Below are 288358 nucleotides of genomic sequence, written 5' to 3'. Positions count from 1 at the left end.
GTGAAGTGGTGTGCTGCACAAAAGTAATACTCCACGGAACACAAGTACATTTGTTAATTTTTAGCTAAAAATACACATAGACAACACACTGGACAACTGGACAATAACACAATTACAATCAAAAAGTAATAGCAATAACTTATTGTACATACCATTAGGTACGTTTTCCATTATACACTTTTTTTTGTTTATGTTTACACAAAAGCTCCACTTTAATTGCAAGTTGAACAAAATTTTCCGCGCTTTTTATATATCAAACGCAACTATGCAACAGCTGACTTTGAGTATGTGTAAAATATTAATGGTAGTCGCTAAATTTTTAAAAAAATACTATTCAATCTAGTTGAAGTATATATATTCAATAAATAAAAGACAATTTTAAATTGTAAACAAAATTTTTTTTGAATAAATGCCAAAAAAATCGACTTTTTACCCATAGTGCGCTGGAGATTTTTGGCCAATCCTCCAACACGGCCGTTTTGAGGTCATTTTTATTGAATATTGACCATTTCCGAATGGCCACGCCCAATTTTGCCCACAAATTTTCTATAACGTTCAGGTATGACCACTGGGCCAGCGGATTTACCACATTTGGACTGTTCCAGATCAGCCAGGACTAGTCAATACCCGGTTTATTGTCTTGGTCATTTGTCTGATGCAATCGGGATCGCCCTTCTAGACCCAGTTCTTCTGCATTTTGGAGCAAATTCTTCTTCAAAAAGGATAGGTACATGTTATTGTTCATATTACCATCAATGAAAACTAAGTATCCAACTCCCAAACCCGACTTGGAGGCCCAACCATGCAACAGCCACTGCCATAGGTCATATTTGATTTTAGGTGCTGATCTTGGAGCTCAGTATTTGGTGGGCGCCAGGCAGATTGCTTCCAATCCGACCCATATATATGCACATGAGTCGAAATTTAATATATTTGCGTCGGATGGGTTCCAATATGATTGCCGCTAAGCAAATAGTGAGCTCCAAGATCAGCACCTAAAACCAAATATGATCTATGGAAGTGGCTGTTGCATGGTTGGGCCTGCAAGTCGGGTTTGGGAGTTGGATACTTAGTTTTCATTGATGGTAATATGAACAATAACATGTACCTATCCTTTTTGAAGAAGAATTTGCTCCAAAATGCAGAAGAACTGGGTCTAGAAGGGCGATCCCGATTGCATCAGACAAATGACCAAGACAATAAACCGGGTATTGACTAGTCCTGGCTGATCTGGAACAGTCCAAATGTGGTAAATCCGCTGGCCCAGTGGTCATACCTGAACGTTATAGAAAATTTGTGGGCAAAATTGGGCGTGGCCATTCGGAAATGGTCAATATTCAATAAAAATGACCTCAAAACGGCCGTGTTGGAGGATTGGCCAAAAATCTCCAGCGGAATCACCCGAAAATGAGTAAACTCGATGGAATCACTATTCAAAGAGGTGATTAAACAAAAATGAGTTAAAAAATTATCCTAATTTAACAATTTTTGGACAATAAAGTCATTGAAAGTGAAGTGCACGAAATAAGCTGTGACATGGAAAAGGGCTGTTTTTTTAGTTTTCTTTGGTTTTAAAACTTATTAATTATAATATAAAAATAATTGAAAGTGTTAATACATAATGAATAACCAATAAATAAGACCTCATTTAAATTTTTTGGATATCTTTACTGGTTTAGCGGGAATACGGTTTCAAAGTTGTACTATGATGCTGCACGAAATAAGGTGTGAGCCACTGTATATATATATATATATTATGTCCATTATATACATATGTAGAAAACAATAAGTTTTCATTGCAAGGGTTTAGCAAGTGGGAAGTGTAACAATTACTTGGATTTATGGGTACTTAAGTTCCACAAAAATAGTATGGATCTCGGTGCACTCCCGGTAAATTGGGAATTTACACGCAATTTTGTACTCGTTTGTTATTTGTTCGTATGTAATGTTTGAAATGGGGCGTTGATTTTCAGATGGCTTCGAATTCATCTAAGAAAAACAAATCGTCTGGTTTACGCATATTGTGGATACCAGGACGAAAAAGCCATCCGAAAGGTCGATTGAGTTCTACAAACAAACACATCTCATATTCGCCCACCCAAAAGAAAAGCGAGGTGTGGAGCTTGGGCGGCAGCAAGGCCCAAACTAAATTAATTGACTTGTGAGTATATTGACAATACATGCTAAGCAGTTAATAAATCACCCCCTCCTGCCTACTTTTTCAAATGATGAGTAAACCAGCAACATCATATGGCACAATACCTTCACAATTATATACATATGTATATAATCTGCTAACATATATATGTAATGTCAGCTGGCGAAGCCATTTTTAAATATCTGTTGTGTAGTTTAATTCCTGTATTGTGCTATATTTCTTTTCATTTTAATAACAAATTTTTAATGCCCATCATGTTCATATTGTTTTAGGCCCTCGCCAGAAATAAGCGGTACTTCGACTTCATCATCGTTGGCGCTGCTAGGCGGCATGTCATCGACGCTTGTGAAGAGTGTAAAAGGCGATTCGCTGAATCGTAGTAATATAACAACTCTAGATGACGCAATAGCTGTATCAGAATGCGCTACATTGCCAACAACTCCAATCGCAGCAATAACTCCAAATCTAAACAGTCCACTGTCGGAGCTGGCTCCGTCGACAGCCTCAACTGCGGCAATGCCATCCCCGATTGTTGTCACAACAGTTGAAATTCTTGATTTAGTAAGTGGTTAACAGCTTCTACATTGATGTTTCATCAGATGATCTTAATACCCATTTCAAATACAACAGCACAGTATTTTAACTCCCGATGATTTGCCGAAAGTCCCATCGCTCGGCGAAACTGACATATCAACTGCCGTTGGTTTAAATAGTTCGGCAGGGACGACAGCTTCGATAGCAACCAACTCATCTCCCTTAGCTAATAGCAAAGCCCACAACCAGACAGCTGTCAGGAGCAGCTCACCCAATAAGAACAGATACAGAAACCATAACAATAACCAGGTTAGCTTGAATTATATGGCTCATGATGTTACGAATCAACTAAACCCAAACATTCGTATGATTGTTTCTTTATCCAGGATGATATAAATTCAATTGAAAGTATTTCTAGCTTTAATAGAAATCAAATATCTTCAAATTTTGAATGGATTGATGAAATGGTGCACCAACGCAATTGCTCCGAGCTGATGCACAAAAACAAACGTAAAAAATCTAAAAGATCAGTCGTTAGCCAGGAAATGGATCAGTTAGATGGCCGCGCAGTTAAGGAGAAACATGATACGAAATCAATGGCACCTTACGATGATAATGATGAAAAGGTAGTTAAATGTCTTTACTATTCCCTCATGTGCTGCGACTGTACAATATCATAGATTTAGAAATAAACAAACGGTGCATGTGCACGTACATATGTGAATGTATGTAGCTTAAGAATGTATTAATCTAAAAACTTGCTCAAATATTTTGTATGTATGTACGGAACTTGTACATATTTATTCGGACCATACGTTAGAATGCTCTGTGCTTAAGTACAACCAGCCAGCCAGCCAGCCAGCCAGTGCAAATAATCGTGATCGTGATCAATTATTATTTTTGTCAAATCTCAAAGCTCGAAATACTTCCAATATCAAGTTTGTCAATTTATATTTATATCGCTATTTAATATTTTTTTATATATAAATGTATGTTTGGCTGTAAATAAACTGAAAGCATTTGTCTGCTGAAACGTTTTCAATATGTTTTTGAAACATTACTGAATATCATAACCACTTATGACTCGTATACCATTTGTTATCATATCATACATACCTATATATATCATTATATTACATATATATCATTACTCTTCCTATAACCATAAACATTTGTACATGCTTATACCCATATACGAAGTTCCTTTTAGGATAAGTACAAAATCAAGAAAAAATACACTTATTATTCAACTTGACATAACATTTTTCATATAAATTTAATACAAACATTAAATTTACAAATATATATATATATATAAAAACAATTCACAATCACATATAAATTTTTATCGTTTCGGATGTTAAATATTTCGATTCGCTATATTCCTCAACTAAGGTTAAAATATACTAGTCCAGAGCAAGAAATTCAGGATCAAAGTTGGTGTTGGTTTTGTTGCAATTGTTGCTGTGGGTGCATTCACATTCAATTTATTAAGGAATCAGCTATGAACAACTTTACTATTCATTCTGCTGCTCGTTACCTGATGCATATATGTGGGACTGCTGTTTTCGGTGTATATGTTTGCATTGTGATGCGTATCGAATTGGTTTTGATTCGCATCATCCGCATCTTTGCAATGAAACTCGACCGCATCAATATCATTTGTACTTTTAATAAAAAATTCGTTACCATACATTGGACCATTGGGTTCGTAGACGACTTTCTTAACAGTCCTCACATTGACATCCATATCATCATCCGTATTATCATCAGTTTCATCACCGTCCTCGCCCACATTGAATATAAATCTAGCTTCATTTCTTGGATCGCTCTTTCGACCATCCGATCTGCTTATAATTTTCCTGTACCGAACCGAATTCCTCGATACATTGTTGCTGTTGCGCTACAACAGTGAACAAAAATGACCACCAAATTAATATAAACATATTTGGCAAAACTCCTAGAAAAAAACTTTCTTACCTGTAAAACGGCAAATATTATAGAGAATATCGTGATGATTAACAAACAGATGGCAACCGCAATCGCTGTAATGGCTGTCAGCGGTGAGTCAAGCCGCAAAGCAAATGTGCCGCTATTACCATGGTCGCCATTGGCTGATCGATCCACATTCCTAAAAATACTTTCAGAGCCCACCACGGTACGACGTTTACCAGCTGTCGATACTGTCTTACATTCACCTAAAACGGAAAGCAGTTGTTTATTAAATAAACATTCCTTAATTCCATTATTTACGGCACTTTACCGGTGTCCTTGTCGCAATGACAACAGTTTTCCGAACTAGTTTCATTATCGGCAGACGTTTGATTTGGACAGCAAGGCACGCACTGGCTATTTAACTGGTCTAAATGGAACGGCGGAGCGCATGTCTTGCACGAGTACTGGCCGGGACCAAAGCACGAACGACACGATTCGTGGCAGCTCTTGCATCTCTGGGTTGTAGAATCATAGTACTGAGAGCTGAGGCATTCCATGCAAAGGCCGCCATCAAGCATAAAATGTGTGGGGCATGATGAACATGCCAATGGACCAGCACCTAAAGCATATCCCGTTAACAATTCATCATTTTGGAGTCACGTTTTACAGTACGTACCATTGCAGGTCTTGCAATAGTGATGACATTTCTGACAACCAAACTCCGACTTGTAGAATCCTTCGGGGCACTCCGGATGGCATTCACCTGCAGCCAGTTGCCAACCAGCCGGGCACTGGACGCACTGATTACGACGCGGTCCGCTGCACGTGTGACAACTAAGGTAGCACTTGGCACAGATGCCGCGATCGCTGTAGTAGCTGCAATCAAAATTTATTCAGTCGATAAATGTGTTACCATCCGATATGCTGCGCCAGTCTTTACCCGTCGGCGCAAGTTGTGCGACATTCGCCGTTCTGCAGCTCAAGACCCTTGGAACAATTGCTGCAATTGGTGCGGGATACACATTGTGTGCAAGTATGTAGACAAGGCGTACAGACACCCGTTTCCATAAAGAAGCCGTCTTGACAGCCGCTCACGCAACTGCTCTGCTCCAGCAGCCGGTTCTGATGGCAGGATAGACAATCGGTAGACAGGGGACCGTTGCAAGTTGCGCATGACTCATGACACTGGTTGCACTTCCCCTCAGCTAGGTTAAAATACTCGGCTGCATTTACAGAGGGACATAGCAAGAGAGAAGCAAGTCATTAAATGTGACACAAATAGAGGTGAACTGAACTTACATTCAGAGCAGCTTTCACTGCCGGACACAATGCAGCTATCCTTTTTATTGAGCGTCCAATTGGGCAGACACTCTGAGCAGATGCCATTGGTACTGCAAGTCTTGCAGCCCTCATGACAGGGCAGGCACTCCAAGCGTTTTTTATCGGCATAGAAGCCTTCGGGACAGTTGTTCAGGCATTTGTTCTGATACGCGTAACGACTGGGGCGGCAAGTGATGCAATTATTTTCGGAAGCTTCATTACATGTGGCGCACGACGGATGACAGTAGGCGCATCTGCGTGAATAACAATAATAATATAAAATATGATAATTCATGAGTTACTCGCATCGCACTTGTTCTCGTCAGTCTCGTATGTGTTCAAGGGACAGGCTGAGAAGCATTTGTTCTCATGCATGACGAGATGATGGTCACAGCTGGTGCAGAACTCGGGACGGTCTTGACAGGATGCACAATTCGGCTCGCACGGTACACATGTTTTGTTCTTGATGTCTATAAGGAAGCAGCAATGTTATCACTATTTCAGTAATCGTATCTTGATACCACACGCTCACCTTCAAAGTAACCATCGGGGCATACTTGTAGACAGACGGCGAGATCGGTAACATGTAAGTGTGCCGGCGCGCAGGTGAGGCAGCTATCCGGTCCAGCTCCAGCGCATGTTTCGCACGAATCGTGGCAGGGCCAACATATGCCCACTTGATTGGGAAACGAGCGCGGCGGGCAACGACTAACGCAAGTGCTGCACATGCAAGAAGTATCAGAATATTAAGTGAGTGCTACCAGCGGAAAGACACTTTATATTCGGTAGACCAAGCTCTCAACATATTGGAAGCATAGGTTACTCTCGCTCAGTGGCAACCTCATAAAACTAATCAACAGCAAAAAATGATATACTTATTCATAAATACGTAGATATACACAGCTGATTAAGCTTAAATGTTGGTCTGGGTGTCTGACTGTCCTAGGCAAACGGACCGACTAATTCAATAGTAAACACACTTACTTATCAAGACGGTAGTGGCTGCACGCCACACACTGTGTGGGTCCGCGACCATAGCAGCCAAGGGAATCGCATTCGGCATCGCAGGAATACTGTATGAGGTTGTTATCGCCATTAGGACCGTTCGGCGATTGGGCCGCTAGTGCGGCCGAGACATTTTGGCCGTCAAGCGTGGCGGTTGCTATCTCGGGACTGGAGCCTGCACTACTGAATAGATTTTGATAGTTCAGATAGCTCGCATAGCTGTCCGTATTAAAGTTTCCACCTTCGTTGGCCGGCTGGCCTATATTGGAGGCTGATGAGAATAAGAATGGATTGCTCGCAATAGGATTGTTGCGCAGTTGAGTATTTAGAAGCTCCGATTTGAGTCGCATCGGCTGCGTTGAGGTGCCATAGAAGATCAATTGCCATTTGGATAGAATTCCTGGTTGATTGACACGCCGACGTCCGCCGTTAATCACCTGCAGTGTCCAACGACCCTCGGCCTTTTCACCCCAATAGTGGACGCTGAGGAATGGCCAATCATCGAAGTTAGATTTGACAATGTCGCGAGGCCGCTCAAACAGCAACGTGCTTGTCGTACCCATGGGTGAGGTGAGCAGGATACGCAGATTGCCTCGTGGAAAGAAGCGCAGCGTGATGCGGCACTGGACATGCTCCAAATAGCGCACTTCGTTAATGGTGCCGGCACAGCCGTTTACATCCATATGCGTAGCTAGCGAGTAACCGTAGGCGCCCTCGATTTTACGATCTTCGTTGTTTTCACGCGACTTGCAAATGTGCTGGGGAGGCACCGTGTTCCATTGCTCCGCTAGGGCAACCATAGCACCCGCATCCATTAGACCATAGCCGAACTTGTGGCTATACTTTCGCTTGACGCCGTTGAGCGTCCAGCCGCTCTCCTTTTCGAGTGGTCCAGGCCGCGACGTATATACCACCAAGTATTGCATGTCACGCCACGTTATATTCTGATTCGCTTCGAGCGCCAAGGCGCAAATGCCTGCAGCCAGTGGCGCTGATGCCGATGTGCCAGTGTGCTCCACCGTACATATGTGATCTGGGCGCAGGCGCCCGTCCATGTCAACAGTAGCGACGCTTTTGTCATGTCCCGGCGTCCCAGAACTGTAGGTTGTGGCCAGGGTAGACGAGCACTCCTCCAAGTACCAAGGCTTAAATCTTTAAGAGGAAATACATATAGACAGACCCTTTTTGGCTCGACAAACTGTCTTACCCTGCTTGTGTGGCGCTCGATATGGAAAGAGTGAATATGGAATTGGTATAGCCATCACAGTTACAAGAGTCGGTATAGCGACCCCCGTTGCCGGAGGCCCATACAAAAATGGAGCCCTTGCCCTGACGACCACTAGTTACGCCATAAATAAAAGCACGGCGAGCCAATGGCCCTGGCCCATCGACCGTAGATCCGTCATCCTCTGGACCCCAAGACGCGCTGTATATATCGATGTGGCCTGGATTCAAGCTCAATGCCTGTGCCTCAACCACATCATTCACTTTACCATCCAGCATGCGAACACCTGCAATTATTATCATTAATTTCATGTTTGCAGACTAATGAAGGGATTAGGTAAGAACTTTACGTCAATTAAGATGAGTTTAATATTCGTTGAACAATCGCACAGGTATCGGTCCACTTAAACATATATTTGATATATAATTTAAAGCCTAAACATCGCTCGATCGTATGTTGATTTTTTTCGAAATTGAGATTTTAATGCAGAACGGTTGGAAAACGTCTGTCTCACTTGGTTGCAAAAAAATAAGAACTGTATTCGCGCTAGTTTCGAAAAAAATAAAATAAATTTCCATTTGATTTTTATTTTTTGGTTTCTTTTATGCCGTTATTCCTTGGTGTTTTAATATTTGATTAAGCAGATATGAAGCGATGTTACGAAAACTCGAATTAGTGATACGTTGTGTTTTAATGCACCAAGGCGCAAGCATAATGGCAAAACTATCATGTAATTTCTTTAGTTGTGAACAAGATGATTGCAAAAGAGGCTGTAAGCATATATCAGCTCAGCTCTTGTAAAAATTTGCTTATTCTAGATAGTAAAAAAAAAAATCAACATAAAGTCTGAGCCTTTATTGCGATAGTTGCGCTGGCCAAAATAAAACAAGGCTGTGCTGGCTGGTTTAGCACATTTTTTAGAGACCTCAATTTTTTTGAAAACAATTAAATCACCTATTTGCTTCCTTGTCATACAATGATGCCTAATATTTTGCAGCACGGATTAATGGAATTACATTATGAATATTTCGAGACACGAAAAAAAATATTCAAATATTAAACTTGAATCAAAATATTAAAAGTTTATATAAGAGTAAAGTATTTCAAAAAAAGCTTTTAGATTTAAAAAATCAATGTAATGAAAATAGTATACCCCCTAAATATCATAGTGAATATCTAAATCTTCAAAATTGTATAACAATCGCAGATTACTTAGATGAAACCGATGAAGATGATGAAAACTGAAGATGTTTGAATTTTATGAATTTTTATTAAGATTAATAAAAACAAAATAAACACCTTTTTCAAAACATTGTTTTTACAAATAACCAAGCATTTTTCGTATCGAATGTTGAACTTATGATCGAAATGAGCGTATGTTTAAATAAATTGCTCTTGTAAACAAAACTTACCGATGCTAATCAAAATTATATATGCTTTCTTTATTACTACTATAATAATAACAAGTAAGAAGACTCTAGTCGAGACTGCACGACTAGGAGATACCCTGACCCCTCCAATCTGATATTATAATCACTCTGCACTTCTTTTAGGCACAAATACACACGCACGTATTAGAACGCGCTCTTCTAACTGCGCCGTGAGCAGCGATTGCGCTTTATTTGCTGAATAATTTAATTTCTAGACGTACTATCTTAATGAAACTTTCAGAACTTAATCATAATGTATGTACATTCCAAAGCACAAGTCTCTAGTACTTGAAATCGAAATTATACATAAATACACATAAGTCTACATTTAAAATTTTGAAGTTCTAGCTCTAAAGGTGTAGGAGATTTAATTAAATAACTAGCTTTCGATAAGGATTTTAATCGATAATAAAAATAAATAATATAAAACAAATAATAAATAATATAAAACAGTCGGGCGCTACCGACTGCGGAATACTCATTCACAGTCCCTTTGTAAATTTAATTTAATTTGGCTTTAAAAAAAAATAGTACAAAACAATTATGCTTTTTGATTATATTGTAGCACTAACCAGAGAACACATAGACCGGACACGTAGTGCAAAGCGTTTTGCACACTTATTTTCAAGCATTGGTTCCCAGACCGTTCGTATTTGCTCGACTCCTCACTTTTTAGGCTTGTGCTACTAAAATATGGGAACACAAAATCATTTCTCTTCATGCGCTCGACCGAGATGGTCGATTGTTAAACAAAAGATCCCTCTATGCTAAATGTTTCCCTTGCTCTCTCTCTCTCTCTCTCTCTCTCCCGATGCTCTCTGCTCTCTCAAATGTGTATATGTGTGTATGCATGTGAGCACAAGCAGCAGCTCTGAGCTGCCAGCTCACGAAAATTGAAATTTCTTCGCAGCAAGAACCCATGCCTTCCCTTCTGTGTGAAGAGTATACCGAACTTATCAAACCGTTTGCCAAGCTCGTACAAAATCTGTATATGTGTTTTCGATATTACTTGTGGGAAGGGTATGAAAGCGTTGGTGCTCATACTGAAAATGCTTTCGCGACGAGTGTGCACACACACAGTCTCCGTTACTATATGTATTATGAACATTTGTGTGCCTGTGTGCGTAGCTCTTGCTGCCTGTAGCGATTTCAGAGCCCCGAATTCGCATTTGGTAGATCTTGTGAACTACTCACGCATGCATACATACATATGTTTGATTGTGTGTACGCAGAAGCCGCGATGCTCACAAATGATGGGGTGATCATTGTAGAAGCCTTTGACTGCCTTTGTGCCTTTATATGTGCGTGTGTGTATGTGCATGTGTGTAAGCATGGGACATGAGCATTGGCGTGTGCCTACCTCAACTTAAAATTGTGCGAACGATTTTGGGTTTTGAATTGAAGAGGCGAGCTTATATTTCAGTAGCTGACTGATTACACTGACAAGTGCACTTGCATTTTTTACACTTTTTTTTTACTTGCATGCACCTGTAAATGTATGTACATACAAATATGCAAGGGATCGATAATCGCATCCCATTTTGCCCACTGATCATTTTTTAAAAATGCATTCTGATAGGCTAACTCACGATCATTTAAATCAGGTGCTTAAATACATATGTATGTATATACCGCGAGTAACTTGGCTGTCCCTGTGTTCTCTGGTTAGTGATTATATTGTAGCTTTTGGTCATTTTTATCGAGTAATCGATAATTATTATATTGATCGTGCACTTTTTGAGTACAAATGTGTGGTAATTTTCGTTAATAGCTTTCGGTCACACCTATTGCAGATTCTTAAGCGTTTGCTTACATTACAAAAGCGCGCTTTTTAGCATTCTAAGAATTGCAATTGATTTCTGGATTTTCGAACTGTTTTTGTAGTTTTGTCTGTTATTAGCTTATTGTATTTCAGCTACCAGATTGTCAAGCGAAACGATAGCGTTGGTGATAGAGGCGTCGCAAGTTATGTTACAGCGGCGGAGGTTCAAAGCCCCTTCAATGTTGTATGTTTTTTTTAATATATATTTCGTTTTTTATAAAATAGATACTTATTTTATTCTTTTTTCTAATTGAAAATTCTATAAGTTTAAATTTGTTTCTTCTCAAATAGCCCTCATATATGTATGTACGCATTCATGCATGTATATGTATGTACATATGTAAGTCTGCACGCATATGTAGCATCAAGCATTCCAGCCTTTCTTATGCACGCACTCATTTGTATGTGTGTATGTATGTACACATAAAAGCATACTCTAGCGTTGAAATGAGACTGATTTGTTTTTGCTTTGTTTTTGAATTTACCATCCGCTACTCTCATAACAATAATCTTATTTTTGGATTTCATTTTAATTGCAATAGTTGACAGTAGGTGGTGGCGCTGTCGGCAAAGGCGCCGGTTCAATTTTTTTTTGTTATTTTGACGTGGCTTGGGTGCGAGTTCAAATCCCGCGGAAAACTCTTTTTTGTGAATTGCAAATTTTGTTATTTTAGCTTTTTTATATTTTTTAAATATTTAAATTTTACTTTTAAATTTTATAAAAATCTTTCCTTCCGTGTTATCAATGCCTATTAAGCCTATTTGTATATACATGTACATACATAGGTAGCTCAAGCATATAAATGTCGCAATTTGATAATACAAATGCCGATTGCCACGCCCCTAGTTGCCGTAGACACCTCATTTTTGGTCAGTTCTTAGAAAGAGCTAACGGTAACGTAAATGCGAAATTTGAATGCTTACGCTCAAAAAATGTGAAAATTACAGGGTATTTTTCGATATGCCACGCCCCCAAAGAGGCGTGACAATTATTTTTGGGGCATCGATAGAGGACGTAACCAGTAACTCAACTATTCAAATTTGAAGCTTCTAGCTCTTAAACTGTAGGAGATATAAAGTTTTGCGGTTTGCCACGCCCCCTTTGGGCGGACATATATCCACTATAGCTTGTTGGACTTGGGAGGTCAACTCGCGTATATATACCAAATTTCAAGTCTCTAGCATCAATAGTGCCTAGAATATAGCCAAATTTGAAAAATCACTATATCTTCAGGTCCGATTTGCCACGCCCCTAGTAGGCGTGGACATAAAATTTTTTCATCAGTTATTATAGAATTATAGCATTAGCTCACGTGCGAAATTTCAACGTTCTAGCTTTAGAACTTTAGGAGATATAGTTTTATCCGGTTTGCCACGCCCCCAATAGGCGTAGATACATCCATAGCTTTTTGGACTTGGGGGGTCAACGCGGATCTACATACCAAATTTCAACTTTCTAGCTCTTCAACTAACATGATTTCTGGTATATCAGAAAATGCATTTTCCGATTTGCCCCGCCCCTAGTGGGCGGATCGGGAAAATTTTAACACTTTATAAATCGGAGTTATACACGAGTATGTGTTCCAAATTTCAAGTCTCTAGCTTCAATAGCGGCGAAATGAACTGCGTTCATACGGACAGACGGACGGACGGACAGACGGACGGACAGCAAGACGGACATTGCACAAAACCAATATACTAATTCACTTCGTGAATGAGTATAACAATCGAGAAATATAAATATAAATAATTTACATGAATTTACGTGACTGACTGACTACATTTGTAGTACTTCTATACTATTGTATAATATGAGAGCAGGACCGAAAACTGTCACTGTTATCAAACCTACTGAGTATCAATGAATATTTGAATCTTTATGGAAAAACCGCGTTTTCCAAGTATTCGTCAAATTTTTTCAGTATTTTTAAGATCTGCTATCCTACTCGTAGCGGAGACAAATCCAACAAATCAAAAACCATGAAAATTGGTCCAGCAGATCTCGAGTTGTATGTGTAGAAACACTTTTCACAACTCTCCTTTATATATATAGATATACGTATTGCTTTGATGGAGAAAGTTCAATAGACTTTGAAGAACCATTTGCAAATATTGTAGATGTTACTAAGTCACACACACATACCTACGTACACATATACATACATACATGTACACGCACATACTATCAATGTCTGAATACTTTAAGCTAGTCAGCGATTGTTTCCAAGCACAATTCGCAAAAAAGAATATATAAACTTACTTTGTGGTACATTTTCTCCCCGAAAGACCATATATTATAAAAACTCGTGCACATCTTACTTACATAACGAAGTTCTTAGCATCCGATCAGCCATATTTATTGTAATTTTTTTAAGATTTCAACATATTCAAATTAAAACAAGTAAGAAAGCTCTAGTCGAGACTGCTCGACTACGAGATCCCCTGAACCCTACAAGCAACTGATATTTCAATAATAGTTAGCACACGCACACACACATACACATACGAACAAACACACGCGCACACACACACTCACATACATACATACATACACATACATATACAGCCAATTGCGCTTGGGTTGCGCTGCAATGTTGGCAATATTATGAGAACTTATTTGTTGAATAATTTAATTTCTAGACGTACGATCGTAATGAAACTTTCAGAACGTAATCATAATGTTAAAATGTAAGTGTATACCGAAGCACAAGTCTCTAGTATTTGATATACGACTTTTACAACGATGAGGGTGAGGGGGTGGATTTAGGGGTGGGGGGTAAATTTTAACAAAAACCGAAATTGTATGACATGCGTCTTAATATACATTTTCAATTTGGAGACTCTAGCTTGAAAGATGTAGGAGATATAATTTTTAAAGTGATCTTCGATAAGGTTTTTTATCGATAAAAAAGTATCGGAATGAGTTATCGTTTTTTAGTGATAAACTCGATATCCGCGTGATATATACGGACATTTTAAAAAAAAGTTGAAGTCTCTAGCTCTTATATCTTCTGAAATCGACGCGTTCATACATACGGACGGACGGACAGACAGACGGACAGGGCCAAATCGACTCAGCTTGCCGCCCTGATCAAGAATATATATACTTTGTGGCGTCTGCCACGCCTCCTTCTGCCTGTTACATACTTTTAACAAAACCATTATACCCTGATTTCCCATTTTCAATGGGTTCAGGGTATAAAAATGGCTGCAAAAAAGTCAGTATATTTTGAGAAAATGAAAAAGAGCTTCTCCTGTAAAATTACACTTTTCGACATACGATAATTTCACGGGAATGCGACGATATGCTTAGGAGAATGTACTAAGTAAGTAAATGCCTATCGTGAACAGACGGTTCCACACTGATACTGATGCACTGATATTACAACATTCACAGTATTTACATATATTAATATTCACGTTGACTTTGATTATAATTTGCATTGTTGTTGGTTTCTTTTTTGCTTTGCTTACCCCCAATACTGGCATTATATGCCACGCCAACTCCGCAGTAGTTATTAAAGGCAACTGCTGCAACCTCTCCGGCACATCTTGTTCCGTGCTTATTGTCGCCGTTATCCTGCGGCGTGGGATCGGAATCGTTGCCATTAATGTCAAAGGAAGCATCTGGATCCTAAAAAGAGTGATTTAATTAAATTGGAAAATCTTCGTGAACAAATGTGGAGCATACATAGTTTTGAGCCAAGTCCGGATGATTGGTTTGGATCCCGTCATCCAGAATGGATACAACGACACCTTTACCAGTATACCCCTTCTGCCAAGCGGGACCAATATTCATATCAAGACCATCCTTAGCTCCGCCATTCTACGGAATACGACACAGAGTTATGTATTTCACATTGTCACAATGATTTCAAGTGTCAAATTGTTGAAACTAAATACAGATATGGATCATATCATATATAGATTAACAAATGCACATGAGATAGTATTGATAATAGAATATGAATATGTAGATACATGTATGTGTATATTTAGTTGATATGAAATACGGCCTGATGACATACTTTACTCACCAAATACCACTGTTCCTTAAACAACGGATCGGAGAATATGAGATGCGACGTGACGTCACGGTACTCAAGGCGCGGCGAATGGGCACCACCCAACGGTGTTGATAGGACAGGGTCTGGGGAATATGAAAAATGTGTATTCGTTTGCTGATCGATTACGTAGTCATTACTCTGGCGCAAAATATGGTACGGACTGTAGGTGGGTATATCTTGATAGGGGCCATCCCGTTTCCGACGGATCTTCTCATGCTGCTGCTGTAGCCATTTAACCTAGAAAACATAGTAAAAAGCAAACGTTAATCAAGCGGATCATTAATAATACCGAGCATTCAAGGTTAGACAGCAGGTACATATACATGTACATGTGTCCGCATACATTTGTATGGTCAAGGTGTGCACTGACTATCCACACTCACCTCGGACTCCGACTTTAAGGCACTGTGATGTTTGCGACTCAACCGAAGCGAACGCTTCGACACACGATGATGCTGAAATAGATAATAGTCGTCAAGAGCACCAATCTGTGAAAGATAAAAATAGTTAATGATCAGTTCAAATCCATTGCAGCTTCACACAAAAACTCAATCGAGAAGAAGAGAGAATACTAGGGATTATCGGAAAACTTGCAAAGAGCTTTTGTCATGATGACTAAGAACGAGATGAACAACCATGCCAAATAGATTTCATGGTTGGAATTGATTACCACAATCGATTTTATAGTGAAAACAAAAGTTTATGAGCAGCGACAATTAGTTAGTGGATTTGCTATGCCTTTGTCTGCAAGGATTTCTAATTTGCAGTATCCAGAAAGTCTATGATGCATGGTTTAATTGTGTTTTCATACCTGTCCCTTGTTGGTAAAGCCATATTTGTTAGCTATGATATCCGCTACGGATTTGCCAGCGGGTATATGCACAGCAAACTCATTTGTGTAGATCGGCTCGTCGGGTATGCTATACGCACCAAATATGTCAATATCATCTAAATGATGTTTCTCAGTCTCTTTCGCGTTCTGCCCTGCACTGGCTTTACTGCTGTTGTTTCCGATGTTGCTGTTGTTGTTATAGATTTTACTATTGTTGTTGTGAGTATTACTAGCCTCAGAGTCAGTCTCAGCGATGATCAGTGTTGGGTGTTCACCTTTACTATTCCCACTTAGTTGGGCTTTACTGTATTTATGTTGATAATTCGAGTAGTTTTTACTGTTGCTGTTGTTGTTGGTTTGAGAGAATTCACTGGCTTTCTGGTTAATGTGGAGTATTCCAGCAAAGCTATGAGTTTTTGTTACGCCTTCGATATCATTATTATTATAACTATTATTATTCGTATTATAATTATTATCTGTAATATTGTTGTGAAAAGCAGCACTAGTAATTCTTACACATAGGATTGCTAAAACTAATACAAAATATATACAGCTTGTTGCCATTCGATTATATTCACATAAATAGATTTTTCTATTAAGCTTTACAGCATGTGGATGGCATCTGCTGGCCGTCGGTTTTTCCAATTTCCAGCAGGATTTTGATGCAGTACTTGACGCAGATGCTGATTTAGATATTGATGATGTTGATTGTGTTCCTCGCTGCTGGTCGCTGCTGTCGTTGGCGCAGTCAGTACACGTACGCTCCACAATAAATGGTAATTCGACGGTTTGTTTGCCAATGCCTTTATCAAGCATATTTAACTGTGTTCGATTTTGGATTTATATTTGTATTTGGTTATCGCTTCTCGATTCTTCACCTTAACAGTTTTTCTACAGAGTGTGTGTACAACGAGGATGTGAGTATCTGCAATCCGGATTTAATGTGTCTTCATCAGTCTGAATTTGGATTATCTGTATAAATCAATATAAATAGAAATATATTTATATACATATTTGCATACAGCGGAACGCAATCACTTATTTACAGATCATTTTACCACATTTAGGTTAAAGAAATAGTAAATAAAATAAAGTGATATCACTCGCCGGAAACGTGATTCATGACCCATGCTAAATCACATACATACATGCATACATACACACACACACACACTCAAATAAAGTCAAAGTCATGGCTTCTTTTAGCATCTTAGATCTGATCTCTCGAGTTGATTTAGTACTTGATTTGTTCAGTTATTACTTTCATTTCTGCATTCGTAAACGCTTTTTAGCCAATGACATCGGAATTGAAATATGTTTCTAAATTATACATGTACATATCCTACATACATACATATGTATCGTAGCCTGTTATCCTCATTAACTTAGTATATTAGGTCATGATCAGGTAACATTCAGAAATACATACATATATGCGTATAAGGGATATATGTATGTACATATACATACATATAATGTATTATGGCATACACAATGCGTTTTTCATACATATGTATGTAGTATAAACGAATTTTATAATTTGTATTGTATGTCGCCTATTTTCCACGTAAACTGCACTTATATTGTATTTATTGTTTTGATTTCTACGTCTATGGAAAAGTTAATATGTATATTTATATACACTTTCAAATCTGGCATAAATGTATGAAATGTATGTAGATATAACTATATACATATGTACATACGATTCTCCACGTCCAGGTATGTATGTGTAATACGTGCTTGATTTATTCTAATTTGAATAAAATTGAGTTTTCAGTTATAATTATTTTTTATATTATTTGGTTTCACGAAGCGTCAGCTATGTTTTATACATGAAATATATAAAAAGAAATCATGAATATGACTTATTTATTTAACCATGTATAGTTGTATTCCAAGTGATATCCATACACATATACATAAGAAATGCCTATATACTTGTACATATAATTAAACATACATATGTATATGTACGTATGTATACAAAAGTATATACATACATATGTATATAAAAGTATAGTTGCGTTTCTTATGTACGTAAATACATATGTATATCACTTAAGGCAATTACTGTAGGCATACATACATACAATTAAATATATAGACATATTGGTTCCGATTCCGATTTACGTACATACATATATTTCACTGTGCCATTCGTTTATAAAACAACAGCACATCATGATTATGTTCATACATACATGCAAATATTGATGTATGTACATATGTATGTGTGAATATGTGTATGCATGTGCTAATAGATCACAGACACGCATACATACATATGTATGTAGTTGTTTTCTTTTATTATAAATTCGAACACGTTCATTTTGCTAGCACTTAATCACTGATTTTTCATTGATATACAATAAAATATTTCGCACAAACCATACAAAATCAAACAAAAAAAATTACCAACAGCGCTTTAGTTGCATATACAGATGTGGGTGAATTTAGCAGGCACAGGGTGTGCACATACGAACATACATATACACAAGTATGTATGGAAATGCACACATCTTATTATTGGATATACATACATATGTACATGTATACTGCATATTTCTATGTGCACTAACATATAATTAACTTTTATAAAATATGTATGTGTACATGCACCATTAGGTACGTTGATAAACATAACATAGTACAGCGGATTTGCACAGACATCCGCATGTTGGAACAAACAATTTAACATATGTATGTATGTATGTATGCACGTTTTTTTCACTTTGTATCTATGTACATTATGTGTACCTTTATGTAGATGTATTTATGTTTCTGTCACTTTGCATTCGAATTAATTAAAAGTAGTTTATCAACACCACTGAAGGAGAACGTGCTTACCATGAGGAACTAACCGAATGGAACGGAATGGAGCGAACCGACCGAACGAACAAACGACGCAACCTCGACTACACTCCAGCTTAAACTGAACTTTATTTTGAAGTTAATACATATGTACATACACCAATACGTTTATGAGTTTGAACCGTACCTACATACGACATTCGTATAGCGTTGACTATCTCTGCTCACTGGATTTGAGCTAGTGGTAGTACGTACGTACCTATATATACATCCATGAATTTACATGTATGGGTAAGTGCTCGTGTGTATGGGTAAGTGCTCGTGAAAGCACAGCTTTAAGCTTTCAAAACAAAATGAAATACAAAACATACATAACACGCAACCGTGCTGTAACAAAACTCAAACTAATTAATATTACGTACATACTATGTATGTATGTATGTACATACATATTTTCCAATACGCTAACGCTTACATATACATATGTACACATTCAGGCATCAGATATACAACATACATATATGAACAAATTTAAAACATGTTTCGTATGCAGCTCCAAGCCAACTTACCTACACACAGGTACATTAAGATGTGCATATTGACATATATACATACATACATATGTATCTACATGTGTACGCATACAAATGTATGTGCGCCTCTATATCTCTCAGAGCTGACATTCAAAGAGGTAGCGTCTGCAAAGCAAGGTTTTTTTTGACTGACCAATCAAGATAATCGTTAGCGAATTTTGTTAATGCTTTTATTGATATTTATTTGTTTGCCAAAATCACGCGTACAAGTCAAAAAATCTGCTAGATATTTATGGATATGTAAATATACAATCGTTGACAAATTAATATTGTAGGTTTATGCACGTCGATATTGACTTTCAGGTGGAAATGCATCGATACAGGGTGACACAAAGTTCACAATTTGTCCTTGTCCCAAAGTGGTTCATCCTGTTTAACAGCTGTTTTCGCATGCCGCGTATACAATTGTTATCGAATAGATACACATGTATGTATATATGTACATATGTTTATATATGTATGTATATAAGTTCACCCATTGGTCGATAAGCCAACCATATACATATGTACGTGTTCGGCACATTATTTGTATAATGAATTAATGCAAACCTTCTTAATTTGTTATTTTATTCGGTTACCTGCTAACGTTAATATCAGTCACGGCCAAAACGCTCAAGCTCCCAAAGGCACACATACACATGAATGTATGCGCTCAGAGAGCCGCTTACTTTTCGCTCATTCTCTCACTGAACAACGAACGATGAAACTACAAAAACTAAAAACAAAGCCAAAAACAAAAAGCGGTAACGCGGTTTTGACTAACACCATACACAAACGCAATCGCAAAAATAAATACATACATACCTATATATGTATGTACATTAGTACATATAAATGTGTGTATGTATTGCATTTGTACGGGAGAGTGCTTTGAATTGCGTCACAACTGCGTTCAGTTTACGTTTCCTTTTGTGGCCAGCATCCATTCATCCATAGGTGGCGCCGGTAGCGATTGCAGTACGTCGATTTTTGTTTAAGGGGTCTGTGTGCCAGTTTAATCGATCCACTTCCGTCGTCTCACAATACGTGACATTTATTTAGGGAAGTAAGGAAAAAATATGCTTAGATGGATGGGTCCTGAATACCTCCAGCAAAATTAATTATTTGCAACATTAATAAAACAAATACACAGATATTTTAGATATAAAGTTCTTTATTCAAGTCAATTTGCAAAAAATGTGACAATTCATACATATGTATGTATGTATGTATACATACATATGTACAAGCATAAATATGACCTAAGCCATTACGCTTCTTCACATACATACATACATACATACAGTGGCTCACACCTTATTTCGTGCAGCAGCATAGTAAAACTTTGAAGCCGTATTCCCGCTAAACCAGTAAGTAGAGCTCAGTATTTGGTGGGCGCCAGGCATATTGCTTCCAATCCGACTTATATATATGCACATGAGTCGAAATTTAATATATTTACGTCGGATTGGTCGGTTCCAATATGATTGCCGCTAAGCAAATACTGAGCTCCAAGATCAGCACCTAAAACCAAATATGAGCTATGTCAGTGGCTGTTGCATGGTTGGGCCTGCAAGTCGGGCTTGGGAGTTGGATACTTAGTTTTCATTGATGGTAATATGGACAATAACATGTACCTATCCTTTTTGAAGAAGAATTTGCTCCGAAATGCAGAAAAACTGGGTCTAGAAGGGCGATCCCGATTGCATCAGGCAAATGACCAAACCAATAAACCGGGTATTGACTAGTCCTGGTTGATCTGGAACAGTCCAAATGTGGTAAATCCGCTGGCCCAGTCCCGGTCATACCTGAACGTTATAGAACATTTGTGGGCAAAATTGGGCGTGGCCATTCGGAAATGGTCAATATTCAATAAAAATGACCTCAAAACAGCCCTGTTTGAGGATTGGCCAAAAATCTGCAGCAGAATCACCCGAAAATGAGTAAACTCGATGGAATCGCGATTTAAAGAAGTGATTAAACAAAAATGAGTTACAAAATTATCCTAATTAAAGAATTTTTGGACAATAAAGTCATTGAAAGTAAAGTGCACGAAATAAGCTGTGACATGGAAAAGGGCTGTTTTTTATACCCTGAACCCATTGAAAATGGGAAATCAGGGTATAATGTTTTTGTGAAAAAGTATGTAACAGGCAGAAGGAATCACCGCAGACCCCATAAAGTATATATATTCTTGATCAGCACGACGAGCTGAGTCCGTCTGTCCGTCCGTCCGTCAGGGTATCTCCTAGTCGAGCAGTCTCGACTAGAGTCTTCTTGTTTTAGTTTTCTTTAGTTTTAAATCTTATTAATAAATAAGACCTCATTTAAATTTTTTGGATATCTTTACTGGTTTAGCGGGAATACGGTTTCAAAGTTTTACTATGCTGCTGCACGAAATAAGGTGTGAGCCACTGTATGTAGGTATTGATTAATCTTGGCAACCTGTCGTTTTTTAATCCATGTAAACATATCATATGACTAATAAATTACGAATTGAATTGATAATTATGTATGTACATCAGTAGCTATCAGCTCTATATTTATTTATATGTATTTATGTATATACATATGTACAATAAAATTAGAAAGTAGCGTAAGAGAAGTAAAGTTCGAGACTGCTAAACTCCGAGGTCCTGCTTACACAAAAGTATTAGCACACTTGAAAAATCAGACTTCTATGAGCTGTAAATTTTGTTTGAGCACAGATATGAACAACTGTATTTATTAAAGCCATATATGTATGTACAGTTTGGCAAGAAAGTGTTTACACACAGGAACAAATTTTTAATTTTTTGCTTTGAAGCGAAATAAAAACAGTAAGAATATTAATTTAAAAAAAAAATTAATGAAAATAGGTAAATTAAACTATAAACTATATTAGTAAGTAAAAAATATTAACAAAATGTTTCCATTAACAAAAGAAAATAACAAAAAACAAAAGAAGTAACAAAAATCAGCTGCCAAGAAAGTGTTTACACAACTAAAAAAATTACTTCATTATAGTGTTTTAACTACTTTTTAGTTAAAACTAATACTTTTTTTTGGCCACCTTTGACATCTATGACTGCTCCCAAGCGCCTGTTTATCGATTGGACCAGGTTTCTGACATATTCCACTGGAATATTTTACCATTCCTCCAAAACAATAGTTTTCAGCTCAGTTTTATTCTTTCACCAAGCGCAGTCGCTGCTTACTGCGCAGTTAGCAGAGCGCGAGCGCCTGAGGGTGGATGCATGTGTATGTATGTGTGCGCGCATAAAAGAAGTGCAGAATGATAAGAATATCAGCTTGGAGGGTTCAGGGTATCTCCTAGTCGAGCAGTCTCGACTAGAGTCTTCTTGTTTAATTTCTATTAATATTATACAGTGCGTATCATATTAATAACTCACCCAGACCTTAAACTCTGAAAAATAAAAAATATTTCTTTTTTTTTACTTTGTTGACAGAAGCATGTTCAGTAGAATTTACCGAAATCTGTGTTCAATTTATAGAAAACTAAGAAAGAACCGTTAACTTATGCTGTGTGCTTGCATTTTTGTGTATCATAATTATAGCCCACAGTAGCCAATTTTATTTTATTAAGTGCGGAGCAGACTTTTGGATTTAAAGACATTGAAAATAAGATTTATTTAGATAATTTAAAAAAATGACACTTGGAAAACAAATTTCACTTTTCGACATAAAATTATTAATTAAATGAATTTTTTTTGACGAAAGCCGTTATTATTACCAATGCCAGCAACAGCTCAACATCTTGTAGAGCTTTGGCCTCACCTGTGGGCGGATCTGTGTCAGCGATGATTGCCGAGTACCTAAGAGCTCAGGAATCATAAAGAGGTCTAAGACCAAGGCACACCTGTTGCTAAGTCGCAAAAAGGTTGCCCGACTTGACTTTGCCGAAAGACTTACCGCGACTTTTTGGACATACGTGCGTTTGAATCATCCTCTTTTGGCTTACAGCCATATTTTCTGATGAGAGAGTTTTTTTATTGGCATGACTCGAGAAAAAATCCTTTGCCTTTTTCAAGGAGAAACTTTGTAGATGGCTCCGTCATGATTTGGAAAACATTTTGTACATTTGGTACCTTGGAAGTTTGTAACGGCTCGAATGAACAGCGCCGAGTATATTCAGACTCTGGATAGTAGTCTCATTCCATATTTAAGGGAATTTTGTGAGAAACTAATGGTTTTTCAACAGGATAATGCCAGAATGCATCAGTGCTGCAATTTTTTTTGTGAAAAAAATAAAATATTTTTTTGTTAATGGGAAATCGGAAAAAGCTGATGTTTTTTGCTTTGATTTGATTGGTATTTAAATATACTTTTAACAACTTGTAATCATGGCATCATTTCTTCAACCACCGCAAGCCGTATCTGTAAAGTTGTACAATATATATGTTTTACCTGACGCTTGAAATTGAGTTAAGCATTTAACTACTTGCGCATTAGCAAAGAAAGCAATGCAAAAGTGGCCAAGTTCCTAAATTTTTTATTTCCTATCGCCTCTCAACCCAAAACTTTGTAGCGTCTTAACTAGTTTCCTACTGAATTGGGTGAATGTTCTTATATTGGTATACTTTCAATGTTTTCAAAAAATATATATGTATGTATATGAATGAATCAACATTTTTCACTATTTGAAAATTTGTCGGTAACCTTTTACACATAAATTCTTGTAGTACACGCTATCAAAAGAGTTGCATACATGTTGAATTGCTTGATAAGCTCTGTTATGAAATTCCCACGTTTCATTTACATAGAATCAAAAAGATCGATATTGTTCCGAAATAAATATAAGTTAGTTCCATATTATTACCGCTTGATTTGTTCATTGCAGATTTAATTACTGAACTATTTGGTTTTAATTCAACTACATGCAAATTAGAACTATCCCTACAAAATACGAAAATTTGCACAATAAATAAATAAGCGGAAATCACGCAAATTATTTTTTTAAAAATCCAGAATTCCCGCTGTCCGCTGCTTTTTTCCAAAAAGCCAGTTTTGACGGAAAAAGCTGATTTGGCAGCACTGATCTAAATACACATATATTTAAAATTTGGGAACGCTAGCTTTAAAGATGCAGGAGATATAATTTTATAACTGATTTTCGATCAGGCTTTTAATCGATAACAAAATAACGGGATGAGTTAACGATTTTTTTGAGATAAACTCGGTAAGGACGCTATATAAACGGACATTTAAAACATTTCAAGTCTCCAGCTCTTATGTATATCTTTTGAGATCGACGCGGTCATACATACGGACAGACGGAACATATATACTTTTTGGGGTCTGCCACGCCTCCTTCTGCCTGTTAAATACATTTCAACAAAACCATGATACTCTAACTTCCCATTTTCAATGGGTTCATGGTATTATAAAAATACAGGTTTCAAAATATAGAATGCTGATTATTCAGTTTTATAAGATTATGAAGACCAGCGGTTCAATATCTATATAGTATATATAAAAGCAGATTTATAGTTAAATTATCAAAATCAAGTTATACACACATACATAGTGTGTCACTCCTTTTACTATTCAGTTCATGGTTTATACCAAATTTATATTATTTAATTATTATACGTGTGTAAAATCAAATCTAATTAAATTCCGATACATAAATAAGTAAACATGTGTATACATACATCGATGTACATATATACACATTGATGCTATCATTCTAAAAGCTGGAGAAATTTTGGTGTCGGTTGAATCAATGTATCCATCGGTAGACGCGTGATCGCTTTATTTATTCGCCCCAATACGAATGCAAAAATAGAATTCTAAATAAATTTCACATTTTGGATGTTTGCACAGACAATTCCTACTTAAAGGACTAGAATTGCATCACCTCTCATTTCCTTCTCATTATTACATCAATGAAAAAGAACTTGCAGATAATATATAGTTATCTATATACTTATATATCAGAGCTCGCAAATGAGAGTTGACACTTTTGCGTTGTCCGCAAATATGTGTCTTTCACTCACACAATAAAAAGGACTCAGAAAGAAACTTATTTTGTCGCGTCTGGCTTAGCTCGCTCGCGCTCTCTGTTTTCGTATCGTTCAAGTCAAACAATGATCGTTTGCTTAAGTTAATTGAAGCAAACTGTATTTTGCGTTTGTATGGGTAATTGCTTGCGTTCTTTTGCATTCATATGAATGTATGCATGTATGTATTTACATGTACACGAAGGCAAAGATCATTTCTGTTGAGTTTTTTAGTCAAACTGTCTTTTGCTGAGAATCTTTAGGTGAGCGAAAATCGTATTAGTCTTTACGCGACACTTATTTGAGAGCGCCACACGAATGAGTCATTGCAATGCGCCTGGCCGAAACCGATTCTAAACAAAACAAAGAGCCGCTCAGAGCGAGATCGTAACTCCACAATCTTTCGGTTATGTTACGAAGCAGAGCATATACGAAAAAACGATCAACACTCATTTGCGTGCTCTGTGATATATATATGTATATGTATATGTTGAAAAATTAAATCCCATTTGTTCAAATCTGATATAATATGAAACAAACAGTTTGTTTGTTCAGTAAACTGTTAATACGATCTCAAATGATGTCGAATACTCACGCAATATTCATATTCCCTTCTCAATTAAATATATAAGACTAGCCCGGCAAACGTTGCATTGCCCTATACATTATTTCTAGGTAAAAAATTGTTGAAAGCAATGTTGTTCAGGTTGGGATACACTGATTAATTTATTAATCGGATTTTCATTCAAGCACCTTGTGGTAAACGACATTCTTTGTTTTTTGGTCAGGTGCAAGAACAAATAATGCGGATGGTTTGCCAACACGTGAGCATGCCACGTACAATTGACCATGAGAAAAACACGCGTTTTCTAGATTGAGGCCACAATTAGTTAAAGATTGGCCCTGTGATTTGTTGATCGTCATTGCGTAGGCAAGACGAATCGGGAATTGAATTCGTTTAAACTCAAAGGGCATATCTGTTGGGATCATCGGAATCCTAGGAATAAGAACTTCCTCATCTTTAAATTGAGTATCGACGCGTGAATCACATTGCTCATCAGTTTTTTTTTATCACCAAACGCGTTCTATTGCAGTTTTGGTTGGTTTAAATTTCTAAGCATGATAACTACCGAGCCAACCTTCAGTTGTAAATTGTGCGGTGGTAAACCAGGCACATCCAAGGAGTTCAAAAATGCAGTTGCATAATTAGTGGCTTCTTCTTCGTTTGTTACACAGTCGATAGATTTGAATGAATACAGAGTACCAATGATTTTATTTTGAATTATAAGATTAAGGTCATCCACATCTCTATTTTTAGCTCGCTCACTTAACCATTTAGTATTTTTGTGGACAGCAATGATATTCGGAAATACTGTGTTGATAAGCTCATCTTTTAATGAGACGAAATTGCAAAAATTTTGAGGAAATGAAATCAAGCCACTCGATTCGTCAACAGGAATACGGCCATTACTGATATTCAGCAATTGCTTCGAGAAATCATCAGCAGATATATTGTTCAACAATGCAACTCTTATATTTACAGACAGTTGAAGTTTATTTACATATCGCCACAGATCTGATGCTTTGAGGCAAGCGTTTATTTCGTCGGCAGCAGTAGATCTTGAAATTACTGGTAGTGTTTGTCGGAAATCGCCAGATAATAAAATCCTTGAACCATTTCTTATTGCCGTTTCACGGGCTGCCTCTCTTTGAGACGCACAAATTAAGGCCCTTCCTTGCTGGGAACTAACGTGGCGCCTTTCTCGGGCGATTTCTCGTTCTTCGCGGGATAATTGACTCGCATTATTCCGTTGCCTAATTGCATTATAAGTTCGCCGGGAAAGATTAGATCTTCTAGGACGCGGCATTTTTATTAATAGTAATACTGAATATGCCCTCGCACAAAACCACATAAAACAAGTAAGAACGTTGCAGTCGGGCGCTACCGACTGCGGAATACTCATTCACAGTCCCTTTGTAAATTTAATTTAATTTGGCTTTAAAAAAATTTAGTACAAAACAATTATGCTTTTTGATTATATTGTAGCTTTTGGTAATTTTTATCGAGTAATCGATAATTATTATATTGATCGTGCACTATTTGAGTACAAATGTACGGTAATTTTCGTTAATAGCTTTCGGTCACACCTATTGCAGATTCTTAAGCGTTTGCATTCTAAGAATTGCGATTGATTTCTGGATTTTCTAGCTGTTATTGTAGTTTTGTCAGATGACGCTCTGTTATTAGCTTATTGTATTTTAGCTACCGGATTGTCAAGCAAAACGATAGCGTGGGTGATAGAGGCGTCGCAAGTTATGTTACAGCAGCGGAGGTTCAAAGCCCCTTCAATGTTGTGTACTTTTTTCATACATATTTCGTTTTTTATAAAATAGATACTTATTTTATTCTTTTTTCTAATTGAAAATTTTTATAAGTTTACATATGTAAGTCTGCACGCATATGTAGCATCAAGCATTCCAGCGTTTCTTATGCACGCGCACATTTGTATGTGTATATGTATGTACACTTAAATGCATACTCTAGCGTTGAAATGAGACTGATTTGATTTTGCTTTGTTCTTGAATTTACCATCAGCTACTCTCATAACAAGAATCTTATTTTCGGATTTCATTTTAATTACAATTGCTGACAGTAGGTGGTGGCGCTGTCGGCAAAGGCGCCGGTTCAATTTTTTTTTGTTATTTTGACGTGGCTTGGGTGCGAGTTCAAATCCCGCGGAAAACTCTTTTTTGTGAATTGCAAATTTTGTTATTTTAGCTTTTTTATAGTTTTTAAATATTTAAATTTTACTTTTAAATTTTATAAAAATCTTTCCTTCCGTGTTATCAATGCCTATTAAGCCTATTTGTATATACATGTACATACATAGGTAGCTCAATCATATAAATGTCGCAATTCGATAATACAAATGCCGATTGCCACGCCCCTAGTTGCCGTAGACACCTCATTTTTGGTCAGTTCTTAGAAAGAGCTAACGGTAACGTAAATGCGAAATTTGAATGCTTACGCTCAAAAAATGTGAAAATTACAGGGTATTTTTCGATATGCCACGCCCCCAAAGAGGCGTGACAATTATTTTTGGGGCATCGATAGAGGACGTAACCAGTAACTCAACTATTCAAATTTGAAGCTTCTAGCTCTTAAACTGTAGGAGATATAAAGTTTTGCGGTTTGCCACGCCCCCTTTGGGCGGACATATATCCACTATAGCTTGTTGGACTTGGGAGGTCAACTCGCGTATATATACCAAATTTCAAGTCTCTAGCATCAATAGTGCCTAGAATATAGCCAAATTTGAAAAATCACTATATCTTCAGGTCCGATTTGCCACGCCCCTAGTAGGCGTGGACATAAAATTTTTTCATCAGTTATTATAGAATTATAGCATTAGCTCACGTGCGAAATTTCAACGTTCTAGCTTTAGAACTTTAGGAGATATAGTTTTATCCGGTTTGCCACGCCCCCAATAGGCGTAGATACATCCATAGCTTTTTGGACTTGGGGGGTCAACGCGGATCTACATACCAAATTTCAACTTTCTAGCTCTTCAACTAACATGATTTCTGGTATATCAGAAAATGCATTTTCCGATTTGCCCCGCCCCTAGTGGGCGGATCGGGAAAATTTTAACACTTTATAAATCGGAGTTATACACGAGTATGTGTTCCAAATTTCAAGTCTCTAGCTTCAATAGCGGCGAAATGAACTGCGTTCATACGGACAGACGGACGGACAGCAAGACGGACATTGCACAAAACCAATATACTAATTCACTTCGTGAATGAGTATAACAATCGAGAAATATAAATATAAATAATTTACATGAATTTACGTGACTGACTGACTACATTTGTTTATTTACTTCTATACTATTGTTTAGGAGGAGATATAAAGTTTTGCGCTTTGCCACGCCCCCTTTGGGCGGACATATATCCACTATAGCTTGTTGGACTTGGGAGGTCAACTCGCGTATATATACCAAATTTCAAGTCTCTAGCATCAATAGTGCCTAAAATATAGCCAAATTCGAAAAATCTTTATATCTTCACGTCCGATTTGCCACGCCCCTATTAGGCGTAGACATAAAATTTTTCATCAGTCATTATAGTATTAGCATTATAGTATAGCATTAGCTCACGTGCGAAATTTCAACGTTCTAGCTTTAGAACTTTAGGAGATATAGTTTTATCTGATTTACCACGCCCCTAATGGGCGTAGATATATCCACAATAGCTTTTTGGCTCTAGCTATAATGATGTAGGAGATATAATTATACCCTGAACCCATTGAAAATGGGAAATCAGGGTATAATGTTTTTGTGTAAGAATATTTAACAGGCAGAAGGAGGCGTGGCAGACCCCACAAAGTATATATATTCTTGATCAGGGCGACAAGCTGAGTCGATTTGGCCCTGTCCGTCTGTCTGTCCGTCCGTCCGTCCGTCCGTATATATGAACGCGTCGATCTCAGAAGATATAAGAGCTAGAGACTTCAACTTTTTTTTTAAAATGTCCGTATATATCACGCGCAGATCGAGTTTATCACTAAAAAACGATAACTCATTCCGATACTTTTTTATCGATAAAAAACCTTATCGAAGATCACTTAAATAATTATATCTCCTACATCTTTCAAGCTAGAGTCTCCAAATTTAAAATGTATATTAAGATGAATTTTATACAATTTCGGTTTTTGTTAAAATTTACCCCCCACCCCTAAATCCACCCCCTCACCATCATCTTTGTAAAAGTCGTATATCAAATACTAGAGACTTGTGCTTCGGTATACACATACATTTTAACATTATGAATACGTTCTGAAAGTTTCATTACGATCGTACGTCTAGAAATTAAATTATTCAACAAATAAGTTCTCCTAATATTGCCAACATTGCAGCGCAACCCAAGCGCAATTGGCTGTATATGTGAGTGTGTGTGTATGCGTCTGTTTGTTTGCATGTGTATGTGTGTACGTGTGTTTGTTTGTATGCGTGTGTGTGTGCGTGTGTGTTTGCTAATTATTTTTGAAATATCAGTTGCTTGTAGGGTTCAGGGGATCTCGTAGTCGAGCAGTCTCGACTAGAGCTTTCTTACTTGTTTTTTAACTGACTTACGATAAGGTTTTTTATACCCTGAGCCCATTGAAAATGGGAAATCAGGGTATAATGGTTTTGTTAAAAGTATGTAACAGGCAGAAGGAGGCGTGGCAGACCCCACAAAGTATATATATTCTTGATCAGGGCGACGAGCTGAGTTGATTTAGCCTTATCCATCTGTCTGTCCGTCCGTCCGTATGTATGAACGCGTCGATCTCAGAAGATATAAGAGCTAGAGACTTGAAATTTTTTTTCCTAGGTCCGTGTGTATCACGCGCATATCGAGTTTATCACTATAAATCGATAACAACTCCCGATATTTTATTATCGATTAAAAACCTTATCGAAAGCTAGCTTTTTAATTATATCGTCTACACCTTTTGAGCTAGAGCTTTTAAATGAAGACTTATGTGTATTTTATATAATTTCGATTTTTGTTAAAATTTACCCCCCACTCCTAAATTCACCCCCCCACCCTCACTTTTGAAAAAAGCGTATTTCAAGTACTAGAGACTTCTGCTTTGGAATGTACATACATCTGAAAATTATAATTAAGTTCTGAAAGTTTCATTAAGGTCGTACGTTTAGAAATGAAATTATTCAACAAATATATTCGTATTATATTGCCCGCACTGCAGCGCAGCCCAAGCGCAGTCGCTGCTTACTCCGCAGTTAGCATAGCGCGTTCTAATACGTGCGTGTGTATGTATGTGTGCCTAAATGAAGTGTAGAGTGAGTAGAATATCAGATTGGAGGGTTCAGGGTATCTCCTAGTCGAGCAGTCTCGACTAGAGTTTTCTTACTTGTTTATCTATAAAATAATATCGGAATGAGTTATCGTTTTTTAGTGATAAACTCGATATGCGCGCGATATACATATACGGACATTTTAAAAAAAAGTTGAGGTCTCTTGCTCTTATATCTTCTGAGATCGACGTGTTCATACATATGGACAGACGGACGGACGGACAGACAGATAGACGGACAGGGCCAAATCGACTCAGCTCGTCGTGCTGATCAAGAATATATATACTTTGTGGGGTCTGCCACGCCTCCTTCTGCCTGTTACACACATTTCAACAAAACCATTATACCCTCATTTCCCATTTTCAATGGGTTCAGGGTATAAAAAAATATATATTTATACATATATTACAAATTCAGTTAGAAAACCTTTCACAGATTCTTAAAATGTTTCCCAGAACCATCTCAAAAAGAATAATATACCAATTACCAACATTTTCGGTAATTATAAAACAATAATAACAATTATATATAGCATATGTGTATCAATGTTGTCTAAGTAATTCTTAAACAAACCATATTATAGCATGTAGATATATTGCTACAGAGCTCTGTAGTTTCTGAAATTGTACACTTAGCAAATCTTGAAGCTGACTAGATTCAGCAAATAATAGTCGATTATACATTTGCTTTGATCATAGTTACCCCCTCCATACTCACCACGATTTGTGTTGATGCATAGCTTTAAATCACATTAAAAGAGATAAAAAAAAAAATTATGCATATATACATCGCATATACGTATATTTGAGAAATTTATGATAAAAAGACATTGAATTTTAAGAATAATTTTTTTTTAAATACTCAAGAAAAATTATATGTATATATATATATATTTCTAACATTATGTATACATAAATTGTAGGGTATATAGTAGTCAGGACGTTTTTTTACTTGACGTTGCTTTTAGATACGATTTTTTATTAGGGGGCTTTAGGATGACAGAATAAAATCATAAAACCATACAGTTTCTTTTTGCTGCATCAGATTTATAATAAATGGTATTATATATTAGGTTCCGTACGTTTTCTGTTTTTTTGTTAAATGAATTCTCACACTAATCTATGGTGAAGTGTCGAGTATGTAAGACTTAAATCAATGCATCGGTAGATGGATCAATTTATTAATTTGATTTCCATAGTAGTCCATGTATTATATCTCGACAGCTGTTTAAAAACGACGACGTCCCCATGGAACATTATTTCCACCATTATTTCCACGTTGATTGCCGCCTTGGTTCATATTGTTAACCCCAAATTCAAAAGGAGTGAAGGAGTCCTATTTGAACAAGAAAAGTACAATTGTTCAATTCATTCGTTACTGTTTGTTCTATGTACAAGCAACCCCATGACTAACAAAAATTGATAGCGTAAATATAATTTCAAAGTAAAATTTCGCCCATTATCAGAGGCTAACTCGCAAACATTGTAAAAACCAGCTTAACGGCATATTAGCTTCCTAGACATGTGCCACATGAGAAATATCAAATATAATCATCCCCCCCTCTCTCAATATTAAACAGATTTTCCAACACTTCAAGCTGGACAAAGACAATCGCTTCATATCAACAAAGTCTAAATAAAATCGCAGTTCGCAATACTGACTGAATCGAATGACGAAGACTACGTTCTACAGTAATGTCTGCATACAATAAAACATGGAAAAATATATATCGATGAAGACTATTTACGTCCATCATAGAACTTGATACAAGATAAATAAATAACTATGTATATATATGACCCACACTGACATGTAAAACTCTAGTTTAATGCGATAACCCTCTGCAATGCCTAATCTAAGGAGAATTAGTTATGGAAGTTAATTAAAGCCACATGTCTGAGAAGGAACCATGTATATGTATACAATGATATGATCATACCTGCTGTTGATTGTTTCCACCGGGCCCATTGTTGCCTGCCATGGATGAGTTGTTATTACCTAAATTCCAATGCAATGCAATAGCTTAAAAATTGTTTTCTAATGACCGCTAGCAAGCCAGCAACTCACCTCGGAATACTTCAAATGGCGAATTGCTGTTACCTCCAAAATTGTCGAAGTTTGCATTGACACCACCGCCACCGCCGCCGCCGTTATTGCCACCGAATCCTTCCTGCTGATCAAGCAACGAATTTAGTTGTTGAGCCTGCATAAACAATGTGTTTTCCTGCTGGCGACGCCGCATATCCTCCTCCTGGCGCACCATTCGGCTCTGCATTTCAGTCTGATGGCGACGCATGGTTTCCTCCTCGCGTTTTCGCATCTCCTCAGCCTGCTTCTCACGCATTTCCCATTCCAACTTCTTGCGCTCATTGTCAGATTCGCGTTTTCTTAATTCTAAAAAGATAGTCCGGTATTAGCTAACGAATTGAATCCTGCATCACGATCGAAAGGAAGCTGACGAAATAAACAACCAGGCGCCACACATCTCGATCGCCTTACCCACAAAGCCCATTTTCATAATTCGTAGACATTAGGTGCGCAGACAGTAACAATTAATTATCAAATAAAGGATACTTGAGCTTCCTATGTGTTTACTATTTTCAGGTGTATGTAAAGATCATTGTTGACTGTATATATATATATATATATATATATATATATGTATATATCGACACATATAGACATATTATCAGAAACAGTTTATTAGATTAGGCGGGAACATAGCAGATTGATTCCCCGGTTTATCAGTTATTCAATGAATTATTATTATAATATAGCATAAAATGCGCCTTATTATAATAAGGAACACGATGTTCATAATGTACAGCCCAAAAAGCATGCTAACAAGCTTTGCATGTTATTAAGTGAAGCCATATTAGCCGAAATCCATAAATAGAACATATGTTCTATTTATTTGGAATATTCCAATAGCAACAAATTGCACAGGCATCACACACTTCATTAACTATTTATATAATATATATATATATATATTATATAAATAGTTACGAGTCTTTAGTTTAGCTTCTAGATGGAGAATTCAATCTTGACTATCATGTATTACTGACCGCTTATTGTCAATATACAGCTTTCGTTTCAGAAATTACAATGATTATAAACTCGACTCATATGGCATTGATTTAGACGCTTTCAATCTCAAGTGAGCGACATTTTAGGTGTTAGCAAAAGTCTAAGGCTGCAAACATAGTGCGCGCTGAGCCGAATGCGAAGATGAAGACGAAAAACTGTGCAGAACTAATCATATAAATTTGCCCACTCGCAAATATAGTGCGCGCTGTGATGAGGACGAAGATGAACGCAGCTTCAAACGCTGCTGTACTGATTTTGAAGACGAATCGTATGCTATTTGACCCAGTCTACTTAAATCTATATCCAATCAATATTCTGATAATGCTTTACCTTCATATGAACCGAGCACTTACATCAGGAAATATTATTACTATTAATATTATCAAGTACTAGAGACTTCAGCTTTGGAATGTACACACATTTTGACCATATGATTGCGCTCTGAAAATTGCATTAAGATTGTTTGTCCACAAAAGAAGTTATTAACCAAATAAATTGTCATACTATTGACCACACTGCGCAGTTAACAGAGCGCGGGCGCGTGAGGGTGGATGTATGTGTGCGTGCATAAAAGAAGGGTTCAGGGTATCTCCGAGTCAAGCAGTCTCGACTAGAGACTTCTTACTTGTTCAAAATTAGTTATGACAGTAATTACAAGTAAAATTCAATAAAATGAATACAAAATTTATTTTAAAAAATTTTGTACCTTAACCGTAGGCTAATTTAACAGTACATAATTGGGGTTTTATTAAAATCAGTCCAATTTCTAATAATCAGTCTTTCAATTTTTATTGAAATGTAATTTGCTTATTTTTTTTTATACCCTGAAGCCATTAAAATCGGAAATCAGGGTATACTGTTTTTGTTAAAAGTATCTAACACGCAGAAGGAGGCGTGGCAGACCCCACAAAGTATATATATTCTTGATCAAGGCGACGAGCTGGCGCTACTAAGGCTAGAGACCTGAAATTGGGAACACTTACTCGTGTATATCTCCGAATTATAAAATTTAAATTTTCCCGATCCGCCCACTAGGGGCATGGCGAATTGGAAAATGCACTTTCCGAAATGCCAGAAATCATATTAGTTGAAGAGCAAGAAAGCTGAAATTTGGAATGTAGATCCGCATCGACTACCCAAGATTACGAGCTATGGCGGATATATCTACGCCCATTGGGGGCGAGGTAAATTAAAAATTAGCACGTGAGCTAATGTACAAATTCTATAATGAAACAAGTTAGAAGAATCTAGTTGATACTGCTCTACTAAAAGATACTCTGAACCCTCCAATCTGATATTCTAATCACTCTGCACTTCTTTTAGGCACACATATATACACACGCACGTATTAGAACGCGCTCTGCTAACTGATCAATCTCAATGAAACTTTCAGAACTTAATCTTAACCTTTAACAAAGGTAAGGGTGAGGGGGTGGATATAGGGGTGGGGTTAAACTACAGCAAAAATCGAAATTATATAAAATACACATACAGCTGCGAAAAATAAAATAGCACCACTTGCATATTCGAAGTTTGAGGAGTTCTCCTGGACACATTTATCAATGTATTGATGTAATTTTTTCACTCAGATAAGCAGAAATGAATTAGTTATTACGGCAAAAAAGAATTATCACAAAAATATTCATAGTTTTTATATAATTCAAAAAATTCTCAAAAAAGCCGAAAAAATGCCGAAAAAAATAATAGCACCACTTTTTCATTTTGCGCTAAAAATTATTTAAAAAATTAAAATGAGTAAAAACTTTTAATTTATAGTTAATGACAAATGAAAATAAATATACTCCCTTAAGTTTAGCATTTATTTGATTTGCCTTTGTTAGCAATTAGGGCTGCCCAACGCCCAGACATGGATTCAACCAAGTCCTGACATCGTTTAAAGGGAATTTTAGCTCAGGACTCCTAAGCGACTTCCCAAAACTTTGCATTGCTTGTATTACATTCAGAAACTATTTTCTGTCATCTGCCCACAAATTTTCGATTAGATTTAGGTCCGCCGGCTGTGCAGGTTAGTCGATTGAGTTCTCCTGGAACCATTCCTTCGCTTTCCTTCCGGTGTTTTTGGGGTCATTGTCTTGCTGGAAGACCCATTTTAGTGGTATATTGTATCCAGCATCACTTATTCCAATATATCAACATAAACATGTCGGTCAGTTATGGTTTTGATCCAATGAATTGGGCCTACACCATAGTACAAAAAGCAACCCCATACCCTTACATTTGATCCTCCACCTTTAATGGTTTTTGTTGTACGTCTAGGGTTGAATTGCAAGTTCTGTGGACTTCTAACGTTGGACCGCGATCCCTTTCCACCAAACATTATCATCTTACTTTCATCAAGCCCAAGAATGTTGCTCTATTCCTGCGCAGACCAATATTTGTGATCCTTTGCCAATGCCATCCGTTTAGAAATGTGTTTTCTATTCAAATATGGTACTTTTCTTGAACGGAAAGCATTTAAATCGTAATGTTTTAAGTATTTCCGTACTGTTTGGTCTATTGCTGATATGTTTAGGTCCTTTTTCAGTTGAGTAGCCGACTTAAAAGGATCTTTTTTACTCACGCGAATGAGTCAAGTCATCTGTTGCTAGGTCAGAACTCAACGCTGTCCGCATTTTTCACCATTTTTTTATGGATTAATGCATGGTGGATCTTTTTATGTGAATAACCCATCAAACGACCAACTTTCCTGTGAAAATTTCGACCCGAAATCAACTTTTTGATTAGATTGCGTTGTTCGGGGGTGCAATACTTTCCATGACCCATTTTTTGAAAATTTTTACAAATTTTGTAAATTTTTTAATTAAAATAGGTATATAAACAACAAATCTCATCAATAAGTGCTTTTGAAGATATGTAACTCTGCTAAAAATACAGGTTTTCACTCGAAAAGTAGTAGTGGTGCTATTATTTTTTTCGGCATTTTTTCGACTTTTTTGAGAATTTTTTGAATTATATAAAAACTATGAATATTTTTGTAATAATTCTTTTTTGCCGTAATAACTAATTAATTTCTGCTTATCTGAGTGAAAAAATTACATCAATACATTGATAAATGTGTCCAGGAGAACTCCTCAAACTCTGAATATGCAAGTGGTGCTATTTTATTTTTCGCAGCTGTAAGTCAACATTTAAAGTAGTTATCGATCTTTGGGGATAAACCTTATATTCGCGCGAAAAAAAAAAGAAAAAAAAATTAAAGTCTCTAGCTCTTATATCTTCTGAGATCGACGCCTCCATACATACGGACGGACAGACAGACGGACAGGGTTAAATCGACTCAGCTCGTCGCCCAAGATCAAGAATATATATACTTTATTGAGTTTCAAACGCTTGTTACATACTTGTTAAATAAGTTTAACAAAACCATTATACCCTGATTTCTCATTTTCAGGGTATAAAAATTATATGTCTACGCCGAAGATATAGTGATTTATCAAATTCTGCTACATTTTGGACACTTGCTAGAGATCTTAAATTTCGTATATATACTCGGGCTGACCTCCCAAGACGTAAAAGCTTTGGCGGATATACACATATGGTCAAATTAATAGGTGTGAAATATTTTTTGTGAAAAAATGGTGATAACGTCTATATTTTTTCAAATATTTTAAAAACTCAACTGGCATTCAAAAATAGACATATCTTAGAATAATAAAAGCAAAAAAAAGTTAAAAAAAATAATAACGGTTGATATAATTTTGGCAAATATCACAAAATACTCAAAATTTAGCTGGCCACATTAATAGGTGTGCCTAACAAATTTAAAAAAAAAATTAAAATGTTGGAAATATTGTGAAATATTTATGTTATATTTAGATTAAAGGGGATAATACCCCGTATGCCCGCTTTTATTCGCAAAGATTTTGTTGATCCTTGATGGCATAGACGGCATTAGCTTTCTACACCTTTCCACGGGAATGGCGCTCCATTTCTCCTGAGTGAGATCCAATAATTGGGTGTAATTGAAGCAGGTAGTCTTGGAAATGAGTCTTTTTAGGTGTCCCCAAAGGTTCTCAATTGGATTGTGATCTGGAGACTGACTTGGCCACTCATAAACATCAATTCTATTTCCCTGAAACCAATCCTTAGCTACTGGGGAGTCCTATTTAGGATCGTTATCCTGTTGTAATTTCCATTTTAGAGGCATGTTGTCGTGGCCATATGGTAGCATAACACTACTCAATAATTCATTTTACAGGAATCTGTCCATTATGGAAATGGGTGATGGTCCGATTCCAAACCCATGCCATGAAAAGCAGTCCCAAACCATTATGCCGCCTCCTATGTGCGTAACCGTATTTTTTGTATATCTAGGATCCAATTCTTTGCCTTTAGGTCTTCGAACATTTATATTTGAGTGATTCCCAAACAAATTTCTTTTTGTTTCATCACTCCAGAGAATATTCTTCCATTTACGCTCTCCCTCTAAGCCAACCCAGGCCTTGTGAGTTTGAGCAAAATGTTTGCTCATCTGAATATTTGATCCACGCAGAAGAGGAACTCTTCGAAAAACTCTCCCAGGTAGATCCGAGCTTAATAGCCGTCGACGAATAGTTTTTTCTGATACCATATGCCCCATTTCGCTGGGAATTGGCCCCTACGACTGAAAAGGACCCGTTTTCGCCAAGGTGACTATACGGGAATATTCGGTCGCGGTAGTATTCCGCCGGAAACCCAGCTTCCTTTTGTCTTTTTTTGATTTAAGGGTATTTGTGACGAAGTTCTCCGATAGTCCCATAAGTGAGAAAATGCATTCATAAGTTTTATCCTCTTCACGAAGCTCGCGAACGAGGTTTCTCTCTTCAGCACTGCAGTGAACTCCACGGACCATCTAATTTTATTAAAATGGTGCAAATAAAAATTTGTATGCTTAAATCTAATTATATTTAACGAAAATACTATCTTTGCTTACTTAAAAACTCTTTGATTTCTTAATATTTTTTTTTTTAAGAAAATACACCTATTAATGTGGCCAGCAAAATTTTGAGTATTTTGTGATATTTGCCAAAATTATGTCAAACGTTATTATTTTTCAAACTTTTTTTTTGCTTTTATTATTTTGAGATATGTCTATTTTTGACTGCCAGTTGAATTTTTAAAATATATGAAAAAATATAGATGTTATCACCATTTAAATAAAAAAAAAAAATTCACACCTATTAAATTGACCATATGTGTATGTCCGTTCACGGAGGTCGTGGGAAACCAAAAAAGTTTATATCTCCTTAAGTACAATAGCTGGAAGCTTCCAATTTGGATTGTTAAGTTACTAGTGACCTCCTCTATTGATTCGCATTGTTACGCCTCTATAGAGGCGTGGCATATCGAAAATAACCTATAATTTTCTCATTTTTAGAGCTTAGGCATCAAAATTTTGCGCTTAGGTTACCGTTATGAACCAGCCAGATGCGTGGCAAATCGAGGAAAACTGAATTTTCTAAAGCATAAGTGCAGAACTTAGCAACTGAATTTCTGATGGGATGGGAATGAGTATTCCGCAGTCGGTAACGCTCGTCTGCAACGTTCTTACTTGTTTTTATTCTAGTGTAGTTCATTAATTTTATCTCATTTTGTCGAAGCTCATTTTAGAAATGAAATTCGCTTTTCTTCCCAAGTTTATAGGGTGAATTTTTCATTTACTTTACTATATTTTGATTTCAAAAATAAACTTTGCTCAATTATCAGATCATCACCTGATGACAAGTTCATTGCGACTAACATAATAAAAGCGCAACCAATTCTTGCACAACCTATGCGAGTAAGCTAGCAACGCAAGCAATTTGTCTTCAGCTTCGCCTTCGTCTCAGCGTGCACTATGTCTGCAGTTTAAGCCTCGTAATGACTTATACTATGTACATCTTTTGATTCGAAAAGGATTGAGCGAACAGTTATTTTTAGGCTGATGTGAGAGTGGTCGCGATAAGCGATGAGATAGTATCGAGCGACAGTGTGCGAGAAAACTCTACATGCAGTTTTATATGTAATCGCTTAGAACATGTCAGAGTTCAAGCGAAGTGAGAAGAGAGCCAAAGCGAAAAGTAAAGCGAGTTGCGAGAAGCATTTCTGAATCGCTTTTCGCTTTATCGTAAAACTTTTCTGATACGTGTGATTTCGTTGCGTGCTGAGCTTAAATAACCGGTGATTAGTAGGTGAAATATATTCTTGTTGGTAATTCAAGCAATGTTTCTCTCTTTGACTCTGTCATGTCATCGATTTGAGAACAGCTGCCATTATTATAGCTTATAGCATCGCATCGCTTATCACGGCCACTCTCTCCTAAGAAATCTTGGGTATTCATGTTTTCCATTAAAAAATTTTAATATTAGATTGTATATCTGGCCGCATATAGTGAGTATTTCCTGCTCCAGAAACAAGCAAAGATTTATTTATCTTAAAATTAAGATATAGTTTTTCATTTCAACAGACGGAATATTATAAAACAAGTATATAAATTACAAAAAAAATAAAAATAAAAAAATAAATAAAATATCTATGAGCCTACATATAAATTTGCAGAGTCTACCTCTAAAGGTGTAGGGGATATAATAAAATTAAAATAAATAAAATATCGGGACTAGTTATGAATTTTTTGAGAAAAACTCGATAGAGGCGTGATATAACCGGACCCAGGAAAAAATCAATCTCTTCTGAGATTGACGCGTTCAAGCATACGGACAGACAGACAGGGCTAAATCGACTCAGCTCGTCGCCTTGACCCAGAATATATATACTTTGTAGGGTCTGCCACTCCTTCTTCTGCCTGTTACATACATTTCAACTAACCATTATACCCTGATTTACAATTTTCAATTGGTATAAGAATACCCTGAACTCAACGAAGAACTCATATTCCAATAATTCATCGTTTCGTTTTTATACATATAAACAAGAGACTGCTCGACTAAGAGATACCCTGAACCCTCCAATTTGATATTCTAATCGTTCTGTATTTCTTTTATGTACATATACATACATACACATGCACGTTTAAAAGCGAGCTCTGCTAACTGCGCAGTAAGCAGCGACTGCGTTTGGGCTGCGCTGCAGTGTGGGCAATATTTTGAGAATTTATTTGTTGAATAATTTAATTTCTAGACATACAATCATAATGAAACTTTCAGAACGTAATCATAATGTTCAAATTTATGTACATTCCAAAGCACAAGTCTCTATTTATTTGAAAAGCGTTTTTTACAAATTGAAGGCGAATAGGTACCCAAAATCTGTAAATTACAAAATGTTTGTATTCATCATGTGTGTATATACACAGTAAATTTGAAGCTTTCAGGTCTAATAATGTTCGAATGAGGCTGAAACAAATCGAAAAAATAAAGCAAACTCGTACTGCGTATGGTATACACGAGTATACATGCCAAATTTCAGCTCTCTAGCTTTTGTATCTATCTTCTGAGATCGACGCACTCATACAGACGGACTAACGGACAGGACTATATCGACTCAGCTCGTCGTCCTAATCAAGAATATATATACTTTGTGGGGTCTGCGATGATTCCTTCTGGCCGTTACATACTTTTACACAAAACCATTATACCCTGATTTCCCATTTTCAATGGACTCAGGGTATAAAAAACGCACAAAATGCAGCATGTATATATTTGTAAGGAAGCGTTAATATGTGTATATTTGCAGAAGCAAAAATCTTTAGTAATATATGTTTTTCTCGAATTCGGAGGAAAGACGATGGATTTGGGGCCGGTTTCAAAAATATAATAATAGATTTCGCATGAATCTGTGTAAAGTTTAGACGCTAGCTCTTATAAAATGAGAATAGTTTCTTTTAGACAAGCTCGATATATATATGTCTATACCAACAACTAATTTCCGGTAGCTCTAATAGGCTCTGATATCGACGCGTTTATATATATTGAAAAAAAATATATCAAACTTATGAGGTCTCTTTCCACCTATTACATACATTTCAACAGAGCCATTCTGTGATTTCTTCTTTTTTTTCAACGGGCTCTCAGAGTATAAAAATAAAATTGAATCATAAAAATTGCCCCACCCTCAATCTACTTGATATAGAAAATAAATCTGACTTGCATATCTAATTTCTGATCGCTCACAAAATAACTTAGATAATCCCATCACATTTAACAATGTAAAAAAGATTAGGTAAAATATCAACAACCCATATATATTTTGATGTGTTTCAAAAAAAGGGGAACATGATAAGCTCCAATGTTTCCGAATAATCCATACATCATTTTAATTTTGTTCTAAATCAAAGTTTTCAAAATATTGAAAACGATTAATAAATCGTCGATAGTTCTTGAATATTCATAGACCTTAAGTATAATCCAAACAAATACAACATTTCGATAATCGATGGACTATCGACTTGACTAGCAATTGTTTTCCTGGTTCACAGATTATTGATTGATCGATTGATAATGTAGATATTCATGAATTGTGACTAAGGAACGAAACTCGATCCATTTAGAATAGGGAAACACATTTTCGAAACACATACAAGGAGAATGAGAGAGAATATGTGTAAAAACTTCGGCTTGCCAGAAGTTAGATTATGTATTGGAATCGTATTACCCTGTTAATACTAACCTTGACGCAAAAGTTCTGTTTCTTGCTCATATCGAGCATATTCCATCTGAGCTTCAAGCTTTTCTTCTTCCATTTTGAGCTCCCGCTTGAGAGCATCTTGCTTGCTTTTAAATAGATCATGTAGCTGCTTCCATCTGGAGCCGTACTCGTGCTCAAATGAATTTTGGTCAGCAAATCGGGGACCAACGCTGCGCTCCTGATTGAACTCTTGCAGTTTTTTATTGAGCGCCTTCTCGGGCAGTCCGTCGTTGTCATCGTTGACTTCCATCGGCTCCACTAGACATGGACGCAATGAGGCCGTTAAAAAGAAGCATTTCTCATTGCACAAACGAAGGCATGCACTGGCCGATGACTTTTTGGCAAACTCGACAGTGCCCTCGCCCATATGTTTGCCACGATCGTCAACTGTAATGCTGGCCCGTTCGACGGGCCCAAAGATCTCAAAGGCCTTATAGAGCAGCTCGTTGGACACGAATGGTGTCAGATTGCTGACACGCAATATGGTTGCATTGGGGGCGAAGCGAACGCGCAACTGACGCCCTTTGCGCATTGAGCCGTCTAAGGCGCGTTTGGCCTTTTCGGCATTAACGTGATAGTCGACCTTAAGGAATGTGAAGTTCTTTTCAAGGTTTGAAAATATCTCGCCTATTTCGCCGTAGGGCTTAAACATTTCTCGCAACTCCTCATCGGTAATGTCATTGGTTAAATTACCAACATATAGACGATTGCGACCAGAGAACTTCGTCTCTTGGGCGACCTCAATCGGTGGCAGTTCGTGGGTAGGACCAGAAATGCTGCGTAGACGTTGGGCAATAAAGAAATCATCGCCACGTTGCGAATTGTTACCGCCGCCAGAATTTGGTCCGCCGCCGCCGCCGCCACCACCGCCACGTGACCCGCGGTTCCTATCACGTCCACCACCGCCGCCGCCGCTGTTGTTGCCTCCTCCACCACCTCCTCCTCCGCCTCCGCCACCACCACCACCGCCGCCACGAGCCCTAAACGCTAAGTGGGCATGAGCTTGAGCCTGTGCTTGAGCTTGAGCCTGGGCTTGAAGCTGTGCCTGGGATTGGGCAGCAGAGTTCGACTGATTCGCGCTGTTTGTTTCGACAACTTTGTCATTGAGATTTCCTCCATCCGTTTTTGGTTGCTCTGTTGTGGACTTTTGTTGCTATATATGTATTTAATATATACGCATATGTATGTATATATTGATGTGAGTATATAAAAAAAGAGAGATATGTGATTTATACTACGCAAGCTATCAACTACAAAATTTCCCTTCAACAAATATTGCAAAAGAATGTAAAAGAGACAATATTTGACAGTTGCAGTGGATTGAAATCCAACCAACAACACCAGGCTCAACTGACAGCTCTAAAATATAAGGCAACATAAGTTTCTTTCCCCTTCTACCAAAAACTAGCGACAGATTTTAATGTTGAACAAAATAATGAACTTATTGTAACGGTGAAATAAAATAGAATCATTTAAGATACACAGCATATAATTTTTTTACCATATGCAAGTATTTCATATAATAGATCTATTATATAAATATTTTAAATTCATTCTACAAATAATTGGTTATGCAGTTAATCAAATTGATTTCATTTCGTTATTACAAACAAATTATGAAATATATAGCTTCATATATTTCAGGTATACATAATTGGAATGATTCTACAGATGCTACAGAACCATTATTTTTATCAAGTCAATATAGCAGAAAATATAGAAGAAAATGTGATTCGATTCGTTCCTTCAATCAATTGGTATGGAAAGCGAGGCATGAATGGTTCCAAAATATACAAAAAATAAAAACGTACTGTATTTGAAGATTTAATTTTGTGTGCAAGAAAAAGCAGTATACTTACCAAGATAGACTTTAAATATGTATACTACTTTGAGAAAAGGTAAAATGAACCTTTTATTTCACATGACAGTAATGCATGCACATAAACTGCACTTGAGCACAAAACAGAATATATCCATTTTGTAATAGCTCATACTATTCTTGTTTAATATCATTTACGCAGTAATATTTGCGCATAAATGTTCTAATGTTAAAACAAAAAATAAAAACAAAAATAACATTAATTATTTACATTTCAAAACACAATTTTACACTTAAAAATATAAATGTATGGTATTTTTATGCACCGGTTTAGAGATAGATAGATAAATAGGGCGAGAGAGGGAAGGGCAAGATATTTGTGAATGGAGACCTAGCTGCATGCTCACATTCATGTTTTTAAAGAACCACATTATCGGACTGCTTCATTTAACGCAACACAAAGCACAGCAGGGCATGAAAATAAATTAAATTTCTCACATGACTTTGCGAGGAACAGTTAAACAATTTACTAAGAAATATAAATTCGCTGAACAGTGCCTGAGGATGCGCGTAAATCAAACAATCATATTGGAACCCATCCGACGCAAATATATTAAATTTCGACTCATATATATGGGTCGGATTGGAAGCAATATGCCTGACGCTCACCAAATACTGAGCTCCAAGATCAGCACCTAAAACCAAATATGAGCTATGGCAGTGCCTGTTGCATGGTTGGGCCTGCAAGTCGGGTTTGGGAGTTGGATACTTAGTTTTCATTGATGGTAATATGAACAATAACATGTACCTATCCTTTTTGAAGAAGAATTTGCTCCAAAATGCCGAAAAACTAGGGTTAGAAGAGCGATCCCGAATACATCAGGTACACGACCAAAAATATAAATCGAGTATTGACTAGTCCTGGTTGATCTGGAACAGTCCAAATATGGCCAATCCACTGGCCCAGTGGTCATACCTGAACGTTATAGAAAATTTGTTGGCAAAATTGGGCGTGGCCATCCGGAAATGGTCAATATTCAATAAAAATGACCTCAAAACGGCCCTATTGGAGGAATGGCCAAAAATCTCCACCGAATTCACCCGAATATGGAACGACAATTTAAAGAGGTGATTAAACAAAAATGAGATAAAAAATCCTAGTTTACGAATTTTTTGACAATGAAGTCATTGATAATGAAGTGCACGAAATGAGCTGTGACCATCTTAGCTTTTTTTCCCGTCAGATCTGGCTTTATTTGAAGTCCCAATGCGGGAAAAATTTGAAAACGGCGGGTTAGGGGAATTCTGGCTTTAAAAAAATTAATTTAGCTCTATTTTAGCTTTATTTAATTTTCACGATTTATTTTGCTTTTTATCTTTCTCGACACTAAAAATCATTAGTACAAGATTTGTGTTTTAAGTTTTGCTGCGTTGAGAATTCTAGTTGAGAAATGTCGAAGGTATACAAGCAAAGTGTTCGCGAAGTGTGGGTACAGGCTGACGAATTTAAAGATTGGCTACGGAAAGACCTAACAGATTCCACCAGGGCGTACTGCAGCTACTGCAAGTGCGGTCTTACTGCAAAGCTGTGCGACTTGCGCGCCCACGCAAGCCGTCAAACTGCTTATAAAAAAATGTATCAATGTATAAATGATGAGAAGGTATATCTGTAGTTCTTGATTCCTTTTGTATTATCACTTTTAAATAGCTGCAGTTATTGTTATCGTGTAATTATTTTTGGTCTAAGTTACTGTGTGTTTTCTTGGGAAAATAGTTTATTTACATATCAATTTTTTTTTCTAAAAGGCTCCCCTTAAAATTCCATTAGTGTCGGATACACGATGGCTCTCAATTGAATTCGCAGTCACTAGAATTTTGGAACAGTGGCATGAGCTAACACTTCATTTTGGTATTGCTGGTGCCCAAGAAAAATGTTTACAAGCTCAACACTTCAGCGAATTATTTAAAGAATTATTTAACATTAACGTGAATTTAAAATAATGTTTAAGTTTATTATTATGTTTAAAAGAATCTTGTATTATCATTGTCAAGCCATTGAAAATCAATTTAAAACAAATGAATAAAAATAAATGAATTTAACTAAGAAAATTATGTTTTGAAGCCTAGCTTTTATTTTTCCTTATTTTTTCTTAAATTTAGCTTCTTTTTTTGCAAATCTGGCTCTATTTGCTCGAAAAATTATGACAGCACTGGCTGTTACACGGAAAAGGGCGGTTTTTTTTTTTTTTTTTTTTTTTTTTTTTTAGCTTTCTTTAGTTTTAAGTGTTATTAATTATAATATAAAAATAACGAAGAGCATTAATACATAATGAATAACCAATAAACAAGACCTCATTTAAATTTTTTGGATATCTTTACTGGTTTAGCGGGAATACGGTTTCAAAATTTTACTCTGCTGCTGCACGAAATAAGGTGTGAGCCACTGTATGTATGTATTTAGATAAATATAAACTTTGTATAGATGTGTATGAATGCACATCTTGTATATAAACATGTGTTTATTTATATAAATTGATATATATTTATCTGCAACCCTTGACCCAAAAAATGGTTGCCAAATTCTTAATAAGTAAACCTTCTTCCATTTGCCGGTTGTACAATAAACGCACAAACAATAATGCTTCACGCTAAGGAGACGACATCACAACTGCTTTAGCTCAAAAGCCATTGGTGCGAACGAGATGAATAATATGACGCTCACGTACAAACGTGTATTTTAATGTCTACACGTATGTAATATTAAAAAAAAATAATAATAAGTACACAAAGAAAACACTGTTTTCTTTCATATATTAGCATCTGATGCTTGTGCTTTTTATTTGTAATTCAAAGCAAATAGGCAACCCAAAATTAATACAGATGTAAATTTATACAATGTTATACATATACATGTATGTACATCTGCATACAGTAGTATTCATGTATGCCTTAATATTGCAGCAAAGAGAATAAATTCAATACCCACACATCAAATATTTTACAGAGTATCAAAACCGAAGTCAACAAAATTTTATTGCACTTCAAATATTGTACTAAATTTGCCACGTTTTAATGAAAATTCACATAATTTGTTAGCGGGCATGCCTTAGTCCGACATTGCAATTGTGTATAATCCTGACTTTTCTTGAAAGTGTACACACAACAATCGAATTTTAATAATATAAACGAGTCTGTTGCTTTTTTTTTTTTTTTAATAATTAGAAAATTGCCGTCGACATTAATCAATCGAATACACTTCAGTTTTCTTTTCGTATCTCAACAAATGTATGTGGAATACTAATAAAATGTATTTGTACTTACATTTTGGTTTTGAAAATTCGACCTATTTTGGTTGCCGCCACGATTACGGTTACGATTTCCACCTCCGCCAAATCCACCCTTGTTGCCAAAGTTCTTATTTTGATTCTGGCCGCCGCCATTCTGATTGTTAGGCCCAAAACGTTGCCGCTTCTCCGCGGGACCCCCATCTGCATCATTTTGCTTTTGTGGGCCGTGTTTTCCGATATTTTTGTTAGGTTGATTATTTGTTCTTGCTTGACGCTGTGGTAGAGGTGCTGAATTGCCAGAATTATCCATTTTTGCGGATATTTCCATTTCAATATTGAAGAAAAATCGTTTGACGGCTCCAATTACACAACCGCCTTGCTCCGTACAGAAACTAAAGCGTAATGAAATGATACTAATTGTGGAACGAAAACGTTCTATACCATCAGGGTTGCCTTTTCATGTATCGATATATGCTAGCGATGTGAGACGCCAGGATGTTATCGATCTTAAAATGACTAGTCAGCGATTTTTTGCTTAAAAAAAGCTTGTGTGATTTAACAACACAGATAACCTGCCGAGTCTCAAGCACTGCAAATTAACATTACATAGAACTTTTTTTTTTTTTAATTTAAACTTGAAGTTTATATACAAAAATTATTATTTTAGAATTTCGATAAGTAAAAAATAATTGTTTTTGAAGTGGGATGTCCAGCACTCTTAGGCAATCTATATATATATATATATATATATATAAAAAAACATGAATATTCAGATAAATACTATCACTGACCAAACTGTTGTTGGGCAGTGATACTATATATTAATATTAGCTGGGCTTACCAAAATCATAAAATCCCCTTCTCATATACTTAAGGTAAACTTCGACCGGCAAATTCAAAAGCTTGCGACGAAACCCCTCTAGTATTATCAAAGTTGCGCAGGTCAGGACTTTTAACTACGATAATGCATTATAGAGCAATAAATATGAATAAATGAAACACTTACGGTTGCAAATACAACATAGTAGACAAGAGTAGTTGGAAAAAGAAAGAGTATTGCAGAAAAGAATATAGTTGCCAGATATAGCTGGCGATTCATATAGTTGTGTGCTTCAATTCTATCTAAAGGAAATTAATATAATATTTATACTTAAGTCTTTTCATCCATTTTTAATTTTCTTACTTCTCAAGATGTTATAACGATTGCCTCGTACCACTTGCCATAATACTGTGAGTCCCTTAACTTCTACATTATTTAAACTGTAGGAAGAGATCAGGTATGTGAATCTAATCTGAAATAATAATAAACTTCGCTCTTACACTTTGGTATACACATAAAAACAATGAGCATGTAATCCAACAATTGATATTAGATCCGCAAGCAGCGCAATTTGATACGTAAACCCTAGACATCCAAAAGCTCCAATTGCAAGAAACACCTGACGTACAATTGGTTCAATTAAATCTGAAATGTAATTTTAAAGTAATTGATAAGAGCCTCAATTCTGTGTGCACCTAGAGATTACCCAAAAAGGTTGACCACAATTCAATGTGATATTTAAAGCAATCAAGGAAAAAATTGTTAAGATGTATGTTGAGCTTTAGGCCAATGGGGCTACCCTCCAAAACTTTCAATAAGCTATATAGCTGTTGTATGATAATCTGTAAATAATAAATTGCTTAAAAACATAATACATTTAATTGAAATACAAACTTACATGGGAGATTTGTATTAGAAAATCACCTGGATGTGAGACAAGTGTAAACAATATCAACATCAGTATGATACCCAATGCACGATCTATCGTGATATTTGTCAGCCTAGAACTTATTATAAACAAAAAGTTGAGAAATGTGGGTTAAATAAATATATTATAGACATCTTACCCTGTTGCGTATATAGATTGCCATTCCTTATAGTGCTTATATGTGACTGTATGGGTTATAATGCTATTTACAAATGCGTTTTCAACAATATGCTTAAATAATTGCATGGGAATGTTTGCTAACAAATATAATGACTGATTGCTATAAAACCAGATATCTTTTGATTTTCGTACTGGATCTGGCGTGGGTTGCACCAGCTGGGCTAACGTATAGAAATCGCATTCGTCATTAACATGACTTTTCCTTGTCCAATGGGCTTGCTCTTTAATTACAAGACTAAGTAGCGTTTTTTTACCATAAAGAATCAATTTGATTTGATTGAGGCGGTCAGGTATAATGGCAGTAAACATAAGCGCAATGTTTGGCGAATCGTTTGTGTAGGTGAAGCATATGCTCATGTCATGCGAACGACAATAATTCCTATCTTCGTAGGAGTCGTTACATAAAATTGATCCCAGGAAACGCATTTTATGTGTGTGCAACTCGAACTTATTGCTGTCTGCCTCAATGACGTAGTAGACGATGACATTGTCTTCGCTAATGTGCAACTGACCGTATAAATGACAAGAACTTTTTTGATAAAAGTATTCCGTAGGTAAGAATATTTTTATACTCATTGTTTTTAATTATATTACCGGTATTAACTGAACTGAAAATACAAAAGAAAATGATTAAGGTATTATTTATGTATATTTCGATAGCGGTTAACATCGAGTCGTATCGATATATTTTGAGATGGGATGCCTATGCATCTCTGATCTGTGTTTGTGTTTCAGTTCACCATTTCATATTCTTCATTTCTCACGTGTTCTGTTTTATATCGTTTCGCAGATATTTATTGACATACACATTCGCATTTTAAAGGGATACATATTTTGTCGGCTTTTGTTTTATAGTTAAAATTTTTTTTTTCGTGTAAAAAGATTTTTGTGCAAATATTGTAATGGGATATGATGGTAAGTTGCAATTTTGTGACGTGATGCCCATGGTTTAATCAGATGTACATATGTATACTCCAATGTGCTTAAGTTCAGGCTTCGGCTAATTTACAGATGAATGCATATACATACATACGTATATATACGTATACATAGGTATAGGTTTACATAAATAGAATAGGCAACTGTATTAATGCTTGCCAATTTAGATTGCCCATGTGTATTTACTATAACATTAGAAACTGTTTATTTGGAAGTGATCAAATTATACTCACATTAATCGTTTGGCATTCTCACCGGCCGACATATTGGGCGCTATACACATATGTACATATTTACATACACATGCATGTTTTTATGTATGCATAGGTGATAGATTTTCGTTTTTGTTATCCTCGCTTTTGATTACATTTTGCGAGAAGCAGTCAACATGCGACATATTGCATACTTTTTTCCCACCAAAATAATCGCGTTGCATATGACAATGGGACAATTTTCACTATGCGTATATAGTAAATATAAACTTGTACTGGTTAGTGCGTGTGGGTCAGGAGAGGATGTGTACATGGATTGATATAAGTAATTACGAGTGAATACCCTTTTCGTACTATTTAATTTAACTTATGCCTTTCATAGCATTAATTTAAAAACTATAAGTGCACGGATTAAAGTTTGTATACATATTTGTGCGAACGTGTACAGTACCTTCAAGAACTAAGCGTCATAAAAAAGAGACTCATAAATATATACATATAATATAATATAATACAAGCATAAAAAAAGATTTGCAAATACAATGGAATCCGTTCATAACGACTCTGCTTAAAGCGTTCAACCGGCTATGTCGAAAATTCGATGTGTCGGTCCCCATACAAACTTACATAGTATATGAAAAAGCCTCCCTTAGTACGTTTCCTCTTTTAATGACAAACAGCTTATCCCGACGATTTTTTTCATATTTTTCAGTCATTCACCGGTTATTACGGCGTGCCAAAAAAAAAAAAAAAAAAAAAAAAAAAAAAAAAAATACAGCGAATTAATAACAAACCATTTAAGCTTAAAAAGACGCTGTTAGAAATGTAGATCAGTGATCAGTACCCTTGCTTGCTGCGTAGCAGCGACACAAATGCTACTAAGACAGACAGAGACAGAGAGAGAGAGAGAGAGAGAGAGAGAGAGAGAGAGAGAGAGAGAGAGGCAGAGAGGATGAGAGAGAGAAGAGAGATGAGAGAGATGGCGAGACGAAGAGGAGAGAGAGAGACGAGAGAGAGAGAGAGAGAGAGAGAGAGAGAGAGAGAGAGAGAGAGAGAGAGAGAGAGAGAGAGAGAGAGAGAGAGAGAGAGAGAGAGAGAGAGATAAACTGCTGACGTCACACAAATGTTTTTATACCATGTTTTTGAAACAAATTTATAAAACTTATTTGTTTTGATTAAAAAGCTATTTTGTTTTGTGCTAAAACCTCTTACGAACATGGCAACCGTAAAATAAAGAAAACCCCCTTATTTTGCTCCTGCTGAATTAAGCGTCCTCCGGTATAGCGACGTAAAATCCTGGGTCCTTTAGGCGTCCTTATAACTGGATTCCACTGTACATATATTAAAAATTTATACATATATATAAATAATAAAAATCTTTTTTTTTTTTATTATGCGCTTTACTTGAATAGATCGTGATCGTGATCGTGATAGGCGCCGCCATCGTTCCCGCTCTCGTGACCGGCACCGTGATCGTTCTAGGGACCGGCGCCACCATCGGAACTCGCGTCGCAAGCCATCATTGTATTGGGATGTGCCACCGCCTGGATTCGAGCATATAACACCTATGCAGTACAAAGCGATGCAGGCGTCGGGTCAAATCCCGGCAAGCGTAGTTCCAGATACGCCGCAAACAGCTGTTCCCGTGGTGGGGTCAACTATAACTCGGCAGGCGCGTCGCTTGTATGTGGGCAACATTCCGTTCGGTGTTACCGAAGAGGAAATGATGGAGTTTTTCAATCAACAAATGCATTTAGTTGGTTTAGCACAAGCCGCCGGCAGTCCAGTGCTGGCATGTCAAATTAATTTGGACAAGAACTTCGCTTTTCTAGAGTTCAGATCTATAGACGAGACCACCCAGGCGATGGCCTTTGATGGCATCAATTTGAAAGGACAAGACCTCAAAATAAGGCGCCCACATGATTATCAACCAATGCCCGGCATTACAGATACGCCGGCAGTAAAGCCCGCTGTTGGTAAGTAATATATAATGAAATCGTTAAATAAATTTTACAAATAATATCACTAATTATCTAATAGTGTCAAGTGGAGTCATTTCAACAGTGGTACCCGATTCACCCCACAAAATATTTATAGGTGGTCTGCCCAATTATTTAAATGATGAACAGGTAAGTGCTGTACATATAAAGTTGAAATCATTAAAAGCCAATACTGAAATATATATATATATATATATATATATATATATATATATATATATATATCTTGGGAATTTTTATCAACAAATGGTAGGCAAATATATTTCAGAAGAGGCCCCAGCAATGAAAATAACTAGCTGCTTCTACAATGTCACATAAATATTTTAGTTACAAATTCAAGTTGGGTTCTGAAGTGTGCTTTTAGAAATATTCCAGATAAAAACCAGTAAGAAGGTTCTAGTTGAGACAGCTCGAGTAGGAGATACCCTGAACTCTCCAAGCTGATATTTTAATAATTCTGCACTTCTCTGCGCACATACATACACTTGCATCCACACGCACGCATCATGAGCAGGCGCTCTGCTAACTGGGCAACATTATGAGAATTTACTTGATGAATAATTTCTCTTGTAATAAGACTATCTTCATGAAACTTTCAGAATGTAATCATAAGGTTATAATGTGCGTACATTCCAGATTTTTTAGTACTTGACTCTTTTCGCACTCATCAATTGTATATACACAGTAAATCTGAAATCGGAAAATTATCGAACAAATATGATGAACTCGTACTGCAAAATTTAAAGTCTCTAGCTCTTATAACTTTTGAGATCTAGGCGCTCATACGGACGGACGGAGAAGCCTATATCGACTCAGCTCATCGCTCTGATCAAGAATATGTATATTTTATGGGGTCTCATACTTTTCAAAAAAACGTTATACCCTGCTGTCTCATTTATATCTCTTTCACTCTCTCCCTCTTTTCTTCTATTCCCATACATATACACAATATTCCTTACCATTTCTTGGGATCTGTTGAACTTAATCAGCATTTTAAGTTGATTAGAAGTTAACAGTATAAAACTATTTCTTCTTATATTATAAGTAAAAACTTTCGTAGCTTCAATTGGCTTCACAATAAACGATTTACTGTATTGCAGGTGAAAGAATTATTGCTATCATTTGGTAAGCTAAGAGCCTTTAACCTTGTTAAGGACGCAGCCACGGGTTTAAGTAAAGGTTATGCCTTTTGTGAATACGTTGATCTAAGCATTACTGATCAGGTGAGCTAAGCTGATACATTTTGATAACGTCATTACTAACCGATAAATATACCTCTAAAGTCAATTGCTGGATTAAATGGTATGCAGCTAGGAGATAAGAAACTGATCGTTCAACGTGCCAGCGTGGGTGCCAAAAATGCTCAGAATGCTGCTAATACAACCCAGTCGGTGATGTTGCAAGTGCCGGGCTTGTCGACGGTAGTGACGTCCGGTCCACCCACTGAAGTTCTTTGCTTATTGAATATGGTCACTCCTGATGAGTTGCGCGATGAAGAGGAGTATGAGGACATACTAGAGGATATTAAGGAGGAATGTACGAAATATGGAGTCGTTCGCAGCGTTGAAATACCGCGTCCGATTGAAGGCGTAGAAGTTCCTGGTTGCGGCAAAGTGTTTGTCGAATTTAACTCGGTACTCGATTGTCAAAAAGCTCAACAGGCGCTGACTGGCCGGAAGTTCAGCGATCGCGTTGTTGTTACATCATACTTTGATCCAGACAAATATCATAGGCGTGAATTTTAGATCAAGTTTTACGTATTTCACACATTCAATTTGTCCAATAAAAGCAAATAGTAAACACAAGCAACAAAAAATGAGAGATCATATAATAAAATACCAATTCATGAATTTTATCCAACATACCATCCCTTTTCGTCCTCTCTACAGTAGAATGGGTTATCTGAGCAGTGAAAGTCAAACAATATTATCACCTACGCCTTAAAATCTTTATTTGGTATTGACAAATAAAAAGAACAGTACATAATATACATACATAACATGTTTATAACAGCAAAAATTTTATATTAACATACAATTTCTAGCTCGTATTCAGATACATAATATATGAAAATAACTCAAAACTTAAACAAGAAAGCTCTAGTCGAAACATATATGTTGAATAATTTAATTTACAATCTTAATGGAACTTTCAAAGCGTTATAATATTCAAATGTATGTACATTCCAAAGCACAAGTCTCTAGTACTTGAAATATGTCTTACAAAAATCGAAATTGTATAAATGCATCTTAATGTATATTTAAAATTTGGAGGCTATAGCTTGAAAGATGTAGGAGATATAATTTTATAACAGATTTTCGATGTTTTTTTATCGATAACTAAATAACCTGATGAGCTGTCGATTTTTAGTGATAAACTCGATATGCGCCTTATATATACGGACATTTAAAACAAAATGTAAATTATCTAGCTCCTATATCTTCTCGACGCGCTTAAACATGCGGACAGACAGACAGACGGACAGGGCCAAATCGACTCAACTCGTCGCCCTGATCAAAAATACTTTGTGGGGTCTGGCACGCCTCCTTCTGCCTGAAACATGGGTTCAGGGTATACAAATTTAATAATAACTACATTAATAAATGCTGTGAATCTGAAAACATCTCAGATATGCAATTCGCTCGACAGTACTGCTGTTGACTAACAACTGCGGCTGCTTTATGCACTTTAATTCGTTTATATTTGGGTTTTTACGATAATCCTACGATGTTATATATATATATATATATATATTTATATATATGTGTGTGTAGCTTTTTGTGGAAGCCTAAGGCAATCTTAAAATGATTTTCAATTTGCTAGGTGTGGATAACAATTTCATGGGAAGACATTGGATATATTTTCTAAATTTTTACGCACAATCTATTTGGTATTGTACTCCATAAACATGACATTGGCTTTCTTGTACGCAAATAGATATAGTAATACATATGTTGAAGTCAATTAATATGTTTCTTGTATGTATTTCTTATGGCTAATACCTTTTTCAACTTAACAAATCGATAGATGAATGCTTTCATGCAGAGTTAATGCATTTTAATTAACGTATAAAGAATACGACAAAATATATATGAGCCTTTGGCATTACTCAAATGTACTTCTCCTTTGCTAATGTAACTGATTTCAATGATCGATTGAAACTTAAGAAAATTGTTGTGTTGCGTTTGTAAGTTTGAAGTCACTATATTTGTTATTATGAAAATAATCAGTATCTTTATAGAATATGACATACATATGTTTCAATGTAATAACTTGAGCTTCACAAATGAGATTCTCCATAATTTATCGATCAATACTATCAGTTCAGGTATTTGTAAGTTCACGCATTTAGGTCACTTTTGCGAAGAAAAACGAAAAATAAAATATTTTAATTCTACATTGTTTCCAAGTTGTGTAAGATTGAAGTCATGAATTCTTCCTAGCTGCGTTTCATGAAATCAAATATCTATCACAAACCGTTCATGGCATAAACGTTTTAGAAAGGAATGCGAGCGCAAACATGTCGTATATGAATAATGAATAGATGCGTAAAATACATATACGGTTTGCTAACATCTAGATAGATATGCATTTGTATGCAGTGTATCTGCTGATATGTGTTTCAATCTTCACAATCTGTATTGTACATACGAATTCTCGTGGAGGTGGGGAATGTGATTGTATTAAGTAGATGCTCGAGTTTTAATTTCTATATTGACTAAAAGCGAAGACAGCTCCAACTCTTCGCTGAACTTGTTGCGTAGGATCACGCTACGATAGCCTTGTCGCACACAGTCCAAAGGATAACAAGCCTGAGCTATGAAATGTGTTTCGGCAAACATATCCTCATCCTGCACTTCGAAGCGCAGCAACGCAAACTGTGGATTGTGCACTGTAAACTTGAAGGATTCATTCCAGATGGGATTGAAGCCATTCTCATTAACTTTGCTGCGATATTTAACGCCACTGTCAAAAGGTGCGCCAACGACTTCCACTACAATTTGCGGATTATTCGACTTGCCACCACGGAATAGATGACGAGCTGCGATGATGCGTATGCTGACATTCGTTTCAATGAGACCGTCCGATAGAGGATTATTGGGGTTGAAGGTTTCAGACTTCATGAATGCTGGCTTCAATATATAACCGCATTGACCATTATTTCGAAATTTAGCCTGATTGAGCTGCATGGCCTTGTCGCCAGTTTGATAATTCAGTGCAATCATTTGGGAGCCAATGTTCCAAAATGGCACCGGGTTGAAGTTGGATGAGTCCAAGCGCTGACCCTTTGGATAGACGCGACTGATTTGATTGCGATGATACGCCAAAAATAGCGGCATATTTTGTTGGATAAACTGCTTTTCGGCCTTTGTTTCAGGAAAGCTAGACATCTCTTGGAATATCCACGAATGATCCCGAAATGGTACACTACGAAAATAGATAATTAAATCGGACATCTCCTTGGCTACGCGTGCAGTGCGCTCCTTTTTACGGCGTTCAGTGGCCAATTGACTAGCAATCAGTGCCGCATCCTGTATAGCTTTGATCCACTCATACGCTGTTTCCTGATTATCGAATCCAATTATAAACGGATTTTGCATCGTTGGCGTTTGAATTTGCAGCTTTATTATAATGCCAGGCTCATTCGACTCGAAGAGAGACGCCACTGCACCGTAAATCTCAATTGAATCAGTGCGTCCATCATTGCCTTCGTCGTTCACCGAGTTGTAATCTTCAGTGGCAGAATCAATGACCTTTACAAGCAAAACAGTAGTCTGATTATTTGTCTGCCTGGCAAGGAGGTACGGTGCTCCATATATTAATATTTCAAGTAATGCATAAGATAATGCATAACAACTCACCTTGACATAGTTAGCCGGCAGATGTTGCTGGATCATGCCCCCGTAATCACCTTTCCACCACATGGAGTTGTTTCTTTGCACATTGGTTATGATCGCGTGCTTTGGAAACGAGAGCTCGTCTGGCTTGTCGGCTTTATAGCTATATAGGGCCTTACATGTGACATACTCCTCCAGATTGGAGCCCATGTAGTTGGAGGCGCCAGAGGTATCGTTATTGCTTTGGTCGCCCTGCGACTGGGCATTCTCCAATAGGGCTTGTCGCAGCAGTTCCTGAGAGACAGGATGTACGAGCTTCACATTGCGATATAATGGATTCCTCATATAATAATGAATTAGGGATACCAGAGACTCGAACTGCATCGTATCAATGGCATACAGCCGGCCCTCCTGAATGATTCGACAGTGTTTGATTTTGCGATTTATCGTAAAGGATATGACAAACGCATTGACGCTCTGAACCGATGGCCGCACCAGAAACGAACCAATGTCCAGTTTAATCAGTCCCATCTCAGCCTGCTCCTTTGTAGTATTTGGATGAAACCACTCCTGGCTCTCGTGCTTCTTTGGCTGTGGCACCGGCTCCTTGAGAATAATCGAAAACTCCGAGCTGCGCAGCATATTCTTGCGATAGTACACGATTAACGAGTACAGCGAATCAAACACGAAATTCTCTACCAGATAGTACTTAATGGAGCCATTCTCGTGTTTCAGTTTAATACGACAATGATTGGGACGATTGCGACGCCAGAATGAGAGACTGTAATCCCCAACAAACGTGGCCGATTCGCGCACTAAAAAGGTTCCATCGCCCAGATGTTTATATGTTTCCAACAGTTGATCAGCTTCTTGTCTGCCACCTTATCGAATGAAACAAACAGCATACATATACTGCAAATATTATATAACAGACCTTTGCAAGCTATAGTTAAGAAAGAATGCAAGTAATGCAAGTAATGCAAGAAAGAGCCGGAAAACTACAAAAAGCATCAATCGATTTACCTTATCATCATTCATATATTAATATTATTAAAATAATGTTTAGCCTTACCTTCCAATTTGCCGTGAAACCAGTTTTCGCCAAAATGCAGTTCATCATTGGCCGAAGTATCCTTTTGCTTTTGTTGTACATTGTTATTTAAGGAACAGGACGACAGCCCAAAATCATCATCTTCGGAATTGCCGTTTCGACAATCATTGATTTCCGATGTGTATATGAGCTCCTGCTGGGTGAGGACAAACTGAAAAAGATTCCAGGACTTATCGACTGGGTCTTTAAAATATAACAGCCCCTTTTTTAGGATTTTTTGCATATTCTCATTGTCATCCGTCGCACCACCCAGCGAAGATCGATGGCTGAAGGAGGCGATCGTTCCGTTACTAACACCAACTGCAGGTAAATTAATGGAACTAACATTTTCATCAAATTGAGGGAGCTTCTTGTGCTTTAAAATTATTTTGCGACGCAGCTGATTGGGTGACGGCAAATGGAGCTCGTTCCGGTCGCAGGGCTGTGTGAGCAACATATCCCCAAAGACCTAAACAGTAATTTTATTTACATATCAATTGTGGTATGAAATACAAATGGGGCATCCGATAATCATACCTCTATCAAGGCATGTGCCATATTCCGTTGTTGTTCCAAGGAACAGTTCTGTTCAATGGATAGAATAACGGGATACTCTGACGTTGCGAACGCGTGATCTTTGATGGTCTTGATGACATCCATGAACTTTATCTTTGAGGTCATTGTATGACCATGGAATATATTTGGCAAATTATCAGGACCGTTCCAACAATCCAGCTCGATACAGCGACAGCCCATGCGCAAGGCACGGGCATACGCCTCACATGAAGATTCACTTGAGAACTGATCGCCGGTTAGGTAGGTATTGTGTGACGAGGCTATCCAGTAAGAGGAGAGGGGTTGATTCATATCCATGAAGACTGTGTCGTATCTGCTGTCCCACAGATCATTCTGTTTGGAGAAGAGATAGTCGACAAACTCTGAGATGGTTAAGTATGGCTCCTGTACATCGCGCTCCACATCCTGAACAAAATCGCGCATAAAGCTCGATATACTATTCAGTTCAGAAGCACTATAATCGTGTTGTTCAGTTTCCAGAAATCGTTTGAACTCCATAGGCCGGACGACTTTTTTGTCCTCCGAGTAGGTGAGCTCCGTACCGCCAAATATGGTAGCATACGAGACGGGCAGCAAGAGCTTCTGATATAGACGCGAGAAATCATCGAATTTCAAATCGTGCTTTCGTCGTATGTCGTCGGTAAAGCATTCCATGAATTTGCTAGTGCTCATTTTACAGCTAACGCTGCTCAAGAATGTTTTAAAATCCTTGATAGTCACTTGGGCAGTCTGGTCAGATTTGGCCAGGTGTGAGTTGACATTTTCGAATGAATAATATTCCCGTCGCAGCCATCGATCGATTTGCAGGGGATACGGCGAATTAACGGTATCCTTAACCATATAACGCAGTCCCCGTACCCAGTTGTCGGCCTCAACTTCTGAGAGTGCCACCACCGAGAAACTCTTCAGTTTGAAACTATTTCCATGCATGATCACAAAGCATTTGCTACTCTCGAAACGCTGACAGTCGTCAGCATGCAGTCGGAACTCTTTGGAGTTCTTGCCAACGCGTATTTCCCGTATCTCCCGCAACTGGATCGTGCCCTCGTATTCCGTGCGCGTGTGTGCTGCGACAGTGGACCATAACAGCTGACGAGTCTCCCTTATAAGCATTAAGTGTCGACGATCGGGGCGTCGTTGTTTTCCATAGAGTTTTGTTACAATTGTGCCGCGTTCGAGCATGCAGATCGTTTGTTCCATTTCCCCTAACAGAGGCGTATTCATTGCACTAAAGCAACTCATTGTATTGCTTTTTTTTATGTATACTGTTTTAACAAAATGAAGAAAACATGCATACAACTTAATTTCTTTTCGCAATATGTTGCAATTATGTATGTTAAGTATTTATGTTTGCGGTGGCCCTTTAGTGCTTAAAGAGCATTGAACGTGTTGCCCGATGATTCATTGACAATTTATTGATTCGTTTCGGTAGGTAATCGGTTAATGGAATCTTGTTTTGTTGGATACAATTGCACTTGTTGAATGCTGTTTCTTTATAAGATTTATTGCTTATACTGCAAAAATATCGATATTTATGCTATCGATGTTAACAATGTATGCAACGCGCAAGTGCAGGTTACGTTAACATTGTAAAATCTTAACAGTATAACTTTTACTTTATACTATATTTTTATATAAATTAAAATTTTTTAAAATAAATTATTTATGAGACCAGTGGTCATATTCATTTCGTTGTCAATAATACCCGACAAAGTCGGTAATTCATTAAGAACAGCATCCTTTGACTTTTTCACGATGCAGCAAAATAGATAGCCGACCACTGTTAAAAGACACACTTGATCGTGATAGCCGACAGCACTGTTAAAAGACACAGTAGGCTGCCACTGTTAAAAGACACAGTAGGTCACTGTTAAAAGACACAGTGGTTGCGCAAAGAGTAGTCCCGTTACTCTTAATGTTAATTAACAGGTCTCTTGTGACGTCACAATATCAGATTTTGCTCTGTTATCCCAGCAGAAGCTTGGCGGTCACTTCAGCAGACATCCACCAAGTGGTCCAAAACAACCAAAATTAAGTATATATAAGCAAATATCAATAGTAAATAGCTTAAAATTAGTCAATTACTAATTGTCGCCATACAATAAAAAAAAACTAAGTATATACTGGAATGAATTGAGAGGCCTCTCGAAAGCAGTAATGATATGCCAAAATGGCCATTATACTAGCAGGAATGGTTGATGAACATAGTTAACTGGGTTTTCGCCATCAGTATTGTTTATTTATGCCAATTTACTACACATTCAAATATAGTACACGTTGAGGGGGCATCAATAAAGGTGCTGCTCATACCTGCTGTCATATCAGAAACAACCGGTAGAATGAAATATAGTTGGAGTGCTTATAGTCTAATCGAAAACTGTGCATGATTATGAGTATTGAAGCCTAAAAAAACATATGTACATATAATCGGCCTTGATTCAGCTCTGAAAACCTAGGCAGAAGCACTGACCAGAGAGCACATAGACTAGACATGTAGAACAAATTTTTCTATAGCTCGAAACTGTTAAGTTGGTCGACCGCTATACTTCGTATTTGCTCGGCTCGGTCGCTGGAGGCTCGAGCAATGAAAATACTGCACGACAAAAACAGTGCGCTGTGAGCGCTCAACCGAAATGGTCCCAATTCCGTATGAAGCAAAGCTGTGTGCCATTTTTTATACCCTGAACCCATTGAAAATGGGAAATCAGGGTATAATGTTTTTGTGAAAAAGTATGTAACAGGTAGAAGGAATCATCGCAGACCCCATAAAGTATATATATTCTTAATCAGCACGACGAGCTGAGTCGATTTGACCCTGTCCGTCCGTCCGTCCGTATGAACGCCGAGATCTCAGAAGATATAAGAGCTAGAGAGCTGAAATTTTTTGTGCATACTCGTGTATACCATACAGTACGCAGTACGAGTTTGCTTTATTTTGTCGATAACTCATCCGATAACTTTTTTTATCGAGAATAATCGAAAATTTAATTTTGCTTTTTAGGCCTTATTGGAATACTAATAGACGTGGAGACTTCAGATTTATTGCGTATATACATATGATGAATACAAACATTTTGTAATCAACAGATTTTGGATACCACGCCCCCTTGAGTCGTTAATCTGCTCTCGTCGCGGACGGTTGTGTTACGCATAGAAAAAGTACGCGAGCTAAAAATAGTCAAAAAAGTTAACGGTGAATTTCGGACGCTGTCCCGCGCAGTGTCGTCTGCCCGAAACAACGAAAAACAAAGGGAGTACGACAAATTAATACATTCGTTGCCCACCTGGGCCAAACTTATTACCCCTCTCTGTGCGCGCCACTGCACAAGAGAGGAATAAACGAAGTGCTCAGCTTCGGGCATCTTCGTGTGTGCTAAAAATAGCACACGTTTAAAGTTCGGACGCTGCTTCGTGCGGTGTCGGCAATTTGACAAAAACAAAAACAAAAACACCAAAAGAATTTCAGTACAGCGACATTCACTAACCCCTCTTCCCGCGCACTGCCGCTAAAGAGGGGCAATAAAAACTTCATATTAGTAAAGCTGATATTCTGTGCACATAAATTAAGGCAATGGAGCAGAATATTCCCTCTGGCTCTCAGCTTAATTATAAGTCGATTGACCATGAAAAAATGCTCTTAATAGCAGGGAAGCTACCCTCTGTGATTCGATCAGAGTTCAGTTCAGAACTCCAGAGAGCATCACACATCGGAAGTCAGAGCAACTGTATCATTTACCACTGCCTCCAGTAACACCAATTACACAATGGCAACTTCTACAATAAGTAGCACATGCCAAACGATAATTAATAAGGACGCTATAGCAAAAAGTTCTAGCGCTGCTGAAAGATTGTTGAACGCACAAAATCGGCGTTCTACCAAACGCAAACATGGCAAGTCCATATCACCCATACCTAGTTCCAAGCGACTGAATGCTACTCGAACTCGGCACGCTTCCCCAAGTACAAACGGACAAGCAAACTCCAATAATAGATTTGCCACTCTTGATATGGACACCTCAAGCGATGAAGAGGAAGAGGTCGACACGATGTATGTGGACGCAGACAAACATCAACCTAATATCCAGCCAGAGGTAACTACCAACGAAAAGCAACTTAAGGGACCTCCGAAACCACCTCAAATAGTACTTAATGTTAGCGACCTAAATGACCTATTTGAGCTTATAAGCGAAGTGGCCAGTTTAGATAACGTCGTTGTTAAAGCTAATCAAGGGGAAACGGTCAGAGTCTTCCCTAATGACAGCGACACCTATAGAGCCATTGTGGACCAACTGGATACACTTGGAATAGAATTCCACACTTACCAAATGCAGTCAGAAAAGCCACACCGAATTGTTGTAAGAGATTTACACAACAGTACATTAAATAAAGACATTATTGCCGATTTTAATAGACTGGGCTTCGAGGTTCTCCATATCCATAACCCAAGCTCACGCATAAATAAGGATGAGAAGCTTAATATTTTTTTCATTAATATTAAGCCATGTCCAAAAATTAATGAAATCTATAAAGTTAAGACTCTTTGCCGCCAAAAAATTAGAGTTGAGAGAATGAGAAAAACAACTGAGATCGCACAATGTCGTCGATGCCAAGATTACGGCCATACGGCTAAATATTGCCGCCGACAGCCCAACTGTGCCCGATGTGGAGAAAACCATCAAACAATGCAATGCATATGTCCTCCAGATGCACAGCCCAAATGCATACACTGCTCTGGCAGTCACATGGCTAGCTATAAGGGATGTGAATGGTATCAGGAGTTTCTTCGCCGATCTATGAGGCCTGCAAGAAGGGAAAATAATCCAAATAGGCCAAGACACGCTAACTTAAATACACTTTCTACAGCGAATCAGCAATTCCCCACCTTGAGGTCTGATCGTAAGCCAAGGGCTGACAGACAGACAACTCAGCAACAGCCGCAGCTAGCCTCACATCATCCAACGATAGGCACTGGAAGCAACACAGCAGTCTCCTATGCTGCAATAGTTAAAAGAAATCCTATTGCAACACATTGCAAAGATGGACCTGCCCAGCAGCGTCTTCATAATCCTATAGCGCATCAAATTCCACAGCAACATGGATTGAATAATCTGCAACACAGCCCTTATGATATACAGGCAGTGTTGCAACAGCAGCAGGAACAGTTCCAACAGTGGCAGCAACAGCTCCATCAGCAACAACAACAACAGTTTCTTACATGGTTGCAGCGGCAGCAACAAGAACAGCAGCAACATAACAAGCAAGTAAACCAACGTATCGAAAAACTTGAGAGTATAGTACTTGAGTTAGCCAACACGATTAAGGGATGGACTGGGAAAATACCAAATCGTCAGTCTCCTAACAACGTTGCAGCTTCGAAATGAATGCACTAAAAGTTCTTATTTGGAATGCTAACGGCATTGCATCAAAAGCTAAAGAAATCGAGCTCTTTGCACACACCAACAGCGTCGACATTCTTCTTTTGACGGAGATCAGGATGAAGTGTGGAGACACTATAAAAATATATGGATATGTCTGCTACCCAGCTTTCAGACCATCACGAAATAACAACAGCGTTGGCGGAGTGGCAGTATTGATTAAGGCAACCCTTCATCATTTCCCTCAAAGAGTAATTGAAACCCGTAACATACAAATGTCATCAGTAAAAGTAGCAACGGCCCTAGGAGACGTGGAGTTCAGCGCTATTTACTGCCCTCCAAGGGTTAGGATTGACGAAATGCATTTCATCAATACACTTCGTGCCTGCGGTCAAAGATATTTAGTTGGCGGCGATTGGAATGCCCGTCATTGGTTGTGGGGGGACACATACAACTCACCGAGGGGACGCGAGCTAGCAGAAGCCATCTCAGTTACTGGCTCTAGGATCCTTGCTACTGGATCGCCAACCAGGTATCCATATGTGCTGCACCACACGCCTTCCTGCATTGACTTTGCCCTGTATCATGGAATACCGGATTTCCAAGTAAGCATAGCTCAGAGCTGGGATCTGGACTCGGATCATCTGGCCCTAGTCATTAGTACTGAGACAGAAGGCATAAACGTTAACGCAAATCGCCCTCTAATAACCAGACACACAGACCTGCTCGCCTTTAGACAACATTTAGAGAGTTCGATTCAGCTAAACACCACCTTAAGCTCTGGTGAAGATATTGAGATGGCTGTCAATAGCTTCACTGAAAGCATTTATACGGCTGCATCAACACCTTCTGAACCTCAGATAGGTTCCAACTATGGAATTCGATTAACAAGAGAGGCCAGGGATCTTTTGTCGCAAAAAAGAAGACTTCGTAGACGCGCAATCCGAACGCAGGACCCATGGGACCGAATATTATGGAATCGGGCTGCTAGGCAACTACGAAATGTACTAAGAGAAATTCGAAGCAATTTCTTTGAGCAAAAGCTGGCTTCCCTTGATTATACAATTGATGCTGGATACTCGCTCTGGAAGTGTACCAAGTCACTTAAGAGACAACCATTTAGACAGGTACCAATCCGGTGTCCTAGCGGTGATATAGCTAGGAACGAAGAGGAGCAAGCGAATTCTTTTGCGAAGCATCTAGAAGCCAGGTTCACACCCTATGAATTTGCCACAGATGACCAGATCGAAGAGACCACTGATAGTCTGCAGACACCTCTACAAATGTCCTTACCCATTAGGGCAGTCAGGGTTGAGGAAATTGCTGAAGTTATAAAGTCCTTGCCGAAGAAGAAAGCACCTGGTTATGATAGACTGAGCAATGCAACGCTAAAAGTCCTCCCTACTCGGGCAATCATCTTCATAGCTCTAATATTTAACGCTATGCTGAGGGTGCAATTCTTTCCTAAGCAATGGAAGATGGCAGCGATTGTAATGATCCACAAACCAGGAAAGCCAGAGGATGACCCCGAATCGTACCGCCCAATAAGTCTGCTGTCATCACTATCCAAAGTATGGGAGAGACTTATTGCCAATCGTCTTGGCAGTATCATCAGGGAATGTCGCATCTTACCGGACCATCAGTTTGGCTTTAGGGAAGGACATGGAACTGTGGAGCAGGTTCACAGACTGACGAGGCACATCCTTCAGGCATTTGACGACATGGAGTACTGCAACGCAGTTTTCGTTGATATGCAGCAAGCATTCGACAGAGTCTGGCATATAGGGCTTCTAAGTAAAATCAAAGAGCTTTTTCCAGCACCCTACTTCGGGATCCTACGATCATACCTGGAAGGCCGACAATTTATGGTCACGGAGTACGGAGTACCTATTCGACTCCTTGCCAGATGAGAGCTGGAGTCCCACAGGGCAGCGTAATAGGGCCGCTGCTTTATTCCATATATACAGCTGACCTACCCTCCCCTAGCGGACACCACATGCAAGATCCTGGTAAAGCTCTACTAGCTACATATGCAGACGATATTGCAGTGCTGTACAGCTCGAAATGTCGCATTGAGGCAGCAAATGGTGTGGAAAACTATCTAAGTACATTAGCAGCCTGGTGTAAACGATGGAATTTGAAGATAAACCCACGGAAGACCACCAACCCATGCTTTACTTTGAAAACTCTCATCAACCACACCCCGCCCATAAGGTTGGATGGAGAAATACTGGACCAACCGTCGCAGGCAAAGTACCTTGGCATCACCCTCGACAAGCGCCTAACATTTGCTCCCCACCTAAAAGCTACGACCAGGAGATGTGGACAACGCATGCAGCAACTGCGATGGCTGATTAATAGGAGCAGCACCATGTCACTACGAGCTAAGAGAGCGGTCTATGTCCACTGCGTAGCCCCGATTTGGCTCTATGGTGTGCAGATTTGGGGAATATGCGCAAAATCCAACTATAGACGCATACAGGACTTGCAAAATCGAGTATTGCGACAAATCACCAACTGCCCATGGTATGTGCGAGGCTCTACCCTGCATCGAGACTTGAAACTGTTCACAGTGGAGGAACAGATTGGGAGACACACTAGCCGATATAGTGACAGACTGGCTAGACACCGGAGCAGACTAGCGAGAAGATTGCTCCCTGCGAGGCCACTAAGGCGATTAAAACGCTTAGGCTTTGCAAAAAATATTAGATAAGTTTAGTTTAGTGATATTTGTAAATATATATTGTAAGTCCTCCTAAATCATCAGAAGGTTAGGCTCTAATATAATATCCCAACTGTGTTGTTAAAGTACTATATTTGCATGTACAGGTTCAACGCTTAAATAAAAAAAAAAAAAAAAAAAAAAAAAAAAAAAAACACGCCCCCTTCGACCCCAATTCGCAAAAAACGTATTTCAAGTACTAGAGTGCTGCTTGTGCTTTGGAATGTACACACATTTTGACCATATGATTACGTCCAGAAAATTTCATTAAGATTGCATGTCTACAAAAAAAGTTATTCATCAACTAAATTTCCTTACTATTGCCCACACTGCAGCGCAGCCCAAGCGCAGTCGCTGCTTACTGCGTAGTTAGCAGAGCGCGGGCTTATGTATGCGTTTGGATGCATGTGTATGTGTGTGTACATAAAAGTGCAAAATAGAGGGTTCAGGGTATCCTAGTCGAGCAGTCTCCACTAAAGCTTGTTTTTATTTAAAACATTATTTTATAGGAACCTCGCAGGGAGGTCCTGTGGAGGGCACTTCTTTAGTTTTCTTTTCCAGGCTTCTTTGTTGAGTCTTCTCGCCAAACGGTTTGGTTGGCCTTCGAGTCTTGCAAGGTAGCTGCCAGCTACCTTTTGCATTACGTCTCCAACTTTGGGGACCTTGAGATCTTTTTCAATGTTCCTGGACATAAAGCGCATATATCCATATGGGACTGAGAATTGCTTTATAAATTGTCAATTTACTGTGACAATTTATTGGCCGGCCTAAGAAGCCATAACATCCTGAACCCATTGAAAATGGGAAATCAGGGTATAATGGTTTTGTTAAAATGAATGTAACAGGCAGAAGGAGGCGTGGCAGACCCCACAAAGTATATATGTATATTCTTGATCAGGGCGATGAGCTGAGTCGATTTAGCCCTGTCCGTCTGTCTGTCCGTCCGTCCGTCTGTCCGTATGTTTGAACGCGCCGATTTCAGAAGATATAAGAGCTAGAGACTTCAACTTTTTTTAAATGTCCGTATATATCACGCGCATATCCAGTTTATCACTACAAAACGATAACTCATTCCGATATTTTTTATCGATAAAAAACCTTATCGAAGATCACTTAAAAAATTATATCTCCTACATCTTTCAAGCTAGAGTCTCCAAATTTAAAATGTATATTAAGATTCATTTTATACAATTTCGGGTTTTGTTAAAATTTACCCCCCACCCCTATATCCACCCCCTCACCATCATCTTTGTAAAAGTCGTATATCAAATACTAGAGACTTGAGCTTAGGTATACACATACATTTAAACATTATGATTACGTTCTGAAAGTTTCATTACGATCGTACGTCTAGAAATTAAGTTATTCAACAAATAAGTTCTAATATTGCCAACACTGCAGCGCAACCCAAGCGCAATCGCCTGTATATGTGAGTGTGTATGTGCGCGTGTGTTTGTTTGTATGCGTGTTTGTGTGCGTGTATTTGTTTGTATGTGTGCGTGTGGGTGTGCTAATTATTATTGAAATATCAGTTGCTTGGAGGGTTCAGGGGATCTCATAGTCGAGCAGTCTCGACTAGAGGTTTCTTACCTGTTTACCATCGTGGTGTGCATGTTAAATGTAAGCCTTCTGTCTAACTTTACGCCCAGATATTTGTGGCTTCTTTTGTGCGGTAGTGTTGAACCCTGCATGCTAATGGGACCACAATTTACAAGCCTTGTTGCAAACGTATGCTTACGCATTTGTTCCCGTTAATCCCAATGTTCTATTACCCATTTTGGGCATATAATTGCTGCTGTTAAAAGTTCCTTATTTATTGTTTTATTTTAAGAATATAACATACATATGACCGCTTTTATGGCTCATACTCAGTGTTAAACAAGTAAGAAAGCTCTAGTCAAGACTGCTCGACTAAAAGATCCCCCGAACACTTCAAACAACTGATATTTCAAATTATAGCAAAAATCGAAATTGTATAAAATGTATCTTAATATATATTTGGAGACTCTAGCTCTAAAGATGTAGGAGATATAATATTTTAACTGATTTTCGATTAAGTTATATTATCCCCTTATTAAGTCGATAAGAAATAACGGGATGAGCTATCGTTTTTTAGTGATAAGCTCGATATCCGCGCGATATACACATACGGACATTCTAAAAAAAAGTCGAGCCTCTAGCTCTTACATCTTATGAGATCGACGCGATCAAACATACGGACAGACAAACAGACGGACAGGGCCAAATCGACTTCCCTCGTCGCCCTGATCAAGAATATATATACTTCGTGGGGTCTGTCACGCCTCCTTCTGCCTGTTACATACTTTTCACAAAACCATTATACCCTGATTTCTCATCACAGTCTCTCAATCATGACAATTGAAATTTGCTACGAAATATTTCGGTTTTGAATTTTGGCCTTAGAATCTCTGTTATAGCACTAACCAGAGAACACATAGACCGGACACGTAGTGCAAAGCGTTTTGCACACTTACAAATGGGATGCGATTTTCGATCTTTTGTACCTGTTCATATAGTTACATTCATATACAGGCGCATGAAGAGAAATGATTTTGTGTTCCCATATTTTAGTAGCACAAGCCTAAAAAGTGAGGAGCCGAGCAAATACGAACGGTCTGGGAACCAATGCTTGAAAATAAGTGTGCAAAACGCTTTGCACTACGTGTCCGGTCTATGTGTTCTCTGGTTAGTGGTTATAGTGTACGCCAAACTGCAAATGGGATAACATAGCACAGACCGAAAATGTGACGTCATAATGGAGCTGTTAGTTAACATTAAAAGTAAGGGAACTAACTGTTCTGTACATAACATCAAGTGTCTTTTAACAGTGGTTAGCAGTGGTGTTAGCTAACGAGCACACATGACGCTCTCTCAATGTTAATGCATTAATAGGACCTTTCAAATAAAATAGGAGGCTGATACCCAAATTTCGTTACGGTCACCAAAAAATGAAAAGTGAAAATCCATAAAAATTTTGATTGAAAGCCAAGAAAAACGGGAGTGCTCGGGTGCATACATTCGTTGAGAGCAGCGTGGCGTAAAAATTATGCTAAAGAGCATCAACGCTGCTTTCCAATATGAAAAAAATGAGTTCAATAATGCCAGCGCCAGCAGGAACATCGCCAGCGAAAACAGCATCAGCAGATAGCGTCGCGACAACGTCAACTGCTGCGCCAGCTTCAGCTGCCGCATCCAATGCAAGGAGCAATAACGGCGAATATGGCGACATCGCTGCTCCTCCAGCAGTAAGTTTACAATGCTAGCGTGTAAGTGTGTGTGACCTGCCTGCGTGCTGCAGCTGCAAACGCGTTCGTACGTGAGTTTTTTTTTTATTTGCCACAGGTTACAGGCTTGGTTTGGGTTTCGTTCGAATGCCAATTTCGGTCTTTACCATTATATAATTCAATGACAGCGCACGCTTATTAACCTTACCCCTTATTCCGCCTTTTGCCGCTTACGCCCACATGCCACTCTCAACCTGGGTAATTGTTATTGCCGTCCCATTTATATATACATATATATGTGTGTGTGTTTCTTTTTGTGATGTTTCTTTTCGTTTGTTTTGTGTGCCATTGTAATTTTCCGCTGGAAGCCTGTTCAGCAAACGTGTCAGGCCTCAAGTCCCGCTCTCTCCTCATCCACCAGTCGCAACAGTAAGCGCTGCTGCGCATGCCGCCCACTTGGGCCCAGTGGCCTGCTTCCACTCTTCACGTACGTGTCGCGTCTTACGTCTTACATCTTCCTTTCGTTTCATACGTCTTTTCACTTTTTGTGGCATTTGTCATTGTCCAATTTGCTTACCAATCGTTTATAGCCATTTGAGTTTGGGTCTTAGCAAATGTTTGGCTGCATAATCTTTTCGTCTCCATTTGTGTGGGAAATGTCCTTGTGTGTGTATGTGGGTGTGTGGGTTTTGCGCCCATCACTCTGCTCGTGTGTGTGTGTGTGTGTGTCTCCTCTCAATTGCTCGTACAATCCCTGTTCCATGTCCAGCCACATATTAGAGGTGTGAGCATATACATATATATTGGTAACGTTTCAGTTTATTAATCTTATCTTAATTAAAATTTATTTTATTAATGTTAAAATCCCTAAAATGTTTTCTTTGATCTTTGCGCAATTGTTAATTTATTTTGTTAAATTGAGTCACTTAAGATAGCTAATTACGTCAATTTCCATCATACGCTCCAGACACACACGCAATCATACAAAGACAGATCCACTTTCTGTGGTCGCTAACTATTTTTGGAACTAATACGCGCCTTCCTTGGCTTTGTAGTCGTATTTATTTCTTTCCCATTGACCTTGAATTAATTCCACTTAATTGGACATTCGGCCCAAAATGTTGGATTTCAATTTACTAGACACAATTTTTTTTTTTTCATAATTCATAATTTACGCTCGAATAATTGAAATCCTTTTAAAATTTATATCTAATAATGTCGGGGCTCTCATGAGAGCATCAGACCCAGAGACCCTTTACTCTAAATATAAAAGCTCTCTTAGATATATTAACTATACCACTCTTTAAAATCGATTGTAATTCTAAGAGACATCATCTAGTAAATTTAACAGTAAAACAAGTAAGAAAGCTCTAGTTGAGACTGCTCGACTACGAGATCCCCTGAACCCTTATATTTCAATAATTATTCGCGCATGCACTCACCCACTCACAGACAAAGGCATACGCACGCATGCGTAAACACGCATTGGCTGCAGTTTAATAGTTTAATTGTTAAACAAGTAAGAAAGCTCTAGTCGAGACTGCTCGACTACGAGATCCCCTGAACCCTACAAGCAACTGATATTTCAATAATAGCTAGCACACACACACGCATACAAACAAATACACGCACACACATACACATACAAATAAACACACGGATACCCACACACACACGCATATACAGGCGATTGCGCTTGGGTTGCGCTGCAGTGTTGGCAATATTATGAGAACTTATTTGTTGAATGAATAACTTAATTTCCAGACGTACGATCGTAATGAAACTTTCAGAACGTAATCATGATGTTTAAATGTATGTGTATACCGAAGCACAAGTCTCTAGTATTTGATATACGACTTTTACAAAGATGATGGTGAGGGGGTGGATATAGGGGTGGGGGGTAAATTTTAACAAAACCCGAAATTGTATAAAATGAATCTTAATATACATTTTAAATTTGGAGACTCTAGCTTGAAAGATGTAGGAGATATAATTTTTTAAGCGATCTTCGATAAGGTTTTTTATCGATAAAAAATATCGGAATGAGTTATCGTTTTTTAGTGATAAACTGGATATGCGCGTGATATATACGGACATTTAAAAAAAGTTGAAGTCTCTAGCTCTTATATCTTCTGAAATCGACGCGTTCAAGCATACGGACAGACGGACGGACGGACAGACAGACGGACAGGGCTAAATCGACTCAGCTCGTCGCCCTGATCAAGAATATACATATATACTTTATGGGGTCTGTCACGCCTCATTCTGCGTGTTACATACTTTTAACAAAACCATTATACCCTGATTTCCTATTTTCAATGGGTTCAGGGTATTTTAATTTAAAATTATATTTTTTTTTTGTTTAATTAAGTTAATTTTTATAGAGTATTTGGCCCGAAGTCTGCTCTATACGGTTAATGTTTATACTTAGTTGTGTATATGTATTTTCATTTATTTATTTATTTATTTTTTTTTCAATATTTACCACAATTTTGTTTACATCATTCATCTATATTTGGACATACGTATGTGCTGTATAAATCGTATTGTCTTACATTCTCCAGTGAAATTATTGTTTATACCATTGCAACTATTTGAGAATAATACATTTGTGTATGTGTATTATTGAGATGTCAGTTTTATTAAGAGTTTATAGATTGTACAAATTTTCAAATAAAAAATTTAATTTTTAATATAATAAAGTCCTCAAAAACAGTTTCCAACAATTCACAAAACATGCATATAGGCCTTTTACTAACGTTAAAACATTCACATTTCAGTTAACAATTAAATTCACTTGATAATTGATAATTTAACAATTTGTTTATTAACGTTTAATTATGATTTTCATGAATATATACATATATACTTTTCTTTTATTATTTTAGTAGAGCTTTTTGTTGTTGTGCACCTAACCACAAACTCATCATGATAACTTTTGCCACAGTTTTAGCGAGGTAAGCGCCAGATCATCAACGAGTTCTATTCCTCCTTTGGTATTAGGCATTGTTAATTCGATAAAATGTCTTTGAAAAATTATTAACTCCGCATTTCACAGTATGACGCATCGAAACAGCAGCAAGAATTGACGCCTAGCTGTCAGGAACAAAAACTACAGCCGCCTGATGAGCAACCGATAGCCATACACTATTTGGCCAGCTTCCACGAGATTTGTGTAGTTACGGCCCTGTTGCCCTTGCTAACACTCTTCACATGCTTTGTGACCGCCTACGTCTTCCAGTACGACGATGTACACGAGACACATTGCCGGGTAGTTGATTGTATGGATATTTTATAATTAAAAAATATATTGAAAATATTATCTTTCAGGTTTATAACATAATACCCTCGATAAGTGCAATTACTGGGGTTAGTCCGCAGCGTTATTTCTGGCGCTTTAGCATTGCGCTGCATATCGGGCCACGCATACCCATTGCCTTTGTCTATAAGAACTATTATCGCGCCCAGTTAACTCGCCTGGCGCCGTCGCTGGTGCCAAAGACTAGTTGGCTGATTACATTAATTCTGGTGCTAAACTGTATTGAGATTGCGGCGTTAGGCGGTGTGACCTATATATCGAACCGTGAGAACTATCGTAAGCAAGACAACCGATGTCACCTAGTCGCAATTAATTCTATATATATTTTGCAGCTGTTCATGAGAGAATCTTCATTACGTTTATGGTGTGCTCGCTCTGTTATATGTTGGCTACCATAAAACTGAATGGCATATTAAATGCACGTCAAACGCTCAATGCACAGCAGCTTCAATCCATCAAATGGAAGAAAATACTTTTCGTTACTTCCATATTGAGCACCATTGGTCTCCTGGTCTTTTTTGCCAAACACAGATTCTATTGCCATGATTTGGGTAAGCTAGCAAGAAAACAATAAAAGCTTAAAAGTTAATTCAAAAATGGAGCGCTTGAATTGGCTTGCAGACATCATAAAATATTTAATGTATAACTAAAGTATTTTGAATGCATCTTCAATTCTTCGCGTGCCCCAAGTCTAAGCATTTAATAATCTAATATCAATTAACGTTTTTACATCCTCTATTTCAGCATTCAGTTGGTTCGCATTCTTTGAGTACTTGATTGCTATTGCAAATATGCTGTTCCATTTCACAATTATCTGGGACTTTCCGTCACAGTACATGCTGATAGTGCAGGGACCGCGAGAGAATCTGATACAGTATTTAGGCACTAAGCCAAAAATTAATTAGTTATAAAGTCCTAGATGATATTCACATATTTTAGCTTTTGTAATCTATAAATTGCAAACATATATACACAATCCCACACACATTCGTAAACATATATAGAATGTGTTGTTGCACCTACACCTAAAATGCAACTCAGCCGAAACATACAATTGTATCATTTAATTTTTGATTACAACTAGCGCTTCCATAACCAAAATGAAACGAATGTAGGTATTCAATATACATTGTATTTCCCCCATCTGTTTCAACTTGTAAATGAGTTATATCCGAATGAATTATTTCTGAGGTAAAATACGTACAAAATCTCCATGACGAATTAAATTCCACATTATATGTAGCTTTTAGTTAACTGAGAAATATTTTTATCGAGTTCCACAATTAAGTACAATGTGAATAACCTGTGAACTGCTCATCTTTTTAAATCAAAAACGAAAAATTGTCAAATATTACCTGTAATGCTTTTCAGCAGAATTCGTTGTTGTATGTTATAACGTTTTTTTATACAACTGGATTATTTTAATACATCGATTCTTATATAGTAATATTCAATATACATTTAAATTTTGAAGCATGTTCGAGCTTTCGTCACTGAATAAATATACCAAATTTTCCTTAGCTAAATAATAATGAAAACGGAACTTGTTATGTTTATGCTACATACATGTTGGAACGAGTCCATTCAATGCCGGTTCGCCCTTATATAGAAAATATACATACATACCTTAAATATTTCGATTGTCAGTATTCTCTCTATTCAACTTATAGGCATATATGTATATATAATCTTATATATATAGAGAGATATGTATATTATCTTATTCATGTTAAACTATATACATATGTAGTTATACGAACCAGCACTAAACGCTAGTCAGTTTTTATGTCTTACCCAAATTTGTAAATTTGTAAATTTGCTGCTATTTTCTTTTTCCTATTTCTCTCTCTCTCTCTCTCTCTCTCTCTCCCTCTCTCCCTCTCTTTATCTCTCTCTCTCTCTCTCTCTCTCTCCCTTTCATGTTCACTGAAAGGGCATGTATTAACACTTTAGTAGTACATATCGTTTATACAAAACAAAATAAACATGGAAAACATATATTGATGGTGGAGCCTATGGTTTATATAGTTAAAGTTAGTTATGTTAACAGTTAATATAATTATTCTAAAGCCACAAAAAAAAAAAAAAACATTCAGACAATAGCCATTTAAGCTGGAACAGGCAACGAACACCATTAAGTAATAATAAATTAAATTCAAATGAAATTATATAGAGAACAAAGAAATTCAAAAGATTTTTATTCACATTTAGCTACTGTTTAAGATATTCCATGTAATCCACTAAAGAAATGTAGTAAACTAAATAAGTGAACTATTGTACTTAGTACTTAGTACTTAATACCAACAACAACAAGAACAAGAAGAAAAACAATAGATAACTTAATGTAAACAATTAACTTACATGGATTAAGTATTTTTCATATGCTTTTGTTGTTGATGATTGGGTTTGATTTCAAATTTTCATATTTGAACAGTCTTTATAGCTATATAGATCATGAACGATTAAGATTAAGTAATAACTAATTCCTTTCTTTTCTTCGAATATTTAGATGAATACATTAAATCGAAAGATTAATGAAGATCAAATTTCAAATTACCTAAAAACTAGGTACTATACAACAGCAAAAAACTTTTTTTTTTTTATAATAATATAACAATATAAATGTTTATGCCTTTCCAGCCAAACTGGTCAAAAGTGCATTCGAAAATGTTTAAAAAGCTAAAAAGAAATTTTATTAATTTATATCTAATTTGTTAAAACTAGGAAAACAAACATATACCTTTATTTGAGTTGTTTTGTTACAAACGATTCGAATATACTTATGTATATTGTATATTGGCCGAACCGACCATGCAACGTCATAAATGTTTATAACTCGCCATGCATTGATGTTTTCCATTTGTGGTACTTTGCCAAGTATTTTATTGAGTGTCTCTCATCTGTTCCAATGGCTATTTGTATATGTTTTACGACATATATTATTATTACGAAACAAACGATGATATGTACTTGATACTTTTTAGAGTGCAACTTTTTACCTTTGCATAACTTTTTAGGCAACACAACGTAAGTAATTTAAGATACAAAATATGTCAACAAATACGAAAATGTAAAACTTTGTAGCTTCCTAATTTGAATAAAGATTATAATACAAATAAATATCCAACTGATTTATCGTCGGCCTTCTGACTTTCTATCAAGAGTATGTGAACTCATTTCCCTTGTGTCGCCCATATGTGAAGACATTAATTGGAAGCACTTAAGAGATTTTCAATATTTTATTGTTATTTACAAGTTCTTTTTTTTAAATTTTAAAAACCTTTATAAACATAAAAACATTCATACACATATATAATACTTGTACACATACAAAGTAAAAATAATAATACCAATAAAATGAAGTTTTCCTCAAGATATAATTAATTCGAAATTCGCTTGAGTTGACTTAAATATGTATTCATATGTGTGTATAAATATGCTCAATTTTTATTTTAGTTGGGAGTTTTGGCAATATTAAACCCGCTTAAATAATATGGACCAAATATATGTACAGATATCATATGCATGCGTGAAGAGGTGCTTCAATTTGCGCAGGTGTATGTATGTGAGTATGATTGTATTTAGCTGCTGTGAGCGGGGAAGTTTACAAATTAAACTCAGTACGAATTAGCTACGGCCAAAGTTTGCATATGTAAATGTGTACATATGCATGCGTGAGTGCCTAAAGCTAAACCCTCCAAAATAGGGGGTCTTATATGTATGTATACATATAAACTTAAATATATATATATAATGTAAATCTTTATATATATATATATATATATGTTTTTTTTTTTTTTTTTTTTTTTTTTTTTTTTTTTTTTTTTTTTTTAGCATTGCAAGTAATGCCTATTATTATTTTAGTGCTGTGCAGCATTATATTATATGTTAGTATCTAGTCAGGCAAATCAATGCTGATGAATGGCACCACTGGCTTCATTATATCATTTTTGGCAGCCTTCTTGCTTTTCTTTTCGTGCTTGCTAAACTCGTGTAGCGGATCAGTGGCAGCCATATTGCTGGTGGATGACGACGACGCATCCAGCGGCACAGATTGTCCCACATTGCTTTGTGTTTCTGCATGATAACTGATGTTTCCGTATTCCTGTAGAAATGGCATGGCCGAAAGCAGAAATTGGCTAAACGATTTACGAATGCCAAACCACCACATGTTACCGCCCTTGGCGGTAAAGCTCAGTATAATTAGTGCCAGTATAGAGACCAGCAGTGGGGAGAAGACCACAATGTACGGAAACTTGATTTCTCCATCCAGCTTGTCGCAAATGACCACCTGTGCGAACAAATTGATTTCAGCTATTACTATTATCATTATGCAGATCAATTATAATTCGTTTTACCTGAAAGCAGAGCAATGGCAGCACAGTGCAAATGTTGCCAACAGCTGCATTCAAAGCAGCCTTCTTCTGTTGCAAAGATACTTCGGGTGTACGCATCATAATGCCACAAAATATTATGTTGTATAGTACGCTGACCAAGCTAAGGCAAATGACAATCCACATGGGCACAAACACGACATCCCAGTTCCAATATACAAATTTATCCAGCTTAAGCGGCAACGATACAAACTGCAATGCATTGACAGCCAAAAACAGCTCTAATTCAAAGGAGCGATCATGCTTAACAGCCCAGACGCAGGCTCCAACGCTGACCACAGAGCCAAATATAAGCGGTATAAAGACAAGCACCCACAAATGACGCTCCGATGTGAGCTTGTCGCATGCCAGCAGCTCGAACATAAGCAATATGAGGTGCAGAGATAGAGATATAAGCATCGCCTTAAACTGTGTGTAGGAGTCGCCCTCAAGGCGATAGTGCGGATAGCGACACCAAACAATGGCGCCCACTATAGCGCCCAGTATGGCAGTGCATTTCCAAATCCATAGCGGGGTAAAAATAGCCCAATAGGGCCAATCTGCAATTAGCCATGCATACTTCGGTTGAAGTTTCGAGTTAATGGTTTCAGAGCGATTGTCTTACCTATGTATCCATCGAGGCGTAGCGCGAAAAGCGCTACAAACGAAAATAGGCTGCAGTGCACTATGAATTTACTGATAATAACAATTGGGATGGGGTGAATTTTTAAATGTAATGTGACCAGCAATTTGTATGTATTGCTTACCATGGGTTAAAGTCTCGAAATAATGATTCCAGATTCATGTTCTCTCAGACAGTATAACACGCTTGCAACTGCTCCCCTATGTCTGCTATGCTTGCGTTATTATTCTGAAATCCAGATCCAGATGAAGACCTTAGCCACTAGTTGCTCATTATTGTTGCCGTTGTGCGGTGCAAGTGTCTGCCGTTGTTATCTTAAAGGCGCTCAAAGTGGAGGCTTACAAAGGCTTACTTTTTGATTGTTAAACGTTTTTTTGATATTTTATTTACACACTGTTCGACACAGGAAAAGGCATACTAAGTATTTTTTTGTTGTTTTTATCTATCAGAAATACATATATCGGACTTTCACGATTAACTATGCCAACAATATATCGATATTAAGTGCAATATTTTAGCTCTAAGAGTGCTGTTTTATTTTGCTTGTGATGCTCGTTTATTTTCATAAATGTAAATGAAAAATTAAAAAAATACTAATAAATACTAAACTTACCCTATATTCTATTATTCTATTCGAATGAAATTGAAAATTAGATAATATTAACGTGGGTCCGACCTAGTTATTATATGTTCGTGGAATTATCGCCCATCTCTAGTTAATGCTCATGCCTGAGAACGAAGTCGACGAAACCGATTGCTGTGGCAATGGATGCACCAATTGCATTCTGGATAATAAACCAAAGCCCAGTCAACAGGCATTGCTGGCTGGCAAACGAAATGTCATCCTAAGTTATGCCAAATTCAAGATGCTCAGCAATGAAATGCACAATGGTGATGCCCAATTGAGATTGCTCCACTTTGTCTACGTCGCTTCCGATGATGAAGAAAATGATGGTATTTTGGACATTCCGCCGGGTCATCATGTAATGTTGCGCGCGGAGCTAGCTGGACATGCTGCGCCCTTACTGCGTCCCTACTCACCTTACTGGACAGACTTTGTTGCAAAAGAATTTAAAATTCTAGTCAAGTTACAGCCGGGTGGACGTATGTCTGATTATTTAGCAACTTTAGAGCCCTTGCAAGTGCTCAACTTTCGTGGACCCATTGGCAACTATGTGCATGACTCAAGCAGTCCCAAATCGATATATATTATAGCCCAAGGCGTAGCTATTGCCCCCACGCTGCCATTGGTCGCCCAAGTGCTGGACAAGGAGGATGACATGAGCTGCATACGGCATTTGATATGTGTCAAGGACTTGGATCATGTGTACTTTCGCGGTCGTCTGCTCGAATTCGCCCAATACTGGAATTACCGCAGCTGCCTCTATTTGGCGCACCAGAAGTGCAGCTGTGGAGCCGTCAACTGTGATGAGCTTTGCGTTCATTTGAAAAAGAAACTGCACTACAATGAAACAGCACGTAGACTGCGCCTAGATGCAATGCAGTTGGCAGGCCAGACAATATCCAGTGATCAAAGTGGTTCCATTGTAATCATCGCAGGAACTTCAATATTTCAGCGCGCTATGCGCGAGCAAGCCATCATCGCCTTCAATTTGTCAAATAAAAATATATATCTATTATGAACAATACATGAACTATCTCTTGAACATATATTTCCTACTAAATACGCTTGCCTCATATTTAGGGTTGTGATCCGTCCTAAAATTTCGTGACATGTCCCGCTTTTGGCGGATATGTCCCGGTGTCCCTGCCTGACACAAAATTGCTCCGGCTCTCTACTATTTCAATAACAATCATCATTTTGACAAAATGCAAACTTGAAGAATTTTGGTTTAGAAACGCAGCGCAGATAAGTTAGTACAGTTTTTTGCAATGTATGTATGTATGTATGTATGTACATACTCTCGAGCTATTACTCGGAAGTATGTATGTACATATTAACAAGTAAGATACAGCTCTAGTCGAGACTGCTCGTCTACGAGATCCGCTGAACCCTTCAAGCAACTGATATTTCATTAATAATTCGCACACACACACCCGCACATACATATGCATGTAAACAGCAAACGTACGCACGCATAAACACGCATTGACTGTAGTGTACATAGGCTATAGGAACTTAATTGTTGAATAACTTCTTGTGGATGGACTATCTTCATGAAACTTTAAGATTATAATTAAAAATTAAAATGGATATACATGCATTTGCCAAAGCACAAGTCTCTAGGATTTGATATACGACTTTTACAAAGATGAGGGTGACGGGTTGGATATTGGGGTGGAGGGTAATTTAAAAAAAATCGAAATTCTATAAAATACATACAGTGGCTCACACATTATTTCGTGCAGCAGCATAGTAAAACTTTGAAACCGTATTCCCGCTAAACCAGTAAAGATATCAAAAAAATTTAAATGAGGTCTTATTTATTGGTTATTCATTATGTATTAACGCTTTGCATTATTATTCTATTATAATTAATAAGATTTAAAGCTAAAGAAAACTAAAAAACAGCCCTTTTCCATGTCACAGCTTATTTCGTGCACTTCACTTTCAATGACTTTATTGTCCAAAAATTCTTTAACTAGGATAATTTTTTAACTCATTTCTGTTTAATCACTTCTTTGAATCGTGATTCCATCGAGTTTACTCATTTTCGGGTGATTCTGCTGGAGATTTTTGGCCAATCCTCCAACAGGGCTGTTTTGAGGTCATTTTTATTGAATATTGACCATTTCCGAATGGCCACGCCCAATTTTGCCCACAAATTTTCTATAACGTTCAGCTATGACCACTGGGCCAGCGGATATACCACATTTGGACTGTTCCAGATCAACCAGGAGTAGTCGATACCCGGTTTATTATTTTGGTCATTTGTCTGATGCAATCGGGATCGCCCTTCTAGACCCAGTTTTTCTGCATTTCGGAGCAAATTCTTCTTCAAAAAGGATAGGTACATGTTATTGTTCATATTACCATCAATGAAAACTAAGTATCCAACTCCCAAACCCGACTTGCAGGCCCAACCATGCAACAGCCACTGCCATAGGTCATATTTGGTTTTAGGTGCTGATCTTGGAGCTAAGTATTTGGTGGGCGCCAGGCATATTGCTTCCAATCCGACCTATATATATGCACATGAGTCGAAATTTAATATATTTGCGTCGAATGGGCTCCAATATGATTGCCGCTAAGCAATTAAGTAAGCAAAAAATCCTAATTCAAGAATTATTGGACAATAAAGTCATTGAAAAGTGAAAAGTGCACGAAATAAGCTGTGACATGGAAAAGGCCAGTTATTTTAGTTTTCTTTAGTTTTAAATGTTATTAATTTTAATAGAACAAATTTTAAGTGCGTTAATACATAATGCATAACCAATAAATAAGACCTCATATAAATTTTTTGGATATCTTTACTGGTTTAGCGGGAATACGGTTTCAAAGTTGTATTATGCTGCTGCACGAAATAAGGTGTGAGCCACTGTATACATAAATCTACGTTTAAAATTTGGCGACTCTGGCTTTAATGTAGCAGATGTATTAGTGATTAGTTTTTAATCGTTTTAATTGTAACGGGACAAGTAATCAAGTTTTGATGCAAGTCTCAATATACACGGACCTAGGAAACAAAATTTCAAGTCTCTAGGTCTTATATGTATGTATGTACATATGTTCTGAGATCGACGCGTTCAAGCGTCCGTATATACAGCTATAAATCATCCCATGGATTTAAAACATGAAAGTTCAAGTCAGATGCCAGCATAACTAACTGTATATAAGTAATTAAATGAGTTTTCTATATGTCTTATATTTTTAAATACATAAAAATTTAAATTTTAACCATACAAAATGTTCGTGTTTATTAGTTTGGTCCAAGGTGTTATCTAGTCGAGCACTCTCTACTAGAGTTTTCTTACTGGTTTCAATTCAATTTTGCGGACATGAGTTGTTTAAAGTTGTATAAAGAATTGATGGATAGAACAAATGTTAGTGTAATGCGAAAAATAGGCAGGGTGGAGAAGTATAAGTCAGTCAATCATGAATGTAATAATATAATCCTAAGTATGAAGAAACTGAAGTAAAAGTGAAGATGATATAGGGAGTAGTCGTCGACTGTCCCGGAATGGCCTCAGTTCACAATGGTAGCCCTGCCCATATTTATAACAAGAAGTAAATGTGTTGTTATTCAATTGTGTCTTTCCAAAAGTAATCTGTGATCTTTAATTCAGTAGGAGTTTGAAGAGATCGAATTTTGAGAATTGAGACTAATAAATCTATAATGTAATTCATACATTTTTATTTATCTTGAGTCCAAGTTGATTTGTATCGTACATCCATTTTCTATAAATTTCCACACATTCAACAGCCTGTGTGTTTTTCACAATTCAGCTCGAATTATAATATAACCACTGAGTCACCGATCCAATACATTTTATCTGACTTTATGAATCGCATATTTACAAAGCCGGGAATTTTTTTATTGGAGCGAACAAAGCTATGAGCTCTGAGTCCAAATAGATATGTATCTTGAACATACCCTGTATAACTATACAGTTATTGCTTAGTTAATTAAACAACACATTAGACTTAAGTAATACAGGCATGAGAGGCTCTATTATTATTATAAGTTGGCAAAATTTCGCCATTTGTTATTAATTTGATGATACTTATTCATACTTTTGTAATGAATATGGCTCGTATACTTGTCGATCAGTCTCGAATGGCTGGAGCTTTCATGTCGACTGCTCGATAAGATAAGAGTCAGCTGCGCAGCGAGCAACTTTTGATGAGCGATGCCCAGTTCACTATGGGCGCTTTGCCGATTTTGGCGACATAAAGTCTTTAAATAAAGCTAGAAGCCTAATTTTTATGCCCAAAACCCATTGAAAATGGTAAATCAGGGTATAATGGTTTTGTGAAAAGTATGTAACGGGCAGAAGGAGGCGTGGCAGACCCCATAAAGTTTATTGATCAGGGCGACGAGCTGAGTCGATATCCGTCCGTATGAGTGCGTCGATCTCAAAAGATACAAAAGCTAGAGAGCTGCATTTGGGCATGCATACTCGTGTATACCATACGTATACCATTTACGTATACTTAATAAGGGGGCGAATAAAAAAGACGTACAATCTTAATGAAACTTTCAGAGCGTAATCATCAAATGTATGCACATTTCAAAACAAGTCTCTAGTACTTGGAAGGAGTTTTTTACAAATTAAGTGCGAAGGGGGCGTGGTATTCAAAATCTGTAAATTAAAAATGTTTATATTCGTCATATGTATATACACAGTAAATCTGAAGTCTCCAGCTCTAATAGTGTTCAAATGAAGCTGAAAAAACTAAATTAAGTTTTCGATTATTCTCGATAAAAAAAGTTATCGGATAATTTATCGAAAAAATAAAGCAAACTCGTACTGCGTATGGTATACACGAGTATGCATGCCCAAATGCAGCCCTCTAGCTTTTGTATCTTCTAAGATCGACGCACTCATACAGACGGACGGACGGACAGACAGATAGGCGGACAGGGCTATATCGACTCAGCTCGTCGTGCTGATCAAGAATATAAATACTTTATGGGGTCTGCGATGATTCCTTCTGCCCGTTACATACTTTTACACAAAACCATTATACCCTGATTACTCATTTTCAATGGGTTCAGGGTATAAAAAGAAATGTTCTTAATACTCCATCATAAATTTTTGCTGCCTATCACGGAAACTCGCCCATAGTGCAGTGTGGGAAGTTTCGAACAGAAGAGCTTATCGTTCTTGTGAGCGAAAGCTTTCGCTAAAAAAACAAGCGAAAAATATCCCCTTCTAGACTCCGTCCAGGCAGTTGATATAACACGATCATTAGTATTCGAGCGGATAATCGACGCGTTGGGTGCATTGTAGAGCCAGAGAACAGAATTGCAAAATGGAACGTAATTCACCCGTTTACTCCAATTACGAGGACTTACGCGCCTCAGAGCTGCCTTCGGTCTCCAACTCCCATGCGGTGAGCATTCTGAGACCAGAGCAAACGCCAGAGCAGGGATATCAACAAACAAATATCAAAAGTGGTTCTCCGCAGGAATATCGGGGATTCAAGACGTGTAAGAACGTTCAGCTCTGGTAATTGCGTATAAGTTTGTGAAAAGAAAACAAGATTAGATTAGCGAATGCTTATGAATGCAATTGCATGTTGTAAATTCTTGAAAACAGCTCGACTCATCTGTGAATGGTATGCTTAGATGTGTGTATGTCAAATGCCAGTCAAATACTTTATTAGGTATTTGTGTAACTAACATATGCATTTTTATACCCTGAATCCATTGAAAATGGGTGATCAGGGTATAATAGTTTTGTTAAAAGTATATAACAGGCAGAACGAGGCGTGGCAGACCCCATGAGCGTATTGATCTCAGAAAATATAAGAGCTAGCTCATTACGAGCTTATCGGATTTTCCCGATACCATTTTATCGATCAATTTATTTCCTTTTGAGAACTATTAGACCTGGAGGTTTCAGATTCGTTGTGTATACATATAGATTTTGGCAACCACAGCCCGTTCGCCCCCAATTAAAAACAAGTAAGAACGTTGCAGTCGGGCGCTACCGACTGCGGAATACTCATTCACATCCCGCGGAAAACTCTTTTTTGTAAATTGCAAATTTTGTTATTTTAGCTTATTTTATATTTTTTAAATATTTAAATTTTATTTTTATATTTTATATAAATCTTTCCTTCCGTGTTATCAATGCCTATTAAGCCTATTTGTATATACATATACATACATACATATGTATGTAGGTAGCTCAAGCATATAAATGTCGCAATTTGATAATACAAATGCCGATTGCCACGCCCCTAGTGGCGTAGACACCTCATTTTTGGCCAGTTCTTAGAAAGAGCTAACGGTAACGTAAATGCGAAATTTGAATGCTTACGCTCAAAATATGTGAAAATTACAGGGTATTTTTCGATATGCCACGCCCCCAAAGAGGCGTGACAATTATTTTTAGGGCATCGATAGAGGACGTTACCAGTAACTCAACTATCCAAATTTGAAGCTTCTAGCTCTTAAACTGTCGGAGATATAAAGTTTTGCGGTTTGCCACGCCCCCTTTGGGCGGACATATATCCACTATAGCTTGTTGGACTTGGGAGGTCAACTCGCGTATATATACCAAATTTCAAGTCTGTAGCATCAATAGTGCCTAGAATATAGCCAAATTTGAAAAATCACTATATCTTCAGGTCCGATTTGCCACGCCCCTAGTAAGCGTAGACATAAAAATTTTTCATCAGTCATTATAGAATTATAGCATTAGCTCACGTGCGAAATTTCAACGTTCTAGCTTTAGAACTTTAGGAGATACAGTTTTATCTGATTTGCCACGCCCCCAATAGGCGTAGATATATCCACCATAGCTTATTGGACTTGGGGGGTCAACGCGGACCTACATACCAAATTTCAACTTTCTAGCTCTTCAACTAACATGATTTCTGGTATATCGGAAAATGCATTTTCCGATTTGCCACGCCCCTAGTGGGCGGATCGGGAAAATTTTAACACTTTATAAATCGGAGTTATACACGAGTATGTGTTCCAAATTTCAAGTCTCTAGCTTCAATAGCGGCGAAATGAACTGCGTTCATACGGACAGACGGACAGACAGCAAGACGGACATTGCACAAAACCAATATACTAATTCACTTCGTGAATGAGTATAAAAAACGTATTTCAAGTACTAGAGACTTGTGCTTCGGAATAACACACATTTAAATATTATGATTATGATTCGGAAAGTTTCATCGTCCTTCTACATAAGAAATTATTCAAAAAGTAAATTCTCATATTGCCCACACTGCAGCGCAACCCAACCGCAGTCGTTGCTAACTGCGCAATTAGCAGTTATGTATGTATGTGTATGTATGTACGTATTTGTGCATTTGTTTTGTAGAAGTGCAGAATGATGCAGAACCGACAGGTCTCATGGTATCTCCTAGTCGAGCAGTCTCGACTAGTGCACTCTCAATTGTTTTATTTATGTTGTTATTAGTAAATATATACGATAATGTCATGAAAAGCTAACGCTTTAACTTTTGTTAACACCAATATGAATTATGATGAATGATAAATGTGTAGAATTATTCGAAAAGAATATCTGCGCTGGGCTAAAAGAATCTTTTAGACGTCTCTTCCCGACTATAGTGCTATTTTTTTTATTTTTACCACTCACTTTCAAGTATTGCTTACTATTGTATGGTATAACAATGCGCCCTTGCCCTCTAATAGAAGTTGTTAGTTTGTGATCTGAAAGGATTTTAAATAATATCAAAGGACTTTAGTTGATTTACTGATTCAGTAAATGAAATAGAAACGCTTACATGGAAATATTGTATCTAAATCACAGGGTATCATCTAATAGGGGTCATTTGCTATTTGATGAGTCAGATTCATCGAGATTATTTGCATGCAACAGTTCCATAAATCAACTGAATGAATTTCATTCGACCGAGTGAGTCATAAAACGCCCTTGATTGCTCTTATGATTGCAGCTGAGAACGAGCCCTTAGGCTGTATGGAACTGATAGTGACAACGCTCTCAGTGCTGTTTTTCATTTTGACGTGCCCGATTTCCGTGTTCTTCTGCCTGAAGATTGTGGCCGAGTACGAGCGTGCGATCATCTTTCGGCTGGGCCGTTTGTGCGGCGGTCCCCGTGGTCCGGGCATGTTCTTCGTGCTACCCTGCATCGATCAGTACCGCAAGGTGGACTTGCGCACAGTTACATTCAATGTGCCGCAGCAGGAAATGCTGACCAAGGACTCGGTGACGGTGACTGTAGATGCGGTCGTCTATTATCGCATCCATGATCCACTGTTCGCCATAGTGCGTGTGGAGGACTACAGCACATCGACCCGCTTGCTGGCTGCCACCACTCTGCGCAACATTGTGGGCACGCGCAATCTCACCGAGCTGCTTACCGAGCGCGAGACCCTGGCCCACAATATGCAATTGACCCTGGACGAGGCCACCGAGCCCTGGGGTGTAATGGTGGAACGTGTCGAAATGTAAGCCACTAATCGATATCAAAAAGCCCACAGGACGCTAACCAATCGCCTGCTTTCTCCCTGCAGTAAGGATGTGTCGCTGCCCGCCTCTATGCAGCGCGCGATGGCCGCAGAGGCGGAGGCGTCACGTGATGCCCGTGCAAAGGTGATTGCCGCCGAAGGCGAAAAGAAGTCGGCAACTGCCCTCAAAGAAGCCTCTGATGTCATTTCCTCCAGTCCATCCGCTTTGCAGGTGGGTCAAGCCAGCTCCCAATGATTAAATGTGTTTAACAATCGCTTTCGCATTTCCAGCTTCGTTATCTGCAAACGCTAAGCAGCATTTCAGCAGAGAAGAACTCAACTATTGTGTTTCCACTGCCTATGGAGCTGCTGACCCCGTATCTGGCCAAGTATATGCCAATCGTGCCGTTGCCACCAAAGCCTCCGCAGCTATCATCAGATCTGCTCAATGAACAGCATGCTACATATCCCCAGCAAACAATTCTCTAATTAATGCGTACATACACACATACATACACATGTATATAACAAATAACAGTGCTCTAGTCGAAACCGCTCGACTACGAAGTACCCTGAACCCACACACATGCATACGCTGCTATCAGGTATCAGCTATGTATGTACATAGATGGATCTTACTTATCAGACTCAAAGAATGTAATGGTGGCATTCATAGTTGGGAATTTGTCTAGGCTTAAGTCTCTCGTATTTCAAGTACACGACCTTTATATTCATAAAATAGACCTGTGCATTTAATTTTAAATCTCTAGGTGTTGAAGTAATGCAAAAAACAAAGTCGAATTAGCGCAAGTTTATATAGTATGGAAATGGGCTGAGTTGACTCACTTCAGCGCCCTTCTTTTGAATGTTCTATGCTTTTTTACGAAACCACAATAACCATTTATTTCTACTTTCAATGGGTTCAGGGTATAAATGCATATACATATGTATGTATGAATCTATATATATATATATATATATATATATATATATATATATACATATACATCTACAAATGTATGTGTACATATATATATATATATATATATATATATATATATATATATATATATATATATATATATTTTTTTTTTTTTTTTTTTTTTTTTTTTTTTTTTTTAATAAAGTAAAGTTATTATACTCTGATTTATCTGAATTGGGAATGGATTTCTTTATGTAATGCTCGATTAGATTGCATATTTGGCTTTACCCGTCGCAGCAACAAAATACATGCAATATAGTCAGTTCCACACACTTGGCATTAGATGGAGTCCAACTGTACGTTGAATCCACTCTTAGATATTTATGAAAACTTTCGGCTATATAGATGACGTTCAGTTACATGTACTTTCGTTTCGCGGGTATGCGGCGATATAATAATATTTAAGAAGCATTCTTAAGTGGAGCTCTTATATCAAATATTGTAGCTGTACATTTAGCAGCTTGCGAGCTCTGATTGTATAAGCTGATTTCATACAAGCTCCGGCCATCAATCGAAAGGAAGCACACCAATGCGTGCGTAGGGAACTTAAGATTGTGCAACACTTAACTCATTCGACTACCTAACGTCCGTTAATGTGTATGTATGTACATATGTACGTTTAGGCAAAAATAGAATACCTTGTGCAGCCAAGTAAATCATAACAAGTAAGAAAGCTCTAGTCGAGACTGCTCGACTACGAGATCCCCTGAACCCTACAAGCAACTGATATTTCAATAATAATTAGCACACCCACACGCACACACACACACGCATACAAACAAATACACGCACACACATACACATACAAATAAACACACGGATACCCACACACACACGCATATACAGGCGATTGCGCTTGGGTTGCGCTGCAGTGTTGTTGATATTATGAGAACTTATTTGTTGAATAACTTAATTTCCAGACGTACGATCGTAATGAAACTTTCAGAACGTAATCATGATGTTTAAATGTATGTGTATACCGAAGCACAAGTCTCTAGTATTTGATATACGACTTTTACAAAGATGATGGTGAGGGGGTGGATATAGGGGTGGGGGGGTAAATTTTAACAAAAACCGAAATTGTATAAAATGAATCTTAATATACATTTTAAATTTGGAGACTCTAGCTTGAAAGATGTAGAAGATATAATTTTTTAAGTGATCTTCGATAAGGTTTTTTATCGATAAAAAAGTATCGGAATGAGTTATCGTTTTTTAGTGATAAACTCGATATGCGCGTGATATATACGGGCATTTAAAAAAAGTTGAAGTCTCTAGCTCTTATAACTTCTGAAATCGACGCGTTCAAGCATACGGACAGACGGACGGACGGACAGACAGACGGGCAGGGCTAAATCGACTCAGCTCGTCGCCCTGATCAAGAATATATATACTTTGTGGGGTCTGCCACGCCTCCTTCTGCCTGTTACATACATTTCAACAAAACCATTATACCTTGATTTCCCATTTTCAATGGGTTCAGGGTATAATAAATAGTTCGAGCGTTATCTTTAACTGGACCGTGGCAGATGGGTGGTGTGTAAAGGGGAAAAGCAATAAAAGTGTGGTACGAAAGTGAAAACAACTAACGAGCCGCCAGCAATCAGATTCGATATATTAATAACCAACAACAGCAACGACAGCTGGGAAGCTCCAACTGGCAGGAGTCACACCTGCAATCCAATCAGAAATGCATATAATTCGATTTAGCGGCGACCTCTCGCGTGCCGGAATAGGAACAGACTGCCGTATAAAAGGCAGGCGCCACCAAGGACAGCGCCCACATTGGCAACATGTTGTTGTGGAGTACGTGTGTGCTCTGGCTGCTAGCTGCCAGCCCAGAAGTCGCATCTGAGGATTCCCGCCGGCAGTGTGTCAGCTCTCGTCTGATCGAACGACATCGCTTGAATCCCCAGCTCTATGCTAGCTGTGATATGACGCGTTTTAGGCGTCGTGTGGATGCGACATTTCGTGGTAACCCGAAGCCGCGCGCCGAGCTATTGGCCAACAAATTTCTACCGTCCTATAGCTTGGAGCAGACCAATTCGTTAGTGGAGCTCGTCACCAAAATAGCCAAAGAGTATTTGGCCAAATGCCCGCCGATCATCTACTACGACAGCACGGTGACCACGGCGAATGAGCATCTCTTGGATAAACTGTTTAAGGTGAGTATTAAGATCGCATACTCGACGTCAAAATTTATTGTCCCGACTGTCCTGCCTTACACATACATACATATGTCTGTCTGCAGACCATGCCAATGACGTTTTATCATGGCAGCATCAACGACAACTTCGAGCCGGGGAATCCCAACTTCAAAAATCACATAGATACCAACTGCAAGAGCTATATTCTGTTCCTATCCGAGCCAGTGATGGCACGCAAGATTTTGGGCCCCCAGACGGACAGTCGAGTGGTCGTTGTCTCCAGCTCGTCACAGTGGAAGCTGCGTGACTTCTTGAGTTCGGAGTCGTCATCGAATATCGTCAATCTCTTGGTCATTGGAGAATCCTTGATGTCAAGTCATGAGCGCGTGAGTATGCTCATGCTTACGAGGTAGCATTAATTCATTCACAATGGTCATCCATTCGAAATTGTTATCCTTTGTATAATACACAAACATATGTACATACATATATACCGTGACGAGCTAAATTATTGACACACTTATTTGTTAAGCTTTATAGCAATTGTTTAAGTCTTGTTTAGACTGCTCGACTAGGAGAACTTCATCATAAGACCAAGATGTGTGCACATTGAAATACGTTTTTTACAAATTGGTGGTGAAGGGGGCATGGTACCCTAAAAAGTATATATATTTTTGATCGGAACGATGAGCTTAGTCGATTAAGAAGGTATAAAAGCTAGCGACTTGAAATTTGTTTCCCTAGGTTGTATCCCGGCTCATTTTAAGTTTTCATTCAGAATCCATAACTTGTCCCGTTATTTTGGTATCGATTAAAAACATTATCGGAAATATTCATATTTTATATTTATAATTATATTTGCGACATCTTTAGAGCTAGAGTCGCCAAATTCTTAATGTAGCTTCATATGTATGTAGCTTATAGAATTTCGGTTTTTGTTGTAATTACCTACATCATTATATCAACCTCTTCACCCTTATTTTGTCAAAAGGCGTATTTCAAATAACACTATATCTCCTAGAGTGTTAAAGCTAGATCGTTAAAACTTTGCATGTGAGCTAATGTTATGAAAAAAAAATAAAGAAAAAATTATATGTCTCCGCCCACCAAGGGTGTAGCAAATCTGACCTGAAGATATAGTCATTTGTCAGAGTCAGCTATATTTTGGACACTATTGATGACCGCAAAAATGTATATCTCCTAAAGTATAAGAGCTAGAAGCCTTAAATTTAGATAGGTAAGTTACTAGCAACCTCCTCTACAGATTCCTCAAATAATATTGTTACGCCTATTTAGGGGCGTGGCATATTAGCAAATACCGTTTTGCTTTTTTCATTTTCGCGCGTAAACATCCAAATTTCGTAGCTAGATTACTGTTAGCCTGTTCTATGAGCTGGCCAAAAATGAAGTTTCTACGCCCAGTAGGGGCGTGACAAATAGAAAAAAACTGAATTTTCAACAGTATCAGAGCAAAACTTGGCTACTAAATTGCTTATGGGGTGTGAATGAGTATTCCGCAGTCGGTAACGCCTGACTGCAACGTTCTTACTTGTTTTCTCTTTTGCTTATGCAGGAGCGACCCTATGTCTTATATACGCACAAGTTATATGCAGATGGCCTGGGCTCCAATTATGGAATAGTGCTGACAAGCTGGATCCGAGGCGCCTTCTCACGCTCTCACATAAATTTGTTTCCGAACAAGTTCCAGAATGGCTTTGCCGGACATCGTTTCCAGGTATCGGCTGCCGATCAGCCACCGTTTATCTTTCGCATCCGGTCGCTGGACTCGTCGGGGATGGGACAGCTACGCTGGGACGGCGTTGAGATGCGTCTGCTGAACATGATTGCCCAGCGTCTAAACTTCAGCTTGGACATTACTGAAACGCCCAATGTTGCCGAATCGCGCAGTGCCGTAGACAGCATTCAGATGCAGATTTTACAGGGCAGCGTCGACATAGGAATGTCCGGTATTTACTTGACGGAGTCGAGGATGCTGGAGACGGATATGTCTGTTGGTCACTCGCGTGACTGCGCGGCATTCATAACGCTTGCGTCGAAGGCCCTGCCCAAATACCGGGCCATAATGGGGCCCTTTCAGTGGCCAGTCTGGGCGGCACTGGTCTCCGTGTATCTGGGTGGTGTATTTCCCATTGTCTTTACGGATCGGCTAACTCTGAGACATCTAATGGGAAATTGGGGTGAAATCGAGAACATGTTCTGGTACGTTTTCGGTATGTTCACTAACGCGTTCACATTTACGGGCAAATATGCCTGGGCCAATACAGAAAAGACATCCACTCGCCTCTTAATCGGCTCCTACTGGCTGTTCACTATTATCATAACATCCTGTTACACAGGCTCCATTATTGCGTTCGTCACACTGCCCGCCTTTCCGGATACCGTCGACTCTGTGACGGACCTGCTTGGTCTCTTCTTTCGGGTTTGCACGCTGGGTAAGAACATTATCAGCATGCTCTATTTTTAGCCATAAATGGAATTGTAAGAGCACATCTTTCAGACAACGGTGGCTGGGAGACTTGGTTCCAGAACTCCACGCATGAAGCCACGTCCAAGCTGTACAAGAAAATGGAGTTTGTTAGAACCCTGGAGGAGGGTATTGGCAATGTTACTCAGAGCTTTTTCTGGAATTACGCATTTCTCGGCTCAAAGGCGCGGCTTGAATACCTCGTTCAATCCAACTATTCTAATGAGTAAGCTCAATTTACATATTTAAACTTTAATCAGGTCAGATCGACTTTATGCCAAATTTATTTTCTCGACTAACAGATTGGCCTTTATTTCCTTTATTATTTTTTATATTTTTATACACTGAATCAGGGTATAATGGTTTTGTGAAAAGTATGTAACAGACAGAAGGAATCATCGCAGACCCCATAAAGTATTTATATTCTTGATCATGGCGACGAGTTGAGTTGATATAACCATGTTCTTCTGTACTTCCGTCCGTATGAGTGCGTCGATCTCAGAAGATACAAAAGCTAGAGAGCTGAAATTTTGTATGCATACTCTTGTATACCATACGCAGTACATGTTTGTCTTTTTGTCGATACATCATTCGATAACTTTTTTATCGAGAATAATCGAACAATTTATTTTGTTTTTTTTTTCCGCCTCATTAGAACACTTTTAGACCTGGAGATTTCAGATTTAATGTGTATATACATATGATGAATGCAAACATTTTGCAATTAAAAGATTTTATTTTACCGTTATGATTACGTCCTGAAAATTTCAATTAGATTGTCCGTCTACAAAAGAAATATATTTATCAAATAAATTCTCATATTATTGCCCACACTGCAGCGCAGACGCCACTTACTGTGCATAAAAGAAGTGCTGAATGATTAGAATATCAGCTTGGAGTGTTCAGGGTATCTCCTAGTCGAGCAGCCTCTACTAGAGCCTTCTTACTTGTTCTCCATGATGCATTTTTATTACAGCAGCGATAATCGTTTTACTTCGAACGCAGCGAGACGCGATTGTCTCGTTGTTACAGCTCTTGTCCTCAGACTAAAACCACGTCCGCAAAGCTCCAACGCTCATGCCTACGTATATTCTCTTTTTCAAATCACAACAACAATCGCGCCATACTCGGCTGAAGCATCTCTCCCGCTCTCGAGCCTCGTTCTCGGCATAGAATTTACTGCTAACTGTTATTCCTCTTTAGTCATTTACTTTGCTTCTTGCATTGTATATATTCCTGTATGTATGTAGTAGCGACACAGTCTCACCACTATGAAGTTTTATAACGTCGCAAAGAAGAATTGCATCATCACGCGGCAACGCACCAATACATTGCTAGGTCATAAAAATTTCACTTTCATGTTATCATAACATGCTCTTGTTATGTTAAATTCCCATGTTAATTACATGAATCTCTGACACGCATATGTACATAAATATAAAGCAATATACCCTTTTAATTTAGCTATAGGGTATGCAGAGATCGAATCTCTGATAGTTTAACCATTTTGCAATCTCATTTTCAGTAACTTATCGAGACGTTCGGCATTGCATCTGAGCGAAGAATGCTTTGCACTCTTTCAAATTGGATTTCTCTTTCCACGGAACTCGGTGTACAAGCGGAAGATTGATTCGATGATAATGATAGCCCAGGAGAGTGGACTGATGATCAAGCTGGGTCATGAGGTCAGCTGGGCCATGCAGAGGTCGGCCACGGGACGCCTCTTGCAGGCAAGCACCACTTCATCGCTGCGAGAAATCATACAGGAAGAGCGTCAGTTGACTACCGCTGACACGGAGGGCATGTTCCTGCTGATGGGCATTGGATATTTAATGGGCGCAATCGCACTCGTTTCCGAGATCGTTGGCGGCATCACCAATAAGTGTCGGCAAATAATAAAGCGCTCACGCAAATCCGCCTCCAGCACCTGGTCATCCCAGCACAGCTCAGCCGTTGTGCGCACTACAGCCGAGCAGCAGGCACACGACGTGCGTAAGGCGGCACGTCGGCATGCTGCCGAAGATGCCAATCAACGGATGGGATTCGGAATGCGAGAGTTCAATCTGACACGCACAACGCTGCGCGAACTGTATAATGCCAACAGGTCGGAGACCCAGCCACTGCAGCTGTGCGATTCACACCCATTGGATGCAGCTCCTTTCTCGTCGATTACCATCAACGAGGTGCCCAGTGAAGTGTATGACACCTTGGACGGTCTTGATCAGTTCATAGCCCGACTGGAGTTGGCCGATGGACAGCAAAACACCGAACTTAGCGAAAGCGATATTTCCAATGGAGGACTCGACATCGAGCCAGAACACCACATTGATTAGAGCTCGCAAACGTCGTGACTTCAACACAGAAAAAGCGCTAGAGGATATTGGAACTCGATCAACAGCAGCCCACGTCTTATATTACTATGTGTTTTAAAGTAAAACCTTAAATAAAGAAATATTAAAACGACCTATTTATTTTTTTATTAATTGGCCTTTACTTGCATTGGGCTTCTTCGATTCTCCTCTCAACCAACATACTTGATTCTCCTTTACCTTAGTCAACATTTCCCTTAACAAATGAAAGTTTTTTGTTAATTTTTATAAATTTTTTAATTTTCATGAAATTTACTTTCAGATATATATCTTTTCGATCAGATTGCCTGCTTATACCCTAGGAATATGTTCGCGTTGCTGCGCATTCGATTCATCAAACGAAGCTTTGTAAAGTCTATTAAAGCGTCTCTCAACTACGAGTAGGAGAGAGACGGATAAACACTGGAGAATATGCTCAAATGAGATTTATCATGAAAAAAAATTAATAATATTAATTATAGAATTACAATAGAGCACTGAACTAAAATTAAAGCTATGCTTAATGAATGTACAAATTACAGAATGTTTTTAAATAGACGTCTATCGGTCGAAAGAATGCATGCGAATATGTTAGAGAGACATAGAAAACGAAAAGGAGAGTGTGTGCAAGCGAGATAGTGAGCAGGAGAGCACTCGTAGCTGTTTAGACCCCTCGATTTGGCAAGTCCTTCACTTTGTAAATGCGCACTAGCCAGTGCTCAGTAGTATAAGCCTCTTCGAGTACATCGAGCTCAAAGTCCTTGTTGCCGATCTCAGCGGCGCGCACGCGATCATATCCCTGCGCTTTGCCGCCCTCTGTATACATTTGCCCAAACCGATAATAGCACATCTTGTACATGAGGCAATTTAGCAGGGTGGGGGAGCCCTCTTTATCGACTCGGAACTCGCCATTGGCCGCATAGTAGTCCTTCTCTTTGATGTGCGCGCCGCGATCGGTGCTGCCACCAATACGCACCATCCACAGGAACTTATTGATATCGTCGGACGAGTAACCCGTCAGTCCACCGAAAATGACCAGCACATAATCAACGTCCAGCTCACGCATAATTTCGTATGCCTTCTCTTCAGATGAGGCCATTGCCTGGCCCACACGAGAAATATGTGTATTGTTCCAGGTGTTGTTGTCAACTAATATCGTTCTATTCGCCATTGCTGTTATTTGATAGCCGTAATCCCACCAGGACATGATGCGCGCATCCTAAGAAATACATTATTGTTAGTATTTTGCAAATGAAATACTTAAGAAACTGATTCCGCACATTCAGCAACATTTTGTTAGTACTCATTATGTTTCATACTCTTCCTATCAAGAATATAACAATTGTATTCATCAGCTGTGCGCAATCTATCTTTCTCTCTGTTTCATACTGAGCCTACTCACTTCAGGCGTATTCATTTGCAGCCAGTAATAAGCCTCGCGGAAGTCGTCAAAGATGATGCGGCCGCCATCGTGGGAGCGTGCGCTGAGCACAATGCTTGGAGAGGAGTAGGCCTCAGAGGTCACCCAAGTACAATGGAACGTATAGACGATAAGCATCAGCGTTATTATGGAAACAAATCCAATGGCCACCTCACTCTTGACGCCGCCTGTTTGCTGTTCCAGTTTTTTATGCTGTCTTTTGCTTTCTGAAGCCAACTTTGCACCACCTGCGTCTACACTCTTGATGTATTTGGCCAGCAGATGAGATATGGCAATGCCAGACAGAATACACATCACGGGCGCCAACACAAGCATTAGACGCACCATGACGCCAGCGAAGTAAATGCTGGTCACGCCATACAATATTATAAAGATATTGGAATCTGTTAACCGCGCGAAACAGAAATAAAGGCCAGCGGGAAATAGGAAGACAAGAATCTAAAATGGAAAGGAGACTCAAATTAATAAATGGTTTGTGAATAGACTTGACGGAAATGCCGTTTCATCAGCGATCAAAGTGCTTGTAATCAATGAGTACATTAAGGCGCTAGTCATTAATATCATGTTTTGATGTCATCATCTGATTAGATGCTTTGCTGCAAGTAGCACAATACTTTACCTGCAGATCGAAGTAGAATGATGACCATGATGTGGGCTGATGCTCCGACACGGACGCAATAATTGGAATATGATTCTTGGCATAAGATGGATCCAGCAACGAGTAAAAACGACCCGTCCAAGGCGACACCTTACCCGTTATCGTCAACACGGTTCCAATAATCAATACCACGCTTATCACGCTCGAAACCAGGGTTTTGAATAGAATTTCAAAGTGATCCTTAGGCATACGCGAGCGTAGATAATCCACAAAAGCGTGTATCTGGCATAGACCGAATACACCCAATGCCTGAAAGAGATCAAAATGCAAAAGATGAGCTCAAACATAGATAAGAATAGGTAAAACTAGTAAAACACACTTTTTTAATCAGATTAGTATATAGTACTCATTATGTTTCATACTCTTCCTATCAAGAATTACATAAATATTCATCATATTGCCGAACCAAACAAAATCTAATTGAAATTGTGTGACTTACCAACATGTGCTCAGAGCTCTGGATGGGCTGAAAGCCGACAAACGAAATCTGCATGGAGAGAATAGTGCCAACGCAATATAGAGTGCTATATGCGATATAAATGCGGTGCGAAAAACGCCCAGTAAACATCAGTGCAATCACATGAAGCGGGATGAGATTGATGAGGAACACATAACCACCCCACGAAGAGACCATGTAGAAATAGGCAAGCGCTGACACTGCCGACCAAAATATGGTGCCCGTTTTCACTGCCTTGATCCACAGATAGTAGGTGAAGAGCATGCAGAATATAGCAATGCCTTCGTTGTCATAAGAACCAGCCACGGAACGCGATATGTAGCCCGGTACGATCGATATAAGCGCTGCGGCAACCAAACCGGCGCCAGTGCTCTGCAAATGTTTAACAATACTCTCAATTAGATTCGCGCACGTGTTTGGTCTTAACCTCAATATATGTACATATGTACGATCGAAGTGGTACTCACGTGTATTTCCTTGGTCAGTGCATAGGTGACAAGAGTCGTGAGCGAGGAGAAGAACGGTGCCAAAAATACGCAGACATTACGTATGTCAATAGTTATGTTTAGCAACCACATGAGCCTGTATAGTGCTGCCGAGGTAACCATCAATCCAGGGTAAATTGTGCCGCCAATGATGCGGCCCAGGGGATACCAGGCACGATCATCGAACCAATTATGGAATTTGTAAAACCCTTGTTCGGCCAGGAACCGCGTGGTGCGGTAATTAAAATATGGATCGAATTCATGAATAACGCTTTCAAACCGTAGCACGGAGAACAAGCGTGTGGCGAACGCTACAAATGGAAAAAGGAAGAGGATGCGAGCTATAATCGATCGTACAAAACTTCGCTCCGATAATTCGATAATAGTTTAGTTATATTTCACACTGCTGATTATCTCGATACGATATATCGATATACAATTGATTCTCCAATTTCACATATACATATGAATTTAAACATGCGCAACTACCTACATATATACACACTAGCTGGTCGCAACGCCCCCGCAAATACAACTTAACATTTTGCAAAAAACTCACATAAGACAGCGGCCAAAATAAGTATTGCTAGCTTAACAAGATGCTCTCGTTTTTCCCATGTTAGGAATCCCCGTGCTTTTGTCGCCGCACCGCTGCTTCCACCGGTAATATCCACGGTCATGGTCGATGTTTGCGTTCCGGTATTGGCTGATTCTCTACTGCTAAGAAATGCCGGCGCGGCTTTTCAACGTTAATTAGTTTGTTGTCTAGGTCAAACTACACGCAATTCCACACAAGGGAAGGCACATTAAGTACAACACAATTCTTCACATTACCTGCGCTCTTTACAATACGCAGAACGGCTTAGAAAACAAGATATATGAAAATAAATATAGCGCAGCTTCGTGGCACCCTAAAGGAAAATTCGCTAGACGCTCGACTTTTGAGCAATATTATCGATAAGTTCGTGCATGTACCGTGTAATCGATGATTCTTACTTTTTAGCAATCACAACGATAACTGAATCCATGAATTGAGCGCCGATCAGATTTTTTTCTTCTGATTTGTCCAATCAGAAATGCAAATAATTTGTATTTGCCTATTGCATGCCAAGCATATTAGTATATACGAAAACAAGTGAATCGTTTCTTTTGCTTACGCATATTTTAAAATTAATAAATGTATATACAGACATACATATGTACGTTAGCATATTTACATACTACTGCTTGCGAAGCAATGCTTTACGGCCGTCCCGCAAGCATCTCGCACTATCCTAGCCACCACGCAACTTGCACCTTGTATTATTAAAACTGTTAATAAACGAATAAATATTTACATACTTGGGCATGCTTAAATATATTAATGTATATGTATATACATATGTATGTATGTATTACTGAGAGTTGGTAGCTCATATAATGTTTGTGCCCTGTAGCACTGACCAAACAACACAACACTTTGTACTACATGTCTAGTCTATGTGTTGTTTGGTCAGTGCCTGTAGGTATATATGTAAGTACATACATACATATATAATTACATATGTATGTATGCATGTTATCGTATGTCGAAAATTTTAATGTTACAGAAGCTTTTTCTTAATTTTTTTGTTATTGTATGTTAGTATACATACGTTTAAGTTCAAATTTTCCGAAACTAGAGCTAATTAGTTGTTACTTTTTGCGAGTATGTACATGTACATACACACATACATACACATTTCATTTTTCATTGAAATCTCAATTTCTCAAAAAGTCAACATACGAGCATTTCGCGGGAATGCGACGATATGTACATGTATGTATGTATGTACATACATATGTATACAACTCTTATCAAGATTTAGAAAGAGAAAACTATTTATGTTCCATTATACGTACACCAAAAAATTTACGGCAAAAACCTTGTTTTTATATTACAGACGCGTTTTGTTCGTGGAGTGCTGATTGCAAGTGATGAATTGTTATAACACTGATATACACTATAGGAAATACGATCAAACATTTTAAAAATTCGCGCGCCCAGTTTGATACTTAGTTTTGACCGCTTTGAGAATTAGAGCTGGAGAACCATCGATAGTATCGATGAAACTATAGTTTTCGATACATCGATGGTTGATATATTAACAATTTAATCTTGTCATTTTTATTTGTATTTATGTTTACATAGTAACTATTGCAAATCAAGATTGTAGCGAACAAAAGCAATCTGTTTCCTCTATACTGACAGTTCCCCTTTTAATATGAAAAAATTTGTCGCTACGTAATATTAATATATTCTGGGATTTCTTAGACATACTTACATATGTACATAATGTTCTTTTTCGAGTCCATCTGATAACGCCGACGCCCCCATAACCGATCACAAGCTACACAAAATGTGTGTCGTGTGTGAAAGCACTGGTGAAAGTGAATGGAGCTTTTAATTTTTTATATGTTTTATATTACTTGTTAGGAAACAAGTGATAAAAACGCTTTGTCGTGTATTTTCAAGAAAACTGGAGTTAATGTACCAGTTTTGTCGAACTTTAGCATACATAGTATGTGAATATGCATTTAATGTGTATGGAATGTTTCGATGTAACCATCGATAATATCAATAGTTTAAACCATCGTTGGGAAAACCATCGAGAGTACCGTCTCTATCGATGATTCTCCAGCTCTATAGAAAATCATGTGCATAGTATGTGTCAGCTGTTCGTGATGTGTCATACGTGATATCGATATTATTATGCTTTCAACAATACTATATGAGTCTCTCACAATTTAGTAAAGAACTATTGGTTGGCTTTATCAATCTCTCTGCACATGTCGTCACAATTTAAATGTTTGTTTACAAGTTATATGATATATTTTAAAAGAATAATTGAAAGCCATGCAGAAGTATATATAAAAATATAGTTTTTTTCATTTCTCTAAACAGTATGTATTCACAATAAATTGTGTAAATTCATATTTTTACAAATACTGTTAAATATTCTGGTTTGCACTTTAACCGATCAAGGTTCTTCAAATTTAAAATGACATTAACGAATAGTCAATCATTTTTCGGCGGCTTATCGCTCGTGCCTAAAACTATTACGTTGTGACGTCACATCAACCATAATTTACTCTCTCTAGCGAATGCCGACAGCGGGACCTGCGCAATGCAATAATCGTATTCATTAAGCCGCGGTCGTCCGGTCGTCGTTGTCGTTGCTCTCGCGCGGACGTCGTCGCTGCTCTGCCGACTTATTGTTATTGTTTTTACTTTAAAGTGATAGTGTTTTTTTTTTATTTAGCAACTCAAGCCACGCATTGGCTCCAACTGGTAAATTTAATATGTAATTGCAATTAACCATACAGTGTTTTCATGGGAACCTACCCATGTGCATGTGCGTTTGTGTGTGTGTTAAACAGAAATTGTTTTTTTGCAAGCCCAGCCATATACTAACTTAAAAATACACACACATATATATACAAATAAAAAAATATATACATATGTAACTAGTTAAGATGTTAAAATGTATGTACATAACCTAAACGAAGGGCATTCGCCGCAGCAGCCGCATCAGCAGTTAACAACAATGTTGTGTTTGTGATACATACATATGTATGTATATGTATGTACATAAACGTATTTGTTGTTACTTGTTCTGTATACTTTTTTTGTAACTCAGAGTAAGTGTGCATGCGAGCATATATGTACATACATGTATATGTATGTATGTATACATATACATATATGAACTTACACTGTTATGTATTAGAGTAAATTGTAATAATATCGCTTAAATATGTCAACTGTTATGCAGCGCAGGGAACCGCCTACAATTAAAGCAGCACCAGCAACAACAGTACGAACCGCAACGACTTAATGTGGTAAGTTGACAGAAGCATATGTGGGTGCGGGAAAGGGGTGTCTCCTCTGTAGTGCATGGCAAAAAAATAAAAAAAAAAAAAAAAAATATATATATATATATATATATATATATGTATATATATATATATATATATATATATATATATACGCGCACATACAAATATAGGCTTGCATGTGCTCATACAATTTTCAAGAATGGTGAAAAATCGAACATCAACGCGCTGCCAAGCGGGTGGTGCAGCTAGCGGCAACGGCGGTGGTGGTGACGGTGGCAGTTGCATGCACACGCACACGCGAATAGAAAATAACAGAATGCTTTGATATGTGTCATAGAAGAAGAAGAAGAAACTCACCAACGACTCTCTCCCTTTCCTGACCACAACCTCAGCCCTCCTCCGTGGCGTTGTCGTTCTTTCTTCTTATTGCGCTTATCCAGTATATATATATATATATATATATATATATATATATATATATATATATATATATATATATATATATATATATATATATATATGTATATATATATATATATATATATATATATATATATATATATATATATATGTATATATATATATACATTTGTACAATTGGATCATACCAGGGCTGCAAGCACATAAACGGGAAATGCAGTTAAAATGATCATCTCCAGCGAAATGAAATATTTGAAGAATTCTTAGAATATAGTAATATTATATTATATATTATAATGCCTGCATATAGCTTCATGTGTTTGCTTATACATATATGTATATACATCTTCTATATATATAAAAAAGAGTTGTGAAAAGTGTTCCTACACTTATAACTCGAGATCTGCTGGACCAATTTTCATGGTTTTTGATTTGTTGGATTTGTCTCCATGGACATGGATAGTAGATCTTAAAAATACTGAAAAAATTTGACGAATACTTGAAAAACGCTGTTTTTTTTCCCTAAAGATTCAAATTTCTATTGTTACTCAGTAGGCTTGATAACAGTGACAGTTTTCGGTCCTGCTCTCATATAAACAAATGTAGTCAGTCAGTCTACGGCACAGCCTCAGGCGAACCTGACTATTCATAAAAAAAGCACATTTGATAAAAATGGTACGCGTGCATACAGAAGCTAAATATCTCGAAAGTTCAGGTATTTGTTTGTCTCAAACATAAATTTGGGTAAATTATTTATATTTATATTTCTCGATTGTTTTATGTGGTTTTGTGCGAGGGCATATTCAGTATTACTATTAATAAAAATGCCGCATCCTAGAAGATCTAATCTTTCCCGGCGGACCCATGATGCAATTAGGCAACGGAATAACGCGAGTCAATTATCTGACGAAGAACGAGAAATCGCCCGAGAAAGGCGCCGCGTTAGTATCCAGCAAAGAAGGTCCTTAATTCGTGCGTCTCAAAGAGAGGCAGCCCGTGATACGGCAATAAGAAATGGCTCAAAGCATCAAAGCTGTGGCGATATGTAACCAAAATTCAACTGTCTGTAAATATGAGAGTTGCATTGTTGAACGATCTATCTGCTGATGGTTTCTCGAAGCAATTGCTGAATATCGGTAATGGCCGTATTCCTGTTGACGAATCGAATGGCTTGATTTCATTTCCTCAAAATTTTTGCAATTTTGTCTCATTAAAAGATGAGCTTATCAACAAAGTATTTCCGAATATCATTGCTGTCCACAAAAATACTAAATGGTTAAGTGAGCGAGCATATAATGATGTGGATGACCATAATCTTATAATTCAAAATAAAATCGTTGGTACTCTGTATTCATTCAAATCTATCGACTGTGTAACAAACGAAGAAGAAGCCACTAATTATGCAACTGCATTTTTGAACTCCTTGGATGTGCCTGGTTTACCACCGCACAATTTACAACTGATAACTCGGTAGTTATCATGCTTAGAAATTTAAACCAACCAAAACTGCAATGGAACGCGTTTGGTGATAAGAAAACTGATAAGCAATGTGATTCACGCGTCGATACTCAAAAGAAAAATTGAAAGATGAAGTTCTTATTCCTAGGATTCCGATGATCCCAACAGATATGCCCTTTGAGTTTAAACGAATTCAATTCCCGATTCGTCTTGCCTTCGCCATGACGATCAACAAATCACAGGGCCAATCTTTCACTATTTGTGGCCTCAATCTAAAAAATTCGTGTTTTTCTCATGGTCAACATGGTCAATTGTACGTGGTTTGCTCACGTGTTGGCAAACCATCCGCATTATTTGTTCTTGCACCTGAACAAAAAACAAAGAATGTCGTTTACCACAAGGTGCTTGAATCAAAATCCGATTAATAAATTAATCAGTGTATCCCAACCTGAACAACATTGCTTTCAACAATTTGTTACCTAGAAATAATGTATAGGGCATTGCAACGTTTGCCGGGCCAGCTAGTATGTATATAAATATCTCAGTAGTAGTTCAGTATTAAAAAAAAAATAATAATGCAGGTAATACTCATAGGCATAGAAGGGCAATTTATCTCAGTAGTAGTTCAGTATTAAAAAAAAAATAATAATGCAGGTAATACTCATAGGCATAGAAGGGCAATTTATTTATAAAAAACTAAGTTATTCAGAAATAACTTTCTTGTTAATATTTAAGATTTGTGATTTCGAATTGTGTTATAAATATTTTTTTATAATATCTGGAAATACCGATGCATCAATAGAATTCAAATTTTGACAATTTAGTTGAATCTGAAATTCAAAAAGTTTGATTTAATAGTTTAAAATTCAGTGATTCAGTTCTTAGAAGAGTCGATGTGATGATCCATTGTACTTCTCATACATATGCATAATCTCAGTACTGATGAGAATATTTTAATGTCGCCAAACCCTCGTTTGATTGCTTGCAAGTAGCGCTCATGCATATGCACATACACATACGCATACAAGACCGGCTTTGTTGGCAGTTGGGAACATGTGTATGTATATATGTACATATGTGTAGCTAGCTGAAAATTTCAATGGAATATAATGCGGGGCTTTCAATCTGAGTTGAGCTCGTTGCAAGACTACAACAATAACAAATAGTTTCATTGTGTAAATCATAGTCCAGCATAGTATTGTCGAGATATAGTACATATACTTATATTAATGCATATTCGCATTGTAATGAACAATGCCTGATATCTATTAAAACAAACTTATTTCTAGACATCTTATTCGTGTACTCTATACTCTCTTCTTATTCTTATTATTTTCTTATTTCTAGACATCTTATTCGTGTACTCTATACTCTCTTCCCTGCTTTAAGAAGAATTATTGAAATATTTGTTTCTCGAACGCTGCTGGGGATCTTGTAGCGAGCAGTCTCGATTAGACCTTTCATACTTTTTATTTAAAAATGTGTAATGCTGATTTAATGGACAAAGGTAAGATACTGTTTAAAGTTATAATATAAGATAATATAATACCCTGAAAAAAGAATCCAGGGTAAAATGATTTTGTTGAAATGTATGTAACAGGTAGAAGGAGGCCTGGCCGACCGTACATAGCGCGCGCATCCCGTTATTTTTTATCGATTAAAAACCTTATCGAGAATCTGTTATAAAATTATATCTGCTACATCTTTAGAGCTAGAGTCTCCAAATTCTTAATATTTTAAATATATGTATATATATACACTTATGATAAAAATAATAGGTACACAAAATTTTTTTTAGAGATTCTGTCATAACTAATTAATTTTGGATATTTTTGAAAAAAATAAAAATTGATGGTAACTTTAAGGAAACCATCTGGCAATGTGATGCATGCCAAAACAAATTTTGTATTTTCCCGTAAATTTATTGTAGTCACAATTCATTGAAAAGAGCTTGCTGAAAATAATAGGTACACTCGATTTCTTCAGTCTGGAAAAAAATTTTAACCAAAGAAAAATGTGTTTTATTGTTATAAAATATTAAGTAGTCTTCACAGAGATGTTATAAGTAATAAAAAAAAAAATCAATATCATATGTAGATGGGTCGGAATATTCATTGTTCTAGAGCGGAACGCAGAACTGCTAAAAACCTTATAGGGAGTGGCAAATCTTTGCGGGAAATCGCCAAACTGATGAACAGATCTCTTTTGCTATAAGGGTGCAAAATAAAAAAGAAACACGTGGACGTTCATCAAAAACCACAGCAGAACTGGACAGATGCATTACAAGAATTGCAGAATCCGACCCTTACAAATCTTCAAGGGTCAATGCATCCGAAATAGATAATATTATTGATGCTTCTTTAATTGGGAGATGACTATATATAGCTAAGCTACCAGGTCGTATCGAAAAAATAATTCTTTAATACGCATCAAAAAATTTGATGATGATGCAAAACTTTTGCTGAAGACCACATCACCTGGGAAAGATCTGAATGTCAAAAAAAGTTGCGTACTATCTTATTTATCGACGGAACCAAAATTTACCTATATAGAAATGACTATTCTAGACATGTAAGAATCCCTAAAGGGAAAAAATTGGATCCTCGCTACACAAAAAAAATAGTGAAGCATGGCGGTGGGAACATTATGGTATGGAGATGCTTCTCTTGGTATGGAGTATATCCGATTTCCCTAATATCTGGCATTATGAGTACAGCTATATCAATTGTTATCTCCATTGGAGAAATTTTCCGACTGAGACCTGCCAAACTTGAATTAGGAGTATCCGCCCAAGCGGATAGAAAAAATTATTTAAAATAAAGGAGGATATATAGGATATTAATCCAAAAATATAATAGCAAAAGATTTTGAATGATTTGAAGATCAAAAATTTAAATACAACTTTCCAAAGTAAAGTGTACCTATTATTTCAGTCAAGCATCAAAGCTGCACTTTTGATTTTTTGTTTGTAACTTTTGAAAAAATAAATTTGTTTTTTTCTTAATTTACTTATTTTCATTTATATATACCTAAAACAGAAATGTGCATTAAAATTTTAGTGTTTAGGGCAGTAGAAAAAATGTTTTGCTAAACTAAACTCAATTTTAAGAAGTGTACCTATTATTTTCATCATGAGTGTATATGTATATATTTTAAATATACGTATATGTACATATACAAAATTGTTTTTGAAATGTCCGTATATAGCGCGCGTATATCGAGTCAATCACTAAAACGCGATAACTCATTCCGATATTTTATCGATAAAAACCTTATCGAAGAACAGTTATAAAATAATATCCCCCACATCTTTAAAGCATAAAAAAAAGTTCATAATGATAAGAATATTAGCTTGAAGGGTTCAGGGTATATCCTAGTCGAGCAGTCTCGACTAGAGCCTTCATACTTGTTTACTAGTATAAAAATAGAGACTTGTGCTTTAGCAATTTTATTTTTATAATCACGCTCGTAATGATAGCACATCCACAAGAAAAGGTTTTAAACAAATAAGATCCCGTAGTAAGCCAACACTACAGCCAATGCGTGAATATGCTTGCATACCTACATATGTGTTTCTTGTATAAGCAGAAAGACGCGAAGAATTATTGTGAAATATCAATTCCTCGAAGGGTTCAGGAGATCTCCGGGATAGTCGAGTCGAGCAGTCGCGACTAGAGCTTTCTTACTTGTTACTATCGTTTTTACTGTCTCTCTTTTGTTTTTTCGTGGGAAACGGAAATTTTAAAAAGCTGTCGACAATTGTCGACTCTAGTTTCTCTTTCTGCGTGTTTTTAGCTGTGCCTAGGCAAATTAGAGCCTGCGGCACTTTGCCACATCTTCGGCAGCTTCAGCGTTACATCCAGCCCCGTATCCAGCGTTGTTAAAAAGAAATGGACTCGATGAAGCTTTCAACAATGTATAATTAATAGATGGCCTACTTCAATCAGGTTAAAGTATCTATGAGTCGCTCGTTTTCTCATTTGTTGTGCTTCCCCATTGGGATTTGGCGAACAATTTCTAATTAGACAATTTGTGATGATACGTTGCGATGTGACGCGACGAGTCGTTTTAAAGTTGTTGTTAGGCTTTTAATAAGAAAATACCAATTAAAACATACAAATTGATGATAATGTATATCTCTGAGGTAACAGAGTGCCGATGTTCCTTCAGGCAACAATTTTGTCCTACTTAATTTGCAAACAGACTGTGGAACTTCAGATAGAGAAGACGACGTCATTCTATGGAAAGTAGGAGTGCGAGAGACAGAGTAATAGAGTGTGTCAGAGAAAGAAAGAGAGAGATAGCGTGATAGAGAGAGAGAGAGAGCGCGAAAGAAAGATGAGAGGTAGAAGTGAGACAGGAGATGAGATAATGAAATGAAAACGATAAAAAAGGGGGAAAACAGGGTAAGATAAGAGGGGCATATACTGATAGGCAAAAAAGCAGATTAGTAATCGTAATCCTCCTAAAACGAAGCTCTTCATAAATTATAATAAAACGTATTTATATATATATATAGTGTGTAGTTTATAGGATACATACATATATATTCACAGCTTAACTTGAAAGCCCATCCACAATAGTCGTTAAGAGATCGACTTTTCTATGTCTCTTTTGATTCGACTTTGGCTAAGTAAGACAAACATATCAATTAAATGGTCAAATGCAATTTAAACGATTTTTGTAACCCACAAGTGAAAATTTGTGCACATGTATGTACATACATATATGAGTGTAAGTGTGTGAGTGTGGGTAGCTAAATACTTATATTAGTGTTTATGTGTGTGTGTGCGTGTACCTTACACAAAACTTGAGCCCAGCCATCGCAAAATGATTGAAATGATTGTTGTTATTTTTCAAGGCAACAAAACGCGATGACTTCATCTGCTTTGACCATTTTCTTGTTTTCAGTTCAAATCGACATAATATGTACATATATATGCATGTGTGTTGCTCGAATTTGTGTATATGTATATGTACTGTCTATGATTGTCTGTGTGTGTGAGTGCTTTGGTGCGTTTGTGCTACACACTCCCATGAAAAAGAAAACGTTGGCGTTGGCGTTGGCGTTGGCCATTGTCATGTGTGTGGCTCTTGCAGCTGTTCGAGTTATAATCACACAGGCCAACAGACAAACAATCTGAAAGCTGCCTCTACGCAAAAGCGCTTTGTTTGGCTAGAAGTTACCCTGTTTATATACATACGTACATATATTGTAGAACGCTACATTATTGGCTTATTTAATAATGATGACGCTCGTTGTAAATGGCTAAAATTAGTTTACACTTCAATTGGGGAACTTTTCCTTAGGAACTTTCTTACCTTCTTTAAGTTTCTATTGTATTGTATTTACTGTCTTAGATCGTATAGAATCTTTTGTAAGGATAAATTTACTAGTCTTGCTTAAAGATAAACTATAGATTAAATAATAAATGTATGGGCCAATTTGATATGGGAAAAAATTAAGGATATATTTATTCAGCTCATATATTCATATGTATGTAAATATAAGTCAGGTTGTGATGTATTCCACTTAATATATACTGTTCCCTTCACTTCTTTTCTTCTGAATTTCTTCTGTTCTTGTCTCTTGCGTCTTCTTTCTTCTGTCTTTTCATCTTCTGTTATACCTGTTCTATAACATTTCTTACCTTTTATTCTATATACATATGATACCATTCTGCGCTATATTCTAATATTTCATTTTCTCCTCTCTTCTATATTCTCTTCAATAACTTATGCAATCCTCTTCTCTTCTTATATCTTATATTCCTTTTTTAATTCGGTATGTAGCATAACTTAAAGCAGAGTTTGCTATGCCTATTTGTAGTTTGCACATGGTATATAATAACATAATATGCCAAGTGTTGAGTAATCAACAATTAATACTTTTGTTGTTGCTGCTCTTTGTGGTAGTTCGCCTTTGGTCTGACCGCTTTTAGAAAAAACCAGAATATGACCAACAACTTTGTCACAAATTGATTATTCAAAACTTCCTCAAGCTCGTCCGTCTCACGCCCTCTTTCTCTCTCTCTCTCTCTAACTCTGTCTGGCGTCTTTGTGGCTATTGGTTACATGTAGTGGGATATTTGCATGTAAATACCGGAAATGTTCATTTGTCCATTTAGCCAGCTCTTGACAATAGGCGCCGCGCCATTACTCGGACTGCTTTCGGCTTCGCTCTTATGAATTGACCCGCTTAATTTGGGTCAAACGCACAACCTGTTTTTATACCCTGAACCCATTGAAAATGGGAAATCAGGGTATAATGGTTTTGTAGAAAGTATGTAACGGGCAAAAGGAATCATCGCAGACCCCATAAAGTATATATATTCTTGATCACGACGACGACGAGAGTCTATATAGCCCTGTCCGTCCGTCTGTATCAATGCGCCGGTCTTAGACGATATAAGAGCTAGAAAGTTGAAATTTGGCATGCATACTCGTGTATACCATACGCATTACGAGTTTGCCTAATTTTTTTCGATAAATCATCCGATATGTTTTTGATCGAGAATAATCGAAAAATTTATTTTGTTTTTTTTTTCGCCTCATTTGAACACTTTTAGACCTGGAGACTTCAGATATACTGTGTATATACATATAATGAATACAAACATTTTGTAATTTACAGATTTTGGATACCACGCCCCTTTCGCCCCATATTTATAAAAAAAAAAACCATTTCATGTACTAGAGACTTGTGCTTTGGAATGTACATACATTTGAACATTATGATAACGTTCTAAAAGTTTCATTAAGATTGTACGTCTAGAAATTAAATTATTCAACATAGCAGTATACAAACATTTCGAGCAGTCTCGACTAGAGCCTTCTTACTTGTTTAAAATTGTTTTTAAGTCGGCTGGAGTTGAGGGAATGAAAACATTTGCAGGATACTGAAAAAAAATTTGTATCTATGCCAAAAAATGCTCTTACATCTTCTGAGATCGATGCACTCATACGGACGGACGGACGGATAGACGGACAGGAATTTATCACTCAGCTCGTCGTCCTGATCAGGAATATATATACTGGTGGAGACTTGAAAATTTGTTTTTTTGTTGTATATCACGCGAATATCGAGTTTTCCTGCAAAAATATAGCTACTCTCGATATTTTATTAAAGCCAGTTATTTAATTATATGTTCTACAGCTTTAGAGCTAGAGCTTCTAAATTTTAAATGTAGATATGTGTATGCATTTTATACAATTTCGACATTTGCCCACATTGCGGTCAATGCGTGGTTATGCTTGCATCCCTATGATTTTCTGTGTGTGTTTCTTGTGTAAGCAGAAAGACGCGAAGAATTATTTTGAAATATAAATTCTTCGAAGGGCACAGGGGACTTACGTAGTCTTACTTGCTTATATATTGTTTTCAATACATCCTGATTTTTCATTTTCCATAGATTCAGGGTATGCAAATATTGAGAGACTTCTGAATATTTGTTCACGGCCCAATCGCCCCCAGATCCCCAGATCCCCCAGACCAGATTTCCAATTTGATACGCCTCCAATTGGCATTTGGGTTTTTAAATAGAGAATGCCAAGTGGAATTCAGTAAGAGATCCGATTTACTACTCCCCCAGTGGCCGTAGATATCTTCCTAACAGAAGCATATTGTTGGGCCTGTGTTGTCAACCCGAGTGAATAGTCCGAAATTCCGAGCGAATCGGGATAATCATGGCACTTGATGATTTAAAGGTATACACGAGTATAGGTTCTCAGTTTCAAATCCTTAGTTTCCATAGCGACAAAGACGTACAAATCTAATAAACTCAATGCATTTACATGACAAATAATTTGAATGCAACTTTAATCAATGTATATGTAACTGCGAGCAGTTCAATTTTCTCTCAGTGCTCCCGATTAACGCTTGAGCTGAATGGCTTTCAATTGATATACATATATTTTTCAATAATGGTCTTATTTGTTTAATTGCAGCTAGAGTGTCTTGAGGGAACTGTGCAACAATGTGATCCGAGGTGAATGACGGCGAAAGCAGCAGAAGTAGCTAAAAGCAGCGACAGCACACGCACGCACGCAGCAAAGGAAGACAGACAGGCTGATACGCGGTCAGGCTGACCAGACAGACAGCGGTCAGCGAAGACAACAACCAACGGTATAATCAATTGCTGAATCAAACAAACAATATAAAACGCCGAGAGGGAGTAGACTGAGCAAGGAGGGCTGGCCACACAACCAAGGAGGGAGAGAAAGTAGGGACAACGTGTTCTGAAGCGAGAGCGAGCGAATCCAAGCGAACGCCATGCCCAGTACAGCGGGCAGCGCAGCTAGCGTCGGCGTTGGGGCGTTGATCAACAGCGCCGGCAGCAGCGCCAGCATGAGCATCGGTGCTGGCGCCGGCGCTGGTGTCGCGATTGGCGGCAGCAGCACCGCAGCCAGTGCCGGCAGTAGCGCAGTTGCCGCAGCATCGGCTGGCACCCTCATAGCACAAAGCACGGCAGGCACAAGCGCCGCCAGCGGCACCATCACCTGGGACAACAATGGCACCCTGCGCTCCTTAAATCCCGGTGACTGGTCTATCGAACAGTGCCTCATCTGGCAACAGCCGCATCATCTCTACTTTCAGCTGGGCTGGGCCTTCCTCTTTCTGGCGTTTCTGGCTCCCCATGGACCCTTCGGTTCGCTGTGGATGCGCGCCACTATGCTCATCGGCTGCATTATGATAGGCATGTACGGTTACCTGATAGAGTGCACTCCGGACGTGGTGCTCTGGTCTGGCCTTGGCGTTGGCATTAACTTCATCTATCTAATCGTGGTGCTCTGTCGGCTGCGTCCAGTGCGCTTCGATCAGGAAATTGAAGCGGTAAGTAAGCATTCGAATTGTGTTTCGTTTTCCAACACTTATCGACCAATAAATTTCAATGAAGAGTATCGGACAAAATAGGGATTCCTGAACTGCCTCACGAGTCAATTGAATTGGGGATTTCATTTACTGTAATAACTATCAGCTACAATTGTAAAGCTGGGCTAGGTTGGGATGCCTGACAAATGAGCGCCTGAAATCTTGATCTAAAATCACAAAAAGTCTTCTTTTCTGTGAAATACGGTCAAGATGACAACATCAGAATCCTGACTAGATTTGGAGAGCCTCGGATTCTTGTATGTATTGAAAATGTATGCACAAAGGGTGTATTGGCATAAAGAATGAGTTGTAGTCGTCATTGTCTTGATCACGGTAAAGAGTTGGATTGCTCCAGCCACGCACATCCAACCATTTGTGTGTATGAGCGGCCATAAAATATACAAAATATCGAGTCTTCAAATGCAAAATATATATATGACTTATTCAATGTTCCATAAGATTTTTACTTCTGTTAGGTTACGCTATTTATTAGATGTTTCCATATTGAAAATATAAATAATGAATATGTTCGATTTGTTATTTCATATAGCTGGTATGATACGTAATTATGGTTACTAGGGCACATTTGAATTGAAATGTTTCATATGTGATTGAGGCATATCATTAACCCTACCAACCTACAGCACCATAGTATGTAGTATATGTATGTAACATGCCTGGACTGGGTATGTTTATTAGTGGGGCACATCTGATTCAGACAATTTCCTGAGGTAGCCCAACGAATTTAAAGTCGAATTTTGTAATATATCTTGTATTTTTTGGTTTTATTTTATTTTATTTCTTAAATTTTTTTTTTTTTAATAATATTTTAATTTTTGTTTGAAATATGTTTTTTTCTTAGTTTCAGTTGCGTAACAAAAACGCACAGCTCACTTAAACAATTAAATAATTTCGATAGTTTATCAATAGAAAAAAATTGGTATGCGAAAAAAAAAAAAACAAAAAAAAAAAAACAACAAATGAATGCAAGTTTTTGTTTAAATTCTAAAATGCTATTAATTAACAATTGTGTGTATATTATTAACTAAATACTACAAAATGCTGTATGTATGTATGTATGTATGTGCGTATCTAACATTCACTGCTTATCTGTGTGTTTGTGTGAATGGGCTGGGCTTAGTTGGGATGTTTGTGGGGGTTGCTTGGGGGCTGGTGAGTGTTATCACAGGTATTTCATTCATTTCATTTGCAAAAGTTGCTTAATTTAACTTTTGTTATAACCAGTTTATTGATGTTGCTTGATATAAATATGCAAAGTCTAGTATATTATATATGTTGTTTATAATTTAATTTGAGACAATTCGTGACAGATTGAATACAATATCAAATTTTATATGAATGTTTCTTGTATGTGTGTGTGTGTGTGTGTGTGTGTACTCGTGCGTATGCGAGTGTGTATGATGTCTTGGTGGCTTTATGCTGCTACAAATTTGTATATATATATTAAATTCTTTTGCATTACAAAGAGAGTGAAAGAGAGTAAGGGACTACGTGGGTGCGGATGCGGGTGCGGATGTGCGTGGGGAGAGGTTACAAAAAAGCAGTGCGGCCTTTCAGGCGCTGCCCGAAATTGCGTCCGCACTTCGATTCTTGTATGGGGCCTCGGTGTGGTTCGGGTCTTAGCTAATTCGTATTTTCAATGCCAGAAAATACAACTGCAGACAGGTGGCCAATAGGACAATCATATTGCCGATAGCAATGGTCATGTGTATGCGCCGGAATGCCTTGTGTATGCGCTGATAATGCGGGCACTCGACCAAGTCGCCCTGGACCAGGCTGCCCACCTCCTGGCCGCTGCCGATGGCACCTTCAATTCTATATTTCTCGTGCATCAGCCGTAGCATGGGCGGGGCCAGATAGAGGCGCACCACCACCTCAATGGCGGCTGTCAGGCCCAAGGCGCTTATTTGCACGCTTGCCGCCGTTGTCCAGCCGCTGAGGAAATATTTAACATAGATGATCAGCATGCTGATGCTCAGCATCGCGTTTAGTGCGAAATATTTGGGGAACAGAATCTGCTGGCACTGGCCAAAGGTGTGGCGCGGCAGAGAGAAATACAGCGAGAGGCCTAGTGAGAGAAGAAGAGAAATAAGGAGAGATTAGAATAGGTAATAAATAATGGATAAGTGCAATTATAATGCCTACGATTTTGATGACTTTCTGTTTGACATTGGCTTTGGCATTGACATTGACATGGACATGGGCACATTGGATGATTGATGGCAGATGAAGCGAGCAATAGTTGCAGCAGCAGATACAGCAGTAGCAGAAGCAGCAGCAGCAGCGTTGGCAGCGGCGCTTATGCTTATGATTGGGCAACTTACCAGAGACAAAGGTCATCCAGATTTGTGAGCCAAAGTGTGTGGCGAATGCGCCCAGATATGCCAGCGTGGCCAGCGTGCTCTCTCCCTTTGGGGCGGCCATGTCGTCGTTAGCATTTCGCGTCTGCGTCGTTGTTGGTGTTGTTGTATGTATCGCTGCCGTTGCCAACGGGCTGCTGTGCATTGTCGTTGAATTCGTTGTGAGATCGGGCCCAACGGTCAGTAGCACAAAGGATAATATGCAAATGGCTATAAAATGCGCCGGCTGCGTCGTACGCGTCAGAATTCTATAAATAGATGCAACGAGAGAGAGAGAGAGAGAGAGAGAGAGAGAGAGAGAGAGAGAGAGAGAGAGAGAGAGACAGAGAGAGAGAGAGAGAGAGAGAGAGAGAGAGAGAGAGAGAGAGAGAGAGAAAAGATACAGTTATTAAAATGTAGTTAATTTTATGGCTGTTAGCTAGAATGTTAATGCGCTTGAGTGTATGCTAATTTTAACAGTAGTTTATATCTATGCATATACATACATACATATGTATGTATGTATATATATTCGCAATATATGTAAATGCATTTAATAATATTTAGTCGTGGCCCGCCCCTACGTATTTTCGCTGTGATTAGATTCGCTTCGAACTTTCGCACTTGTCAACATTTATGGCAACGGCACGAGCAGCAACAGCAGAGAATAGCGTGTGCTTATCTAACATCAAGTGCTTTGCACTGGCAGCGACGCGTCGCTCGCATATTGTACTCTCTGTCTTTGTGCTGCTTACGCATTTGCTGCGTTCCGTTGTGTTGGGTTACGCTGCGTTCTGCTGGCTGGGGTGCGCTACGCGGCTGTCGGACTGCATTGCGTTACATTGCGTCTGGTTTACACATTTTTGCATACGCTTTCGCATAGATCATGTGAATGTGACGTTTTTTGACGTCGCGTCGCGTCAGTCGCTGCTGTTGCTTTGTCGGCAGCGAATACAGCGTCGAAAATGGCGTACGTGCAAAAAAGCATGCAGCCAAATATTGTACATACCCATATATTTTTGTATTTTGCCATTTGCACAACAGTAATTGGAGCGACAATGGTCACTAAATTTGCTAAACTACACACACACAGAGTAGCGCGCACATGCATGTGCATACATGTGTCTGTGTTTTTAAGCACTTGCATATGTTAAACGACAGCGACGGCAGCAGAGCAACCAGATAATATAACATTTGTCGCTGCCGATGTCGACACACAGGTTCAATCGAAGCTGAGAGCGAATAAATCAGCTGTTCAATTGAACAACTGCTCTCCAAGCTGACAATTCGATGCCGTTGTTCGTTTACGATAAGTTGCCAAACGCAGAAAGTTAACAAAGCACATATGTATGTATGTACATACATAGTATATTAACAACGCACCATTAACATCGGCGTTGCCAACCACGCAAGTGAGCCACTGACATCGTCTGCGTCTGCGTCGACGACGACATCGACATCGTGACGCTGACTGACAAAACGTCTCGCACTTTGTACTCGTGGGCGGGAATTCTATTGACTAGTTAGAGATACGTCAGAGTTGGCGTCATTGGGTAGGTTATTTTTTCGGAAGCTTTTCCCTGGCGAATCATCAGCTGAAGTTAACGTTGAGTCACAGTAGCAGTGAAAAGGGGCGTTAGCAGTCGGTTAACGGCCTTCGTTATTATTTATAAATCGAGTATGATAAAAATATCGTCATTTTAGGGGCTACCCTTACATATGTATGTATACCAGGTTGACTCATTTAGCAAAGCTGCGTACCTTGCCAGGGACTTTGAGCTGTTTATTTCTTATAGCTTATCGTGCGCTATTTAAAAGCAGTTTTCATTCGCTTTGTGAAAGATTTCATCAGAAATTCAGATGGCACGTGATGTGCCAAGATATTCTTAATTTTAGTTAACTGAGCTGCTCCAAATGATATACGCATATAGTTGACTGGCCGATGGACAGATAGCTATAGCTGAACACTAGCGATAGTTTGTGCTCGTGAGAGATTTTAAAAAGCTAAATGTTCATTTCTAATCGCTCTGTCAGTGCCCTTCGTTGCTCTTGTTGTCGCTTCCATTAACTGTATGCATAACGGTCAACAAAATGAAAACGAAAACAGCGACACTAAAATTTGCACAGGCAGACGACGCCAAAGTGCAAAAAGAGAGGTGTGTTTTTTGGAATAATGGACTGAGCGTAATCTTCTTTCGCGTGATTGACATGATCGAGCGCCGTGATAATGACATTGATAAGCATACAATTTGTCGTTGAAAGCGTCTACATCATATATATAAGTATGTACGTATGTATGTATGTATTCAATTTGTCATATGATGAAATTAGCATTAGGATGAATGTCTAAAATGAGACTCACGTGTACAGACGGCTGCCTTGCAGTTGGCCGATCAGGCAATGACAGCGCTCAGCGAATTTACGCGTCATTTGTGTGCCGATGGCTAGTGCATCGTCCATCGATGGCTCCATCGAGCTGAGTTTGCGCTGTTGTTGTGCTGTTAGTGCAGTCGCTGCTGTTGTTGCTAGGGGGCTGCTGTGTACTGAGCTGTTAGCTTCTGACTCCTGTTGCTCTTGTTGCATTTTACGAAAACGTCCACAGAATTTGGGAATTTTCAAAATGTCGCTGAGGTTGCCCGTATTGTTGTTGTTGTTGGTGCTGCTGATATTGGGGATAGCTGTTACAATAGTTTCTACTGTTGCTATTACAATTTCTGCCGACGCTGTTGCTTTTGCTTCTGCTGTCTCTGTAACTATTTCTGTCGCTGTCATTTTCTCCTTCTTCAGCTGCACTATACGCGTGTGCTTGATGTCAACGTCAGTGCCGCTGTCGCTGTTGCTGTCGCTGCTGCTGCTGCCGCTGCCCAATTCTTCGACATCGCTGTTATTTTGTGACTGTTGTTGTTGCTGTCTTTGCAATTCTTTACGCTGCTGTTTTTCGCGCTTGCGCATCGTGTATTTTACGCTCCTGACGGCTTTCTGGGGCAGGCCAAAGGCCATGTACCGTTCGATCTGTTCACTTTCAATGCCCGAATTGTGGCACATGTTTGCATTTGTATGTTCTGCTTAACTGTTCTTTGCACTTATTTTTGTTGTTACTTTTTGCACTGTTTCAGTTACGTTTATAATTACTTTTTCGATTGCTCTCTTTTGAGCTCGATTTTTTTGCACTCGAAAAAAATTACAGGTATTTTATCTGCAAAGTTTTGATGAGTTTTAGGGGATTTTACTTTGGGTTTCGTTGTAATTGTTGTGGTAGTATTTCTTCTTGTTGGGTTAGTTAATTAGTAAACTTTTGTTGCTATTTTGTACATAAGATTTAGTTCGCGCGAGACTTGCAATGGGGTGGATAGGGTATGGGAGCTAGTGCTGCTAGGTACTGCTACTACTGCTGCTGCGACGTCTACGCGACGAGTTAATATGTGCGATTGAATGGCCAGTCAGCATCGGCATTAGCATTTATATAGCGCTTTCACATGTGTGTGTGAGTTCTTGGACGTTGACAGCGAGCACCGAGCTCTCTTCGGCTTTTAGGTGACTATCAACAACGACGACACCACCGACGTCGGCAACGCTCCCACGCACTCGTCGTGTACTTGATCCACATAGCTGTAATGTAATGTGCAAGTGGGCGGGGCAGGGACAGTACTCGGCAGACAGCTGTTGCTCGTGCCAGTTCGCGCTGCAAAGCCGAACTAGCCCTGGTGCAACACAGACAAAGAGAGAGCGAGGCAATGAGAGCGAGTGATTAATAAAGAGAGGCTAAATGGAAGAGCAAGTAGTGCTAAGAGCGTGAGCACCTGTTGCTCTGACGCTCTTAGATATTCACCGAAGAGTACGTAATTAAATGCTCCTTGTCGCGCTACGATCGTTGTGTCCATCCTTGAGTCTGACCCCAAGACCAGCTCGGGGAAGCGGACATGCCCAAGTCTTGGCTGTAGTTAAGCGACTTGCCAAATGGCGTCGTTCCCGATTGTGTTTTGTTCATGTGCGCCATATGTGCATAGTTTTAAACTATCGGCTTTTGGGGGCTGGGCAGGGCGGTGCGGAGGTGGGCGCCTAACATAACTCTAGGCAGACCCTGTGTTTCTGCTGTTTACATTATAGCCAGCTGCTCTTTGCCATATCACTTTTCCGTTCGAGAAAAAAAAATCAATATAATATACAAATTAAAAAACACTCAAATTCTTTTGACGCTCTTTCCTTGACGTCATTGGGGATTTGAAAGTCACCGGCCTCTTGGTAAGCAATGCTGACAATTTGAATGAGTAAGTGATCTATTTCTGCTAAACATCAAAGCACATTTCAAATATTTGCCTGATCCGGGTATTTACTTAATCAGCATTAATTTAAAGCGAGTACCACTTAATGACTAAACGGGAATAACTTCTATTCGGTGAGTGTTATTTTGAGGGAATCACAGCTCTGAAGATCCAATTGAAATCATGGCTTGAATAAATGAAGTTGAGAAATGAGGATCACTTTTAAAAGAAATAAATTATCTTTACTTTAAATAATACTAACTAAAATGAAACTATGTTCACTTACTAAAGGAACGAATGAGGATCACTTCAGAGATAATGAAATGAGCAAAGTAAATACAAATTTTCAATTACTTTATATACAATTTGTAATACAAATTATTGGTGGTCATGAATGATCATTTCGAATCATGCAAATCGAACTAGGGAACAATTTTATTCATAAGAAATCAGCGAGATTACTTTTTGGAATCTTTATAGCTTTGATTTTATATCAATGAACATGTTATAAAAAGGTGTTAATGGTTAGCTAATTAAAATGCATAACAGTTGAACTAATGATCGCTTATATAAAGCAAACACGAATTTGTTTACGAAATGATATGAATATGTTCCATATTTATCACTGATCATTTCGCAGAATCGCCATATTCAATACAATACTGGGTTTCACTTGTTTTTGGGTTTATTTATTTAAGAGAATTGTTGATAGTTGTCCCGCTACTGACCATATAACCTTTACCTTTAGCACAATAATTGGAGATTGATTTGATGTCAAAGGTCAAAAACTTAAAGCTCTTTTATCAGCCATGTAGCGAATAGCTATGTATTTGCTGATCGTGATGGGATACTCATTTTATGAGCGATCTTGACATTGGCATTTCGGTTTAGCCGATCACCGCCTTTTGTGTCCATTCATTATTTGGTTGGGTTTCGCTGACATACGGCAACCACGTGATAATCTGCGAACGTGTGCCCCATGTCAAAGAGATTGAGTCGATATAATTGATCATGGATCGCTTTCTATATATATTCATCATTCGAATACCGCAGCGAAAACAAATTTGCTCATCCTGCTGCGCGGCCCGATAGCCGCATTTGGCGGTAGGGATTGTCGATTCTAATGGAAAGGCAGGCCGTAGGCAGGCTGAGGATCGATTGAGGGGGGAGGCTCACCACGTTGATCAATGGCAGTTGACTACCCAAACTGCTGGTTATCTAATTGCCGTAAGTTCCGTTCTAGCCGATCAGTTGTCCACCGAGCTTGATCAGCGCGATCGGGCAACAACAATGACAGACAGTCGGACTACCAAAACGTCAGTGACTCGTTTAGCCTAGCGTTTATAGCTCTCGGTAGGCATTATTTTGCATACAAACTTGTTATTAGAGACTGTTATGGATTCAACGTATATATCCGACTGGATGATTCTTATACATTTTGGGTATCACATTTGTGTGTGTGTGTGTGTTTTTTTTTTTCCTTTCCGGCGCCTCGTGACAAACGGCGTTTGCATATATAAAATTTCGCCCTATCATCGTTTTTTTTTTTTTTTTTTTTTTTTTTTTTTTTTTTTTTTTTTTTTTTTTGAAACTTTCCTCGTACGCTCGTTGATTGTACACCTCCTAATGTGGAACTCTGTCTGGCGGGGCAGCCTGAGACCAAAGTCTTTGAAGTCTATTGGGCATGGCATCCAGTGGAATTTGAACAGCGCAAAAAAAAAAAATTATTATATTTACTCAAAAGTTTGTGACACTTTTCGGTCTGACCTTTAATCAACGAAACACTTTGTTATTATATTTTCGCGATCTGCCCCTCTCTATGATTTCGCCAATGGAATCGAGAGAGGGAATTTGTGAATAAATTACGCATTTACCGAGTGGCGACTGCCGAATGTCACGTAAGGCCACAAGAAATGGACCAAATATTTGTTTGAAGGTCAACGCCTCGATTGGTAGTTAACATAAATAATACAAAGTTAACCTTATGGGTGAGCTCTATCTCAGCATACCCTATTGATAATGAATCGAAATTTTACATTTTGAATTCTGATACGAAAATGTTTCTAATCTTCTATGATTAGTTAGCTGACCTTATGGTCAGTGGCACGATTCAGGGTTCACGGAACATTGATTCGCTGCATGCGAAGGCTTACTTGATTACAAAATTATAATCAGTTGCCAAATCGTTGTTCGAACAATTAATTAATAAATAAAATTCAAATTAACTATGATATGTAGATCATGTCGCCTCATTTAGCAAAATGATATTTTAATTCAGAACGGTTACCTAACAAAAATAAGAGCTCAATTCGCTCTAGTTCCAGGAAAACAATCGATTTGAATTTAACCGTTTGTATGCTAACATGCAATAACAAAATTACATTTTTCGACATACGATCATTTTGCGGGAATGCGACAATCTAAAGATCTTAAAGATCATAATAGATGTAAATCAAAACCAAGCAACCGACTGCGGAATACTCATTCACATCACATCAGCAATTTAGCAGCTAAGTTTAGTTATAATACCCAAAATTCAATATTTTAATGTTTGCGCCAAAAAATTTAAAAATTACAGGGTATATATGCCACGCCCCTGGTATATCAGAAAATGCATTTTCCATGTCTCTAGTGATCGGGTCGGGAAAATGTTAACACTTTATAATATCTCCGATTATGTGAACACGAATATGTGCTCTCTAGCTTCAATAGCGCCGAAATAAACTGCGTTCATACGGACAGACGAACGGACATTCACTTTCGTGAAAGAGTAGTATAATAAGTAAACGAAAATTATGAAGTAACAGATTGGGTATATATACTATAATCAGATATTTGTGCAACTTTGTTATGTATATTACTATGATCTCGCGATAATCATTCGATGATAAAACTGAACTGGACTAGTTCCGGGCTTGTGAATATCAAAATATATTTCCTAATATTAATTGGAGACTTGATTTCATTGAAGAGTTTACGCTCTTAGCCAACATTTAGCGATCTTGGCGTTGCTGCGTTTTCTTTTTTAGGGTCATTCGCTGAGTTGGCTTGGAGTTTGGTCACCTGTTCTGGGAAATCGTCACTCCAAAGTGCGGACGTGTCTCGTTGGCATGCGCGTCATACAACCTGTTGTTGCAGAGTTTCGTTACCCAAAAATATATGGCGCACACACATGTACGACCAACCCACCCGCCGCACGCCAACCCACCACCCACCTTCTCGGCAAACAGCCAGTCATAAGTTCTTCTCGGCCTTAGGCGTTTGCGTCAGCAACAGTAGCATCAACAGCAGCAGCATTTGCGGCAGAAAAAACACCATCAGCAATACCTTCGTCAGTCGTCAGTTGTCTCTTTTCGCCTATGGCATCTGTCCAAATTGTTTCCCGTATCTTCAGTTTGAGCAGCAGTTTTTTGGGGCTTGTTTCGTTTTGTTTCGTTTTCGATCGATTGCGAATTTCGCGCGCTTTCGCTCAATCATGTAGATTGCGGCGAAGGGGCGTGGCTAGTACAAGCCACGTGACCGGCGGACGTGCGGCGGTGCGTGAATCACATGGAAAAATTAGCCACAATTGATTAGCGCTGACGAAAAAAATGCGCGATCAGAGTATATTGGTGAGAAATAATCGAATCGCTCAAGGTTCGCTCTTTCGCTATTCTTTAGTTCCTACCTGCTTGTTTTTCTTGCAGTATTAACAAGTAAGCGAGGTCTAAGCAGCGACTGCGCTTGGGCTGCGCTGCAGTGTGGGCTAATATTTCATGAGGGCTTATTTGTTGAATAATTTATCTTGTGGTAGGACTTTCTTCACAAAACTTTCAGAACTTAATCATAAATGTTTAAATGTGTATATATTTCGACGTGCATGCATACATACATATATGTATATACAGTAAATCTGAAGTCGCCAGGTCTAAAAGCGTTCATATTATATATCTATATACGGGCATTTAACAAAATTTTCCAGTCCCCTATAATAAGTGTCGATTGCGTTGCTAATCGTTCGCTCTTAGTCGCCTCTTTTCGCTGTTTTCATGCAGGGGCAAATATGTATGTATGTATGTCATGCATACATGCTTGCACACATGCATATGTAGGTACATATCACTATGAGGAATTTTGCCGTTTTTCGGGTATTTTGTCGTTTTTTCGATGTATTCAAATTTAGTTGTGTTTTGTTTACGTCGTAAGACAACTCCAAACTTTAAGGTACTGTACTCAAAATGTTGAATAATAGTCCACTGTTAAGCCTAACAGCTGTTAAAGTCAGCTGTTGTCTTCGAAAAACACGTACATTCAGATTGCAATTTTTGGTAGCCGATTTTCAAAGTATCGCTATTCAAAGATCAGACATAAGTTTTGTGAAGTTCAAAAGGGATATGAATTATAAGGGTTTGCACTATGTGTTGTTTCAAATAACATTATTAAATAATTAGCAAATGCTGTCAAATGTCATTTCTTTTAAATAAAATTGATCTTCGCGAAAACATTTAAAACAGCCTAATTCTAATTATATGTCGTAGAGCCATTATTGTGATTTTGATGCATTTGTCTCAATGCGCACTTTTGCACCCGAAGACGATCAATATTTATGGCTTATCTGGAATTAAAATCGATTCTTAACAATTTTTTTTTTATATAAAAAATTTGTTGTTATTTTTATTGGGTGGACGGTGGCACGCCCATTTTTTTCTAAAAAATATTTTTGAGGCTATACATATTAATAATAACAAGAAAGAAAGCTCTAGTCGAGACTGCTCGACTACGAGATCCCCTGAACCCTACAAGCAACTGATATTCCAATAATAATTAGCAAACACACACGCACACACACACACACACACACACATACAAACAAACACACGCATACAAACAAACACACGCATATACACACACTCACATATACAGGCGATTGCGCTTGGGTTGCGCTGCAGTGTTGGCAATATAATGAAAACTTATTTGTTGAATAATTTAATTTCTAGACGTACGATCGTAATGAAACTTTCAGAATGTAATCATGATGTTTAAATGTATGTGTATACCGAAGCACAAGTCTCTAGTATTTGATATACGACTTTTACAAAGATGAAGGTGAGGGGTAAATTTTAACAAAAACCGAAATTGTATAAAATACATCTTTATATGCATTTTAAATTTGGAGACTCTAGCTTGAAAGATGTAGAAGATATAATTATTTAAGTGATCTTCGATAAGGTCTTTTATCGATAAAAAAGTATCGGAATGAGTTATCGTTTTTTAGTGATAAACTCGATATGCGCGTGATATATGCGGACATTTTAAAAACAAGTTGAAGTCTCTAGCTCTTATATCTTCTGAAATCAACGCGTTCATACATACGGACGGACGGACGGACGGACAGACAGATGGACAGGGCCAAATCGACTTAGCTTGTCGCCCTGATCAGGAATATATATACTTTGTGGGGTCTGCCACGCCTCCTTCTGCCTGTTACATACTTTTAACAAAACCATTATACCCTGATTTCCCATTTTCAATGGGTTCAGGGTATAACTAGAACCGGATCAGAAAATCTAGCTTAGTTTTCATGAAATTAATCAATACCCGATAATTTGGATTTTTCTCCATAGTGAATATTATGAACTTACATACATATGTATATATGCATATAAATGCATATGTATGCACGTGCAAAACAAATCTAGGCGCGTGTATTTCAGTCACGCGTACGTCCTTTTCTCTCGCGTTCACTTTTCGCTTTCTCAGAATTACATTGCATACTTGCATTACGGCCATCGGCATACTGTTGCTGTCTTTCAGTCTACCTCTTCCTTCTTTTATATGCTTCGCAGTCTGAATTTTGTACAGCTCATCATTTTACGACGATGTTTCTCAGGGCACTCTTACACGCTATTGAATTTCAAGAGAGCTATTGCCTCTGCCTCTCGTTCTCTTTTTGCTGCCATCTTTGCTTTGCGTTTATCTGATTTTTGCGCTGCTCAGCATTATAGTGCAGTTGCGAGGGCTAACACTGAGCGACACGCAATCGTGTCGCTAATTCCCATCTGCCCTGGCCCCTTTTGCGTTCTCTCCGCTGCACTATGGGTAAAAAGTCGATTTTTTTGGCATTAATTGTAAATGAAGAGCTAGGAACTTGAAATTTTAGGAATATATTATTAATATTAAAAAGGAAATTCGGATTTTTTTTTTTTACAATTGGGCGTGGCATTCAAATTTTCCGCCCCTTTTACATATTATATTAAATTAAAAATCATTACTTGTGGGCTCAAATTATTTTTAATAACTTTTTTGTACACTTTTAGCAACTTTAAATTATATTTTTATTATATTTCATTCAACTGCAAGCAAATATTAATATTTGAAGACTCTTAGGGATATATAAAATATATGCGATATAATTTTAAACTGAATAGTCTTCATTTTCTTCATCTAATTCAAAATTTAACTCTAAATTTTTATCATCTATGTTTTGATCTTCATTTTCCTCATCCTCATCCTCATTTTCGTCTTCATTTTCTTCTTCAACTAAGGTTGGCTCCATGAAGCCTTCAAATGTTGCTGGTAATTGAAAATTGGGATCTTCCAAAAGTTCAATAACTTCTTTTGGGATTTTTTTTTTCTTGTTTTTCTTTTCGCGTTCTTTTAAACTGAGTGAAGAGAGAAGTGGATCAGATGAGTCTAAAGCCCTATTAAATATATCAGTTAAATTCTCTAATCGGCTACATTTCCTGGCGTGAGATTTCCTATCATTTCTATACAGCTTGTTCCGGGATTCAGACGCGTTTTCTCCTAATATGCCAACAGGAATTATGCAAGTACCCATAATTTGGTATCCATGCACCAAAATTTTGTGAACATCATTGATATTTCCACTTCCATTAGGCCTGGGTTTATCCACATGAAGACCCATTTCATCCCACAGCCTCCGCTTAATTTCTTGTTAACGCAATGATACCTTTTGTTTGTCGACATCCTTAACACGCCATTTTTTAATTTGGATTCTGTACGATATTTTCAATACAAACTTAAGGAATCGAATCCAAGCATGCAGAGGGCTAACTCCATATTGCAAATTTGTAGAAGAAGTTCTAAAAATTTCCGAAGTACCGAAGTACTTTCCAAAGTACCTTCACAATCAATTATCACCCTGCCTTCAAGCCACCTAGCATGATGCATTTTAAACCTTTCCAAATTCCGGTTGCACTTTGGCAGATGCTTCTTTATATACTCTACAAATTGCTTTACTCTTTTATCAATTAGATTATTAATATTTTCGCTAATATTATTGTTAATTTTTTCAATAATAAAGTTTTTACCGCGCCTTCTTGGCGGTTGTTGTTGGTCCATACCTCCACAAGCTCTGCACGACAAAACTCGTTTTTAACTGCAAAAACTAATTTTTTTCCAAAAGGAACAAAAAGGAGCAAACGAGGTTAATAGATTCCGAACCTGGACATAATACACAACAACTGTTATATCAAACCTCTGTGAAGTGGTGTGCTGCACAAAAGTAATACTCCACGGAACACAAGTACATTTGTTAATTTTTAGCTAAAAATACACACAGACAACACACTGGACAACTGGACAATAACACAATTACAATCAAAAAGAAATAGCAATAACTTATTGTACATACCATTAGGTACGTTTTCCATTATACACTTTTTTTTGTTTATGTTTACACAAAAGCTCCACTTTAATTGCAAGTTGAACAAAATTTCCCGCGCTTTTTATATATCAAACGCAACTATGCAACAGCTGACTTTGAGTATGTGTAAAATATTAATGGTAGTCGCTAAATTTTTAAAAAAATACTATTCAATCTAGTTGAAGTATATATATTCAATAAATAAAAGAAAATTTTAAATTGTAAACAAAATTTTTTTTGAATAAATGCCAAAAAAATCGACTTTTTACCCATAGTGCGCTGGCTGTTATCTGCGTGTGCCTATGGCTGTAAACAGCTGATTGTATTGTCAACTTGTTTACGAAATTGATCGAAACTTTTGTTTGCAGCTAGCAACACGCCAACTAAAAGGAATACTAAAAAGCAAGCAAAGCTAACAATGCTCAAATCAGCTAAACACTCCGTACACAATTCGAATTTGCTGCAAAACGAATTTGTCATCCGTCAAGAAATCGTTTCATGGATGTAAAGCGAACGCGGAAGACGAAGCAGTGACTAAATATGAAAACCAAACTTGTGAAAATTACTTTTAAAAGCTATAGATGTTTCTAAAGCCGCATTATAGAACCTTGCTAGCTTTTGTGAATGGAGTATATGAACAAATTAAATTAGAATGGCGTACGTGAAAGCATTTTGTCGAATTGAACACACCTTTCACGGTCGAACAAGTCTATCTAAGTCTGACAAAAGATAAGGTAACTCTTTGCTTTTTCGGAAAAGAGATGCATGCTAAGCATAAGTAGATCTGCCCCAAACACTTGTAGTCTAATAACGACTACTGTCAGACTCGGAAAAAAATGAAAGAATCTGAAAAATATCTTGATTGGCTCAATGTAACTAAATGAAGGTATTTGTTGTCAAAACATCGGAACTCGATAAAAGTTTTGAGATACGACAAAATGATATTACAAAATCGGAAATAAATGTAATATAAGACTGATCCGCGGATAGATCGCTTATAAATATATTCTTAAACGAATAGGTATTATTTATATATCTTTATATATACTATAAAATATCATATGTTTGTAAGCACAGGTAAATGGGTACGGAGTATGCAACGTGTCCAACAGTTCCAATAGGAAGTATTGCCATTTCGCAGCTGTACCAATGTCGTCTTTCAGTGGTGTGTGGAGTTTTGATTTCTGTGTGCTTTTCGCTCTTAACACAAAGAGATAGAGAGAGAGAGAGAGAGAGCGATCTTATTTCTCTTTGCGCGCTAACAGCTTATCAATACAGTAGCGCATCGGGTTCAGTTCAATGGCTCTTGGTACTGCTCAGTTGTACGCTGGGTAGCTGGGCTAGCCAATATGGGCATGTCTATGCATCTCTCTCTCTCTCTCTATCTCTTTCTCCTTCTCTTTCTCTCTCTCTATCTCTGTGCGTGTGTGGGCACGAGTATGTGCGTGTAGCATTCAGGCAGGTCAGTTTCAAAGTGTCTCGAGAGTTGTCAAGAAATAAACTGTGCCATGACCACAGCGGATTGGCATAGATCAAGTTATCTGGGCAATACTGAAATGTGCAACAAAATAAAACTGGGTAAAAGTGGAGCACTTTGTCCTGCAGCTAATGGCATAAAGTAATCATTCAATGAATGATTTATTGTTGTTTATTCGCATTGCTAAACCGTCTTAAGCAGATAAGTGCGCTTTCTAAACTGTTACCCTTTGCACTCCCACCTAAAGTGGGTCGAATAATTTAAATGCAAAGTCTGCAGCGAAGCATATGATGCCCTTTACAATTTGTATTTTTCGTTATATTGCCATCAACATATATATATGTATATATGCTTGCCATGTTCCACATCTTGACTATTAAAGCAGCTCGTCGGCTATGATGCTGCTCATTCTTCTGTAACTGATCTTCTGGCTCATTTCGCTCGTAATTGGTCGATGTTTCGTGTCAAGCGGTGGGCAGAAAACTTTTTTTTTTCTGTTATGTTTTTTCTGTCTTATATTTGCTTTCATTGAATTAAATTGCAAATTGAGCAGCGCAACGGATTTTGTTTTGCCTATCTGTCCATTACGTATGTATGTATGTATGTATGTAGATAATCGCACGCAGCAACAGCCGTTCTCAGCAGTTCATCTTCATCAGCAACAGCCAGAAAGCTAATCTGATTTGACTCGCACTCACACAAGCACGCACACATGCCCACATGCACGGTTGGTGTGAGCGCGAGAGTGTTGCCAGAGAATGCGAGGGAGAAGCAGGCGCTGTTGCGCTTTGTGGCTTTACTGTTCCGTTCCGTTCCGGTTCGGTTCATTTAAGCCTGATCTCTTTAGCTCTTTTGAAGAGCATCGCCATTGCGGTCTCCACTCACTGCCTGGTGGCTCAACGCACTGATCGCTGGTGTACGTGACTTTAGCATCAGCGGCGATGTCCGCCGACGCTGTTGCTGCAGCCACTGCTGTTGCAAAGCTCGCGCCACATGCGGCAAGCCGGTCAGGCCCAACAACAACAGCAACAGCAACAACAGCAACAACGGCAGCGAATAAACCTGCCCAGATTACAATTTGTCCGCTGTTGAGCTAAACTCTTGATTATTTTATTTATTTATTTAGATATATATGCATACATACACACGTGTATGTGTGTTTGGATGCTTGTGTGTCGTTTTACAAAAGAAGAAAAATATATGTACATGTACACATGTATGTATACATAAAGAGGAAAGGCAACACGAGAAGCAAAGCCTGAAACGAAAGCGCAGCTCACTACGTTAACCATTGAATACTCTACATTTGAAGTTTACAAAGTATTATTTCTGATTACGCAGATCATCGATACATATACAGATAATTTGACCTGATAAGTTTTGCGAAAAGCTCAAGTAGAATTGATTTTTATTATCCTCAAACTTGAACTGGTGATTTGATAATCAGTAAAGTTAATCTCAAAGGTACATAACCAAGATTGACTTTGACTATCCTCATGTCAAAGCTAATGTTAGGTCTATTAGCATGATGACGATGCTCAATTATTAGCAGAGCATTACAAAAACTGTTGACGTTTCATGTCGCAGCTTGATGTCTGCCATGTGCCCCGCCCCGGAGGTGGTGCCGACGCTGGTGGTGCCGGTGGCGGCTACTCGTATTGGATATCTAGTGTCTGCGTCAGCTGCAATGCTCAATAAACATATTTTTTGCATGGCAACGGACGGCCGAAAATCCGCTTACCGATTGCCGTCGCTTATAACTGCCCATGTGTTAAGGCCATGTGATTATGTTTGGCCCCTTTGATACCGCCCGCTGCTCTGTGCTCAATGACGATCGTTAGACACATGAATTTATTAGCATACATACACCTCTTCGGCGAATCTTAGCTCACTGATTAGCATTACAATGCCTTCCAGAGATTTGATCAGTTGACATGCGGGATCTTGGAAGGAAAACAATCAACATATTGAACAGCAATCGATGTGACAAGTGATCGGAGAGCAGTGTTCCCTCAATATGTCATCTTAATCATAACAGTGAGCTAAGTTCCCTTGACTGTCAGTCTGGATCTGATTGCAGACCTGTTAGGTTCTACCATGAAGGTGGAAAAGGAAGAGCGCTGATCACCATCGAAAGTTTCAGTTTTTAGAAATGCTTGCAATGATAGCGAATGGCCAGACTCTTTATTTTCGAATTTTATTCGACTAGGTTAGCTTAACTCTCTTTATATCGGCATATGAATGAATAGTTATCAGTTAGTAATCATATGATCAGTTCAGCCTGCTTCCTGCCGTTTAATGCTCCAGAATGTCGATTTATTACCTTATTACATTTATTCTTAGGCGTGTCGATGCGAGCTCAATGAGAACGAGTTCGCTCTGATACAATTTAATGTGACAATTTACAAAGGATGAATTAGAAATATTTTAATATTTAAAACTTGAATAAACACAATTTTTATACCCTGAACCCATTGAAAACGGCAATCAGGGTATAATGGTTTTGTTTAAAATGTATGCAGCAGGCAGAAGGAGGCGTGGCAGATCGCACAAAGTATATATAATCTTGATCAAGGCGACGAGCTGAATCGATCTGTCTTTCCGCCCGTCCGTCCGTCCGTATGTATGAACGCGTCGATCTCAAAAGATATGAGCTAAAGACTAAGTTATTTTTCCTAGATCCGTGTATACCACGTGGATATCGAGTTTATCTTACCCAATTTCATTTTCATTTATATCTTCTAAGATCGACATGCTCAAACATACAGATTGACGGACAGAAGGGCAGGGCCAAATCGACTCAGTTCGTCGCCCTGATCGAGTATATATGTATATACTTTATAGGACCTGCCACGCCTGCTTCTGCCAGTTACATACATTTAACAAAACCATTATACCCTGCTTTATCAGTGAGATGAGTTCAGGGTATACAAAAATGGAAAATTCGTCTATATCTCTGAAATCGATCTATCTAAAATGATTATGGACTAGAACAATAAAATTTTGCATATTAAAATATAAGAGTGTTCCACAATGCGGGTACGGGTACGGGTATTCGCCTGTCTGGGACAACCAACTAAAGCACTCTAAGTTGCTAATATACGTCAATGTAGGTATTATTATAACTTCCTCAATCACGATAATCATTTAATTTATTGCGTAGGCTATCTGGGGCCAAATATACATGTGTGTATAGGCCATATTGCGAATTTTTCTTTTTTTTTTTAAGATATGAATATGTTTATTCGATATTTTACAGGGTGTCGCCTAGGCGCCGTCCAGTTTAATTATAATTGCAATGATTTTTATGATTAAAGCATTTGTGACACTCCCCGATTGGGGAAACCAGGTAATAATCGATTGTACTTTAACGAGGGACAGAAAGGCTTTCTGAAGATCGCGTGGTCGCAGCTCTGGCCAATTGGCAAAAAAAGCACTCAAATCATAATCGAAATCGTGGTCGACGCCGTTCGCGTGATCAAATTTATGAGCAATGCGTGTAATTAAGAACTAGATAAGATATTACGAGGGGCTGTGCGTATAATTACGATCTTTGTAGATAATAGAGTGCCCCTTGGGCTCCGTGCTAAATTTGTATGGTTCGCTCATTAAAGGTATCCCTCTCTCTCTCTCTCTCTCTCTCTCTGTCTCTCTCTCTCTCTCTCTCTGTCTCTCTCTCTCTCTCTCTCTCTCTCTCTCTGTCTCTCTCTCTCTCTCTCTCTCTCTCTCTCTCTCTCTCTGTCTCTCTCTCTCTCTCTCTCTCTCTCTCTCTCTCTGTCTCTCTCTCTCTCTCTCTCTCTCTCTCTCTCTCTCTCTCTCTCTACGTTTCTATTACTGTCGCAGATGTACGTGGCGCTGTTTCAGCCGCTGCACGTGACGCGTCAACAATTTCGCAAGGTGCTCAACTGCATGAAGGTAATACGTGGACTGAAGTACCAGGAGGTCTATGCCCAGGAGAAGGTAACCAAAGTTGACAGCCTGTCACTGGTGCTCAGCGGCAAGTGAGTAACGAGCCGATAATATCGCCGCTCGATATTAATCGGTAATTTGTGTTCACAGATTGGTCGTATCGCAGCATCAGCGGGCGCTGCACATTGTGTTTCCCCATCAGTTCCTAGACTCGCCAGAGTGGTTTGGCGTCTCGACCGATGACTACTTTCAGGTGAGCAAGTGGCGCTTTGGCCAGCTGCAATAGCTAATTGAACCGTGCACACAGGTGTCCATAATGGCCATGGAGGAGTCGCGCGTGCTCATCTGGCATCGGGACAAGCTCAAGCTGTCCATCATGGCCGAGCCCTTCCTGCAAACAGTATTTGATCACATACTGGGGCGAGATGTGGTGAAAAAGCTAATGCAGGTGACACAGGTGACAATTGTATCATATACAGATGTTTATGTGCCCCATTAGACGTTGCGTGACTAAATTGAAATCTGTGATTGCCGACAGGTGAGCGAGTCAATAGCCAGCAACGGTTTCCTGCCCTCGGGCGGCTATGCGGAGGATGCCGAGGACAAGCCCATGCTCATTCTGAAGAAGAGCGTCGATGTGGGCCACGGACTGACGGCCCTAATCAACCGTCAGCTGCAAGGTGAGATAACAGTGGTTTACACCTGGACTATCTCACATTTGCCTGCTCGTTCGCTTCTTTCTCTCTATCTCCCTCAATTTCTCTCTCTCTGTCTCCCTCTCTCTCTCTCTCTCTCTCTCTCTCCCTCTATCTCTCTCTCTCTATCTATCTCTCGCTGAAAGTTTGATTTTGTGTAGAAGTTGGATTTAAGCAACAGCTATAAATCTTTAGTATAAATATATATTGATCATGCCTCTTGCTTTGTTGCACGTGGGAATGGGGCGCGCGCTTTTGCATGCTACGTGAAGTAAGACAAAGTTCAAAATGAGACAACAAAATAAGTTTTATCAAAATCTAAAAAATTTTGCTTTGCAGTTTATTTAGATCTATTTACTTTTGATTGTGTTTTCCTTCTTTTCATTTATTTATTTATTCTTAACTTGTTGCATTTTGATTATTATTTGATTAACTGTACAAATTGTTGATGTTTCTGTTCGTTTTTTACACTTCGCTATCTAATTTTAGAAGAGCATGTTCCTTTACTTGGTCGCACGTACAAACACACTAAGCAGCAGCTGCCGCCGACGACGCCAGGTGGCGCCAGTTTGGCGGACACCAGCGTTGATCATTACTCCATCGCCGCCGATGCAGCTGCTGGACACGATGGCAGCAAGCAGTCAAATTGAAAACGAGTCCTGATCAAAGCAACTGCTTACACACTCCCCACACACAGACACATTCGCACACCACTACTCACAGATATAACACCATTTGTATATGTATGCCATCAGCGTCAACAGCAACAACAACAACAAAACAGCATCTACCACATCAACTGCCAGCACTGGCTTCAAGAGCAGCAATATTTGATTGAGCGCTAGCGAGCAGCTCTGCACAATGCCGGCATCATTGACATCATCCACAATAGAAAAGTCACCTATAGTAGCATTTATCATTGCTCATCACTCATCGCTCATCGATCATCGATCATCGATCGTCAGTTGTCGCCATCGATCCTCAAGTCAACCCACACACTCGCACTTCAATGTTTGTCTAAACTTTAAGCATACGGAAATTAAATAGAACTGTATCAATGATCGAGCCAGCTTCTGTTGCCAGGCACTTGTCAATTGCTTGCCTCTCTGTTTAGCCTCAAGATAAACGATCAAAGAAAACTATGAAAAAATTTAGCACAAAGAAGCAAAATAAATAAAAAAGACAACAGCAAAGCGAGAAAATTTCCAAGTACTCATGTCGGAAATTTACAAATACATGAACAATAGATTTAAGGCTGGCGCTAAATAGGTATTCTCATTCAAGCAGATCTTCAAGTTGTAGCTCTCAATTCCATTTACGTAGTCATTGATCATGTGTTTGCCGATCCGCCGTGTTTACCAGTTGAATTATACTCTCCACCTGAGTCACAATCACTGAAGTCTACTCCGCTGATCCACATTGTAAAAACTTTGCTCTATTCGAAGATCGTTGACGTTACGTAGAGTAGCGTGATTACTGATCACATATCTCCGATCTAGAACCATTTACTTTAGCAAATTAATAATCTATGTTTGTGGATCCAGTGTTCTGCCTAGCTATGTATAGCTTCATAACTTCAACTGAATCACGATCACCTTCTGCTGATTCTAGCTCCAATCTATTCGAAGATCACACTGTGAAAATTTGCTATAACATGGCTAAGATCCAACAATGATCGTAGCCCAACCGCTTGGCCATATTTGAGTGATCATTGATCACCAATCAACAATGAATTCCTATATCAAATCTGTATATACCGTATATACACACCCATGTATGCGCTCAATAAAATAATTATAATATCAATTAATTAAATGCAATTTCTAAAATGTTTCGACTTCCGTTCCACATTTAATGGAAAATTTTTAACTGTGCGGGCACATTAGCAATTTTTAGTTATAAATATATACATATCATATGTTTGTCTATCATTATCACATTTTTTTTCTCTTTATTTTTATTGGATTTGCGCATTGTGTTCTTTTTTGTTAATGAGTTTGTTTTTGAATCGCTGATTGATTTGCATATTAATTCCATTTGAAATGAAAAAGAAAACGAAGCCTAAATAAAAGCGTAAATTAATTGTAATTAATATCCACACACGTACGTATATATGTATATTTAACGTATACTAAACGATATGCGTTCATATAGCCCAAGCCAAGGGCATATTAGTTGTTGTACATACATAAATACATGCATATATAAAACTGTTATATATCTAACATACTTACTTAGGAATTAAATGAAATGTGGAATCAATGTGAATGTAAACAAACCAAAAACAAAACAAAAATAATAATAATAACTAAAGCTGGAAAATGCAGTTTAATTAAGTTGTTAAAGTTTTTTTTTTTTTTTTTTTTATGTTAAGTCTCATGCGCTTTGCTGCTTGGGCTCACACTCGGGCTTGCGTCTCAGCTAATTGAGCGTCGAGTGCATGCAAAGCACGTACACGAACCCAAACGAATCGAGTCACGAAAGAATTACGAATGAAAAGAAAAAAAAACAAGAAAGAAAGCTCTAGTCGAGACTGCTCGACTACGAGATCCCCTGAACCCTACAAGCAACTTATATTTCAATAATAATTAGCGAACACACACGCACACAGACACACACACGCATACAAACAAACACACGCGCACACACACACTCACATATATAGGCGATTGCGCTTGGGTTGCGCTGCAGTGTGGCAATATTATGAGAACTTATTTGTTGAATAATTTAATTTCTAGACGTACGATCGTAATGAAACTTTCAGAACGTAATCATAATGTTAAAATGTATGTGAATACCGAAGCACAAGCTGAGTCGATTTGGCCCTGTCCGTCCGTCCGTCCGTCCGTCCGTATGTATGAACGCGTCGATTTCAGAAGATATAAGAGCTAGAGACTTCAACTTTTTTTAAAAATGTCCGCATATATCACGCGCATATCGAGTTTATCACTAAAAAACGATAACTCATTCCGATACTTTTTTATCGATAAAAAACCTTATCGAAGATCACTTTAAAAATTATATCTCCTGCATCTTTCAAGCTAGAGTCTCCAAATTTAAAATGTATATTAAGATGTATTTTGGACAAAGTCGTATATCAAATACTAGAGACTTGTGCTTCGGTATACACATACATTTTAACATTATAATTACTTTCTGAAAGTTTCATTACGATCGTACGTCTAGAAATTAAATTATTCAACGAATAAGTTCTCATAATATTGCCAACACTGCAGCGCAACTCAAGCGCAGTCCCTTGTATATGTGTGTGTGTGTGTGCGTGTGTTTGTTTGTTTGTATGCGTGTGTGTGTCTGTGTGTGTTTGCTAATTATTATTGAAATATAAGTTGCTTGTAGGGTTCAGGGGATCTCGTAGTCGAGCAGTCTCGACTAGAGCTTTCTTTCTTGTTTTTTTATACCCTGAACCCATTGAAAATGGGAAATCAGGGTATAATGTTTTTGTGTAAAAGTATGTAACAGGCAGAAGGAATCATCGCAGACCCCACAAAGTATATATATTCTTGATCAGCACGATGAGCTGAGTCGATATAGCCCTGTCCGTCCGTCCGTCCGTCCGTATGAACGCCGAGATCTCAGAAGCTATAAGAGCTAGAGAGCTGAAATTTTGTGTGCATACTCGTGTATACCATACGCAGTACGAGTTTGCTTTATTTTTTCGATAACTCATCCGATATCATTTTTATCGAGAATAATCGAAAAATTGATTTTGTTTTTTGAGCCTCATCGAAGTACTATTAAACGTGGAGACTTCAGATTTACTGTGTATATATATATGATGAATACAAACATTTTGTAATTAACAGATTTTGGATACCACGCCCCCTACGCCCCCAATTTGTAAAAAACGTATATCAAGTACTAGAGACTTGTGCTTTGGAATGTACATACATTTTGACCATATGATTACGCCCTGAAAGTTTCATTAAGATGGTATGTTTACAAAAGAAGTTATTCGCCAAGTAAATTCTCATACTATTGCCCACACTGCAGCGCAGCCCAAGCGCAGTCGCTGCTTACTGCAGTTAGCAGAGCGCGGGCGCGTGAGGGTGGATGTAAATGTATGTGTGCGTGCATAAAAGAAATGCAGAATGATAAGATTATCAACTTGGAGGGTTCAGGGTATTTCCTAGTCGAGCAGTCTCGACTGGAGTCTTCTTACTTGTTTCATTTTGGCCGCGTATGTGGAGGGCCTGCTTTAGCCCCCGCTGCAGCCCTGCCTGCACCGTTTCGCACCAGCCACGCAAGAGCAATACAGCAATAGCGATTATCAGCTTGAAGCGATCTGTAAATACTTTGGGCATGCCCATAAGCAAACACACAAAGTGCAGCCGACGGAGGCTAACTACTCTAACTACGGGCAGCAGCTTCTGCGCCCTCTGCTGCGCGCCCTGCTATAATGCTTGTGTGTGTGTGTGTGTGCGTTTGTCTGCCTATGCCCGTCTGCGTATGCTTAGCCCACGTGCCGTTATTAGTGTATAAAGTATGCAAACAACTGTGCAAATTTATCATATTAGTTTTTGTTTTGATGAGCTTCCGTTTTATTCGGTTGTCGTAGTTTATTTTGCGCATGCTCACAGATTTATGGTCTTGTGACGCTGTGCATTACTGTGAATACGCATTGTAATTGCCTTTACTTCAATTACATATAACTATGTATGTAGATATCTATATGGGTGGACTTTTTGGGTCGAATACTCAACTGAATTTATTTAAACGTTCCTAAACCACTATGTTTATTTGAATAATGTCTAAGATCATATATCGAGAAAATGATCTAAGAAATTTTAATGCCACCATTCCATTGTGCTATGAACCGCTTGGAATTGGTAGGCTTCAACGATTTCTCCAATTATCAGCATATCGAAATAAAATATCTTAACATCAATATACCTAAATTATTATACCCTGAACCCATTGAAAATGGGAAATCAGGGTATAATGTTTTTGTGTAAAAGTATGTAACAGGCAGAAGGAATCATCGCAGACCCAATAAAGTATATATATTTTTGATCAGCACGATGAGCTGAGTCGATATAGCCCGTCCGTCCGTCTGTCCGACCGTCCGTCCATCCGTCCGTCCGTCCGTCCGTATGAACGCCGAGATCTCAGAAGATATAAGAGCTAGAGAGCTGAAATTTTTTGTGCATACTCGTGTATACCATACGCAGTACGAGTTTGCTTTATTTTTTCGATAACTCATCCGATAACTTTTTTATAGAGAATAATCGAAAAATTGATTTTGTTTTTTGAGCCTCATTGGAATACTATTAGACATAGAGACTTCAGATTTACTGTGTATATATATATATATATGATGAATACAAATATTCTGTAATCAACAGATTTTGGATACCACGCCCCCTTCGCGTATTTCAAGTACTAGAGACTTGTGCTTTAGAATGTACACACATTTTGACCATATGATTACGCTGTGTGTACGTGTGTGTGTGTGTGTGTGTGTGTGTGTGTGTGTGTGTGTGTGTGTGTGTGTGTGTGTGTGTGTGTGTGTGTGTGTGTGTGTGTGTGTGTGTGTGTGTGTGTGTGTGTGTGTGTGTGTGTGTGTGTGTGTGTGTGTGTGTGTGTGTGTGTGTGTGTGTGTGTGTGTGTGTGTGTGTGTGTGTGTGTGTGTGTGTGTGTGTGTGTGTGTGTGTGTGTGTGTGTGTGTGTGTGTGTGTGTGTGTGTGTGTGTGTGTGTGTGTGTGTGTGTGTGTGTGTGTGTGTGTGTGTGTGTGTGTGTGTGTGTGTGTGTGTGTGTGTGTGTGTGCATTGCTTCGCAAGCACTGTCCGCTACCTTAGCCTGGGACAGCTCGACTTCTCATTCCCTCGACTCTGCGGAGCTCCATCATCACTGTGGCCGCGAAGGTGCTTGTTAGTTCCCAAGCTTCCTCCGATTCCAGCATGGTGTTGACAATGTTGTCCGCTCTGATGGAGCGGAGATAGTCCTGAAAGCGCAGCTGACTCTGATTGCGCTCAGTCTGTAGACCGCGCAAATGCCCCGGCTGTAGCTCGGCGTTGCCATCGCTCTTGCCCATATGGGCGCAGCATAGAGGATGACGGACCTAATGACGCTCATTAGAAGGAGACGTCGTTGCTGTTTAGGTCCCGCGTCCCGCGTGTTAAGCATAATTCTCGAGAGAGCTCTACAAGAATCAGCTGCCTTTTTTTGCACATACTCTAAGTGCTCGCGGAAAGTTAATCTTGTGTCTATCATGACACCAAGATACTTTATCGCCCTCTTTGACGCAATGGTGACGCTGCCGATCTTTATATTGGCAGTTTCCACTCTTTTGCGACTGCTGACTAGGACAACTTCAGTTTTGTGTGCCGCTAGCTCGAGCCCAGCTCCAGTCAACCAGCTTCGTATGCGATTGATACTTTCGCTGCACATATCCTCTGTATCTTTGAGCTCCTTTCCTATGGCCACGACAGCTACATCATCAGCAAAGCCGATGGTGTGCGCACCTGTTGGTAGTTCCAAGCGCAGTACGCCGTCGTACATGATATTCCATAGGAGAGGCCCCAGCACTGAGCCTTGGGGTACTCCAGCTGACACTGTATGAGTTTGGGGACCCTCACTCGTATTGTATACTAGTGTTCTTCCTCTGAAGTAACTCTTTATTGTTTCTTTAAGATATTTAGGGATATTATATTGCGACAGCGCATTCAGTATCATATCCCAACTAGCTGTGTGTGTGTTCTATACATAATATGTTTTAACTTTAAGACTGCATGTTTGTTCATCTATATACATACATACATATGTATATGCTTCTATTTTGTGGGAGAGCTGCGTCTGTTTGTGCTTTGTATTATTATCAATATTGTATATTATATTTCTCATTGTACAATGACTTTATGAATTTTTTCAATGATTTTCTTTTTGGGTGCCTATAATTTTGTCGTACTTGTAATCGTAAACGTCGATACTATATACGTATATATATATATATATATGTATCTCGTTCATATACGTATGTCAACAACAACACAACTACAACCATTACAACCACTTAACAACAACAACAACACGCAATGGTAAAACAGCTCTGCCCAGGATATCGAAGTATTATGATTGTGGTAAGTTTGCCTCTCCAGTAATCCAATAGCTCCACAAAGTAAGCCCCTCCAAACGCCACACTCATAGCCAGCGATCAAATGCAACAAATAGAATAGAGTTAAATTCACATAGTATAGCTCAACTAACTATATGTTTAGTATATGCTTATTAAATATATTTACCTATGACTAAACTGTTCTGTCCTTATTTTTATATATACATATATGTCTAAGCATATACATATGTACTACTTATTGATCTAACAGTCTGACTATCATTTGATTTATTTATGTATATCCATCGATATCTATCAATCAATTTATCATCTATCTATCTGCATACATATATATCTTACTATCTACAGGTATATACCTGCGTATCTGTCGACATTTATATACATCTAGGATATCTATCTTTCTGTGATTTACATATTTATGTGCATCTGTCTGTATTTACCTATCTATCCAGCTATATGTTTCTTTACATACATACATATATCTTTACATAAATGCATATATGTACATCTATAACTCTCAATTTCCTTCTATATTTATTTATATCGATATGTACTAATCTATATCCATATGCTCGAGTATCTATCTGTCCTTTTTTCTATAAACAAGTGCATCTACATATGTACATCTATGTAAATGTATCTGTCTATCTCTATCTGCTCATCTATCCATGTATATTCATATCCATCAACAATCTCTTTGTGTCTGTAGTTTCATATAGATTGCATGTTCGATTTGATGTATTACTTCGTAACCAGATTTTTTGTTGATAGCGTAAGCCCCTCAAACTGTTGCAAAATTTATTTCAGTGCCTATATTTAAGTATATGTATATCGGACACACCCACAACGCACACACATGTGTTTTTATGGGTGTGACGTTCTGTTGTGAAGCCGGTCATTGTTTTATATTTATAAATTATTATTTATAAACGCCTCTTTCTGGATTCCCACTCCATTTATATACATATATATTATTAAACTCGAAATTCCAAGAAAAAAATTAAATATTTTTGATACTTTCCATTGCAGCTGGGGATCCGAATTCCTGGCGTTTGGGGCGGATCGACGAGACTGATCATGAAACGGCCGTGTGAAAGCGACTCTGCATATGGATATGTATAGTTAATGTATTTATAATAATATATATATATATATATATATATATATACATATATATATATATATATATAGGTATAGAGTAGTGCAGACGAAATGAAAGAATGTTTAGACTTGTGTTTTTTGAGTATTATTAGTGGTATTATTTAGGCGATACGTGTGTGTGTGTGTGTGTGTGTGTGTGTGTGTGTGTGTGTGTGTGTGTGTGTGTGTGTGTGTGTGTGTGTGTGTGTGTGTGTGTGTGTGTGTGTGTGTGTGTGTGTGTGTGTGTGTGTGTGTGTGTGTGTGTGTGTGTGTGTGTGTGTGTGTGTGTGTGTGTGTGTGTGTGTGTGTGTGTGTGTGTGTGTGTGTGTGTGTGTGTGTGTGTGTGTGTGTGTGTGTGTGTGTGTGTGTGTGTGTGTGTGTGTGTGTGTGTGTGTGTGTGTGTGTGTGTGTGTGTGTGTGTGTGTGTGTGTGTGTGTGTGTGTGTGTGTGTGTGTGTGTGTGTGTGTTGTGTGTGTGTGTGTGTGTGTGTGTGTGTGTGTGTGTGTGTGTGTGTGTGTGTGTGTGTGTGTGTGTGTGTGTGCGTGTGTGTGTGTGTGTGTGTGTGTGTGTGTGTGTGTGTGTGTGTGTGTGTGTGTGTGTGTGTGTGTGTGTGTGTGTGTGTGTGTGTGTGTGTGTGTGCGTGTGTGTGTACATATGTATGGCCAGCCATTCAATGCCTGAGCTACGTACACTTCATACAACTCAGCGATTGATTCCATAATTCATTGTATAAACGCGCATTCATACCCACATATACACACATACATCTACACACATATGTGTGTGTTGAGTAAATCTAAGCGACTTGAATATGTAACTGTATACAACATGTAAACAAATTATTGTTTATCTTATGTTTATTATTATATTTAGAGCTGAAACTTAAACAACTGCAAGCGGCGCGATGCTAATCAAAAAGAAATTTCAGCACATTTTTGATTAATTTTTTGGTTTTGTGTCCATTTTTATAATATTTGATCTGAAACTAGAACTCGAATCGAACCAAAATTCACATTCTTCTCAAGCACATTTAAGGTTTCTTTACTAAAAACCCCAAAAACCTTAAAGTATGCTACACGAAATTCACACGCCTTTCAACAGAATTGGTGATGCAAAAAATTGGCTACGCTAAATTGACAAATCGTGGCTGCGAGCACAATATTTTCGATAGCCACTGTAGAAAATCAAGGCCTAATCTATTGCATACTTTTTGGGATAGCAAGCAAATGCATTAAAACGAAAAACATAATCAAAAACCATCCCCCAGCCCACCCGAGATGAGGAGTAACGAAATAAATAAATACATATACACCATCCCATGTCTGAAAATGAAGTATTAATAAAATTATTGTTAAAATTGATTTAAAGAATTATTAATGAAGAAAAAAACAAATATATATTTATTGTTGTTGGCGTGCATGGATTTTTGTAAATCAAAATTAACATTAGAGAACTTAAAGAAAAACACAAAATGAAGAATAGCAAATAACAAGTGAATGAATTGTTGTTAAATTGAATATTTAGCTAGCAATACGAATTACGAAATATGAGAATTATAATAAAATGAACTAAGTGAACAATTTATTAAATGAACAACCATGAAGTAAACTAACGAGAATAACTGAATTTACTTGAGTGTGTTTATTGCATGGCTCAATATAGTACATCTTTATGGGATATACATATATATGGTATAAATATGAATATATATATATATATATATATATATATATTTATTAAGCCATGCCATGAACACTCTCAAGTAAATATATATATATATACGGAATGGAACGACTAAATCGATGTGGTTGCGTGGCCAATCTGAAAAGGCGCCTGGTTGGTAATGCCTGGCTGAGCCGAGCCGAGTGTGTGTGTGTGTGTGTGTGTGTGTGTGTGTGTGTGTGTGTGTGTGTGTGTGTGTGTGTGTGTGTGTGTGTGTGTGTGTGTGTGTGCTTGTGCTGGCTTGAGCTTGAATATTTTTTACTTGGCGCTTGTCGCTGGCAAATTAGGTCATATTTTCAGCTGCAGTGCTTTGTAGTGGAGTTGGCTAGTGGCAGAGTCTGGACTTTTGCTGGTCCCTGCTGGATTAGACTTCTGCCCAATGCCTAAGGATGGGGACACGCGACTGCTGGGCAGCTAAATATGGAAATCAAATAAAAAGATGACTAACAAACGCTCTCTCACTCTATCTCTCACGCTCTTGCTCGATGTGTGGCATTACAGGAGACACACGGACCATTGAACACACTCACGCCGCTTACCAGACCCGAACTCCTTCAGCGGAGTGCTTTGATGTGGGCAGTGGCTGCTGGGGAAATTAGGCGAGTGCTGCTATGTATGCTATGATTGTTTCTTTGTTCCAATGCAGCAGCAGAGATGACGAGCTGGCGCACAGGATTCGTTCTGACTGCCTGCCTGTCTATTGGACTGACTAGCAGTAATTAAAGTTTCAGCTGCTGGTTAAAAAGTTGCTTGCCCCAATGCAAATGCCATGTGGTAAACTATGAGACAATATACAAAATAAACACAAGTAAGAACGTTGCAGTCGGGCGCTACCGACTGCGGAATACTCATTCACAGTCCGTATGCATGATGCTATGTTTACAAAGGGGCATCTATTAAAACAAATAAATTTAACAAGAATCTCATTTTTGGATTTCATTTTAATTACAGTTGTTGACAGTAGGTGGTAGCGATGTCGGCAAAGGCGCCGGTTAGATTTGTTTTTGTTATTTTGACAAACCTGGCTTGGGTGCGAGTTCAAATCCCGCGGAAAATTCTTTTTTGTAAATTGCAAATTTTGTTATTTTGGCTTCTTTTATATTTTTAAAAAATTTAAATTTGATTTTTAAATTTTATAAAAATGTTTCCTTCCGTGTTATCAATGCCTATTAAGCCTATTTGTATACATGTACATACATAGATAGCTCAAGCATATAAATGTCGCAATTTGATACTACAAATGCCGATTGCCACGCCCCTAGTGGCCGTCGACACCTCATTTTTGGCCAGTTCTTAGAAAGAGCTAACGGTAACATGCGAAATTTGAATGCTTACGCTCAAAAAATGTGAAAATGACAGGGTATTTTTTATTATTTTTGGGGCATCGATAGAGGAGGTTACCAGTAACTCAACTATCCAAATTTGAAGCTTCTAGCTCTTAAACTGTAGGAGATATAAGGTTTTGCGGTTTGCCACGCCGCCTTTGGGCGGACATATATCCACCATAGCTTGTTGGACTTGGGTGGTCAACTCACGTATATATACCAAATTTAAAGTCTCTAGCATCAATAGTGCCTAAAATATAGCCAAATTTGAAAAATCACTATATCTTCAGGTCCGATTTGCCACGCCCCTAGTAGGCGTAGATATAGAATTCATTTTCATCAGTCATTATAGAATTAGTTCACGTGCGAAATTTCAACGTTCTAGCTTTAGAACTATAGGAGATACAGTTTTTTCTGATTTGCGCCCCCAATGGGCGTAGATATATCCACCATCGCTTTTTGGACTTGGGGGGTCAACGGGGATCTACATACTAAATTTCAACTTTCTAGCTCTTCAACTAACATGATTTCTGGTATATCGGAAAATGCATTTTCCGATTTGCCACGCCCTTAGTGGGCGGATCGCGAAAATTTTAACACTTTATAAATCGGAGCTATACACGAGTATGTGTTCCAAATTTCAAGTCTCTAGCTTCAATAGCGGCGAAATGAACTGCGTTCATACGGACAGACGGACGGACAGCAAGACGGACATTGCACAAAACCAATATACTAATTCACTTCGTGAATGAGTATAAAAAAACAAGTATGAAGGCTCTAGTCGAGACTGCTCGACTAGGAGATACCCTGAATCTTCGAAGCTGTTACGCACACATACATACATATGCATCCACACTCACGCATAAGCCTGTGCTCTGCTAATTTTTTATTTATACCCTGAACCCATTGAAAATGGGAAATCAGGGTATAATCGTTTTGTTAAAAGTATGTAACAGGCAGAAGGAGGCGTGGCAGACCCCACAAAGTATATACATATACTCTTGATCAGGGCGACAAGCTGAGTCGATTTAGCCTTCCGTCCGTCCGTCCGTATGTTTGAACGCGTCGATCTCAGAAGATATAAGAGCTAGAGACTTCAACTTTTTTTTTTTTAAATGTCCGTATATACAGCGCGCATATCGAGTTTATCACTAAAAAACGATAACTCATTCCGATACTTTTTTATCGATAAAAAACCTTATCGAAGATCACTTAAAAAATTATATCTCCTACATCTTTCAAGCTAGAGTCTCCAAATTTAAAATGTATATAAAGAAGTATTTAATACAATTTACCCCCCACCCCTAAATCCACCCCCTCACCCTCATCTTTGTAAAAGTCGTATATCAAATACTAGAGACTTGTACTTCGGTATACACATACATTTTAATATCATGATTACGTTCTGAAAGTTTCATTACGATCGTACGTCTAGAAATTAAATTATTCAACAAATAAGTTCCCATAATATTGCCAACACTTTAGCGCAACCCAAGCGCAATTGCCTGTAAATGTGCGCGTGTGTGTGTGCTTGTGTTTGTTTGTGTGCGTGTATGTGTGTGCGTGTATTTGTTTGTTTGCGTGTGTGTGTGTGCGTGTGTGTTTTCTAATTATTATTGAAATATCAGTTGCTTGTAGGGTTCAGGGGATCTCGTAGTCGAGCAGTCTCGACTAGAGCTTTCTTTCGTGTTTTTATTTTTATTTGTTGTATAATTTCTAGACATACAATCTTAATCAAAAGGGCCGTGGTATCTAAAATCTGTTGATTACCAAATGTTAGTATTCATCATATGTATATACACAGTAAATCTGAAACCTCCAGAGCAAACAGAATCAATTTTTCGATTATTCTCGATAAAAGTAATCGGATGATTTATCGAAACAACATGATAAACTTGTACTGCGTATGGTATACACGAGTATGCATACAAAATTTCAGCTTCTAGCTCTTATATCTTCTGAGATATCGGTGTTCATACGGACGGACGGACAGGCGGACAGGGCTATATCGAATGCGCTCGTCGTGCTGATCAAAAATATGTATAGTTTATGGGGTCTGTGATGATTCCTTCTGCCTCTTACATTCTTTTCACAGAAGCAATGTTCCCGGATTTCCCATTTTCAATGGGTTCACTGTATAAATAGAGCAAGGCAAAGTGCTTCTTGCTGTCGGGAGTGCGTGTTTATCAGGTACTCTATTTCAACTCAATGACCTCTTTCTTTTATCTGTGCTGATTGTTCCTTCTGAGCTTACTATACCTTATCCAAGAAGCTATCTGAATTTGAATATCAAATTCGGCGACATCTGCTGCGTGAACTTTAAGATTTGGATCTAACAACTAAAAACCCAAAGAGCTATTGTTCAGGCATGAACATATGAATATACGATGATCGTATACATGCCTCCGCCGCACTCAGCGACTAGCAGGTAGTGCGCTGTGAAAAGATAAGGGCCACATGTACGGACTGCATAAATATACAAATGAAGACCAACCCTTGCAACCCCAGAGTCAGATTACGAAGGAGACGAGCGCTGAGCCTTACAAACTCAGCGATAGGATAAGAATAGCTAATAGACCAACGCGGAGTCTTACATACTCAGCGATAAGATAAGAATATGTAATAGCCCAATGCTGAGCCTTACACACTCAGCAATAGATACATTAGATTTAAGGGTTGAAATTATACATGAGTCTGGGTATATAAACCCAGGCTCAGAATAATAAAGATCAATACGAAACTAAACACCATCATAGTCAAGTGTATTCGTTCAGCTATTAAAAATTAGCCTGTTATATAACAGTGCAGTAATAGTCTCTGTTAGGGATTAAAAAAATTTTATCTGCAGCTTAATCAAACGAATATCCCCAGTATTTGCCATAGACTGATTGCAGGGAATATTCGAAAGAGTAAAAAAGTCAAGCGTAAAGTTTTGCAGCGTAAAGTTGTGTGTCGTGGGGAGGGGAGGGAAGTGTGTTATTCGGGGCTGGGAGCAAAAAATAGAAAAAGAGACAAATGCAGTAATCGAATAGGAGTAAACACATACACACACGCACATACACAGGCGACTGCGCAGGGGATGCGCTGCAAAGTTGACATTATTATGAGAATTTATTTATTGAATAATTTCATTTCTAGGCGTACAATCTTTGTGAAACTTTCAGAACGTAATTATTATGCCTACATGTATGTATGTATATATATACCGAAGCACAAGTCTCTAGTATTTAAAATGCGCTATATATACGGACAGGGCCGAATCGACTCAGTTCGGCACCCTGATCAAGAATATATATACTTTGTGGGGTCTGCCACGCCTATTTCTTATTAAACCATTATACCCTGATTTCCCATTTTCAATCGGTTCAGGGTATAACAAGATGTAGAACTGCGGTCAAGTGAATGTATTGCAGGGTCCGTCAGCCCGATTTAATCGACTGCACGCTGCACGCTCTCAAGAGATATTCCCCAGGAATGTCCGCCCATTACCCGATTCGAGTTGGCTACTTTCAAACTGTTAATAGATGTATTCACAGTTCCATCTCCAGCAATTTAAAGCACTTATGCGAACTCTTTATCATTAATTTCAGCTGAGTTATCATTTGACGGCTTCTGAGATAGTCATCTTATATGCCAGCACCATTAAAATGTCAATTCATGGCTCACATGGATATAGATGAAGCCTAAGCAAGGGATAAAAGGCTTTCAGCTTGAGATTCAATTTCTGCTCGATGGTTTTCTTTTCTTTAACCAATTCATAAAAAATCAAATAGATACGCAAGTAATTAAAGGGGCAGCAAGGTGACCTATCCACCTACTGCAATTTAAAAAAAAGTAGCTCTTCCAGTTGCCGTCCTGTGAGGGAGTAGAATGAAGCATGCCTGAACACAGATGTTGTTGCTGCTGTTTTCTTAGGCTACAATGCGCTTGATCTGGGTCCATCAAGAATTTGACAATAATGAACAGAACGATAGGGTTTCGTACTTTATTTTGGCTGACTGTGTATGAGTGATGCCCCGAATGCAATCAGCTTTTGCCTCCGTTTAGCCTCGCTTTTGTTCTTGCTTTTGTCTCTGCATTTACCTTTTGTCTGCCCTGCATGGTGGTTACGCACATAGCTACAGTACGTCAAACGATATTCGTGAGCAGGTAAGATGTAACTACGTAAGAAACGTAAGCGCGCGTAACACTCGCTTCAGTCCCTGCACTAGACTTTTTTTTTTTTTTTTTTTGATTTTATTTAAGCGTTGAACCTGTACATGCAAATATAGTACTTTAACAACACAGTTGGAATATTATATTAGAGCCTAACCTTCTGATGATTCAGGAGGACTTACAATATATATTTACAAATATCACTAAACTAAACTTATCTAATATTTTTTGCAAAGCCTAAGCGTTTTAATCGCCTTAGTGGCCTCGCAGGGAGCAATCTTCTCGCTAGTCTGCTCCGGTGTCTAGCCAGTCTGTCACTATATCGGCTAGTGTGTCTCCCAATCTGTTCCTCCACTGTGAACAGTTTCAAGTCTCGATGCAGGGTAGAGCCTCGCACATACCATGGGCAGTTGGTGATTTGTCGCAATACTCGATTTTGCAAGACCTGTATGCGTCTATAGTTGGATTTTGCGCATATTCCCCAAATCTGCACACCATAGAGCCAAATCGGGGCTACGCAGTGGACATAGACCGCTCTTTTAGCTCGTAGTGACATGGTGCTGCGCCTATTAATCAGCCATCGCAGTTGCTGCATGCGTTGCCCACATCTCCTGGTCGTAGCTTTTAGGTGGGGAGCAAATGTTAGGCGCTTGTCGAGGGTGATGCCAAGGTACTTTGCCTGCGACGGTTGGTCCAGTATTTCTCCATCCAACCTTATGGGCGGGGTGTGGTTGATGAGAGTTTTCAAAGTAAAGCATGGGTTGGTGGTCTTCCGTGGGTTTATCTTCAAATTCCATCGTTTACACCAGGCTGCTAATGTACTTAGGTAGTTTTCCACACCATTTGCTGCCTCAATGCGACATTTCGAGCTGTACAGCACTGCAATATCGTCTGCATATGTACCTAGTAGAGCTTTACCAGGATCCTGCATGTGGTGTCCGCTAGGGGAGGGTAGGTCAGCTGTATATATGGAATAAAGCAGCGGCCCTAATACGCTGCCCTGTGGGACTCCAGCTCTCATCTGGCAAGGAGTCGAATAGGTACTCCGTACTCTGACCATAAATTGTCGGCCTTCCAGGTATGATCGTAGGATCCCGAAGTAGGGTGCTGGAAAAAGCTCTTTGATTTTACTTAGAAGCCCTATATGCCAGACTCTGTCGAATGCTTGCTGCATATCAACGAAAACTGCGTTGCAGTACTCCATGTCGTCAAATGCCTGAAGGATGTGCCTCGTCAGTCTGTGAACCTGCTTCACTGAAAGCATTTATACGGCTGCTGCTGCATCAACACCTTCTGAACCTCAGATAGGTTCCAACTATGGAATTCGATTAATAAGAGAGGCCAGGGATCTTTTGTCGCAAAAAAGAAGACTGCACTAGACTGAGCTAAATGATTGGAAATCAAAGCGAATAGTACATAGAATTTGATATTTAATTACAAGTGTGAACTGACTGCAGCTCTAATTGGATTTGGTTTATATCAATGTGTGTGTGTGAGAGAGAGTATGTGAGAGAGAGTGAGATGGGGAGAGAAAAGGTGTGTGTGTGTGTGTGCTAAATTTAATTTAATTTACTTGCAATTATTTTGCTTTAACTTATGCTTAGTAAAACTCAAACATAAGGCTTCAGTTGCGGCACATTTGTCGCAAGGTGCTGTAGTTGCTTTCCATTCGCTGCGATCCGAGTTCCGCTCCACTTAAGAGACGGGAGCGCGCTCGAATTGCCAGCTCGCAATTTGGGTTAGTTGTCGGTTAGCCCAAGTCTTAGGCCAGTTAACGTTAATAAGTTCTGCTGGGTCAGTCAATCAGTCAGTCAAGCATTGAATCAATCACTCACTGGGGCTTTTGACGTTGCCTCTAAGCGCTGCTTCGTCTGGGTAGTCTCCAGCAGGCAGCTTGTGAGTTGAGCATTCCGATATGTCTGGCTGTCGCATTGTTGTCGCTTCGCTGCCTCTGGCTGCCTGCGGTGAGTGGGTCAGTCGTGGAGGCATTCAACCGTGTTATGTGAACCGGGCGACTGGGTTAATCTGCTCACCCAAAACCCTCTCGCACCAATTCGTCAATCCCTCCGCCCGTCTGCCTAGTTGCCGAGGCAGAGGAGCGGTTTGGTCAATAACCTTAATTGCTCAACAATTTACACACACACGCGGACATACACAGGCACAGCGAAGGCGCCAATCAAGCAACAGGAGGGTCGTCATGCAAATCGGTATCCATGTTCCTGTGTGTCTGTGTGTGTGTGCTCCACATGTGTGTCACTGTGCTATCTGCTACAGCGTTCATTGGCTTTGGGCATTCGCATTAAATCAATATTGTGTACAGTAACAAAACATTTTAATTGAAGTTGCCAAAGTGTCAAAAAATGTTCCCAGACACATCATCGATTTTATACCACACACAAAGAAACACACACAAACACACTTATATATGTATGCGCATACACGCTCAGAGCAATGTCATCGCCGTGTAGAACTTCAAGGGGATAATTGGACGATAGTAGAACTAACAACAACTAAGAAAGCTTTAGTCGCGACTGCTCGACTTTGATATCCCCTGAACCCCTCGAAGAATTGATATTTCGATAATTCTTCGCTTCATTTTGCTCACACAAAAAACACACACAGGCACACGTAGGCATGCACGCAAAAACACGCATTGTATTGAAGTATATAGTATAGTATTTGAAATACGCTTTTGTATACCCTAAACCCATTGAAAACGGGAAATCACGGTATAATGGTTTTGTTAAAATGTATGTAACAGGAGGCGTGTCAGACTCCACAAAGTATATATGTATATTCTGGATCAGGGCGACGAGCTGAGTCGATTTGGCCCTGCCCGTCTATTATTATCATCCTAGCGATGATATAAACAGCTTCCAGAATAAACTGGATGCAGTCGAGGATCTGCTCGTGGATCGACGGCAGCCCTTCATTGTGGCAGGCGATCTGAATGCACGAGCAGTAGACTGGGGAATGTCCTCTACTAAATCTAGAGGACGGAAAATCATGGATATGGCCGCTAGGTCCGGTTTAGTGGTAGCAAACCGCGGAAGCAGAGCTACCTTTCATAGGCCGGGATGTGAAGGCACAATACCGGACGTAACCTTTGGATCCGAACACATCGTAGATCGGATAAAGGACTGGAAGATACTCGATGACTTCACGGGCAGCGATCACGAGTATATATCATATATATATACCAATCGTCAAAACCCTCCACCATGCCCAAGAAAGACTTCTCACAGATGGGACATAAGCAAGGTGGATACAGGCAAATTACTAGCTGAACTAGATATACGTGAACGACACTTCGATGGCACATTGACCTCGAAGCAAGTGGTCGACAGAAGCCTAACAGCTATGGAAAGAGCGTGTAACGTTTCGATGCCAAAAACGCACAGCAAACACGGAGGTAGACGACATGCTTACTGGTGGAACCACGATATTGCGGAAAAACGGAAAGTATGCATACAATGTAGAAGAAGGCTAACAAGGGCACCACGCTCTGGAAATTTTATGACGGAAGCGTTAGCAGCTAAGATTGCGAGAAAAGAACTGTCGATTGCTATCACACGCAGTAAGCATGATAAGTGGAAAGAGCTCTGCAAAGATATAAATAAAGATCCTTGGGGACTTGGCTACAAGATAGGCATGAAGAAGCTCAGAAACTACGGAGCAGTGCCAAGCATGGATGATGAAACGATGGATCACATAGTGGAAACACTGTTTCCAACACACATCCACGAGACGCATGTGCGGACACCCGTAGAGTTCGATGGTTCAGTCCCGAATTACACCGTGGAAGAACTCAAGATTGCGGCTCTCTCCCTAAAGAATAAGAAAGCGCCGGGACCAGATAATATACCGGCAGAGATACTGAAGGTGATAGCATCAGGACGGCCTGCTTTTCTCCTTAGGATGTATAACTCATGTTTAAAAGAAAGGATATTCCCAGAAGCGTGGAAAGAACAGAGACTGGTGCTCATTAGCAAAGGCAAAGGCGATCCCAACTCACCTTCGGCTTATCGCCCATTGCGTATGCTAAACACAGCGGGGAAGCTGTTAGAAAAGCTCATAAGACCCAGACTACTCGCCGCAGTAGAGGCCGCTGGAGGACTTAACCCCAGGCAACACGGGTTCAGAGCTGGGAAATCCACAATGGGAGCTATCGATGAAGTGGTTCAGGCAGCCAGAGCTACGCAAAGAGGAAATGCATACTCGCGCCCAGTGGTCCTGCTAGCAACGCTGGACGTTAAAAACATGGAAGCGACAAATGCGATATTGCTATACGGAAGTGAAGTCTCGGCGGACACCTTAAAGGCGAATGTAAGGCGAGAGCCGATGTTATCAGTGCAACGAAGAGCAGCAACATCGGCGTACCGCACAGTCTCCGTGGCTGCCTTGACTGTGATAGCAGCAGTCATACCGGTTGACTTGCTTGCTCAAGAATGCAAAAATATATGGAATCTTCAGCAAAGAGGAGAATTCTCAGAAGAGGCGGCAAAGAGTATACGACAGCAAACCATAGTCTCGTGAAAGGCGAGATGGTCATGCGAAAGGTATGGAAGATGGACCGCTAGAATAATCCCCGATCTAGAGAAGTGAATAAATAGAAAACACGGTGAAACATGGATACTTTCGAAAGTATCTAAATAAGATGGGGAAAACTGCTGAATCCAGCTTTATTTACTGTGAAAATGCAATGGACGATGCAGAACACACTTTCTTCAACTGCAACAGATGGTCGGAAGAAAGAATCGACCTGGCAGAAACAGTCGGTGAAGTGAAAGTAGAGACATTAGTACAGCAAATGTGCAGTAGCATAGATGCTTGGAAAAAAGTTTATGACTTCGCCGAAAAGGTTCTTCGGCGGAAGAAGTACGACCTGGACGCAGGCACACAGAGGGCAATGCTCATTTAGAGCACAATATGGGGCTCCACCTTGAAGGTTAATGCGGGATAACTCCTGGTTCCGAGGTGGTTTCGAGCCCCAGAAGAGGAGGACTTTTTAGTCGGTAAGCAGTCATGCAGTCCGATACACCGGTCAGAGTGACGACGTGACTGACGGTGCATAAAGCATTTTTTCCTACCACAACCCACAAAAAAAAAAAAAAATTTATTATTATTATTATTATTATTATTATTATTATTATTATTCCCGTCCCTTGACGGCCGCGACGGTCCTTTGAGCGTAGTTAGAACCGGATTCTACTGTATTTTACAACTGAATTAAGTAATCTAGCCATTACCGAAGCTCAGGGGTCTACAGGGTATGCCCAGGTGTCTAATTTGTTATTCGAGAAGGGTCAACATTGATTTTGAAGGCGCTTTTGGGTACAAAAATCTCATTGTCGTCAATCCCCTTTGGTTCAGTCATATTGAGAATGGGAGGGACTGATAGAGACAAAGAGAGAAGGACTAATCAGAGCTGGCTTTTCGTCGTCCGTTGCTTTGCCTTCCTTTCCGGGTGATTCAGTGCAGAGCTGTTTCGCAGCTGCAGATTCCATGTATAAGCTGCTGTCGGCAGCTACTTAACCATTCCACACCTTCACTTTGTGGCATAGTGCACTTAACTGTGCGCACCTACATACGTGGCGGACACACGGCTTTTGGAATACTTACAGTAGGACCTTAAAATACGGCACAATCAACAAATTCGCATGAAATCCAGCTCAATCATATGTGGGAATTCAATTAAACGAACGTGCAAAAGAGTCGGCTGTAAATGCTCAGATTTGCACTTGATGTGACACACACACACACACACACACACACACACACACACACACACACACACACACACACACACACACACACACACACACACACACACACACACACACACACACACACACACACACACACACACACACACACACACACACACACACACACACACACACACACACACACACACACACACACACACACACACACACACACACACACACACACACACACACACACACACACACACACACACACACACACACACACACACACACACACACACACACACACACACACACACACACACACACACACACACACACACACACACACACACACACACACACACACACACACACACACACACACACACACACACACACACACACACACACACACACACACACACACACACACACACACACACACAGAGAGTCGAGTTGCGTTTTCGTGGAGTACGGTCGATGTCATCGCGATCCACCGTGGACAATAGCTTGATCTTTGTTTTTCCCTGTGAAAGTGGAAAAATCTGTAGACAACGTGGTTGCTGTGGGCGCGACGCACCCAGCGACGGCAAAACAAAAACAATAAAAACTTACTTCGCGGCGGTTTCGCGGAGTACCCCAGTGGTACAATCCGGTGGTGCAAGAGAGGGGGGCAATAGCGTCACTGTTTTTGGCGTCAGGGCTTTTCTCCTTCCCTTTCTTTTTAAGCGCGAAATAATTTGTCACATTAGGCGTCACATTTGTGCAAATAATAAATAATCAGGTGCATTCACTCTAACAGCTGATAGTAGTGCTGGAAATTGCAGCGGACAATCAGCTGCTCACTAATTTTGGTGAGTTGCTAAGTCTCAGCAAAGACAGCAACCCAGCTGCTGGTGTGAGGTAGCAGGTACTAAAAGTAGTGCATACTTTCGGGCTCTCGCTGTAATTAGGTTGAGTTTAAGTTACTGTGGTCTCTAAACTCAAATTATATTAGTAGGCAGTGCCCACTACAGGCTTCACGCCGTGGTAGTCGGAGCAATATGGAGGCCATGATGGAGGAGGAGCTGCAAGCTTTCGCGCGCCGTTCCTCGTTGCAGCGATCGCCACAGCAACAACAGAGGGCGTTGCCGCAGCCGTCGACGTGTAACCAGTCTCCAGTGGCTGAGTGCCAGGCACCCAAGTCTTTAAAAGAAGCGTTAGCTCAAATAGGAGTTACGCTAGAGGGTTTGTCTGCCCTATTTGGGGGGCAGCGGCATATAAATGCACTCATGAGGGAGGAGCTGGCTAGGCTGGTCAGTCTCCACAAGACGGCCGAAGCGTTCTGCAACCGACCGGTCAAAGACTGCGAGGTGCAGACCACACTGGTCAAAGAAGTAGCTCAGAAGGCTAAAACAGCGAGCGTTAGTGCTACAGCAGGTAGTAATACGCCCAAGCGGTCGAGGGAAGTTGCCACTGAGCAGAGGAAGACTCCCTCGAAAAAGCCGAGGCACAATAAAAGCGCAGCAAATCCAATAGAGCCAATGGTTCTACGGGCTGCAGCCGTTAAAACCAATCAGGTAGGCCGACAGACGAATCCGAACAGCTGGACGGTTGTTAAGGGACGCAAGCCGCTGCAAAAACGTTCTAGAAGCGACGCCATCGCGGTTTCAGGTGTAGGTGGTTGCAGCTATGCGGACATGCTTCGCGTGGTCAAGAGCGACCCAAATTTAAAGCATCTGAGCGGCGACGTCCAAGGTATTAGGAAGACCGCTAAGGGGGACCTTTTGTTGCAACTGAGTAGGAAGCCGGAGCATAGCGCTGAGGCTCTGCACGAAGCTGTAGGCAAAGCCTTGGGTGACCGAGCGGTAGTTAAAACACTTACCGAATCGGCTCAAATTGAGATTCGCGACCTAGATGAGTTAGCAAGTAAAGAGGAGATCTTGGAGGCAATCAGGGTGGAGTTGAAGGATAGCTCACTCCCCATTGGGGCTATCAAATCGCTTCGGCCAGCTTTTGGTGGACAGCAAAGAGCTACGGTTGCTCTTCCAATTGGGAAAGCTAAAACTCTGCTCGAGCTGTCCAAAATTAGAATAGGATGGGTAGTATGCCGTATTCGAGCCGTGGAGCAGCCTAAACGCTGTTTCAAGTGCCTCGATTACGGTCATATGGCAGCAAACTGTCGCAGCGACTGTGACCTAAAGGGCGCCTGTTTCAGGTGTGGAGAGATGGGTCACAGTGCAAAAGCATGCACCAAGCCACCAAAATGTAGCCTCTGCATCCGGAAAGGTGAAAAGCAGACGGACCATTCAGCAGGCAGCTTCAAATGCCCATCTTACCGTGAAGCTGCTCGTAAAATGAAATGTTAAGGTTCTTGCAGCTTAACCTAAATCATTGTATTGCTGCCCAAGACCTTCTTGAGCAGACCGTTAGGGAAAAATGTATAGACGTAGCTTTTCTCAGTGAGCCCCACCACTGTATAACCAGCTGCCCTAGGACATGGTCAACTGACGTTAATGGCAAAGCTGCGTTGTGGGTATGCGGCAACTCAACGAACGTACTTTCGAATGTTAAGTCATTCAATGGGTTCGTACGCGGCCGATATGGCAACTTATGGCTTTACAGTTGCTATCTGGCCCCCAGCATGCAGCTCAGTGAATTCACGACGGTGCTCGACGAGCTTGCCGAGGATGCTAGGGGTCGGAAGGCCATTATAGCTGGAGATTTTAACTCCTGGGCGTTAGAATGGGGTAGCCTCACAACAAATGCCAGAGGTCGTATCCTACTGGAGATCTTCGCAACACTAGATGTTGCACTGCTCAACACTGGGCACGAGTACACCTTCAGTCGGGCGGGATACGGATCTGTCATCGACATTACTTTTGTCACTTCATCCCTCTTTCGGGGAGCAACATGGAGCCATTGCGATAGCTATACGGGCAGCGATCATACGGCACTTCTATTCACATTAGGTGAGCCACCTGCCAGGGCGTCACCCTTGTGGAGGGAGTCGTATCGGCTAGATACTTTTGATCCCGCGGTCTTTTCTGAGGCCATTCAGTCTCTGGGCACAATTGGTAATGCTGAGGCCAGAGCATGCCAAATGGTAGCCCAAATACAGAGTGCCTGCAATAGCAGTATGCTACGCCGCAAGCAGTTCACGCGACAACAGGAGCCTACGTATTGGTGGAATGCACAAATAGGTGACATTCGTCGCAAATGCATCCAGGCGAGAAGAAGCTACCAACGGGCTCGCGGTAGGTCTACGTTTTTAGAAAAACAATTAGCTTACCAGGCAGCTAGAAGACAGTTGAAGAGGGCCATTCGGGCAAGCAAAAGAGAATGTTTTTTAGAGTTGTGCGACTCAGCCGAATATGACCCTTGGGGCAGGGCATATAAGATAGTAGTTAAAAGACTATACGCAGGTAGACAGGTGCAGCCTACGGATCGTCTGGAGCTTAAAACGATTGTGGAAACGCTCTTTCCAGAAAGTTTAAGCTCCATTCACGCCCCTCGGTCCGAGTCTGCTGATCAGGGCTCAATGAGCACTGAAATTGTTTTAGTCACAGAGGAAGAAATTATATTAACTCTCCGGGGTCTTAGAACCAACACTGCTCCAGGGCCGGACGGGATCCCAAATCGTGCGCTAAAGCTAGCCCTCGCCTTGCACCCTAATACGTTCGCTGAATTATTCAACGAATGTTTAATACAAGAGACGTTCCCGGCAAAATGGAAAGCCCAGAACCTGGTGTTGCTACCCAAGGCTGGCAAACCACCAGATGAGCCATCCTCATACAGACCGATCTGCCTCTTAGACACCATGGGAAAGGTGTTTGAGAAATTGATCTGCTCCAGACTGGAGACTGCGATTACTAGCGCCGGAGGCCTGTCACCAAATCAATTTGGATTCCGGAAGGCCCGGTCAACAACGGATGCGCTAAACAAAGTTGTTGGTCTGGCCACCTCCGCCATTCATGGCACAAGATGGAAGCATGGGACGAAGCAATACTGCATTATTGCGACCCTGGACGTAAAGAATGCCTTCAATACAGCTAGTTGGGATATGATACTGAATGCGCTGTCACAATATAATATCCCTAAATATCTTAAAGAAACAATAAAGAGTTACTTCAGAGGAAGAACACTGGTATACAATACGAGTGAGGGTCCCCAAACTCATACAGTGTCAGCTGGAGTACCCCAAGGCTCAGTGCTGGGGCCTCTCCTATGGAATATCATGTACGACGGCGTACTGCGCTTGGAACTACCAACAGGTGCGCACACCATCGGCTTTGCTGATGATGTAGCTGTCGTAGCCATAGGAAAGGAACTCAAAGATACAGAGGATATGTGCAGCGAAAGTATCAATCGCATACGAAGCTGGTTGACTGGAGCTGGGCTCGAGCTAGCGGCACACAAAACTGAAGTTGTCCTAGTCAGCAGTCGCAAAAGAGTGGAAACTGCCAATATAAAGATCGGCAGCGTCACCATTGCGTCAAAGAGGGCGATAAAGTATCTTGGTGTCATGATAGACACAAGATTAACTTTCCGCGAGCACTTAGAGTATGTGCAAAAAAAGGCAGCTGATTCTTGTAGAGCTCTCTCGAGAATTATGCTTAACACGCGGGGACCTAAACAGCAACGACGCCTCCTTCTAATGAGCGTCATTAGGTCCGTCATCCTCTACGCTGCGCCCATATGGGCAAGAGCGATGGCAACGCCGAGCTACAGCCGGGGCATTTGCGCGATCTATAGACTGAGCGCAATCAGAGTCAGCTGCGCTTTCAGGACTATCTCCGATGACGCGGCGCTCGTCATAGCTGGTATGGTACCGCTGGAGTACTTGGTCGCCGAAGCCGTGGAGCGAAATTCGCACGCGCCTGCCCGACCCAACGCTATCAGGGCGAACAGCATTGCACGATGGCAAAGGAAGTGGAATAGCTCAGCTAAAGGGCGGTGGACGCACAAGCTCATCCCGGAGCTCGAACCATGGGTCAACCGCAAGCACGGCGAGGTAAACTTCTACCTTACGCAGATCCTCTCGGGACATGGATGCTTTCGGAGCTATCTGAAGCGCTTCGGCCACGAGGAATCTGACGAGTGCCCCTGGTGCGAGCGAGGGCACGTGGAAGACGCCAACCACATTCTTTTCGAATGTGGACGGTTCCTGGAGGAGAGGCGTCGTCTGGAAGAGGCAGTGGGCCGCTCCATCAGAGCGGACAACATTGTCAACACCATGCTGGAATCGGAGGAAGCTTGGGAACAAACAAGCACCTTCGCGGCCACAGTGATGATGGAGCTCCGCAGAGCCGAGCGAATGAGAAGTCGAGCTGTCCCAGGCTAAGGTAGCGCACAGTGCTTGCGAAGCAATGCTTTACGGCCGTCCCGCAAGCATCGCGCACTATCCTAGCCACCACGCAACTTGCACCTTGTAATATTAAAATTGTTAATAAACGAATATAAAAAAAAAAACACACACACACACACACACACACACACACACACACACACACACACACACACACACACACACACACACACACACACACACACACACACACACACACACACACACACACACACACACACACACACACACACACACACACACACACACACACACACACACACACACACACAAACAAACACACACACACACACACACACACACACACACACACACACACACAAACAAACACACACACACACACATTCACATATGTATGTATTTATAAATAGATCCCAAAGCGGCCGGAAGCTAACAACGGAAGTTGCAAACGATTGCTGCTTTCTGCTGCTGCAGATGTTGCTGCTGCTGTTGTAGTTGTAGTTGTTGTTGCTGCTGCTGCTGCTGCTGCTGCTGCTGCTGCTGCTGCTGCTGCTGCTGCTGCTGCTGCTGTTGCGGCTGCTGCTGTTGCGGCTGCTGCTCTGCTGGTGTGTTTTATAATCGCTTTTGAGCTGCGTATAACATGAGGTAAAAGCCGTCCGTGTCGTCTGGCCAACCAAGTAGACTCGGCTGGCGCTCGTGCGCCCTTAGCCGAGTCCTGCTCAGCCAGGAGTATCTTCTGCTGCTATTGCCATTGCCACTTGGCTTCACACTCATTCAGTCATTGACCAGCTGTCCAGCGCTCCGCACGCCGACGGGAGCAGCGACGAGTTCAGACGTCAAAGTGACTTTTTGTTTTCGTTTGCCTCTGTTTTTTGGCGCGCATTCGAGATTAGTTGCAAACATTTAGCATTGTGTGCCTAAAATTATTTCGTTTAATTTTTTTAACTTGATTATATTTTTTTTGGTGGAAAGTCAAACAGGTGAAAATATGCGTGATCATCCAGCGGTGCCAAATGTGTTTCGTGTTGCCTCATCGCACAGCATCAATAGCATGGGCGCTGCTGCCACGCCCGGCAGTAATAATATGCAGCAGCAGCAGCATTTGAAAATGGGCCCCAATATCAAGTATGTGAAAAGCAACAGCTATGAGCAGCAGCAAGTAGCACAGTTGGACCCACAACCGCAACATCAGCTTGCTAAGCATCAGCTAACCACCAGCGCATCCATTGAGCAGACGCATCAATTGATGCAGCAACAGCAATCGCCGTACGCAACGTTGCCCCGCGGCGGTCTGCGACGCACGCAACAAGAACAACAGCAGCAGCAGACACAGCAGGATTCGCACAAGCACCTGCAGACAGGCGTCATCAATACGATTTCTGGCAGCATTCCAGCGACGGGCTTTCAGTCGCTAGCTGGCAGCTTCAGCGATTTGCAGCTCAACAATTTGAGTCGCAACAACAACATCTGCCCGACCAGCAGCAGCAGCAATAATGACAAACGACAGCAACAGCAGCACCCACCACACCAGCACCGTCAAGTCTACTGCAAACCTGTCGAACAGCAGTGGGCATCACCGTCGCCTGAAGGTGCTGGTACCGCTCTGGAAGCCCAGCCTGGATTCACGAGCATGTCCAGCGTCAGAGACGGTTACCTGTGGCTACTGACACCTGTTGCGGCCAGGTGAGTGCCATACCGATCATGTTCCGACAAGCTCGAGAATGTCACTCTTTTGACGCCCTTTGCGATCAACAGCTGGAGGCATGCGAGAGTTTTATTATTTTAATTACCATTTATATTTGTGGCCTTCGAAGATCTATAATGAATGACTGAATATGTATTTTATATGTATACAAATATATAAAAATTCATATATATTTTGCATACTTTAATCTGGTTCCTAATTATGTAAAAAAAATAAAACTGTTTCCTGCCATTATAAGTTAATTTAATTATACCCTGAACCCATTAAAAATGGGAAATCTGGGTATAATGGCTTTGTTAAAGGTATGTAACAGGCCGAAGGAGGCGTGGCAGATCCCACAAAGTATATACATATACTCTTGATCAGGGCGACGAGCTGAGTTGATATAGCTCTGTCTGTCTGTATGTCCGTCCTTCCGTCTGTCTGTCCGTATGCTTGAACGCGTCGATTTCAAATATGAGCTAGAAACTTCAAATCTTTTAAAACTGTCCGTACATAGAGCGCGCATATCGAGTTTATCGCCAAAAATCGATAACTCATCCCTTTATTTTGTATCGATTAAAAGCCTTATCGAAAATCTGTTATAATATTATATCTCCTACATCTTTAGCGGTAAAGTCTATAAATTTTAAATATATATTCAAATGCATTTTATAAAATTTCGGTTATTGTCATATTTTGGATACCGGCTCCAAATACACCAGAGTCCCCAGTGAAGGTCAGATGCCAGTATATATACATATGTTGGTGTGCACACATACATTCAAACTTATTCTAGCATATTCTTAGAATCACATTACGCATGAAGTGTTAGAATTCTCAGCAGTTAGTTTAATTTAGTTTCGCTTCTGAACCTATTTCTGTTTTGCCATCATGTATACCATATGTAGTATGATTTTAAATTTTAGCTGGCCAAAAATTAAGTGTCTACGCTCAGATGGGGCGTGGCAAATCGAGAAAAACTGAACTTTCTACAGTATTAGAGCTAAACTTGGCTACTAAATTGCTGATGGGGTGCGAATGAGTATTCCGCAGTCCGTAACGCAACGACTGCAACGTTCTTACTTGTTTTTAACAAAATTTGAATAATTTATACATATATTGTTATATACAGTTTTTGGATACCGCTCCCCTTCGCCTCAAATTTCAAGTGTGCTTTGATCACGTTCTGGTTTCATGGAGATAACCTACAAGAGAAATTCTTCAATAAATAAATTCTCATAATTTCGCCCACACTGCAGTCCAAGGGCAGTCGCTGCCCTCTGCAAAGTTAGTTAGTTCTTAAAAGTGCGTGTGGATGTATGGGGGTATGTGATTTTGTATGTGTGAATAAAAGAAATGCAGAATGATTAGAATATTAGCTTGGAGGGTTCAGGGTATCCTAGCCGTCTCGACCAGAGCACACTTACTTGGCTTAGTATTGATTTTATTATACTGATTTACGAAAGTGAAACGAGACTGTGTTAAGACTTTCCCGATCCGCCCAAGGGGGGTGTGGCAAATCGAAAAATGCATTTTCCGATATACCAGAATTCATATTAGTTAATGAGCTATAAAGCTATAAATTTGGAATGTAGATCCGTGTCGACCGTCAAAGATCACGAGCTATGGCGGTTATATCTACGCCCACTGGGGGCGTCGAAAATCGGAGAAAGCTGTATCTCTAGAGCTAGCACGCTGAAATATTGCACGTAAGCTAATGTTATGATTCTATAAATATTATAGAAGCTTCAACCCATAAATAATTTTTACGCCTTTTTAGGGGTGTGGCATATCAAAAAATACCCTCTAATTTTCAAACTTTTTGAGTATAAGCATCTAAAATTTGCAGTTAGGTTACCGTTGGCTCGTTCTAAGAACTGACCAAAAATAAGGTGTCTAAGCTGCATTTTCTACAGTATTCGAGTTAGAAACTCAAACCTTAGCTACTAAATTGCTGATGGGATGCGAATGAGTATTCTGCAGTCGGTAACGCCCGACTTAATATCTTTGCACAACAGCTGGTGGATTACACACTCAATATGTATGTATATGTATAATAATATACATATATCTTTGTATATACATATATGGAGTCTTTTAGACTTACTGTACCGAGCTGTTAAGCCTTTGAGCATAAGCATCGTGCACCAGGCTCAGATTTTCAATGAGTTTAGGGTATCAAAACAATTGTAACTTTTCATTCAATTTCCGAACTCCTCTGCCTAATTTTTGCCCCGTCACGGTTGTTTATTTGGAAGACAGTTTTTGTGTGGAAGGCTTAAGATTCTTTAAAAGGGAATACTTCACAAAGTATGGCAAATATTGTAAGAATTGTGCGAGTGCGAGTTTTGGAATCCGAAATGCAAATTGAGATTGTCGTCTCGTTGAAGGCGCGTGGCCGAGTTGAGTTTCAAACTTTTCGAAATAAAGATCAAAAATTGTTGATCCTAAATGCGAACTGTGTGTGGGGCGAGGAGCGAACAGACTTCCTTAAAGCCGAGTGAAGGCAACTGAGCACTGTGGACACACTGACTGCAAATAGTTTGCGAACAAATTAAGCCCACTTTGCAGTGATTTGTGTCGCTAACACAATTATTTGTCGGCAGCAGCAGAGCAGGAGGCGAACGACTTGGCTGTGGCTGCGACCGCTTCCTATACTGACAACGCAGCTGATGTCCTTCGTGTGTCCTGCTTCTGAGCTCTGCTCTTCTATGTCTACTATTCATCCTGATTGCTATTACTGCTGCTGCTACTGCTGCTGATGCTGTTGTTGTTGTTCTTGTTGTTGTTGTTGAGTGTAGCTCAGCACGTGGAAATATGTACTACGTGCAAAATATAAGTCGCGTCCCTTGGCAGTGGTTGTGGCAGTGGTTGTGGGTGTGGGTGAGTGGCTGAGTGAAGTCGATGCTCCAGCAATTGGTTGGCAAATGACAGATGGCAATACATACGTGATTCAACACGAATACACACATTGTATGTATATGCATGCACATACTTTTCTACATATCTATATATGTAATATTTAAATATAAGCAAAGCCTGGGCCATTAAAGAACTTCTAAGGCTGCGACCCACTGATTGAAGAGCTACCTCATCTCTTCTTAAATATCACATTATATCTGTGCACACATGCACACATCTGCAAGATGTGTAAAAAAGTCAATCACAACAACTATAAGGCCCACCGAAAGTATTCGCAGCGAGGTGAAGCGAGGCATCCATGTATATGAGTCTCGGAGCCCGCGAGAAAGCCAAAATTCTTAATTTGACTGTCATGGCGCAGACATAATGGCTCACATTTCTATGTATTAGTCACATACATTCCTTCTGGCCGCTCGTCCGCCTGTCCCCCAATCCGTCGGCCCTTCCTTCTGGCCCACTTTCATCCGATATTTGTGCGCAGTTTTTATGCCATTAACTTTTCTCTTGCTCACCTTTTCGGTTTCTTATTTTCTGGTATTTTCAGTTCTTCAGTTTTAAGCGTATATATATTTGCTTATATAAGGTTGTCTGGGGACCCAAATAGTCGTCGCAATAATCTTTGCAGGCGCTATAAGCGGAGTCGTTATAGTCGGGCTCTACTGCATAAATGATTAATGTCCCATGTGAGAATGAGATCAAGTTTAACAAGAAGAATAACATTTTGGTGTATGTTATTGCACTTTCTTTTCTTTCCGTTATACAAATAATTTCAGATATTCATTGAAAATAAGCAGCTTCAGATGCAGCTGCTGCTTACATGGTATCTGCTAGTCGAGGTGTTCCCAGGCAATTTATTATTGTTTAATCATTTTCTTGCATTCATTTATAACGTATTGAGCAATACCAATGACAAGTCACGTAGTGCTCGCTTACGCAGGCAGAGAGAGTAAGAGAGAGAGAGAGAGAGAGAGACAGGATGAAACAATGGCAGAGTCGAAGAGATGAAAGGAATCACTTCAGTTGTCTGCAAATGCAATTACCAATCGCCGCCTGTTAATAGATTACGAACTTTCAAAGGAAATGTATACAATATTTCTATGGAGTGAAATTTCGCAATTTTCCAACATTACGAACAGCTTTGGGGTAAAGAAACCACCTTGCTACTCCATCTGCAAATCAAATTGAATTCATTTGAATGGAATTACCTGGCTGTTAATGCATAGACAGTGAATGGGAGGATAAGAGAGAAAGAGATGGAAAGACCCAGAAAGAGAGAAAGATAAAGAGAGAGAAAGAGTTCTTTTTCTATTAATTGAAAGACGAATGTCTGTGCATCATACAACAAAGTATTAAAGGGTTAACAGGGGACTTCATTTAAATATATTTAACTCTACACTCAAAAGTAATGAGTGCAAACAAAGAAAACTTTTAAGGCCATGAAATAACAAAGGAAAGTAAAGCTCTTTAGCTACGCAGGCCAACATAATTTGGTAGCCAAGAAAAATGCGCAGTCATTCTAATCACCTTGCAAGGCATTTACGTGATCCGGAGCTCTTTACTGAGAGATTTGCGGGTTATTTGCTCCTAAGCTGAGTAATTCATTTCAGTTAAAGATCCTCTAGCTGAAGTCCGTTTGGAAATTTGGAAAAATTTGCCTGACAAATGTGATCAGACGCAAATACACATTTTGAGTGGATTTCATGCTATTGCTGTTATTGTTTGGTAATGCTCATATTTGGTCAGCCCTAATACACTTCAAGTATTTTCAAAAATCTCGTCGACAGAAAATTGGATTCAGTTTCCATTCGGGCTGTCTTCTAGCTCAGCTTCTTCTGGGCTTCACAATTTCATGAAATTAGATGTTGGCCTGTTCTTTTGTGAGCAGCTAAATTTTCGGTTGTGCTTCGGCGGGCGCCCTTACTTAGCATACGATGCTGCTAACGACACAGATATCACATTTTTGAATCAGCAGTCAAACAAGGAAGCACAAAGGCACACACACACGCAGTCATTCACATTAGGCTCTCTCTCTGTATGCGTATATATATATGTATATGTATGTGTTGGCGAGGCCTTTCGCATTCATTTGGCGCATGCATAAACTGCAACATAGTTAATTTGGCATCTATTACAGCATTTCGGTGGCTATCGTTATCGCCGCCCTGGCCGGTCCCCAGTGGCTGTTCACCGAGGAGAAGCTGCCCAATGTTAACTACAATGGGACGGCCAACTTTAATGCACTGGACGATGGCGCCTATGTGACAAAGTATACCAAATCCAGTCTTTGGATTTTGTGCACAACTCTGCCAGGTGAGTGAAATGGTCAGTAGGGAATGGGGTATGAGGGTGGTGGACACTAAATTAGTATAAATGTGAAAGGCGATGACATTGCGTATACGTCATGTGGCCCACGCGATTTGTACTGTCAATGCTAAATGAACGGCACACACAAACAGCACTGCAGTCAATCAAGCGACGTCAGCTAGTCAGTCAGTCAGTCAGTCAGTCAGTTAGTCAATCGAGCAAACAAATAAGTCAGACAGCTGCCTCCAATTAAGCGCCATCTGTCGGCTGCCAAAAACCAATCCAATAGGTGTCTCTCATGCATGCCACGTAGCTCTCCAGACGCTGTAAATTACAGGGGAATCAAATATATACATATACAATATATAATTCGAATATCGCCTTGCACAAAAGACACCAATTACTTTTGATAGTCAGGCATGATTTATAGAAGTAATAATAAAATAGTACATTTTTAGACAATCTTGAGCACAGAATATGTATGTATCTCGCAACGAAGGTATTCCATTGGCCATAATTACGGATCTTATTATCACTGCTGCTATTGGAGATCTGATGTGTATTAATTTTCACAGGACTTGAAATGGACTCATTCAATTGCATTAAAATTGATTACTTCCCTGATGAGGACTATCAACCAGATCCGCACGATTCAACGTCTGCCATCCCCTGTAAGTAAATGTTTATCAAATATGTATAAATAGTTTGGCACTACTTTACTACTACTACTTTATATAAATACATACATATCATACCTACGGACTCATATTGGCTACTGATTATTGCAGATGCCATATTGTGCATCATGCGGGTAGAGCTTGCATTCGATCTGAAGCCAAAAGGCTGTAGAAAATTCCGTTTGACTGCTTGTTAATTGAACACATATTTAATTGAGGTATAGCAGCAGCGTTTCATAGCCAGCAAATTTGATTAAAAATAATTGATTTGTGTACATGAAAATATCAGTTACAAGTGCCCTTTTGCCCTTTAACAGCACCCGGACGGCTGACTAATTGCATTTAGGTCGATATTTGGGGGCTGCCTCGAATACTATCTGTTTGCTGGCATTGACGTTGTATTACATCCTTGTCCATGTGTTCATTTCGATTTCGTTTTTGTGTCCATTTCCATTTCATTATTATTTACTTTTCGATTTCAGTTTATTCGATTTGTCTCTGTTGCTGCTACTGTTGCCATAAAGGAAATTCTGACTAATTTAAAATGCGCCGCTGGCGATAAAAACAAACTATTAGACGGAAAAGCTCACATCATTTTCCCATTTCACATTATTTTCTATTATTCTCCCTTTTTTTGGAGTAAAGGCCGCGGGCCGAAAATCAGACTTTTGACTTTTTGGTGAAAATTGGCTTTGCGGTTGCTACAACGAAGCACAATCAAACTCTGTTTATGTGGCATGCAACAGTAGGTGGACCACACGAAGTGCGTCTGTTCGTTCATGCCAGATTCTTGACTGGGACCTCATTGGGTGAGGCGTCTTCCCCGTGTTTCCAATTGGTTTTGTACGTTCTACTCATGGCTAGGCAAGGTAAGCAAATGTATGAAAAGGGCATATTAGTTATCTACATACCCAAATAACTTGACGTTATGAGTGCTGCCAAAGATAGGACATCATGATAATAAAATAATGATAATAATAATAAAATTGTTCAAGTTGGACTCAAGTAAGAAAGCTCTAGTCGAGACTGCTCGACTACGATTCAATAATAGCTCACACACACACACAGACGCACGCACGCACACACACACGCACACACATATACAGGCGACTGCGCCTGGGCGATTGGTTGAAGTAGTTAAAGTCTAGACGTACAATCTCAATGAAACTTTCAGAACGTAATCATAATGCTTAAATGTGTGTATATTCTGAAACTTAAGTCTCTACTATTTTAAATACGCCTTTTACAAATATAAGAGTGAGGGGTGGATATAGGGGTGGGGGTATATTTGAACAAAAATCGAAATTGTATAAACTGCATCTTAATATTGGTTTCAAATTTGACTTTAGCTTTAAAAATGTAGGAGATATAATTTTATAACTGATTTTCGATAACAAAATAACGGGATGAGTTATCGTTTTTTAGTGATAAACTCGATATGCGATCGATTTAGCTCGTCGCCCTGATCAAGAATATATATACTTTGTGGGGTCTGCCAGGACTCCTTCTGTCTGTTACATACATTTCAACAAAGCCATTAGTGATGATTTCCCATTTTCAATAGATTCGGTGTATAAAAAAATAAATATTCACAGTTAACTATACTGCCATCCGACTTGATTGTAAACTGCAGATTAAGTTTATATTTAATAATGAATAGTCTGTCTATGAGCTCAAAATCACCTGAGATGCATGGGGATCTACAAATCTATTGAGTTACAGTTCAAGTTTCAATGATCTAATCTGTTTGTGCAAGATCATAATTGAGTTCTTGAAGAATACTAGAGTACTATAAGCATATTCAGTCACTTATCATATATATGTATATGTCTGTGCAGATACATATGTAGATATATTCACAATAGGATATCTTTTTAATCTTATCCTATATGTATATATGTACATTAGCAATCCATATCATTTTTTCCCCCGGAAACGAAAAATTTGTTGGAACTTATTTCATGGTTTTTGTAGATACGGTTACACGGTGCTGTCCAATATTTCTGGGTGCCGGCATTCTGTTGGTCATCAGCTTTCTTATCTTTATGATACCAACTTGTACGCATCGGAAATACATATACTATTTCAGTTCCGGAATACTATTTATCGTCAGCGGTAAGTCATGCTTATTTATAAAGTAAGGAATTGGTCTTGGAAGTGCTTGTTAGTAGATGTTCTTGCAAGTGTTAAAAGTTAAATTTAAATGTCATATTATTCTATAGGTCTGATCATGCTCATCGGCTTGATTGCTTACATATCTATACTGAAGGCAGAGATTGGATCCAAGCTGCGTTCGCGATCCACCCTACAGCCAGCGCTCTTCAAGGTGAGCTATGGCCAGAGCTTCTTCCTGTTCGTCTTTGGGTTCATTGCCACCGAGTTCGTCGGAGTGCTAAACATATTTCTCTTCATCAACATGCACGAGATGAACTACTACAGCGTAAGTATAAACGCCTACCAGTCCCAGCATCCTCAGCGGAAATGGGATAGGGAAGGGCAAAGGGAGGAGCAAGGGATGGGGGTGTGGGAGCAAGAACTAACGACATTTCCGTTTGTGCGAGCCACCACCGACAAATAGTACTCCGACTGCTTCTCAAAGCTCTCTGACCATTTCAATGTTGTTAATCATACCATCAATCATAACCAATGTGCATCTCTAGCGGGACAACTAAACCTTCTAATGATAAATCTGATATTCTTAACATTCTGCACATCTTTTATGCACACATACATACACATACATCCTCACGTACGCTAACTGCTAACTGCGTGCTAACTGCGAAGTAAGCAGCGATTGCGCTTGGACTGCGCTGCAGTGAGGGCAATATTAGAGAATATTTGTTGAATAATCTAGTTTCTAGACGTATAATTTTAATAAAACTTTCAGAACGTAATCACATGGTCAAAATGTGTGTACATTCTCAAGCACAAATCTCTAGAACTTGAAATTGGGGGCGAAGGGGGCGTGGTATCCAAAATCTTAATCTGTATCCATATGGCACAGTAAATCTGAAGTCTCCAGGTCAAATAGCACTCAAATTAGGATGAAAAAAACTATATCGATTTTTCGATTATTCACGATAAAAAAGTTATCGAATGAGTTATCGAAAAATGTGATAAGCTTGTACTGCGTACATACATGTGTACATACATACATATGTACACACGAGTATGCATGCCAAATTTCAGCTCTCTAGCTCTTACAACTTCTGAGATCGACGCACTCATACGGACGGAAAGACAGAAGAACAGGGCTATACCGACTCAGCTCGTCGTGCTGATTAAGAATATATGTACCTAGTTAAGGGGGCCTGCGATGATTCCTTCTGCCTGTTACATACTTTTCACAAAACGATTGCCCTGATTTCCCATTTTCAATGGGTTCAGGGTATAACAAGTAAGAAAACTCTAGTCGAGACTGCTCGACTGGGAGATACCCTGAACCCTCCAATCTGATATTCTACTCACTCTGCACTTCTTTTAGGCACACATACATATGTATGTACATACACACGCACGTATTATGCAGTAAGCAGCGACTGCGCTTGGGCTGCGCTGCATTGTAGGCAATATACATACATACATAATACGAATTTATTTGTTGAATAATTTAATTTCTAGACGTACGATCCTAATGAAACTTTCAGAACGTAAACATAATGTTTAAATGTGTGTACATTCCAAAGCACAAGTTCTAGTACTTGAAATACGCCTTTTACAAAAGTGAGGGAGAGGGGGTGAATTTAGGGGTGGGGGTAAATTTTAACAAAAATGGAAATTATATAAAATACACATAAGTCTACATTTAAAATTTGGAAGCTCTAGCTCTAAAGGTGTAGAAGATATAATTATATAACCAGCTTTCGATAAGGTTTTTGATCGATAATAAAATATCGGGAGCAGTTATAGATTTTTCCCATTTTCAATGGGTTCAGGTTATAAAAAGTCAGCGGTAACTGCCCGATAGAGCATTGCTTACTGCATATTCTCTGCGCTCACAGTTTGTGTTACTCTTTTTCAAGCAGCGACTACCCTGCTTTAGTTTGACCAACATACATTCCACCACCAAGGGAGACCAGGATGAGAATGTGCTTAACCACTCGTACAAGCGCTATCACCAGTCGAACACGGCAACAACGACAGCTGCCGGCCAGGAGACGATACCAGTGTCGGTGCGGGAGTCGCAATATCGAGTTGGTCAGCAGCAGCAGGTGCGACCGGTGTTACAGCGGTCGAGCAATGCGCGATTGCACCAGGTGCATGATGCGAGACGTGGACCCAGCCAGACGCAGACACTGCCCGCAGGCTATGCGTGCCTCAAGCATCCGAGCGCCAACGGGGGCGGCTCCAATATAAATCTTTATCTACACAACGATCTGGATCGGCGGTAAGTAGAGGCCAATGGCCAATGGCTTACACGAAATTCTAATTAGCAGTGGGTGACTCCCTGCAGCTTCTACTTTGAGAAGCCGGCGGTCTCCAAGTGCAATTTGCACTCTCGCAGCTTTGCCAAGTCATTGAACGAGCTGTGCCTAGAGCCAACACCAGCAACGGCCCCAGCCCCACAACCACCACCGCCTACCGCTACGTTTGCCGATTTGCCACAGGAGTTTCCGCTAACGCGCTCGGTGTCGACCACCACAGATATCTACACAGCGCCAACGGCGGTCCAACTGAAGCGCAAGCAGCTGCGCAACATGGCCACCAATACTCGCACAGAACAGCGCGACGACGGAGAGGAGCAAACGGCGCGGCTGTGCGGGCTGAAGCGCGGCCTGCGCAAGACTAAGGACGAGCTGTTCCAGGAGTTCTGCAAGCGAGCTAGCATGCGCGCCAAGCCAAAGAATATATACTATATACCCAGCGAAGATCCTGACGATGCACCCCCGCTCCAACAGCCACAGCCCCCACGGCGTGGCTACGAAGAGGCCCAAAGGAGCCAACATGATGAAGATGACACCGACGGCGATGATCATGGATTTCGACAGTTTCGCTCTGGCCCCACCTTGGACGAAGAACATCTCTATATAGTCGGCGGTAAATTAACAAGATATCTTATCTAAAATAATCTATATATCATTAGAGCCATAATGAACTAAATGATAACAAATAACTCGGAAAGCTTCATTAGTAGATCAGGGCTATTATTATTTGCCTATATCCCTGTAACCGTGGGCAAGGGCAGGCCCAGGGTGTTCATTTAGAAGACTACTTTTCAATATGTAGTATTTGCTAGTACCACACAGAATTGGTTGAGTGAGTCAGTTCTAGGCAAATATGTATGTATATGTATCCAATAAAAGAACGAAATTAAGAGGCTAGGTGGAATAACCTGAAAAGCCTCTCGACTATAACTAAGAATTATGACACGAAGTCACTGTCGAAAACTTATAGCTCATTAGAGTTAGTATGCGATGCTTTCGCCAGCCAATGCCAAAGAACGTCACCGGGATGAGAAAATACATACATATGTAGTCTTTAAGTGTAAGGGGTTGAGTGAATCCGCACCTAAGGTTGGATGGACTACTATTAGTTTCTATAAGGTATTGCTTGTAATGTCTGTTAATTTTATATGCAGATCACGCTCAGCTAGTGATGCCTCGGCGAGTGTCCATGTGTGTGGAGCCTTTGCTGCCGCCGTTGATGCCGACGCAGCAGTTGCGCAAACTGAACTCGAATATGTCGCTGCACATGCCGCAAACAGAGGTGTGGCCCTGGATGACACAGCCACGTCTCGCATCGGAGCATGGTCAGAGTCGGACGCTGCCACGCTGCTTCCTGCGCCAGACAGCTGGCAGTCAGGACAGCCTGGGCTCCCTGCAGAGCAGTTACAGCGCCAGCCAGCTGCGCTTCTCGCAGCTGATGCAGCAGCACCAGCAGCAACTGCATCAGCAGAATCGTTATCTGTCCACGCTGACGCTGCCCCGGCCCGTTGATGAGGCTCAGATCAATCCGCAGTCACAACAGCAGCAGCAGCAGGCGCAGCCACAGCCGCAAGCACAACCGCAGCCGCAGTCGGCAGTGCAGTGGCCCTCGGCTATACCGTCCTCACCATCCAATTATGCCAACGGCTATCCAATGCCTCAGCCACTTTACGCTCCGGCTATTGCTGTACCGCTTTCCAGCAGCATCGCCGGACCGCATCCGCCCAAGTTTCAGCGCGCCTACGCCTTCGACGATGCCCAGCGCCGGGCCAGCCAGGCCAGCTGTGCCGCTTCGGAAGCCTTCGATCTGGACGAGATGGAGCGCGAGCGCAGACACTCCCATGCCACCCTCTTCGGTGGAACAGGCATGCCGCAGAAGCGGGAGCAATACGACATCATCAATGGCACTGCGGTTTAGACCGATTTCTATGTGGTCCCAGTCACGGCCAAACCTTCTAAATCAATTTTGTTGTGTCTAAATCTCAATGTTGACTGTTAAATGAAAAGTTGAGTAACATGAATAGCTCTTAAGCATGGTTTCCCCAATTGCACTAGATGACATAGAAACGATTGCAAGACATACATATGTACATATGAATCTGTCTTTCAAGCACTTCATGAATAATAATTACACGAGTAGACTAATAACTAACAAGTAAACAAGTAAGAAAGGTCTAACAAAAATCGAAATTGTATAAAATTCATTTTATTTTGGAGACTCTAGCTTTAAAGATGTAGGAGATACAATTTTAAAATTGATTTTCGATAAGATTTTCTTTTCTCGACAACAAACGGGACAAGCTATCGATTTTTAGTGATAGGCTCGATATGCGCGCATTTTGAAAAATTGAAGTCTCTAGCTCTTATATCTTCTAAAATCGACGCGTTCAAACCTACGGACAGACGGACGGACAGGGCCGAAATGGCTCAGCTCGTCGCCCTGATCAAGAATATATACTTCATGTAGTCTGCCACGCCTCCTTCTACCTGTTACATATATTTCAGCAAAACCATTATACCCTGATTTCCCATTTTCAATGGGTTCAGGGTATAAAAATAATTATATTCATCTGCCGATTCCTCTTTATATATTTTATTCATATTATACACATATATATAATGTCAACATTATCCTATGTAATAACATTTGTAAGTGCTCAATTTCTGCCATCATATTTTATCTTCGACTTTTAATCGGTTCCCTATTAAATGTATGTATATTAAGACAGATAATACTGCTGTAATTTAAAAATTTCATCATGAATATAAACTATATGCATAAATATATGTATGTAGATATTGTCATATAAATAAAGATATATATATATATATTATATATATATATTATATATATATATATATATATATATATATATATATATATATATATATATATATATGTAAATGTATATGTATCTACGATTGCCTCAGTCTTCATTGGGTTAGAGGAGAATGGGACTGGGGACGATTGCTTTGTTAGACGCGATTGCCGGATTCCAATACCACAAACATGTCTACCAAAGCAAACGTCTACATTTCATCACAGATTCATGCGTCTCCAGAACTCAGGACTATGCGACGGCGGCGAGCTGGATGACGCGTGCGATGCGGATGAGATGCTGCTTACCAGCTGGGCGTACACCTCCCGCATGGCTATGGGGGGGGTGTCCGGGCTACTGGCCAGGCTGCTTGAGTTGGTCGTCGTGTTGCCAACATCGCTGATTGCGTCCAACAGCCCCAAAAGATTGGTTCCGGCAGTCGTGGCTGCAGGCAGCTCCGTTCGGCAGCTGGGCGCAGTATGAGGTCGATGGGCCAAAGCAGTGGCTGTGCAGCTGGTGTTCAATATACTTGTGGGCGCACTCCAAGGACGTGTTATTGTCTTCATTTTGGTCAAAGGCAAGTCATCGAACTTGGCTGGGCTTTGTGCTACTACCTGAGCACCAAACAGCTGATGCAATCTAGCCATGGAGCGCTGCAATTTGCGTCTGGCAGGCGGTGTCACCGGCCCGTCGCCTCGATTGGCGTTCGCATCTGCCAGAGAGGTGAGCGTGCTGCTGCTGCTGCTGCTGACTAGATCTGTCCCCAGTGCTTTGCCGAGCTGTTCTTCGGCGGTTAACAGCTGCAGGCTGCCGGGCTTGCAGACTCGCGCTAGTGTCGCCTCTACGCGGTTCATCAGATGCTGCGTCTCGTTCTGCACCTGGTCAGCTATAGTTGTTCGTTCATTCGCCAGCGCTGATGCTTCCAGATCCAGCTCCGGACACATTATTGATGCTGGTGCTGCTGACGTCCTTGCTCCTGTTGCTGTTCCTGAAGTTGACTGAAGCTCTGAGAAGAGCTTACGCCTGGCCACGGCAATGGCATTGGTGAACTGATAGTTCTCCTGGTCCACTTCTGAGCTGCTGGTGATGGGCGAAGGTGCCGATGGCAACGCTACAGTCAGGTTGACATCGTCACAGCGAATGCGTCGCTGCCACTCGCGAATGTTTTCCAAGGTGTGATGGATCTGCTGGCGCTCACTGGCACAGCTGGCACGTATGTTGATCTTCTGTTTCTGGACACGCGCACGCTCCAAATAATCCAGGAAACTCTGCTCCAGCAGATCGCTCTCTTGCTCCAGCTGCAGCATGCGATTTCTTTATGGATGGGAGTCAGAGTCAATAAGAACTTACACGAAATGGGATCAACTTACTTGGCGCTAAGTAGTGCCTCATTGAAACTAGAGATATCTTGTGGTCTGGCGTCGGATTTGTGTGTCCTGCTTTGGGTACAGGTGTTGGTGGCAACACTGTTCTGTTGGGGTTTCCCTGGATGAGCAGGAGCTGAGACAGGTACAGAAGAAGTTGAAGCAGCAGCAGCAGTAGGAGCAGCAGGTGCAGTAGCGACAGTAGGAGCAGCAGTATCATCAACAGTCAAGTCTAGTAGATTATGAAGAGGCGGTGCAGAGACAGATCCAGCCGGTGGCGCAGGATGCGAATTAGTCGTGGACGCAGCAGGACGGCTGTGCACACTGGCTTCTTCATCAGTCCAAACGGGTTGAATGCGTGCCGTTTGCTCGGCGGCTAGTTCCGTTTGCTGTATCTTCTCCGCAATCAGCCGATGATGCATCTCGTAGCGCTCGAGCAGGCGGAATATCTTTTGCACAAGCTCACGTGCTTCCGTAGACTGTGAGTCGCGCTCGACATGTCGGCAGAGCGTCTGTAATGAAATTAAGTAAAATTAGGTATACAAGATATTGGCATAGGAGGAGTACGCACACGCCAGGAGTTTTGCCTGCGACTGAGGCGCGTCAGCTCCGCATGATGCCGCATCTTTACTTCGAAGAGCTCATCCAGACGGTGCTTCTGCTGCTCCAGTGCCTTGTTCAGCGACAGCTCGACGCGTTCCAGGAAGATCATACCGCTGCGACTGTGTAGCATCTCATAGATCCACTGCTCGTAGCTGCGTGAAGCCACAGCTGTTTCGGGAGGACTTGCAGCTGTTTGGCTAGCGACATCCCGAGAGTCTCTCTGCGCTCTGCGCCTCGGACTGGTAGCTGCGTGCCGTTGCTGTGCGCTTTCCGTTTGAGTGGCACTTGTGTGCACTCTGCGCGGTGGTGGCGCTTTTTTGGTTTGGGACGATCTGTCCTTCAGTCTCTGTTGACGCTGCCACTTCATACCCTCCTGGACGCCCATGTAGTGCCCATGGGAGAAACCCTCGCGATAGCCCTGCTGGAAGCCCTTGCGCCTGCCCACGGTATACTCCTGCTCCATGGCCAGGTTGAGAACATTACTCAGCGACTGCACACAGCTCGCGAGCTCACCTACCATTGCCCCAAGCCTATCTAGTTTTGTGTGAATGCAGTCCTGGGTGCTGGAGTCCTGAGGTGCCTGCTGTTGGTATTTTTGCAAAATCAACTGCACCGTCGCCAGGCTACCCACCTGCTCCACATGTAATTGCGGCAGCTTTGGCACAGAGGGCAAGTCTGCCGGCAGTTGAATGGGGCCAACCGGGGACTGCACTGTGTTTTTGTCCTCATCCGGCTCTAGCTCTTCCTGTTCCGGCTGCTCTGGGAGCTCGGGCAGCTTTACGGCCATCTCCCCGACCCCCAGTATTTGTCCAATACCCTGGAGGCGCTGACGTTCCAGCATTTCCTTCTTCAGCAACTGGTCAAACGCCTTTCTGGAGATGACCTCGATGGGCGGCACACAGGATTTGCAGAGCTCATTGATAAAGTGCATTAAGTCCGACAGTTCCTCGTCCACGCCATTCAGCGATTGTGAGACGCGCTCTCCAATGAAGACAGTGCGTCCATCGGCAGCCACAATCAGCTCCTCGGCCTGGTACAGCCCAGTGGTGTCCACATCCGGGCTGTTCGAGAAACATGCTACCGGCTCTGTTTGCGTGCCTTCCTCCAATTGGCCTGCCGTTGGTGTCATCGTGGACTCGTTGACCTGTTGAACAACCGTACGGCGCACACTTATCAAGGTCTGAACCAGGGCGAGCAGCAGCGACTGTTGCGTTATGTCGTAGGTCTTATGCACTGTTTGCTCGAGCTCTAGCTGCGGCTGAGGCTCCCGCTGCGTTTCGCCAAGCACTGCAGAGAGCAGCTGCTGCCGCTCCTGCTCACTAAAGCGAAACTGGACGCTGTTGTCAAAGTCGGGCAGTGCATGGCGGTGCGGCATCTCGCTGCAGTAAACGGAGAGCGTGTAATGGCAATTCTGCTCATAGAGAAACTCTGCAACGAGCGTGTGCAGAGCCAAACCTAAGGGCGACATCAGCAGGAAGTTCTGCTGCTGACTCACCTGTGCGGAGGTCGACGAGAGTCGAGTCAGCAGCTTGCCTGACGAATAGAGAGAGAATGATATGGAATAGATATGCAATCACGCAGAGTGCGTTGCTTACCAAGCGAGCTGCTATTGAAGCTTTTGATAAGCTCCGTGCGCAGGTGCGTGTGCATTCTATTCTCGATACCCTCCTGTGCCAACCACTGACGAAACTCTCGCTCGAATTCCAGCTTGGACTGCTGTGAAAAATGCTCCAGCTGCCGACGCAGCTTTGTTGTCTCCTCATCCTCGGAGTCTGAGTCCTTGTCAGAGTCAGAGCCAGTGTGTTGTCCAATGGGTACGTTAGCGTCCCCACCGGCTTGTGTGTGGAGCTGGGACCCTGCCTGGTTGCCTTCTCCAGGAGCCTTCTGTTTACCTTTGTCATAACTGGGCTTGGGCGTTGAGCCCTGTATCGTTGTCGTCAGCCTCGGCGCTTGCGTCGGCTTCTGCATTGGCCTCGGCGTCGGCTTCAGTATCGACTTCGGCGTCTGCTTCGTCGTCGGCGTGGTCTTCACCATCGGCTTCGCCGGTGGCTTCGCCAGTGGTTTTGGCGCTGGCTTCGCTGTCGGTTTCGATTTCGGCGCGGTTGGTGTTACAATTGGACGCCTTAGTGGGACATCGCGTTTCTGGAGTGCCTGCGCTTCCCTCTCTCTCCTAGCCGCCTCATGCTTCATTTCACGTTCACATATCAGCAGCGGCTGCGGCTGCGTCTGGCGCAGCCTTAATCTGGTCTCTTCCTCTTTGCTTCGCTGCCTAACGGATGTCAGACGACTGAGGCCGGCAACGGTTACCGCAGTGGAAGAAACAGCAGCAGCGGTAGCAGCAGTTGGCTTTTGCTTGGGTTTCATTCCGTTTCGATGTTAGACACTAGCTATTTTGCGCGCATCGGTAGACGTTCTAGTTCTCAGTTCTAGATTTCCGCTATGGCTTCAATCACAATAATTTTTCTATTTCATCATGCACATCTTACTGATAATTCTGCCTGTTCTTGCCGGCACGGCCAGCGTTTGATAAATAACTTTTTGGACGCTGCAGCACACTGTAGACACCACCATAAGGTGTACAGCTTTGACAGCAGTAGCAGCGCCATCTGCGCACAGCCTACCTGCATTCGGCCAAGCGTGACACTGCAGACGCGCTTAAAACTCGATTGAGCGTTTGTCTAAAAGAAACATTGCCTATAATGGAATTTTATCAGTAGAATCATAATAATATACATATGTACTGCTCATGAACAGCCGAAAACATAACTATTGCTTTTGAGCCAAACATCTATCAAATCTGACATAAATATATATTTGTGTTGAGAAGAGCAAAATATATTTTAAATACAATCGCCGCAAATCCGTAATCACTGTCACAAATTGCTTGCGTGTTCATCGATGTATCGTATAAAATTGTGCATCTATCGCTGCAGCAGAGCTATCGGTAAATAATGAAAATAAGAATAATCATTGTTTTTTAATGTACATGTATGTACATTAATTAGATTTATGTTGCGTGGACACATTATATTTTGAGTACAAACGCCACAAATCTACATTCACTGACAAATGCTGTTTGCGTCCCAATCGATATATCGGATAAAATATGCATGCTATCGCTATAAAAGAGCTATCGGTATAGAATCAAAACAATAATACGCACTATTTTGTGAGAGATGCTTAACTTTTGTGGGTGGTAAACATAAATATATACATATGTGGTGATAGAGAGCAATTCCAAATGATGTTGCGTTTTCGCTTTCCTTTGTGACGTGACTTGAGAATACATGAATGTTAAAAGACTTAGTACACAGTTTAACAGAATCATGGGATTACACACACATATTTACTTTTAATTTCACAGTTTTATTATAAATAGCGAAATACTGTCATTACTTGCAGCACGCAGTTGAGGCTTGAACGTTTTGATGTCACAGATAGATAACATCTTCAACCAGGTGCGAGCGCGCCTGCAGTCCCAGGGCATCAAACTTTGGGAGGAACCATACTATTCCGATGGCTTGGGCAGTATTGAGGCCTCAATTGAAGTAAGTGCATCATCCATCCAAATCAAAATTACGGTGATATGTTTAACTTTTGCCCGCAGCGGTTAGCCGAGGACTTCAGTGTCGACCTGGGAATCGACGCCTTAAGATGCAAATACGTGATAACCGAGCTGCAGGATAACGCTCTGCGTAAGTTGGCAGCGCGTCGAGAATTCACCGAAACGGGTCTCGCCACGTTCAAGGTGCGACGCGTGGGCAATCACAATGGCACCACTAGCATAGTAGACATCAAATGTGACCTAAACGAGCTGGGCTCCAAACTGCAGCAGCTGATTGCGGCCAAGCTGGAGCTGGGCGACCCCTATGACGTTAAGTGCATTGCAGCGGGGCACATCATCTCGCCGAATGCAACGCTCGCTGCACAGCAGCTGAAGAACAATCAGCAGCTCATTGTGATCATTGGGCAACGGGACGACCAAAATGGCGCCTTGCATGAGAGAATCGGGAAGATCAAAGCGGATGTAGAGGCGGTGGTGGCATCCCAAAGCCAGCTTATGGAGGTAGGTTGCCAAGCTGACATTGCATTTGCCGCATATGTATGTAACCTCCTTTCAGATGGAAGATCAGGATGGCAATCCGGTGTTTCTGCCGCCAAACGAGAATCGCGCTTTGCTAACAGGTTTGGGCTACTGCGAAAAGGCGCGCGCTGCAATGCAACGCGACGACTACGAGGAGGCGCTTCTGTTGCTCCTAGAAGCGGATGAGCAGTTCAGTGCGTGTGATTCCAAGTTCCTTGAGTCTGTGGATAATTACGCACTGCTCAACTTGGACATTGTCTGGTGCTATATGTGCTTGAAGAATATCGCTCAGCTGCCCGATGCCGATCGTCGTTTGAGCATCTGTGAGCGTAGCTTCAAACGTAGCTACGGTGAGAACTATGCGCGTCTTTATGCGCTCAAGGGTCGCGGTTGTCCAGAGCGCGCGCTCATCATGCGGCTACAGCTGCTCCAGGGCGTCGTGCTTTACCATCAGAATCAGCGAGACGCCGCCTACGAGCGCTTGGAGGCAGCTGGCGTTGTGTTAAGTGAGCTAAAGGTCAACGACGAGCAGTTGCTACTGCTCGTCGAGATGGGTTTCGAGGTGAGTGAGGCACGCCTCGCCTTGCGCTCCTGCTCGGGCAACGTGGAGCAAGCAGTGCAGTATATTCAACAGCGCAAGCAGCAGCTTTCTGACGCTCGCAAGCAATCGAAGGAGGAGCGGGCCTTGCACCGACGTTATGCCAAGCAGGCGACACAGGACAGTGACTGGGTGAATCCTCGCAGTGTATGCACTCTCACCGAAATGGGTTTCGAGCGGCGCGTGGCGGCTGCAGCGCTGCGACGAACCGAAAACGATGTAACACGCGCAGTAAGTGAGCAGCTGCCTCAGCTTTAGATTCGATATCTCAGCTTATATTTAATCACCATAGGTGGAGCTGCTGCAAACTAATTTCGCCGAGCTGCGTGCTTCGTTGCCTGAATCGCAAAGCGTGGACGGAGTGCAGCTGGCTGTCTTGTTGCAGCTTGGCTTTAAAGAACCAGCTGCTCGGGCTGCTCTCGAAAGCGCAGAAAACAATTTGGAGAGGGCAACGGACTTTCTGCTCAAGGCCATCCAGAGCGAAGAGGAGCTGCTGCTAACTGTGGAGCGCGTCACAAAACTTGCTAACGGGGGGGCTTTCGAATTGAATGGAGCATCCACTTCGCATGCAGCCGAGGGGGCACCATCCAGTTTCCTCATAGATGCCGTGTTGCAAAAGGCCAAGGCCGAGGTGCAGGCATATCAGGCATTCAAGCGCCTGAATGCTGACCTGACTAACGCTGATCAGGATTATCTGGATTTGCCGTTGTTGCAGGAGGAACAGTTGCTGGCCGAGTACCGCAATTTGCTAGAGCAATAAAATAAGGCAACCGAGGCTACTGCTACTTTTGCCTGTTTGTTGTTAGTGTCAACACGATTGAATTTAATTACGTACGTTACGGCGGCTCCGGCACGCTATATAAAACCGGTTTAATACATGCGGATAACTGTAATCATGACTTGTGCATTGCAAATCATTCATTTATAATGATACTTAAGTGGCGTTCGTCTTGCTGCTCCTAGTCCCCACATGCCCTCTTTTGACCTGTCTACAAATCTGTTAACAGACGGCATCGCAAATTGTCTCCTATACAGAACACAAATATATACATATGTATATACTTATTTTGATATGCAATGTAATTCGCAGCTTATTAGCGTCTGATGTCAATTCATTTTATTTAATCAACAGACTTTGGATCGCTGTCAGAAGGTAAGTTGCTGACCTTCCTTTAGACTGAATCATTTACTTCAATCAATAGAAATGCTTAGATTTCTTTCAAAGAGTACGTTATATGTTTAAATTTGGGTTAACAGTTTAGAGTACTGTGCAGCACTTTACAGTACGTTGTTGACTGACAAAAGCTGTGTGCTACCAAATGATCCGCCACACCGACTTAAGAGTGAAACTCCCAAAACATGTGCATTTCGTCTTATCCAAATGCACTGGGAAAAATTGTAAATATAAATTTATGTAATAGTTTCAAGGTGATATTTTGAATTTCATACTGTTTTGTAGTAGTCTGCACATGACATCAGCTACTACCAATTATCGGAGCAGATGGGGCAAAAATGAGTTTTAACGTAACGGTCAACGGAGCGAAGTCCGGATATTTGGCAGTTGTCTGTATATGTATGTAAATACATATGTATGTATATAAAACGCAATTGTTTTTGCCATTCAACTGTCTCATAATTTGGAAAATGAAAAATTTTAACAATACATGTAGTAATGCTTCTATTCTTTTGCATCTATTCTATTCTATTCTTTTGTTCGATTTCACAAAAATTCGCCACTCGTCTTACATGTGTAAATGCCATCAAACATCAATTATAAGAGAAACTTTTCTACATAAAAATCTGTGTTTTTCACAAGCGGGCATTTAAAAACAAATAAGAACGTTATAATCGCAGATGTCGACTGCGGGATACCCATTCACAATCTTTTTCCCATAATTATTATTATAATTTTTGGCCAAACAAGTACTGTAGAGAATAAAGCTTTTTCCGCCCGCAACTTGCCCTTCAGTTGGCGTAGAAATATGAATTTTCGTTAGTTCTTAGAACAAGCCAAAAGTAACATTTATAAAACTTGGATGTTTACGATCCAAATATATGAAATTCCATGCCACGTCCCCATAGTCAAAATATATTCTGATCTGATTTTCCACGCCCTAGGGTGCGTAGACATTTAAATCGATTTTTATAGAATCGTTAAATAAATTCCAATGCAAAATTTCAGCGCTCTAGCTTTAAAACTCTACAGCTTACCTTCCACGCCCCTAGTGGGCGTGAAAATTCATACATCTTATAATTCGAGGGTATATCCGAGCATAACTCAAAATTTCAAGCCTCTAGCTTCAATGGAATCGAAAAGAATTGCATTTATGCAGACAGCAAGACAGACATTGCACGAAGCCAATATACTCATCTTACACTTATGAATGAGTATAATAGCCTTTAATTATTATAGAAAACCTTCAACTCGGTCAAGCTTTAAATCATGGCTTGGAAATTTAGCATGGACTTCAAATGTTAGCTTCTATTAGTTTTATGAATACTTTGTGTTTCCTCTTTCGCATATCTTAAATTGCTGATAGGGATCTTTAAGTGCTAGCTGTTTGTTTTAATAACAATAAGTGGATAATGTATACAGTGGACTTAAATTGCAAGTATTACCTCATTTTCACGCTATTCAATATATTACATCAACACATCATAATAAATCATGTTTGAAAGTCTATTTCAAGAAATGCGAAGTCCTTTTCTACTCTGAATATTCAGAAAATTCTTCTAAGATTTATTTTCTAGTCGTTGGGACCTATCGATTCATACTACATATATTCATACATACATATATACCATACATATTAAAGAAACTGAGAAGCACTTGGAGCTACTTTACTTCTCATTGGGTAGATCATAATCACGGCTAATCACGAGGTAAAGGGTATCTTCGAGCTTCGAATTGAGAATTTTATTTTATTGTTTTACTGGTTCTTTTGGATTCGTTTTGGTATTTAATTCTACCTTTTTTCCACCACTTAGTAGTTGGTTTTTTAATGGCTCCGGCGATTACATGTTGCTGATACTCAGCCAAGCACAGCATTTGGCCATTTATTCGCAAATGAATTTAATATTGTTATTTTATTTTTGACCATAATAGTTCTGGTTTGGTTTTTGGTACAGCAAATTTGAATGTTTCGTGTCGTTTTATTATTTACTGATATTTATCTAAATGTACAAAAGAAAACCATCCACATATATGTACATATGTTTCCATAATGAAAATATCACTTACTGGTAGACATGTGTCTATGTATGCATATACTCATAGTTGAATAGACAGATATGTACCAATGCTCATTCACGTAGTGAAATGGCGAAAGGAGTGTATTAGTTTTCTGTTTATTTCTTTCTCACTCTCTATCTCTATTTCTCTCTCTTCTAATTCACTGTTTCAATAGATGCAAAGCAATGTCAAATAGGAATATATACATAATATAAAATGGGCGCAATGATTTGGGGACGGCAAAATGATCTTAGCTCTTATGTGAGTTTATAAAACGATATTCGAAAAATTGGTGTACCAACAAATTTTGTTTTTCTTAAACTAAATTCTTTATGAAAGACAGAAATGATCGAAATGATTCGAAATCAACAAACTTAAATTTTAACTTTTCTTGCTTCATCGCTGAAAAGCTGTATTAATTTCATACTTATTTAAAAGCTATGGTAGATACATATATGTATCTACGACTATTGAGGGCGGGGTAAATAGGATAAAACTATATCTCCTAGAGCTTTAAAGCTAGAACGTTAAATTTTGCATGTAAACTAATGTTATAATTCTATTAATAAAAAATTGTATGTCTACGCCCACTAAGGGCGTAGCAAATCGATCTGAAAATGTAGCTATTTTTCCAATTCTACCATATTTTTATACCCTGAACCCATTGAAAATGGGAAATCAGGGTATAATTTTTATACCCTGAACCCATTGAAAATGGGAAATTAGGGTATAATGGTTTTGTTAAAAGTATGTAACAGGCAGAAGGAGGCGTGGCAGACCCCACAAAGTATATATATTCCTGATCAGGGCGACAAGCTGAGTCGATTTGGCCCTGTCCGTCTGTCTGTCCGTCCGTCCGTCCGTCCGTCCGTCCGTATGTATGAACGCGTCGATTTCAGAAGATATAAGAGCTAGAGACTTCAACTTTTTTTTAAATGTCCGTATATATCGCGCGCATATCGAGTTTATCACTAAAAAACGATAACTCATTCCGATACTTTTTTATCGATAAAAAACCTTATCGAAGATCACTTAAAAAATTATATCTCCTACACCTTTCAAGCTAGAGTCTCCAAAGTATTATATACAATTTCGTTTTTTGTTAAAATTTACCCCCCACCCCTAAATCCACCCCCTCACCCTCATCTTTGTAAAAGTTGTATATCGAATACTAGAGACTTGTGCTTCGGTATACACATACATTTTACCATTATGATTTTGTTCTGAAAGTTTCATAACGATCGTACGTCTAGAAATGAAATTATTCAACAAATAAATTTTCAAACATGCACCGCAACCCATGCATGTGTTTGTTTGTATGCGTGTGTTTGTTTGTATGAGTGTGTGTGTGTGTGTGTGTGTGCGTGTGTGTTTGCTAATTATTATTGAAATATCAGTTGCTTGGAGGGTTCAGGGGATCTCGTAGTCGAGCAGTCTCGACTAGAGCTTTCTTTCTTGTTTTTGTGAAAAAGTACGTAACAGGCAGAAGGAATCATCGCATACCCCATAAAGTACATATATTCTTGATCAGCACGACAAGCTGAGTCGATATAGCCCTGTCCGTCTGTCCGTCCGTCCGTCCGTCCGTCCGTCTGTCCGTATGAACGCCGAGATCTCAGAAGATATAAGAGCTACTCGTGTATACCATACGCAGTACGAGTTTGCTTTATTTTTTCGATAACTCATCCGATAACTTTTTTATCGAGAATAATCGAATAATTGATTTTGTTTTTTGATCCTCATTGGAATACTATTAGATATAGAGACTTCAGATTTACTGTGTATATACATATGATGAATGAACAATTAAACATTTAATAATTTTAAATAATTATAATTAATAAATTTAAATAATTAATAATCAACAGATTTTGGATACCACGCCCCCTTCGTCCCCAATTTGCATTGTATTTCAAGTACTAGAGACTTGTGCTTTGGAATGTACACACATTTTGACCATATGATTACGCCCTGAAAATTTAATTAAGATCGTGTGTTTACAAAAGAAGTTATTCACCAAGTAAATTCTCATACTATTGCCCACACTGCAGCGCAGCCCAAGCGCAGTCGCTGCTTACTGAGCAGTTAGCAGAGCGCGGGCGCGTGAGGGTGGATGAATGTGTGCGTGCATAAAAGAAGTGCAGCATTCTGCATAAGAATATCAGCTTGGAGGGATCAGGGTATCTCCTAGCCTAGCAGTTTCGACTAGATCCTTCTTACTTGTTATTTATGCACTGTCGGTGCTAGAGACTTTAAATTTGGTATATCACTCGAGTAGACCACCCAAGACCAAAAAGCTATGGCGGATATATCCCCGCCCACAGGGGGCGTGGCAAACCGCAAAAGTTGATATCTTTGAAAGTTTAGAGCTAGGAGCTTTTGGATTTGAATAGTAACTCGTTACTAGTAGCCTTCTCTATCGATGACTCAATAATAATTGTCAGGACTCTTTAGGTGTGTGGCATCTCGAAGAATATACCCTGTAATTTTCACAGTTTTGGACCGTAAGTCTTAAAATTTTGAGTTAAGTTACCGTTATCTTGTTTTAAGAACTGCCAGAAATTAGGTGTCTACCCCCAGTAGGGGCGTGGAAAATTGGAAAAAACTGCATTTTGCTACAATATTAGAGCCAAAACCATTTCTCATTTTCAATGGGTTCAGGGTATAATTAGATAAAAAATTCCAATAGTTTTGACTCTAAGAATTGAGAACCAGCATTAAGCTATACTCGACAGGAACGTTTTTTTTTAGATATACTATTTTGATTGACTGTATACCATAAACCATTATATTGAAAGATAGTTAATTGCAACTTTTAAAATTTTACATCAGTTAAAATAATGTTTTTATTATTTGAAATAGCCAAACATAAAAAACACGATTAAAATATGGAAATCGGTGTAAATAATTGAACTATAAAAGCATCGCCTTGTAGGCAGGCTCAAGCATTTCTTACACATATTATATGGAAAGTATAGATGCCAATGGACTGACATTAATATGCAATTGGTAGTACAGCTGTTTTGTTATAGAAGTTTAAGCATTTAAAGTTTTTATTTTATACCCTGAACCCATTGATGTCAAGGTATATTGGTTATGTTAAAAGCCACGTAACAGACTGAAAGTGGCGGCAGACCACATCAAAAGGGAACGATTTGGCCCAGACCGTCTGTCCATCCGTTCGTCTGTTCATATGTATGAAACTATAAAAGCTAGAGACTTCAATCAGTATATACCCCGCGCGGATCGAGTTAAACTAAACCTAAAACTGATAACTACTCTCGTTTTGCTTTATATCGATTAACAATCTTAGCGAAAATCATTTATAACAAGTAAGAAAGCTCTAGTCGAGACTGCTCGACTACGAGATCCCCTGAACCCTACAAGCAACTGATATTTCAATAATAATTAGCACACACACACACATGCAAACTAACACGCACACGCACATACACATACAAATAAACACACGCGCACACACACACTCACATATACAGGCGATTGCGCTTGTGTTGCGCTGCAGTGCTGGCGATATTATGAGAACTTATTTGTTGAATAATTTAATTTCTAGACGTACGAAGCTTTCAGAACGTAATCATAATGTTTAAATGTATGTGTACACGGAAGCACAAGTCTCTAGTATTTGATATACGACTTTTACAAAAATGAGGGTGAGGGGGTGGATTTCGGGGTGGGGGGTAAATTTTAACAAAAACCGAAATTGTATATAATACATCTTTATATACATATTAAATTTGGAGACTCTAGCTTGAAAGATGTAGGAGATATAATTAATTAAGTGATCATCGATAAGGTTTTTATCGATAAAAAAGTATCGGAATGAGTTATCGTTTTTTAGTGATAAACTCGATATGTGCGTGATATATACTGACATTTTAAAAAAAAGTTGAAGTCTCTAGCTCTTATATCTTCTGAAATCGACGCGTTCAAGCATACGGACAGATGGACGGACGGACAGACAGACGGACAGGGCTAAATCGACTCAGCTCGTCGCCCTGATCAAGAATATTTATACTTTGTGGGGTCTGCCACGCCTCCTTCTGCCTGTTACATACATTTCAACAAAACCATTATACCCTGATTTCCCATTTTCAATGGGTTCAGGGTATAAAAATATAATTATAGGGTCTTTATCTTTAGAGATATAGTCTTCAAATTTTAGCAATTAATTTCTCATAGTTTTTCCATACTGCAGTGCAAGGTTCCTTATACGTGCGTAGTTCTGTTCATTTACTATTTTGTCTGGTTGCTGAAATGTTTCAGCTTTGTCTTGCAGCTGTTTTGAAATCAATGAAAGAACGTTTCAACGAAATGCCTAGCGAATTCCTTGGAATTGGCATGAATTTTTGATTAATGTACCATTATTTAGCACATAATATTTGCATATTGTGAGTGCGGGCACGGTTTACATCTGTGTGTTCCGGATGGGCGAGCTTAAATCCAAATATCATTCACTAAGAGTCGCAATACCGAATTGATAAAGATCGAGTTCCAACTCATTAACGCTGACTGGTTCCAAAGTGCGACGATACAACCAACCACGTCCTCCCAGTAGCGATGACTTTTAGTTTTTTGCTGGCCAAATACGACTGTGATTAGAATGTAATGTCATGCATCAGGGGAAGGGGCTGTGCCATGCTGATTTAATATCTGGAATTAGCTTTTTTGGGGGAAATGGTGCAGCAATTATTGCCATGATATTTTACATTTCAATTACCTGAATGTCGAGCATTCGATGTTCTTCTTTTTCATTTTGTTTAGTCTTTTGTTTTGTTTTGGGCCAAAACTTTTGGCCCTGATGGCAGCACGCAAGCTTTTCAGCAAACATATGTATGTATGTATGTACAATGTATGTACATGTGTGTAGTCATATGTATGCATGTATACAGTTAGAACAGATCGCGGAAGAGCTATGCGCCAGTAGCAGGGATTGAGGTGGAGCGTAGCTGGTCTACCGGAATGCTGGACGTACTACGAAGCAAATTATTGCGTTTGCGGCATTTACGATCGGGCCTCAGGTGAGAAGCCGTCCCGCCAGCCGATCGTCAGCTTGGATCGCTTGGCGCTGCCGCAGCTGCGGAATTAAATAATTTTCCGTAAGCACGCTTTGCGAAGCTCAGTTCAATTGCGGCAAGCGTTGTCAACGGACGTCTCTCCACAGCCCACAGTGCACTGCGCAGGTTTATTCAACGGCAAGTTAACTCCGACGCAAGCGCAGCCAGTCGACAAAAGAAGAATTTAGAAGTGAATGCAAATGATGCAAACGCACATAAGCAAAGCAGCAAAACAGTGAACAGACAGACAGACAGAGAAAGAGACAGATGGAGAGATAATAGCGAAAATATCAACAGTTTACAAATACCAAAGCCCTACTGTGCGTGTCCGTGCTGCGCGAGTCTGACTGCGTGTGTGTCTGTGTGTGTAAATGAAGTAACAACGACAACAACTATTCGAGCTTGATCACAACAAAACGAAACGCACCGAAAGTAAAACCTTGCGTCGCTCTCTCACACCCAAAAACAGAAGAAGAAAGAAGAAAACAAATACGTAACGTTAAAAGAGTTAAGCGAAAACCGAACCGAAGCCGTGTATTAGTTTTTATTTTGTTTTTGTTTCTGTTTCTGTTCCCATTCATTTGTGTAAGTGTGCGTAAGAGAGTTAAAGAGAGAAAGAGAGAGAGAGAGAGAGAGAGAGAGAGAGGGAGAGAGAGAGAGAGCGAGAGAGAGTGTAACAGCGACGAGAAATAATTTTGGCACAAGTGCAGTCAGTAAGTCAATTGAATTGCATCTAATACCAGTTTAACTTCCTACCCAAAATCATTAGCAATTACCAAGCAGCGAAACTACGAAAGAAAAAGACGACAAAGTGAAGTGAAATGAATAATGTTTATGCGAAAGAAGGGCTGGTGCGATGGCAGCAGCAGTAGTTTTGATTAAAAGCTTTGCGCTTTTTTGTTTTTGCGTATGTATGTATGTATGTACGTCCATGCGTCCCTAAATCAACAGCTGTTTTTAATCGCTATTGCTTTCAGTTCACTTTTTCCTTTCTTTCGCTCTTGCTGTTGTTACGGCTGCTGCTATTGTTGTTGTTGTTGTTGTTTGTTGCTGGTGCGGCTTGCTTGACACGTTGCACTGGGTCTGCTTGCTGCTGTTTCTTTTATTGCCGTTGTGTGGGGCAATCGTGAGGTTGGTTTATTGTTTCATCCGTTAAGGGCCGCTCTTCGGCATGGGCAACAAAAGAAAATGTTTCGCCCAAAGGCAGCAGCAACAGCAACAACAATAGTCGCACATCAAATACATACATACATATGTATAATCGGGCGAAATTGAGAAAATAAAAAATCATTTTAGTTGCACCTCATGGTAGCTTTCGTTATACCAAACACTTGTTAGTCAAATCTTCACAGTTACAGTTTGCTTTTCGCCGAAGAATCAATGTTTTTTTCTTGCGGCTACAATCGAAGTTTGTTTCCATGTCTTAAAATCTTAACTTTTAGTCTGAAGTCCTGCTTTATATTCAAAAGTATATATATACATATACATATAAATACATAAATATACATACATATATGTACATACATATACACATTTAGCTCTGACTAGTGTTCTGTATATGTGGGTCTAATATAATTACAGTGCCCGCAAATGAACGTGCAAGTTTTCTCTTGTAAATCAGAATCTTTTATCAGTATGTCTCCTAATCATAATTCCTTGATAAATATTTATATATGAAATAAATGTATATATTATACATACATATGTATGTATTTATGTATAAAAATACAATGTGTATATGTATGCGTTTGTTTGTTTCATCTCGAGGCACACTCGATTCTTGTCTTTCAACAAAACAGTCTGAACCGGTTTAAGCTGTCACTTTTATTTTATCATATGATTTCAAAAAATATCTTCTAATGTGTATACATATTGAAATTTTTATATTGATACTGGTATTATATATTATATCGATAGCTTCCCCCCTTTTATGAAATTTTTTAATAAATCAGCGTTAATCCTTGTCGAGCGCTAGTCTACTCATGTTAGAGAACTATCAAATACAAGAAAAATGATAAATATTGTATTGTGTCTTTTAATTTGATTCTTTGGTTTTAATGAACATTTACACGATTCCCTAAGGCTGAGAATCAAGTTTGGAAATTGATCAATTAACCTTTTCTCAACTTTACTTCGCAAAGTTCTTCTGAGTTTATTATTTGCTGATTAATCAGTCTATCAGCCGCTTAGTCAGTCAGTGATAAAATTATTTTACTCCTTATTGTATGAATATATTTTCAATGTTCAATGAGTTGCACTTAGGTATTCAAGCACTTATTGTATTCAGGAACCTTTTGCCTTCTACATAAATCAGTTGATAAATCGAATCCAATACTTTATTGTCTGTTATTAATTTTATTATAAGTCATTTCATTGAAGGTCGTCTTGTATACTTGTGTACCTCATGAAATTCGGTAATTGTATTTCATTTTCGCGATGATGTTTTCATATACATACATATCTCTTCTCTGCACTTTTTCGCATATACTGCAGCAAAACTTTGCAGACTCACCGGTTAGTTGGCCCCTGACGCAGCTTTAAGTGAGTCGTAGAGCCCTCGACAGAGAATCTTTTGCATATACTAGAACAAGTGCATTCCAACGCTTGCACGTTGACCTTGCAAGCTGCTGAGCAGGTTGAAAATTGAAGAGCGACAGAAAGAAATAAAGAGAGAGAGAGAAAGAGAACATTTAAATTATGTACATATACACTGTAAATAGAAAATTATTACAACTAAGAACGTGGCTGTCGGGCGTTACCTATTGCATAATACTTAGTCACGATCAAAAAACTTAATCACGATGATTGGAGGAAATTGAAAGATGTAGTTATATCTGATTGATTCAGTCTTTTATTTGATATTCTTTAGCAAAGCTGTGGCCTATATGAATTTAAACTATATACATATGTACATACGCGAAGGAGTGCTTAGCTGTCAATACATATTATAGCATTCGGTCTGAAAATTATAAGGCTAGAAGAGCGCATCCCAAATATCCGGTTCACAATACAAGGGAGCTCAGAGTTTCATGATACCTATGCATACATACATATATGATATATACTACGCACATATGTATTTATGTATATATATTTCGAGAGCGACAGCTATGTACATACATTTAAGTTGGGATAATAATCAAAATAATGAACCCATCATAGTATAAAGATCGGGCAGGCTGCTGAAGCGAATACGCGAAACGAGTTTTCTATTTTATTTCTTTATTTACTTGTATATTTATTCATTATTCCTTTTTTTTTATTCATTTATCACACATACGAACGATTCTCGTCTCAGACGCTTTTAACTCGATTTGAATTTGTGATTTTTTTCAGTTAGTTGAAGACTCATGGCCAAGGTCGAGTACTTAATGAATAGATAGATCGTGCGTGTGTGTTATGTGTGTGTATTTGTCTGTATATTTGCGATAAATTGTGCTAAAATTTCTGACCGACATCTTTATAGAGCCGACGTTTTTGCCTCTGGTCCACATTTTTGCTTGTTTTCTAGTTTGTTGTACTACTACTAGCTATAGCTGAATATACATATTTGGGTTGCACATTGTGGCTTGTCATTTGCCATTCTACAGCCTAAGCTTATTGGAAACGGAAATACGGGGTATAATGTGCTTGCCAGCATGTGAGTGTCAGACAATGAAGGGCTTTCACAATCCAGTCATGCAATCTAGATATATTCACCTATTAATCTTGAATGAACATCAGCTCCTTCCAGTTTGAGAGCCAAAAGTATTGTAGATGATTATTTTATATACATATTATAATGAATGATTATTTTATTATAATAAGCATAATGCTCTTCACCGGCTTGGCAGGGTAACTAATTGTCGGTCAGACACGACTGGCACACGCTTACTTGTTTGTAGCTAGCTTTGATTAGTTGTTGGCCCTAACCCCGCTGCTTGGGGGCGTCATTCAGCAAGTTTTTGAAGTTGCCAGCTTCAAGGCGTGCGGCCTGTTCTAATCTAAATTGGCGGCCTTTGCTGTTGCCCATCTCCGCACAGTGGGTCAGTTCGGGCTCTCGTTTTTTATGCACCCAAAAGCCTATTATTTGTATTACAATTACAATTTGAATGGTTAATTGCCCACCCCTTCGCCTATATCCAACTGAACAGCTGAAACGCTCCAGGTTTTTATAAACTTTTTATACCCTGAACCCATTGAAAATGGGAAATCAGGATATAATGGTTTTGTTGAAATGTATGTAACAGGCAGAAGGAGGCGTGGCAGACCCCACAAAGTATATATATTCTTGATCAGCACGATGAGCTGAGTTGATTTGGCCCTGTCCGTCTGTCTGTCTGTCCGTCCGTCCGTCCGTCTGTCCGTATGTATGAACGCGTCGATCTCAGAAGATATAAGAGTTAGAGACTTCAACTTTTTTTTAAAATGTCGGTATATATCGCGCGCATTTCGAGTTTATCACTAAAAAACGATAACTCATTCCGATATTTTTTATCGATAAAAAACCTTATCGAAAGTCAGTTAAAAAATTATATCTCCTACATCATTATAGCTAGAGTGTCCAAATTTTAAATATATATTAAGACGTATTTTATACAATTTCGGTTTTAAAATTTACCCCCCGCCCTTATATCCACCCCCTCACCCTCATCTTTGTAGAAGTCGTATATCAAATACTAGAGACTTGAGCTTCGGTATACACATACATTTATTCATCATGATTACGTTCTAAAAGTTACATTACGATCGTACGTCTAGAAATTAACTTATTCCACAAATAAGTTCTCATAATATCGCCAACACTGCAGCGCAACCTAAGCGCAATCGCCTGTATATGCGTGTGTGTGTGTGTCTGTGTGCGTGTGTTTGTTTGTATGCGTGTGTGTGTGTGTGTGTGTGTGTGTGTGTGTGTGTGCGTGTGTATGTGCGAATTATTATTGAAATATCAGTTGCTCGAAGGGTTCAGGGGATCTCGTAGTCGAGCAGTCTCGACTAGAGCTTTCTTACTTGTTTATATTTTGTATTTTTATTTGATTTACTTTGATTTGGGAGATGTACAACGCCAACCTTGGACAATATATATACTTACTTTTATAGTGTTTAATTTCAAATTGAAATTCGTTTTTTTATACCCTGAACCCATTGAAAATAGGAAATCAGGGTATAATGGTTTTGTGTAAAAGTATGTAACAGCCAGAATGAATCATCGCAGACCCCATGAAGTATATATATTCTTGATCAGCACGACGAGCTGAGTCGATATAGCCCTGTCCGTCTGTCCGTCTGTCCGTCCGTCCGTATGAACGCCGAGATCTCAGAAGATATAAGAGCTAGAGAGCTGAAATTGTGTGCATACTCGCGTATACCATACGCAGTACGAGTTTGCTTTATTTTTTCGATAACTCATCCGATAACTTTTTTATCGAGAATAATCGAAAAATTGATTTTGTTTTATGAGTCGTATCGGAGTACCATTAGACGTGGAGACTTCAGATTTACTGTGTATATACATATGATATAATACAAACATTTTGTAATCAACCGATTTTGGATACCACGCCCCCTTCGCCCCCAATTTCAAGTACTAGAGACTTGTGCATTGGAATGTACACACCTTTTGACCATATAATTACGCCCTAAATATTTCATTAAGATGTGTGTTTACAAAAGAAGTTATTCACCAAGTAAATTCTCCTACTCCTACAGCCTAAGCGCAGTCGCTGCTTACTGCGCAGTTAGCAGAGCGCGGGCGCGTGAGGGTGGATGCATATATATATATGTATGTGTGCGTGCATAAAAAAAGTACAGAATGATAAGAATATCAGCTTGGAGGGTTCAGGGTATTTCCTAGTCGAGCAGTCTCGACTAGAGTCTTCTTACTTGTTTTTTTTTGTATGACTTTCGACTTTATTATCTCTGAGGGCCCACATAGCATTCATCTATATCATTTGCACACGCACTAATCACAGCTAAAAGATATGTATTGGCGAAATGCGAAATCGTCACGTAATTTCGTCGACAAAGCTCTTTCTAAGCTATAGTCGAGATTTCTTTGTTTTGTCCACGATATTCGTTAATGCAACCACAGTGCAATTACATATGATTGATGTCGTGGAAGAGATCTATGATATATATGATTCGACTGGAAATTATTGTCTAGATATTCTTAACATTCGACATTCTCGAACTTGAGATGATAGCTGCGGAATTGGTATGGTATATCACAGATTAATTATCTGCTTAAAACAGATGCTTTTCATGAGATCCAGCACTTTCGATTTATCTTTATTTCTCGCCGGGCCGCAAAGCTTGGATTCGGTTGTCTTCAAGCTAATTTGAATTAATTAGCACGGAGAGCCGTAAAAATCGTGTAGAGCCCTAATCGCCAGTCAACTGGTTCTAGAGACACTTGGCAAGCAGTTATCCAATACGATATTGTTTTTGTATTTTTATGTGCACATTGCACGTTTTACAACAAATAATTAGAGAAGCGGTTTCTCTCGGTGTATCCGTTGTTGAATGGGGAATACAAGCAACAGTCGTTGATAACTACTTTACATCACTTTAAGTGTTATGAGGTCAATGAAGCGTAAGCCATTTCAAATTGCCAACTAACGTCGCGAGTGTATCGAGTGCATTCACAGTGTTTCATAAGCCAGGTAGTTAGTATTTTGTTAAATCTTCCTAACATAGTTGTTAAGAATAGATCAATAAACATGAGAGTGTTTCAGATGGAGGATACCCTGACTCATACGCAGTGATGTTCTTAAAAACTCCATTGACACTTAAGTAGACTCTATCAATATATATATTCTATATTTAAAGCAAATACTCTTACAGTAAAAATGTTCCAATTTTTCGTATACGATTGTCAAATTTTATGCAGCAGTTAAGTTTCCTGTTTATGTTCTAGAGCAATTAGATGTGTTTGAGCTTAAATTATAGTAACTTTTTTGTTGACTAGTGTTACTTTGGTTGTGGCATTCCAAGAACCCGACGATTGCCCGGACCTAGCGCAAACTTCGAGCCCCCAACTCTGCGACTCTCTGTCTGGGTTCTACGTGCCCGAGCTGGCTAATTAGGAGTGCGATCTTTCACATAGATATAACCGAAGCTTATACACATCTGACTAGTCTGAGATCGAGTCGTGTTTCTTCCGCATGCAAAGCAAGCCAAGTGCGATTTGCCAAGTGGATGAAGGGGCTGGGGACTGACGTCGAGATGGGGACTTGGTTTGGCTGTGAAGCTAGACCGTGAATATAAATAATTCTCTCACTAATGTGTTAATTAATACAAGCAATTGTTTAGTATTTCCATGGCTATTATTGTCACTCTTAACTTTGTTGTGGTTTATTAGCAAAACTGACCTATACACTGAGAGAACTAGGAGGTACTAACTTATAGATGTATGAAGAGCATAAGTGATATAAAATTTTGCGGTTTGCCACGCCCCCTGTGGGCGGACACATATCCACCAAAACTGTTTGGTCTTGGGAATTTTTGGGAATTTGATCACTATATATTCAGGTCCGATTTGCCACGCCCCTAAAAGGCGTAGACATATAATTTTTAAATCAATCCTTATAGAATCAGAACATTAGCTCACATACAAAATTTTAACACTTTATAAATCGGAGATATACACGAGTATGTGTTCCAAGTTTCAAGTCTCTAGCTTCAATAGCGCCGAAATAAACTGCGTTCATACGGACAGACGGACAGTCGGACAGATGGACGGACAGCAATTGGGGCATGATAGAATGTTCTCAGGGATGCCTAGTGGGTTGTGTAAGCTCTTAATATTTTTAGTATATTCGGTCATTTTTAGCTAAAGGCGTTGGCCCCAACTTTTGCACAGTTCGATTTTGTGTTGAAATATTTATTCTAGTCCGCTCGATGTGTGTCTTGTTAATGTCAGGGGTAGTGACGTAGCTACAACTTTTAGCAACCGGGCAAAAACGTAATTTGGATTCTCGCCTGAGCAACTTCTATTATATATTTCTTCTTTGGGACAAGAATCTTACAAGTCATTATCGACAGCTTTGCAAATATGTATTACTAACTATACCCGTTTCACTTGCTTCATGTGAAAGATCTTTCAGCAAACTTAAAGTACTTAAAACTTAATTCAGATCAACCATGAGTCAAAGTAGATTAACAATTCTTTCAATCGAAAATGAAACAACTGCAAGGTGGGATTACGAGGATATAATTGGCAGCTTTGCAGTGATGATAGTACAAAAATTAATTTTTAAGTTGTTGACTTCGATCGGAAAATTTCTGTCTGTCGTACAGGACTTTTTGAATTTTAGTTTAAATTAAATTTTATGTCTGTTTTGAGTAAACAAAAATGTTGGGTAAACAAATTTTTCGAGAGTCGTTTCTTAAACTTACAGAATAGCAAAGATCATTTTGCCGCCCCCCAAATCATTGCGCCCGGGGCGACCGCCCGCTCTTTCATTGAAACTATCTAGCTTTGTTCATAAGCGCTGTTCACAATACCTACCTCTTTAAAAATACACATGTGCATAAATTCATTCTTGATCATGACGTCGACTTGGTTGATCAAGCAAAACAATTAACTTCGCTTGTTAATCGTAAACTGAATCGCTGAATGAATACATTGAACATGCTGCATATGTATATTTGCTGTTCAATATAATTTTCCTATTTTGCTGTATTTTTTATAAACATACTGATAGCCGCGACGCTGCGAGTTGCTCAATAAATAAATAGGTCACATAGTTTCCGAACAATATACATATTTATAATTCGAGTGAATTCAAATAATTACGCATACGGCTAATAGCTCTGTATCTGTATTTGATTGCCAGATTAATGATAATCAATGCAATGCATAAAAGTGTCATAATGTCATTAGCTTGATTTATATATATATATATATATATATATATATATATATATATATATATATATATATATATATATATATATATATGCTTACAGATGCTAAAACCAGGCAAGTGAATGCTTGTATAACTGGTTCAGAAATGGGAAACAAGTTAGAGTGAAGAAATTTTGTAATACCTGCTGTAATATGTATGTATCTATATAAAGTCAGCTACTCACTTCACATCACACAGGTACTAATTATATAATATTCTCTCATAAGATTGATTGATTATAACTTTACATGGGCCTCAAAAAATTTTAGCTGTTAATTATATTATATTAATTTAATTATAGAGTGAAACTCGGTACCCAACAATATACTTATTACTACTTTTAACTAGAGTATGATACGTGGTCAACTAAATGCCCTTGCATTGGCAGGGAATAACATTATTTTAAATACGATTTTCATGATCTTTAGTCTTCAAAGTAGACATATTGTTATTGTTTTTAAGAGGTCAACACCCCACTGATAAGAATTCAATTTTATAAGAATATACTTATATATTTGATTTCAAAGAGACTTACGAATGCATAGAATATGTTCAAATTGGCACTTCATGAGTGTCTTAGAGCTAGCCCATTTCGGTTTAGTATAGTTTTCAAAATACGTTTCCCAAAGGAATCTTACAGTTGGCAAGTTCCGATAGATCACCCTAATCAGTTTTTAGAGTTATGTGTACACTATATTGATGAGTTTACTGTCAAATGTGTTTTATATATCCAATAGAATTTGAAAATGGAAATTTAAATTGTGTTGATTTGATAGCTTTCATAGCAGTCATATAACTTTTCATTAAGCTGCAGTAACTCAGAGCTCAACTATGTATATTCTCGCTGCTTAGGCAAATGCATCTTAGCCAAAGCCAAAGACTAGCTAGCTTGCTTGTAACAATTAACTCAAATCAATTAAAGGTCAAGACCTTAGCTCAGACATCTTTAGATCGAATCTCTCATTACGCAGATGTAGCTGAGGCCGAGCACGAGCCAAGGAAATGGCAATGACACACAAACTTGAGGCACGAGAACAATATTTCACACATGATTATGTGAGAAAGAGCATTGCATATTGATTAACTGCCAACTGGCGGGGACAAGGTAAGCCCACTCGTAACGAGCCAAGACCAAAAAGCCAAAAACTCAACAATATATCTGACATTTTAAAATTTTCATCGATGAAGGTTTGATCCCACCCGCCTTCAGGCGGCCGACGTAATTGCCTCTGCCAATGACAAAGCAAAGAGCAATCCCAACCAGCTACATCCAAAAGTCACAAGTCAAACTTTTTATGCTTCAACTGGTCTCTAATAGATTTGGTTCCTCTCAGTAGATAGGATAGCTTTGCATTGCGTAAAGCGTCTACTCTTAAGATTTTATCTAATAAATTGTATTTTTCACTTGATTATACTTTAAAAGTAGGATAATCTGTACTACAGATTCTGTAACAATTACGAAGGCTCTAGCAGAGACTGCTCGACTAGGAGATACCTTGAACCCAGTAAGTAAGCAGAAAGCAGCGATTGCGGTTGGGCTGCGCTGCAGTGTGGGCAATATTATGAGAATTTACTTGTTGAATAATCTCTTTTGTAGACAGACCATCTTTATGAAACTTTCCCGCAAAATGATCATATGTTGATTTTTTGGGAAATTGAGATTTTAATGCAGAACGGTTAGAAAACGTTTGTCTCAAATACTTGCAACAAATAAAAACTCAATTCGCTCTAGTTTCAGAAACAAATCAACAAAACAAATTTCAATTTAAGCGGTTGTTTACTAGCATGCAATAAAAAAATTACAAAAATTCTTCTCCTCCAAGTTACATTTTTCGATATACGATGATTTCGCAGCAATACGACGATATGGTTAAAATGTGTGTACATTCTAAAGTAAAATTCGTTATTACTTGAAATATCCAAAATCTGTAAATTACAAAATGTTTGTATTCATCAAGTGTATACATACTGTATATATAATCGGAAGAGTCCAGGTCTAAAAGTGCTCAAATTAGGCTGAAAGAACAAAATCAATTTTGTGATTATTCTCGATAAAAAGTTATCGGATGAGTTGTCGAAAACAGATGATAAATGTGTACTGCGTATAGTATACACGAGTATGCATGCCAAATTTGAAGTCTTATAACTTCTGAAAGCTAGGCAGAGCTTGATCGACTCAGATCGTCGTTTTGATCAAGAATATATATACTTTATGAGGTGTGCGATGATTCCTTCGGCCTGTTACATACTTCTCTCAGATCCATTATATCCTGATTTCCCATTTCTCATTGGGTTCAGGGTATAACAAGAAGGCATATCTATTGCAAATGTCAGATGTCAATAGCCACACAGAACAGATAGACGTTAACTACGTTACAAGTTGATCGTGGGCAGGAATACAGACACGGATACATACTTATGAATCTAAGCTTTGACTGTGGAATGAGTGTTATTATCAAATCGATGTTTGTTACAAACCTACTACCAATCAGAGTTGAATATTCAACATTTGATTCCACATTGCCTTGCTATTCATGTTATCTAACCAGGGGGTTGTACTAATAAATGCTTTGGATAATTCTGCAATTATTTATAAATGCGATCTAAACCTATCCGTCCGTTACAACTAATGTCAATACAAAGTGTGTTCATATAGTCTTTAATAAAACTCCATATTTCATTGATGTATTTAGATTTGAAGGTGAATTGCAACTGACCACAAACTGACTTAGCGAATATGACTTCACAAAGCAATTAAGCGAACCGTTGCCAATAATGTACTTCAAGGATTTACGGGCTTTACTGACAGCTGCTTCATTCCAGTTGTAATCGTAGATTCACTTATGAGGAGGAAAATGCTACATTTCATCTAATACAAGTATTTAATAAGAAATTCTCTTATCAAAATATGTTAGGAATTCTATGCACTTTAATATTAATAATGTAATATAGTTTGTTCGTTTGATTTTTTCGTGTAGCGAAAGAATGTGTCAATGATCTGGAGGGCCATAAAGTTAATAGAGAGCAACTGCCGAAATCCGTAAGTGCAGTTTTGGCAACTGAAAGTGGACAAAATGTCCTTCAGGATGAGAGAGGTAAAGGCGCTGCTGCGCAAGGACATCCTTGTGCGCTGGCGCCAGAAGGTTCTGTCGTTGACGGTGATCGTGTGGCCATTGATTACATTCATGCTGATCTATTTAATAAGGCTAAGATACGACTCAGAGCACATAAACGCATGCCAGTTCCCCACGCGTCTGCTACCCACTAAAAATCAGGTTGTGCCCAGCGCCTTCTCCTACATTTGCAGCATTGAGAATAAGTGTCTAAGCACCGAACCTTACGAGGAGTACTCCAAATGGCAGGCAGCACCGTAAGCTTGAATCTTAAATAGTATATGCGGAATTGCTCTTGAGCGCAGCTTTGTTTCAGCTTGCATTCTGTCATTGATATAGTCAATGTGTTCGTCACCGATGATCGGTTGTACAGTGCAATCATCGAGCTGCCGGAAAAGGCGAACTTTGTAAGCGCAGTCACTACACTCGTAACCAGCAGTCATCTCAATGTCATTCGAAGTGAGTAGTTTCCTTGTCTCTTTGTACTATTATGGTTCATATACTGAAGAGTTTTTCCTTTACAGGTAACATTAGCCAAATCGTTTCTTTGGTGCCCGAAATTGAGCGCCTGATGAACTACAGCTTTGATGTCACAAAACTATTTTCAAGTAAGTGGAGCGAGTGTTAACTATTACTATCATTCACTTTCATTCCCCTCTCATTCGCGCTCTCTCTCTCTCTTTCTCTTTCTCTTTCTCGCTCTCTCCCTCTCTCTCTCTGTCTCTTGCATCTTTGTAGATCGTGAAACGTTTGTGAAGCTGGGCGTTTTACTTTGCGGCCATCCGTTTCCCAGCTTGGAGAGCATACCTCTGGTTAACGATATACTTTACTCCGAGGATTTCAGCGAGGTCAATGATGATGAGCTAAACGCCATGCCAAGTACGTTCCCCAATCAATTATGAGCTGCCGTATTTATTTAAATTCCTTTATTCTCTCGTCCCACAGCCAAGTATTGCAAGCGACTGTATTTGGATGTTACCTCAACGAATCAAGGCAAGCTAACCTGGAATTTTATCAAGCCAATTATTCAGGGTAAAATTCTATATACGCCACTAAATGCTGATACGGAGAGCATCGTGAAATTCGTAAGTGCCTTTATACTGTTAAAGGTCTTGCTTTAGCGATTACTAAACTATAAATGATCGCTTACAGACCAATGCAACTTTCGAGGAAATTGATCGACTAAAGAATATATCGTACGCAGCCGCGACCATCCTCGACAAGCTGCACACGAATGCCACATTTCAGCAGGCCTTTGATAATCTGCTGAAATTGGCCCGTTCCCCACTCGTTCAAAGCTTGGTGGGCAGTGAATTCAATGTGGAGGAGATTGAGCGAATTATGAACTACGTGCGCACCAATGAGCTTATCCATCAGGTTTTAACTACTGTCAGCGATCTCATGGAGTGCGTATCGGCCGATCGGTTTGAGGGGGTGTCCAGTGTTGAGAAATTGCAGCATCGCGCCTATGAGCTTAATCAGCAGCGCCTCTTTTTGGCTGCGCTCAACTTTGAGGATGTCGCTAGTCAGTATATAACCTACAAATTGCACATGGACACGGACAATACGCAGCCGACGTTCGAGAACAAAAATCGGTTCTGGTTCCCAGGGCCAGCATCAAGCATGTTAGTGGACCTGAAGTATCACCGTGGCTTTGTTCAACTCATGCAGATGGTCGATCTGGCAATTATCAAGCATAAGCGAAAAGTGTTGGGACCGGACGAGCAGTCGGAAACTGCTGAAATCTCACGACCCTCCATCAGTTTGAAACGTGTTGATGATGATGAAGATCTCTTTAATGAGGAGGATGAAGAGAAGGGCGAGAATACAGATGACGAGAATTCGAGTAGCAATGAGGCAACGACGACTCTCGCTCCTGGGTCTGACGAGGTAGAAGTTACAGCCGCCAATGGGCCACAACCGCTAACGGAAACATCAACCCTAAATCCCGACTTCAAATTTCTGAGCAATGATGATTTAATGAACATCAAGTTGCCAAGCGGCTTTGAAAACGCTCTTAGCCAAGCTTTAGCAGATCCTAAGCTCAATTTGGACTTCCGCGGCAGTCGGGTCAAGCGTCAGGGTCTCTTGGACTTGCTCAGCAGCTTCAGCAATAGAAATGACAATGCCAATGGTATTAAATATGACGTGGACGAGATGCAGTTTTATACCAAACAATTTCCCTATCCCGCCTATGTGCGCGATGAGTTAGTATATCCTCAGCCCGTAGTGGATTAAATCAACTCAATCACTTTATTATTGCAGCTTCAAGCGCGGCATCTACCTGGCTCAAGCCGTGCAAGTTTGCTTCTGTCTGGGCCTGGTTGTTGTCGTGGCCATCTGCGTGCGAGAAAGAATCTGGATGCGCGAGAGTCGTAATAGCATGGTAAGCCAGACGCTGGTTTCCCTTTAACTCCAGCTAACTCTGTTATTTGAATAGCTGATGCGCTCCATGGGTGTGCATGCGCACTCAGAGCTGATCGCTTGGATATTAATGAGCTTCGCCGAGCTATTCGTCATCTTTGTGCTAGTCAGCCTTGTTCTCTACATCGGCGGCATTTTGGTTTATACCAATTGGTTCTTCATAATGCTCTATTGCCTGGCCTTCGGAGCTTGTCTCATCTCATTCTGGTTTGTATTTGAGTAATACAACTTTAGTGATCTTCCCGCTGAGCTTCTGATATTCTTATAGCTATATGTGCTCCAACTTCTTTATGTCTGCCAACATTGGGGCTGTCGCTGCGGCGTTGCTCTTCTTCATCACCCTCTGTCCATTCATCATAGTGCTGCTCTTCGACGCAAAGCTGAATCTGCTGGAGAGTTTTCTTGTCAACTTGTCCTTCACGACGGCCTTTGCGAAGGGATGGTCCGAACTGCTGCGCATGGAGCTGCAAGACCAGGGCCTGACCGTTGGGCATATTTTACACTTAGGGCCCGCGGGCAGCGAGTGCGCGCTGGCTTTCCTTATGTTCATACTTGATCTGCTGCTATATGCTGCCATTGGCTATGGATACCAGCGCTACAAGAAAAGTGAGTAACGCCGTTGCAGTTTCGAATGGTTATTATGTGAGCTTATCTTAGGCAACTACAGCTTTGTGCGAGTCACTCGCGCACAGCTTGATGCGAAGCTGGGTGCGTCCTTGACCAGCGTCTCCAAGATGTATGGCCACAAGCATGCTCTGTCGAATCTCACGGTTGACTTTGCACGCAATCAGGTCAGCTGCCTGCTGGGGCGCAATGGCGCCGGTAAGAGCACGCTCATCAAGTTGCTCACGGGGCAAACGGTACAGACGACTGGTCAAGTGGTGCTCGCCGGTCAGCACAATGTCGGAGTCTGCTGGCAGGACAATATACTAATACCCAAGCTGACAGCACGAGAGCATCTGGAGCTTTATGCTCAGCTCAAGATAGACGCTACTGATAGCGAGTGTTTGAGCGCGAAGCAGGAGGTGCGGCGCACCTTGAAGAGCCTTAACTTCGGCAAGCATGAGAGCTATTATGCCTATCAGCTGTCAGGTGGCTATAGGCGACGTCTCTGTGTAGCCATTGCGTTCATCGCCTCGCCCAGCGTTGTCATCTTGGACGAGCCTTGCAACGGGGTCGATGCCAAGGCGCGCAAGGATATCTGGCAGCTGATTGAACAGCTGCGTCAGGGACGTGCTGTAATCTTTGCCACACACTTTCTTGACGAGGCCAAGTACCTCAGTGATGCACTCTTCATCATGCGCAATGTGAGTGGATGAACAAAATCGAGTTGAAGCTCGTTTTGATGCTGGGCTTAATCTTATCTAATGTCTTCTTTACAGGGTCACATCATTGCCCAGCACAGCCGAGACTCGCTGCAGCGCCTCTGCACCTCGGATTATAGCATGGAGATGCGCTGCATTGATCCCAATGCATCTGCTGCGATAATACAGCGGGCGCAGCAGATGCTGAACCAGAGCCATGTGCTGCCCGGTCAGGAACCGCAGCACTTGATCATTAGCGCCAGCTTTGCTCAGAACCTGACTCCGGCTGCTGTTCAGTTTGTGGAATTCCTGCTGGCACAAGAAGCCGCGGGTCGCATTAGCGATGTGACTTTCAACAGCAGTTCAACTCTGGAGCAGGAGTTCGAGCAGCTGAATCGGAAAGACGAATCACTTGTGCAGGTGACGCCCACCACATCGAGCATTGTCACCGGGGCAGCCGATGTGCTCGAAAAGCCGCCTGGCTCCTGGAAACATTTTGTGCTGCTTCTGGGCAAGCGGCGCCGTCATCTAATGCGCAACTATCGCCTACTCCTGTACGTGCTGCTTCTGCCTGCCATTTTTGAGCTTTGCGCAATGTGGTTTGTCAGCTACCGCCTGGACGATGACTTTGACACGATCCTCCCATTGAGCCGCGCGCTATATCCGCATAGTGCCCAAGTCATGAGCTGGGAAAAGATGACTGACTTCACAGAGATTGTTTACAACAATCTAACGACCGAATGCGGCACGGCCTTTGAATGCGGAGAATTCACCAGCTCTCGAGACGCCTTTTACTGGGTGCTCAACAGCCTGGATAAGTATCGTGGTCGTCGCTATGGTGGATACGGTATCAATGGCACTGGTGTCACTGTCTGGTACAACAACAAGGGCTACCATGCCATGGTAGCCTGGCTGAATGATCTGAATAGCCAGCTGTTGCGCAGCACGCTCGAGAACTCATCATTCCAAATACAAGTATTGAATGAGCCCTGGAAGCTGGGCTTCGCCGAGCTTAGCACCAGTTCGGTGCTGCGCCAGGCTGGCGATTCCTGCATGGTCTTCATTCTGCTGATCGCGTTTGGCCTAGTGGTTGCGGCTGCCTCCGTTTACCTGGTCAATGAGCGCGTCAACGGCGAAAAGCTGCAGCAGCGCCTAAGCGGCGTGAGCGCCGCCACCTATTGGCTGGTGGCCATTCTCTGGGACTATCTCATCATGGTACTGGCTCTGATCGTCTGCCTTGCGATTGTGCTGATCTTTAATATGCCCGTCTTTGTCGACCGCCAGCAACTGGTGGGCATCGTGGCTTTATCTCTGATGTTTAGGTAAGTTCCTTTGCCGTCATCCGATCATTTATCGCTGTGTTTATTTCCTTCTCCATTTGCCTTACAGCTTTGCATGCGTGCCCGCCGTGCATGTTCTGGAGAAGATCTTCAGTGACTCGAGCATCGCTATTGTGTCCATCTTTTGCGGCAACATCATCATTCCAGTGGCTACCATGGGCATTGTGCTAATTCTGGGAGTCGTGGGCGATGGCCCCACGTGGGACACTTGGCGGCATGGACTGAACCATGCCTTCCTTATCTTCCCCCAGCATGCACTGGGCGATGGCCTGCTGGAGCTGTGCAAGAACTACATGGTAGCCGTTGTCTTCAAACGGTACGACATTGACTCTTATAAGCTACCGCTGGCCAGTGATCTGCTGCAGCGCCACTTCATGGCCTTGATCCTGGTGGGCATTGTCTGCCTGCTGCTGAACTGGCTCATTGAGTGTCATTTGCTGAGTCGCCTCTGGCAGCAAATGGCGGGCCTCTTGGACTGCAAGTACAAGCGCGAGTTGCGCAAGCTTGGACAGTTGAAGCTCGTCAACATCAATAGTATTTTTAAGAGTTGCGTCGGCGCCAGTGAGGCACTGCGGGTCGAGAATCTCTGGCTAGCCTACCGCCGTGGACACTATGCTGTCCGTCAGGTTCACTTTGGCGTGCAGCGCGGTGAATGTTTCGGGCTGCTTGGCAAGAACGGGGCTGGCAAGTCAACCATATTCAAAATACTCACACGTCAGCTACTCCCAGATGTGGGGAATATATATTTCGAGCATGTAAGTTCCTCATCGAATATTCATTGAAATAATGGACAGTTGTGGGACAACTTTTCTTAAGTCACATAGTCAGTTAATTGTTTTAGTTGACCACTCAGCTTGCACCTTTAATCAGTCAGCCATCCATCACATTTTGGAAGAATGAGCAACTCAGTCAGTTTGCCATTCAACTGGTGATTCACTCATTCCATACACTCATTCCATTCAGTCAATCACTACCAATTAATCTATTACTTCTGATTATACTACTTAGTAAACTAGTCAGTAATTCAGCGAAAAGTAGTTCATGACAACTAATTAGTTAGTCAGTAAATCAGTCCCAAAGTCCATGGATAGATATGTTAACCAGTCAACTATTTACTAACTAATTCAGTTAATCAGTTAATCTGTCGATCAATTAATTTGTTCCACAACCAAGCAAATGAACTCACCTAAATATGTAATCAATCATTGGGTCAGTGTCAAATATTTTTACTCTTTTTAGCCCGGCGTTTCATATTGCCCGCAGAGCAATCCACTAGATCCGCTGCTCACTGTGAAGGAATGCATCCGGCTCTATGGCCAACTAAGGGGCATAAAGGATGTGGATAGCCTGCTGGAACGCATACTGGACACTTATGAGCTTCGCAGCTTTCGGGATGTCCAAGTAAAAAAGCTGAGTGGCGGCAATCGACGCAAGCTGACGGTGGCTATCAGCTGCTGCGGCTATACGCCGACGGTGCTAATGGATGAGCCGACGAGCGATATGGATCCGGTGACACGATCCTTTGTCTATCGCACTGTTGAGCAGCTACTGGTGGCGCGACGTGCTGTGCTTTTGACCTCGCACTCTATATCAGAAATAGAGCATCTGTGCCAGCGAGTGGCTGTACTCAAGGATGGCCAGATCGTGGCTAACAACAGTCCGGCAGAGCTGAAGAGCCAGCACGGTGGCTACTATGCGATTAGTTGCTTTTGCGCGCCCATTCAACAAGCCGAACTGGTCAGGATTCTGCCTCAGCACCTACCCGGCGCTTGTGAGCTGATGCACTATGCGCACAGTCTGCGCTTCATTGTTAAAGTGCGTCAACCAAGCAGCTCGGAGGCGACGAGCAGTGCCAAGCAGCCAACGCTTGCCGCACTCTTCGAAGCAGTGTGCGTGATGGCCACCAGCTTGGAGCTGCCGGCTCACTTTGCGATCAGCCGCTGTCGCTTCGAGGCGGTCTTCGAGCGCATCCTTGACAACTGTGAATCAATCTCTAACGGGAGTTCCGATCTGCTCTCGAAGTCAGCTGCAGTCAGTGGATCCCTGGAAACGGGCTATGTGCACTGCGGCTACGATGAGACCACGACCTAGACCTAAGTGACAGTGTAACCGTAACTAAGTTAGTTTTTTATGTGTATGATTTATGTTTATATATATGTACTATAGGACAAATTCGTTTTGTGATAAGTTTGGACAGTCCGTTCCAGTGATGGGTTTACGGGGTAAATGTGTGGGTTAGACTTCCAGCAATGGTTTGGGTTTGGGGTCGGGCTTTGGTTAGGTTTCGGGCTACCGCATTTTCAGGGCGTCTTTAAAGTTAAGGGAGTAAGAGCTTGAATTGAGATGTGTATAGGCTAAGTACTTATCTTATCTTATGTACAAACATTTATAAGCAGCGCCGGCGAGTACAATCGAAGTGTTGTAGAGTCCATTTCCTTCTTTCGATACACCTGATTTTTTGTATTCATATTATGTAGTAATGTTTGATAAATATGCATGTATATTTGTTTCTATTTATAACGATTCCAAACTATAAAGTGAATAAAAATTTATATGTACAATTAAAGATTCTTTGTATTTAGTGTTTGAGTAAGTACATATGGCGTTTATAATCCGCAACATTTAATGTAATTTTATCATATATCATATCATATATATAGCAAAATACAAAGTATTTTTATTAAAATGTGTGTAACAGGCAAAAAGGTGTGGAAGACCTCACAAATGATGTACATATGTATATTCTCGATCAGGGCGACGAACTAAGTCAATTTAGCCCTGTTTGTCTATTTGTGCTCGCCTATCTGTGTTCGTTTAAGAGCTAAAGACGTGAAACTTAATTGCTTAATAGCTTTCCTTGTTGATGGACTATCTTCATACTAGCGTGATTATAACATTCAAATGCGTGCATGTGCATATAAGCACAAGTCTCTAGTATCTGAAATACACTTTTTACAAATTGTTGGGTGAGGAGGTGGATGGATGGGGGTGAGTTATAAGAAAAATTGAAATTCTATAAAGTACAAGGTTGCCCATATTCGACTGACCCATCTTTTCACAGAGAAGCGCTCTCAAATTGTTGAAATTTACATTCAACAAAGGAAGTCTATTGTGAATACTCTACGAGGCTCATTTCGTATTGAATGGGACGGTAAACAAGCTACATTGCCGTGTTTACGCGAATTAAAATCCTCACTAAATTCAAGAGGAACGAAGCTCTTTACGACGAAAAAGTCACTTTGGCGCGGCTTTAGTGCGAAACCGATTATTCATTCATTATACCCTAACCCATTGAAAACGGGAAATCAGGGTATAATGTTTTCGTGAAATAGTATGCAACAGGCAAAAGGAATCATGGCAGACCCCATAAAGTGTATATATTCTTGATCAGCACGACGAGCTGAGTGGATATAGCCCTGTTCGTCTGTCCGTCCGTCCGTCTGCCCGAATGAATGCCAAGATCTCAGAAGATATAAGATAAATATATATATGTATATATAATTTAATTTCTAGACGTACAATCTTAATGAAAGTTTCAGAATCTCAATCAATCTTAATGAAACGAACGAACATTCCAAAGCACAAGTCTCTAGTATTTGAAATGCGTTTTTTACAAATTGTGGGCGAAGGGGGCGTGGTATCCAAGATCTGTAAATTAAAAAATGTTTGTATTTATCATATCTATATGATGTGTATGTATATCCATAGTAAATCTGAAGTCTCCAGGTCTACAAGTGTTCCAATGAGGCTGAAAAAACAGAATCCATTTTTCGATTATTTTCGATAAAAAAGATAACGGATGATTTATCGAAAAAAAGCAAGCTCGTACTGCATATGGTATACACGAGTATGCACATAAAATTTCAGCTCTCTAGCTTTTGTACCTTCTGAGATCGACGCACTGTTACGGTCGGGCGGACGGACGGAAGGATGGACGCACGAACAGACGGACAGGGCTATATCTACTCAGCTCGTCATGCGGATCAAGAATATAGATTCTTTATGGGGTCTGCGATGATTCCTTCTGCCAATAATAGGTATTACTGAAGAGGATTTGAAGCTGATCTAGTGCTCATCCTGATAGATACTTTTCCCAAACATTTCTCCTTGGAATATACACACATATAAACATAATCATGTTCAAGAAAAAATTCTCATTCTATTGCTCACACTGCTGCCCAAGCGCTGTCGTTACTTACTGCGCAGTGAGCAGAGCGAGTGATTATGCGTGAGTATGTATGTGTTTACGTATGGGTGTATAAAAGAAGTACACAATGATTAGAATATCAGCCTCCTAGTTATACATATATTTAATTAAGCAGTTTAAGCCGCCAGAAATCCGTTCTATAGAAAAATTTAATTATACCAATGGTGTAACATTAACGAAAACGTACCATGAGAGGTGTACTGGGCAATGGGCCCAGCCTCGGCACTCCATTTCATTCCTATGAGTAGCTACGAGAAGAAGATGTGTGTAAGTTTGAGTGTGTGTGGAATTCGAATGGAAGCTTTTTAAGTTTTGTTATTTCATTATGCGTTCAAATATGGTGGTGGTAAAGGGAAATGGATCTAACGTGGAACTAGGAGCTAGGGGTTCGGGGTTGAGTGTTAAGGGCTAGAGGTAGGTGTTAGGGGCTGGAGCAATGGCACAAAACAAGCTCTCTGCCAAAGCGCTGTTTATATGTATTTTGCATTTGGTTTGGAGTCTGCGGTTATTGTGTGGTGTGTGATGTGATGTGGTGTGGAAACACCTAAATTATTTTTTCAAAGGATTAAATTAAATTCTATCTGATTGAAAGGCAAAAAAAGGGGGAAAAAATAAACAAGTAAGAAGGCTCTAGTCGAGACTGCTCGACTAGGAGATACCCTGAACCCTCCAATCTGATATTCTAATCATTCTGTACTTTTTTTATGCACATATACATACAATCACATGCATCCGCACGCTCGTATAAAAACGCGCTCTGCTAACTGCAAAGTGAGCAAAGACTGCGCTTGGGCGGCGCCGAAGTGTGGGCAATATTATGAGAATTTAGTTGTTGAATAATTTAATTCCTAGACGTACGATCTTAATGAAACTTTCTGAACGTAATCACAATGTTCTAATGTATGAACATTCCAAGTATTTGAAATGTGTTTTTTACAGATTGTGGGCGAGGGTGCGTGGTATCCAAAATCTGTAAATTACAATATATTTGTATTCATGATATGTATATACATAATAAATCTGAAGCTTCCAGGTCTAATAATGTTCAAATGTGGCTGAAAAACAAAATCAATTTTTCGATTATTCTCGATAAAAAAGTTATCGGATGAGTTATTGAAAAAATAAAGCAAACTCGTACTGCGTATGGTAATCACGGGTATGCACACCAAAATTTCAGCTCTCTAGCTTTTGTATTTGACGGACGGACGGACAGACAGACAGACGGACAGGGTTATATCGACTCAGTTCGTCGTGCTGATCAAGAATATATACACTCTATGGGGTCTGCCATGATTCCTTCTGCCTGTTACATAATTTTACACCAAACCATTATACCCTAATTTTCCATTTTCAATGGGTATAAAAAGGTCGATGCAAATGAATATGCTCTGCTGAAACAAGTGCCTGAAATTAAATCAGCGAAAATCAACATCATTAAAAATATTTTTACTCTGAAAACTGTATTCGTACCTTTATTAACATTCGTAGTGTGCGTGTGTTTGTGTGCGTACAGGTGGAATTGATGGATGCAGGTGTAAAACAAAGAGCTGTGCTGCATACCCTGCGTCTATTGGTCAATGGTTTTGAACGAGGAACAGTTGTCACAGTCACATGTTTATATTTGTATCTAACTGTCCCGTCAATACATTTCATATTTCTCTCTATGTTACTTTCTATACCTTCCCACTTTCATTAAATAATAATCATTAAAGAGCATCTTTGTGCCATTTATTCCGTTGTTATTTTCATGTTTCCTGTTTCCAACTCAATGTGCAAATTTATTTTTCCTCACATGCAATCGATTTAAATGAATGAAGTGTAGGAAAAGTAAAATTTCTTTACTATTACAATCAAATGATAATCTTGAAAACCATTCTTTTCCTTAAAACTTGGAATATGTTCTATTATATATATATATATATATATATATATATATATATATATATATACAGCCCTATATATATATATATATATATATATATATATATATATATATATATATATATATATATATATATATATATATCTATGTATATATGAGAAACAATAACTAAATTAGGGATGTACGCTAAATAAAATATTCTAACACAATATACAAATAACAAGTAAGAAGGTTATAGTCGAGATTGCTCGACTAGAAGATACCCTGAACCCTCTATCTGATATTCTAATCCTTTTGCACTTTTTTTATGCACACACACATAGACATGCATACGCACGCACGTATAAAAACGCGCTCTGCTAACTGCGCAGTAAGCAGCGACTGCGCTTGGGCTGCGCTGCAGTGTGGGCAATAGTAAGAGAATCTATTTTATTTAATTATTTTTTCAGAACGTAATAAAAATGTTTAAGTGTATGTACATTCCAAAGCACAAGTCTCTAGTACTTGAAATACATTTTTTAAGAATTTGGGCGAAGGGGGCGTGGTATCCAAAATGTGTAAATAACAAAATGTTGATATTCATCATATGTATATACACAGTAAGTTTTTAATCTCCAGGTCTAAAACTATTCAAATGAGTCTGAAAAAAACACAATCAATTTTTCGATTATTCACGATAAAAATTTATCGGATGGTTTATCAAAAAAATAAAGCAAACTCGTACTGCGTAAGGGAATGCACGAGTATGCATTCCAAATTTCAGCTCTCTAGCTTTTGTATCTTCTGAGATCTACGCACTCATACAGACGGACGGACGGACGGACGCACGGACGGACGGACAGACGGACAGGGCTATATCGACTCAGCTCGTCGTCCTGATCAAGATATATATACTTTATGGGTTCTGCGATGATTTCTTCTGCCCGTTACATACCTTTTCAGAAAAACCATTATACCCTAATTTCCCATTTTCAATGGGTTCAGGATATAATTAAACCTCTATGGTGGGGTGATGTATGTACATACATATATACTCTGGTAAGCAGAAATGAGTTGATCTCACGGTATTAATGACAGAATCATGATTAATGAACACAAGATGATTCGAAATAGAGTTAATCTGAAACATAGACAGATTAAACACTGCATCAAAAGATAGTTAACAATTGTCGGAATAATTGTAATTTGCATTACAAGTTGAGGACCAAGAAATGTTAGGAGTATCAAAATCACCCAATCACCCGAATCATGAATGGGCGAATAAGTAAGCAATTCTCAGAGGATACTGGACTTAACATCGCACCCTCTTTACGCATCAAAAGGTCAAGTTTATAAATAGTAAAATTACTATTGTGAATATTATTACTTAACCATGTTTCAGTTTCATATTGTACTATACGAGAATACACTTTTAAGTTTAGAATTTAAGCCACGTACGCTTTGGTGAATCAGGGATAACTGAGCAGAAGATTGTGTAATATTCAGTTTTTTGATAGCGTCAACAGGATCCGACACCGGTTGATGTGTTGTGATATGAATTCAAAGTCGATGGCAATACAGCTGCGAAAAGTGAGGAAAGAGCGAGCAAGCGAATCCAACTGATAACTGCTTCGAAATCTTCTTCATAAATTCTAAAAATGTTGATCTGTTTTTCCAAGCAAATTAGACAAGACCAGCGTACGCCCCCACAACCAATTTTAGCTGTAGATATGATCTTGTCATAATCACGCCCAGTAGGACCTGCACACTTGGTATGCATCATATTTCCGCACAACCAGATATTAACGAATTGCACTTGTGCAAAATAATACCTTTTTTGGGAATTCAATCTAAACTGAATTTTTTGTACTTATTTATATACTAAAAGCTACATTAACTCTAATCTAGGATACATAATTAACAGATATGTAGTGGGTTTATAATATGCATAAGGGATCAAGTCAAGATCCGTTTGAGTTTAAGTCTCTTCCTTTTACCAGTACGGCGGTTTAGTGAATTCAAAATAAACTGCCTGCCTGAAAGTGCAAGATTTTCTGCAGCAACTCATATTGGCAACTGGGTTCAAACACAATTTGCCATATGAAACCGAAAAGTAAAATCAAAGAGAAATATAAATATGTTGAGGGAGCGAGTCCAACAGCAAAATGCCGTTAAGGAGAGGAACTAAAGTAAACAGCGAGAGAATATACTTGCACAGCACGAAGTTACAGTTCGAGAGAGGCAAATACAACAACAATACTAAGTGAGAGCAATTATGCATACACTCACACTAGCAAACGTATGAAAAGAGTGAAGAGTGAAGCGCGAAAATATAGAAACAATGCTTTATGAATGAATGCAAATAATGTAATGAATAAATCAAAGCTGCACCAAACTTCAAAATTAAAAATAATAAAAAAGAAAGGGAATTATTAAAGACAGAGAATATTTTAGGTTTTCTTTTCTTTAATCTTTCACCAGCTATTAGCAGCTGAATAAATGTTTATTAACATTATTTTTATAACAAAATTACATTACAGGGAATATTGTAATGCTTTCGAAGTATTCAATCACCCTCATGGGGTATACGTCACCCAAAACGTGAGCTGGCACCGCCTCTGGCATATCGTCGCCCTCCCAAAGAGCCCATAGATAGACTACGCCGTTGTGTCTGAAAGAGCCGCAGATATCGATCAAAGCAAGTCCCTCAGAAAAGCCATAGACCAAATTGCCATTTTCATCCGAATGTGCAGCAAATTGATTATCCATGATAACTATAATGAATGAATAAATTTATTTTCGTTCGCAATTTTAGGAAAATTACTTACCTTGACGCTTTATTTTTTGTATTTTGTTCTATTCACAACTAAATATTCTCGACAACTGAACAGCTTTAAGTAAAAGCTTGACGATATAGTGCTGCCAGCCTTAAGAACAGATCAGCTGTTCGCAGTGTTATTTGAATAGAGTAAATATTAACAGCTTTGAACCTCGACTCGAACTAGATGATTAATGAATAAGGAATTAAATTTAAGTCTGACATTTTACAAACTGCTCGTCCATTCAACAGGTGGATACAAAATAAAAAAAGTCAAAATAAATGAATTGTTGTTGTATATTTGGAAGTTGGGCGCAGCATGTCTACCAATCATATAACTTTAACTGTGCTTTGGAATATGAAAGCCTTTGAATGTTATGATCATGATCTAGAAAAATCATGATCATGGAGACAGTCCAGCAACAAGAAAATTTATTAAACAATTAAGTTCCCATAGTAAGCCCACACCGCAGCCAATGCGTGTTAATGCGTGCGCGCGTGTGCCTGTATGTGAGTGCGTTTGTGCATGTGTAATCTATATATGTATATAAAAGAGAGTTGTGAAAAGTTTTCCAGCACTTATAACTCGAGATCTGCTGGACCAATTTTCATGGTTTTGGATTTCTTGGATTTGTCTCTGCTACGAGTAGGATAGCAGATCTTAAAAATACTGAAAAAATTTCAAGAATAATTGAAAAACGCGGTTTTTCCCTAAAGATTCAAATTTCCATTGATACTCAGTAGGCTTTTTAACAGTGACAGTTTTCGGTCCTGCTCTCATATTATACAATAGTATAGAAGTAAATAAACAAATGTAGTCAGTCAGTCTACGGCACAGCCTCTGGCGAACCTGACTATTCATAAAAAAGCTAATTTTATAAAAAAAAAAATTGGTCTCAGACATTAATTTGTGTAAATTATTCATATTTATATATCTCGATTGTTTTGTGGTTTTGTGCGAGTGCATATTCAGTATTACTATTAATAAAAATGCCGCGTCCTAGAAGATCTAATCTTTCCCGGCGGACCCATAATGCAATTAGGCAACGGAATAATGCGAGTCAATTATCTGGCGAAGAACGAGAAATCGCCCGAGAAAGGCGCCACGTTAGTTCCCAGCAAGGAAGGGCCTTAATTTGTGCTTCTCAAAGAGAGGCAGCCTGTGAAACGGCAATAAGAAACGGTTCAAGGATTTTATTATCTGGCGATTTCCGACAAACACTACCAGTAATTCCAAGATCTACTGCTGCCGACGAAATAAACGCTTGCCTCAAAGCATCAAATCTGTGGCGATATGTAACCAAACTTCAACTGTCTGTAAATATGAGAGTTGCATTGTTGAACAATATATCTGCTGATGATTTCTCGAAGCAATTGCTGAATATCAGTAATGGCCGTATTCCTGTTGACAAATCGAGTGGCTTGATTTCATTTCCTCAAAATTTTTGCAATTTCGTCTCATTAAAAGATGAGTATTTCCGAATATCATTGCTGTCCACAAAAATACTAAATGGTTAAGTGAGCGAGCAATTTTGGCGGCTAAAAATAAAGGTGTGGATGACCTTAATTATATAATTCAAAATAAAATCGTTGGTACTCTGTATTCATTCAAATCTATCGACTGTGTAACAACGAAGAAGAAGCCACTAATTATGCAACTGCATTTTTGAACTCCTTGGATGTGCCTGGTTTACCACCGCACAATTGACAACTGTTGGCTCGGTAGTTAGAAATTTAAACCAACCAAAACTGTGCAATGGAACGCGTTTGGTGATAAGCAATGTGATTCACGCGTCGATACTCAAAGGAAAATTTAAAGATGAGGAAGTTCTTATTCCCAGGATTCCGATGATCCCAACAGATATGCCCTTTGAGTTTAAACGAATTCAATTCCCGATTCGTCTTGCCTTCGCCATGACGATCAACAAATCACAGGGCCAATCTTTGACTAATTGTGGCCTCAATCTAGAAAATGCGTGTTTTTCTCATGGTCAATTGTACGTGGCATGCTCACGTGTTGGCAAACCATCCGCATTATTTGTTCTTGCACCTAACCAAAAAAACAAAGAATGTCGTTTACCACAAGGTGCTTGAATGAAAATCCGATTAATAAATTAATCAGTGTATCCCCACCTGAACAACATAGCTTTCAACAATTTTTTACCTAGAAATAATGGATAGGGCAATGCAACGTTTGCCGGGCCAGCTAGTAATTATTAAAATATCAGTTGCTCGAACATTCCAAAGCACAAGTCTCTAGTACTTGAAATACATATTTTAAGAATTTGGGCAAAGGTGGCATCCAAAATGTGTAAATAACAAAATGTTGATATTCATCATATGTATATACACAGTAAGTCTGTAATCTCCAGGTCTAAAACTATTCAAATGAGTCTGAAAAAAAAACAAAATCAATTTTTCGATTATTCTCGATAAAAATTTATCGGATGATTTATCAAAAAAATAAAGCAAACTCGTACTGCGTAAGGGAATACACGAGTATGCATGCCAAATTTCAGCTCTCTAGCTTTTGTATCTTCTGAGATCGACGCACTCATACGGACGGACGGACGGATAGAGCTATATCGACTCAGCCTGTCGTCCTGATCAAGAATATATATACCTTATGGGTTCTGCGATGATTTCTTCTGCCCGTTACATACTTTTTCAGAAAAACCATTATACCCTGATTTCCCATTTTCAATGGGTTCAGGGTATAATGAATCCTCTAAGGTGGGGTGATGTATGTATATACTCTGGTAAGCAGAAATGAAGCTTGTTAGCTTCCAAGCAGCCTCAGATTCTAGCATCGTGTTGATTACGTTGTCCGCTCTAATGGAGAGGCTTGGTTTGCTTCTTCTTGAGGAAGCGCCACACAAATATAAGATGGCGTCCTCTACGAGGGGCATTCGTCAGTTTCCTCATGGTAAAGCCGTTACAGGTAGGTCCGGAAGCATCCATGTCCACAGAAGAAGCTAAGAAATATGAAAATTTAACCTTTCCATTTTTTCAGCAAACAAATGGTTCCAGCTTAGAGATGAATACATGTCCATCGCCCTTTCGTCGAGCTGTTTCATCTTATTTGCCATCGTGCAATGCTGTTTGCCCTGATCGTGCTGCATCGTACAGACGAGAGACACGTCATCAGGGACTGTCCTAAACGCACAGCTGACGCGGATTGAGGATTTCCACGACTGTAGCTAGAGTCATCACTTAAACTGTGTGATGTGTTATTTTTTTTTTTTTTCTGTGTATGTAGAAAGTGTGGAATTTATGGAATATCAGTTCATGAAATATCATATCACATTGGTACAGGCGATTTCGCATGTGTAGTGTTACAATTTTTAAATATTGTAGTTCCTTCAGCTTGACGGATAGTCAAGTCTCAGTTAAGCTGTTTGAGGGATGCCCAGCCTACTACACTACAGGTAAAAAGTGAAAATCGACATTTTCAGATTGTTAGCTGTCCTTTAACAGAGATCGGCCAAGTGGTCCAAAACAACAAAAATTAAGTATATGTATACATATAACCATATTTCAATAATAAATACATACCTTAAAAATGGTCAATCACTATTTTTATTACCTTATAAAAAAGAATCTTAGTATACATATAATGGAATGAGCTAGGAGGCCTTCGTAAGCAACAAGAATATGGCCTAATGTCAAAGGAATTGGTTGATGGACTCAGTTAACTGAGTCTTCGCCATCAGTAATGTTTATTTATGCCCTTCCTTAGTTCACATTGAAGCTGCATCAAAAAAGGTGCGGCCCGCTTTTGCTGTCATGTCAGAAACAACCGGTACAGTGAAGTAAATTGGATGCCTTAGTTACGCCTCAGAAAACTTATAAGCTGTCTGGATAAGCTCCAAAAAGCTAGCAGAAACTATCAATCCTGCGTATCATCTATGGCATAATATTCGTAATATGAGTGAAATTAGTACATATGATGTTGCGGATTGATGGGAAATTCATAATATTCAGTTACTACTAGTTTTACAATCAATAACTGCCCCTAATTGCCCCTGCGACATAGGGTATTAAAATTAGCAAAAACCATTATACTGTCCAATTCGTGAATGTATATAGAATTTGTGATTAGCTGCTCAGCCGCTTCTTTTATTTTGTCTACTAGCTTTAAGTCTACTAGCTTAAGATAACCGTTTCAAAAAAAGCTTGATTTTAAAACATATTTAGGCGCGCGCGCACCTTTATGTGATCTGTCCAAAATGTGATCTATCCAAAAGAGCTTTGCGAGCAGCTGATCTGATTTTAAGGCTGGCAACACTATTTCCTTTTACTTAAAGCTGTTCAGTTGTCGAGAATATTTAGTTGTGAATAGAACAACTGCGCACAAAATATAAAAAATAAAGCGTCAATCAAGGTAAGAAATGTTCCTAAAATTGCGAATGTAAAATAAATTTATTAATTCATTATACTTATCCTGGATAATCAATTTGCAGTCAATATGGGTGAAGATAGCAACGTGGTCTATAGCTTTTCTGAAGGACTTGCTTTGATTGAAATCTGTGGCTCTTTCAGACACAACGGCGTAGTCTATCTATGGGCTGTTTGGGAGGGTGAGGATATGCCACAGGCGGTGCCAATTCACGTTTTGGGTGACATATACCCCATGAAGGTGATTGAATACTTCGAACGCATTACAAATTTCCCTGAAATGTAATTTGTTTATAAAATAATGTTAATAAACATTTATTCAGCTGCTAATAGCTGGTGAAAGATTAAAGAAAAGAAAACCTAAAATATTCTCTGTCTTTAATAATTCCCTTTCTTTTTTATTATTTTTAATTTTGAAGTTTGGTGCAGCTTTGATTTATTCATTACATTATTTGCATTCATTCATAAAGCATTGTTTCTATATTTTCGCGCTTCACTCTTCACTCTTTTCATACGTTTGCTAGTGTGAGTGTATGCATAATTGCTCTCACTTAGTATTGTTGTTGTATTTGCCTCTCTCGAACTGTAACTTCGTGCTGTGCAAGTATATTCTCTCGCTGTTTACTTTAGTTCCTCTCCTTAACGGCATTTTGCTGTTGGACTCGCTCCCTCAACATATTTATATTTCTCTTTGATTTTACTTTTCGGTTTCATATGGCAAATTGTGTTTGAACCCAGTTGCCAATATGAGTTGCTGCAGAAAATCTTGCACTTTCAGGCAGGCAGTTTATTTTGAATTCACTAAACCGCCGTACTGGTAAAAGGAAGAGACTTAAACTCAAACGGATCTTGACTTGATCCCTTATGCATATTATAAACCCACTACATATCTGTTAATTATGTATCCTAGATTAGAGTTAATGTAGCTTTTAGTATATAAATAAGTACAAAAAATTCAGTTTAGATTGAATTCCCAAAAAAGGTATTATTTTGCACAAGTGCAATTCGTTAATATCTGGTTGTGCGGAAATATGATGCATACCAAGTGTGCAGGTCCTACTGGGCGTGATTATGACAAGATCATATCTACAGCTAAAATTGGTTGTGGGGGCGTACGCTGGTCTTGTCTAATTTGCTTGGAAAAACAGATCAACATTTTTAGAATTTATGAAGAAGATTTCGAAGCAGTTATCAGTTGGATTCGCTTGCTCGCTCTTTCCTCACTTTTCGCAGCTGTATTGCCATCGACTTTGAATTCATATCACAACACATCAACCGGTGTCGGATCCTGTTGACGCTATCAAAAAACTGAATATTACACAATCTTCTGCTCAGTTATCCCTGATTCACCAAAGCGTACGTGGCTTAAATTCTAAACTTAAAAGTGTATTCTCGTATAGTACAATATGAAACTGAAACATGGTTAAGTAATAATATTCACAATAGTAATTTTACTATTTATAAACTTGACCTTTTGATGCGTAAAGAGGGTGCGATGTTAAGTCCAGTATCCTCTGAGAATTGCTTACTTATTCGCCCATTCATGATTCGGGTGATTGGGTGATTTTGATACTCCTAACATTTCTTGGTCCTCAACTTGTAATGCAAATTACAATTATTCCGACAATTGTTAACTATCTTTTGATGCAGTGTTTAATCTGTCTATGTTTCAGATTAACTCTATTTCGAATCATCTTGTGTTCATTAATCATGATTCTGTCATTAATGCCGTGAGATCAACTCATTTCTGCTTACCAGAGTATATATGTATGTACATACATCACCCCACCATAGAGGTTTAATTATATCCTGAACCCATTGAAAATGGGAAATTAGGGTATAATGGTTTTTCTGAAAAGGTATGTAACGGGCAGAAGAAATCATCGCAGAACCCATAAAGTATATATATCTTGATCAGGACGACGAGCTGAGTCGATATAGCCCTGTCCGTCTGTCCGTCCGTCCGTGCGTCCGTCCGTATGAGTGCGTAGATCTCAGAAGATACAAAAGCTAGAGAGCTGAAATTTGGAATGCATACTCGTGTATTCCCTTACGCAGTACGAGTTTGCTTTATTTTTTTGATAAACCATCCATAAATTTTTATCGAGAATAATCGAAAAACTGATTGTGTTTTTTTCAGACTCATTTGAATAGTTTTAGACTTGGAGATTACAGACTTACTGTGTATATACATATGATGAATATCAACATTTTGTTATTTACACATTTTGGATACCACGCCCTCTTCGCCCTAATTCTTAAAAAATGTATTTCAAGTACTAGAGACTTGTGCTTTGTAATGTACATACATTTAAACATTTTGATTACGTTCTGAAAAAAAATAAAATAAAATAGATTCTCTTACTATTGCCCACACTGCAGCGCAGCCCAAGCGCAGTCGCTGCTTACTGCGCAGTTAGCAGAGCGCGGGCTGCATTGCAGTGTGGGCAATATTATAATAATTTATTTGTTGAATAATTCTTTTGTAGACTGACAATCTAATTGAAACGTAATCCTTACGTTAAAATGTATGCACATTCTAAGGCACAAGTCTCTAGTACTTAAAATGTGATTTTTACAAATTGGTGGCGAAGGGGCGTGGTATAAAAAATCTGTAAATTACAAAATATTCATATTCATCATGTGTATATATGTATATACACAGTAAATGCATGTCAAATTTCAGCTCTCTAGTTTTTTCATCTTCTGAGATCAACGCACTCATACAGACGGACGGACGGACAGTCGGATGGACAGACGGACAGGGCTATATAGACTCAGCTCGTCGTCCAAGAGTATATACATATTTCTTCAAGAATTAATATACTTTATGGGGTCTGCGATGATTTTTTCTGCCTGTTACATAAATTTTCACAAAAGCATTATACTCTGATTTCCCATTTTTGATGGGTTTTGCAAAACATCGATGTAAATAAAATAAAACAGCGATGCTCAATGCATCGATGACCTTTGCATAACTAGTTAACTTAGCTGTAGTTGATCAGAGATCGAGTAGGTTCTGCGCTGTACGTATGTCTGTGATTTTGTAGGAATTTGACTTCACTCACATTGTGGACTCTGTCGTTGGCAGACATATACAGAAATTGACATACACATTGTTACAAAACATAACATGTTCTGAGCTTGGATCACACAAAGCCAAGATGTCCAAGAGCAAAAAGAAAATACAAAAAAAGACGACTAAGAAACCAGAAAGTTCACCTAGTCGCCTGCGGGTGGCAAAGCCAAGTGGCGATGCCGACTACGTGCGCAAGTGTCAACTGAATAACGATGTTTCGGGTAAGCCGAGTGTTGCGTTGCGATTTCAGGAGATATCACTGCGCCACTCGGACGTTCAGCTACTGCGGGGACCGTATGCGCTGAATGAGCACGTGATCGGCTTCTACTGTGCATATTTGCAGAGCCGACGCTACAAGGCGCAATCTGAGCTGCACTTCCTGACTCCCTCGATGGCCTACAGCATGCGCCATCTGAAGGGTCGTGAACGCCGGCGCCTTGCACAAGGGTTGCAATTGGATAGCAAGCTGTTCGTCTTTGTGCCTCTGGTTGATGGGTCACACTGGTCGCTGCTTTTGATGGCGCGACCTGATCGCAAGTTTTACTATTTCGATTCTGAGGATAACCGCAATTTGAAGCTGGCGCATACGGTCATCGAGCATCTGCGGGACACACTGAGCGCCGAGGACTTCTCACTCACACTGGGCCGCTGCCTGCAGCAGGGTACTGATCACGATCACGACTCCGGCCTCCATTTCATGTGCATGGCCGACAACCTGGCTGACTATATTACTCGCTGCGGCTATGCTACCAGCACACTGCTCGTCTCCGTGCAGGAGGTGCGTTCCAAGCGCTCCTCGCTGTTGCATCTCATCCGGACCCTCGGCGGCATTTTGCCAATGTCCAGTAACAAGCCCTCATCCATGGATTTATGAGTTCGTGTTACAAATTTTCATTAGCAATAAATTCTGAATGTGGAGGTTAAGTAACGCAGTCAAGCGCCCTCCGCTCTAACGTTCCAGAGGTATTCTTTTCGAACAGTTCGCCAGGCTCATGCAATTGTTATGAGCAATGAAAGAATTTCTTTTAATTAAATCTCAATTTATGTGTGTATGTAGGTATTTCAAATCGATGGGAACTTAAAATTTTTTAAAGTCGAAAAAAAAAAGATGAATAAATTGCTGTGCTAATTAAATAAGCGTATGACGTTGGCAACTTGATATTTATCGATGGTATTATAAATTTTCCTAAAAGAACCTGCTCTGCAGAGCTGATAAAATGGGTATACAAAATGAGGACTTCATTTTCCAGGAAGACAACGATCCAAAACATACTGCGTGCATACTAAGTAGGATTAGTCTTAGCATCTAGATTTAAGAGAAAAAGTTGAAGAGACGAATACTTCTGTGACTGACTGTACATACATGTTACATGTTTTTATATCCTAAACCCATTGAAAATGGGAAATCAGGGTATAATGATTTTGTTAAATTGTATGTAACAGGCAGAAGAAGGCGTGACAGACCTCAAAAAGTATATATGTTCTTGATCAGGGCGACGAGCTGAGTCGATTTAGCCCTATCCGTCTGTGTGTCTGTCCGATGTCCGATGTCCGTCCGTCCGTCTGTCCTTCTGTCCGTATGTTTGAACGCGTTGATTTCAGAAGATATAAGAGCTAGAGACTTCAATTTTTATACCCTGAACCCATTGAAAATGGGAAATCATAATGGTTATGTTAAAATGTATGTAACAGGCAGAAGGAGGCGTGGCAGAAACACAAAGTATATATATTCTTGATCAGGGCGACGAGCTGAGTCGATTTAGCCCTGTCCGTCTGTCTGTCCGTCCGTCTGTCCGTATGTTTGAACGCGACGATTTCAGAAGATATAAGTGCTAGAGACTTCAACTTTTTATACTCATTCACGAAGTGAATTAGTATATTGGTTTTGTGCAATGTCCGTCTTGCTGTCCGTCCGTCTGTCCGTCCGTCCGTCTGTCCGTCTGTCCTTCTGTCCGTATGAACGCAGTTCATTTCGCCGCTATTGAAGCTAGAGACTTGAAATTTTGAACAAATACTCGTTTATAACTCCGATTTATAAAGTGTTAAAATTTTCCCGATCCGCCCACTAGGGGCGGGGCAAATCGGAAAATGCATTTTCCGATATACCAGAAATCATGTTAGTTGAAGAACTAGAGAGTTGAAATTTGGTATGTAGATCCGCGTTGACCCCCTAAGTCCAAAAAGCTATAGTGGATATATCTACGCCCATTGGGGGCGTGGCAAATCAGATAAAACTGTATCTCCTAAAGTTCTAAAGCTAGAACGTTGAAATTTCGCACGTGAGCTAATGCTATAATTCTATAATGACTGATGAAAAAATTTTATGTCTACGCCTAATAGGGGCGTGGCAAATCGGACGTGAAGATATAGTGATTTTTCAAATTTGGCTATATTTTAGGCACTATTGAAGCCAGAGACTTGTGATTTGGTATATATACGCGAGTTGACCTCCCAAGTCCAACAAGCTATAGTGGATATATCTACGCCCATTGGGGGCGTGGCAAACCGCAAAACTTTATATCTCCTACAGTTTAAGAGCTAGAAGCTTCAAATTTGGATAGTTGAGTTACTGGTAACCTCCTCTATCGATGCCCCAAAAATAATTGTCACGCCTCTTTGGGGGCGTGGCATATCGAAAAATACCCTGTAATTTTCACATTTTTTGAGCGTAAGCATTCAAATTTTGCATTTACGTTACCGTTAGCTTTTTCTAAGAACTGGCCAAAAATGAGGTGTCTACGGCCACTAGGGGCGTGGCAATCGGCATTTTTAGTATCACACTGCGACATTTATATACTTGAGCTATCTATGTATGTATGTACATGTATATACAAATAGGCTTAATAGGCATTGATAACACGGAAGGAAACATTTTTATAAAATTTAAAAATAAAATTTAAATATTTAAAAAATATAAAAGAAGCTAATATAACAAAATTTGCAATTTACAAAAAAGAGTTTTCCGCGGGATTTGAACTCGCACCCTAGCCATGTTTGTCAAAATAACAAAAACAAATTGAGCCGGCGCCTTTGCCGACAGCGCCACCGCCTACCGTCAACAATAATAATTAAAATGAAATCCAAAAATGAGATTCTTGATATGACGCATTATAGAAAAGAAGAGCCAGAGTAGCGGATGATACATTTGCATTACATACATACACACATACAAATGAGCGCGTGCATAAGAAAGGCTGGAATGCTTGATGCTACATATGCGTGCAGACTTATGTACTTACATATACATGCATATATGCGTGCATACATATATGAGGGCTTTTTAAGAAGAAACAAATTTAAAATTATAAAATTGTTCAATTAGAAAAAAGAATAAAATATCTATTTTATAAAAAACGAAATATGTATGATAAAAAAAAAAAAAAACCCGATGGGGATTTGAACCTCCGTCGCCGTAACATAACTTGCGACGCCTTTAGCGCCCACGCTATCGCTTTGCTTCACAAACTGGTAGCTAAAATACAATAAGCTAATAACAGAGCGTCATCTGACAAAACTACAATAACAGCTAGAAAATCCAGAAATCAATCGCAATTCTTAGAATGCTAAAAAGCGCGCATTTGTAATGTAAGCAAACGCTAAAGAATCTGCAATAGGTGTGACCGAAAGCTATCAACGAAAATTACCATACATTTGTACTCAAAAAGTGCACGATCAATATAATAATTATCGATTACTCGATAAAAATTACCAAAAGCTACAATATAATCAAAAAGCATAATTGTTTTGTACTAATTTTTTTTAAATTAAATTAAATTTACAAAGAACTGTGAATGAGTATTCCGCAGTCGGTAGCGCCCGACTGCAACGTTCTTACTTGTTTTAAAATGACCGTATATACAGCGCGCATATCGAGTTTATCAATAAAAAACGATAACTCATTCCGATACTTTTTTATCGATAAAAAACCCTATTGAAGATCACTTAAAAAATTATATCTCCTACATCTTTCAAGCTAGAGTCTCCAAATTTAAAATGTATATTAAGATGTATTTTGTACAATTTCGGTTTTTGTTAAAATTTACCCCCCTAAATTCACCCCCTCACCCTCTGTTCAGGCATGAACATATGAATATACGATGATCGTATACATGCCTCCGACGCACTCAGTGACTAGCAGGTAGTGCGCTTTGATAGCGATAAGGGCCACATGTACGGACTGCATAAATATACAAATGAAGACCAACCCTTGCAACCCCAGAGTCAGATTACGAAGGAGACGAGCGCTGAGCCTTACAAACTCAGCGATAGGATAAGAATAGCTAATAGACCAACGCGGAGTCTTACACACTCAGCGATAAGATAAGAATATGTAATAGCCCAATGCTGAGCCTTACACACTCAGCAATAGATACATTAGATTTAAGGGTTGAAATTATACATGAGTCTGGGTATATAAACCCGGGCTCAGATTAATAAAGATCAATACGAAACTAAACACCATCTTAGTCAAGTGTATTCGTTCATGGTCCTTCGAGCCGGATGAAGTATTTTAATACTTCGATGCAGTCCATAAGGAAAAGTGTTTGTGTTTAGTACAAAGTGAAGTGCTAAATAATAGTAGATTTGTGCATTGGCTTACCAACCCAAGCTGTGAGTCGAGGCACAGCATGATCAACCTAGTGATCAAAACAAAAAACCTCCAACGGGAAAAGCCAATGGATCTACAATAAACACACAACTGTGTCGTCAACCATCAATATTTAACAAGAAATATTTGATGGCATAATGGCAGAATTCAGGACCAAAGTTGCCGATCACGCCATAGACACAGGCCAACTTCATAGCTGGGCAACGATACCGGAAACATCAACGCAAGAGATGTTTTTATTCGGTTGGTCGAGCCCAATGGTGAAGTTGCTTAACCTTTTGGACAAAAGAGTTCAAAGAGTATGGCTGCATATTGAAGAAGTGCAGGCCAACATTGAGCTCAGCAACCAGGAGGATGCTCTAGATAGCAAAGAAACGCTAGAGTTTCTCTGGAATAAAGTCCAGTCAACGCTTACCGATTTGGAGGATAAATATGATAAGCGTGTCCATGAAATCGATGGCATAGACGCACTGGAAGTCAAAGTGTACACAGTGTCTAAAAGGCTGGAAAGAAAAATAAGTGCACTGCAAAACATAAAAGAAGACACTCCAAAGCGATAGAGACCAACACTTCCTTACTTTAATGGAAGTCCTAAGGCGTGGCCGATGTTCTTCGAGCAGTTCACCAAAATAATCCACAACAGAAAGGATATCAGCGACAAAACGAAACTGCTATACTTGCAAATGTATGTCAAAGGAGAAGATGTACAAATGATAAGCAATTTCGCAATGGGAGTAGGTAACTACAAGTTAGCGTGGGACTGTTTATGCAGACGCTACAAACGTTATTTGCCAGTGGACAAGGAACTGCTGAAGAATGATGATGAAGGCAGTATCCGAAATTACGTGAGCACCTCCGATAACAGTGACGAGGTCACCGCTGATGAGATGCTAGCAGCTCAGGCAGCTTTGGATGCAATTGTGTTCAAAAAGTGGGATTTCAACCCGCCGGCAAGCCCCCACATGGGAAGATATATAACTGAATCTACAGAACAAGAAAATAAACTTCAAGTAGTAACAACAAAAACAAAGCAGGGTGAAGACAAGAGATCAATAAAGAAGATCTGGGCTCCACCAACTCCGACATTGGATTCGGAGGGCATAGAAGATGAGGACAAGAATGGAATTTCTGCCACAACTTCGACATCGACGTTGAGTATCGCTGAAGATACATCAACAGATATCCAATTGGAAGTTCGACCAATGGATGATATTTCCACAGTTGGCAGCACGACGGAAGAGCAAACTTCTGCGGAGACTGCAACAGCGGCTGGATGTGCAGCTGAAGAGAACAGCGACAATACCGACTCAAACTCTCCAGTGATGACCACAGCAGCGCTACCAACTATGGAGACTAAAACTGCAAGTACAATTACATCGGAAAGGGATTCAATTGGAAGTAGCAGCAATATTTTAAAGGAAACAACCATAATTACTACAAGCGAATCAATATCTGTTCTAAGGCATCAGGATCAAACGAAGGATATCTACCATTTGGAGGCTTTGGCTTCGGCAACAATGAAACGATTGACAACTTCCTCAACAGATGCACTCAGCTATACTAATGCAACAAATGATGACACCCAAAAGCCGCGGAAGTTCTTCAAAGAGGCTCGACTTCACTTGGCATGGGAGCCGCCACCTAAGCAAAAGTCCAAGGTACTGGTGGCACACTCGGTTTATCTGGATGTCACACTCTCTGGGCCCCGCAGAATGTTCAGGCACGAACATAAGGATTGGATTGATGATCATTTCGTCAAGAATATTAACAATTATCAAATTTGTATTTGTCCTGTATATTATTGAGATTTCCACAGACAGCAATTCCGGAAGTCACACACTTGGCCCCCCGCAGAATGTTCAGGCATGAACATATGAATATACGATGATCGTATACATGCCTCCGACGCACTCAGCGACTAGCAGGTAGTGCGCTTTGATAGCGATAAGGGCCACATGTACGGACTGCATAAATATACAAATGAAGACCAACCCTTGCAACCCCAGAGTCAGATTACGAAGGAGACGAGCGCTGAGCCTTACAAACTCAGCGATAGGATAAGAATAGCTAATAGACCAACGCGGAGTCTTACACACTCAGCGATAAGATAAGAATATGTAATAGCCCAATGCTGAGCCTTACACACTCAGCAATAGATACATTAGATTTAAGGGTTGAAATTATACATGAGTCTGGGTATATAAACCCGGGCTCAGAATAATAAAGATCAATACGAAACTAAACACCATCATAGTAAAGTGTATTCGTTCACCCTCATCTTTGTAGAAGTCGTATATTACTAGAAACTTTTGCTTCGGTATACACATACATTTAAACATTATGATTACGTACGTCTAGAAATTAAATTATTCAACAAATAAGTTCTAATTATATTGCCAACATTGCAGCGCAGCCCAAGCGCAATCGCCTGTATATGTGAGTGTGTGTGTGTTTATTTGTATGTGTATGTGCGTGCGCGTGTTAGTTTGCATGCGTGTGTGTGTGCATGTGTTTGTTTGTATTTGTGTGTGTGTGTGTGTGTGTGGGCTAATTAGTATTGAATTATCAGTTGCTTGTAGGGTTCAGGGGATCTCGCAGTCGAGCAGTCTCGACTAGAGCTTTCTTACTTGTTTTTTAAATGTCCGTACATATCGCACGCATATCGAGTTTATCAATAAAAATCGATAACTCATCCCGTTATTTTGTTATCGATAAAAACCCTTATAGAAAATCAGTTATAAAATTATATCACCTACATTTTTAAAGCCAAACTTTAAATATATATTAAGATGCATTTTATACAATTTCGATTTGCGCATCCCAAGCGCAGTTGCCTGTATATGTATGTGTGTGTGCGTGGGTTTGTTTGTATGCGTATTATTGAAATATCAGTTGCTGATAGGGTTCAGGGGATCCCGTAGTCGAGTGTCTCGACTAGAGCATTCTTACTTGTTATTTTGTAAACTCTAGGTTACTATGGGAAATTAAGTGCTTAATCACTTTTCTTGTAGATGGCCTATAATATACATATATACATATGTCTTGTGAAGCAAAAGTCTAAAGTCTGTACATTTGAAGGAAAAGAGATTAATTTGGAACAAATCAATCAATCAATAACAAAAAATAAAATTCAATGCATCTATTTGTAAAATTTCTTAGGTTTGATCTTGGAATGTCCCGAATTGCAATGCCCTAGCTATTGATCACATTTGTGCGAAAATTCATTTCACGCTTCTGTAACTGCGGCGTATTCTGTAGTCGAGCAGACTGAGTACAGCGTACTCGTTTCTAAACGTCTTACTTATGGGTATGAGATGATATGTATGTATGTATCTGCTTGGATATGTCAATGCAACCTATGTAAGCCTCATCGGCGTGGTGCAATCATTGAGTTTAGTCGAGGATTGTGTATTCTTAGTAAGAGCTCACAGAATCTATTAAGTTATGCTTCTGTAGAGTAATCTTGTTTTTCTACCCGTAATTAATGGCTGACTGCACGAGATTGAGTGAGGAAGGGCAGGGAGCGTGCACGGCGCGGGGGCTGCTTTAATTTGTAGTTAAGCTGCACAAATAACTCAATTAGTCTTTATGGTGCCACTCCCATTTGGAGCAACGCGAACGCCCTCCCTATCCAGTTTGGCCATTAGGTTCATGCTGCCAACTCGCTAGAGCAGTTCGTGGAGCTGGACGAGCGCTTCGGACGGGTGTTCGCTCTGTATTTGGGCGGCTGCATTACGCCTTTAACAAAACTTTGCAGCGCAGCGTGCTGATGAAGAAGTCCTTACAGGGGCGAGGCCCAGCGGCTGTGTGTTCGGGCCAGACTCCACAGTTCATCTACTTGGCCTCTGCAGCTCACCTCAAGTCTTCCTTGTACTTACTCAGTCCCCTGCGGACGGCGAGAAACAAACAGAAAGCAACTCTCGACGCTTGAAGGCGCCACACCAAATAGCAAATAAATAAAAGCAACAAGAACAACAGACAGAAGAAAACAACAAAAGCAACAATACGGCTATGGCCAAGGCTACGGTCCAGGGCAACTGCAATTGTAAAGTAAATTTTAAAATGGCGTGAAAATGTTAGCGAAAAACAAAGTGAATTGTTGGTCGTTCATTGGCGCTTCAGGCTCTCTCTCGCTCTTATTCTCTCTTCCCCTCCTTCTCGCTCTTATCTGGACACAATTAAGCATAGTAGCATTAACCTTAGATGTTCTATGGCTTGTGATAGTAGTCACACGTTGCCCCGAGTGCAGTGCAATCTGTCTTGAGCGCAGCGAGATTCAGAGTCAAGCCAGGTAGTAAACTAATCGCAATCAATGTAGCAGTCGTAGGACTTGTGTTGGACGCTAGTTGTGCTTGAATTATGCAGACACAAAAGTGCTTTTTGATAATTCTTCATACAAAGAAGAAGATAGTGCAGCAAAAAGTAACTAAACTGTCGTCTCGAATCAGCTCAAACTAGCGTCGCTTGTCAAGTCTGTCTCTCTTGTCTCCTGTCTCTTGAGGTCAGCCACGGACAGACGGACAGACAGTACACTCATTTCACTTTCGTGAATGAGTATAAATAAGTAAGACTGCTCGAATATGAGATCTCTGAGCCCTTCGAACAACTACTATTTCAATAAATATTCAATAAATATTATTTTCTGCTTACATAAGAAACAGCACATGCACACACAAACAGGCATACGCACTGTCGCATGAGCACGCATTGGCTGCAGTGAAAACTGAAAAATGCTTCTTGTCGATAGACTCTCTCCATGAAGCTTTTCGATCATGATTATAGCATCGAAATGAGTGCATTTGAAAAGAGTATTTGAAATACGCGTTTTGCAAATTTAGTGGTGAGGTGCGGGGGGAAAATCTCATTATATATATAAAAGAGAGTTGTAAAAAGTTTTCCAGCACTTATAACTAGAGATCTGCTGGACCAATTTTCATGGTTTTGGATTTCTTGGATTTGTCTCCGCTACGAGTAGGATAGCAGGTCTTAAAAATACTGAAAAAATTTCACGAATACTTTAAAAACGCGGTTTTTTCCCTAAAGATTCAAATTTCTATTGATACTCAGTAGGCTTGATAACAGTGACAGTTTTTGGTCCTGCTCTCATATTATAGAATAGTATAGATGTAAATAAACAAATGTAGTCAATCAGTCTACGGCACAGCCTCAGACGAACCTGACTATTCATAAAAAAGCTAATTTTATAAAAAAAAAAATTGATCTCAGACATTAATTTGTGTAAATTATTCATATTTATATATCTCGATTGTTTTGTGGTTTTGTGCGAGTGCATATTCAGTATTACTATTAATAAAAATGCCGCGTCCTAGAAGATCTAATCTTTCCCGGCGGACCCATAATGCAATTAGGCAACGGAATAATGCGAGTCAATTATCTGGCGAAAAACGATAAATCGCCCGAGAAAGGCGCCGCAGTCAGTTCAAACGAATGTACCACTGTTGAATTCTAAACATAGGGAATGCAATTGATGATGGAAATGGTGGCTTATTTTTTTTGGATACCCCCGGTGGAACTAGGAAGACATTTTTTATGTCATTGATTTTGGCAACTGTACGTGCGAGATCCGAAATTGCGGTAGCAATTGCTTTTTCTGGAATAGCGGCCACATTGACATGTAACATTTCAAAACATTGCAGAGTGTGGCCATAGTATTAGTAGCATCAAAAATTATCATATGGGACGAATGCACAATGGCGCACAAACGCGCATTGGAAGCACTAGACCGAACATTAAAAGATCTGCGCAATGACTCGAGATGTTTTGGTGGTTCAATGATTTTATTATCTGGCGATTTCCGACAAACACTACCAGTAATTCCAAGATCTACTGCTGCCGACGAAATAAACGCTTGCCTCAAAGCATCAAATCTGTGGCGATATGTAACCAAACTTCAACTGTCTGTAAATATGAGAGTTGCATTGTTGAACAATATATCTGCTGATGATTTCTCGAAGCAATTGCTGAATATCAGTAATGGCCGTATTCCTGTTGACGAATCGAGTGGCTTGATTTCATTTCCTCAAAATTTTTGCAATTTCGTCTCATTAAAAGATGAGTATTTCCGAATATCATTGCTGTCCACAAAAATACTAAATGGTTAAGTGAGCGAGCAATTTTGGCGGCTAAAAATAAAGGTGTGGATGACCTTAATTATATAATTCAAAATAAAATCGTTGGTACTCTGTATTCATTCAAATCTATCGACTGTGTAACAACGAAGAAGAAGCCACTAATTATGCAACTGCATTTTTGAACTCCTTGGATGTGCCTGGTTTACCACCGCACAATTGACAGCTGTTGGCTCGGTAGTTAGAAATTTAAACCAATTTAAAAAAAAATTGATCTCAGACATTAATTTGTGTAAATTATTCATATTTATATATCTCGATTGTTTTGTGGTTTTGTGCGAGTGCATATTCAGTATTACTATTAATAAAAATGCCGCGTCCTAGAAGATCTAATCTTTCCCGGCGGACCCATAATGCAATTAGGCAACGGAATAATGCGAGTCAATTATCTGGCGAAAAACGATAAATCGCCCGAGAAAGGCGCCGCAGTCAGTTCAAACGAATGTACCACTGTTGAATTCTAAACATAGGGAATGCAATTGATGATGGAAATGGTGGCTTATTTTTTTTGGATACCCCCGGTGGAACTAGGAAGACATTTTTTATGTCATTGATTTTGGCAACTGTACGTGCGAGATCCGAAATTGCGGTAGCAATTGCTTTTTCTGGAATAGCGGCCACATTGTTAGACGGATGCCGCACGGCTCACTCAGCGTTAAAATTGACATTAAATCTTCAAGCTACTGAACAACCGACATGTAACATTTCAAAACATTGCAGAGTGTGGCCATAGTATTAGTAGCATCAAAAATTATCATATGGGACGAATGCACAATGGCGCACAAACGCGCATTGGAAGCACTAGACCGAACATTAAAAGATCTGCGCAATGACTCGAGATGTTTTGGTGGTTCAATGATTTTATTATCTGGCGATTTCCGACAAACACTACCAGTAATTCCAAGATCTACTGCTGCCGACGAAATAAACGCTTGCCTCAAAGCATCAAATCTGTGGCGATATGTAACCAAACTTCAACTGTCTGTAAATATGAGAGTTGCATTGTTGAACAATATATCTGCTGATGATTTCTCGAAGCAATTGCTGAATATCAGTAATGGCCGTATTCCTGTTGACGAATCGAGTGGCTTGATTTCATTTCCTCAAAATTTTTGCAATTTCGTCTCATTAAAAGATGAGTATTTCCGAATATCATTGCTGTCCACAAAAATACTAAATGGTTAAGTGAGCGAGCAATTTTGGCGGCTAAAAATAAAGGTGTGGATGACCTTAATTATATAATTCAAAATAAAATCGTTGGTACTCTGTATTCATTCAAATCTATCGACTGTGTAACAACGAAGAAGAAGCCACTAATTATGCAACTGCATTTTTGAACTCCTTGGATGTGCCTGGTTTACCACCGCACAATTGACAGCTGTTGGCTCGGTAGTTAGAAATTTAAACCAACAACAAAACTGTGCAATGGAACGCGTTTGGTGATAAGCAATGTGATTCACGCGTCGATACTCAAAGGAAAATTTAAAGATGAGGAAGTTCTTATTCCCAGGATTCCGATGATCCCAACAGATATGCCCTTTGAGCTTAAACGAATTCAATTCCCGATTCGTCTCGCCCTTGCCCTGTAAGAGTTTAGTAAATGTAATCAGAAAATGTTGTTTTCTAGATATCAGAGTCGGCGTCTCCCCGTCAGTCTGTTTGCGTGTTAGTGTGCGAGTTGAAGGCAAAAGAACACGTTTTTGCATTTCTTGCTAAGTAAAGAAAGCATTATATTGGAAGTAATAAATGATCGGATTTGACTGGTATTCGTATTCGCTAATTTGGTGTCAGACTGAAGAACTTTGGCTGTCGCTGCCGCTGCGCGCTGCTGGCGCAAGATATTTAATTTTTCATTCACATAAGCCGATGCCATCAGCTACCTATTACCAATTAGAGCTACACGCAAGCACAATGCTCGGCTCGGCCTGGCCAATGTCAATGACCGGGTGGCGAGAGTGCCCAGCAATTGGAGATTTGTGGTGGTGCTGGCATTAGGCTTACACTTTGCGCTTAATTAATCATTGCATACCGAGCGAACGAAAAAAAAGAAAGCACACAGTAACTGTTAGACATAAATGTGATTTCTGTGCTTCCGGCTCGCCATTTTGTCCGTTTGCCTTGCACAATGTTCGTTTCCGGTCGCCCGGCGCAGAGCACACAAATTATTTAAAGATAGACGACCTTCAGCTAGACACGGGAGTCGGTTGTGCCTGGAGCTGGATCAGCCCCAGGAACGGTCTGTCGGCAACCACGCGTTATATCCGTTTCCGTTTAACTTTAACTTTTACTTCTCCACACTCAACACTTTCGGCATTGAGTGATGAAGCTTCGTCGCACAGTGGTTGCGCCCATAGGCCAAAAGTAAAAAAATCCACCACAACCAATTTTGACAAAACCCACACAAATTGACTCGCAAATGTTCAAACTTCTTAATGGCAAACCGGGTTTTTCTAGATTTGCACTGGTACTTTCTAAAAATAGCATTGAAATGCCGAAAACGTGTCCATTTTCGCAGGGCTGATGCGCTCAGTAGGCTTTTTATACCCTGAACCCATTGAAAATGGGAAATCAGGGTATAATGGTTTTGTGTAAAAGTAAGTAACAGGCAGAAGGAATCATCGCAGACCCCATAAAGTATATATATTCTTGATCAGCACGACGAGCTGAGTCGATATAGCCCTGTCCGTCTGTCCGTCCGTCCGTCCGTAGAGAGCTGAAATTTTTTTTGTATACTCGTGTATACCATACGCAGTACGAGTTTGCTTTATTTTTTCGATAACTCATCCGATAACTTTTTTATCGAGAATAATCGAAAAATGGATTTTGTTTTTTGAGCCTCATTGAAATACTATTAGACGTAGAGACTTCAGATTTACTGTGTATATACATATGATGAATACAAACATTTTGTAATCAACAGATTTTGGATACCACGCTCCCTTCGCCCCCAATTTGTAAAAAACGTATTTCAAGTACTAGAGACTTGTACTTTGGAATGTACTTTTGTACTTTTGACCATATGATTACGCTCTGAAAATTTCATTAAGATTGCATATCTACAAAAAAAGTTATTCATCAAATAAATTCTCATACTATGGCCCACACTGCAGCGCAGCCCAAGCGCAGTCGCTGCTAACTGCGCAGTTAGCAGAGCGCGGGCGCGTGAGGGTGGATGCATATGTGTGTGCGTGCATAAAAGAAGTGCAGAATGATAAAAATATCAGCTTGGAGGGTTCAGGGTATCTCCTAGTCGAGCAGTCTCGACTAGAGTCTTCTTACTTGTTTTCACTTTAGCGTTGCATTTCAAAGTGGTCAGACGTTATCTTAAGTGGTCCGGATTAATTTTTTTAGTATGGATGTTGAAGTACAAGGTATTTACTCTAATTTCCAATTAAAATTACTAGTCAACTAATCAAATTGTTATTGTGAAATTAATTTGTTTGATTTAATCTTTTTATGTGTGTTTTTAAGCGTCTTTTTTATGTTTAGGTGGACTTTTAGTTATGATCCCATAAAATTCCACAGAAATGTTTTATATCCCCGTATTCGTCTGATTTTTAAGGTAATAAATGTGTTTAGTTTAGGTGCCCAAATTTGCCCATGCATTTATAAACGTAAATAAAGTGACGGCGTCTCCCATTATTAAAGGTCAGCTGTGCCCTGCGAAACGTCTGATTGGCGTAATGTTTTGTTGTTTTTCTCTCTCTTTTCGTCGTTTGTGGTTATATATGATTTTGAAAATTGATTATTCTTTTATTAATTAATCATTTTTATTTGATTTGGTTGATTGAATTTCGTAGACAATTTTTATAGGTGTGTTTTTACGCGCCTATATATTTTTGATTTTTGGTGCACAACAAATGGAACCAATGCAGAAAAGCTAAAGATACTGATAGAATTTGTACACATTGAAATTAAAAAGAGCCGACCTGGATGATTTGCCAAAGCGTATTTCGTTCATTTGTAAAAGATTCGCAACTCTTTGTCAAAAACACAATCGTACAAAATTCTCTGTAATGCAAAATCAAAATATTTGGCTAAAAGAAAAGGAAACAATTTCATTGTGCTGTGACCACCGATCAATACCCAAAGCAACTGTTCATCGAGTCAAAGAAAGTTACCTTGCACAAAAAAAAGAAAACAAAATTATTAAACAGTACATTCCAATTATTATTAGAAGAGTAAATGTATGTAAATATAATCTTAAAACTTGATAATTTTAGTTTTCTTACTATTTGCTTCATTTATTTTTAATAAATCATCTGTTTTGTTCTAATGTTATATTAGAAAAATAATTTTTTTTGAGGTTACGTATTGGTGTAGGCTGCTGGTGGGCTATACGACTTATTTAGGCATGCCACATTACTTATTATATTTTTATAGAATTTTGGAAAACATTTCATCATTTTATCTCCACTAGAAGTACTTTTGGCCGCTCTCCCCATACAAGCGCAACCACTGTGCGTCGGTCCCTGGACTCAGGTTCAGGTCTTGACTGCCATTGGCTTCCGCCCTCATCCTTGGCCCCTAGAACACTTTGTTATCCACTCTCTCTCGTTGTGTCTCCGGCGTCATGACGCCGGCTCCTGACATAAGGCATAATCATTTTTTTTCTTTCAAGCAGAATTGTGCGCAACGTCACTTTGGCAAGTGATAAAATGTTTTATGTGCTCGAGTGTCTGATAACAATAAATAACACCATCAGCGGAACACAGCGGACAGCCGGATAAACTGGAGACCATGCAACAAGGCAACTGTGCAACTAGGCAACCAGACAACCAGACAACCAGACAACCGGACAACCGGGAACCAGGCAGCTGGGCGATCAGTGGTCCGGCAGACTCCACCGGGGACATGTAAACAAATTGGCGATGAAAGCCCGTTGACGGGTCTCCATTGTTGTCGGGTCCAAGGCGGCATTGATTCTGCATGGCATCAAATAAAATTTCTGTTTGCTTAGGCTTCGCACCACTATGACCCATCCCTTATCTGAGCTGGGCTGAACTGAGCCCTGGCCTCTCCTTGTTTTGCTTCCCCTCAATTTGGTTTCGGCCTATTTGCATTTTGGTGATGAATTGTAATCAATAACAATTTGCGAAACGCGCCCAGTCCGGACCCTGACCTATTAATCACCACGCCCACTGTTTGTAGCCGTTACACATGTCTCCTCCTCCAAAATATTTAGCTAGCTTGCAGAAAGTCTGTTGTCGCCTCGGTGACCCGCTCTGTAAATAGCTTTCGAAAAACGCTAGCATTGAATTAATTTAAATATGTGTATAAAACGATAAACACCCTTCCACGACGGAATTATCAAATTAGTTGTTATTCACTTCCCCATTATCGACATAATATAAGCCGTCTAGGCTATGTTATGTTGTACCCTATGTTATGAATAGAAGAGACAAGGCTGCAGAATATACTAGCATACGAAAATTCTTATTTACCCAACTCCCTACATATAGGCTGTAAATGTAAATGTCAAATCTTTTGAAATAAAATGGAGACAATAACAATATGAAGATACGAACTAATAAGAACTATCATAAGCAACAGACAGAAGCGAAAATGCATTCATGATTATATTATTATATATTTTTAGAACACATATATGTAAATGTATTCTCAGATTACTTACATAGCTTACCTTTCCGGTTAAATATCGTAATAGATACAAGCCGTTAACTCAAAGCTCTCAGTCACGTAAAATCTCTTAGTAAAGCACTGCGTATTGTTATTTGTCAATTTTGTGATTGGGAATGAAGAACGGCTTGGGGATTTTCCACGAATTACCAAGTGCACCTTAGGTAAGTCCAGCCAATGTTGAGGTCTGACTTTAGCTGCACGTTGATCATCAAACACTTCATCCATTAGGCAGTTTGTCAGTCTGGCAGTCTCCGTGCTAAGAATTAAAAGTTCGAGACGCGCTTTGTGCGCAGTAACGACGTAATTTCCTTTTACACTTTTACCATTATGCTTGCTTGTTGATTGCCTGATTCCCGCCTCTTTGCCGGCTTCTCGCACTGCCCTCGCTAGAAAGGTTGGCTGTCACTGTGCTGAGTCTTTGGAGCCGTTGCCTTAATTAGCGCACTGCTCACTTGGAAGATGGCATTTAACAGGCATCCAACGGCTTGTCAACATCAGCTCCTCGCCTCTCAGCCCGGTTAAGGTAAGCGGCTAAGTGGTTGGTCTCCTGTTCTCTGGCTCTGGCTGGAATTGCTGACTTTGATGAAGCTGCAGCTGGAGCAAGAAACGATGCACATAGCGAGGACAACGTTGTAGAGCTGCATTTGGTGCTATTCAAATCGAAGTCGTATCTTTTATTTCTCTCTCTCCCTCTCTCTCTCTGTCTCTCACACTCTCACTGTCTCTGTTTTCTGGAAGAAGCTGCCATGCCAGCAGACACATTTGACTCAGACATCGCACAAATTCCTGGCATCAATGCTCTGTCAGAAGGTTGGGCCGAATTTTTCTTTTCACTTCAGGCTCGAATTGCGTTGACTGAAATTGACGAAATAACATAAAAGTAGTTAAAACACCTCCGTGTCGCGCAGCGGAAAATAATTTGGTAAGTGCGTAACGACTTACGCTAAACTGTGTTCGCAGCAACAATTGGGGAAACCTCTCTGTGAAGCAGCCCAAAATTCCATTAAGTTCGTTCTTACTAAAAGTTTCTCCTGTTCAATACACTACGTCCGCGGCACGTTCTCTTCGGCAAATCTTTATGAAAACTAAAGAACTACTCTGCGAATGAAAACTTAAAGCCTTACCACATAACTTGTAGCTCGTTATGTGATGCAAAATAAATTTATTCATTCATTATAGTTATCGTGGAAGTAATAAGTAAATATGGATGAAGATGGCCATGTAATCTATGACTTTTATGATGGACCTGCTTTGGTCGATATCTGCGTCTCTTTCAGACACAACGGCGTAGTCTATCTATGGGCTCTTTGGGAGGGCGCCAATATGCCAGAGGCGGTGCCAGCTCTCGTTTTGGGTGACATATACTCCACGTTGGTGATTGACTACTTGCAAAGCATTACAATTTTCCCTGCAATGTAATTTGTTTATAGAGTAATGTTAATAAACATTAATACAGCTGCTAACAACAGCTGAAAGATTAAAGAAAAGAAAACCTAACACATTTCAATTGAATCATTAATGTTTGTATATGAATGTTTGGACGTATACATGTACATATCTTATGATTTGCATATATTGAGTATTTGATAGTGAGAAACAAATATGATCCATCACAAAGAGCACCATATTTGCTTTGTGCATGGATTCCTCCTTGATTCATTTAATTTGTTAAATAAAAATTATAATCGTTACAGTCCCTGAGTATGGCAATCTTGATTTCACCAACTCTTACTCTTATCACTATGCTAAACTTGAGCTTGGGCGATGGAAACATCTTTAGTATCTCAAAGAGCCTAATACCGGTGGGTTTCCATCGATAAAGGCTGCAGAAATCGCGCGTCTTATTTAATGACATGTGCCAAGCGCCATGGAGGCCCCTCATCTATGGAGACCCACATATAAAACAAAGAATTTTTCGTGGCATAAAAACTGAAAAAACCCTGCAACATTTTGTGAAAGCTTTAACTGTCCTTCGGTTGTTGCTGTAAATGGTGCTGTTATTTACGTAGTGGCTCTTCACCTGGACACTCCGGAAGTTTTAAAATGAGCTCGAGACAGAAAAACGACTCGACTTCCCCCTCAGCATTGCACTCGCCCTCATTCACTAGCTGCCCTTTTCGTACGCTGAATGCGCACTTAATGAGCGTTTAATTGGCTCAGTGTTTACAAGGTGCCAAGGTTGAGGTAGGTAGCCTTCGAATGCTGCATCTGATAGAAGTTTGTTGGGCTTTGAGGACCTACGGGACCTGTGGGGTCTGCGGAGTTTGTGGGTTTTGGTTCGAGTTGATTGAATTTCTTGTTAAACTTTTTAATTGCATTCCATTGTTCCGATCGGCTAATAAATATTTTGTTGCGCTTAAATTGTTCAAAAATACCAATAAAAACATAAAAATTGATAATTAACAAGTAAGGGCTGTAGTGGAGACTGCTTGGCTATGAGATCTCCTGAACTGTCCCAAGAGCTGATAGTCAACCAACACATTCATACATATACGTACATATACATATAAACGTCCGCACCAATGAGTATTTGCTCTGCTTATTGCTCTGCGAAAGCTTCAGGTCAAAGTGATGAGGTATAGTGAAGGTGTCCTGATGGTGTGGAGTGCCTTCACATGCTGGAACATCGGCCCGCTGCTTTAGATCCACATACCCGATTTTGGGGAGGATTTATTCAATGAATACAATTCCGAAATTTCGGACCGTTTAATGCATTTATTGAGTATTATTACTCTAATGTGCTAGAAATCGTGGTATGAATGTAATTATCACAATGAAATTTGATTACAAAAGTTCATAAAAAAAAAGTAAGAAAGCTCTAGTCGAGACTGCTCGACTACGAGATCCCCTGAACCCTTCGAGCAACTGATATTTCAATAATAATTCGCACGTACACACGCACACACACACATACAAACAAACACACGCACACACACACACGCATATACAGGCGATTGCGCTTGGGTTGCGCTGCAGTGTTGGCAATATTATGAGAACTTATTTGTTGAATAATTCAATTTCTAGACGTACGATCGTAATGAAACTTTCAGAACGTAATCATAATGTTTAAATGTATGTGTATACCGAAAGTCTCAAGTCTCTAGTATTTGATATACGACTTTTACAAAGATGAGGGTGAGGGGGTGGATATAGGGGCGGGGGGTAAATTTTAACAAAAACCGAAATTGTATAAAATACGTGTTAATATATATTTAAAATTTGGACACTCTAGCTATAATGATGTAGGAGATATAATTTTTTAACTGACTTTCGATAAGGGTTTTTATCGATAAAAAAATATCGGAATGAGTTATCGTTTTTTAGTGATAAACTCGATATGCGCGCGATATATACGGACATTTAAAAAAAAAGTTGAAGTCTCTAGCTCTTATATCGTCTGAGATTTTCTCCCATTTTCAATGGGTTCAGGGTATAACAAGAAAGAAAGCTCTAGTCGAGACTGCTCGACTACGAGATCCCCTGAACCCCACAAGCAACTGATATTTCAATAATAATTAGCAACACACACACACACACACGCATACAAACAAACACACTCACACACACATGCATACACATACACATACAAACAAACACACGCATACACACACACTCACATATATAGGCGATTGCGCTTGGGTTGCGCTACAGTGTGGCAATATTATGAGAACTTATTTGTTGAATAATTTAATTTCTAGACGTACGATCGTAATGAAACTTTCAGAACGTAATCATAATGTTTAAATGTATGTGTACACGGAAGCACAAGTCTGTAGTTATTGATATACGACTTTTACAAAGATGAGGGTGAAGGGGTGGATTTAGGGGTGGGGAGTAAATTTTAACAAAAACCGAAATTGTATAAAATACATCTTTATATACATTTTAAATTTGGAGACTCTAGCTTGAAAGATGTAGGAGATATCATATATCGATATGCGCGCGACATATACGGACATTTTTAAAAAAAGTTGAAGTCTCTAGCTTTTATATCTTCTGAGATCGACGCGTTCATACATACGGAAAGACGGACGGACGGACGGACAGACGAACAGGCCAAATCGACTCAGCTTGACACCCTGATCAAGAATATATATACTTTGTGGGGTCTGCCACGCCTCCTTCTGCCTGTTACATACTTTTAACAAAACCATTATACCCTGATTTCCCATTTTCAATGGGTTGAGGATATAAGAAAAAATGCACACGATGTGGCAATTGCGCAGTAGCAGAGTGCATTTTCTGTGTTTGTGTGTGTTGTGAATGTGTTTTGTTTCTTATGCATGCTGAAAGTGAAGATTTTGTGGAATATCAGAGTTTGATGAAATCAACTCTCAAGTATAAAAATTATTTTGTATCCACCTATTTATTAATCGACTAGTTCGATAGTTCCTCAGTCGATTATGTTCGTGTTTTGCTGTACAGTTGCACTTTGTAAATAAACGCGTGTAAAACGCAAACGGGCGACGCGTTTTAATTTCGCGAATTGTTTTTGCTTGACTACCAAAGCTATAAAAATATAAAAACAAAACAGCAACTAAATAAAAAAGCCCAGCAACAAAGGACTACAAAGCCAACCGAACCACGTTTCAGATTTGTACAAAAACTCCCAGCGCCGCCTCATTCAGAGACCTCCACCATCGCCCCTTGCTCCATTCTGAATAGTCGCCGACCGTCTCAAGTCGCGTTCTGTGTCCATGATTTTATTTTCAAATGCTGCAGCATTTTATGTCGCCATTAAAATATTTTATTGCTCTTGGCGTAAATTTAAGCAATAATAAAATAAAAATAAGCAAGAAAAAAAGCTCTAGTCGAGACTGCTCGACTACGAGATCCCCTGAACCCTACAACCAACTGATATTTCAATAATAATTAGCAAACACACACGCACACGCACACGCACACACACACACACACACACACACACGCATACAAACAAACACACGCATACAAACAAACACACGCATATACACACACTCACATATACAGGCGATTGCGCTTGGGTTGCGCTGAAGTGTTGGCAATATAATGAGAACTTATTTGTTGAATAATTTAATTTCTAGATGTACGATCGTAATGAAACTTTCAGAACGTAATCATAATGTTAAAATGTATGTGTATACCGAAGCACAAGTTTCTAGTATTTGATATACGACTTTTACAAAGATGAGGGTGAAGGGGTGGATTTAGGGGTGGGGGGTAAATTTTAACAAAAACCGAAACTGTATAAAATACATCTTTATATACATTTTAAATTTGGAGACTCTAGCTTGAAAGATGTAGGAGATATCATTTTTTAAGTGATCTTCGATAAGGTTTTTTATCGATAAAAAAGTATCGGAATGAGTTATCGTTTTTTAGTGATAAACTCGATATGCGCGCGATATATACACGGACATTTAAAAAAAAAGTTGAAGTCTCTAGCTCTTATATCTTCTGAAATCGACGCGTTCATACATACGGACGGACGGACGGACGGACAGACAGACGGACAGGGCCAAATCGACTCAGCTTGTCGCCCTGATCAAGAATATATATACTTTGTGGGGTCTGTCACGCCTCCTTCTGCCTGTTACATACTTTTAACAAAACCATTATACCCTGATTTCCCATTTTCAATGGGTTCAGGGTATAACAAGTAAGAAAGCTCTAGTCGAGACTGCTCGACTACGAGATCCCCTGAACCCTTCGAGCAACTGATATTTCAATAATAATTCGCACATACACACGCACACACACACACACACACACACACGCATACAAACAAACACACGCACACAAACAAACACACGCATATACACACACTCACATATACAGGCGATTGCGCTTGGGTTGCGCTGAAGTGTTGGCAATATAATGAGAACTTATTTGTTGAATAATTTAATTTCTAGATGTACGATCGTAATGAAACTTTCAGAACGTAATCATAATGTTAAAATGTATGTGTATACCGAAGCACAAGTTTCTAGTATTTGATATACGACTTTTACAAAGATGAGGGTGAAGGGGTGGATTTAGGGGTGGGGGGTAAATTTTAACAAAAACCGAAACTGTATAAAATACATCTTTATATACATTTTAAATTTGGAGACTCTAGCTTGAAAGATGTAGGAGACATAATTTTTTAAGTGATCTTCGATAAGGTTTTTTATCGATAAAAAAGTATCGGAATGAGTTATCGTTTTTTAGTGATAAACTCGATATGCGCGCGATATATACGGACATTTTAAAAAAAAGTTGAGGTCTCTAGCTCTTATATCTTCTGAGATCGACGCGTTCATACATACGGACAGACGGACGGACGGACGGAAAATAACATTCCAAAACATAAGTAAAAACAAGTCCGTTTTTCCTTGCCTTGCCCACACAATTTTCTAAGGGCTTGATTTGTGCCCCATTTCGTTGCGTTGCGTTTCGTTTTGTTTATCTTCAGTGAAAATTTAATTTGCATTTACGCATATAATGCCGCTACCCGCCACTCCTGGGGAGGCCGCAAAGAAGGCTAGGATGAGAGAGGGACAGAGAGGGTGAGACCAATAGGGATGACAGGATAACCCCATTGTTGCAAGCTCAGCCGCTGTGCCATTTCGTGCCTCCGAAAATTTTGTTTATGCCCGTTCACGAATCGAAAAGAGCGTATTGACTGATTCCACACATATTTATGTTGGAGATTTTAAATTTTCGTTAGTGTATTCCTCTTATCAAAAACCTTTAGATATTGTCATTGTTAGTGAGCCAGCAATCAGCTACCCCAGTAGGGTATACGTAGCATCCGCTGATGGCGCATCAGTTTTTCCCGAATCTAATTAGGCCTTTTGTCTTTCCATCTATGTGTTTGTCAATAATTAGACAACCTATAAGCTAACTATAATATTTTTAGATCTATAATCACTATAACAACCTCTGCGATTGGAGATCCCCTATGGATATATCTTGATATATATATATATATATATATATATATATATATATCAAGATATGTCCATAGGGGATCTATATATATATATATATATATATATATATATATATATATATAGATATATATATATCTATTTCTGAAGAGTGGAGCGAATATTCTCCACTCGTCTGCATCCGATAGCAACGCACTAGCATTTTTTTTTTTGGCTTCAACTCATGTGTGTGTGTGTCTTTTTCTATGTGTGTGTCTCTATCACATATTCTACTATATGCATGGCAGCAGCTGCTTTCGCTGCCCCAAGCGTTGGTTCCTTTCCCCCATTCCCATGGCGGAACTGAACTTGGCTTTTTTTTTTTTAGGTCGGCTCTGCGAATCCACAGCCTGTATCCGTCTTGTTCTTTCTATTTTCTGTGTGTGCGGTGTTTTTTTTTTTTGAATGCCACGCATATTAATGGCATTCCATTGATTTACTTTACTTGTGCCAACGAGGTTGCTTTGATTCTCCTTTACTTTTCGGCAGTTCCCAAAAATTTAACTCTTGAAATCCAGTTGAGCCAGAGTGCTATAAATTATACAGATGCTTTAAATTCTGGTGCGTTGGGCTTATTTTTTCGGTATTATATTCAATTATTAATATTACCTGTATGTTTTTATTAATATACGCCCACTAATGGTTTTTCTAGGCTTCCGAAAATGCTCATTTATTTGAATGCTGAAGCTTTTCTTCTATTCAGCTTTTTCCAATTAAATTAAACATATATGCAAGCCCACATAAGTTAAGACTAAACATTCTTTTATTTGATTATTGTCAATTAAAACATCTTTCATCAACTTCTATTATCTGGATGTTCAGCTCTTAAGTCCTGAACTCTTGAGCAGACTTTTTAACTAGATGTGTTATAAATAAATAAATCACTTATGGGATTTAAGAAGTGTGCGATGACAATAGTCCTTGGGGAGTCTGAGCTAAACACAGAGCAGTACTTGGTGCAAATTGCTGTCAACATGCAGTACTTATGTGCTTTGGAATTTGGGTCGGGTCGAGTGACCCGATGAACCTGGCGATTTGCGAGAGGTAACAAAAGCTGTGCGGACACAAAAGAAAACTCCGTTTTATTGAAATGGACGCAAATCGCGTCGCACTCGCAAATTTGCAAATGAAGTGCGACGAATTGTAAAATGGAATTGGACTCGCAGCGCCTCTGACTGCTAATGAAATGCGATAAAGAGTCATTCAGCCGTAATAATGACTGTTCAGCTCCCCTTACCCCCTAACAACCACCTGCGCCTGAGTCAATGGTTTGCTGTCGGCCAGCCGTGAATAGTCGAGTCCATGGCGTCGATGTAACACGATTTGATTCCCTGCCATGGCACAAGCCCATCCATTGATCGATTTAATTCCGAGTGCTGTTTTGTCGTTTGAATTTCGATGTTTGACGCTCTGATTTGGCGTCGATTGCGCGGAAATTAGTTGACGTTCAACAAACTGTGATTCTAGTGTCGTGATATGACGAAAGCAACACCTAAAGTTTGCAACATTGCAGCCCAAAACGAGCAGCGTGGGGTAGCTGACATCTGCTAAATCCGATACTGGAAAATAATTGAAGCTTTTCGCTTATGAAATTTGATTGACTAACGTTTGCGTTCAGATTGATATCTTTTATGCAACTCTAAATTACATTTTTGGCCCTAAATGAATTTTTCGCACATTATTCAATTGGGCTTACTCTAATGAACTGTTTGTGTAGGTGCTATAGACACGCCAAATCGATCTAATATCGCAATGCTAATTTTCATACTCATTCACGACAGTAAAATGAGTATATTGGTTTTCTGCAATGTCCGTCTTGCTGTCCGTCCGTCTGTCCGATGGTCCGTCTTTCTGCGTATGAACGCAGTTTATTTCGGCGTTATTGAAGCTAAAGACATGAAATTTGGAACACATACTCGTGTATATCTCCGATTTATAAAGTGAAAAACTTTTGCTGATCCGCTCACTAGGGGCGTGGGCTAATGTTAAGATCTATGAATATGAATCTATAAAGATTGATGAAAAAATTATATTTTTACGCCCTTTAGGGGCTTGGCAAATCGGACCTGAAGATATAGTAATTTTTCGAATTCTGCTATATTTTGGACACTATTGGACAAGTTTGTAATATATAGTCGGGCTGACCTCACAAATCCAAAAAGTTTTGGTGGATATATGTCCGCCCACATTGGGGCGTGGCAAACCGCAACAGTTTATATCTTCTAATAAAAGTAAAGTATAAGAGCTAGCTAGCTGATTTCTGCTACTTATGTCAATGTTATTTATTATATTGAAAATAAATTGGCGTTTTTCCAAACTTAAATATTTGCTCCGCATTTGTATACCCTGAACCAATTGAAAAAGAAATCAGGGTATAAAGGTTTTGTGAAAACTTTATAACAGACAGAAGGAAGCATCACAGACCCCAAACATATACAACAAGTAAGAAAGCTCTAGTCGAGACTGCTCGACTACGAGATCCCCTGAACCCTTCGAGCAACTGATATTTCAATAATAATTAGCACATACACACGCACACACACACACACACACACGCATATACAGGCGATTGCGCTTGGGTTGCGCTGCAGTGTGGCAATATTATGAGAACTTATTTGTTGAATAATTTAATTTTAATGTACGATCGTAATGAAACTTTCAGAACGTAATCATAATGTTAAAATGTATGTGTATACCGAAGCACAAGTTTCTAGTATTTGATATACGGTGGGGGGGTAAATTTTAACAAAAACCGAAATTGTATAAAATACGTCTTAATATATATTTAAAATTTGGACACTCTAGCTATAATGATGTAGGAGATATAATTTTTTAACTGACTTTCGATAAAGTTTTTATCGATAAAAAATATCGGAATGAATTATCGTTTTTTAGTGATAAACTCGATATGCTCGCGATATATACGGACATTTTTAAAAAAAGTTGAAGTCTCTAGCTTTTATATCTTCTGAGATCGACGCGTTCATACATACGGAAAGACGGACGGACGGACGGACAGACGAACAGGCCAAATCGACTCAGCTTGACGCCCTGATCAAGAATATATATACTTTGTGGGGTCTGCCACACCTCCTTCTGCCTGTTACATACATTTCAACAAAACCATTTTACACTGATTTCCCATTTTCAATGGGTTCAGGGTATAAAAATGCGTGTGTATATTCTTGATCAGGACGACGACCTGATAGACTGTCGCTGGCAACTGCGCAGTTAGTAAAGCGCGTAGTTATGTGTGCTTGTGGATGCATTTGCATGTAAATATGTAATATGTATGTATGCATCAATGAAATGCAGAATGATTAAAATATTAGCTTGCGAATTTGCGAATTTATTAGGAATTTATTGATTTATTATTATTATTAGGAAAATATTAATGAAACCTTTTCTCTTTCCTATAGGATATTTGTTCGAGGCTACAAATATATGGTATATTTAAGCATATATGGTATATTTTTTTTTTCAATTCTATAATTGACCGTTTTTCGCATTTGGAAGTGTTTTTGGGGTTTGTGATGCCTATCGTGTACTTTCTATAACTGCCCATCTCTAGCCAGTCAGAAGCGACAGTACTTCCGATAATTATGTTTGAGCATTACTTCAATATATCGATAGCCATTAATTGCCATACCCACTTTAATTTTGATCATAAATTTTTGTGCATTTTTCTGTTCAATAAGAAACAACAAGTAAGAAAGCTCTAGTCGAGACTGCTCGACTACGAGATCCCCTGAACCCTACAAGCAACTGATATTTCAATAATAATTCGGACACACACACGCAAACAAACAAACACACGCACACACACATGCATATAGAGGCGATTGCGCTCGGGTTGCGCTGCAGTGTTGGCAATATTATGAGAAATTATTGGTTGAATAATTTAATTTCTAGACGTGCGATCGTAATGAAACTTTCAGAACGTAATCATAATGTTGAAATGTATGTGTATACCGAAACACAAGTCTCTAGTATTTGATATACGACTTTTACAAAGATTAGGGTGAGGGGGTGGATATAGGGGTGGGGGGTTAGTTTCAACAAAAACTGAAATTGAATAATGATGCGTATTAATATATATTTAAAATTTGGACACTCTAGCTTTAAAGATGTGGGAGATATAATTTTTTAACTGATTTTCGATAAGGTTTTTATCACGAATATATATACTTTATGGGGTCTGCCTGTTACATACTTTTAACAAAACCATCATACCCTGATTTCCCATTTTGAGTTCAGGGTATAAAAATTGCGGTTTAGTTGTTGCGCTATATAGAACCGAAGTGATAAAACGCTGGCACTTATAAAAACTAAATTAGGTAACTCTGATCTAAATCTTCTTGCGAACATCAGCTACCAATGTAGCGAGTGACCAACTGACATCTTTGGCTAATGTAAACAACTAACCCATTAGCTTTGAAGTCGTCATTTGCAGGTAAGTACATATACATAAATATATATTTTGAAGAACGAATTGACAAAAAGCGCGCACAACTTTGGCTTCATTAATCCTGAAAACCACAGCAAACTAAAATATAAGCTGTATCAGGATAATGATCCAAAACACAAGTCATTGCTGTGTCGCACTTGGCTTCTATATAACTGCAGCAAAGTTATTGACACCCCACCCCAAAGCCCGAATATCAATCCGATTGAGAATTTGTGGGCCTTACTAAAGAAAAAAGTCGCCAAACGGAGCTCTAAGACGAAAAACGAGCTAATTCGTTGCATACACGAGGAGTGGCGCAAAATACCAGATTACTACGACATAAATGAATTAATATTGTCGATGTCGCGACGCCTCAGAGGTGTAATGGAAGCTAATGGTGGACATACCAAATATTAGCCAATTCCAAACCGATCTGAGAGAGATACAGATCTCATATTGATTAATGTTTGCATTTTGCAAAGAATTAATGGACAGTCAATATTTGCTGTTTTTTTTTGTTTGGAATTATTTTGTACGTTTTTGTTGCTATTCTTATTATTTTTGTTATTGATTATCTTTAAGAATATATGAAACTAAAGTAATGTAAGAAAACAATTCTGAGAAAAAGTGCCTTTCCTAATAAAATGTGATGTTAAAGTTGAATTTGAACGACTTTTTTTGTTTTGCAAACAATTAATGGACATACTGTATGTATGTACATATGTGTGTATGTAAATCGTTGTGTATACTTGAAGTAATGTTAAGTTGAGACAGCAGAATAGTCGGGACAAGTATATACATACATATATATGTAGGCATGTATGTGTATGTGATTATGGAAAATATTCCATTTCACTTGAGCTTACGAAATCTGAATAAATTCACAAGATGTACATATGTACATACATATGTATATGGGCTCAGTAATGTGTTGAGGCTCTTATTGCTCCAACAGCTTGGGGCAATTTGGACCCACTTGTGTGTGTGTGTGGGGGGGGGGGGGGCAAAGTGCCACTGACAAAAAAGAGAAAAAACAGCCAAGAGCTAATTTGCAATCTAGTCGAGAAATGTAAATCAAAACTCGACCGAGCTGCTTACTAATTAGATTAAGATTCTGCCTGCGCAGGAGGCAAAAACCTAAAACAGTTCGCAGTTAGCAAAAAGCGTCCCTGTCCCAAGGAGGCATGCAACTGCAACAGGACAAGGATGCATTGCTGTTGACAATTTTTGCCGTTGCTTTTTTGTTGCCGCATGCAAATTTTGACTGAGCGCCAAGAGGCAAGATTGCTCGTCGTACTGTGGATGGAACTGGTCTCGAGTTTGTTGTCATTGCAATGTCGTGTTGTTGCTGCTACTGGTGGTGGTGGTGCTGCTGCTGCGCTTAATTATTTCCTTGGCCAGCAATCAACAATCAGCATAATTCTGACACGCCCACTTGGGGGGTGGGCTCGCGCGTTGTGCTGAGTAAAGTTTCAAACAGCGATTCCGCATCCAAAAAGTTTAACGCTAACTCTTCTTGGCAAAACACCCTAGTTGGAGTTGGAGCCTTACGACCGGCAATCGACTTATTTTCATTCCTTGACATTCGTGGTCGTTGATGTGTGTGTAACGGGCAGAATGAATCATCGCAAACCCCACAAAATATATATATTTTTGATCAGGGCTACGAACTTAGTCGATATAGTTCGTCTGTCCATTCGTCCGTCCGTCCGTCCGTCTGTCCGTATGAACGCCGAGATCTCAGAAGATATAAGAGCTAGAGAGCTGAAATTTTGTGTGCATACTCGTGTATACCATACGCAGTTTATCATATTTATTCGATAACTCATCTGATAACTTTTTTATCGTGAATAATCGAAAAATTGATTTTGTTTTTTTCAGCCTCATTTGTATACTGTTAGACATGGATATTACAGACTTAATGTGTATATACATATGATGAATACAAACATTTTGTAATGTACAGATTTTCGATACCAAGGCCCCTTCGACCCCAATTTGTAAAAACGCATTTCAAATACTAGAGACTTGTGCTTTAGAATTTACATAAATTTTGACGTTATGATTACGTTTCCACTAGTCATGTTATCAATGCAATATTTTGTTCACTTAAAGCATTTTATGTTTGCTCTCTCTGAAAAACATAATGCGTACCGTTACTTCTCTCAACACGCAGAAAAAGCGGTCTGAGTTTTGCCAATAACCTCTCAGAATACTTTAGTCCTCCATTGTATATGCATACATACATACATATATACAAATGTATATATATACTTTCTTAGGCATTCGACGCCTTCTTTTGATTGATATACATACAGGCAGGAACGGAGTGGGGATGCGGCATAACATTTACTCTAAGTGTTCTCTGTGCTTAAATTTCGATTTCGATTAGAAAAACGTGCGTAATTTATGGGAAGGACCCAACATTTTGGCTCAGCTGTTGTGATAGTTGTCTGTAAAGAACCCTTTGCCCAAATACATATGCAAGCGTGGGTGTGTAGCTGTATTGCATTGCTTTTTAAATCGACCTTCAACTATAGATCTCACTTAAGCCCACTCACATAGGCCATGTGCAAGCTAGCAATAAAATTTAAATATTTTGCATATAAATCAAATCGATGGGAAATTTCGGTAAAAAGCCAAGTGCCCCGACCCAATGCTCACATGAATCGTATCCAAGCGTCCCAATGGCAACATACCCAACAACCACCCACTCACACACTCATCTCCACACAAACTCGAAACTCGGTAGCTGTGACTACCTCTGACATTGGATTGCCTCTGTCGTGCCACATACGTGCAACTGTCACTTTCCACTTACCGTACGAGCCACAGTCAAAGCGTCGCTGCTCAAAGGACCCGTTTCCGTGTTGTCAACCTGAGTGGAAAGGAAGTTAAAGGCCGAGATATGGAGAGAAACAGAAAATAAGAGGGAGCCAGTGTGAGAGGTTTAGCTAAGTGTTTTCTAGGTTGTTGCAGTTGATTTGAAGTTCGTGCTGGTTAACTGACATAAATTGTAAGGACTTGAGCACTTCAGCTAAAATATCGCTCAAGCACGAAAATTTCTACTCTTCGAATTTAGATGTCGAGTGAATAATGGCAGTTCCGAAGCAGGTAAGAATTCTGAAGTCGGGCGTTACCTAAATTAAATTTAACAAGTTGTAAAGAAGTAATTTTCAGCTGGTGCAGACTCAGTCTGCCCACAGGTCCTCTTACAAGAAAATTTGTATCTGCAAGACACGGGGCAAGAAGCGGGGAAGTGGAGTTTAGATCGGAAGAAGGCGGGAGAATAAAATAAAGCAACTCACTCGTTTTCTTTTATCCGTGTATTTAAATGCTTCTTTGCTCTTTATATTTTCTTATTTCATTATACATTTAGTCAGCTTATCCACTTCTAGTGCACTTATTTTCTCGTTATATTATGTAACGCATTGTAACTCACTTTATACGTCTCCTCTTTCAATAACGCTCTTTCACTAACTAAAAATCTTCGATTCTCGCTTGGGCCACTTGCCCTCATCTCGGTGTCGACAACGCAACTCTCCGCAGCGCGAGCTCTCTCCATGCGGGAGATTTTCCACGCCTCCAATGGCCGTAGATATATCGGCTATAGCCGATCAGCTTTCAACTAATATAATGTTTGGTATATCGGTAAATGCTTGGCATCTTCTTCATTCCGTTTTTCTTCATTTATTCTCGCTCATTGTATTGAGCTTGCTACAATATATACACTCAAAACGTTTTTCGCATACCACGCACTCATTCAATTTTTCGTTAATTATCGTTTTTCACGAAAGTGAAATGAGTATAGTTTTGTGCAATGTCCGTCTGTCCGTATGAACGCAGTATATTTCGGCGCTATTGAAGCTAGAGACTTGAAATTTGGAACACATACTCGTGTATATATCCGATTTATAAAGTGTTAACCTAGGGACGTGGCAAATTGGAAAATGCATTTTCTGATATACCAGAAATCATATTAGTTGATGAGCTAGAAAGCTGAAATTTTGAATGTAGATCCGCGTCGACCATCCAAGATCACGAGGTATGGCGGACACCCATTGGGAGCGTGGCAGATCGGATAAAACTGCATTTCCAAGAGTTTTAAATGAAACAAGTAAGAAAACTCTTCAAGCTGATACTCTTACCATTTTTCACTTCTTTTATGCTCACATACAGACATATGCATCCACACTGACGCTTAAGCACACGCTCTGCCAAGTGCACAGTAAACTTTCACAACTTGATCATAATATCGTATGTATGTACAATCCAAAGCACAAGTCTCTAGTACTTGAAATACGCCTTTTCCAAAAATGATGGTGAAGGGGTGGATATAAGAGTGGGGGGTAAACTAGAATAAAAACTTAAAGAATATAAAATACACATAGGTCTACATTTAAAATTTGAAAGGTCTAGCTCTAAAGGTGTGGGAGATATAATCAAATACCTAGCTTTCTATAAGGTTTTTTTTCGATAATAAAATATCGGGATTAGTTATTGATTTTTAGTGTTATGTGCGAGATATAACCGGACCTAGGAAAAAAATTTCAATCCTCTAGCTCTTATATCTTCTGAGATCGACGCGTTCATACATACGGACGGACGAACAGACGGGCGGACAGGGCCAAATCGACTCAGCTCGTCGCCCTGATCAAGAATCTATATACTTTGTGGGCTCTACCACGCCTCCTTCTGCTTATTACATACTTTTAACAAAACCATACCCTGATTTCCTATTTTTATATATATTAAGACGTAGATGTAGGATTGAGTAGGTGTGGATGTAGTTCAGAAGAAGATATAGGGTTGAGTAGATTTTGATGTAGCTAAAGAAGTTGATGTTGGGTTGACTAAAAGTAGATCTAGCTGCAGAAGAAGATGTAAGGTTAAGTAAATGTGGATGTAGTAGCTACAGAAGAAGATGTAATTGCATAAGTACATGTAGATGTAGCTACGGAAGTAGAAATAGTATTGAGTAGATATAGATGTAGTTGCAGAAAAATATGTTGGGTTGAGTAGAAGTAGATCTAGTTGCAGAAGTCGATGTAAGGTTGAGTAGATGAGCTGTAACTACGGAAGAAGAAGTATGATTTAGTAGATATGGATTTATTTGCAGAAGATGTAGTTGAGTAGATATGGATTTATTTGCAGTAGATGTAGTTGCAGAAGTAGATATAGAGTTTAGTTGATGTGGGGTTGGGTAGAAGTAGATGGTAGTGATCTTGGGTAGTCGATCTACAAACCAACTTGCAGCTTTCTATCTCTTCAACTAACATGATTTCTGGCATATCGGAAAATGCATTTTCCGATTTACCACCCCCTAGAGAGTGGATCCGGAAAATTTGAACACTTTATAAATCGGAGATATACACGAGTATATATTCCAAATTTCAAGTCTCTAGTTATAATAGCGACCAACTAGACTCCGTTCATACGGACAGACGGACGGACAGCAAGATGATCATTGCACAAAACCATTATACTCATTTCACTTTCGTGAATGAGTATAAATATTTAAAGTCTCTAGCTTTTATATCTTTTGAGATCGACACATTCAAACATACCAGCCAGACAGACAGACGGACTGAATCAAATCAACTCAGCTCGTCGCCATGATCAGGATTATATATATTTTGTGGGGTATGCCACACCTCCTTCTGCCTGTTTCATTTCAACAAAATCATTATACCTTAATTTCCCATTTTCAATGGGTTCGCGGTATAATGATAAACATCAATCCGCGCTCTGGATTCGAGTCCGAGACTGCCAGTCTAGCCAGTCTTAACTTCACTTTTTGAAATTGTAATGGCTAAACTGAAATAGATTCACTGATGCAGCGCCATCTAGCAAAACTAAACTAAACTAACTGTTAATTCACTATCCATGTATTTAAAAATATAAATGAAACAGAACATTCATTTTATTATATATATAAAAATTTTAAAACTATTAAAACAAGTGAGAATTCTCTAGTCGAGACTGCTCGATTATACATACATACACATGCATCCACACGCAGGTCGTCACTCTGACCGGTGTGTAGGACTGCATGACTGCTTACCGACCAAAAAATCCTCCTTTTCTGGGGCTCGAATCCACCTTGGAACCAGGAGTTATCCCGTATTAACCTTCAAGTTGGAGCCCCATAGTGTGCTTTAAGTGAGCGTTGCCCGCTGTGTGCCTGCGTCCAGGTCATACTTCTTCCGCCGAAGAACCTTTTCGGCTTTTAAGGAATCTTGCTTGTTAATACTTTAAAATAATAGCTTTAATCGCAAACAATCGAGCTTTAAAAAAGTAAGAAAGCTCTAGTCAAGACTGCTCGACTACGAGATCCCCTGAGCTCACCAAGCAACTGATATTTCAATAATAATTCGCACACACACAAACATACACGCATACACACATACGCACACACACATGCATACAAACAAACACAAGCTTGGTTGGCGCTGCAGTGTTAATAATTTTTTTGAGAATTTATTTGTTGAATAATTAACTTTCTAGACGTACGATCTTAATGAAACTTTAAGAATGTGTGTATGTTCCGAAGCACAAGTCTCTACTATGAGGGTAAGGGAGTGGATATAGGGGTGGGTGGTAAATTTTAACAAAAATCGAAAATGAATCTTAATGTATATTTAAAATTTGGAGACTCTAGCTTTAAAGATGTGGGCGAAATAATTTTATAACTGATCTTCGATAAGGTTTTTTATCGATAAAAATATCGGAATCGCACTATATACGGACATTTAAAAAAAATCGAAGTCTCTAGCTCTTATATCTTCTGAGACCGACGCGTTCATACATACGGACAGACAGGGCCAAATCGACTCAGCTCGTCGCCTTGAGCAAGAATATATATATATACTTTCACAACACTCAATGGTTTAACAAAAACTTAATAGAACAACTTCAAACATCAAATGTTATTTAAACCAATACATAGTAGAGACCGTAATAATTCCTATCCCTTTAAAATTTTTTTAAAAATTATGTTTGGTCTTTGAATAACGACAGTTTGAAAATCGGCTACCAAAAATTGTAAGCTGAAGGCAAGTGCTTTTCGAACAGCTTTAACAGCTGTTAGATTTAACCGAGGACTGTTATTCAACATTTTGGGTACAGTACCTTGAAGCTTGGAGTTTTATCAAGATGTTAACATAAAACAAGTAAGAAGTCTCTAGTGGAGACTGCTCCTAGTCGATACCCTGAACCCTTCAAGCTGATATTCTTATCATTCTGCAGCTTTTTTATGCACGCACACATACATATATATGCATCCAACCTCACGCGACCGCGCTCTGCTAATCGCGCAATAAGCAGCGGCTGCACTTGGGCTGCGCTGCAGTGTGGGCAATATTATGAGAATTTATTTGTTGAATAACTTCTTTTGTAGACATACAATCTGAAATTTTCAGAGCGTAATTAAATGGTCAAAATGTGTGTACATTCTAAAGCACAAGTCTCTAGTACTTGAAATGGGTTTTTACAAATTGGGGGCGAAGGGGGCATGGTATCCAAAATCTGTTGATTACAAAATGTTTGTATTCATCATGTGTATATGCACAGTAAATCTAACGTCTCGACGTTTAATAGTATCCCAATGAGGCTCAACAAACAAAATCAAATTTTCGATTATTCTCGATAAAAAAGTTTATCGAAAAAATAAAGCAAACTCGTACTGCGTATGGTATACACGAGTATGCATGCCAAATTTCAGCTCTCTAGTTTTTGTATCTTCTGAGATCTCGGCGTTTATACGGACAGACGGACGGACGGACAGACGGACAGGGCTATATCGACTCAGCTCGTCGTGCTGATCAAGAATATATATACTTTGTGGGGTCTGCCACGCTCCTTCTGCCTAATTAATGAAACTTTCAGAGCGTGATTATATGACAAAAATGTGTGTGTTATTGGGGCGAAGGGGGCGTGGATACCAATCCAAAATCTGTAAATTACAAGATGTTTGTATTCATCATATGTATTTATGTATCTATATATATATATATATTGCACTGCCAATGGGATCGTGGTCGATGAGGCCATCAAATCGAATCGATTCGAATCGGAATGAAAATCAAAATCAGAACTGAAATCGAAATTGAATAACGATTGTCATTCATTACAGAAGAGAAGCGAATATTCAGATGTGTCACAATATCGTTATCGGTATTGCAGTTATACGTATATCCTTTACATACACACACACGTATGTATGTTTGTACGTGCATAAAATTGACATCAATCTCGTTTTCATTTCCATTTTGTGTACGAATGGCCCTTGCAACCATCGACTGCCCAAATGTCAAAAATTAAAATTTATTTTCAGCCAATTTTTATTTAAAGCTCGCGCAGCAGCTGAAGTTGAAGCTGGCCAAACGCAAATTGGTGACCCGGCGGCAGAGGCGGAGGCAGAGTCGGGTTCACAAGCCGAGGCAGCAGGCAAACATTCAGCGAGTCGAACAGGATCGAAGATATGCGCAGTTGTTGTTGTCACATTTATGCTTACTTAATGGCAGCGACAATCGAACTATGGATTGTCTTACCCTTGGCCAGCAGCGCGCTGCCACTGGCCTTCCATTCTCAATGCGGAATAATAAAAACAATAACGATGAACATCAACAACAACAACAATAATCACAGTCACAGAAACGATAACAAGAGCAACGTATGGCCGAACCTTCGATTTCCTCTTTACCCACTAGGTCTGCCCTCCTGGCCATGTCCGCCTTCCCTTGCCATTCCTCTGTCCACTGTGGGGCAGCACATTTTCCGCATCATGCTGCTCGCCAACTCTTTTGGTCATTTTGCTGAAGCATATTGAAAAATTGTTGTTGTAGGAAAACGCCATTTGGCTATTGTTTGTCATAGTTGGGTTGCAGCCACTGCCCAGCTATTCCCGCTGAATTTTCGGTCCACCCTATTCGACAGCCCAGCCCAGCTTGGCTGTCTCGTCTGTTTGCCCACTGCAGTGGATTTTCAATAAATGACTTACATCGCGAGCTAACTGTTGTCCATGCTCATGTGGCAATGGGCGATTGAGAATCAAGGGATGGGTGGGGAGGGGGAAGGGGGGGGGGTCATATTGGAAGAGTGGGATAGAAGCATTTGCAAATACCGCTCTTCCAATCCAATATCCAATGGCACATGCACATCCATTTGAGCGTTCCCGGTATCGTTCGATTGCGCCGGCATTTTGTTTGTGCTTTTAACGAGCACGGCTGCGTATAGGACGCGAAAATCGCTTTTAAAAATAATAACAATGTTGTTTGGACATTCGACTGTCTCTCGCTTCACGATTACCAGCAATACTGATGATCATAATAAAGCCTGACTAGATACTGATGATGGCCCAACGGAGAAATACGATGATGACGATGGCTAAAGTTGAGCAGTTAAATGTGCAGCAGAGCTGAAACGAGCTTAACTGCAATTGTACTAAAGGAAAGATAAGTCGAAACATTTTAATGCGAGATGTACACAAATATGCAATATAAATAATCTTCAGTTTTCAAGTTACTCGTATTCTTTATTACAATGTTTCTGTTCAATTGAATCGGAAATATCAAATGGAGATCGTTCAGAGAAGTATCGCATAAATCAAACAAGTAGTAATACTCCCGTCGAGACTTCTCGACTAGCAGATCCCCTGAATCCTGTCTAAAGCTGATACTCCCATCTAGGGACACGATATCGAATGCAAAGTATCGATCATGTACTCATAAGAAGCATCAAAAGAAAAGCATCGTACTTATAAAAATATCAAATCAAAAGCATCGATGTTGCAAGGTATCGGATGAAATGTTTATTAAATCTAGGATTTCTTTCATTTTTTTTTTTAATAAAAAGTTACAAGTAAATTTTCAATATTACATAGTACAATGAAGTTATGTTAAGTTATATATTCCATTCCTCCTCTGCACAATCGCCTAAAAAAATAAGTTTGTCAAGCCTTTTGGGTGACAATCGGCTGCGAGTTTTGGTTATGGTACTTCCAGCTTTGGAGAAAAGGCGCTCAGAGGGCACGGACGTCGCGGGAATTCCCAAATATTTTTGAGCTAAGTTGTATAGTTTGGGATAAACTACTTTCATATCAGCCCATTGTTTTAAAGAGTCGATGGAAAGTGGTAAAACATGGGTAGATAGGTAGCGACCTACTTCGTCATCGTTTATTGTAGATCTTGTTTTTTTGGTCTGCTTCCCTGCATGCGTCCACTTCTTATAATCACTCCAAAGATTGTTTGCTGAATCTATGGAAGTATCACTCTCATTCTCACTGGAGAGAGAATTAGAAATTATGCATGTTTGAGGTGTTTCCTGATGATTTAAGAGTTTTGAAGCAAATTTTGCACTTCATCTCGTCGTTGCGTATTCTGGTGAAATACTGCCAAACACTGCTGTGGCTTGGTGGCATTCTTTTAAAGAAATATATTTAAATAAACTGCATAGAGTAATTGCTTTATTACTTACTTTAAATATAAATCAAATTGACTTCGATAATAATTCACTGTTTTAACCTTTTTTAATGATTCAACTCAAACTCAGTCTCAAATTTTGCGCAAATTGGCTGGCGAGCTTGACTTGATCCCGCGTATTTTTCTTTACTCGATATGGCTCTAGAGATACTCGATAAGTAAAAATATCGAAACCAAAACATCGAGTAAAAAGTATCGGTATCATCGCCCCAATGTATCCGATACCGAAAATATCGATACTTTTTTCGTGTCCCTACTCACATCATTCTGCGATCTATTCTGCACACATACAAAAACACATGTATACATACGCATGCATCGACACTTTCCAATCTCCTACATTTCATATCTTGATGCCATTTTTTGATTGCTATGGACACTGTCAACACGTAAAGGCAGATAAAATTATAATTCGACACTTTTCTAAAAGGAGATATTAATATTCGATTTTGCTGACAGTACTATGAGGAATGTCAAATTGAAGAATGTCATATAATAAGATTATTAAGCGTCCTCGAATTGAGTATACGGAATATGTTAATTGTATGTGCAAGGTACATACATACATATTCTATATGTACATAGTTTCTGAGTTCCATAGGGTTCTAAGGCTGACGTCAGAGTGGCCGCGAGAGCCGATACGATAATATTGAGCGACAATATGCTAGAAAGCTGTACATGCAGATTTACATGTAATCGCTTAAAATGCAAGCGAAGCGAGAAGAGAGCCAAGTAAGGCAAAGAAAGCATTTCTGAAACGTGTGATTTCGTTGCGTGCTGAGCTAAAATAACCGTTGATTAGAAGCTGAAATATATTCTTTTTGGCAATTAAAGCTAAGTTTCTCACTTTCACTCTGTCATGCCATCGTTTTGCAGATCGCTGCGATTGTGACCGCTTATAGCATCGCCTTGCTTCTCGCGGCCACTCTGACGTCAGCCTAAGACTTCCTCTACAAGAAACAATAATGTTTAATGCAAAGCAAATGGAAATTCGAATAGCCTTTTTCGATGATGCAATATTACAGGGTATAAGTGCTGCGAACACTTTTTGTACAGAATCAAATGTTATTGTTCTGCCTCTCTTTCTCTCATCTCTGTTCTTGCTTCGTCCGTCACGCTCTGTCGCTTTTCGCCAGCTTCAGTGTTCAGATACTTTTTTTGTTGGCTAATGAAAACATTTGGTCGGCAAATGGAGTACGAGTAGTTATTAAAATATTTTGCCATGTGTGCCGGCCCGTGACATTTACAGACATTACAGACACAAGCAGCCAACACACTTATACACACACAAACACACGCACACACACACACACAGATACATCGCAGTTGAGAACGATGAAATAAATGGCATATTTGTAGGTTTGTTGCAAAATGCCTATCTTTGTCTGATGAAATTTGGGCGCACACTGAGCTTGGGTTTCCGGCTGGGCGTCATGTCCTGCCCAGCCATGCCTTGCCCTGTCGTGTACAGTCAGTTGTGTACACTGCACAACTGGGTTTGGGTGCTCATGTTGTGTGTTTGCTTTAAAGTGCAGCCTATTTACCTGACCGTCCGTGTGTGTATTAGTAAGCCCGCATAAATGACGCACTGTATGTGTTCGAGTCAGTCCGTTAGAATGAATGCCCCGGGCAGCACTCCCTACCCCCGAAAGTGCTGGTGGCTCTGTTTGCTTTCATCTTCTCCGTCCCGCTTCGCTTCACTTTAATTTCAGCCCAGTTCAGTTGTGCAGAGTCTCTTTTGTGGACTTTATAGCGATTTTGATCAACGTATTTAATGTGAGCATTTGTTTGTCATTTACAGTTATTGCAGCATAAGGACACAAACAGCAACACACACACACCATGCACACATCGGCTATGTATACCCTGTAGAGGCTATTAATTGCGTTGTGCTCGGCCTTAAGGCGACACGGAACAGGTATAACACACTTAAACCAATCTACGTAGATATCCGTAAGTGGAGGGCTCTCACAGATTGACTGACTGCCATTGATTGATCAATGCTTCAAAGACATATGTATTTACTTCTGCTTTCAGTTATCTCAGCCTGAGGCCTTCTTGATTTCTAGGAGTAGTTAACTAAAGCCTTCCGACACATACACTTCGTCAATCAGAGTGCCCAGTCATGAAATACCGCTTCATCAGTTATTCAATTAATCATAATTGGTAAACTTTCACTCCATTTCCTATATCTAACTCTCTCCCTCTTTTTATCTGTTTCAATCTCTCTGTCAGTCATTTTAATTATTTCATTTCAATAAAATTAGTTTTTCTTATAGAACAGGAGTATCCCAAATATACTACATACTCGTATGCGAACATTACCCATTTACATTATAAACAAGTAAGAAAGCTCTAGTCGAGACTGCTCGACTACGAGATCCCCTGAACCCAACAAGCAACTGATTTTTCAATAATAATTAGCAAACACACACACACACGCATACATACAAATACACGCACACACACACGCATACAAACAAACACACCACACTCATACACATACAAACAAACACACGCATACACACACACTCACATACACAGGCGATTGCGCTTGGGTTGCTCTGCAGTGTTGGCAATATTATGAGAACTTATTTGTTGAATGATTTAATTCTTAGACGTACGATCGTAATGAAATTTTCAGAACGTAATCATAATGTTTAAATGTATGTGTATACTCTAGTATTTGATATACGACTTTTGAAAAGATGAGGGTGATGGGGGTGGATTTAGGAGTGGGGAATAAATTTTAATAAAAACAGAAATTGTATAAAATGCAAATTAATATACATTTTAAATTTGAAGACTCTAGCTTGAAAGATGTAGGAGATATAATTTTTTAAGTGATCTTCGATAAGGTTTTTTATCGATATGCGCGGACATTTAAAAAAAAAAGTTGAAGTCTCTAGCTCTTATATCTTCTGAGATCGACGCGTTCTTACATACGGACGGACGGACAGGGCCAAATCAACTCAGCTTGTCGCCCTGATCAAGTATTTATATACTTTGTGGGGTCTGCCACGCCTCCTTCTGCCTGTTACATACATTTCAACAAAACCATTATATCCTGATTTCCCATTTTCAATGGGTTCAGGGTATAAAAAGCTTGATTTTAAAACAAATTAAGGCGCGCGCGCACCTTTATGTGACCTATCCAAAAGAGCTTTGCGAGCAGCTGATCTGATTTTAAGGCTGGCAACACTATTTCGTTAAGCTTTTACTTAAAGCTGTTCAGTTGTCGAGAATATTTAGTTGTGAATAGAACAACTGCGCACAAAATATAAAAAATAAAGCGTCAATCAAGGTAAGAAATTTTCCTAAAATTGCGAATGTAAAATAAATTTATTAATTCATTATAGTTATCCTGGATAATCAATTTGCAGTCAATATGGGTGAAGATAGCAACGTGGTCTATAGCTTTTCTGAAGGACTTGCTTTGATTGAAATCTGTGGCTCTTTCAGACACAACGGCGTAGTCTATCTATGGGCTGTTTGGGAGGGTGAGGATATGCCACAGGCGGTGCCAATTCACGTTTTGGGTGACATATACCCCATGAAGGTGATTGAATACTTCGAACGCATTACAAATTTCCCTGAAATGTAATTTGTTTATAAAATAATGTTAATAAACATTTATTCAGCTGCTAATAGCTGGTGAAAGATTAAAGAAAAGAAAACCTAAAATATTCTCTGTCTTTAATAATTCCCTTTCTTTTTTATTATTTTTAATTTTGAAGTTTGGTGCAGCTTTGATTTATTCATTACATTATTTGCATTCATTCATAAAGCATTGTTTCTATATTTTCGCGCTTCACTCTTCACTCTTTTCATACGTTTGCTAGTGTGAGTGTATGCATAATTGCTCTCACTTAGTATTGTTGTTGTATTTGCCTCTCTCGAACTGTAACTTCGTGCTGTGCAAGTATATTCTCTCGCTGTTTACTTTAGTTCCTCTCCTTAACGGCATTTTGCTGTTGGACTCGCTCCCTCAACATATTTATATTTCTCTTTGATTTTACTTTTCGGTTTCATATGGCAAATTGTGTTTGAACCCAGTTGCCAATATGAGTTGCTGCAGAAAATCTTGCACTTTCAGGCAGGCAGTTTATTTTGAATTCACTAAACCGCCGTACTGGTAAAAGGAAGAGACTTAAACTCAAACGGATCTTGACTTGATCCCTTATGCATATTATAAACCCACTACATATCTGTTAATTATGTATCCTAGATTAGAGTTAATGTAGCTTTTAGTATATAAATAAGTACAAAAATTCAGTTTAGATTGAATTCCCAAAAAAGGTATTATTTTGCACAAGTGCAATTCGTTAATATCTGGTTGTGCGGAAATATGATGCATACCAAGTGTGCAGGTCCTACTGGGCGTGATTATGACAAGATCATATCTACAGCTAAAATTGGTTGTGGGGGCGTACGCTGGTCTTGTCTAATTTGCTTGGAAAAACAGATCAACATTTTTAGAATTTATGAAGAAGATTTCGAAGCAGTTATCAGTTGGATTCGCTTGCTCGCTCTTTCCTCACTTTTTGCAGCTGTATTGCCATCGACTTTGAATTCATATCACAACACATCAACCGGTGTCGGATCCTGTTGACGCTATCAAAAAACTGAATATTACACAATCTTCTGCTCAGTTATCCCTGATTCACCAAAGCGTACGTGGCTTAAATTCTAAACTTAAAAGTGTATTCTCGTATAGTACAATATGAAACTGAAACATGGTTAAGTAATAATATTCACAATAGTAATTTTACTATTTATAAACTTGACCTTTTGATGCGTAAAGAGGGTGCGATGTTAAGTCCAGTATCCTCTGAGAATTGCTTACTTATTCGCCCATTCATGATTCGGGTGATTGGGTGATTTTGATACTCCTAACATTTCTTGGTCCTCAACTTGTAATGCAAATTACAATTATTCCGACAATTGTTAACTATCTTTTGATGCAGTGTTTAATCTGTCTATGTTTCAGATTAACTCTATTTCGAATCATCTTGTGTTCATTAATCATGATTCTGTCATTAATGCCGTGAGATCAACTCATTTCTGCTTACCAGAGTATATATGTATGTACATACATCACCCCACCATAGAGGTTTAATTATATTCTGAACCCATTGAAAATGGGAAATCAGGGTATAATGGTTTTTCTGAAAAGGTATGTAACGGGCAGAAGAAATCATCGCAGAACCCATAAAGTATATATATCTTGATCAGGACGACGAGTTGAGTCGATATAGCCCTGTCCGTCTGTCCGTCCGTCCGTCCGTCCGTCTGTATGAGTGCGTAGATCTCAGAAGATACAAAAGCTAGAGAGCTGAAATTTGGAATGCATACTCGTGCATTCCCTTACGCAGTACGAGTTTGCTTTATTTTTTTGATAAACCATCCGATAAATTTTTATCGTGAATAATCGAAAAATTGATTGTGTTTTTTTCAGACTCATTTGAATAGTTTTAGACTTGGAGATTACAGACTTACTGTGTATATATATATGATGAATATCAACATTTTGTTATTTACACATTTTGGATACCACGCCCCTTTCGCCCTAATTCTTAAAAAATGTATTTCAAGTACTAGAGACTTGTGCTTTGTAATGTACATACATTTAAACATTTTGATTATGTTCTAAAAAAAAAAACAAGTTAGAAAACTCTAGTCGAGACTGCTCGACTAGGTGATACCCTGAACCCTCCAATCTGATATTCTACTCACTCTACACTTCTTTTAGGCACACGTACATATGTACATACGCACGTACTCGAACGCGCTCTGTTAACTGCACAGTAAGCAGCGACTGCGCTTGGTCTGCGCTGCAGTGTGGGCAATATAATACGAGTTTATTTGTTGAATAATTTAGTTTCTAGACGTACGATCTCAATGAAACTTTCAGAACGTAAACACAATGTTAAAATGTATGTGAATACCGAAGCACACGTCTCTTGTATTTGAAATACGCCTTCTAAAAGAGTGAGGGTGAGGGGCTGAGGCTGGAAGCTCTAGCTCTAAAGGTGTAGAAGATATAATTAAACAAGTAAGAAAGCTCTAGTCGAGACTGCTCGACTACGAGATCCCCTGAACCCTACAAGCAACTGATATTTCAATAATAATTAGCACACACACACACTCACATATACAGGCGATTGCGCTTGGGTTGCGCTGCAGTGTTGGCAATATTAGGAGAACTTATTTGTTGAATAATTTAATTTCTAGACCTGCGATCGTAATGAAACTTTTAAATTTTAAATTTGGAATCTCTAGCTTGAAAGATGTACGAGATATAATTTTTTAGTGATCTTCGATAAGGATTTTTATCGATAAAAAAGTATCGGAATGAGTTATCGTCTTTTAGTGATAAACTCGATATGCGCGCTGTATTTACGGACATTAAAAAAAAAAAAGTTTAAGTCTCTAGCTCTTACATACGGACGGACGGACGGACGGACAGACAGACGGACAGGGCTAAATCGACTCAGCTCGTCGCCCTGATCAAGAATATTTATACTTTGTGGGGTCTGCCACGCCTCCTTCTGCCTGTTACATACATTTTAACAAAACCATTATACCCTGATTTCCCATTTTCAATGGGTTCAGGGTATAATAACAGGCTTTCGATAATGTTTTTAATCGATAATAAAATATCGGGAGTTGTTATCGATTTATAGTGATAAACTCGATATGCGCGTTATATACACGGATCTAGGAAAAAAAATTTCAAGTCTCTAGCTCTTATATCTTCTGAGATCGACGCGCGCATACATACGGACAGAATGACACAACTAATGGTTCCCATTTTCAATGGGTTGAGGGTATAAACAGGGCATTCAATAGTTCATCCATCGTCTGTACGACTGAATGCTCAGAGTTTTTATATTTTATATTAAAAGCTTTTGTTCGATTTATCGTTTTAATAACAATAAAGTGTGCTTTTGTCTTTATACCCTGAACCCATTGAAAATGGGAAATCAGGGTATAATGGTTTTGTTGAAATGTATGTAACAGGCAGAAGGAGGCGTGGCAGACCCCACAAAGTATATATATTCTTGATCAGGGCGACGAGCTGAGTCGATTTAGCCCTGTCCGTCTGTCCGTCCGTCCGTCCGTATGTTTGAACGCGTCGATTTCAGAAGATATAAGAGCTAGAGACTTCAACTTTGTTTTTAAATGTCCGTATATATCGGGCGCATATCGAGTTTATCACTTAAAAAACGATAACTCATTCCGATACTTTTTTATCGATAAAAACTTTATCGAAAGTCAGTTAAAAAATTATATCTCCTACATCTTTCAAGCTAGAGTCTCCAAATTTAAAATGTATATAAAGATGAATTTTATACAATTTCGGCTTATGTTGAAATTTACCCCCACCCCTAAATCCACCCCTTCACCCTCATCTTTGTAAAAGTCGTATATCAATAACTACAGACTTGTGCTTCCGTGTACACATACATTTAAACATTATGATTACGTTCTGAAAGTTTCATTACGATCGTACGTCTAGAAATTAAATTATTCAACAAATAAGTTCTCATAATATTGCCACACTGTAGCGCAACCCAAGCGCAATCGCCTATATATGTGAGTGTGTGTGTATGCGTGTGTTTGTTTGTATGTGTATGTGTATGCATGTGTGTGTGAGTGTGTTTGTTTGTATGCGTGTGTGTGTGTGTGTTGCTAATTATTATTGAAATATCAGTTGCTTGTGGGGTTCAGGGGATCTCGTAGTCGAGCAGTCTCGACTAGAGCTTTCTTTCTTGTTATACCCTGAACCCATTGAAAATGGGAGAAAATCTCAGACGATATAAGAGCTAGAGACTTCAACTTTTTTTTTAAATGTCCGTATATATCGCGCGCATATCGAGTTTATAACTAAAAAACGATAACTCATTCCGATATTTTTTTATCGATAAAAACCCTTATCGAAAGTCAGTTAAAAAATTATATCTCCTACATCATTATAGCTAGAGTGTCCAAATTTTAAATATATATTAACACGTATTTTATACAATTTCGGTTTTTGTTAAAATTTACCCCCCGCCCCTATATCCACCCCCTCACCCTCATCTTTGTAAAAGCCGTATATCAAATACTAGAGACTTGTGCTTCGGTATACACATACATTTAAACATCATGATTACGTTCTAAAAGTTTAATTAAGATCGCACGTCTAGAAATTAAATTATTCAACAAATAAGTTCTCATAATATTGCCAACAGTGCAGCGCAGCCCAATCGCCTGTATATGCGTGTGTGTGTGGGTATGCGTGTGTTTATTTGTATGTGTATGGTTGTGCGTGTATTTGTTTGTATGCGTGTGTGTGTGCTGACTATTATTGAAATATCATTTGCTTGTAGGGTTCAGGGGATCTCGTAGTCGAGCAGTCTCGACTAGAGCTTTCTTACTTGTTTTGTTTTGAATTTTATAAAATTATTGATATAACGAAAAGGATAAGCAACATTGGCTTTGAGCTCGAATGTAATTGCCAGAGCACTAGAAATTTTCTTAATTATTTTTACTGTCAGTTTTCCCAACTCAAACATTTCTATTTAAGTAAACGTATGCCCTGGCATTGACATTGTTGTACTTTCATTTAATTTGAGACTGTCTGCGATTGCAATTAATACATTCAAAGCCACCTGGGATAAAGTGCTTGTTCACTCTGATATGCAATTCATATTTAATCGGAAAGCCAACGCAAAAGCTCTCGAATATGCTTGACTTATGAGCGCATACATTTTTAATAGCTGGTTTGCCAATTGTTAGCACATTTGTGAGCAATTTAGATTAAGTAAAAGATTTTCTCAGAGATGTGTTGGACAGTGTGCTCGACCAGCATATACCCTGTTGGCTTGCGTATAATACGTTCCAGGTTACTTGACAAAGACATCTACAGTGCCTTTTTCTTCCAAAAGAATCACACCTTTTTTTGTTTCATTCATAATCTGAAATTCATCGCAGTAAAGTCAATTACTAAACGTGTAGTCTCTGACTTTTTGTGGTCCTCAAAACTTTCCTTAAAATGATTAGCTAATACTTAGCAGTTCTAAAATTGATGATGCCAGCTTTGCTGAGAGTATATGCTCTTTAAGCATGAGCAAAGTATTAATCGCGGCTTTTCGACCACGTTGAGTTCAAGTTGGCTTTCGAGCGATTTGCGCGCGATAAAAGTCGTGCGTGAACGTGACAATCGACACGTTGCTTCGCGTCAGATTCACTAAAGTCGCGAGCAAACAAAGCCAATGCGGAATGCGTGGGCGTAGCAAGTGGAGTAAGTGGAGCAAGTGGAGCAAATGAAGCAAGTGGAGCGCCGCCTACCCTTATGATGCTTTTTGCTTTCCACTTGTTTACCATTCACAAAAGGTGGGCGGGCATTTACTCTCTCTTAAAGCTGCCAGCTCTTTCGGTCCCTTGCACAGGCCTTGACTTTCCCAAGCACGAAAGCGTCGGCCAGATTTATTTCTTCACCGCTCGAGTTACGAGCTTCAGCTTATGAAATATTTAGTCACTGCCCAAGTATTGGTTGAGCTAAACAAAGCGCCTATCAGCTGACCCAGCCGGGCTAAAAAGCTGTACACGTGCTCCGATATTATGGCTCCCGATTTAGCCGCCAGATTCCGAATCCAACAATTTACACTCAATTGTAATTTCCGTGCCGTGTCGCCGGCTTTTGCGTTGCCGATGTCATTTCCATTGCTACGAGGCCGTCTGCATCCGCTTGTCACTGTGTTGGGCGGCCCTCAACTGCTCCACTGCTCCACCGACCCACTATCCCGCTCTGCCCCCACACCGCCCACACTCCTCGCCTCGCCGGCACGTACGAAGCGAACGGCGCTCGCAAATGGGAAATGCGCAGAAATTTGTTCAGCCATTTGTTGTTAGTTCTTGGCGATTGTTAGTTGTTCGTTGCTCGTTGTTCGTTATTCCTCGTAGGCTGCTTACATGTTGTTCTTTTATTTTAAAATATCAATGTAAAACGTGACAGTAGGCAGCTGAAATTCCTGGAGGAGCACGCTTTAAAACATATTTCAGTGAAGCCCTAAAATAGGCCTGTTGGCTGGGCCAATGCTTGAAGTCCAAAGTCCAAAGTCCAGAAGTCTGGAGCCTGAGCTCTCTGTCCATCTGCATCTAGAATATTTAATACTATATAATAATTACCATGCTTCGTCGAGCTTAACTTGGGTAGTCTCTAAAGATAAAGATATATTTAAGATATTTATACATATATGAACATATATAGGGAATTATAGTTGAGTCTACGATAGAGACTCAATTGTTGAGTTTAAGATACAATATACTGAAAGTAAAAATCATATCTACAGTAAGTTCATGTAAATGTAAATGATACAACTACTTATGTATATTCCTGAAACCAGTTTGGGAAATGGACAGGGAAAACAAATCTAGGATATTATAAATTTCAATTATTTGATATTAGTTCTCAATTACTGGTCTTCGCATTGAGAAAAACTAACTCTCTCAACAAACCCGAATGCAAATGTGAATTTATGGACTGTAGATAATGTACTTAATCTACAGACTCACGTGACAGTTCTTTACAGTTAAATTGAATAGGCGATGCCAGCTATTTTCAGGATTTAACATATTTTAGTTACTCACATCCAGTCCTTGGCATATCGTTGGGCTAGAGCACCGCCTTCTGTTCCCTTCTGCTCTACTTCCAAATGCTGGGGATAAATAAATGTGTTTTGAGTATTTTGTCTGACACATTTGGCTGCTTGGCAGGTAGTCCAGTTCCCATTGTCATTTGATAAGTGAGAAGTTAGCGTTGATATATTTCCCAAATTTGTAGTAAAAAAGCCAAACTTATTTTTATTTTTAGCTATAGACAGCGAGGGCATGGTTAATCTATTAGGATATCTACCGAAGCGTCTGAATCGAGCCAAGTACAATGAAGACGAGCTGAAGAGCAAAATCAAAAAAGCATCCACGCTGGATACAATGCAGAAGATGCTAAGCAGGCTGTCGATCCAATGCTTTCATAAGTGTGTGCCAAAGCCAGAGGACTCCCTGGACAGCCGCCAGCGTCTGTGTATCTCCATGTGCATGGATCGGTACATGGACTCCTATACCCTAGTCGCGCGGGCCTTTGGCAACCGGCTGCAGGCGGAACTGAAGGAGAGCCTTGCGCAGCAGCAAGCACAAGACCAGTCGTGATGAGCCACTCATGACATGGCAACGGCAGCAGCAGCAGCAACGGCAGTTGTAGCAGTAGCTGCATCATTCTGATCTTGGGAGCAAGCAGTTTGGGGTTAGATCCGTATTACAAAGTTGCCTTTGGACTAACTGATTATTCAAATATAATTTGAAACATTTTCGATACTGGTTCAAGCCGTGAGCCACAAAAATAAATTCCAGTTAAGTAAGGTCTGCAAAGTTACAGACAGTGAGGGCAAGAGGGAGAGAGTGCGATACGAAGGACAGAGAGAAAGAGAGGAAAAGTGAGCGAGAGAGGGGCATGGATCGGGTATCCGATGTGGACTCGAAAGAGCTGATACGACAGATGAAGCAACAGATTGCGTTGGCCAATGTTCAGGAGCTACTAGCCACGGTTACCTGCAAATGCTTCGAAAAGTGCGTCACGAAGCCACGCGATCACTTGAGCGGACCGGAGGAAAACTGCATCCACATGTGCATGGACCGATTCCTCGATTCTTTTCGTCTCTGTGCGCACACCTTCGGCCATCGACTACGGCGGGAGCTCAGCCGCCAACGCACCTGAGATGGGTATGAAGCCTCTAAGCTGACCTGAGTTGACCTGAACTGAGCTCACGTGAACTAATACTTGCGTGGTTTGGACCCACCTAACAATGATTTCTATAGTTTAGTCAAAATACATACTCACATACATTCGCATTCACTCTCTAATTCAACGTTTACTTAATTTTTATTTTAGTATGTTTTACATTTTATTTCTGTTTTGCTGTAGCTTTTTTGAATGGTCTCATTGTATGCACTACATAGTGCATGCGCTGTCCAGGAATGCTCGGGCATCGACAGCGGGTCAGAGCTACAGCCGCTTCCGTCAGGCGCTGCATTGTCCGAGCCTTTGAAATGCCAGTGACTAACGTAGACCATTTCCTGTTAACCTTTCGGCTCTTTTAACCGTTGCGAGCTTTAAGGGAGGGCTACCATTTGCAAAGTGGCGTCTAGCAAGTCTAATGTGATTATGTGTTAATGTTATATGCCAGTGCAAATGCTACCAGCTAGCGAGGGTAGCTCTAACAATTTGGCTAAAAGAAAGAACAGGAATTGTATAAAATGTTTGAAACTTTTGTTAATTTCTGGTAGGAGCTTGCAATATTCGATGTCTTGTGAAAGCTCTTATTAGAAAAGAAAAGAGCTTTAATGAGCTTTTTTCGTTTCATCTTCATATCGTCTTCATATTCCCATGGTTTGTAAAGGGATTTCAGTACATAACACGTGCGACGGCCTGGCTGTGTAAAAATAAAAAATTGTGCTTCTGCCCGCTCAACACTTAAGGAATAAAATGTGGAAAATTTTAATTCGATCCTTATTACGAGACAAGTTAATAAAATAGAAAGAACACACTGTGCTGTGCGCCGGCCGGGAATCGAACCCGGATCAGCTGCTTGGGGAACAACCATGCTAGCCACTGCACCACCGGCGCTCGTTGCGAAGCTGATGCCGAATGTCAGTTAAAAGCGAACGAAACGAGGGCCCACTAGGCTGGGTGTGGGATTTGTTGCAACAGCCATAGCAACAGCAACAACAAAAACTGCGGCAGCAACGGTAACAATCATCAACAGCTGCCAGGGGAAGCTCGAATTCCGGCATTCGGGACGTCATTGTGTCTATAAATCAACAGCTGCATATTTTCGACAACGTGCAGCTACTGCCACCAGCTGGACACTCTTGATATTCCTCTGACTAGGCTATCACTTGTACAATGAACTGCAGCTGCAACCAGCTAGCAGCCGGTTGTTGGCTGTAGGTGGATGGTTGCCTTGCGGTTGAATTAAGTTTAACAAAAGCATGAGGCTTTGCTTAGATTACGCATACGCCGTGTGCGCGTCCAAGCCTCGGCGACCCTACTATTGCGAGCACAAAAAAATGGGGTGCAGGGAATGGGGGATAGGGTGGAGCACACGCAAAGGTGCCACAAAAGCGCAAATGTAAATGGGCTTTTTCAAAATGAATATTAAATTGCAAACAAGGTAACGTGAAGTGAGGGCTATGGGCTCTGGGCTGTGGGCTGTGGGCTGTGGACTGCGCGAGGCGGTGTTACCGAACCGTCATTTACATATTCGTATATGTATAGCCATGTGTATGTGCATATATATGTGCATTTGCCATACTTGTGTACACATAATGCGACCTCTGTGGCCAAGGCAAGAGGTGAACGGGCCTAGAGCTCCTCCTTGTGCACAGCTTGTAGGTAAATGAGGATTATAAACACTCCGAATCCAGAAGTCAGTGACACATACTGGCAAGCAGCTGGGGCAGAGACTCCCCTTGATTATGAGCGTCTACGATATCGATTCAGAATGCCGAGCTGCATGCTTATATAAATCACATAATCAACGCAAGCGAACGCACTGCGATTCAACAGGGCGAGAACTAACTGCCTTAAGCTCATTAACAGGCCATACAGCCTTGTTTGCACCTCATGCTGTGAATGACTGATTGATTAATTTGCAAGGATATCCACATCGGCAAATATGTTGCCGAATGCAATTCAAATTGCGAAAGGATCAACATATTCCGACTAAAACTTCGCATTCAATTAATTATTACTGAAACTGCGAGTTGAAAATGTTTTTCTAGTAGACATTAAAGTTCGAGTCTATAAAAATTGAAAGAGCGAGACTAGACTAGCTTAAGTCTCAGCTTCGAAATGAATTCGTACAACTCGGGGCCGCTTGCGGATGAGAGGCGAGTGCCTAGCCATTCGGCTGCCTCATATATGACATGGCATATGCATTGTTTTCAAAATGATTTGCGGTTCTAATTTTTCGCAAACACACACACACATACACTTTAAGTTAGTAGCTGTAAGAAGTAATGCATTGTTGCCATACTTTGTCGTCGTCGTTTTTATTATACCCTGAACCCATTGAAAATGGAAATGTATGTAACAGGCAGAAGGAGGCGTGGCAGACCCCACAAAGTATATATATTCTTGATCAGCACAACGAGCTGAGTCGATTTGGCCCTGTCCGTCTGTCCGTCTGTCTGTCCGTCCGTCCGTCCGTCCGTCCGTCCGTCCGTCCGTCCGTCTGTCCGTATGTATGAACGCGTCGATCTCAGAAGATATAAGAGCTAGAGACCTCAACTTTTTTTTAAAATGTCCGTATATACAGCGCGCATATCGAGTTTATCACTAAAAAACGATAACTCATTCCGATACTTTTTTATCGATAAAAAACCTTATCGAAGATCACCTAAAAAATTATATCTCCTACATCTTTCAAGCTAGAGTCTCCAAATTTAAAATGTGTATTAATTTGCATTTTATACAATTTCTGTTTTTATTAAAATTTATTCCCCACTCCTAAATCCACCCCCATCACCCTCATCTTTTCATCGTATATCAAATACTAGAGACTTGAGCTTCGGTATACACATACATTTATACATCATGATTACGTTCTGAAAGTTTCATTACGATCGTACGTCTAGAAATTAATTTATTCCACAAATAAGTTCTCATAATATCGCCACACTGCAGCGCAACCCAAGCTCAATCGCCTGTATATGCGTGTGTGTGTGTGTGTGTGTGTGTGTATGTGCGAATTATTATTGAGATAGCAGTTGCTCGAAGGGTTCAGGGGATCTCGTAGTCGAGCAGTCTCGACTAGAGCTTTCTTACTTGTTTTTGTTTTATTTTTGTGGGTTTTGCAGCGCAAGTTGAGCGAACTGCGGCTCCAGCTCAGGCACAAGTCGTCCGCCAGCTGGCAAACTATGCAGCAAGTAAAATGCCACCGCAAACCACATGCGGCAAGGACTGTTGCAACTGCTGCCGTTGTCCTGATCATTTTATGTTGCATAAGCTGATGCGCCAAAACAAAGCACAACTCGCTCGGTTCAGTGCTTCAGCTGCTTGGAAATTTATGCATGTGCTTCGTCACCTCCCCTCCCTCGGCAAAGCACCCACATTTGTCGACGTTTCGGCGTTTGTCTTTTCGAATTCGAGTATTTGCTTCTCCTGCTCTGCTTTTCTCATCCCGCTCTCCTCCTCCGCCTCCTTCTCCTCCTCGGTTTTCTTTTTTCTTACTCTGTCAAATGCCACAACATGCTTCTTGAGCCTGCTTCTGCTGTTGCTTTTTGGGAACAATGATATCAAAAGTTCGGTTCACTCTCTAAATTATTAATTGAAAACTCACATGTCGCACTTCTGCTACGTCCAGAGACGAGCGGTTTGATTGCTTGCATTTTGTACACACGCATACACACACACACTCATATGTATGTATATATAAAAATCGGCAGTTGGTTGAAATCAATTAAAATACCTTTACGAAATTTATCACCTGCAAAATGTGCGTCCCCGACTGGACACGATACTAACTTGCGCCTTTATCCCCTTGCATGCCAGCGCCTTTGAGTGCATCAATTACGCCAGCGAACTTTGTTGCAAGTGCAACACAAAGTTTGAGCATAGCCGACTACTCCCTGAAATTGCACCACTCGACAGGGCGAGGCGCAGGTCGCATGCAGGAAACGGGAAGCACGAAGCGGAAAGCGCAGGACAAAGTCACAGCCAACGAGCCCAAAACTTGACAAATTTTTACAACAGCAGACGTTAAGGTAAGTTGTGTACCAAAGCTAAAACTTTTGCTTCTCAACATGCACAGGCACACGCACACATACATGCAAAGTTGACTAGCAGACAAACACGCATATAATCATTTACTCTGTACACACACACCCACTCACACGCACAAACACACACAAGCGCAGTCTCACGCACATTGCACACCTTACAAAAGTTCATTAAACGAACTTTTTGTAATTTTACTTATTTTAGTGTTGCAAAGTTACAATTGAAACATATGAATAGCTTCATGTCTGAGTGCTGCAGGCAACTGAGATCTGCTGTTCAAGGGAAACGTTTTCCTTGTTCAAGTGCAGATCAAAGTTGTTCACCACTGATCGAGCCCCATTCACAAAGTGGGCAACGAAATGAATTTCAAGTAAAACACTTGAGTAAGCAATAATGAGGTGTGAATTTAGCTATGTGAACAAGTAATGTGTGCAAGTAATTATTGAATCAATTTCATTTTGTTTTTACTCCATTCTATATCTAGCCGGCTTAGCAGTTCGGCTTTCAAGAATGAATAGGTGCAGAGAATCGGCTACCTTCATGAAGCGCATATTTGGAGGATTCACATAAAAAACCAACTGTATCTTACGCATTAGGGTGCCACAGTCCATAAGGATCCCAAATTGTAGATTGAAAAATTACCTTACAAGAATTTATACATAAGCAAGAAGATAACCTGCTGAGGCAACTCATTCGGCTTGCAGTATTCCTACAGCGGAATACTCATTCACATCCTATCAGCAATTTGGTAGCTAAGTTTCGCTCTAATACTGAAGAAAATGCAGTTTTTTCAATTTGCCACGCTTCTACTGGGCGTATACACTTCATTTTTGGCCAATTCTCAGAACGAGCTAATGGTAAGCCAACTGCAATATTAGAGCAGGTTACTAGTAACTTAACTATCTAAATTTGAAGCTTTTAGCTCTTATAGTTTTGCGGTTTGACACGCTGCTGTGGGCGAACATATATTCGTCGAAGCTTTTTGGTCTTGGATGGTCAGCCTGACTATATATACCAAATTTGAGGTCTCTAGTATCAATAGAGTCCAAAATATAGCAGAATTAAAAAAAATCACCGCTTATGGGGTGTAAATGAGTATTCCGCAGTCGGTAACGCTCGACTGCAACGTTCTTACTTGTTTAAAGATATAAACTTCTGCGGTTTGCCGCGCTCCCGTGAACGTAGATATATTCGCCATAGTATAATATATATCTGAGTATATAAACCAAATTGCAGGTATCTAGCATAAATAATACCTAAAATATAGCAGAATTTAAAAAGTCACAATATCTTCGATCCGATTTTCCACCTTAGCTTGTTGACGAATCTACATTCATTCCAGTAATCGACAGGGTTGCTTCTGTGTGCAGTCGAGTTTACCTAGTGCTCCGCAAAAAATAAAAAATAAAAATAATTATTTATCTGAACGCCGCCACCAGAATTATCTGGAAACGGCACAGCCAATTTTTGCGTGGACGCCGCGCATCATACCTTGATAGTGAACCGCAGACATTAAAAGAAAAACGCTATTGTGAAAAATAAATTTTTTTCTCAGCGCACGTGCGCGTGTGTTTTGTTTTGGTTATTGCCAAACAAAACAAAAACTTTAGCCTACTCTTAGGCTGCCAATGTTATACTCAAGGCATACTCTTAGGCCTAGTAATATAAAAAAAAAAAAAAAAAAAAAAAAAAAACTGTGTGCGAGTGCATTAATACAATATGCCCAACACCGCTACAAACAAAGAAGCTTTCGGTTCCTCAACCCTACAAGCAGACATACAAGCCCGGTTTGAAGCCAATATGGCTAAAAGAGTGGCACCCCAAATCCCAAAGCTGAATACCGCATCCGCAGATCTGGCTGACGCCTCTGCAAAGGCGCCATTAAATTTGCAAGATCAACTCAAGCAGTTTATGGCTCAAAAAACAAATACATCAGCCAAATTAGATGTTGCGTCAGTGCAAACCCCAAGAAACTCGAACACGAAAAGGAAATTTGATGAATAACTTTTTTTGTAGACATGCAATCTAAATGAAATTTTCAGAGCGTAATCATATAGTCAAAATGTGTGTACATTCTAAAGCACAAGTCTCTAGTACTTGAAATACGTTTTTTGCAAATTGGGGGCGAAGGGGGCGTGGTATCCAAAATCTGTTGATTACAAAATGTTTGTATTCATCATATATATATACATAGTAAATCTGAAGTCTCTATGTCTAATGGTATTCCAATGAGGCTCAAAAAACAAAATCAATTTTTCGATTATTCTCGATAAAAAAGTTATCGGATGAGTTATCGAAAAAATAAAGCAAACTCGTACTGCGTATGGTATACACGAGTATGCACAAAAAATTTCAGCTCTCTAGCTCTTATATCTTCTGAGATCTCGGCGTTCATACGGACAGACAGACGGACGGACGGACGGACGGACGGACGGACGGACGGACGGACGGACGGACGGACGGACAGACGGACAGGGCTATATCGACTCAGCTCATCGTGCTGATCAAGAATATATATACTTTGTGGGGTCTGCGATGATTCCTTCTGCCTGTTACATACTTTTACACAAAAACATTATACCCTGATTTCCCATTTTCAATGGGTTCAGGGTATAAAAAGATAATGGTAGATGAACCCAGCACAAGCAATGCGGCTATGACTCAAAATCGTTTCGCACTGCTACAAGCGGATGAAGATGCTGACGAAATTGAAGATGTGCAGATGAATGTTGCTGCTCCAACGGAGAAACCAAAATCTCGCCCGCCCCCTATTTGGTGTCCAAATATCAATTCGGTGGCTAACTTACACCTGTTGATCGAGCAATGCATCAGCAGAAACTCGTACGACATTAAGGCAAGACGAAGTGACGTTGGAGTTCTCACACGAAACAGCGATGATTACCGTGCTGTCGTGAAGCACTTCACTGAGCAAGGACTGGAGTTCCATTGCTACCAGTTAAAAGAGGACAAACCATATCGAGTTTGCCTCAAAGGGCTTCATCACAGCACTGATGTTCAATGCATTAAAGAGGACCTTGAGACAAAGGGGCACAAAATAAAAAACGTGTACAACCCAGTCAGCCGCATCGACAAATCGCCGCTCAATATATTCTTTGTTGACTTGACCCAGGCACCGAACAACAAACAAATTCTGGACTTACGTGTTATCTGCAGACAGCGATGTACGGTTGAACTGCCACGAAAGTTCAATGACTTAACTCAATGCTATCGATGCCAGGAGTTCGGGCACACGCAGAGATACTGTCGCAAAGCACCTAGGTGTGTAAAATGCGCAGAGGATCACGATTCCAAAAGCTGCACCAAAGATAAGTCTCAGGCCCCCACTTGTGTACACTGCAAGGAGCAACACCCTGCCAACTACAAAGGCTGCCTTTTCTACAAGCGCCTTCTCAAAATGCAATCTCCAGCAGAAAAACGGAACCCTGCGTTACTCCGCAACGGCCCAGCAGGCCACAATCCCAGACCGGCTGCAGCACAAAACAGCTCATTTATCAGAAGTGCTCTTCCTGTTGGTGGCGTATCTTATGCCCAAGCTTTGCGCGGAGAGGGCAACAGTCCAATCCAGCCAACAAATGAGAACTTCCTCGCTGAACTTCTGCAAAAACAACAGGCTCAGTTCGATGAAATCCGGGCTGACCTCAAAAGGATGAACGAGATGCAACAAACCATTCTTCAGAGCCTAATGGTTATTGTTTCGAATTTAACTTCGAAATAATGACTTTACGAGTGGGTATTTGGAACGCTAATGGCCTTAGAACCAAAACTGAGGAACTAGCTGTATTTCTGTCAAGCAAGCAGATCGACATAATGCTAATTGCAGAAACACATGAATGCCCTCACGTCAAAATACTCGGATATGAGCATTACCAGGCCAACGGTGGAGGAGCAAACAGGTTTGGTGGATCGTCAGTCCTCATAAAATCGTCGCTCAAACATTCACCTTTACCCCCTACATCCAACCCAACAATGCAAGTTGCAGCCATTCGGTTATCTACGTCTATCGGAGAGCTAGAGATTGCATCGGTTTATTGCCCGTCGAATGCTAGACTCTGCGAAAATGACGTAAGAGACCTCCTGGAACGGAGGCTAGACAAAACTCTCATCCGAGGAGATTGGAATAGCTGGCATCCATTCTGGGGAAGCAACAGCACAAACGCACGAGGAGAAGCTACCTTCGAGGCCATAGATGCTATGTGGTACAATATACTTGCAACCGGAGCCCCAACGCGGTATCCTTTAAATGGACACAACCCATCAGCTATCGACTTTGCTGTCTACAAAGGTATCGCCGACCGCCAGATTGGTATTGAAGAGTGCTTCGATCTCGGTGCCTTCAGACGCCATCTGAGCTCTTCGCTACACCCTGAAATGGAACTAAACTCACCCGAAGATGTAGACTATGCAGCAAATAGGCTGCAAGAAACAATAGTCGAAGCCGCACTCCTAGCTGTTCCGCCCCCCCCCGACGCCGACCAGAACGCCCTCAGCACAACATCGCACTTCCGTTGGAAATACAAAATCTCCTCACGTTCAAAAGGTGGGCAAGACGACGTTGGATGATCTCAAGAACGCCAATGCATTGGACAAAATGAGGTATAATGAAGCGACTAGGCAGCTCAAAACTGCTCTTAGTGAGCTTCAACAGAGACGCATAAGCGATGCTCTGGAACGAGCGGACTCCCCGTCTGAGGCTGAATTTCACCTGTGGAAGTTTACCCGAAGCATTAAGAGGCAACCAATGCGTCGTCACCCTATCCGCAGCACATCTGGTGCTTGGTTGGGTGGGGTGATGAACCACAAGCCGAAGCTTTTGCCCTCCACCTGCAGCATCAGTTTACGCCCTTGATCAGTGCCGAGCCTAATGAAGTAGAAGAGACAGCAAACAACATACTCTCTCCACTCACAGCGGACGACGGGATTAGGACTTGCACCAAAGAGGAAGTCGTAGACGGAATCAGCCGGATCAAGAAAAATAAAGCGCCTGGACACGACTTGATAAACAGAAGAGTCCTGAGTTCGCTGCCCGACTCGACTATAGAGTACATCACTATGCTGTACAACGCCATTTTTCGCATCCGGCACTTTCCACCTTGCTGGAAGCGGGCTGTGATTGTGATGATCCCCAAACCAGGCAAACCAGTAGGCGAAATTGGCTCGTACAGACCAATTAGCCTGTTGCCTGTACTTGCTAAAATATTCGAAAGAATATTCTTAGCTAGAATACAGCCGCATCTGGAATGCAGGGAGATTGTACCAAATCATCAATTCGGCTTCCGGAGGCATCACGGAACACCGGAACAAGTACACAGGGTTGTACACCACATCCTAGGCGCCTTCGAACAGAAGATGTACTGCTCTGCCGCATTCTTAGATGTCAAGCAAGCCTTCGATCGTGTATGGCATTTAGGATTGTTGCAAAAAGCAAAGGCAAGCCTCCCAGCGTCTATTTTTATGCTGCTGTCATCCTACATCACTGACAGAAGCTTTCAAGTGTCTAAGGGACAGGCTATATCGTCGGCAAGACCTATCAAGGCTGAGGTCCCTCAAGGCAGTGAACTGGGGCCTACACTGTACACAATGTATACAGCTGATATGCCACTTCCACTGGACAGCTACGGAACTGCAGACCCGGAAGTGTTAATTGCAACCTACGCAGATGACACAGCCATCCTCTCGCGATCGCACTCTGCGCAAGAAGCTTCCGAAAGCCTCCAGAGGTACCTTGACGCATTTGGGCGTTGGGCAAAACGGTGGTGCATAACCATCAATGCCCACGTATGCTTTACAACGCGAAGAGGAGACTGCCCTGGTGTAACTCTGAGAGCGCAAATACCAAGACTTAACAAAGTAAAGTATCTTGGCGTTACACTTGACAAAAGACTGACCTATAGTGTGCACATCACGCAGGCAGGTAGACAGCGCCAGACACAAAATCAAGAAACTGGATTGGATGCTGAGACCCTCCAGCAAGTTGTCGCTATGGAGCAAAATTAGAATTTATAATGCCATCGTGGTCCCAACGCTTACTTACGCTATCCCTATTTGGGGTACCGCAGCGAGGACACACATAAAAAAGTGAAAACCCTGCAAAACAAGGCGTTACGGCGACTCACAGGTGCCAGCTGGTACGTTCGCAATTCTGTACTGCACAGCGATCTAAAAATGTCAACAATCGCTGAGCTGATTGGACGTCACTCTTCGAGGTACGCGGACAGGCTCTCGGCGCATCCTAATCCACTGGCTGCTGACCTGGTAGTCAACAACAACAGGCGACGACTTAAAAGGCTTCACCCATTAGACAACAGATAATGAACATTGTAAATATTTATAAATAATGTAAATAGTGTAAAAAAAAAAATTGGTTAAGGTTTAACGATGACTGCGCTATAGAGTCGAAGACAGAAGCCGCAATAAATGAATTCAAAAAAAAAAAAAAAAAAAAAAAAAAACATTCATTCCATCTCTTCAACTAATATGATTTCTGGCATATTGGAGTATGCCCCCAATCTGAACACTTTATAAATTGAGGATATCAAGAGTATAGAGTATTGAGCTGGAAAGTGCCAGTCGGCAGCTAGTCTGTTGGACAGCTGATTCAACCTTTGACTTTCCCTTCAGTGGGAGCTATGCTAAATTCGTAGCTCATACTTGAAATGGCCTTTGTCTAAATGAATAATATAAAACTCGAAGTTTCCTCACTCTCTCTCTCTCTCTCTCTCTCTCTCTCTGTCTGTCTCCCTCTCTCAGGCATTTCCCTGAGAAAAAAATCTGTGCAAACGATATGAGTCGGTTGTCTGTAGGCAGGCAGTGCAGTTTGTTGTGCAGAATTTAGCAAATGATATGCAGGAGCTCTTTAGAGCGAATGAATGCCCAAATTGCAATTGCTGTTCCAGTTGTAGCTGGCCCTTTTTAATGGCGCTATGGGGGCGCAGTTGGGGCTGGCACTAGTTGTCTATTGTCCTTGATTTATTTGGCTCACGCGCCAAACGCATGTTAACAAGCAACGGCGACAGCGGCATATGCGCATGTAGCTCTGCTCTGGACACTGGACACTGGAAAGTGGACAGTGGACAGTGGACAGTGGACAGTGGACAGTGGACAGTGGACAGTGGACAGTGGACAGTGGACAGTGGACAGTGGACAGTGGACAGTGGACAGTGGACAGTGGACAGTGGACAGTGGACAGTGGACAGTGGACAGTGGACAGTGGACAGTAGACAGTGGACAGTGGACAGTGGACAGTGGACAGTGGACTGTGGACTCTGGGCAACATTTGAGCAAACCAACATATTTTATGTCCAACTCGTTAAGCTGCCAACTAGTTAGTAGAAAGCCTGTTTAAATAAAATAATACATATTTTTACAAAAAAAAAAAAAAAAACAAGTAAGAACGTTGCAGTCGGGCGCTACCGACTGCGGAATACTCATTCACATCCCGCGGAAAACTCTTTTTTGTAAATTGCAAATTTTGTTATTTTAGCTTATTTTATATTTTTTAAATATTTAAATTTTATTTTTATATTTTATAAAAATCTTTCCTTCCGTGTTATCAATGCCTATTAAGCCTATTTGTATATACATATACATACATACATATGTATGTAGGTAGCTCAAGCATATAAATGTCGCAATTTGATAATACAAATGCCGATTGCCACGCCCCTAGTGGCCGTAGACACCTCATTTTTGGCCAGTTCTTAGAAAGAGCTAACGGTTACGTAAATGCGAAATTTGAATGCTTACGCTCAAAAAATGTGAAAATTACAGGGTATTTTTCGATATGCCACGCCCCCAAAGAGGCGTGACAATTATTTTTAGGGCATCGATAGAGGACGTTACCAGTAACTTAACTATCCAAACTTGAAGCTTCTAGCTCTTAAACTGTCGGAGATATAAAGTTTTGCGGTTTGCCACGCCCCCTTTGGACGGACATATATCCACTATAGCTTGTTGGACTTGGGAGGTCAACTCGCGTATATATACCAAATTTCAAGTCTGTAGCATCAATAGTGCCTAGAATATAGCCAAATTTGAAAAATCACTATATCTTCAGGTCCGATTTGCCACGCCCCTAGTAGGCGTAGACATAAAAATTTTTCATCAGTCATTATAGAATTATAGCATTAGCTCACGTGCGAAATTTCAACGTTCTAGCTTTAGAACTTTAGGAGATACAGTTTTATCTGATTTGCCACGCCCCCAATGGGCGTAGATATATCCACCATAGCTTTTTGGACTTGGGGGGTCAACGCGGATCTACATACCAAATTTCAACTTTCTAGCTCTTCAACTAACATGATTTCTGGTATATCGGAAAATGCATTTTCCGATTTGCCACGCCCCTAGTGGGCGGATCGGGAAAATTTTAACACTTTATAAATCGGAGTTATACACGAGTATGTGTTCCAAATTTCAAGTCTCTAGCTTCAATAGCGGCGAAATGAACTGCGTTCATACGGACAGACGGACAGACGGACAGACGGACAGACGGACAGACGGACGGACGGACGGACAGCAAGACGGACATTGCACAAAACCAATATACTAATTCACTTCGTGAATGAGTATAAAAAAAAAAAAAAAAAAAAAAAACATATTTTGGCATGCGGCCCACATAAGTAGGCAATAGTTTTTTCCGGCTTAGTTGACTAGTTGGAGCTAACATTGCTGGCTGCTGCCTAATGGGACGCACATTAAAGATATTCTGCGTTACCAGCGTTCATTAATCGCCGCAAATGTCAGTGCACAGATTTGTCACACACACACACATTGGCACACACACACATGTACCCATAGACACGTACAAGGGGGCGCCGCAATCACCGCAAACATAGAGGCGAAACTTTTCAGCCACGAAAATTGCACATAAAACTTAATTAGTTTTTTGTTCTTTTGTTGTTGCTGTTGACGCTTGAATAGTTGTTCTTGTTGTTGGTGTTGATGTTGCTGCTGCCAGTTTTGGTCCGAGCAGTTCGTGCCGCTTGGTCATTTTTATCATTTGCACTTAATTAATTAAGTTGTAACGCTTTTATTGCCCAACAGCAGCAGCAACAACAACAACTTACACATGTTGGCGTTTGTTTTTGTTGCTGGAATTGTTTGACACGCCAGCCCAGGCAGCCCATTGACATCGTCTCTCGCCTCTCCTGTACGCCGTGATCCCGAAAATAGCAACATTCAGATAAAGTTTTAAATTCCGTGCAAACCAAGCTTTGAAGACAAAGCAACATGCAGCAGCGACAACTGCTCCGCACACCAAACACTTTGTGCGTCAAGAGATTGTTTGAATAGTCAAGAAGTGCAGCATGAGCTCTCTTAGTAGAGGCATATACAGAAGGATGTGCACACGTCTGAAAGTGTTATCTATTTGGCTGAGCTGCGTTGCGTATGAACTTCAAGATGGTTCGCTTGGCTAACTAGCAATCCGAAAAGGGGCTTTCACACTTTTCGGCTGTGCGAGATTTGGCTTGTCCACTGAAGCCTGGATGGCGCCCTTGACGACAGAGTTGAGGCCTAACATTGATTTATATATTATATATGTATTAATTATTGGGTATACTGAGTTAACAAATTTACACTTAAATGATAAACCTGATTAGATAATCCAACAGACAGAGTGTATTGATTCGTTGAGCAGCTGCTATTGAACATAATATCCCTCTTGCGTGGGTATTTTCTATAAGTTAACGATAATTGCGTCTCAGAACATTGATAAACTAATTTTTCCCAAGTACATTTATTTATTTCCTTCTGAAGAATATATGTAATTTACTCCAACCTCTGTCTGAAGGCCTTTGTCGCTCTGGCTTAAAACTTGTTACTTAGAATTCATTATTTTCTTAAATAAATGAACAAA

At 39.6% G+C, this 288358-nt stretch overlaps 21 protein-coding genes, 5 long non-coding RNA genes and 3 other non-coding genes across 41 annotated transcripts in view; 14 read left to right on the top strand and 15 right to left on the bottom strand.

Moving 5' to 3' along the window:
• U2af50 (U2 small nuclear riboprotein auxiliary factor 50) overlaps positions 1–55337 on the top strand; it is a 169515-nt gene extending 114178 nt beyond the window's left edge. The window contains exons 2-6 of the mRNA XM_089264666.1: positions 51199–51241; positions 52890–53453; positions 53518–53606; positions 54578–54700; positions 54761–55337. Coding sequence (XP_089120792.1) covers positions 51229–51241; positions 52890–53453; positions 53518–53606; positions 54578–54700; positions 54761–55222 — 1251 coding nt within the window. The 5' untranslated portion in view covers positions 51199–51228 and the 3' untranslated portion in view covers positions 55223–55337. The remainder of the gene's footprint in view (positions 1–51198; positions 51242–52889; positions 53454–53517; positions 53607–54577; positions 54701–54760) is intronic.
• On the top strand, positions 1959–3459 carry LOC108655476 (uncharacterized). The gene is made up of 4 exons (XM_030390113.2): positions 1959–2161; positions 2431–2719; positions 2789–3001; positions 3079–3459. Exons 1-4 carry the CDS (start codon positions 1974–1976, stop codon positions 3370–3372), a joined length of 984 nt encoding a protein of 327 aa, XP_030245973.1. The 5' UTR covers positions 1959–1973; the 3' UTR covers positions 3373–3459.
• On the bottom strand, positions 3932–19267 carry Fur2 (furin-like protease 2). Of its 8 annotated transcripts, none has more exons than XM_018107180.3 (17): positions 19179–19266; positions 16308–17300; positions 15880–15984; positions 15634–15733; positions 15458–15579; positions 15121–15255; positions 14904–15063; positions 8160–8463; positions 6932–8104; positions 6480–6667; positions 6261–6417; positions 5927–6201; positions 5568–5850; positions 5304–5503; positions 4956–5246; positions 4673–4890; positions 3932–4595 (listed from the first exon to the last, which is right to left on the bottom strand). In XM_018107180.3, exons 2-17 carry the CDS (start codon positions 17142–17144, stop codon positions 4191–4193), a joined length of 4953 nt encoding a protein of 1650 aa, XP_017962669.1. In that variant the 5' UTR covers positions 17145–17300; positions 19179–19266; the 3' UTR covers positions 3932–4190. The 8 variants fall into 8 exon arrangements, with proteins under 8 accessions (XP_017962669.1, XP_089120729.1, XP_017962670.1 ...); XM_089264603.1 differs by having other exon boundaries at positions 15467–15579; XM_018107181.3 differs by having other exon boundaries at positions 15658–15733.
• Positions 32355–48814, bottom strand: nonA (no on or off transient A). The gene is made up of 5 exons (XM_089264642.1): positions 48433–48814; positions 43275–44445; positions 33648–33974; positions 33520–33578; positions 32355–32915 (listed from the first exon to the last, which is right to left on the bottom strand). The coding sequence occupies exons 1-5, from the start codon at positions 48724–48726 to the stop codon at positions 32808–32810; spliced, it is 1959 nt and encodes a 652-aa protein (XP_089120768.1). The 5' UTR covers positions 48727–48814; the 3' UTR covers positions 32355–32807.
• Positions 48994–50976, bottom strand: PIG-Q (phosphatidylinositol glycan anchor biosynthesis class Q). 3 transcript variants are annotated; one of them, XM_018107206.3, is made up of 8 exons: positions 50286–50976; positions 50117–50225; positions 49925–50060; positions 49719–49863; positions 49582–49658; positions 49405–49520; positions 49240–49354; positions 48994–49125 (listed from the first exon to the last, which is right to left on the bottom strand). In XM_018107206.3, exons 1-8 carry the CDS (start codon positions 50900–50902, stop codon positions 49028–49030), a joined length of 1413 nt encoding a protein of 470 aa, XP_017962695.1. In that variant the 5' UTR covers positions 50903–50976; the 3' UTR covers positions 48994–49027. The 3 variants fall into 3 exon arrangements, with proteins under 3 accessions (XP_017962695.1, XP_089120783.1, XP_089120784.1); XM_089264657.1 differs by having other exon boundaries at positions 49110–49125; positions 49240–49347; positions 50286–50974; XM_089264658.1 differs by lacking the exons at positions 48994–49125; positions 49405–49520 and having other exon boundaries at positions 49240–49375; positions 50286–50975.
• Positions 55338–57054: 1717 nt separating the features above from the next.
• Positions 57055–61514, bottom strand: sl (small wing phospholipase C gamma 1). Its single transcript, XM_018107184.3, has 4 exons — positions 59943–61514; positions 59388–59874; positions 58340–59196; positions 57055–58231 (listed from the first exon to the last, which is right to left on the bottom strand). Exons 1-4 carry the CDS (start codon positions 61221–61223, stop codon positions 57161–57163), a joined length of 3696 nt encoding a protein of 1231 aa, XP_017962673.1. The 5' UTR covers positions 61224–61514; the 3' UTR covers positions 57055–57160.
• A 9501-nt stretch (positions 61515–71015) lies between these two features.
• On the top strand, positions 71016–77759 carry LOC108655351 (post-GPI attachment to proteins factor 2-like). The gene is made up of 5 exons (XM_089263600.1): positions 71016–71344; positions 74382–74594; positions 74654–74918; positions 74975–75193; positions 75387–77759. Exons 1-5 carry the CDS (start codon positions 71177–71179, stop codon positions 75545–75547), a joined length of 1026 nt encoding a protein of 341 aa, XP_089119726.1. The 5' UTR covers positions 71016–71176; the 3' UTR covers positions 75548–77759.
• On the bottom strand, positions 77595–80060 carry LOC108655484 (transmembrane protein 185B). Its single transcript, XM_018107210.3, has 4 exons — positions 79783–80060; positions 79641–79711; positions 79001–79575; positions 77595–78933 (listed from the first exon to the last, which is right to left on the bottom strand). The coding sequence occupies exons 1-4, from the start codon at positions 79818–79820 to the stop codon at positions 78538–78540; spliced, it is 1080 nt and encodes a 359-aa protein (XP_017962699.1). The 5' UTR covers positions 79821–80060; the 3' UTR covers positions 77595–78537.
• A 287-nt stretch (positions 80061–80347) lies between these two features.
• Positions 80348–81307, top strand: LOC108655486 (NADH-cytochrome b5 reductase-like). Its single transcript, XM_018107212.3, has one exon. It carries the CDS (start codon positions 80378–80380, stop codon positions 81299–81301), a length of 924 nt encoding a protein of 307 aa, XP_017962701.1. The 5' UTR covers positions 80348–80377; the 3' UTR covers positions 81302–81307.
• Positions 81308–85410: 4103 nt separating this feature from the next.
• Mec2 (stomatin-like protein Mec2) lies at positions 85411–89325 on the top strand. The gene is made up of 4 exons (XM_089264371.1): positions 85411–85774; positions 88225–88738; positions 88805–88970; positions 89030–89325. The coding sequence occupies exons 1-4, from the start codon at positions 85597–85599 to the stop codon at positions 89225–89227; spliced, it is 1056 nt and encodes a 351-aa protein (XP_089120497.1). The 5' UTR covers positions 85411–85596; the 3' UTR covers positions 89228–89325.
• Positions 89326–89964: 639 nt separating this feature from the next.
• On the top strand, positions 89965–97111 carry Ir21a (Ionotropic receptor 21a). The gene is made up of 5 exons (XM_089264634.1): positions 89965–91885; positions 91972–92253; positions 93441–94320; positions 94386–94578; positions 95878–97111. The coding sequence occupies exons 1-5, from the start codon at positions 91514–91516 to the stop codon at positions 96683–96685; spliced, it is 2535 nt and encodes an 844-aa protein (XP_089120760.1). The 5' UTR covers positions 89965–91513; the 3' UTR covers positions 96686–97111.
• LOC149090823 (uncharacterized) lies at positions 94638–95695 on the bottom strand. The gene is made up of 3 exons (XR_016197563.1): positions 95208–95695; positions 95096–95136; positions 94638–95020 (listed from the first exon to the last, which is right to left on the bottom strand). It is a non-coding gene; the product is annotated as an uncharacterized LOC149090823 (long non-coding RNA).
• An 87-nt stretch (positions 97112–97198) lies between the features above and the next one.
• Positions 97199–100695, bottom strand: Stt3A (catalytic subunit 3A of the oligosaccharyltransferase complex). Its single transcript, XM_018107190.3, has 6 exons — positions 100301–100695; positions 99724–100052; positions 99239–99628; positions 98761–99048; positions 98103–98579; positions 97199–97919 (listed from the first exon to the last, which is right to left on the bottom strand). The coding sequence occupies exons 1-6, from the start codon at positions 100419–100421 to the stop codon at positions 97365–97367; spliced, it is 2160 nt and encodes a 719-aa protein (XP_017962679.1). The 5' UTR covers positions 100422–100695; the 3' UTR covers positions 97199–97364.
• LOC115565329 (small nucleolar RNA Me28S-U3344) lies at positions 97976–98062 on the bottom strand. Its single transcript, XR_003980794.1, has one exon. It is a non-coding gene; the product is annotated as a small nucleolar RNA Me28S-U3344 (small nucleolar RNA).
• LOC115565328 (small nucleolar RNA Me28S-U3344) lies at positions 99121–99202 on the bottom strand. Its single transcript, XR_003980793.1, has one exon. It is a non-coding gene; the product is annotated as a small nucleolar RNA Me28S-U3344 (small nucleolar RNA).
• Positions 100696–103535: 2840 nt separating the features above from the next.
• bves (popeye domain cAMP effector bves) lies at positions 103536–142961 on the top strand. Of its 4 annotated transcripts, XM_089264664.1 has the most exons (9): positions 103536–103602; positions 106825–106984; positions 113425–114310; positions 133937–134094; positions 134153–134255; positions 134310–134459; positions 134541–134682; positions 141763–141795; positions 142821–142961. In XM_089264664.1, the coding sequence occupies exons 3-9, from the start codon at positions 113750–113752 to the stop codon at positions 142883–142885; spliced, it is 1212 nt and encodes a 403-aa protein (XP_089120790.1). In that variant the 5' UTR covers positions 103536–103602; positions 106825–106984; positions 113425–113749; the 3' UTR covers positions 142886–142961. The 4 variants fall into 4 exon arrangements, with proteins under 4 accessions (XP_089120790.1, XP_089120791.1, XP_089120788.1 ...); XM_089264665.1 differs by lacking the exon at positions 141763–141795; XM_089264662.1 differs by lacking the exons at positions 141763–141795; positions 142821–142961 and adding an exon at positions 135187–137029 and having other exon boundaries at positions 134310–134450.
• Positions 104618–217971, top strand: LOC149090821 (uncharacterized). Its single transcript, XR_016197465.1, has 2 exons — positions 104618–104734; positions 217873–217971. It is a non-coding gene; the product is annotated as an uncharacterized LOC149090821 (long non-coding RNA).
• LOC108655479 (uncharacterized) lies at positions 115551–120150 on the bottom strand. Its single transcript, XM_018107205.3, has 3 exons — positions 119072–120150; positions 116695–116978; positions 115551–116438 (listed from the first exon to the last, which is right to left on the bottom strand). Exons 1-3 carry the CDS (start codon positions 119752–119754, stop codon positions 115990–115992), a joined length of 1416 nt encoding a protein of 471 aa, XP_017962694.1. The 5' UTR covers positions 119755–120150; the 3' UTR covers positions 115551–115989.
• Positions 156152–284270, bottom strand: LOC149090818 (uncharacterized). The gene is made up of 3 exons (XR_016197470.1): positions 283631–284270; positions 156463–156824; positions 156152–156374 (listed from the first exon to the last, which is right to left on the bottom strand). It is a non-coding gene; the product is annotated as an uncharacterized LOC149090818 (long non-coding RNA).
• On the top strand, positions 162130–175110 carry stg1 (stargazin-like protein). Its single transcript, XM_089264623.1, has 8 exons — positions 162130–162838; positions 167899–168074; positions 168644–168739; positions 170720–170860; positions 170968–171185; positions 172771–173132; positions 173199–173782; positions 174324–175110. The coding sequence occupies exons 1-8, from the start codon at positions 162144–162146 to the stop codon at positions 175085–175087; spliced, it is 3036 nt and encodes a 1011-aa protein (XP_089120749.1). The 5' UTR covers positions 162130–162143; the 3' UTR covers positions 175088–175110.
• On the bottom strand, positions 176087–180670 carry unc (uncoordinated). Its single transcript, XM_018107218.3, has 4 exons — positions 179551–180670; positions 177924–179488; positions 177359–177864; positions 176087–177302 (listed from the first exon to the last, which is right to left on the bottom strand). The coding sequence occupies exons 1-4, from the start codon at positions 180317–180319 to the stop codon at positions 176210–176212; spliced, it is 3933 nt and encodes a 1310-aa protein (XP_017962707.1). The 5' UTR covers positions 180320–180670; the 3' UTR covers positions 176087–176209.
• Positions 181148–183530, top strand: LOC108655473 (NEDD8 ultimate buster 1). The gene is made up of 4 exons (XM_018107195.3): positions 181148–181503; positions 181563–182021; positions 182077–182868; positions 182930–183530. Exons 1-4 carry the CDS (start codon positions 181384–181386, stop codon positions 183395–183397), a joined length of 1839 nt encoding a protein of 612 aa, XP_017962684.1. The 5' UTR covers positions 181148–181383; the 3' UTR covers positions 183398–183530.
• LOC149090822 (uncharacterized) lies at positions 187337–190836 on the bottom strand. The gene is made up of 2 exons (XR_016197277.1): positions 190608–190836; positions 187337–190550 (listed from the first exon to the last, which is right to left on the bottom strand). It is a non-coding gene; the product is annotated as an uncharacterized LOC149090822 (long non-coding RNA).
• On the top strand, positions 191434–210114 carry ldd (lipid droplet defective). The gene is made up of 14 exons (XM_089263145.1): positions 191434–191657; positions 202811–203202; positions 203262–203404; positions 203470–203553; positions 203684–203824; positions 203891–204030; positions 204098–205152; positions 205211–205331; positions 205386–205576; positions 205638–205975; positions 206027–206676; positions 206752–207995; positions 208063–208768; positions 209253–210114. Exons 2-14 carry the CDS (start codon positions 202907–202909, stop codon positions 210102–210104), a joined length of 5961 nt encoding a protein of 1986 aa, XP_089119271.1. The 5' UTR covers positions 191434–191657; positions 202811–202906; the 3' UTR covers positions 210105–210114.
• LOC149090820 (uncharacterized) lies at positions 218879–219123 on the bottom strand. The gene is made up of 2 exons (XR_016197396.1): positions 218980–219123; positions 218879–218949 (listed from the first exon to the last, which is right to left on the bottom strand). It is a non-coding gene; the product is annotated as an uncharacterized LOC149090820 (long non-coding RNA).
• Positions 224335–225296, top strand: LOC108655386 (sentrin-specific protease 8). The gene has a single exon (XM_018107080.3). The coding sequence runs from the start codon at positions 224462–224464 to the stop codon at positions 225248–225250; it is 789 nt and encodes a 262-aa protein (XP_017962569.1). The 5' UTR covers positions 224335–224461; the 3' UTR covers positions 225251–225296.
• On the top strand, positions 229537–230790 carry LOC149090819 (uncharacterized). Its single transcript, XM_089263510.1, has one exon. It carries the CDS (start codon positions 229591–229593, stop codon positions 230788–230790), a length of 1200 nt encoding a protein of 399 aa, XP_089119636.1. The 5' UTR covers positions 229537–229590.
• On the top strand, positions 273860–274505 carry LOC108657816 (mitochondrial import inner membrane translocase subunit Tim13). The gene has a single exon (XM_018110464.3). It carries the CDS (start codon positions 274153–274155, stop codon positions 274414–274416), a length of 264 nt encoding a protein of 87 aa, XP_017965953.1. The 5' UTR covers positions 273860–274152; the 3' UTR covers positions 274417–274505.
• TRNAG-CCC (transfer RNA glycine (anticodon CCC)) lies at positions 275254–275325 on the bottom strand. Its single transcript has one exon. It is a non-coding gene; the product is annotated as a tRNA-Gly (tRNA).
• Positions 284271–288358: the final 4088 nt, after the last annotated feature.

This window comes from Drosophila navojoa, chromosome X (genome assembly GCF_054131105.1).
Source record: "Drosophila navojoa isolate 15081-1374.11 chromosome X, UAZ_NAV_1.0, whole genome shotgun sequence".
Lineage (NCBI taxonomy): Eukaryota > Metazoa > Arthropoda > Insecta > Diptera > Drosophilidae > Drosophila > Drosophila navojoa.
Note: the sequence above shows the minus strand (reverse complement) of the source record. Positions and strands in the feature narration are given on the sequence as shown.

Bases quoted from the DNA above. Each gene is read 5' to 3' on its own strand.
- LOC108655476 (XM_030390113.2), top strand. From the start codon at position 1,974: ATGGCTTCGAATTCATCTAAGAAAAACAAATCGTCTGGTTTACGCATA. The intron at 2,162-2,430 runs GTGAGTATATTG...ATATTGTTTTAG, and splicing joins CAAACTAAATTAATTGACTT to GCCCTCGCCAGAAATAAGCG. The intron at 3,002-3,078 runs GTTAGCTTGAAT...TTCTTTATCCAG, and splicing joins GAAACCATAACAATAACCAG to GATGATATAAATTCAATTGA.
- Fur2 (XM_018107178.3), bottom strand. From the start codon at position 17,144: ATGCTTGATAAAGGCATTGGCAAACAAACCGTCGAATTACCATTTATT. The intron at 15,734-15,879 runs GTGAGTGTGGAT...TATGTTTTCTAG, and splicing joins CCTTAAAGTCGGAGTCCGAG to GTTAAATGGCTACAGCAGCA. The intron at 5,247-5,303 runs GTACGTACTGTA...GATATGCTTTAG, and splicing joins CTATTGCAAGACCTGCAATG to GTGCTGGTCCATTGGCATGT.
- nonA (XM_089264642.1), bottom strand. From the start codon at position 48,726: ATGGAAATATCCGCAAAAATGGATAATTCTGGCAATTCAGCACCTCTA. The intron at 33,975-43,274 runs GTTAGTATTAAC...CTATCTTTTTAG, and splicing joins AACAGAACTTTTGCGTCAAG to AATTAAGAAAACGCGAATCT. The intron at 32,916-33,519 runs GTATGATCATAT...TTGTTCAAATAG, and splicing joins GTGGAAACAATCAACAGCAG to GACTCCTTCACTCCTTTTGA.
- PIG-Q (XM_018107206.3), bottom strand. From the start codon at position 50,902: ATGAGTATAAAAATATTCTTACCTACGGAATACTTTTATCAAAAAAGT. The intron at 49,864-49,924 runs GTAATCTCTAGG...ATTACATTTCAG, and splicing joins ATTGTGGTCAACCTTTTTGG to ATTTAATTGAACCAATTGTA. The intron at 49,355-49,404 runs GTAAGTGTTTCA...GCATTATCGTAG, and splicing joins ACTATGTTGTATTTGCAACC to TTAAAAGTCCTGACCTGCGC.
- sl (XM_018107184.3), bottom strand. From the start codon at position 61,223: ATGAGTTGCTTTAGTGCAATGAATACGCCTCTGTTAGGGGAAATGGAA. The intron at 59,875-59,942 runs GTATGATTATCG...ATTACTGTTTAG, and splicing joins TGGCACATGCCTTGATAGAG to GTCTTTGGGGATATGTTGCT. The intron at 59,197-59,387 runs GTAAGGCTAAAC...TCATTCGATAAG, and splicing joins GTTTCACGGCAAATTGGAAG to GTGGCAGACAAGAAGCTGAT.
- LOC108655351 (XM_089263600.1), top strand. From the start codon at position 71,177: ATGAAAAAAATGAGTTCAATAATGCCAGCGCCAGCAGGAACATCGCCA. The intron at 71,345-74,381 runs GTAAGTTTACAA...CGCATTTCACAG, and splicing joins ACATCGCTGCTCCTCCAGCA to TATGACGCATCGAAACAGCA. The intron at 75,194-75,386 runs GTAAGCTAGCAA...CCTCTATTTCAG, and splicing joins ATTCTATTGCCATGATTTGG to CATTCAGTTGGTTCGCATTC.
- LOC108655484 (XM_018107210.3), bottom strand. From the start codon at position 79,820: ATGAATCTGGAATCATTATTTCGAGACTTTAACCCATG. The intron at 79,712-79,782 runs GTAAGCAATACA...TGTTATTATCAG, and splicing joins TTTCGAGACTTTAACCCATG to TAAATTCATAGTGCACTGCA. The intron at 78,934-79,000 runs GTAAAACGAATT...TTGTTCGCACAG, and splicing joins TGCCATTGCTCTGCTTTCAG to GTGGTCATTTGCGACAAGCT.
- LOC108655486 (XM_018107212.3), top strand. From the start codon at position 80,378: ATGCTCATGCCTGAGAACGAAGTCGACGAAACCGATTGCTGTGGCAAT.
- Mec2 (XM_089264371.1), top strand. From the start codon at position 85,597: ATGGAACGTAATTCACCCGTTTACTCCAATTACGAGGACTTACGCGCC. The intron at 85,775-88,224 runs GTAAGAACGTTC...TTATGATTGCAG, and splicing joins ATATCGGGGATTCAAGACGT to CTGAGAACGAGCCCTTAGGC. The intron at 88,971-89,029 runs GTGGGTCAAGCC...TCGCATTTCCAG, and splicing joins CCAGTCCATCCGCTTTGCAG to CTTCGTTATCTGCAAACGCT.
- Ir21a (XM_089264634.1), top strand. From the start codon at position 91,514: ATGTTGTTGTGGAGTACGTGTGTGCTCTGGCTGCTAGCTGCCAGCCCA. The intron at 91,886-91,971 runs GTGAGTATTAAG...GTCTGTCTGCAG, and splicing joins TCTTGGATAAACTGTTTAAG to ACCATGCCAATGACGTTTTA. The intron at 94,579-95,877 runs GTAAGCTCAATT...TCTCATTTTCAG, and splicing joins CAATCCAACTATTCTAATGA to TAACTTATCGAGACGTTCGG.
- Stt3A (XM_018107190.3), bottom strand. From the start codon at position 100,421: ATGACCGTGGATATTACCGGTGGAAGCAGCGGTGCGGCGACAAAAGCA. The intron at 99,049-99,238 runs GTAAGTCACACA...GATCTCTTTCAG, and splicing joins AGAGCTCTGAGCACATGTTG to GCATTGGGTGTATTCGGTCT. The intron at 97,920-98,102 runs GTGAGTAGGCTC...TGTATTTCTTAG, and splicing joins TGCAAATGAATACGCCTGAA to GATGCGCGCATCATGTCCTG.
- bves (XM_089264661.1), top strand. From the start codon at position 113,750: ATGCCCAGTACAGCGGGCAGCGCAGCTAGCGTCGGCGTTGGGGCGTTG. The intron at 134,095-134,152 runs GTGAGTAACGAG...TTGTGTTCACAG, and splicing joins TCACTGGTGCTCAGCGGCAA to ATTGGTCGTATCGCAGCATC. The intron at 134,683-135,186 runs GTGAGATAACAG...ATCTAATTTTAG, and splicing joins AATCAACCGTCAGCTGCAAG to AAGAGCATGTTCCTTTACTT.
- LOC108655479 (XM_018107205.3), bottom strand. From the start codon at position 119,754: ATGTGCCACAATTCGGGCATTGAAAGTGAACAGATCGAACGGTACATG. The intron at 116,979-119,071 runs GTGAGTCTCATT...ATCTATTTATAG, and splicing joins CAAGGCAGCCGTCTGTACAC to AATTCTGACGCGTACGACGC. The intron at 116,439-116,694 runs GTAAGTTGCCCA...TTCTCTCACTAG, and splicing joins CTGGATGACCTTTGTCTCTG to GCCTCTCGCTGTATTTCTCT.
- stg1 (XM_089264623.1), top strand. From the start codon at position 162,144: ATGCGTGATCATCCAGCGGTGCCAAATGTGTTTCGTGTTGCCTCATCG. The intron at 168,740-170,719 runs GTAAGTAAATGT...TGGTTTTTGTAG, and splicing joins TTCAACGTCTGCCATCCCCT to ATACGGTTACACGGTGCTGT. The intron at 170,861-170,967 runs GTAAGTCATGCT...ATTATTCTATAG, and splicing joins AATACTATTTATCGTCAGCG to GTCTGATCATGCTCATCGGC.
- unc (XM_018107218.3), bottom strand. From the start codon at position 180,319: ATGAAACCCAAGCAAAAGCCAACTGCTGCTACCGCTGCTGCTGTTTCT. The intron at 177,865-177,923 runs GTGCGTACTCCT...ATTTCATTACAG, and splicing joins GCAGGCAAAACTCCTGGCGT to ACGCTCTGCCGACATGTCGA. The intron at 177,303-177,358 runs GTAAGTTGATCC...CCATCCATAAAG, and splicing joins GAGGCACTACTTAGCGCCAA to AAATCGCATGCTGCAGCTGG.
- LOC108655473 (XM_018107195.3), top strand. From the start codon at position 181,384: ATGTCACAGATAGATAACATCTTCAACCAGGTGCGAGCGCGCCTGCAG. The intron at 181,504-181,562 runs GTAAGTGCATCA...TTTTGCCCGCAG, and splicing joins GTATTGAGGCCTCAATTGAA to CGGTTAGCCGAGGACTTCAG. The intron at 182,869-182,929 runs GTAAGTGAGCAG...TAATCACCATAG, and splicing joins AAAACGATGTAACACGCGCA to GTGGAGCTGCTGCAAACTAA.
- ldd (XM_089263145.1), top strand. From the start codon at position 202,907: ATGTCCTTCAGGATGAGAGAGGTAAAGGCGCTGCTGCGCAAGGACATC. The intron at 204,031-204,097 runs GTAAGTGCCTTT...GATCGCTTACAG, and splicing joins CGGAGAGCATCGTGAAATTC to ACCAATGCAACTTTCGAGGA. The intron at 205,332-205,385 runs GTAAGCCAGACG...TTATTTGAATAG, and splicing joins GCGAGAGTCGTAATAGCATG to CTGATGCGCTCCATGGGTGT.
- LOC108655386 (XM_018107080.3), top strand. From the start codon at position 224,462: ATGTCCAAGAGCAAAAAGAAAATACAAAAAAAGACGACTAAGAAACCA.
- LOC149090819 (XM_089263510.1), top strand. From the start codon at position 229,591: ATGTTCTTCGAGCAGTTCACCAAAATAATCCACAACAGAAAGGATATC.
- LOC108657816 (XM_018110464.3), top strand. From the start codon at position 274,153: ATGGATCGGGTATCCGATGTGGACTCGAAAGAGCTGATACGACAGATG.